General features: G+C 44.0%; 5 protein-coding genes and 2 long non-coding RNA genes across 20 annotated transcripts in view; 3 read left to right on the top strand and 4 right to left on the bottom strand.

Annotated features, from left to right (window-relative positions):
- Positions 1–2,516: 2,516 nt before the first annotated feature.
- Positions 2,517–52,277, top strand: LOC123997189 (E3 ubiquitin-protein ligase RNF220-like). Of its 2 annotated transcripts, none has more exons than XM_046301325.1 (15): positions 2,517–2,796; positions 5,177–5,910; positions 38,220–38,349; positions 39,269–39,311; positions 40,960–41,052; positions 41,250–41,292; positions 43,068–43,111; positions 45,309–45,396; positions 46,320–46,422; positions 46,697–46,783; positions 46,933–46,970; positions 48,009–48,099; positions 48,946–49,054; positions 51,113–51,187; positions 51,321–52,277. In XM_046301325.1, the coding sequence occupies exons 2-15, from the start codon at positions 5,295–5,297 to the stop codon at positions 51,390–51,392; spliced, it is 1,632 nt and encodes a 543-aa protein (XP_046157281.1). In that variant the 5' UTR covers positions 2,517–2,796; positions 5,177–5,294; the 3' UTR covers positions 51,393–52,277. The 2 variants fall into 2 exon arrangements, with proteins under 2 accessions (XP_046157281.1, XP_046157282.1); XM_046301326.1 differs by having other exon boundaries at positions 38,223–38,349.
- Positions 52,278–59,292: 7,015 nt separating this feature from the next.
- Positions 59,293–81,778, top strand: LOC123998340 (guanylate kinase-like). Of its 4 annotated transcripts, none has more exons than XM_046303463.1 (16): positions 59,293–59,403; positions 61,437–61,552; positions 61,900–61,941; positions 62,150–62,246; positions 62,543–62,681; positions 64,784–64,868; positions 64,979–65,064; positions 65,182–65,225; positions 65,323–65,438; positions 65,824–65,865; positions 74,243–74,320; positions 75,408–75,504; positions 75,657–75,795; positions 76,230–76,314; positions 76,446–76,531; positions 81,122–81,778. In XM_046303463.1, exons 2-16 carry the CDS (start codon positions 61,441–61,443, stop codon positions 81,155–81,157), a joined length of 1,284 nt encoding a protein of 427 aa, XP_046159419.1. In that variant the 5' UTR covers positions 59,293–59,403; positions 61,437–61,440; the 3' UTR covers positions 81,158–81,778. The 4 variants fall into 4 exon arrangements, with proteins under 4 accessions (XP_046159419.1, XP_046159418.1, XP_046159421.1 ...); XM_046303462.1 differs by lacking the exon at positions 81,122–81,778 and adding an exon at positions 76,666–77,420; XM_046303465.1 differs by lacking the exon at positions 74,243–74,320.
- Positions 81,779–83,807: 2,029 nt separating this feature from the next.
- On the bottom strand, positions 83,808–175,347 carry obscna (obscurin, cytoskeletal calmodulin and titin-interacting RhoGEF a). Of its 4 annotated transcripts, none has more exons than XM_046301595.1 (83): positions 175,068–175,347; positions 173,824–173,940; positions 173,398–173,682; positions 172,922–173,083; positions 171,699–171,803; positions 171,297–171,563; positions 170,170–170,439; positions 169,719–169,979; positions 163,940–164,203; positions 160,657–160,923; positions 160,275–160,544; positions 159,765–160,034; positions 159,215–159,481; positions 158,794–159,066; positions 158,370–158,633; positions 157,855–158,121; positions 157,368–157,634; positions 156,940–157,209; positions 156,517–156,786; positions 155,875–156,150; positions 155,439–155,705; positions 147,820–148,086; positions 147,337–147,603; positions 146,951–147,220; positions 146,444–146,710; positions 145,927–146,193; positions 145,339–145,605; positions 144,759–145,028; positions 144,226–144,504; positions 143,853–144,110; positions 143,420–143,686; positions 142,334–142,597; positions 140,865–141,131; positions 139,244–139,507; positions 137,758–138,024; positions 136,134–136,397; positions 135,713–135,979; positions 134,063–134,326; positions 132,577–132,843; positions 132,161–132,424; positions 124,928–125,194; positions 124,504–124,767; positions 120,776–124,345; positions 119,621–119,696; positions 119,432–119,529; positions 112,017–112,126; positions 111,617–111,820; positions 111,346–111,428; positions 111,076–111,249; positions 110,785–110,944; positions 110,539–110,646; positions 110,284–110,448; positions 107,791–107,949; positions 107,338–107,515; positions 106,828–106,941; positions 106,430–106,597; positions 106,013–106,115; positions 105,745–105,874; positions 105,148–105,253; positions 103,324–103,432; positions 103,099–103,238; positions 102,868–102,980; positions 102,444–102,612; positions 102,071–102,158; positions 101,728–101,928; positions 101,550–101,610; positions 101,338–101,415; positions 101,012–101,184; positions 100,866–100,892; positions 100,597–100,749; positions 100,465–100,510; positions 100,274–100,348; positions 88,742–90,497; positions 88,501–88,632; positions 88,278–88,400; positions 87,703–87,870; positions 87,504–87,609; positions 87,093–87,332; positions 86,659–86,876; positions 86,462–86,518; positions 86,096–86,171; positions 84,984–85,133; positions 83,808–84,819 (listed from the first exon to the last, which is right to left on the bottom strand). In XM_046301595.1, the coding sequence occupies exons 2-83, from the start codon at positions 173,858–173,860 to the stop codon at positions 84,639–84,641; spliced, it is 20,823 nt and encodes a 6,940-aa protein (XP_046157551.1). In that variant the 5' UTR covers positions 173,861–173,940; positions 175,068–175,347; the 3' UTR covers positions 83,808–84,638. The 4 variants fall into 4 exon arrangements, with proteins under 4 accessions (XP_046157551.1, XP_046157550.1, XP_046157554.1 ...); XM_046301594.1 differs by having other exon boundaries at positions 86,096–86,192; XM_046301598.1 differs by lacking the exons at positions 136,134–136,397; positions 137,758–138,024; positions 139,244–139,507; positions 140,865–141,131 and having other exon boundaries at positions 86,096–86,192.
- A 25,829-nt stretch (positions 175,348–201,176) lies between these two features.
- On the bottom strand, positions 201,177–208,438 carry zgc:153738 (uncharacterized protein LOC558115 homolog). Its single transcript, XM_046301200.1, has 19 exons — positions 208,270–208,438; positions 207,590–207,917; positions 206,989–207,108; positions 206,440–206,631; positions 206,089–206,160; positions 205,592–205,797; positions 205,325–205,409; positions 205,127–205,237; positions 204,962–205,037; positions 204,703–204,809; positions 204,162–204,248; positions 203,991–204,052; positions 203,723–203,805; positions 203,138–203,245; positions 202,726–202,925; positions 202,482–202,568; positions 202,194–202,371; positions 201,795–202,033; positions 201,177–201,672 (listed from the first exon to the last, which is right to left on the bottom strand). Exons 1-19 carry the CDS (start codon positions 208,278–208,280, stop codon positions 201,553–201,555), a joined length of 2,472 nt encoding a protein of 823 aa, XP_046157156.1. The 5' UTR covers positions 208,281–208,438; the 3' UTR covers positions 201,177–201,552.
- A 1,126-nt stretch (positions 208,439–209,564) lies between these two features.
- LOC123998336 lies at positions 209,565–221,406 on the top strand. The gene is made up of 6 exons (XR_006832254.1): positions 209,565–210,155; positions 210,859–211,143; positions 214,443–214,496; positions 217,156–217,236; positions 219,185–219,258; positions 220,882–221,406. It is a non-coding gene; the product is annotated as an uncharacterized LOC123998336 (long non-coding RNA).
- A 15,129-nt stretch (positions 221,407–236,535) lies between these two features.
- Positions 236,536–246,306, bottom strand: LOC123997622. 6 transcript variants are annotated; one of them, XR_006832148.1, is made up of 8 exons: positions 246,170–246,292; positions 245,017–245,300; positions 244,493–244,718; positions 239,716–239,844; positions 239,391–239,476; positions 237,961–238,850; positions 237,670–237,756; positions 236,536–237,133 (listed from the first exon to the last, which is right to left on the bottom strand). It is a non-coding gene; the product is annotated as an uncharacterized LOC123997622 (long non-coding RNA). The 6 variants fall into 6 exon arrangements; XR_006832144.1 differs by having other exon boundaries at positions 237,961–239,476; XR_006832147.1 differs by having other exon boundaries at positions 239,391–239,844.
- A 14,871-nt stretch (positions 246,307–261,177) lies between these two features.
- LOC123998130 (nexilin-like) overlaps positions 261,178–265,336 on the bottom strand; it is a 14,336-nt gene continuing 10,177 nt past the window's right edge. The window contains exons 10-15 of one of the 2 annotated variants that reach the window (XM_046303071.1): positions 264,944–264,991; positions 264,179–264,376; positions 262,918–263,139; positions 262,622–262,813; positions 262,077–262,440; positions 261,178–261,873 (exon numbers count right to left, since the gene is read on the bottom strand). In XM_046303071.1, coding sequence (XP_046159027.1) covers positions 261,860–261,873; positions 262,077–262,440; positions 262,622–262,813; positions 262,918–263,139; positions 264,179–264,376; positions 264,944–264,991 — 1,038 coding nt within the window. In that variant the 3' untranslated portion in view covers positions 261,178–261,859. Of the gene's footprint in view, positions 261,874–261,900; positions 262,441–262,621; positions 262,814–262,917; positions 263,140–264,178; positions 264,377–264,943; positions 264,992–265,336 lie in introns of those variants that run through there. The other variant, XM_046303072.1, reaches the window with a different exon arrangement.

Consider the following 265,336-nt stretch of genomic DNA (forward strand, 5'->3'; position numbering starts at 1 on the left):
GTTTGGACGTTCACTAACCAGTCATTTCCAGCCAAGGACAAAATTGGAATTTGGCAGTGCCTTGTAAATTAAATGGTTCATTCAATCACGTAGAACTGTGAGTCTAATGTTAAACTATCTGTATGTTTTCCAGACTTCCAAAGGTGGTTAGGGCTGGAATGGCCATTTATATATCGGTAAACCCTATTTATCCGGTGCAGTATGGTCGGTGAGTCTAACCCTTAAAAAAATGTCACAGACCAATTCCCTTACTGAAGTAACGACCATCCCAAGTCAGACCCCACATCAAGGCATGTCACATACTGTAGGTCTGGAGGTGAGACAGAGGAGCAGCCAGTCAGACTGATGTCCCCTCTTTATATTCCCGTAAAAGTCAGTCTGCTGTCTGCCTCTCTATTTCCCCTCAGAAACTGGGGTGGGCAGTGAAGGGTTTGTGGACTGGAAGAGGTGAGTGAAGAGTTCAACTTTATGATAGTAGACAGCATAGGGTACAGTGGGGATTGAATTTCTGTATAAAATTATAATGGAAAAGCTACCAGTTTCAGGGACAGTTTTTAAAGCCAGCATGTGGCAAGGCAATGCATTCTTAGATTTTCTGTCACATGCCAAGTAATGCCACATTGGACCTACCATTCCAAATTTCCACCAAAAGTAACTTAACCCCCATCTTCTCCTTGATTGTGACATTCCAAAATATTCCCAACCCTCCCATTCCCAGTCTCAGAGGTCTCTCCACAGGGGCTCGCTGGCGCTCAAATGGCTGTTCATTACAGACTGAGACCTGAGGGGAAGCAATAGTCGGACCGTCAGAGACACAAAATTGCATGTCACATTAGATTAGCCCAACGGAACCTCTGGATTGGCTCAGGGGAAGACGGAATTATTTCAATTACATTATTCCCCAAAAGACTTTAAGCGATACCAATACTGATAAAAACACATTGAGTGATTTGTGTTTTTCTCGAGTTATGCCATCCAACAGTGTTAAATCATATATGTGAATAAAGAGGATACTGGGTTTCTTCTATAATGGCACGCTCAAGTATATTTATTCGGTGTCCCTTCCATGGGACGGTTGAGCTAATGTAGGCTAATGCAACTAGCATGAGGTTGTAAGTGAGGTTTTAAGAAAATTTCCCAGGACATGGACATATCTGATATTGGCAGGAAACTGAAATTCTTGTTAATCTAACTGCACTGACCAATTTACAGTAGCTATTACAGTGATATAATACCATGCTATTGTTCGAGGAGAGAGCACAATTTGGAACATGAAAAGTTATTAATAAACAAATTAGGCACTTTTGGGCAGTCATAATACAACATTTTTAACAGACATGCAATGGTTCATTGGATCAGTCTAAAACTTTGCACATATACTGATGCCATCTAGTGGCCAAAATCTAAATTGCACCTGGGCTGGAATAATACATTATGGCCTTTCTGTACAAAAAAATACAAAAGAAAGGTTGTTTCTTTCTTTGTATTATCTTTTGCCAGATATATTGTGTTAAATTCTACTACATTCCTTTCACATTTCCATAAACGTCAAAGTGTTTCCTTACAAATGGTACCAAGAATATGCATATTCTTGCTTCAGGGACTGAGCTACAGGCAGTTAGATTTGGGTATGTCATTTTAGGTGTAAATTGAAAAAAAGGGGTTAATCCTTAAGAGTTTTAAGCTGATGGAGTTAGGCTACATGGCCTATGCCCTCAGTCAATAAAAATCAGACACCCAATAAATACAGTATTAAAATATATATTTTTTTCTTCATTGTAATCCCCTTAAGGATGTTTTGCCAAATCAAAAACACAGGACATGGCAATCAAACTAAGCAGGCCTGTACTGAATAAAGGAAAGGAGACAACTCTATCCTCTCCCCTTCACAGTTTTGTAGAAATGTCCAAATGTTTTCCTTAACATGTGAGACAGACCTTTTATGCATCTTAGCAAGCCTGGACCTAGGACTGTCCAGTGTTGGTCATTTTTAAGGTTAATGACTTTCCTCCGTCCCCAGCCTATACTGTCACGGTTACACTTAAGTAGCCTAGTAGTTCCTTATACTGAAATTGACAAAATGTGTCATTTGGGTGCATGGAAAAAAATGACAAATGTAAAATCTCAAAGGTTATGCATGGTCCTATCCTGCAACTAACTATTCATACAGTGAAACAATATCTGTACCTGAACATGTATGTGTGTTTTGGATCTAAAATATACCGCACATTTAAAATCAGGACTAAAGCATCTTGTTCTAAGGATTTGAATGGTCTTGCATGTGACTTATTTGGCTTTGCCAGAAAGCGGGATTATTTTTAAGACAGTTTGATAACGGTGTAATCACATTTCAGAACATTTTCCAATTGCATGTGGAGGATAGAGGCTTGTAACCTACTGAGGGTAACATTGCACATTCTGAAGGCAGGTCGCAGACCCTCTCGGGAGAGTGATTCGGAGGAGAGAGATAGGCTAGGGTGGGAGAGGAAGGGGAATCGTCATTCGAAGCGCGGAAAGCCTCTGAGCAGCAGCAGCCGCAGCCCGGTGAGCTTCGCCTCGTCCTCACGTTGTGCCACTTCTTATCTTACAATTCTAACCCATCTGTCAATGTGAAAAAAAAATACTGTAGCCAAGTTTACATTTCACTGCAGATATACTTGGAAATAATCTCGACCTTTTGCAAGCGCGTGTTTCTCTTCTGCTCGGACGGAATAAAGTCTCGACCGTCGCTGACATTCTAACTAGAGAAAGTGTTCGTTGTGTGGCTGAAACAACTCCAAGACAGCGTTTAACTAGGTAAGTAGGCTATATGCAACTTTTCTGTAAAAGTGTTATGGTAGGGCTATTGGGTTAGATTACATTTTGTTGGCTTCTTGTAAGACCTTCATGCAATATCCTATTAATTAGTATAATTTACCATTAGGCCCTATCTGACTAAATGTTTGACAAGATCAGAGATTTGCCCTTGAAAACTGCAGTCGTGATTCACGCAATTCGGGGTTTGCATTTCATTTGAATAGCCTACTTTTCAAGATGTTTGTTGGGCATTCAGTTGTCCAACATCGTGCACGGTTCTCAAATCTTTTCCTCGGGGACACCAGGCCGTTTCACAACTTTGTTTGTAGCCCTGAACTGGCTCGGATTCGCCTCAGGGGCTTGCTGCTTAGTTGACAAGTTTAATCAGGTGAGCATGCTCTGAACAGATCAAATACATGGAACTGCTGGTTGTCCCCGGGGAGGTTTTTTGCTTGAAATATTTCCAATTTACCCTGGCGTGTTTAAGTCGAAATATATAATACATAAAATAAGCGAAAAATGAAATAATTTCTTGAAAGGGGTCTGAGGGATGTTATAACACGCACATGTTGGCATGAGTATGCGAGGGGTTCAAAATTCACCGGGAGCACACGTCACGAATGCAGTTGACACGCGGGGTACTTCATGTGATTGGAATTGCTTTTCGTTTAACAAAAGTTTAGAATGTTGCACATCCATACAGTGAAAACGTGCCTATCACAAACGAAGTAAACTTGGAGTCACGCGATGTCGTCGTGAAAGCATGCCGTTTATTAGGCTACAGATTCAACAAAGGATGTTGCACTTCGCAGGGCGGTGAAAGTGTCTAGATGATGAGCTTGATGCTCTTTTCCAGATATGGAGGGTCTTATGCTGGTGACATGATCCTCGATGCTTGGCTGCCGTTTGACAAATAACATGAATCTTGCTCTTTTGTCCGTACAAAAATCTAATCATGTAAGGCCAGGGGTGTTTCAACTCTTACCCTAGGAGGTCCGGGGTCTGCTGGTTTTCTGTTCTGTCTGATAATGAATTGCACTCAGGTCTAAATCAGTCCCTGATTAGAAGGGTACAATGAAACGCAGTTGCACTGGCTTCGAGGTCCAGAGTTGAGTTTGAGGGATGTACGTGCGCTCGAGCCGAAAGCGGTATCTGCGCGATAGAGCGCACATGCCAGTACAAGGTCTGGCACACTCGCTATATAAACACACATTTTTTTGGGGGTGAGAAAACCATCAGTATAATACAACATTAGAAGGAAACTAATTACACTTGTATTTTTGATTCTGCATATGGGAGTTTAACCGCAAAAGTGTTTTTCTTATGTGCATTATGTGATCACACAGTCTTTTATCTGCAACAAGTCAATTAGATGGAAACACATCTCTGGTGGGAAAATGCAAAATCTTGTTTTTATGCGGATTTTAGAATATTCGCATGAAAATCTGTCGCCAAATTGGATAGAAACCCAGCTACTGTTCAATAAAAGGGGAGATTATCACTAACAAAACTATCTCTTTCATAACTAAAGATCCTTTTCAATGAAATAAAACTGCTGTTCAGATATTATTCTTTAGCCTACAAATGAGTTAATTTCAGAAACTGTAACATCGAACAACATGAATTATTCGTTTCATAATCCTCTTGGACATCTGTACAATTAGATTTTAGAATTATCTTTTGTTAGACACCAATATTGGGATTATTTTATAACGTTTTATGCGGACCACACCGAAAACAAATCGAAACCCAAGATCAATCGATAAATTGTAGTGTCAATCACATGGAAATGTAAGAGTATTAAAATGTTTTCTATTGGATTCCTATTTCATTAACTTGTCATAGAATATTAATTTATACAATAAATGCTGTTTCACATATAAATATCATAGAACAAAAGGAAAATAAGTATTCAATTGAGAGCCACATTTTCCTATTTACTGTGAGGATCATCATAATCTTTTTTTGATATTGGGTAGATTGCAGACATATATGGACTGATAGGCTATTAATGAGTCATAAACAAATACCCCGTAAACTACACCATCATTTCAAGATTTTATTTACTTTATATTAATTATTACATTATGTTCTGCTATATTTCATGCTTTTTTAGCTTAACTCTTCATTTAATTAAATATATTCTCAGTTACAAATAAATATATTCTCAGTTACAAATAATCTTTTTCCAGTGCTATCAAAGTATTTCTTAACAGAAAATCATTTTGCACATGTTTTATTTTAACGTTATTATTCAGCATTTGCATTAGTTCATAGTGAGAGTCATCGTTCTCTATGTGTCTTCCATATCTCTTTCTTAAATACCCCTCGTTCTTGACAATTGTATTTGGATAATCAATGCTCTTCTCTCCTTATATAGCCCTATGAGAATGGACTCACAGTGAAGTTATTCTACATCATCTTCAAATCACACCAACACTCAGCCCCTCCCCCTGACCAGTCCCTCCCTCTATAGGACTAAGGGAGGCGTGGATTGGATGGACCTCCACCGTCCCTCTTTTAAGATGGACAGCTCCTCCTACCTGCCCAGTCCCCTGGCCTCCCCAGCCCTGATGGTGCTGGCCTCCACAGCCGAGGCTGGCCACGATTCCTCCATCCCCTGCCAGGCCCCACGGCCTTTCGGTGTCCCCATCTCCGAGAAGGACCTCCACCTCCCCTTCGCCTCCGGCTCCTACACATTTGCCTCCATGTACCACCGCCAGGGTCCCGTATCCAGCCATGGCACCTTCCCCACCAGAGACTTCCCTGCATCCCTGCTCCACCTCCACCCCCAGTTCCACTCCCCCAACCTGGACTGCTCATCTCTAGAGATGCTCAACCACAGCGGGGTGGGCGCCTTCAGACCCTTCTCCTCCCTGCCTGAGGAGAGGGAGGTCAGGGGTTATCAGTCAGCCTTCACCCCTGCTAAGAGGCTCAAGGGCTGCTATACCGACTCGGAAAGGAAGCCGTATGAGTTTGGAGGAGGGCGTATTCTGTCTGGTTCGCCGTGGTCGCTCAAAGCCGCTGAGGATTCTGGGAGGAAGTTGTTTGCGGTGTCTGGCCTGCTGTCAGACAGTGAGGCCTTGTCTAGTCCTGAGGACCGTAAGGATGGCTGTGAGTATCGCCCTATTGTCACGTGTACTGCTCATCATAGCACATTTACATGTTGTCATATAAGAATTGTGCGCATTGCACTCTTTTAAAAATCCATGGTTTCAATACAGTCGATCGAATGACAGTTATGGCCTGCATCTTGTCAGTGTATGTGTGTCTTTTTGGAGTGTGCCCTTTTCACTCTTTGACAATCTTAACCAAAGTTTTTTCCTGGTTGTGCAAAGTATGTGACACTTGGTGGAAAACAGCCACCAGTTCATGTTTCTGGTCACTGGTCACAAAATGAACATTAGTACCTAGACTGAATATAGTTTTTGTCATTCTGGTTGAACACAGACACAAGTATGTAGAGATGACAAAGGATGGGGAAGTTTGAGCAAGCGACACCCTGTCAGAGATAACGAGGTGACAGAGAGCGAGAGAAGGGGAGCGAGAGACGATGCGATGCTCAGCTCCACAAATGACACCCTTAGCTCAATATGGCCACCCACGCCATTATGAGCCATCTGATTTGTTGACAAATAAGGAGGAGAGGTGTCAATCAGAGCGGCAGGGCGAGAGCCACTCCTTATTATGCTAGAGGATAATTGCCCGACGGTGCGGGGGCACCACAGCGTTCGCCTCCCCTCGCCTCCACCTCCAAAGAGCGGGAAGGAAGGTAGACACGCCACCACAAAGCATGATGGGAAATCAAACCCGCTCACGGCCGTCAAGGTGGCGCTTGACATTGAAATCCCCCGTAGAGAGAGGACCCACAATCCTTAGTAGATCAGAGGAGGGCCATGTTGAAAATAATGACAATGAGTGAGGAGAGAGAGAGGGAGAGGGAGAGATGGGGGAAGGATGGAGCGGGGAAGAGGTGTGATATCCCCCCGTATCACCTTAAAGAAACGTTTCATCCCACACATCAAGGCCTGGTGCTTGGATGAGTTGTCTTGAGAAAAGTTTGTGTGTGTGTGTGTGTGACTTTGAGAAAACTTATTGGTTTTGACAACATGCTGCTGGTTGAATAACAGGGACAGGGTGGATGCTGCCTGGGAGACAGAGTGGCAGGAATCCCAATAATGAAGCCCCAAATAAGGACAGGATAGGAAAGATGCCAAACAGGTGTGTGTGCGCACACGCGTGGCTGTGTGTGTGTGCGTGCGTGTGTGTACGCTTGCACTCGTGTGTGTGTGTGTGTTCTTAAATTAGTGTTGTAACAATTGTGTGCTTATAAGCTTGCAAAATAAACAAACGTGACTCTCGGTGACAACCAATGTTCCTTCTAATTCTTTTAGGCACTGAGCAAATTCCAGGTCTGCCGAGCGCATTATTTCACCTTTATTTAACCAGGTAGGCAAGTTGAGAACAAGTTCTCATTTACAATTGCGACCTGGCCAAGATAAATCAAAGCAGTTCGACAGATACAACGACAGTTACACATGGAGTAAAACAAACATACAGTCAATAATACAGTATAAACAAGTCTATATACAATGTGAGCAAATGAGCTGAGAAGGGAGGTAAAGGCAAAAAACATCTGGCGAGAGTCTACTGTGAACACTGAGGCTGTACCTGCTTTCATTTACAGTTATAACAATGGCAAAGTAGGCTGCTGTGGCTATTTCATCATAACGTAGGCCTAGCAGAGTGGCCCACTATAGAAAAACTAAAGAGAAAATGCATCCCATAACGTTTTAACATGGAAATAAGTATTCTATCATTCAGCCTATAGTAGCAGCCAATGTATGGTGTTCAATGTAGGCCTGCGTTCCATGAGACTTTTGAAAAAAAACATGCTGGGGTTGACATTAACCAGTTTATCCACTTGTCCTTCAGACAAGGAGGTGACTGAAAATATTGTGTTGTTTGATGCAAGAAACCACTTTACAAAAAACTATTTATTATTATTCCCACACCATTATTACAGAGTCAGACAAATGATGCTCCCCTCTGCCTATTGGCTACTTAGCTTATTCAAGCCTGTCTCAAAATACAACACTGCCCCTTTAATGCAGAAAAAAATATCTTTCCCTGAATTGTTTTTCAAAGATGGCTAGAAATGCACATGTTTTGTGTTCTTGTAGGAAGCAACCACTCCCTCATTGCGGACTAGAAATTAGCTATACCTGGGCTCACTTACTAGCAAAGAACATGAACAAGTGTACACACCTAGCTACGTGCAGCTCTCGCTTTGATCTCAAAACAAGCGCATCAACTCATGACTGCTCATGCTGTAAACACAGTCCAGTTCAAAGTGAATGGCACAGATCCACGTATGGCAAATGGTCTATTTGCACACTGCAGCTCTGAGTGGTTATGGTGCACAGGTCTGTGTAGAGTATGGGTCGTCCTTGTTAATGCAATAGAATCCTACTCCAATGTGTTCTGCCTACAAGAAAATGTATGGCATAGTTTGTTTTGTTTCGGTATGTTGCATTGAAAGTGGCTAGTATTGCGTTGATTCATTCACAATTCGCACAGTAAAGGGAAACGTTGATAGTGTTAACTATAGTGGAAACTAGAAAGTTGAGTGAAGTTCAATCTCATGCTTCTTTGTGCGGGCTGATATTTCTTCTGTGTGGCAGTCCCGGGGGAACTGCGCGCCCATGCACGGCTTATAGGGAACATTGGCGACAACATAAAGCAGATTTTTCCAACATTAGGACCGTTTTCCTAAAGATAGTAAGTCCACTTCATGTTTTGTTTCCCTTCCTTCCTTACTTCCTAGAATTGCGATACTGGTATCATGACAAACCTAGTTTATATTACCTCCAAACATAGAGGATAATTTGATTAAAGTACAGAGATGGACAGGGGCAGAATAGGGTTTCCCAACCCATAGTGGGTACTATGCAGCTCAAATCAGTTTGGGGGAAATGAATTCTGAGTGATGGAAGCAGCTTTTCCTGCTTTACCCAATTTTATTGAAGCTCAGGCAAACTAAGGGCTTTAATGCAATTGAACTCCCGGGACTTTTCGAAAGGCTGATGTTTCGTTCCTCTTCACTGACTAACAGGCAGCCACTTCAGGACCAAAGTCTTCAGTGTTAAGCTTAAAATCTTCGGGGATGGAACTCTTTGGTTGCTATGTAGACAACCTGGCCCATACATGACAATACATGACACAATACAGTGCATGTACATAACGTAGCCTACATATGTAAATGCGTGACCCATGCATCACAATGAACACAGAAAACACACAAAGAAAGCAGGACATTTGTTCACAGGCATTCTTTCTATACAGGTATCTCTCTGTTCTATCAGCTTCTATGCGCTTAAGAGAGTCATCCATTCGCGTACCCTCTCCAGTGGATGTCTACCTACACTATCTCACCGTGAATGGGGATATTTTGTGTGAGTGTATCAGTTTAAAACGGTTCTACCTGCTTTGGCCGGACATGCTTGATGTGGTAATCCTCGCTGGGTTTGCCTGTTGTCTTCTGCATCGTCGTGTTGCTTGTTGACGTCTCCTCTAGTATCCAAACCACAACATTACCCTAGGGGCCATATGTATCAACCGTCTCAGAGTGTAATTTAGGATCACTCTTTTAGATAACAACGGATGACTGCATGGACGGGGAGGGGGGGGGACCTGATCCAAGATCAGAAGCAGAGATACATACGGCCCCAGACGTTCTCTGTTTCATCTGAAGATGTTCAGACGAGCAGTGGGATGTGACAGCTGTTCAAACAGCCTCTCTCTTTCAAAGGGCAGATGTCTCCAGCGAATCATGCTGATTTTCCTCAGGGAGATGTTTCGAACTTGAGCTGTAACTAAAGGGGTACAAGAACAGAAGTGGGACCAGAGGAAGAGAATGACAAAAACACCACGTCCTTACCACAGCGTTCAAGACCCAGACAGACAGTGTTGATCTTCCCGTGATTTCCCTGCGTCGTTATCGCAGTGTGGTGGCGAGCTTCAGTTACTGTGAGGGAGAGTTCGGATAGCTAGACGCAGCTGGAGCGTCTAGCTATATGAATAGTCAACGTAAGCATGTGAGAAAACAGGTTGGTAGAATAATTATGCCATCAGAGAAAGGAGCAGGTGTGTGTCTGTGTGTGTCTGTGTGTGTGTGTCTGTCTGTGTCTGAGCGTGTTTGTGTGTGCGTCTATGCGTGTGTATGGGTGCGTGTGTGAGAGACTACATCTTGGGAATAGAGAGCAGAGCAGATAGATGTGTATGCATGAGCATCGAGCGGTTCCTGTTGATCTCCTCCCCTGGGTTGTCAGCTAGGTGTAAACTGTGTCTTATCTGAGGCTTCACTCAATACACCCTCAGCTGGACAGCTGCACTGGATAACATGCCTCCCAGTTATTGAATGAGGACACACAGCTTTGATAAGAGGCAGTCTACCTTGCACCCGCACCACACACACTGTATGAACACACTCAGCGCGCACACACACACACACACACACACACACACACACACACACACACACACACACACACACACACACACACACACACACACACACACACACACACACACACACACACACACACACACACACACACACACACACACACACACACACACACACACACACACACACACACACACACACACGACATGGAAACTGTGTCTGGAACCAACTAAACCCATAAAGCATCACATGAGAAGTAATCCCTGTGCCAAGTCGAAATCTGTGCCCCAAAAGCCTTATTCCCTACAAAGTGCATTACTCTGGGTGGCCTATGAGAATAGGGTGTCATTTAGGAAGTAGTCTACGATTAACCTATGTGATATTGATTCTGTACAGGCAGGTTGGTGTTACCTTGAATCCCGTCACAGGCTTGTATAAACATACCGTAAAGGACTGTTGAACACTGAACACATCTGGTGAACCCAGCCCTGGAGTGCAACGCTCAAATGTTTGCCCACTCCCATTCCGTTAACTTCCTTGGGCCTCGCTTCCCCATCAGTGGAGGATTTAGCAGCTCTCTATCCAGTTATTCCAGTTATCCCATAAAATAATAACTCATTCCCTCAACAGCAGGTTCCACCACCCATCCTGATAAGGAAGGCTTCCCACCATATCTGTGTCGAATTCAAGAAACTGGGAGCAGGGCGCATTAATCCGAGATTCCGTCAAGCTGCTGAGTTCCCGAGTCACGGTTTGAGTTTGTGGTCGTACTGTACATCTGCTACAGTGATCTTCCCTCTCCTAGCCACACACAGCGATTGGGGGAGGGGGGGGGTCATTAAGATAAGGGAGAGAGAGAATAACCCATCCATAAATCCCCAAATCTAAAGGTTCTAATGGTACGATCCAGTTGACAGCTGTGTTGCCATAGATGAAGAGAATGTCTGAGCCCGGTGCTTCACTGCTGCTTCTGTGTTGACCGTGTGGGCAGATTTCAGACACATAAGAGAATAAATATTTGAATGTAATGACGACTGCGTTTGATGTTCGAGGGCCGCGGTTGACTATGTTTGACTGTTGCCCTCCTGTTGTGGCAGTAGTTGGTTCCTCTAAAACTCTAGCTCTTGTTTCTAGTACTCTTAAGTTGAGGAGCTTTCATCTTAGCAGATGTTATTATTCTATTTTTATTTACCTTAATCTTTTCTGGACAGGAGAGGCAGTTTGTGGAAGTTATCCATCCACAGCACCCACACACAGTACATTGATACAGTGCCTTCGGAAACTACTCAGACCCCTGGACTTTTTCCAAATTTTGTTACGTTACAGCTTTATTCTAAAATGACAAAGCAAAATTAGATTTGTAGAAATGTTTGCCAATGTATTCAAAATAAAAAACACAAATATCTTATTTACATAAGTATTCAGACTCTTTGCTATGAGACTCGTAATTGAGCTCAGGTGCATCCTGTCTCCATTGATCATCCTTGAGATGTTTCTACAACTTGATTGGTGTCCACCTGTGGTAAATTCAAATGAATGGACATGATTTGGAAAGGCACACACCTGTCTTTATGAGGTCCCAGATTTCACAGGGCATGTCAGAGCAAAAAACCAACCCACGAGTTTGAAGAAATTGTCCGTAGAGCTCCGAGACAGGATTGTGTTGAGGCACAGGTCTGGGGAAGGGTACCAAAACATGTCAGCAGCATTGAAGATCCCCAAGAACACAGTGACCTCCATCATTCTTAAATGGAAGAAGTTCGGAACCACGAAGACTCTTCTTAGAGCTGGCTGCCAGCCTTCCTAGAGCCTGCCGCCAGACTGAGCAATCGGGGGAGAGGGCCTTGGTCAGGGAGGTGACCAAGAAGCCAATAGTCACTTTGACAGAGCTCTAGAGTTCCTCTGTGGAGATGGAAGAACTTTCCAGAAGGATAACCATCTCTGCAGCACTCTACTAATCGTGCCTTTATGGTAGAGTGGCCAGACGGAAGCCACTCCTCAGTAAAAGGCACATGACAGGCCGCTTGGAGTTTGCCAAAAGGCACCTAAAGACTCTCAGACCATGATAAACAAGATTGAACTATTTTTCCTGAATGCCAATTGTCACGTCTGGAGAAAACCTGGCACCATCCCTGCGGTGAAGCATGGTGGTGGCAGCATCATGCTGTGGGGATGTTTTTCAGCTGCAGGGAGACTGGGAGACTAGTCAGGATCGAGGCAAAGTACAGAGAGGTCCTTGATGAAAACCTGCTCCAGAGCGCTCTGGACCTCAGACTGGGGCGAAGGTTCACCTTTCAACTGGACAACGACCCTAAGCACACTGCCAAGACAATGCAGTGGCTTCGGGAACAGGTCTCTGAATGTCCTTGAGTGGTCCAGCCAGAGCTGATACTTGAACCTGATTGAACATCTTTGGAGAGACCTGAAAACAGCTGTACAGCAACGCTCCCCATCCAACCTGACAGAGCTTGAGAGGATCTGCAGATAAGAATGGGAGAAACTCCCCAAATACAGGTGTGACAAGTGTCATGTCGAAGAAGACTCAAGGCCGTAATCTCTGCCAAAGGTGCTTCAACAAAGTACTGAGTCTGAATACTTATGCAAATGTGATATTTCCATTCTTTATTTTTTATAAATTAGCAGAAATTTGTAACAACCTGCTTTGTCTTTGTCATTTATGGGGTATTGTGTGTAAATTGATTTTAGAAACAGGCTGTAACCTAACAAAATGTGGAAAAAGTCAAGGGGCCTGAATACTGTCTGAATGCACTGTATACCACAAGAGGATAAACCCCCATCCCAAACGATCCTTAAAGGGGCAGTGGAGTCAAAAACGTTACACAGATAATGTGAACATTTTGACATGCATTTTGACAATGCTCTGTTGTGTTAGAGATGTGTTTTTAATTTTAAATACCTGGAATTTAAACCTGTTCAGGTGGGATGGAGTTTTTTGATGTCATGGCCCAGATCACGACATCACAATCTGATCGGATTATTGTGAACAATGACCAGCCATCTTTTATTTGCATCTGTATCCTGCAAACTTAAAAGGGGTAGGCTCTAGAGCAGGGGTCGCAGCCAACCTTTATAGCTCGCCAAACAATTCTGAAAGTACATTCAATTTTCACGTGTTCCACTGCAAACTGTCATAAACAAATCTCAAAAGTATTAGACACCGCAAACTCCTAGCTACTATCTAATCAATGCAACATTGATATTATCCCACCCCTGGTTAGCCACTATTGGCTTAAAAAGCCAAACCTAAAACAATATATGCCAATTAATTTCCAGCAATATTTCCCCTGCGTGTTTGTCTATCACAACGTGTGTAACCAATTGGTGTGATAACCGTCTTGTGGGTTGACAGAAATACTTTCCCCCAAACCTTCTCAAATAAATATTAACTGCAAAGTAGGCTTACCTGACAGAATTACAGTACCAGTCAAAAGTTTGGACACACCTACTCATTCAATGGGTTTTCTTTATTTTTACTATTTTCTACATAGTAGAATAATAGTGAAGACATCAACCATATGAAATAAGACATGGAATTAACCAAAAAAGTGTTAAACAAATTCAAATGTATTTATACTTCAAATTCTTCAAAGTAGCCACCCTTTGCCTTGATGACAGCTTTGCACACTCTTGGCATTCTCTCAACCAGCTTCACCTGGAATTCTTTCCCAACCGTCGTATGCTGAGCACTTGTTCAGTGCTTTTCCTTCACTCTGCGCTCCAACTGATCCCAAACCATCTCAATGGGTTGAGGTCAGGTGATTGTGGAGGCCAGGTCATATGATGCAGCACTCCATCACTCTTCTTGTTCAAATAGCCCTTACTGTCACACCCTGACCTTAGTATTCTTTGTTTTCTTTATTATTTTGGTTAGGTCAGGGTGTGACATGGGTGATTATATGTTTTTGTCCTGTCTAGGGCTTTTGTATGTTTATGGGGTTGTTACCAGTCTAGGGGTTTGTATGTCTATGGTTGCCTAGATTGGTTCTCAATTAGAGGAAGCTGTTTATTGTTGTCTCTGATTGGGAACCATATTTAGGCAGCCATATTCCTTGAGTATTTCGTGGGTGATTATCTATGTCTATGGATGTTGCATGTTTGCACTCTGTGGTGATAGCGGTCACGTTTGTTCAGTGTACTACGTGTTATTTTGTCTTACATTAAAATAATGTATTCACATCACGCTGCGCTTTGGTCCTCCGATCCTTACTACTCCTCCTCGTAAGAGGAGGAGGATGAAGAGCGTGACACTTACACAGCCTGGAGGTGTGTTTTGGGTCATTGTCCTGTTGAAAAACAAGTGATAGTCCCACTAAGCACAAACCAGATGGGATGGTGTATCGCTGCAGAATGCTTCGGTGGCCGTGCTGGTTAAGTGTGCCTTGAATTCTAAATAAATCACTGACAGTGTCACCAGCAAAGCACCCCCATAACATCAAATCAAATCAAAGTTTATTTGTCCCGTGCGCAGAATACAACAGTGAAATGCTTACTTACAGGCTCTAACCAATGGTGCAGAAAAAAAAGGTGTGTGTGTGTGTGTGTGTGTGTGTGTGTGTGTGTGTGTGTGTGTGTGTGTGTGTGTGTGTGTGTGTGTGTGTGTGTGTGTGTGTGTGTGTGTGTGTAAAGAAATAAAACAACAGTAAAAAGACATTTGAAAAAAGAGTAGCAAGGCTTTATACAGACACCTGTCAGTCAGGCTTATTGAGGTAGTGTGTACATGTAGGTATCGTTAAAGTGACTATGCATATATGATGAACAGAGAGTAGCAGAAGCGTAAAAAATCTCAAATTTGGACTCATCAGACCAAAGGCCAGATTATAATATAATGTCCATTGCTCTTGTTTCTTGGCCCAAGCAAGTCTCTTCTTCTTATTGGTGGTTTCTTTGCAGCAATTTGACCATGAAGGCCTGATTCACACAGTCTCCTCTGAACAGTTGATATTGAGATGTGTCTGTTACTTGAACTCTGTGACGCTTTTATTTGGGCTGCAATCTGAGATGCAGTTAACTCTAATGAATTTACCCTCTGCAGTAGAGGTAACTCTGCTTCTTCCTTTCCTGTGGCGGTCCTCATGAGAGCCAGTTTCATCATAGCGCTTGATGGTTTTTGCGACTGCACTTGAAGAAACTTTCAAAGTTCTGAATTTCAGAAATGACTGACCTTCACGTCTTAAAGTGATGATGGACTGTCATTTCTCTTTGCTTATTTGAGCTGTTCTTGCCATTATATGGACTTGGTATTTGACCAAATAGGGCTTTCTTCTGTGTTGGGCCTTGTCACAACACAACTGATTGGCTCAAATGCATTAAAAAGGTTGGTTACCATGTGATTCCATATGTGTTATTTCATAGTTTTGATGTCTTCACTATTATTCTACAATGTAGAAAATAGTAAAAGATAAATTAAAACTCTTGAATGAGTAGGTTTGTCCAAACTTTTGACTGGTACAGTATTTCACGAGTAAGCATATCATTTGTATCTATCATTTGCAAACTTTGCCATGAAATGAACAGCAGCAGTACAGAGCCATCACTAGATTGGCACATTAGATGGCACATTCCTCACTCGCTAGATGTGAAATTAAAGTGTTATTTTTCTTCCAGACCTAGATAAAAATGGCTGTGTGATGTGATTTAAGCATTAAAATGGACTCAGAACATCCAACTTCATTGTTTTTCTACGGAAAATTGTAACTTTGAGAGTGAAAACGCCCCCCAAAAATCTAAAGCCAGGAATAATTTAACTGAGAACATCATTTTGGAAAATAGAAAGGGGGGGGGGGCTTTTAGAGTTGTTTATTAAACATTATTTTACCAGTTATATTGGCAGAACATAGTGCCCTACTTTCTCTTGCACACTAACATTAAGGAACTTGGAAAGAGTAGTGGGGAAGAGTTTCATGGGAGAAGAGAAGAATGGGCCGATTTAATGTCTAGAAAAACTTTTGTAGCTCTTGACATTTCATATTTTAAGTAAAATATCTCTCTTGCTAGAAAAGGTTGGAGACCCCTGCTCTAGAGTCGATACTAGATCCTATCCGCCAATCAGGGCTGTGTTGGTAAATATCTTTACATTTGTATCAACACGCCCACACGATCAGACTTTCTATATCCATGGCAAAAGGAGGCTCGGGGAAATAAATGATAAAAAATATATATTTGGAGTTATTTCTATGAAATGAACACACACAGTGATTTATCAGACATATAGTGGATGATTTAAAAATACAATTAAAAAGATGACATGAGGACTTATTCCAACCCAACGTATGCCCTAAACTGCCTCATAGTTCTAGACACCCACTCCAGTCCAACCAATCTCTATAGTCCCAGGTAACCTTCACTGTACTGTCATCTATACTGAGTGTGCAAAACATTAGGAACACCGTCCTAATGTTAAGTTGCACCCTTTTGCCACCAGAACAGACTCAATTCATCGGGACATGGACTCGTTCCACAGGGATGCTGGCCCTTTTTTTGTTTTGACTCCGATGCTTCCCACAATTGTGTCAAGTTGGCTGAATGTCCTTTGGGTGACGTGCCATTCTCGATCCACACGGAAACTGTTGAGCGTGAAAAACAGATTGGTGCGCCTGGCACCTACTACCATACCCCTTTCAAAGGCACTTAAAGCTTTTGTCTGGCCCATTCACCCTCTGAATGACACACATACACAATCCATGTCTCCATTGTCTCAAGGCTTAAAGATCCTTCTTTATCCTGTCTTCTCCCCTTCATCTTACACTGATTGAAGTGGATTTAACAGGTGACATCAATAAGGGACCATAGCTTTCCGTTGGATTCACCTGGTCAGTCTGTGTAATCGAAAGAGCAGGTGTTCTTAATGTTTTGTACATTCAGTGTATAGTGCACTCATTTTCATCCACTCACCATACACACCCGTTGGTGAGTGTATATCGACAAGGGGGGGTTGTCTGGCAGTGACAAGGAATCCATATGTTACAATGTGTCAGTCAGCCCAGCACCCCCACAGCCCCATGGCATGGGGCAAGACTGGAGTTATAGGCCTGGCAGTGGATTTCTACAGTAGCAATGGGGGGAGAGAGAGAGGGTAAATCTGTGTCCCAAATGGCACCATATTCCCAATATAGTGCACTATGTAGGGAAGAGGGCGCCTTTTGGGACTCGTCCAGGGTAACACTGTATGATGCTGGAGGGCGTCCCTATCACAGTGGTCATTGGTGATGACTGGCGACACCTGTTTGGCTGCTCAGTGAACCATCTTTTTTACAGCTGTGTTAACTACCATTTGTCTGGAAACGTTTGTCTTCCTTTAACTTTCTGCATTCCCCTCACATTGTCACAAACAGTAATTCGGCAGTCGAACAGGATGCGGGAGGAGAGAGAGAGCGATAGAGAGAGTGAGAGAGAGAGTGAGAGAGAGAGAGAGAGTGAGAGAGTGAGAGAGAGAGTGAGAGAGAGTGAGAGAGAGAGAGAGAGAGAGAGAGAGAGAGAGAGAGAGAGAGAGAGAGAGAGAGAGAGAGAGAGAGAGAGAGGAGAAAGCGGGTCTCATTATGAGAGCGGACCAGGGGTCGTTAAATCAACAGTCTGCTTTAACAGAGCTTCCGTCTCCCTGCACCTGATCGACTTGCTGCATCATGTGATTCCGAACGCTTCTCTCTCTGATCTCACTTCAAAGACCCGTGGAGGAAGAGGTAGCGGGAGAGGGGGAAACCCAGTGGGGAGGAGGAGATGAAGGGTGGAGGGGGCTTTGGGTGGGTGGCTATAGAGAAGGCTACACTCTTAGAAAAAAAGGTGCTAAGTAGAACCATATAGGGTTCTTCTGTTGGTCCCCACAGGGGAACCCGTTTTTGGGGCAAGGTAGAACCATTTGCATATGGTTCTTCATAGAACCCCCTGTTAATGGTTCTACCTAGAGCCCTTTATAAATTATTCTACAAATAACTATTTTATCGTCTAAAGGTTCTTCCTAGAAACCCTCTATGAACGGTTACACTAGCCTAATTAGCCTTTAAAATGCAACTATTGTTAACAATACGTGTATTCACAAGGCCTTTCTTTGAGGGCTTTCAAAAAGATGTGTAATTCCTATTGGAATCCAGCCAGAGTGAGGATATCCTTCAATTGTAACTTTTAATCAAATATATCATCTAAACTGGAACAACCATCTCAGTAACCGGTGCAAATACTGTAAGTATGACTACTATATGCTATAATAACTACTGACAGATTGGATTCGTTTTGAAAAATGTATGTTATTTATCTTGTGTATAGCATAAGGTCGATCAACCAATCAATGCACATGCAAAAAATACAGATATTTGTCACGGTTTTCATGTGGTGAAGGAGAGTCGGACCAAACTGCAGCGTGTATATTGCGATCCATGTTTAATCACACAACATAAACACGAATAAACACAAACACTACAAAACAATAAACGAAAACCGAAAACAGCCTATACTTGTGTCAACTAACACAGCACAAGGACATCAATACACTCAGGACAATCACCCACAATACAACCAAAGAATATGGCTGCCTAAATATGGTTCCCAATCAGAGACAACGATAAACACCTGCCTCTGATTGAGAACCACTTCAGACAGCCATAGACTTACCTAGAACACCCCACTAAGCTACAATCCCACTAGCTACACACCACATACAAAAACCCATGTCACACCCTGGCCTGACCAAATACATGAAGAAAAACACAAAATACTACGACCAGGGCGTGACAATATTGAAACAAACAATTCTCAAAAATCAACCTGCAGTAGAGCATGCTGGGATATATCATAACGATGGGCGTGGTTTTGAGTGTTTTACTCTACACAGAGAAGAAAGTACACAATCGCACTAACCTCAGGTTACTCTGGTTGACGCCAAAACGGGATTTATTTTTACACCACTGAGTGTTGAGTTAATTTAACTTCTGAATCTACAGTAGGTAAAATTGGCCAATTTGCTGTATAGCAAACAATACACTTTATTTTTTATTTATCCGTTATTTCACCAGGTAAGTTGACTGAGAACATGTTCTCATTTGCAGCAACGATCTGGGGAATAGTTACAGGGGACGAATGAGCCAATTGTAAACTGGGGATTATTAGGTGACCATGATGGTCCGAGGGCCAGATTGGGAATTTAGCCAGGACACTGGGGTTAACACCCCTACTCTTACGATAAGTGCCATGGGAATATTAAAGACCTCAGAGAGTCAGGACACCCGTTTAACATCCCATCCGAAAGACATCACCCTACACAGGGCAGTGTCCCCAATCACTGCCATGCAGCATTGGGACATTTTTTTTTTAGAGCAGAGGAAAGAGTGCCTCCTACTGGCCCTCCAACACCACTTCCAGCAGCATCTGGTCCCCCATCCACGAACTGACCAGGACCAACCCTGTTTAGCTTCAGAAGCAAGCCAGCAGTGGTATGCAGGGTGGTATGCTGCTGGCAAATAAACTGCTGGTTCACTCATGTTCCCTTCGATTTCTCCTACTCTCTGCTCAATAAAAACACAGAAAATACTAATTTGAAAGACAGAAATCTTAGCAAAGATATCAACTAGGTCAGCAATGAATAATTTGAGATATTATGTAAAATGATTAAGGGAATAGCAGATACATGCACACATATTCCCATACAGGTACAGTTTGAAACATTCTCCCGTTCTCTTTTTAAATGTAGCAGTATCAGATTACTCAAACTCCTGATGTTAAAGTGTAAACACTGAGGTAAACACTAAATTCTCAGGCACTATTTAAAAGACGAAAACGAAACTCACAATAAAAGAGCGTATTCAGATCCAGAAGGATTCTACTGTATGTCCAATCCCTTTTGTCTTCCAAGGAATCCGTCTTGCCTTCCAAAGAAAAAAAACATTCTCAGGATGTTATTAAAGGTTCTAGGTAGAACCCTTTGCCTGACAAAGAACCCTTATCTTCCATAAAAGGGATTTTTTAACTCTTGTTTTCCAAAATGGTTTCTTCAGATGAAAATGGTTCTTGGTAAAATACTATCCCTTGGCAAAGAACCCTTTTTTTCCTAAGCGTGTATGGTCGCGTCCCAAATGAAAGGGTGTGTGATGTGGGGGTCAGCAACTAGATTCAGGCGGGGGCCGATTTCTTTCCGAGCGGATGGTCGGGTGACTGAAACATAATTATAATTGTACACTACAAATTGACCTCAACTAAGCCCAAAAAGAGTTAATTTCATACCTTGATTAGATTGAGACACAATCACGTCTTTTTATTGTCTTTTTTTTTTTTTTTACTTTGAGGGGCCCAAAAAACATCATGGCTGTTGCCAACCTCTGCCCTATGGGCTCTGGTCAAAAGTAGTCCACTGTATAGGGAATAGGGTATCATTTGGGATGCATAGAGTTTTGTGAGAAAACATGGGTGTTGTTGTTGTGGTTCAGAGGTCACAGGTCATATGAGTGAGCACTTTCTGGGTCTGTGGACCCCTCTGCTTTCATAGATCTGCTTCACAGCTGGGCGAGAGGTACGCAGCAGGAGGTCTGAGTCTAATGCTGTATAATGAGGTCTGTGGCAAATCACACATGCATGGATCTACGCACGCACGCACACACACACACAAACGCAAGTGCACAGAGTACACACACACGCACGCTGGCACGCACACAAGCACGCAAGTAGGTACGCAAACACACACACACACGCACACCCTCCCTCCCTCCCTCCCTCCCTCGCTTCCACCTGCCCACACACACACACACACACACACACACACACACACACACACACACACACACACACACACACACACACACACACACACACACACACACACACACACACACACACACACACACACACACACACACACACACACACACACACACACAGTTAGACTGTCATTTTGTGAGTGCTGATCTTCAGTAAGTGTCTGTTTAACCTGTGTGTTTGCCCTTCCTGCCCTTTCTATCTGCCTGAGTGATTTGTTAGACTCCGGGGACAGAACAGGGGATGTGGTCTTTTCTGACTGAGCCAGTGATCGACAACCGCGGCCCCATTCCCCTTCGCCCTAGGCTCCGTCCCAAATGGCAACCTATTCCCTATACAGGTGTGCTATCTTAATTTGACCCGATTTTTCGCAGCAATAAAATAATCCTGCACCGACAGGAAATGTTAATTATTATCCTGATCATTTTTTAGGGGTGGATCCATTTTTCATTGGGGCAAAGAAAGTCTTACATTTTTAAAGTGTAAATTATAAACTTTAGAAGCCTTTTTTTAACCCTTGAATACCGGGGTCTGGTCAAAAGTAGAACACTATATGGAGATGTCACGTTTTGGTCATTGTATTTTGTGTTTTTGTTATATGTTTGTGTAGGCCAGGGTGTGACATGGGTTTATATGTTGTATTATTTGGGATTGTGGCTGATTAGGGGTGTGTCTAGTTAGGCTTGGCTAAAACAGAGTCAGGTGCTTGTCGTTGTCTCTGATTGAGAACCGTATTTAGTCAGCCTGACTTTCGCTTTGTATTTTGTGTTTGTTCCTGTCTCTGTGTAGTAGTCACCAGATTGGCTGTAATTAGTTTCACGTTTCGTTTGTTGTTTTCGTATTCAGTTATTTCATGTACCTTTTCATTCATTAAAGTCATGAGTAACCTACACGCTGCATTTCGGTCTGACTCTCTTCATTCAACAGACGAACGACGTTACAGGAGAATAGAGTACAATTTGGGACGGGGTTCTGTTCCCTCAATACAGTTGAAGTAACCATGAACATCCAGGTAAAAGTGTACAGAGAGTCACCCCTCACCCCCTCCTTACACCCCCAGCTCTGTATGAGGGGTGTAAACTAAACACCTCTCTGTGCACCACTGAGAATACCAGTCCCCTGTGACCTTAAATCACTGATCTGGTAATTGGTAGGAAAACAAGAGATCCAGCAGTATATAACCTTTTATGTGTTGTCTCAGCTATTTATTATGGTGGTAAAGAGTCTGTGTGTGTCTGTGTCTGTGTGTGTCTGTGTCAGGGGTGATTTGGCAGAGTGCTTGAGGAGGGTTGATGGTGGATGATGCTAATTGTCCTCGTAGACCACACAAGCAGTGCTGGACAGTATAAACCTGGTTAAAGGCAGGCAAATGAAGAGGTCAGTCCATAATTGAATGAGTACCCGATTTCATCAAATAATCCAAATAATTGTAGGAATTTGCGACGGTGTGAAATGTCCCATATCCCGCAGTGTAAGCTTACTCCTCGGTTAAGCTGTGCGTCTGTCTCTCTAAGATTTTTTTTCTCTAAAACTCTCAAATACGGGGGGGGGGGGAGGTCCCGGATCTGATGAATTATATTCTGTGCCAACCACGCACACTGAGTATACAAAATCCCAGGACAGTCAAGTGTTATAGCAGTATCATACCACTGGGTCTGGGTGGGCTAGAACCGAGGCCAGATTCTAACTGGCGAAGGTCCAGGCTCATTAGCTCAAGCCACTCTTTTGAAGCTCTGTTCAGTGGAGGAGAGAGGAGATTGAACTTTCAGCTGAAAGTGGCCTGGCTACAGCACCGCGGCATGACTTGGATTGAACAAGAACAGAGAAGCGAGGATCTATAACTGGGCCGGCGTTGCCAATGGTCTTTGTTCTTCTGTGTTTGCAGACGGGGGGGGGGAGTATCGCTGGGGGCGTATTGATGAGCGAGGAGCGAGCTCACCAGGGCTACAGACACGTATGCGGTCAAACGCGTGCATTTGCGTGAATGCACGCGCGCGCATGTACGCAGGCCCAAGCATGCACACATGTACAGTGCCAGTCAACATTTTGGACACACTTACTCATTCAATGTTTTTTCTTATTTTTTTTAACTATTTTCTACATTGGAATCATGTAGTAACCAACCTTCTTAATGTGTTTGAGCCAATCAGTTGTGTCGTGACAAGGTAGGAGTGGTACAGAGAAGATAACCCTATTTGGTAAAATACCAAGTCCATATAATGGTAAAGAACAGTTCAAGTAAGCAAAGAGAAATGACAGTCCATCATTATGCGTCCACATCTGAGATTTTCTGTTGTCTTTGTGAGACGCAGAATAGGTGAATGGATGGATGATCTCCGCACGTGTGGTTCCCACCGTGCAGCATGGAGGAGGAGGAGTGATGGTGTGTGGGTGCTTTGCTGGTTACACAGTTTTTCAACAAGAAAATCACCCAAAACACACCTCCAGGCTGTATAAGGGGCTATTTGACCAAGAAGGAGAGTGATGGATGGAGTGCTACATTAGATGACCTGGCCTCCACAATCACCTGACCTCAACCCAATTGAGATGGTTTGGGATGAGTTGGACCACAGAGTGAAGGAAGAGCACTCAACAAGTGCTCAGCATACGTATGTGGGAACTCCTTCAAGGCTGTTGGAAAAGCATTCCAGGTGAAGCTGGTTGAGAGAATGCCAAGAGTGTGCAAAGCTGCCATCAAGGCAAAGGGTGGCTACTTTGAAGAACATCAAATATCAAATATATTTGGATTTATATAACACTTTTTTTGGTTGCGACATGATTCCATATGTGTTATTTCACAGTGTTTATGTCTTCACTCTTATTCTACAATGTAGAAAATAGTAAAAAAAATAAAGAAAAACCCTTGAATGAGTAGGTGTGTCCAAACCTTTTGACTGGAACTGTACGTGCACACAAACACACAGGCAAATGCACATTCACACACACACACACACACACACACACACACACACACACACACACACACACACACACACACACACACACACACACACACACACACACACACACACACACACACACACACACACACACACACACACACACACACACACACACACACACACACACACACACACACACACACACACACACACACGCTGGCACAAAACATCGGCCAGTGTGTTTCTCCACTGTGGTGTGAAGGCTCCCTTTATTTGGCTGCCCTTATCCCAGTGATAGTGCTGGGTCGGTGTCTGTGTGTCTTGTCTGACTGACTGTCTTTCCCTGAATAAGTCAACCGCTGCCCTGTTCAACCACACTGGCACACTAAATGAGAACCAGCTACTCTGGGGGGGGGGGGTCAGACGTCCAGACCTACCAGCAATTTTTGCATGACTCTGTGTGTTTTTAGGCATGTGTCTTCCCACTGGGCACACACACTGGTTGAATCAATGTTGTTTCCACGTAATTTCAATGAAATGACGTTGAAACATTAATTTGACGTTTGTGCCCAGTGGGTTGTATGTATTCCGTAATGAAAGGATCCGTCTCTCAGATACAGAAGCTGACTTTTAGTCAGACAGACAGACAGACAGACAGACAGACAGACAGACAGACAGACAGACAGACAGACAGACAGACAGACAGACAGACAGACAGACAGACAGACAGACAGACAGACAGACAGACAGACAGACAGACAGACAGACAGACACACAGACACACAGACACACAGACACACAGACAGACAGTTGATGTGCCAGGCTGTGTGGGGAAACACAAACACTGGTTGATCAGTGCACCAAGGCCCGTATTCACAAAGCACCTCAGAGTAAGAGTGCTGATCTAGGACCTGTCCATGTGATCCTGGTCATTATGATCCAACAGTTCAAGCTGATCCTAGATCGGCACTTTAGGAATGCTAGCTTTCTCTGCAATGTCACTCATCCCAGCAGCAGTGGTATGTGACTGTGAGACAGCATCTGATATTATCTGTATGTGGAGAGACAGAAGCCGGATCACTTTGAGGGCTATGTGTGATGTGGTGCTGGTCGCTATTAGTACTGTTTTCCTGTTTCCAACCTCTTACACCTTTGCTGTATGGGGGACAGGTGTGAGTGTGTATGTGTGTGTGTCTCTGTGTCTGGGTGTGCGTGTGTGTGAACATACAGTATTTGTGCGTGCTTGCATGTGTTTGTGTGTCTGCGTGCGTTCATGCATTCGTGCATCCGTGACTCGAGGTCCCCTGCTATCTAGAAGTCCCATTGACTGTGAGTGTTCAGGGTCAAAGTGCTTGATGCAATCAGCTTCGGAGAATGAGCCTTTCATTTTCCCGCATTAAGCACTAATTGACAGGCTGTTGACAGAGGGAGGGAGAGGGAGAGGGAGAGAGGGAGAACGAAAAAGAGAGCGAGAGAGGGGGAACGGGAGAGAAGGGAACGGGAGAGAAGGAAAGGGAGAGCGGGAGAGGAAGAGAGGGAGCGAGCACGAAATAAGAGAGTGAAAGACAGGGAAAGGGAGAGAGGGAGCGAGCATGAAAAAAAGAGAGTGAGAGACAGAGGATAAAGGGAGAGAGGGAGAGAGGGAGAGAGGGAGTGAGCACGAAAAAAAGAGAGTGAGAGACAGAGGATAAAGGGAGAGAGGGAGCGAGCATGAAAAAAAGAGAGCGAGAGACAGAGAGAGGGAGAAAGAGGGAGAGACAGAGAGGGAGAGAGAGCATGATAAAAAGAGAGAGAGAGAGAGAGAGAGAGAGAGAGAGAGAGAGAGAGAGAGAGAGAGAGGGAGAGAGAGAGAGAGAGAAAGAAAAGCCCAGGCCAGCAGTGTGTGTTAATCAGTGGGTCGACTAATAGCAATCTGTATTTTAAGGGCCAATCTAATTAGACCTTTAACGAGGGGCTATGATTACTCTATTAGCCCCTTAATGCCTCATTCAGACCCACTCAGGCCACACACACACACACACACACACACACACACACACACACACACACACACACACACACACACACACACACACACACACACACACACACACACACACACACACACACACACACACACACACACACACACACACACACACACGCTTTATTGACAAGAGAGAAATGTCTCTCTTTCAGGTGGATGGACTGGCGTACTCAGAGTCCAGACAATTCAGATAAGAGAACTAGAGCAGTCCACCAAGATGTATAGCCGGATGATAGTGTCATCATGACAGCGGGATCCAACTGTCACTGTAGGGCCCATGCTCAGCCGCTAAAAGTAAATGTTATCTCCAACTTGATTACCAGTGTTCAGCTGATGTCACCTCACCATCACTTAGCCTGTGACAGCTTAGCCTGTGACAGCTGTGACCTCTCAGACGAATAAACTTTGACCGGATTTGATTTTGATTTGTGAACCGGCTTATATCATCCCATCACCAACGCTCCACTTCAAACCTGCAGGCATAAAGCTTTGTAATGCAGGCATAAAGCTTTGTAATGCAGGCATAAAGCTTTGTAATGCAGGCGTAAAGCTTTGTAATGCAGGCGTAAAGCTTTGTAATGCAGGCATAAAGCTTTGTAATGCAGGCGTAAAGCTTTGTAATGCAGGCGTAAAGCAGGCGTAAAGCTTTGTAATGCAGGCGTAAAGCTTTGTAATGCAGGCGTAAAGCTTTGTAATGCAGGCGTTTGTAATGCAGCTTTGTAATGCAGGCGTAAAGCTTTGTAATGCAGGCATAAAGCTTTGTAATGCAGGCATAAAGCTTTGTAATGCAGGCATAAAGCTTTGTAATGCAGGCATAAAGCTTTGTAATGCAGGCATAAAGCTTTGTAATGCAGGCATAAAGCTTTGTAATGCAGGCATAAAGCTTTGTAATGCAGGCATAAAGCTTTGTAATGCAGGCATAAAGCTTTGTAATGCAGGCGTAAAGCTTTGTAATGCAGGCGTAAAGCTTTGTAATGCAGGCATAACGCTTTGTAATGCAGGCGTAAAGCTTTGTAATGCAGGCGTAAAGCTTTGTAATGCAGGCATAAAGCTTTGTAATGCAGGCATAAAGCTTTGTAAATGCAGGCATAACGCTTTGTAATGCAGGCATAAAGCTTTGTAATGCAGGCATAAAGCTTTGTAATGCAGCCATAAAGCTTTGTAATGCAGGCATAAAGCTTTGTAATGCAGGCATAATGCTTTGTAATGCAGGCATAAAGCTTTGTAATGCAGGCATAACGCTTTGTAATGCAGGCATAAAGCTTTGTAATGCAGGCATAACACTTTGTAATGCAGGCATAACACTTTGTAATGCAGGCATAAAGCTTTGTAATGCAGGCATAACGTTTTGTAATGCAGGCATAAAGCTTTGTAATGCAGGCATAAAGCTTTGTAATGCAGGCATAAAGCTTTAATGCAGGCATAATGCTTTGTAATGCAGGCATAAAGCTTTGTAATGCAGGCATAACGTTTTGTAATGCAGGCATAACGCTTTGTAATGCAGGCATAAAGCTTTGTAATGCAGGCATAACGTTTTGTAATGCAGGCATAACGCTTTGTAATGCAGGCATAAAGCTTTGTAATGCAGGCATAACGTTTTGTAATGCAGGCATAACTCTTTGTAATGCAGGCATAAAGCTTTGTAATGCAGGCATAACGTTTTGTAATGCAGGCATAACGCTTTGTAATGCAGGCATAAAGCTTTGTAATGCAGGCATAAAGCTTTGTAATGCAGGCATAAAGCTTTGTAATGCAGGCATAATGCTTTGTAATGCAGGCATAACATTTTGTAATGCAGGCATAAAGCTTTGTAATGCAGGCATAAAGCTTTGTAATGCAGGCTTAAAGCTTTGTAATGCAGGCATAATGCTTTGTAATGCAGGCATAAAGCTTTGTAATGCAGGCATAACGCTTTGTAATGCAGGCATAACGCTTTGTAATGCAGGCATAAAGCTTTGTAATGCAGGCATAACGTTTTGTAATGCAGGCATAACGCTTTGTAATGCAGGCATAAAGCTTTGTAATGCAGGCATAAAGCTTTGTAATGCAGGCATAAAGCTTTGTAATGCAGGCATAATGCTTTGTAATGCAGGCATAATGCTTTGTAATGCAGGCATAAAACTTTGTAATGCAGGCATAAAGCTTTGTAATGCAGGCATAATGCTTTGTAATGCAGGCATAAAACTTTGTAATGCAGGCATAACGGTTGTTACAAGTATGTGTGATCCTTCATAATGTGTTATAGTAACGTCAAAGCCAGAGGCATCCATATGACACAATAGGAAACTGAAGCGGAGGGGCACTGTTCCTCTACGGGTGTTGGACAGAGAAATCTTACCCCATAAATGTTGTGTTTGTAGTTCTTGAGGTTTAGATATAGTCCTATCTGTATAATGACCAGCCCTAAGGGCAACCTTAACTTCACCGCAACTCACACTCTCTCCTTTCCCTTTTTTCTTCTTCTTCCAGACCTGTAGATCAGTATCAAAGATCATTGAGCCATGCATTTCAAAGAGGCGGGATTGATTACAGTCTGAAAAGACTAGAGGCAGAGTTTGCCTTCGGGGTGAACATGGTCTAAGAGGAGAACCTGGTAGTTGAGACATGGCTGCCGAGTCCACTCTCTTTCTTATTTGCGGATAGAAAGAGATGATTGGCAGAGGACATGCACGGCCATGGCCACAGCTGTCGGAACTATGGTGACCTGTAATGGAGGAGAGGAGAGGAGAGGAGAGGAGAGGAGAGGAGAGGAGAGGAGAGGAGAGGAGAGGAGAGGAGAGGAGAGGAGAGGAGAGGAGAGGAGAGGAGAGGAGAGGAGAGGAGAGGAGAGGAGCGAGGGAGACAGAAAGAGACACAGAGAGAAAAAAAGGGAGGTTTCCAATATTGGTTGAAGCTCTTTGTTCTGATTGACCTGTGGTCAAAGGGCCTTGTCATTGATCGGTGGGTCATCAGAGAAGGGCTGTGGGGCTGAGGTGGTTCACAATGAGTCAATTTGAGGTTGAATTCCACTAGGAGTTGAAAGATGGAGCACAGCTGCTAAACTCAATATTCGCCTCCTTTTCTGCGTCAATTGGGAGTTTTACTCTGATATACTGTTTAAAAAAATAATGAATAAATATTTTCCTAAGCCTAGAAGAATATACAAGATCAGAGTGAATCTCCCAATAGGTGTTGCAAAGGAGACGAATATACCTATGAGTGTGTTTACATCGCTTTCTTTCATCAATCCATAATATTCTGAACTGTTCTCTCCATATATTCTACTGAGTCTGTCGAGAAAATTACAATTGAAGGTACACCAATTTTAAAGGGTTGGCTTTAGATAAATGTAGAGAAAACCCTGTTGACAAAGGGAGCTGATCGTGGACTACAGGAAGGAAGGCAGTGCACGCCCCCATTCACATCAACGAGGCTGTAGTGGAGCGGGTCTAGAGCTTCATGTTTTTTCGATGACACGACAACGCCTCTTCCCCCTCAGGAGGCTGAAAAGAATTAGCAGGGGCCCTCAGATCCTCAAAAAGGTTCTACAGCCGCATTGTTGATAGTTCTTGACTGGCTGCATCACCGTTTGTTATGGCAACGGGCTGGCATCCGACCATAAGGCGCTACAGAGGGTAGTGCGTACGGCCCAGTACATCACATACAGAATCTCTATACCCGGCGATGTCAGAGGGAGACCCTAAAAATGGTCAAATAATCCAGCCACCCAAGTCATAGACTGTTCTCTCTCCTTACTGCACAGCAAGCGGTACCAGAGCGCCATGTCTTTTTTTGCACTGACTCTCTCACAAATACTCCAACACTCTAACACACACACACACACACACACACACACACACACACACACACACACACACACACACACACACACACACACACACACACACACACACACACACACACACACACACACACACACACACACACACACACACACACACACACACACACACACACACAAACACACCCTTTCTTTGACCCTGTCCCTGTCCTTTGTGCTTTGTCCACAGTCCCTCTCACTATCTCTGCACATGACTTTCACACACTTTCACACGAGCTTCTGCTACTCTATATATTATCCATCCTGATTGCCTTGTCACTTTAACCCCTACCTACATGTGCATATTACCTCAACTACCTCAACTACCTCGCGCCCCTGCACATTGACTCGGTTCCGGTGCTTGTTATTGTTGTTTTGTTGTGTTACCATTTTTTTCTCGTACTTTTTTAACTCTGTGCTGTTGATTTAGGGCTCGTAAGCGTTTCACCGTAAAGTCCACACCTGTTGTATTCGGCGCATGTGACAAATAAAACTTGATTAGATTTGAATGAAAACGCCACGAGAGCATCTGTTGGCCAGCAAGTGGGAGGGTTCTCAGCAATTGAATTAAATGTATTCAGTGCGTGCGTGGGAACCAAGCTTGCAAAGCCCGCTACACACCTGCATAAGGCAGTGGCGTGTATTCATGGATGCCAAGAAAAGCCAGGCTTCCCTCAAAAAAGGACCAAGAAAGAAACATACAATACTGTATCGTTCGCCTTTGTTTTCATCATTTCCTTCCATTCACAAATTGTATCTCACCGTAGAAAGCATCCGAGCGAGCAAAATGGGATGGCATATCACTGCAGAATGCTGTGGTTGCCATGCTGGTTATTAAGTGTGCCTTGAATTTAAAGTCCAAGTATACAGATTTGACGATATTCTTGCAGAAAAATGGAATATGAATGCGAATGTCTCCATCGCGATTTGCCCAAATGTACCCGGTGATTTCACACTAAAAGGTTCACTTATACTTCAAGTTATCCATCTGAAACGTTGCACATACACTGCTGCCATCTTCTGGACACTATCGGAATTACAACCAGAGTGATAGCTATAACGGTGACCTTTCTCTTACATTTCAAAGATGCTGGTAAAAAAACACTGGTTGTTTTTATTCTTTGTATTTTCTTCTACCAGATCTAGTGTGTTATATTCTCCGACATTCAATTCATATTTCCACAAACTTCAAAGTGTTTCCTTTCAAATGGTACCAAGAGTATTGGAAAGATTGGAAGATTAGAACGCTGTCGCGGTCATCCCCCTCTTCAAAGGGGGTGACACTCTAGGCCCAAACTGTTACAGACCTATATCCATCCTGCCTGCCTTTCTAAAGTCTTCAAAAGCCAAGTTTACAAACAGATCACTGACCATTTCGAATCCCACCGTACCTTCTCCGCTGTGCAATCTGGTTTCCGAGCTGGTCACTGGTGCACCTCAGCCACGCTCAAGGTACTAAACGATATCATAACCGCCATCGAAAAAAGACAGTACTGTGCAGCCGTCTTCTTCGACCTGGCCAAGGCTTCGTGTCAGATCAGTGTGTCAAATCGGAGGGCTTGTTGTCTGGAACTCTGGTAGTCTCTGTGGTTTAATTCTCGGGCCGACTCTTTTCTCTGTTTTTATCAATGATGTCGCTCTTGCTGCAGGTGAATTCTTGATCTACTTCTACGCAGACGACACCATTCTTTATACATCTGGCCCTTCTTTGGACACTGTGTTAACAAACCTCCAAATGAGCTTCAATGCCATACAACACTCCTTCAGTGGGGTCTCCAACTGCTCTTAAATGCTAATAAAACTAAATGCATGCTCTTCAACAAATCGCTCCCCGCCCCCGCCCGCCCGCCCGCCCAACCATCATCACTACTATGGACGGTTCTGACTTAGAATATGTGGACAACTACAAATCCCTAGGTGTCTGGCTAGACTGTAAACTCTCCTTCCAGACTCATATTAAGCATCTCCAATCCAAAATTAAATCTAGAATTGGCTTCCTATTTCACAACATAGCATCCTTCACTCATGCTGCCAAACATATCCTTGTAAAACGGACTATCCTACCGATCCTCGATTTGTCATTTACAAAATAGCCTCCAACACTCTACTCAGCAAATTGGATCTCCAGTCTATCACAGTGCCATCCGTTTTGTCACCAAAGCCCCGTATACCACCACTGTGACCTGTATGCTCTTGTCGGCTGGCACTCACTACATATTCGCCGCCAGACCCACTGGCTCCAGGTCATCTATAAGTCTTTGCTAGGTAAAGCTCCACCTTATCTCAGCTCACTGGTCACCATAGCAACACCCACCTGTAGCACACGCTCCAACAGGTATATCTCACTGGTCATCCCCAAAGCCAACACCTCTTTTGGCTGCCTTTCCTTCCAGTTCTCTGCTGACAATGACTGGAAACAATTGTAAAAATCGCTGAAGCTGGAGACTTATATCTCCCTCATTAACTTTTAGCATCAGTTATCTGAGCTGCTTATCGTCGCTGCAGCTGTAAACAGCGCATCTGTAAATAGCCCATCCAACTACCTACCTCATCCCCATATTTTTATTTATTTACTTGTTTTGCTCTTTTGCACACCAGTATTTCTACTTGCACATCATCACTCTGGTGTTATTGACTGTACGTTTGTTTATCCCATGTGTTGTTTTTTTATCAAACTGCTTTGCTTTATCTTGGCCAGGTAGCAGTTGTAAATGAGAACTTGTTCTCAACTGGCCTACCTGGTTAAATAAAGGTGAAATAAAAAATAAATAAATATGCATATCCTTGCTTCAGGTCCTGAGCTACAGGCAGTTAGTTTTGGGTCATTTCATTTTGGTGAAAATTGAAAAAAAGCGGGCTATCCCTAAGAAGTCAACACTTTTTTGATTATTTCATAGTTTTGATTTCTTCACTATTATTCTGCAATGTAGAAAACAGTAAAAAATGAAGAAGAACCATTGAATGAGTAGGTGCTTCCAATCTTTTGACTGCTATTTTTGTAATAAATATATTTTTAAAATTCCGATTTTTCAGAGGGTGCAGCCCCCTCAGAACCCCTACTTTCCGCGGCTATGCTCCACCAATTTGTCATGCATAGGTGTAATAGGTGGCAGGGAAGTCCGGCGCAGGAGAGTCAAATGGAGTGTAAAATGGAGTCTTTTAATAAAGTCCACGGAGTATGCTCCATAACACTAAATGTACATAAACAAACAGACATGGGTACGAGGACCCGACGCTCACCTAATACAACAAACACACTACACTGACAATAAAACAATCTCTGACAAAGACATGAGGGGAAACAGAGGGTTAAATACACAACAGGTAATGAATGGGATAGAAAACAGGTGTGTGGGAAGACAAGACAAAACCAATGGAAAATGAAAAAAGGATCAATGATGGCTAGAAGACCGGTGACGTCGAACGCCGAGCACCGCCTGAACAAGGAGAGGCAACGACTTCGGCAGAAGTCGTGACACAATTCTACATTTGTCAACTCAATGCTTCTGAAATTCCGTTTAAAATGTAACATAAATGCACTGTAATTCAAGCTTTAAAACTCCATTTATTTCCCTCCCTGCCTCATGACAAATTGTGTACAGTAGCAGGATTTTTGCATTAAAGCTGCACCAACAAAAACTCTCTTCCCCGTGACAAAATGTGTAGAATTGCAGGAAATTAGCTTGAAAACGACAAAATGCTCCTTCGCAGGTCTCAAGACTCTGTTCGTTCGGCCAAGCACTTGCCAAAGTCAAAGTCAAACTTATTGTGTCCTATTTATATCTCACTCAATTTGTTTTCTGATTATGAGGGGGGTCCCTGATGAATTTCCTATTACAAAAGGCTTCCCCCGGCCCCAAAAAGTTCGAGAACCCCTGCCCTACTGGGAATTACAGTGCTGTCCTCCATCTGTACTTCTAATGTACAATGTAGACATAAGACCCATCAACAATGAGTTAATACAGCCTTTATTAGTCAATGACTAATCATTACAGTCCTAATGAGACATTGATTAAAGGCAATGAGGAAGTGGCGGTAAGGATGGTGGTGGTGGTGCGGTATCTCGAAGACATTATACACAATGGATTGGGTGGCGTGAGGTGAAACTGGGAACCATGGCCCATAGGGCTGTGGTCAAAAGTATTGCACTTAATAGGGAATAGTGTGCCATTTGGGAACCAGAGGATGTGTGTATTACGGTAATTGACCATTTAAAAACAGTTAGACAAGAGTATTTCTCAACATCACATTTGCTTTTATTTTTTTATTGTTTACCCGGGGGAATTCTGGGATGAATAAAAATTATGAAAAAACCTACCAACCTTTTGAAAGCCACGGGAAATGGGAAATGGCTCTCAGCATATGTGTTAGCAGCTACAGTACATGGCCTATTATGTCACTCGTTAAATAGCCTACCTCTCAATAGGCCATTATTTCCCCAATAAAAACAAATGGCAGCCCATTTCCCTCCGCCATTTACTTCAGAGAGCTTGACGACGTCCCAAATGGCACCCTATTCCCTATATAGTGTACTACGTTTGGCCATGATCCATAGGGACCCATAGGCACTACATAGGGAATAGGGTGCCATTTGGGACATAGGTAGGAAGTGTGTTCCAGGTAGGAAGAAAAGCGCTGAGTAACATCCTGTAATATTTTTGATGTGATGTTTTTAATGGGAAGCAGGTTGTCGTGGGAGACAGGAAGGGGCGGGGCACAGGTGTGGTGGGAGCCAATTACTTTTATGACTCAGGTCTCCTCTGAACGCTTGCCAACTACAGCCCCCACAAGCCTCTGCAATCTACCCACTGATTACACATATTAGAGCCTGTGCTTATTATGACGTTAAAGTGGAAAGGGAAACTAATTGTTATTGGGTCTGATGATGGTAGTTAGGGCGCGGTGTCAATGTTTTATCATACTAGATAGGCATACAGCTAGCCTTGATTTCCAGCCTTCCTTTCTGAGCTGAGTGATGAACGACCACAGCATCTTGAGACTGGCATACAGCAAGACGCAGGCACACAAATCATCCTCTTTTTCTTTTCTTTCTGGAGGCTTGCCTGTACCATATCCCAGCCATTCAAAACGATCCAATCTTGACCATTGCCCATGTCTGTCAATCATAGTTATACCACACCTCCAGATTTTGTCACTGCGGGTTATTCTTTACAACATGTCCAAATAGCCTTGTTCATGCCCTGGACTAATGTCACAGGGTGACATCAAGCCCTGATGACATGTGGCATTCTATAAAGGTCACGTCAGCCATCTCAGCTACGTGTGTCTCTACGGTAGTGGCACCCGTCATATGGGGGCTGGCATCAGCGATTACCACAGCCCACAGGGTGACTATGGTCTTTTTAGGGATGTGTGTGTGTGTGTGTGTGTGTGTGTGTGTGTGTGTGTGTGTGTGTGTGTGTGTGTGTGTGTGTGTGTGTGTGTGTGTGTGTGTGTGTGTGTGTGTGTGTGTGTGTGTGTGTGTGTGTGTGTGTGTGTGTGTGTGTGTGTGGCTATACGGGATAGAATTGATGTCCTATACATACAGCAGGCGTATGACTTTAAGCACTTCCTCTGTTTCCAGGATCCTATAACCTGCAATAACAACAGTTCTATCTGACATCAAATATGATTTCCCTCAAATAGAGCATTAGTGTATTGAAATACATTGTACTTTACGGACCATATGAGGGTTCCTATTTATTGTAATTTAATTGTGAGGGGATTAGACAAAAACTCAATACAGTATTTCTACTGAACATTCCTCTCACAGGTGACTCCTGTGAAAGGCCTTGGAAGATAAGATATAGATTGTATTTATTTTGTGCTGACATGCAGTCATACTGCTCTGTCGTCCATATGATTTCCTCCTGACAACAACAAACCATAACAGAAAGACTATTTCCTGAATCTTGATTGATTTTGAGATTTGAAAATGGGATTACTACTATAGATACAAAAGATGTTACCATAGGAGCCGGGAGAGCATGAAACTCGCAACGCTAGGATAGTGGTTTCGATTCCCGGTACCATCCGTACGTAAAAAAAAAAAATGCACGCATGTATATAAATCGGTTTCGATTAAAACGTCTGCTAGATGGTATTATATTATATTACAGGAGTGTTAGGAAGTGACTTGTTGTGAACTGTTGTTCCTTCTGACATTCTCCGTCTTTTGTTGTTGCAACAAACCATTTCCTCTGACAGGCCACAACGTACCGCAAGTTAGCGGTACAGTACCTCTACAACTGTATGGATATCATTGTAGAGTCAAAGGCTTCAGGATGTAACCTAGGAGGTAGCCTAACCATGATGCCACCATGCATGTGTTTTCCCTCAGAAACAGAGACAGTGTAGCCTAACCACTGGCCTTAACCACCAGCCTCTCTAGTGAGGGATGGGACCACCGCTGAACAAAGAGCAGAACAAATGAGAGTGCTACACATCTTTGGCAGCCTGGGGGGGGGGACAGCTTTCCAGACAGAGAGGGAATCCATCAGCTCCTGTTAAATGGGGAGATAGCTAGCTAGCCACATAGGCTAGTTTACTGCCCCCTTGTTATGTGTCTGAGACCCCCCCCCCCCTCCAGGCTCAGCAATGAGGCTGACTGATGCTGACACATTTTTCTGGGAGGGGGAAGGGGGAATGGGAGGGGGAGTAGCCACAGGAAGATGTTTGGGGTTGGGGGGTTCTAAGACTTTTTTCACCTATGATGGTGCACAATTACATTTTTGCCAGCGCTACAGATGACTATATCGGTCCAGTAATACAGGACTAGACAAAATGTATATATATATATATTTTTGTCATATATTTGTTTTAGCTACTTCCCGCAGCTATGGGAGGGAGAGATGTGGGAAAGGAGGGGGAGGAAGCATGTGTACAGGGTGGTTGTGATGTTGATGCCACGAATGTGCACGCATGCAGGCACACACACACACACACACACACACACACACACACACACACACACACACACACACACACACACACACACACACACACACACACACACACACACACACACACACACACACACACACACACACACACACACACACACACACCATAATTAAGTCTTGGTCATTAAAGTGCTTTTTAGGACAGATATAGCTTCAATCAGGGCTGGGAAACCATCCCTAACATGGAGGTTGCCTGGTGCAGACAAGAGACGACAGGATATGGTGGAGGGAGGATGGGGAGGGAGAGTCTACAAAAACGGGGACAATAAACCACCTGAAAATCAAATCCCATTCCTCTTATCATGGCGCCATTCAGAGACGCTTATCTCACCAGGTAATGTGGTTATAAATTCAATTTCAGCTCCGAGATTTCATTGTTTACTAATGCCTGCGTGTTCCGGGCCGGGGAGCGCTGAAAGCCCGGCAACGCTCGATGCGTGTCGGGAAAACTCATTTAGGCTTCCGCGAGGGATGCAAAAAAGGCGTGAGGAACACAGAATGACCTGTCACTTTTCCCAAGGACACTGAGCGTTTTTTTTTGTTGCTATTTGCGGCCATGTTTTATTCAGCAACCATTTTTTCTCTATTTGGGTCCTCATTAGGCACTCGTAGCTCAGCTGATGTCAGAGGGGACGCCAACCTGCTCCCAGCATGCCACATGTCATGTATTTTGTCCTTATGAGTGTCACTGATGTGTTGTGTAATAGGTTCCTGAGGGAAGCAGATAGGTGACTATACATGCTGCAGGCCCCTAATAGGCTCTCGGGTTGAACATCTGTGTGGCTCACTTGGTGGAGCATGGCACTTGCATTGCCAGGGTTTGTGAGTTCAATTCCCATGGGGGACCAGTATGAAAATGTTTAACCCTCACCACTGTAATTTGCTCTGGATAAGAACGTCTGCTGAATTATGTAAATGTGGAATGGTGATAAGTCGGCCTACTGTATGAGGCCTTTGTTTTGATTCATGCCATTGCTATTGACCGTGCTGTATATTCCCTCTGTAATGGCTATGTTATGGCCTTCTCCAGTCTGGTTGTGTTGAGGTGTAGAGGGAAATACGATGCAGAGAGATGGCCATACCTTTCTACATGTGATTAATGGCTCTCAGGATTAAAACACCTCATTTACCTGGTAAAATGTTGATATAGTATAACTCCCTTCCCAGCTGGCTGCTTATGTCCATATACCATCAGTGAAACCCAATGGGCCGGGTGGGCCGGGCTAATGTTCCCATTGACAGCCTATGATGTAGGCTCGCTGACAGGGTGGGGTGTGTGTGTGTGTGTGTGTGTGTGTGTGTGTGTGTGTGTGTGTGTGTGTGTGTGTGTGTGTGTGTGTGTGTGTGTGTGTGTGTGTGTGTGTGTGTGTGTGTGTGTGTGTGTGTGTGTGTGTGTGTGTGTGTTACACCTGAATGTGATTTGACACCGAATATTCGAATGACGTACTCTTGCCTCCTCCCTCCGCCTTTCCTCCCCTCTCTGTGTCAGTAGGTAAGGGGAACATCCTGTATGACTCCCAGGCCCCAGTGTGTCCTGTGTGCCATGCTGTGTTACGACCAGGTGAGCTACAGGAGCACATGGAGCAGGAGATGGGCAGACTGACACAGTTACAAATCAGGTAGGCATACAGAAGACTGCACATACGTGTACTCGATTTCTTTCCTTTCACCTCCCGCCTTTCTTTCTCGGTGTCTTTCTTTTATTCTTTATTCTTTATCCTCTCTCTCTCTCTCTCTCTCTCTCTCTCTCTCTCTCTCTCTCTCTCTCTCTCTCTCTCTCTCTCTCTCTCTCTCTCTCTCTCTCTCTCTCTCTCTCTCTCTCTCTCTCTCTCTCTCTCTCTCTCTCTCTCTCTCTCTCGTTTAGTGCTTCCAGATGTGGTTGTGATTATTAATATTTACAGATAGCTGGAGGGCCCCTCCATCATATTTCCTGTCTCCTTTGTCACTGGCGTGTAATGTTTACAAGGTGCCTCATTTTTCTCAGCATATTTCATAACGGCCCTCCTGCCCCAGGCGACACTTCCTACAGCTAGGCCAATATAATGCCTCTATAATGCCTGCTCTCAATGCCCATAATCAGCTAACATGCGCACACACGCACGCACACACACACACACACACACACACACACACACACACACACACACACACACACACACACACACACACACACACACACACACACACACACACACACACACACACACACACACACACACACACACACACACACACACACACTACTTGCTTAGGCCACAAGAATGATTTGTCCAATAAAGACATTACTTGCCAAATCTGCTTAACAACCGTGCTGAGGACAATAATGGCTTCAAATTAAACATGGCCCTTGGGTACTAGGTGTGTGTGCGTGTGTTGTGTGTTGTGTGCGCATGTATGTGAACCTTGGACATTAGATAGGCTATCGGTACCACTGGCATGGAAAATAAGCAACAATAAACAGTGTCAATGTTCAATACTGTAGCATTTGTTTCCTGTCTGGGCATCCTTTAAATGTTCTTTCTATCTTCCTTTTGACAGTATTAATTCAGTGCAGAGGGACAATCCATTAGGGGCTTCAAAGGTAAATACATGCACTTATGGTCACCCCTTGACTTCTTGCACATTTTGTTACGTTACAGTCTTATTCTAAAATGGATTAAATTGTTGTTTTTTCTCTCATATATGTACACATAATACCGATATCAATTTCGACAAAGGAAAAACAGGTTACATTTTTTTTTTGAAATCACATTTACAAAAGTATTCAGACACTTTACTCAGTAGTTTGTTGAAGTATCGTTGGCAGCGATTACAGCCTCAAGTCCTCAAGTCTTCTTGGGTATGATGCTACAAGCTGTATTTGGGGAGTTTCTCCCATTCTTCTCTGCAGATCCCCTCAAGCTCTGTCAGGTTGGATTGGGAGCGTCGCTGCACAGCTATTTTCAGGACTCTCCAGAGATGATAGATTGGGTTCAAGTGCGGGTTCTGGCTGTGCCACTTAAGGACATTCAGAGACTTGTCCCGAAGCCACTCCTGCGTTGTCTTGGCTGTGTGCTTTGAGTCATTTTCCTGTTGGTAAGGTGAAAATCGCCCCCAGTCTGAGGTCCTGAGCGCTGTGGAGCAGGTTTTCATCAAGGATCTCACTGTACTTTTCTCCGTTCATCTATCCCTTGATCCTCCCAGTCCCTGATGCTGAAAAATATCCTCACAGCATGATGCTGCCACCACCATGCTTCACCGTGGAGTTGGTGCCAGGTTTCCTCCAGATGTGACGTTTGGCATTCAGGCCAAAGAGTTCAATTTTGGTTTCATCAGACCAGAGAATCTTGTTTCTCATGGTCTGGGTGCCTTTTGGCAAACTCCATGTGGGCTGTTATGTGCCTTTTACTGAGGAGTGGCTTCCATGTGGTCACTCTACCATAACGGCCTGATTGGCGGAGTTCTGCAGAGATGGTTGTCTTTCTGGAAGTTTCTCCCATCTCCACAGAATAAATCTGGAGCTCTGTCAGAGTGACCATCTGGTTCTTGGTCTCATCCCTCACCAAGGCCCTTCTCCCCTGATTGCTCAGTTTGGCCAGGCAGCCAGCTCTAGGATGTCTTGGTGGTTCCAAACTTCTTCCATTTAAGAATGATGGAGGCTGCTGTGTTCTTGGGGATCTTCATTGCTGCAGAATTGTTTTGGTACCCTTCCCCAGATCTGTGCCTCGAAACAATCCTGTGTCGGAGCTCTACAGACAATTCCTGGGTTGATTTTTGCTCTGACATGCACTGTCAACTGTGGAACCTTACATAGGCAGGTGTGTGCCTTTCCAAATCATGTCCAATCAATTGAATTTACCACAGGTGGACTCCAATCATGGATGTACATGAGCTCAATTTCGAAGTCTCATAGCAAAGGGTTTGAATATGTATTTCAGTATTTCAGTTAAAAAACATGTTATACATTTGCAAAAAAGTCTAAAAACCTGTTTTCACTTTGGCATCATGCGGTATTGTGTGTAGATTGATGAGGGGAAAAATGATGTAGTCTATTTTAGAATAAGGCTGTAATATAACAAAATGTGCAAAAAACACACACACACACACACACACACACACACACACACACACACACACACACACACACACACACACACACACACACACACACACACACACACACACACACACACACACACACACACACACACACACACACACCTTCCTTTGACTCTGCACTTTGTCCGCAGTCCCTCTCACTATCTCTGCACATTAAACGTGAGGGGGGATCTCCCGCCTCTCCCCCCTGCCCACCTGAAGACCCCCACTCAGATAGATACCAGGTAGGTGCTTCCCGCTTCCCTACACACACACACACACACACACACACACACACACACACACACACACACACACACACACACACACACACACACACACACACACACACACACACACACACACACACACACACACACACACACACACACACTTGACAGTTCTTTTGTGAGTAGATTTATCTTCTCTTCTTATTCCACAGACGTTTCTTCGTGTGAGGACCAACAGACATACAAGACTGAATGGTATGTGGTCAGAAATAATTAGGATTTCAAAGAAGAGCTGTTGTTGGTTCAGATGGGTGGGGTAGTTGGGTTACTGCTTTTGCAACGGGTATTTGGCTGCAAAATTATACTCAAAAGGCCAATCATCGGGTAGGATATATTTATGGAGATTGTTAGAAGAGGCATTGAACTGGGGGCAACTGAGCAACCAGTCTGACTGTCCCTACAACTGTCACTGAGAGAACTGTAACTTTTTGACCTAGCATCAACATGAGCAGAGGATCTGTTAACCCCTTGACCTTTCACCTCATGATATGTTAACAGTCGATTACCTCCGCTGGTGCAGGTGCTACGCCAAACCCACCCCATTTCATCTCCACAACGAAACTCCCCTAACCCCAGACAGCACACAAACTGGTAAGAGGCACGAGCCACAATATGGCCGACTTTATATCCTAATAATTATATTGAGACTCACAGACTATTTTTTGAAATTTAAATTAGACATTTTGGGAAACAGACTTTTGTTTTTTCAACAATAAACACATAACGAGCAAATTATTTCCACATTGTAGCTTGTAGTCTGCTGATTGTTCGCCATATCTTCGCTGTGCAGTACACGTGTATAAGTAGTTACTTCTGAAACCATGGTTTGTTCAGTATCCAGTAGAGAAACCTACCTTTCCTCTTCCTCTATCTCCAGGGTGAATAGGTCTCAGTTGGCTTTGTTGAGGTCTACTAGCTTTAATGACAGATTATACAGTACAGTATAATGAGTTTCTAAAGAGACGTTAGGGAGAAGATTGGCCTCTTCTAGCTGTTAGTTAATCAGCCTGTCTTTTTTTTGTCCGTTTGACAAGAGCTGCGCCCCAAATGGCTCCCAAATGGCACCCTATTCCCTATATAGTGTGCTACTTTTGACCAGATCCTCATTGGCCCTGGTCCAAAGTAGTGCACCATAAAGGGAATAGTTTGCCATTCGGGACACATCCAAGGCCCTCATCTATTACCATCTCCTTAACCCTCATTATCCGGGTGGGTCATGGTTAGTGGCTCTCTGTCCCTGGTGGCTACTGTCATCCTACTGAAATTACACTCTACTAAAAGTTAATGTCCCCAAAGGCAATCTGCAGTTAAGAAAACAATAAAAAAAAGGGAGTCCACAGTTGTTGTTCTACTGTGTTATGTTTCTTATTGTGTGTGTCATTGAGTGTGTGGGGGTGGGATAGGGTGTGTGTGTGTGTGCGTGCGTGTGGACGTGTGTGTGGTGTGTGGGTGGGTGGGTGGACGTATTTAACTATACCTGTGGGGACCAGAAGTCCCCACAAGAATAGTAAACAAACAAAAATGTTGACCAACTTTGGACATTTTGTTAGTCCCCACTATGTCAAATTCTATTTCTAGGGGGTTTAGAGTTAAGGTTAGAATTAGTGTTAGGGTTAGAATTAGGATTAGGTTTAGGATTAGGGGATAGGGAAAATGGGATTTTTGAATGGGACTGCATTGTGTGTCCCCACAAGGTTAGTTATACAAGACTGTGTGTTGCGTGCGTGTGCATGTATTTGTCTGTATTCCAGTCTAAATTTATTATTAGGAGCATCTTTCATGTTTACCACCATTGTTAGAAAGCAGAAGCAATACCTCTCTACTTTACCTCCTTGATTTGGGTGTTTACTGTACCATGTGTTGCTCATTCACTCCAAAGAAGGAGTTGTGCAGCCAATTTCTAATACTTAGCTCTACGGACATATCCTAGTTAACCCTTTCTGCATGTCTGTCTGTGGGTGCTCTTTCAGTCAGGATCGGCAAGCTGAAGAGGAGGAAAGCTGACGAAGTTCAGGTATATTCTTAAATAGTAACTGGCATTGTATTGTAGGCGACAGTAGTAAGTAGAAATATATTGTCGTGAGTGTTGTGAGTTTTGTTGATGCAAAACTGAGCAATTTCCCCTTAGATAGGCCAGCTGCAAAGTCAAAATTAGCTATATTGTAAAAATTCATGTTTTTTTTGTGCCTTTTGTTAGGGCTAGCCATTAGGGTTAGCAGTGTGGTTAATGTTAGGGTTTGGTTTTGTAAGTTTGGCATGAATGATTCGGGAGACAGGTGCAGGAATGCGTAATAGTTTTAAAAAATTATACCCAAAATTACGGCGTGCCAGAGCACGGGGACGAATACCAGGCAAACACGTAACAAAAAGACAGGGTTGAAACCCAAACAAAAGAGCGAGGTGTACCTTGAACAAATAACACACGCGCACAATGATTAACACACGGGATGAGACCGTAATCATCTGCACAATTCACAAGGGCACCAAAGCCCAAAACACACAGCACAGGTACTCACACGCACCAACGGACATTGTAACAATAATCGAAAGCCCAATGAAAACTAAAGGGCACATAAACTCAGCAAAAAAAGAAAAGTCCTTTTCAGGATGCCTAAGACAGTGCTACAGGGAGACAGGACGGACAGCTGATCATCCTCACAGTGGAAGACCACGTGTAACAACACCTGCACAGGATCGGTACAACTGAACATCACATCAGCGGGACAGGTACAGGATAGCAACAACAAACTGCCCGAGTTACACCAGGAACGAACAATCCCTCCATCAGTGCTCAGACTGTCCGCAATAGGCTGAGAGAGGCTGGATTGAGGGCTTGTAGGCCTGTTGTAAGGCAGGTCATCACCAGACATCACCGGCAACAACGTCGCCTATCGGCACAAATCCAGCGATTGGACCAGACAGGACTGGGAAAAAGTGCTGTTCACTGATGAGTCACGGTTTTGTCTCACCAGGGGTGATTGTTGGATTCGCGTTTATCGTCGAATGAATGAGCGTTACACCGAGGCCTGTACTCTGGAGCGGGATCAATTTGGAGGGGGAGGGTCCATCATGGTCTGGGGTGGTGTGTCACAGCATCATCGGACTGAGCTTGTTGTCATTGCAGGCAATCTCAATGCTGTGCGTTACAGGGAAGACATCCTCCTCCCTCATGTGGTACCCTTCCTGCAGGCTCATCCTGACATGACCCTTCAGCATGACAATGCCATCAGCCATACTGCTTCTTCTGTGAGTGATTTCCTGCAAGACAGGAATGTCTCAATCCCATTGAGCACATCTGGGGCCTGTTGGATTGGAGGGTGAGGGCTAGTGCCATTCCCCCCAGAAATGTCCGGGAACTTGCAGGTGTCTTGGTGGAAGAGTGGGGTACCATCTCACAGCAAGAACTGGCAAATCTGGTGCAGTCCATGAGGAGATGCACTGCAGTACTTAATGCAGCTGGTGGCCACACCAGATACTGACTGTTACTTTTGATTTTGACACCCCATTTGTTCATGGACACATTATTCCATTTCTGTTGTCACATGTCTGTGGAACATGTTTATGTCTCAGTTGTTGAATCTTGTTATGTTCATACAAATATTTACACATTTTACGTTTGCTGAAAATAAACGCAGTTGACTGTGAGAGGACGTTTCTTCTTTTGCTGAGTTTGTATACAAATACAATCAGTGGGAAAAGGGGCCAGGTGTGCGTAATGAATGTTCCGGGGGGATCTGTGACAGGTTTTAAATCCGATTTTATGACTTTGTGACGGTTCCAGCTAGTGACCACTGCAGAGCTGCCTCCAGAACAAGATTCATGATAAAAATGCTAACCTACGCGACAGCAAGCCAAGCTATTCCTTGGCAGCCGTCATATTGCATACCGTACTGGATGTCTTAGAAAGATTGATGACGGATAGGGCAGGTGAATTGGTCCTGAAACAGGTTAAAAGAGTGTTGTGCCCATCTGTGCTTAAACCCCTGATATTGGTTACTGCCCATTAGGCTCAGCGTGGCCATATTTCTGCTGTACCTTAGGTTACCCCTAGGAGATACATCAGTGACAACCAAGGGCTGTGAGATATGCATTTGCGTTAGGCAAAAACAAAACGGTGTGTGTGTGTTTGCCTGTGAGTTTGTGTGTATGTGTCTGGCTGCGTGGCTTCATCAATGCATACATGTCCCGTGTGTGTGTGTGTGTCTTTCCAGGACATTTTGGTGGACCTGGGAGGAGAGGGGGAGCAGTGGAGGGAGCGGAGGAGGTTACAGATGACCTCCATGCTGGGGGGGTTTAAAGGTAACTGGGTGACCCTCTGACTGGGTCTTGGGTCTGGTGCAGTGGGGTGGATCATGTGACTGGGTCTTGGGTCTGGTGCAGTGGGGTGGATCATGTGACTGGGTGGCGGTGAGAAAGACACTGGACCTTTCCGTCCAGATTATGCTGCCGTATCTATAAGGCTGAATTTGCGCTCCCTTACCTACGAGTGCTCTACCCTGAGCATATGGGTTGCAGATAGGGTTCCAACATTTCCAGGTATTCCAGAAATCATATTCCCCTCCTAATTCCAGGACTCCTCCAACCAGGATGTCTGGAAAGCCATGGAATTTTGGGAACGTTCCCGGAATTCTTTGACCCGTGTTGCAGAAAAGGGGAGATACTGTAGGTGACATGGAGAAATGTTATGAAACAGAAAAGGGGAGATACTGTAGGTGACATGGAGAAATGTTATGAAACAGAAAATGGGAGATACTGTAGGTGACATGGAGAAATGTTATGAAACAGAAAAGGGGAGATACTGAAGGTGACATGGAGAAATGTTATGAAACAGAAAAGGGGAGATACTGAAGGTGACATGTAGAAATGTTATGAAACAGAAAAGGGGAGATACTGAAGGTGACATGGAGAAATGTTATGAAACACACCACCCATTTTGAAGTTTTCATAATTTACTACTGAAAATGGGGTTTTCTAGTGTCACCTTTCATTGGCCTCAGACGGGCAAAAACGTCTCACCTCTCATTGGCCCTGAACATCTGCTCTTAGCGCTCAATAGTCAACATGACACTGTCTACCGTGTGAGAATGTGCTAGGTGAAAGTGAGGATGCCGGAGAGGGTATGTCCCAAATGGCACCCGGTTCCCTTTACAGTGCAAAAGTAGTGCGCCATATAGGGAATAGAGTGCCATTTGGGATGGAGATAATAATGAGGCTCTCCTCAGGGTCGGTATTTGTGAGCAGCAGCACATCTAATGAGGGCCGTGGTGACAGTGATGCTGACCTGGACGTTGATGGGGACGACACCGTGGACTACGGAAGAGCACAGTATCCTTCTAATTGACCAATCCCCCGAAAATCCCACACGATCGACGAGAGTATGGCAGCATTGAAGAGGTTAACATTGTTGCACACAGAACAAACGATTCAACAAGGGAACAAATGTGCCTTTGTTGAATGCAGCAGAACGGTCAGACATAGAAAGAAGAAGTGAACCGACGGTGAGAAATGCAGGACACCACATAAAGAGTTCATCCATTGGACCATGTATATTGCTGTTGTTCCCACTGCATGTTTCTGTTTCCTTCGCCTGGTGATCCAGATATACAGAGGCAGACATCATCCCCTGTTCACAACGGGAGCCCGGGGAGGTGGAGGAGAGGAAAGCACCGAGGGGGGCTGTTTTAAAGTACGCACCTCCACGGGCGGTACTTCCATGGCCTGTTTCTATGTTCCCATCGCCACACAACAATGCCTCGTCTTTTTAGTGTTGTTATTATTATTATCTGCATTAACTGTCTTGTTAGATCTAAATACGATCCTACTTTTGTTTCTCAGTGTTGGAACTCTGGACCATTCAAAATGGACAAATGAGGGTGAGAACAGCTATGGTATCAGTACATGTGGTGTTTCGAATGAGCTCATGTGTAGTACTTCATTAGTTGGATGATACACTTTTTCTCAGTAGTGTACAAGCAATTTTTGGATCTGTGTTGAAATGTATCTAAAGCAGAACAGCAATGATCAAATGCTCAAATATATTTACACAACTTTTGATCATTTTCTTGCCTTGGTTCCCCGACTTGCATATCTTAGACCATCTTTTGCAAACCATTAAATACAAATGTCAGCAGTGAAGGCAAAATTCGCCGTTAGAGCTACAATGTGTACGTTTTTGGGGCGGCCCGACCAAATTCACATAGAAGCGAGAGTTACAGACCTCTCATTGTCATTGAAAGCAAGTCTAAGAAGCGGTAGGTATGTTCAATGTTCGCTATTTCTATGCGTCCCGTTCTTTAGTTCACGTTTTTTTGACTTTCAATAGCTAAAAATACAATATTTATTGGTTTAGATGGGACGATTATACTCTATACAATGACTGCTTGTTTTGTCACATAACCAGAAATTAGGCGAACTATTAGAATTTTAGCAACCAGGAAATGGCGGGTCGATTCCTGCATATAAAAAGAGAGTAATTGCCCATAATCATGCACTTTTGGATAGTTTTACTTCTGTCTATGAGGATTTGCTGACTGCCCAGTAAATGTGTTGATCTACTGGGGTTTCTAAAACACAGACTAGCTTTCTGTTTCCTCTGCTTGGACTCGAGAGTTAAAGTAGCTATGGATGCGGTAATGTTTTTTTTTAGCAGGCAGTCGTGTTCTTTTGATGAATGCGCTTGCAATGTTGATGGTAGAATTTCGTTTTGATCAATGTATTTCTGTTTTGAGAAGGCAACCACATTTAGAAAAAGCATTTATTGTTTTGCAAAAGGCCACAGAGTTCTGTGTCTTTGTGGACTCTGTTTTGAATATCAACAGCGTTGTTCCAAAAAATATGCTTGTACGTGATTGAGAAAAACTGTAATGATTGGCGATGTCCCAATTTAAAATGATAGTCCTCTTTTGCTACAGGATGTCCATCCACCAGCAATGGGGAACGCAACAAACTGGACAACAGCATTACCTCCGTACACAGGACCTGTAAAAACTGTGACATAGAGATGTAAGTTCTGAAAATTACATTGTGAAAATGTTCCACATTACCATTAACTACGTGGTGCTGTAAACCGTCCCAAAAATCCCAACCTAAACTCTGTCTTTTCCCTAAGCTCATCTATAAATCAAGCTCAACTCATAGAGAACGACTGGTGGTGACTGAGTGTGTATGAATGTGAGTGTGCCTGTGTGTGTGGTACTTGCCCTCCACCTCTCTCAGCACTGTTTTCTCTTCCCATGATAAATGAGACAGTGAATGCTGGCAATGTGACTGCTCTATGTACATGTATACCAGCTAATCATTTCATCCGTCTTCGAATTTATAAATGACTCTGGCCTCTTCTTCTTCTGTCCCCCCACTCCCTTCCTCTCTCTCACTGAGTGTGTGTGTGTGTGCGTGTGTGCGTGTGTGCGTGTGTGCGTGTGTGTGTGTGTGTGTGTGTGTGTGTGTGTGTGTGTGTGTGTGTGTGTGTGTGTGTGTGTGTGTGTGTGTGGTACTTGCCCTCCACCTCTCTCAGCACTGTTTTCTCTTCCCATGATAAATGAGACAGTGAATGCTGGCAATGTGACTGCTCTATGTACATGTATACCAGCTAATCATTTCATCCGTCTTCAAATTTATAAATGACTCTGGCCTCTTCTTCTCCTGTCCCCCCACTCCCTTCCTCTCTCTCACTGAGTGTGTGTGTGTGTGTGTGTGTGTGTGTGTGTGTGTGTGTGTGTGTGTGTGTGTGTGTGTGTGTGTGTGTGTGTGCGTGCGTGCGTGCGTGCGTGCGTGCGTGCGTGCGTGCGTGCGTGCGTGCGTGTGCGTGCGTGCGTGTGCGTGTGTGTGTGTGCGTGTGTGTGTGTTCAGGGTCTCTGAGGATTCGGCACTCACGACGCTCGATGCACTAAAAACCCGGATACGAGACCTAGAGAAGCAGATGTCCAGAGGAGACAGATACAAATGTCTCATCTGTATGGTGAGTGTATGGCCTGAATCCCAGCCTGTTTGTGCTGTCATGCCAACTCCTTGTTACTCGTTATCATTGTTTATCTTGACAATGAACAATTTAGTTGGATAAGAGCACAAAGGCGTCTGGGACCAGGCTAGTTTAGGATGGCAGCACTGGGAGGAATCTAGTTCAACAGAAGCACTGACTTGTATCCTGATAACCTTCCGTTGAACTAATTCAACACACTATGAGACCCAAAGTAAGCACATTCCAAATGAACAATTGATTTAATCCGGACTTTTGAGGAATGTAGTATCACAGCTACAGTGCGTAAGTATTCAGACCCCTGACTTTTTCTACATTTTTTTACATTACAGATTTATTCTAAAATGGATTCACCAATCTATACACAATACCCCATAATGATGAAGCGAAAACAGGTTATTTGATATTTTTGCAAATATATATACATTTTCTTACCTTATATACGTAAGTATTCAGACCCTTTGCTATACGACTCTAAATTGAGCTCTGGTGCATCCTGTTTCCATTGATCATCCTTGAGATGTTTCTACAAATTGATTGGAGTCCACCTGTGGTAAATTCAATTGATTGTAAAGGCACACACCTGTCTATATAAGGTCCCACAGTTGACAGTGCATGTCAGAGCAAAAGCCAAGCCATGAGGTCAAAGGAATTGTCCGTAGAGCTCCGACACAGGATTGTGTCGAGGCACAGGTCTGGGGAAGGGTTGTGAAAATGTTCTGCAGCATTGAAGGTTCCCAAGAACACAGTGGCCTCCATCATTCTTAAATGGAAGAAGTTTTGAACCACCAAGACTCTTCCTAGAACTGGCCGCCCGGCCAACCTGAGCAATCGGGGGAGATGGGCCTTGATCAGGTAGGTGACCAAGAACCCGGTGGTCACTGACAGAGTTCCAGAGTTCTTCTGTGGAGATGGGAGAACCATCGAGAAGGACAACCATCTCTGCAGCTCTCCACCTATCAGGCCTTTATGGTAGAGTGACCAGATGGAAGCCACTCCTCAGTAAAAGGCACATGACAGCCTACTTGGAGTTTGACAAAATGCAACTAAAGGACTCTCAGACCATGAGAAACAAGATTATCTGGTCTGATGAAACCAAGATTGAACTCTTTGGCCTGAATGCCAAGCGTCATGTCTGGAGAAGACTTGGCATCATCCCTACTGTGAATCATGGTGGTGGCAGCATCATGCTGTGGGGGGACTGGGAGACTAGTCGAGATCTAGGGAAAGATGAATGGAGCAAAGTACAGAGAGATCCTTGATGAAAACCTTACTCGACAGTGCTCAGGACCTCGGACTGGGGCGAAGGTTCACCTTCCAACAGGACAACAAACCTAAGCACACAGCCAAGAAAATGCAGGACTGGCTCAGGACAAGTCTCTGAATGTCTTTGAGTGTCCCAGCCAGAGCCTGCACTTGAACGCGATCGAACATCTCTGGAGAGACCTGAAAGTAGCTGTGCAGCAACGCTCCCCCATCCAATCTGACAGAGATTGAGAGGATCTGCAGAGAATGGGAGAAACTCTCCAAATACAGGCGTGCCAAGGTTGTAGCGTCATACCCAAGAACACTTGAGGCTGTAATCGCTGCCAAATGCACTTCAACAAAGTATTGAGTAAAGCTCTGAATATGTGACGTTGTGATAATGTGATATTTCAGTGTTTCATTTTTTATACATTTTAAACAAATCTAAAACCCAGTTTTTGCTTTGCCATTATGGGGTATTGTGTGTAGATTGATGATGGGAGGGGAAAGGATTTAATTCATTTTCATTTTAGAATAAGGCTGTAACGTAACAACATGTGCAAAAAGTCAAGGGGTAGCTGTTTCATCCATCCTAGCCACTTCTCATCCATCCACTCATCCATCCTCTCAAGCGGCACTAATACAGCAGATACAGACACTTAGCGCCATCTAGTGACAGCTGTCTCCCATTTAATCAGAGTGGGAACAGGGCAGAATGTGGAATGTGTAGCACTGTGTAGCACTGTAATCCAATACTGTCTGTCTCTCTGTCTGTCCGTCCGTCCGTCCCTATAGGACACATATTCTACGCCCCTCACTTCCATCCAGTGCTGGCACGTCCACTGTGAGGAGTGCTGGCTCCGCACACTGGTAAGAATAAAGAAAAACGGAAAGAAATCTTGTCAGATAACGCTAAAGCTAAGGAGCATGATATAAGAGATATTACCTACAACAAATGGTATTTCTGTCAAGCAGTCACGCATGGCTGTGTTTTGTCTTCTAGGGGGCTAAGAAGCTTTGTCCACAGTGTAACACCATAACTTCACCCGGGGACCTGAGACGGGTGTATCTGTAGCCCGGCAGGCCGGGGAAGCACAGGCCTTTGAGGGGGACATAAAGGGCAGCTGGCCTGTCAGAGATCACCCTTGTCTTTGCACCTTAACCCACACACACACACACACACACACACACACACACACACACACACACACACACACACACACACACACACACACACACACACACACACACACACACACACACACACACACACACACACACACACACACACACACACACACCTTCCGAACTGAGTAGGGGCACACCTCATGAATAGATCGTACCCATGACTGGGTATTGCACAACGATCAGTCCTCATGTCCTTTTGACGTTTTAGGTTTGACATTTCACCTTTGGTTCGCCCAGCTGGATGGTGTTCGTTTGTACCCTGCTCGCCTCCACCTTTAGTGAGCCAGGCCAGTTCTAAGAGGAGGACTCTGTGCTCAATCCGTTAATCCCCGTAAGGTATATAGATGAAATAAATGACAAGAACTGAAGTATTCTCAGCGCTCAGGCACTGAAAGAAAGCTTTCAGGTGGATGTAGATCACTCTGGACTATTATTATATACTGTGTACTCTTTTTAGAAATAATACTTGTCTGTTTTTATCAAGATAAAGCACATGTAAATAGTTTTGTGTATGTTTTCAATTGTGTATGTGAAAAAAAGATTAACACTCCCGTTGTGTTAACGGTCATGTTCTTATAAAGTCAAAGTTTTTTGGTTAGTTCGGGTGGGAGGAAAGTGTGAACATAACAATTGTCATATTTTGAGATTCATTATTTTGTGTTTTTGTCGTTTAGGTTGTGTTTCTTTGTACAGGAGTACAAAGTGTAATTAATCAATGTTACAAAAAAAACAATGTGTCTTTAAAAAAGATGGTTATTGCATAAATAAATATCTACACTACAACGATATCATTGAAAAACATTTATTCCACCGATTTTTGATTTAGGCCCAGATTCAATCTGATCGAGGGTTATAGGCACTGCGGCGTTTAAAGGCAACGTGTTCACATAGATCCCAGTCACGGTAAGGCTGCATGTGTCGGCTCAAATTGGAAATGGACTTTTCAAAGCTGCGATGCCTATAACCCACGATCGGATTGAATCCCGGCCTTAGAGTCAGTGTGTGTACAACGTTATAGATCAAAACCATAATCTTGCTTACACTTTATAATAACTGTCATGAAATACCGGTAAGCAATTAGAAATGCTTATTACATGCTTAAATGCATTGTAAATTATTATTGTTACGCTTATGAATTGTACTTTTACAACAACAAAAAAAGAAATACTTATTTAGTTCATAAATAGTTCCTTAATTCTTATTCGTGAAAGGTTTTTAGAAAGTTTTACCCAAGTCTCTTGATCTAAATGATGTTCACAGTTCAACGAATTAGTCCTGACCTGTTGCCCTTTTATCTATGGTGTGATTTGTTCCATCATAAAAAAAGCCAAGCAGCTCCTTGCATGTTGATCTGTCCAGTCCGGAGCCTTGATATACTGTATGTCTATGCAATTGTCCTTTAAGAAACAAATGGGTTACTTCAGGATTAGTCCAGCCCAGGCCAGGTCAGGTCAAGACTAAGCCATTCAATCCTACTATTCTTGAGCTTTATTTCAGGTTCTGACCGCCCACTGTTCCTGCCAAGAAGAAGGATATGAGCTAAGGAGTCTGACCTGGTAGGGCAGTAGGGTGGGATGGACAGAGAGAGAATGAAGCCAGAAGGGGGGGACTATTTCCATGGTCTGAGCAAAGAGTAAAAGGGGAGTCTTCACAATGACGCATCAGTAGCGTCAGGACCCATCCTCTGTATACCAGGGGTGTCCAACTCAATTCCTGGGAAAAGCTATTTGTCTACTGGTTGTTGTTATCACCTAGACCTAGACAACCAGGTGAGGGGAGTTCCTAACTTATCAATTCCTTTAATTAATTAATGAACTACAAGGGAGGAGCGAAAAGAAAACCCGCACTGCAGGAATTGAGTTAGATGCCAGTGTCACATGTAATAATAACACATGTCATACCATCAGCTCACCTGAGACGGGTGCGGGACCCGAGGGGAAGGAGCATCTGGACTGGGACTGTTACGGTGACCATTTACCAGCGGCCACGACTCGCGAGCTCAGTCAAATTCCACGTGACCGTTTATTCACGGTAACTAGGTCTTGATGCTGCTGATGGTCATTACTAACCTACCAAACTTGCTAACTGCCTGGTACTCAGCACTCTATTGTCCCGCTAATCACTCCGACATCAATGCAAATGTAATCAAAAATCTAAACAAACACTTTGTCTTTATTTCTTAACTTTCCTAATATTAAGCACATTGCTTCTCTTTACAACAGGAGTATAGCCTTCCTGGCTGGCATGAAAATGAACCACGGGAAAAGCGTCCTCCATTCGCTGTAAGTGTAAGTGCATAGATGACATATTTTTTCCCCCGGCTCCGTTTCAAGACGGTGTATGATAATGGTCCATTCTAAATCAAAACCAATTTCACACGTATATTATTTAGTATATGTAAAGAAAACATTAAATCAAGATCAGTCGGATGGGTGACAATATTAGCCTATCACTTGTGAATGATGTAGTATCACTTGTGAATGATGTAGTATCACTTGTGAATGATGTAGTATCACTTGGGAACGATGCCCTGCTTTTTGTGTGCAGTAAGGCAAGAAACAGCTCATGCCTTTTTTTGAGGGACTTTTTCAAATCATAGTTGCACATCTCACGTAGCCTAGCCCGTAGGCCTGTATGTTTTGAATAAGGTTTGTAATCACAATTAAAGTGGCCAAATAACATCTTTAAAATGAAGCACATTAGTCCGCTTTACAACCGGTGTAAAGCTTAACTGGCATACATAGGTGGTGAGTTTGGGGGTGATCATTTTCACCACAAAAAAATGCACCTTTATAATAAAGCATTACATGCATAACCGCATTTGAGGTCACATTTGAGAATGGTGTTCTCCCGCTAGTTGATAGCATTTTGGAACATTCGTGCCGATGGCCTTCTGCCTTGTGCACATTGCTGCGTTAGTAATGTGACGAAATAGCTCTAACAGCTCATCAAACGCCTTCCAACATCTTCAATATGCACCCCGGAATTTGCAGTTGCTTCCCCAATGCTTGTCTTCATTTGTAGACTGTGAGAAGGACCTGATCACGTGACGGGCATCGGCTAATAAGAATTGAGATATCTGAGAGAGCCATGCGAGTGAGAGGTGAGAGGAGCATGCAGTCGGGAGAAGGGAATTATAATGATTATATTCACCCACCGGCAGGAAAAGGCATGGATTGGTTGTTTGCGGGCATTACAGCCACACAAAGGGGATGCCGCCGGGAAATTCTAGGAATGATCAAGTGCATGTCAAATTGTGAATGAGAGATGAAGTGGGTGCAAGCCAAGCAGTGTTCACGGCTTTCATACATTTTTTTCAAATGATCATCAGAGTCGCATCCATGCAGCCTTAGAATGTATTACAAATCTAAACATATAGCCCAACGTTTGTATCACAGCTAAAGTTGCAGACATAACTCTAAATCAAGTATATAGGAGGACCTGTTTCTGTGTTAGCTGCTCAACACTGAACAGTAGCACGTGCGCACTCCCTCGACTCGTTTGGAGAAAATGTCCTTTGTGTTTCATTCGGGCTATGTTCAATTGTATTCTTCATACTATAAAATAATGCCACGGAATTCGAAGCAAATATTTTCTGCTAAATGAAGTAGTGTAGCCCACAGCCATACTGAACTGTTTCACCTGTCTTGTGACTAACCCCCAACAGTTGTCTCCCATGTACTTATACCTGCATTTTCTGTTTGCCTGTTGCCAGTTCACCTACCAGCGTGATCCCGTGTTTCCTGTGCTCTAGTTTTTGCTTTTTTTGTAGTCTTCCCTGTTCAGACTTTTCTACCTGTCCTGACCCTGCCTGCCGTCCTGTACCTGCCTGACTCTGATTTGGATTACGCCTTTTTGCCTGCCTTGACCTAACGATTGCCTGCCCCTTGTAATAAACTCTGAGACTCGTACTATCCGCCTCCTGTGTCTGCATCTGGGTCTTAGCCTGTTCCTCACCTCCCCTGGTTCCATATATCCTTGGACTTCGTCACAGGTCTCCCTCTGTCAGATGGCAAAACCACCATCCTTACGGTGGTGGATAGGTTTTCCAAAGCCGCCCATTTGATCCCCCTTCCTAAGTTGCCCTCAGCTAAGGAGACGGCCAAACTCATGGTGCAGGATGTCTACCGGATCCATGGACTTCTGGATGACATGGTCTCCGATCACGGTCCTCAGTTCACATACTGGATCTGGAAGGGGTTCTGCACCCTTATTGGGTCGTCAGCCAGCCTGTCCTCTGGTTTTGATCTCCAGTCTAATGGCCAGTCAGATCGAGCCAATCCGGACCTGGTAACGACTCTTTGTTGCCTCGTCTCCACCAATCCCACTGCCTCGAGCCAGAAAATCATGTGGATGGGATATTACCGCAACACCATTCTCTGTTCTGCTACTGGTCTCACCTTTTGAGTGTTCCCTGCGATATCAGCCCCCACTCTTCCAGGAGCAAGAGGAAGAGATCAGCATACCTTCTGCCCAGATGTTCGTCCGTCGCCGTACCTGGAAGATATCCCGGGCCGCTCTTCTCAAGAACATCTCCAGGTATCAACGACAAGTGGACCGCCACTGGACCCCTGCTCCCCTGCTCCCCGCTACTGTCTTGGGCAGAGGGTATGGCTTTCCACTCTACATCTGCCCCTCCGGGTGGAGTCCCGCAATCTTTCCCCCTGTTTTATTGGCCCTTTCCCCATTTCTAAGGTCCTTAGCCCCTCTGCTGTTCGCCTTCTGTTGCACCGCACCCTTCGTATACATCCCACTTTCCATGTATTTAGGATTAAACCCCATGTCTCACAGCCCTTTGTCTCCTGTTTCCGGGCTCACCCCTCTCCCCCATCTCATCGACGGCCATCCGGCATACACATTTACATTTACATTTAAGTCATTTAGCAGACTCTCTTATCCAGAGCGACTTACAAATTGGTGCATTCACCTTATGACATCCAGTGGAACAGTCACTTTACAATAGTGCATCTAAATCTTAAAGGGGGGTTGAGAGGGAATACTTATCCTATCCTAGGTATTCCTTAAAGAGGTGGGGTTTCAGGTGTCTCCGGAAGGTGGTGATTGACTCCGCTGTCCTGGCGTCGTGAGGGAGTTTGTTCCACCATTGGGGGGCCAGAGCAGCGAACAGTTTTGACTGGGCTGAGCGGGAGCTGTACTTCCTCAGTGGTAGGGAGGCGAGCAGGCCAGAGGTGGATGAACGCAGTGCCCTTGTTTGGGTGTAGGGCCTGATCAGAGCCTGGAGGTACTGAGGTGCCGTTCCCCTCACAGCTCCGTAGGCAAGCACCATGGTCTTGTAGCGGATGCGAGCTTCAACTGGAAGCCAGTGGAGAGAACGGAGGAGCGGGGGTGACGTGAGAGAACTTGGGAAGGTTGAACACCAGATGGGCTGCGGCGTTCTGGATGAGTTGAAGGGGTTTAATGGCACAGGCAGGGAGCCCAGCCAACAGCGAGTTGCAGTAATCCAGACGGGAGATGACAAGTGCCTGGATTAGGACCTGCGCCGCTTCCTGTGTGAGGCAGGGTCGTACTCTGCAGATGTTGTAGAGCATGAACCTACAGGAACGGGCCACCGCCTTGATGTTGGTTGAGAACGACAGGGTGTTGTCCAGGATCACGCCAAGGTTCTTAGCGCTCTGGGAGGAGGACACAATTGGAGTTGTCAACCGTGATGGCGAGATCATGGAACGGGCAGTCCTTCCCCGGGAGGAAGAGCAGCTCCGGAATACCTTAGGATAAGTAATCCCTTGCACCCCGCTCCCCTAGTTTTAAGATGCCGTTAAGTGACTCTCCACTGGATGTCTTCCAATTTGTAAGTTGATTAAATGTAAATGTAATATAGAAATGTATCAACCCATGGACCCTCTCACTTGCCGAGGTTCAGCTTGAGGTGGTGATCCGTCATCCACACTGATATGTCTGCCAGACATGCAGAGATGCGATTCGCCACCTGGTCATCAGAAGGGGGAAAGGAGAAGATTAGTTGTGTGTCGTCTGCATAGCAATGATAGGAGAGACCATGTGAGGTTATGACAGAGCCAAGTGACTTGGTGTATAGCGAGAATAGGAGAGGGCCTAGAACAGAGCCCTGGGGGACACCAGTGGTGAGAGCGCGTGGTGAGGAGACAGATTCTCGCCACGCCACCTGGTAGGAGCGACCTGTCAGGTAGGACGCAATCCAAGCGTGGGCCGCGCCGGAGATGCCCAACTCGGAGAGGGTGGAGAGGAGGATCTGATGGTTCACAGTATCGAAGGCAGCCGATAGATCTAGAAGGATGAGAGCAGAGGAGAGAGAGTTAGCTTTAGCAGTGCGGAGCGCCTCCGTGATACAGAGGAGAGCAGTCTCAGTTGAATGACTAGTCTTGAAACCTGACTGATTTGGATCAAGAAGGTCATTCAGAGAGAGATAGCGGGAGAGCTGGCCAAGGACGGCACGTTCAAGAGTTTTGGAGAGAAAAGAAAGAAGGGATACTGGTCTGTAATTGTTGACATCGGAGGGATCGAGTGTAGGTTTTTTCAGAAGGGGTGCAACTCTCACACAGTGAGGCGCCTCCTGAGTGTACCTCGAAGCAGGGGATTCCAGTACCTGGTTGACTGGGAGGGTTATGGCCCGGAGGAGAGGTGTTGGGTCCCCGTCAGGAATATCCTGGACCCAGCCCTCATGACGGACTTCTGCTGTCAACACCCCCAGTCAACCATGTCCCAGGGTAAGATGCCAAGTTGCGCCCTCAGGGGGGTACAGTCACTTCTTCATCTGTTTCACCTGCCTTGTGATTATTATACCTGCATTTTCTGTTTGTCTGTTGCCAGTTCGCCTTGTCCCGTCCATCCCTACCAGCGTGTTCCTGTGTTTCCTGTGCTCTAGTTTTAGCTTTTTTCTAGTCTTCCCTGTTCGGACTTTTCTACCTGTCCTGACCCTGCCTGCCGTCCTGTACCTACCTGACTCTGATTTGGATTACGACTTTTTGCCTGCCTTGACCTAACGATTGCCTGCCCCTTGTAATAAACTCTGAGACTCGTACTATCCGCCTCCTGTGTTTGCATCTGGGTCTTAGCCTGAGCTGTGATAATATGGCATAGCCAGACCAGGGCTAACATAAAGACATCCCAAGAGTGTGCAATTCTGTTCTTCTGAAATAGACTACATTTTCTTCATGTCATGTTTCTTTATCATGGATTTATTGTGAAGGTGTAGGCTATAATACATGGATTTATTGTGAAGGTGTAGGCTATATTACATGGATTTATTATACTTTTTCAAAATGTACCAACAGTTATTTGCTTGGCAATCACCCGACTGACAAAATGTCAAGACCGCCACAACCCTAATCTGAACCCATCCTCTATGTGAGACCAGTGTTGCATGTAACACCAACCATGCCAGGGCAGCCACCTCTCACTTACAGACTGCAAATCTACTAGATCAAACAAGCTCTATGTCCCTCGACTGTGTCTTTGTATACTAAAGTGAATGAGGGTGTGGCCTTTTGTTCCCCTTAATCACATTTCCTCCTTCATTAAGAAGTTTATCTTTAACACAGGGTTTGTTAGCCAGGAGCTGAGGATGACAACCTGATTGACCAGTGATACATTGTGACAAATCAGAAAAGAACGGAGCCGAGAAGCCATCAGGGCTAGTCTTGTCACATGACTTGAAGTAATTAAGGCGCTACCTGTTTGGACGGCTCAGATAAACAAGGTCAGCATGCCAGCATGCGATTGGCTGATGAGCTGAAGGGAGGAGGTGGTAATTGAGGCTGTCAGTAAGCTGTCTATGTCAATCAGTCTGACACACACCTACCAACAACTCACAAACACACACCCAGGTAAAGCTCTCTCCTCCGTCTCAATCACTCCGAGATATCTTCTCTACAGCCACCCAGTACAGCCACTGAGATAAGGTAAGACAAACATGCAACTTCAAAGATGTAAGAAAGACAGAGCTAATATACAGTAGGACAGAGCTAATATACAGTAGGACAGAGCTAATATACAGTAGGACAGAGCTAATATACAGTAGGACAGAGCTAATATACAGTAGGACAGAGCTAATATACAGTACATCAAGTTGAAACTGAGGTCTGTCTTCAGTAATCAATGTAACCTGGCAATTACTCAATTACTCACTGTACAACGAACTGCTTTTTATGGACTCCACTTGGAAATCATTCACAAGTGTGTAGTCCTTGAATGTTCTTCTGTTGCCGTGCTTGGAGATCTCAGCTGTACGCGTTAGTAGGATTCCCCTGAATTATTGACAGCGTATATTTGAAAAGGTTATACAATGATTAGATGAAATAACAGTAACAGCTACGGTATGTTGTCTTTGTGAAGTTGAGTCATCTTAAGGGGTTAGGCAATAGACCCTTAACTTATTTATTCAATTATGGCCAGTCTGGTCTGTTGTTTTCATGAAATGCCCAACAAAGGTCAGCAGACAGGGATCTGGGTTGTGATGGTTCAATGATCTACGGCTCTCTTCGAGTTAATGCTGGTACACACTCCAATGAAATAAGTAAAGAGTTTGACAGCCTGGATTGTGTTTTCCCAGGAAACATCCTTGAAGGGTCACGACCTCATTGATATAGGGAGTCAAACAGGACTCGAAATAGGTCAGATGGGCTGATTAGCCACTGAGTCTAAAGTCAGCAAGAACATCCTTCGCCAATGGGATGAAGAGCTTCAGACATTACCTCCAGTGTTTTGCCACCTTGAAACACACCTATTTGAACACAGTGTATATCTGGGAATATCCTTATTGTCCGAGTCACAGTAGACAAGCCAATATGCCTTTCTTCTGGCAGATACACTGTAAGGGTGTTGACCCAGCTCTGTACCTGATGTTCCATTTGAACGAAAAGGCCTTTTTAAACGCACCTTGAGAGCATGGCATCTGTTTTGGAGTGGACCGTGGAATATGGGCCTTGGCCTAATCCGGTTTACAAGGTCCTATCATCCAGCCTGCTCCATCAAATCACAGGTCTAGCCATTTGTATAATGTTGAGTTGGGCTATCGCTGACGTGATGAATTTGTTGTGGAACCTAATGTTGGTTTCGTGGAAGAATTGTGTTACTGGAATAGCTGCACATCTATGATCTAAATGAAAGTAGTGATTATGACCACCTAGCTAGATTAAACACTCAGGGGTAGAAAATGCAATTTTCTCTTAAGTTTTTTGTGGGGTTTTCTGTTTAACCCTTTAAAACCTCTTGACACTCGTCGTGTGGTCCTAATGTGCAGTCACATGGCTCCCCCCCTCCCCCACCCCCACCCCGTGTCTGATTGTGGCATAGCCATTAAATCATAGTGGCTTATTCACTGGATCAGTGGATTAGACGTTAGCATCTGAGCCTAAGGCCAGAGGAAGAACTGCTTAGCTATAGGCTCGCTAGCTGGTTAGCTTCCAAGCACTCTACGCAGATTGGCTCCTATGAGTGGAGTTAGTCAGAGCCTGACTTAATAATTTTGAAGGTTACAGAATGAATCTCGAGTGTGCTTCATTCCATTATTGTTTGTGTATATCTGGTCATGGTAGTGGCAGGCTAGACAGTGGTGGGCTGCTGAATAGTGAAAGGCTACGCCAGTCATCGCTACTTTGCATAGAAGGTCACGATTGTCACACAACCGTGCACAGACTTCGACTACCCTATAAGCAGTCTTTGTACAAAGAGAGACAACAATCCATGCTTTGGTTTTGTTTACCTGGCTGGTGCCACCAAATACTAACTGAAGCATATTTGTCCCAAAGTTAGTATGTTTTAATTTCATGCCCAAATGATCCCAAAGTGTCTAAAATGGATTGCGTGGCTCCATTAAATTAGTTAAAGATTATTTGTGAAGCAAATGCATTGGTTTTGTAAAAATAAAATATCTAAAAAGTACAAACTGTTTTTTCACTGTATCTTTCATTGTATTTCCTCTCTCCCTCTCCAGTGTTATGGAAGGACCCAGGCCGGTTGTTCTGAGCGGCCCCTCGGGGGCAGGGAAGAGCACTCTTATGAAGATGCTGCTGAGGGATTACGATGGAGTCTTTGGCTTCAGCGTGTCACGTACGTTTGTGCTTCACCCACCATTTATCCCAATATCCTGTCTGGGAGGAAGTGGGACAGCAGTAGGCCCTATCTGTCCTTACTGTCTCAGCCTTCTCTACCTCTAGGCCACGTTTGTCATTGGACTTGGGGTGGGATATTCCCATATACCATCCATGTCCAGTTTAGTTAATGGTTGTGCGGATCTGTGCGACACAGGGATGTCCTCTATCTCCATTCCTCTTCTTGCTGGCTGCAAGGAAGACCAATGAAAACAAAAGAACCGTCATACAGTTAGGGTTGTCTGGCATGACTGGATGTTGATGACGGATGTTGATCATTAATGCTCATTGAATGTGTCCTTACAGATACAACAAGGAGCCCACGTCCAGGAGAGGTAGACGGCAAAGGTACAGTAACATCCTCTCACTCATAAACACAGATCATGTCTGTGAACCCATCTCAGTCATGTTAGTAATCCCAGATGGATATCAGTGATGCTCTCCAGGCTTTTAATCAAGTTTGGTTTTGTAACTTCTGGTTTTCACTTCTGATTTTGTAACTTGAATGCTGGCTTCAGCAATTAACGACATCATTTCCTCTCCGCTCTATTTGAAGATTACCACTTCTCCAACAGGGAGGCTATGCAGGAGGATATTGACGATGGGACGTACATTGAGAATGCAGAGTTTTCCGGGAACCTGTATGGAACAAGGTAGAGTACATTTTGATAACTTTCTGTTGACATCAAAATGAGTTGCAAAATTCCGGTGACTTCTCAGGTTTTCCAGAAAATCTATCCTCTAGCCTACTCATACTGGAGCATGTGAGGAATAGTCACTGGTGTGAGGTGTCACTCTTACGCTGTCCATATGTATTGTTTAAAAGCCCCCATGTTGTAAACCTACTGTGCAAATCCAGGTGGAAAGATGCATATGTTCTTGTTTCTGCTGTTAAATGGAATTGTGAAACAATGAATGAACAGAACTTGTATTTCCTGTTTCTACATAGCAAGTCTTCTGTAGATGAAGTGCGGGCCAATGGTCTCATCTGCATTCTGGATGTGGACATCCAGGGAGTAAGGAACATCAAGCAAACTGACCTGGACCCTATCTATGTCTCTATCCAGCCCCCCTCTATAGAGATCCTGGTAATGCCCAATTCAGAGTTCAGAGCCGCAATAGTCAGCATGGCCCATTATGAAACATTTAAGAGCCTCATGGAGTAAATCAAATGAGGCTCTTAAATGTCACAATGGAACGCAGACTATCATGGCTGAGCGACTGTAAACTCTGCAACAAGTCCACAATCACACAACGCAAAGGGTACTACTGTCTATTTTGGCATTCCTCAATGTTCTGTGCTTGGACCGCTATTTTTGGATAAAAGTAGAGACTCAGAGCTACAAAATGGTATATCATACACTGCAGATGAGGAAGAATGGGAATGTTATTCTGCTTTAAAATTTGATTAACTTGCAACTCCACTTTTGCGAAAATGTCCCTTGAATGTTTTGGTACACCTACAATAGCGGCGAGCTCTTCTTTGTCTACACCTATTCAGCATCGTTCACACCCTCTTAAATCTTATCCCCAACCATCTCTTTAAGGAAAATAACCAACGATTTCAAGACTAAAAGTGGTGAAAGTAGTAGCCTACAATAAGGTAAAACTCCAGGTAAAAATACACTTTATCTAGTCCTTGGCCTATATCCTAATCTGATTTTCAAAGTGTCCAGATAAATATATAATATAAATATTTTTTTATTATTAGATTTTGCTTACCCAGAAACTTGTCTAAATTGATGGGTCATGTGAAGGAAATGCTATAATCATCCCCCAGCCACATCGAGCTAAGTGGATGGGTCATTATCGTCTACACATGTGCACATATTCATGAAATATAATCGATGGCTGTAATCTCCCCCAGATACACCTGGCTAACTTGATGTGTCATGTAATCATTCACTTGCGAAGTGAAGTCTTTTGTTCAGACATGTAGCTAGCTAGCTAGCTAATAAATGAACTATATTCCCAACCCATAGCTACAGTACAAACAATTGGCATAGCTAGCTACCACCCATGAAATGCTTGAGTATGAATTTGAAGGTAGCTAAAGCTAACCAACTGGGTTCAATGTTCGCTAGCTAACTAACATTAGGCTATAACTAGTAATGCAAATATATTTCTGAGATACGAATAATATTACTACACATACCATACACGAGTCAGCAAGCTAACATTTGCTAGTACGCTTTAACTTGCAATGAAAACGACTTTCTGACCAAGAGCGTATAAAGAACGTAGAAACGTATAAATTCTGAAAATGTAGCTAGACTCTTACCCGTATATATGGATGAATGCTTCACAGAAGCGTGTATTTTCCATTTGGTTTGTAGCTAGCTAAAGCTTGTTTGGCCCGTTATTGTGTCAAGTCGGCAGGGTAGCCTAGTTGTTAGAGTGTTGGACTAGTAACCGGAAGGTTGCAAGTTCAAAACCCGAGCTGACAAGGTACAAATCTGTCATTCTGCCCCTGAAAAGGCAGTTAACCCCCTGTTCCTAGGCCATCATTGAAAATAAGAATTTGTTCTTAACTGACTTGCCTAGTTAAAAAAAGGTAAAATAAAGTCACTCCAGTCAACTGTGTGCAGAAAGTAACATCAGTCCATCACAACCTTTTCCCACTGATCTTTGTCGATAGTGTATTCTAAATTCGGGGCAACAATGTTGTTGAGGAGTAGCCACACTTTTGCAGTTCTCTATGGCTAACATTGTCTTTCAAAAAAGCCAGGATGATCTACTACACATACTGAGCAGCTCATGTTATAGACAGAAGTGGCAAACCAATCCAAACTCCTCTCTCAGCATGTCTAACCCATCCATTATCTGAACCAATCATGGCAGGTGGGAAGGTTCCTTGCTTTTTCAGTGGCTAAACCAACTAGGCTGGTAATTGAGCATGTTTATTAGTATTTACAGATGGCATACAAGTTTGTTATTAAAGCACATGAAAGTTCACATGTTCAAGAAGGTATTTCTGCCCCAAAACGCCTTTTGATTAAAAACAACAACAACAACAACATTGAAATGCCTCTTCTGCAAAGTAGTGACGTGCGACATCATGAAACGGATCACATATGCTAGCCCTTGGAAATGTCATACTTGAGCTAGTGACATGAGTCTCTTGAAATGTATGAATGTACCCTTGAAATGTAGATATTGTAATAACTTTAGGGACAATTGATGTGTACAGGAAAAGCGTCTGAGGGACAGAAATACGGAGACCGAGGAGAGTCTGCAGAAGCGTCTGGAGGCAGCACGGGTTGACATGGAGCTCAGTAGGCCCCCCTTACTGTCCCATATAGACATAGTTGTACTGCAAATCTTTGGAAAATATGGATGGAACCACTAATAATCCATGCTATGACTTATCACTTTCCTATTTTAGGCAACGAGCCTGGAGTGTTTGACATGCTTATTGTCAATGATGACTTAGAGGAGGCTTATGAGAAGTTGCAAAGTGCTCTTATTGAGGTAAGTCTGAAGAGAGGATGACTGTCTACATTTAGAATAGGGACAAAGTCGAATTCTCTAAATTTTTGTCAGTCGGTAGTGGTCTCACACACTTTTCTCACATGTTTGTCTCTACAGGAAATTACTAAAGTTCAGTCAACCAAGAAAGAAAGATGCAATTCGTAAGAAGAATAATTTTGTTATTATGCATATCATAGCCACACATGTCCTATAACCAAATCTTTCATTGTATTCAATCCCTCTCTCCCTCTGTGTCAGTATTATGTCAGGACCCAGGCCTGTTGTAATAAGTGGCCCCTCAGGGGCAGGGAAGAGCACTCTGCTGAAGAAGCTGCTGAAGGACTACAAGGGAGTTTTCGGCTTCAGCGTATCACGTACGTATTGTGTCACCCAACATGTAGTTGGTAGCGGAGCAGGATCTATCCCCACTGTCTCAGCCTTATCTAACTACAGGCCGTTTGTCATAGTACTTTGAGTGTGATATTTCTGTGGACCACTCATATTTAAACAATTTTTTAACAGTTTAGTTATGGCTGTACTGATTGGTGTGAGACAGGGATATCCACTGTCACCATTTCACTTCTTGATGGCTATCGACTGGATCATGAGGAAGACGGCATACAGTTAGCGTTGTCTGGCATATCTTTGAATGCTCATCATTGGTTGAGGTTATTGATATCATTCTGTATCATTTATGACATGTATGCTCACAGAATAAGAAGGGTGTTACATTTATGCTCACTAAATGTGTCCTTACAGATACAACAAGGGACCCACGTCCAGGAGAGGTAGATGGCAAAGGTACAGTATCATTCTCTTACTCATAAACACAGATCATGTCTATAAACCCAGAAGGTTATTGGTGGTGCTCTCCAGGCCAAGAATGGTGCTGGCCTTCTTACTGTATCTTTAGTAAGAATTTCCTACTGTATGAAGGCCAGGCCTCAAACTTAATGTGTGTTGCAGTGCCATGAATGTTGAGTGTGGTGGCAGTTACAGTGCCTTCAGAAAGTATTCACACCCCTTGACTTTTCCCACATTTTACAAAGTGGGATTAAAGTTGTCTGACAACAATCTACACCAAATACCCTGTAATGTCAAAATGGAAGAAAATTCTAACATTTGTAAAAAAAAATATATATATAAAAAAATAAAATGTATATATTGATAAGTAATCAACCCCCCTGAGTCAATAGATGGTTCAACCACCTCTGGCAGCGATTACAGCTGTGAGTCTTTCTGGATATGTCACTAAGAACTTTGCACACCCGGATTGTGCAATATTTGCACATTGTTCTTTAAAAAAGTATTGTCAAGTTCGTTGTTGATCATTGTTAGACAGCCATTTTCAAGTCTTGCCATAGATTTTTAAGCAGATTTAAGTCAAAACTGTAACTAGGCCACCCAAAAACATTAAACGTTGTTTTGGTAAGGCACCCCAGTGTATATTTGGCCTTGTCACGGTTTTCTAATGGTGAAGGAGAGTCGGACCAAACTGCAGCGCGTATATTGTGATCCATGTTTATTTACACAACGTAACACGAATCCAAAACACAAACTCTACAAAACAATAAACGTAGTGAAAACCGAAACAGCCTTAACTGGTGCAAACTAACACAGACTAAGGACATCAAGACACTCAGGACAATCACCCACAATACAACCAAAGAATATGGCTGCCTAAATATGGTTCCCAATCAGAGACAACGATAAACACCTGCCTCTGATTGAGAAACACTACAGACAGCCAGACTAACCTAGAACTAACCTAGAACACCCCACTAAGCTACAATCCCACTATCTACACACCACATACAAAAAACCCATGTCACACCCTGGCCTGACCAAATACATAAAGAAAAACACAAAATACTTCGACCAGGGCGTGACAGAACCCCCCCCTAAGGTGTGGACTCCCGAACGCACCTCAAATCAATAGGGAGGGTCCGGGTGGGCGTCTGTCCATGGTGGCGGCTCCGGCGGGGGACGTGGACCCCACTTCACAATTGTCTTAGTCCGCCTTATTGTCCACCTCCATGGCTTTCTCACCATGGCCACCCTTATCAATGACCCCACTGGACAGAGGGGCAGCTCTGGACAGAGGGGCAGAAGCTCGGGACAGAGGGGCAGAAGCTCAGGAGTGAAAAGAAGCTCAGGACAGAGGGGCTCTGGCGCCTCTGGGCTGAGGGGCAGCGGCGCCGGACAGGCGGGAGACTCCGGCAGCGGCGCCGGACAGGCGGGAGACTCCGGCAGCACAGGAGAGGAGAAAGGCTCCAACAGCGCAGGAGAGGCGAGGCGCACTGTAGGCCTGATGCGTGGTGCTGGCACTGGTGGTACTGGGCCGAGGACACGCACAGGCAGCCTGGTGCGGGGAGCTGCTACCGGAGGGCTGGGGTGTGGAGTTGGTACTGGATAGACCGGACCGTGCAGGCGCACTGGAGCTCTTGAGCACCGAGCCTGCCCAACCTTACCTGGTTGAATACTCTCGGTTGCCCTGCCAGTGCAGTGAGGTGGAATAGCCCGTACTGGGCTATGTAGGCGAACCGGAGACACCGAGTGCAAGGCTGGTGCCATGTAAGCCGGCATACGCGGAGCTGGAATATACCGCACCGGGCTATGCACCCGCACCGGGGACACCGTGCGCACCAATAATATAATAATAATAATATAATAATATAATAATAATATTAACACTGCATAACACGGTGCCTGCCCGGTCTCTCTAGCCCCCCGGTAAGCACAGGGAGTTTGCGCAGGTCTCCTACCTGGCATTGCCATACTCCCTGGCATTGCCAAGCCCCCCCCCCAAGAAATTTTTGGGGCTGATTCCCGGGCTTCCGTCCGCGCCGTCGTGCTTGCTTCGCCAACCTCATTCTCCTGTAACCTTCCGCCCACTGCTCCATCGAATCCCAGGCGGGCTCCGGCACTCTCCCTGGGTCGACCGCCCACCTGTCTATCTCCTCCCAAGAAGTATAGTCCATACTGTACTCCTCTTTGGGCTGCTCCAGTTTCCTCTTCTCCTGCTGCACCTTTGGGCGGCTACACTCCCCTGGTTTAGCCCAGGGTCCTCTCCCGTCAAGGATTTCCTCCCATGTCCAGAAATCCTTAATACGCAGCTCCTCTTTGGGCTGCTCCTGCCTGTTGACATGCTGCTTGGTCCGTTTACGGTGGGTGATTCTGTCACGGTTTTCTAATGGTGAAGGAGAGTCAGACCAAACTGCAGCGCGTATATTGTGATCCATGTTTATTTACACAACGTAACACAAATCCAAAACACAAACTCTACAAAACAATAAACGTAGTGAAAACCGAAACAGCCTTAACTGGTGCAAACTAACACAGACTAAGGACATCAAGACACTCAGGACAATCACCCACAATACAACCAAAGAATATGGCTGCCTAAATATGGTTCCCAATCAGAGACAATGATAAACACCTGCCTCTGATTGAGAACCACTTCAGACAGCCATAGACTAACCTAGAACACCCCACTAAGCTACAATCCCACTATCTACACACCACATACAAAAAACCCATGTCACACCCTGGCCTGACCAAATACATAAAGAAAAACACAAAATACTTCGACCAGGGCGTGACAGGCCTTGTGTTTTAGATTATAGTCCTGCTGAAAGGTGAATTTAACTCGCAGTTTCTGTTGGAAAGCGGACTGAACCAGGTTTTCCTCTAGGATTTTGCCAGTGTTTAGCTCTATTCTGTTTCTTCTTATCCTTAACTCCCTAGTCCTTGTTGATGACAAGCATAATGAAGATATGATATAAGAGTGGTACTCAGTGATGTGCTGTGTTGGAAAGTTCCTTCTTTGCCACATTTTTTGCAGTTTTACTTTAATGCATTATTGCAAACAGAAAGCATGTTTTTGAATATATTTATTCTGTACAAGCTTCCTTCTTTTCACTCTGCGATTTAGGTTAGTATTTTGGAGTAACGGCAACATTGTTGATCCATCCACAGCCATTAAACTCTGTAACTGTTTTAAAGTCACCATTTGCCTCATGGTGAAATCCTTGAGCTGATTCCTTCCTCTCCGGCAACTAGTTAGGAAGGACGCCTGTATCTTTGTATTGACTGAGTGTATTGATACATTCCAATGTGTAATAAATAAGTTCACCATGCTCAAAGGGGTATTCAATGTCTGTTTTTTTAAATCTGCAAATAGGTGCCCTAATTTGTGAGGCATTGGAAATCCTCCCTGGTCTTTCTGGTTGAATCTGTGTTTGACATTTACTGCTAGACTGAGTGTTGGATACAGAGACGAGGTAGTCAATAACAAAAATAAATTTGCCATAACAAAAGAGTTGAATACCTACTGACATTTCAGCTTTTCCTTTTTCATTAATTTGTTAAAATATTTAAAAATATGATTCCACTTTGACATTATGGGGTATTGTGTGTAGTCCAGTGATACAAAATATCAATGTAATTTTCAATTCAGGCTGTTTCACAACAAAAAAATCCAAGGGGTTGAATACTTTCTGAAGGCTCTGTATCTGCACACAATTGTTATATTTCTGCATAGACTATTAGTGTTCGGACAGCTCGCTGAAAAGCAAAACGTGTCCTCCCGGGTGGTGCAGGGGTCTAGGGCACTACATCACAGTGCTAGCTGTGCCACCAGAGACTCTGGGTTCGAGCTCAAGCTCTGTTGCAGCCGGCCCGCGACCGGGAGGTCCATGGGGCGATGCACAATTGGCCTAGTGTTGTCCGGGTTAGGGAGGGTTTGGCCGGTAGGGATATCCTTGTCTCATCACGCACTAGTGACTCCTGTGGCGGGCTGGGTGCTAACAAGGTTGCCAGGTGCACGGTGTTTCCTCCAACACATTGGTGCGGTTGGCATCCGGGTTGGATGCGCGCTGTGTTAAGAAGCAGTAGGGCTTGGTTGGGTTGTGTTTCGGAGGACGCATGGATTTTGACCTTCGTCTCTCCCGATCCCGTATGGGAGTTGTAGCGATGAGACAAGATAGTAACTACTAACAATTGGATACCACGAAATTGGGGAGAAAAGGGGGTAAAATTTAAAAAATAAAAGCCCAAAATGATGTTTTCCATCATACATAAGTATAACTAACGACAGAAAACAGTAGAATGACATAAACTCAGCAAAAAAGAAATGTCCTCACTGTCAATTGAGTTTATTTTCAGCAAACTTAACATGTGTAAATATTTGTATGAAAATAAGATTCAACAACTGAACAAGTTCCACAGACATTTGACTAACAGAAATGGAATAATGTGTCCCTGAACAAAGTGTGTGTTTGGGGGGGGGGGTCAAATTCAAAAGTAACAGTCAGTATCTGGTGTGGCCACCAGCTGCATTAAGTACTGAAATCTCCTCCTCATGGACTGCACCAGATTTGCCAGTTCTTGCTGTGAGATGTTACCCCACTCTTCCACCAAGGCACCTGCAAGTTCCTGGACATTTCTGGGGGGAATGGCCCAAGCCCTCACCCTCCGATCTAACAGGTCCCAGACGTGCTCAATGGGATTGAGATCCGGGCTCTGCACTGGCCATGGCAGAACACTGACAATCCTATCTTGCAAGAAATCACACACAGTATGAGCAGTATGGCTGGTGGCATTGTCATGCTGGAGGGTCACGCAAATCCGACCATTACCCCTTGTGAGACAAAACCACGACTCGTTGTGCCCACAGGCAACATTGTTGCCGGTGATGTCTGGTGAGGACCTGCCTTACAACAGGCCTACAAGCCCCCAGTCCAGCCTCTCTCAGCCTATTGCGGACAGTCTGAGCACTGATGGAGAGATTGTGCGTTCCTGGTGTAACTCGGGCAGTTGTTGTTGCCATTCTGTACCTGTCCTGCTGATGTGATGTTCGGATGTACCGATTCTATGCAGGTCTTGTTACACGTGGTCTGCCACTGCGAGGACAATTAGCTGCCCGTCCTGTCTCCCTGTAGCGCTGTCTTAGGCGTCTCATAGTCCGGACATTGCCATTTATTGCTCTGGCCACATCTGCAGTCCTCATGCCGCCATGCAGCATGCCTAAAGCACGTTCACGCAGATGAGCAGGGATCCTGGGCATCTTCTTTTGGTGTTTTTCAAGGTCAGTAGAAAGGCCTCTTTAGTGTCCTAAGTTTTCATAACCTTAATTGCCTACCGTCTGTAAGCTGTTAGTGTCTTAACGACCGTTCCACTGGCGCATGTTCATTAATTGTTTATGGTTCTTTGAACAAGCAAGGGAAACAGTATTTTAAACCCTTTACAATGAAGATCTGTGAAGTTATTTGGATTTTTATGAATTATCTTTGAAAGACATGGTCCTTTTTTGCTGAGTTTATATCAGAGATATATTACTAGACTCTTATGGCTCTTGAGTCATTTTTTTATCATTTTATATTCATAGGACATTTATAAGACATTTAGCCTAATTGTAAAAAACTATCATATCAAATTGCCCACAAACTCTCAAGTATATACAGTACCCGTCAAACATTTGGACACACCTACTCATTCAAGGGTTTTTCTTTATTTCTACTATTTTATACATTGTAGAACAATAGTGAATACATCAAAACTATGAAATAACACCTATGGAATCTTTTAGTAACCAAAAAGTGTTAAACAAATCTAAATATATTTTAGATTCTTCAAAGTAGCCACCCTTTGCCTTGATGACAGCCTTGCACACTCTTGGAATTCTCTCAACCAGCTTTATGAGGAATGCTTTTCCAACAGACTTGAAGGAGTTCCCACATATGCTGAGCACTTATTGGCTGCTTCTCCTTCACACTGCGGTCGAACTCATCCCAAAACCATCTCAATTGGGTTGAGGTCAGGTGATTGTGGAGGCCAGGTCATCTGATTCAGAAGAATGGCCCCGAATGAGATGGCTGCCATTTTACGCTCCCGTAACCAATTGTGCTATTTTGTATGTTTTTTTTTTGCATTATTTGCAACTTATTTTGTACGTAATGTTTCTGCCCCCGTGTCTTATGACCGAAAAGATTGTCAAGACATCAGGATATTACTCACTCTGTACTGGAGGTATAGTTTTTATTCAATGAGTCAGATGGGAAGGATTTACTTCAGTCGCCCGACAAGGCCCTCATCCCCATCATTCGCAGGAGAAAGAATCAGAGGTATCGAGGACGAAGGTCCGGGTGCCTTGTAAGGATCTTTCGCCGAAAGAGTAATCTACCTTTTACCATCGGTCCTATTAGCCAATGTATAATCAATCGACAATAAAATAACTAACTACAATCATGTATATCCTACCAAAGGGACATCAACAACTGTAAAACGTATGTTTTGTCGTGGCTGAACGACGAAATGAATAACATACAGCTGGCGGGGTTTTAAGGTTTTTCAGCAGCATAGAACAGCAGCCTCTGGTAAGACAAGGGGTGACGGTCTATGTATATTTGTAAACAACAAGACACAGGGCGCTATATCAGGTCTCGTGACTAAGAGGCACATTAAAAATACATCTGGGTCAGTGGTTGACCCCAGTTGTGATTGTGGTCAACAGTAAATAACCATCTGAGCAGTCATCTACACCTCATCTCCCAGGGATGGAGATTTGGTGGCACTCCTCTCCTTACATGGACCTGTACTAGGGTCACCCATTCAGCTGGTGCATGAAATCTAAGGAAGTCTTGAGGTTTTTGCTCGCCTATGGTAGAGTATCTCACAATAAGCTGTAGACCACACTATTTACCAAGAGAGTTTATCTATATTTTTCATGGCTGCCTATATACCACCACAAACCGATGCTGGCACTAAGACAGCACTCAATGAGCTGTATAAGTCCATAAGCAAACAGGAAAATGTTCATTCAGAGGCGGCACTACTAGTGGCCGGGGACTTTAATGCAGGGAAACTCAAATTTGTTTGAGCCAATTTCTACCAGCATGTTAAATGTGCAACCAGAGGGAAAACAAATCTAGACCACATTTACTCCACACACAGAGATGTGGTTGAATGCTGAGCTATAGTAATTGAACAGCATTCTTACATAGGTATTAATCTTGTCCAGATGGGATGAGGCAGTGTGCAGTGTGATGGCGATTGTATCATCTGTGAATCAATTAGGGAGGAAAACATATTGATGTGAGTCTAGGGTGACCGGTAAGGTGGAGGTGATCTGATCCTTGACTAGTCTCTCAAAGCACTTCATGATTACAGAAGTGAGTACTACGTCATTTACTTCAGTTACCTTTGCATTCTTGGGTACAGGAACAATGGTGGCCATCTTGAAGCATATGGGGACAGCAGACTGGGATAAGGAGAGACTGAATATGTCCGTAAACACACCAGCCAGCTGGTCTGCACATGCTCTGAGGAGGCAGCTAGAGATTCCGTCTGGGCCTGCCGTCTTGCGAGGGTTAACACGCTTACATGTCTTACTTATGTCGGCCACAGAGAAGGAGAGCCCACACTTCTCGGTAGTTGGCCTCGTCGGTGATGCTGTGTTATCCTCAAAGCAGGAGAAGAACGTGTTTAGCTTGTCTGGCATTAAGACATTGGTGTCCGCGTGCCGCACCCGGACAAAATGCCGCCCTGGGCAGCTGCTCGTGTCGTCTATACCTAAATCCGTCACCGCAGGTGAATATCTCATGAAGCTGGATGCAAGAATGCCAGGAGTGTGCAAAGTTGTCATCAAGGCAAAGGGTGGCAATCTTTTGAACACTTTTTTTCTTACTACATGATTCAGTGTGTTATTTCATAGTTTTGATGTCTTCTACAATGTATACAATAATAATAATGAGTAGGTGTGTCCAAACCTTTGACTGGTACTGTATATATATATGAAGAAAATCTTAAACCTACTACTTCCAGGTTTTTCGGGAGTCCCATAGGGCGGCGCACAATTGGCCCAGCGCCGTCCGAGTTAGGGGAGAGTTTGTCCGGGGTAGGCCATCAATGTAAAATAAGAATTTGTTCTTAACTGACTTGCCAAATTAAATAAAAGGTTAAATAAATAAAATATTTAAAAAATGGACTCTTCCACTCTTTCAATACCCTTTTGCCCTTTTTGTACCTACCCACCACCTCTTCTCCCACTCTACTATTGACACTGAAGCTCCAATGCTTCTTACTCCCAAGCGAACTGCACCAATGGCTCTCCCAAGTAACCCCCTGTAAGATACAGGGATATACATCTTTGTTTATGCCTTTTTTTCCTTCTCCGTAGGCCTGTTCGGTCTGCCTATGCTTCTGGGGGCTATGTTACTGCCCGTAGCAGACATCCTATCTTCTGTTTCATCCGCAGGTGTAGCTATCCTCCTAATTTAGGCTTCTATTGAACCACACCTACATGCGATTCATAAAAACATTACCAAGAGAGAGTGATGGGGGTTACTTTCATATTTCAAGTACAGAGTGACCAAACACCAAGGGCTTAATAGTCATGGAAAGTACTCGGTCTATTATTCAAAGGAATACAAATGCCAGTTTGTTCTTTGGAGTAAAAAGCATTTGAAATTAGCCCCCTGTAATTCCTCAGTAGTGGATCCCCTCTCCAGACCCAAAGAGAGAAGTCTTCACACCCATAAAATGTCTGTTTTGTACACATCATTAGCATTGCAACATTTTGTTGAAATTGATAGGCTTCATAGTACAGCCGTTTGTTTAATATAGCTCCAGTTCAGTAATATCAATTTATAGTATGGATCATACCTGCTAGTAAGGTGTGGTCCTGTTGTAAAGGCAAATATCCTTGATATTATTTATATTTCTTTGATCAATATACCTTTGTGTTTTCTTACGGAAAATGACACAGAAACTGCACCACCATGACAGTGAGCTTGTTGGAATCAGTCTGTGATAGTTTACTCCCCCCTATACGTTCATTGTCTATTTTTCATTAATCACTTAAATAATTTTCACCTTCATCCATTGAAATCCTCTATCCATCTACCTTTTACCTGGACACATTGTAATGTGCTGGGATTCATTCTGAACAAACCTGTAATGTTGTGATGCTATATGTGTATGTGTTGCCGTCAGTGGCTCTAGGTTCAATACGAGTGTTGTTGTCCCTGTAAATGTGATCGTGACAAGGTTGTCCTGTGTTACCTACAGAGTTCTCCCCACTGTGTTAGATCCACTGTGATGTTGTGGAGGAATAAGATAATCACAATGGTAGGGACACAGTAATGTGTAGTGATGTGAATGCTAATTTCCCTGTCTACCCATACTTGTCCTTGCATTCTTTCTATAAAACATTTTCTAGTGCCTGATTACTAATCAATATAAATGTATTGTACCCTGTGAACTTACCCACAGTTGTTTTGAGAGAACTCCATCCCGGCTGACTGATGACTAACCTCGTCTTCTTTTCTCCTGTCCGTTTCAAGATTACCACTTCACAAACAGGGAGGCTATGCAGGAGGATATTGACAAGGGAGAATTCATTGAGACTGATGAGTTTTCGGGCAACCTGTACGGAACAAGGTAGAGTATTTTTTCGGAACTTTCTGTTGGCACCGAAATGTCTTATAGTATGAATCAGTGATAGTTGTGGAAAGATATGTAATTTCTAGTTTGTTTTGTGGAATCGTGGATGCAATGAATAAACATAGCTATTTTATTTGTTTTCTCCACAGTAAGAGTGCTGTACAGGACGTGCGGGCCAAGGGCCTCATTTGTATCTTGGACGTGGATATCGCAGGGGTGAGGCACATCAAGGAGACTAACCTGGACCCAATCTACATCTCTATCCAGCCCCCCTCTATTGAGGTCCTGGTAAGAGTCCACAACCATACATTCCACAGGGTTCTTCCACAGCAGGGGTCCGCAACAGGCGACAAATTTGGCCCCTAAGCAATTTTTATTTGGCCCCCCAAAGTTTTAAGTAAAGAAATAAGAAAACATATGTTGTTGGACCAAGAAGACTGTTAAATCACTAGGAATTCAACAAAAAAATAAGTAATTCATGAATCCTGTTCCCTAGTATTCCTATGAATAAATTGATAAATATGTGATTATGAAATTATGTTATTGTGACATACATAATACCTTTGAGCTTATTTGTGGTCTGTTTGTAGTGTACAAATGATTATGTTCTGGCCCGCTGACCATTCGCTCAGAAAGGAAGCAGCCTGCGTCTGAATCTAGTTGCCTACCTCTCTGCTACTGTATAAACTGTCATTGTTTTTGGGGACCATTGATATGGACAGGAAGAACGTTTGAGGGGTAGAGCGACGGAGACAGAGGAGAAAATACAGAGCCGCCTGGAAGAAGCCCGGACTGACATGGAGGAGTGTAGGTCCCCCATACTATCCTGTGTTAACTGGTTTTACGACGACACATGCTTGAGGGATAGGAATTGAACTAAGGATAGTCCCTTGCATGATTTGAGTAGTATTTCCATAATTGTTTCTTCACTATTTTAGGCAACGAGCCTGGATTGTTTGACATTGTCATTGTCAACAGCGACTTGGATGAGGCCTATGAGAAGTTGCAAAGTGTTCTTAAGGAGGTGAGTCTGAAAAGTGGATGATTGTCTAAAGAGTGGATGGAGTAGTTGTTGACTCGATGTCCACGTTGGACAAGAATCATTTTTGTACTGAGGTTCTGTAAACACACTTTATATTCTCATATCTGTCTCAACAGGAAATGTCGGATGTGATTCTGATGAAGGCCTTTCAAGGCCAAACCTGCTATTTAATTTCATTTTAATAGTGTGTATTGGTAATTAGACAATTGGAACAAGGACTTTGTAATTACAAATGCACTCGCTGAAGGTAATTCCACACAAATCAACTCGCTGAATGAAGGCAATTCCACGTGTGTAGTGACTCATAATCTATTTTCTGTAGTTATTTTATTACACAACGTCCTTGATCCAGTATGCAACTAAAATGTTTTGTAATTCTACTTTTGGAAGTCACCTGTGTATTACCATGTCAAGAACTCCAACCCCAAATGTGTAAATGAGGCGACATTAAAGCATAACCCTTTTGGTTACTTTGTACTACGTGACAACATTTGACAACCAACTTTGTAATTGCAATGTTGTTATAAAGGATATACATGTATTTACAATGTATTTACCCAAGAGCAAGCAACTTAATATATAGTTACCGTTTTATGGAAAAGGTAAGACATGCTTTGATTTTGTTAACCTGGCCACTATCTCCTCATGATAACTTTTAAGCGTTTATGGCATACAACCAATTCAAAATATTCGTAAAATAACTTTTTAGATGCACAATTGAAGACACAGATTTGTACATTGTTTACAATGTTTGTTTTTGACAATGTAATGTAGCTACAGGCCTAGCTACTCGTCTACAGCATTGTATTAAATGAGATTGGTTTTGAATATGAATCTTTATTAAATCCATTAAAGGCCCAGTGCAGTCAAACATCTGTTTTTTTCCTGTGTTTTGTATCATTTTGCACAGCTGATGAAACTAACACTGTAAAAAGTTTGAAAAAAATGTGATCAGTGTTATGTCCCGGTAGCTGCTGGTTGAAAATACAACGTATACAGGATCTTCTATTCGGCAGGTTTTGTATGGATGGAATTCTTTGGCCTGCCACATGAGATCACAAGGCAAAATACTTTCATAGACCTATAACAAAGAGACTTTGTAACTACATAGTAATTCAAAAAGGTTACTTCACTCTACCTTAAGTTGCTTGCTCTTGGGTAAAGCACATTGTAAATACATGTGCAACCTTTGTGACAACATTCTTCTAACCGTAACATGTGATCAGTGGGGATCCGTGAGAAAAAGCCTTCAGAAAAGGTCTAAGGATGTGTAAAATGATGTGTTCTTTTTTTAATTTGACATTTAAAATTTAATATTTTTTTCTATAATTTAAATTATATTCTGATTTCACCTCTTCAGTTTGTGTTGGAAAGGGAAGGGTTAAACACGGAAGAGAAAAAACGGTCCAGTCTGTATTTTTCTTTGGTGGTCTCTGGGGAGACAAATCTAGAAAGCCAAATCAGCCCTTGGCGAGGCCCTCAGACACTAAACTGCATGTTAATTAATTAATTAAATCTTTATTTAACTAGGAAAGTCAGTTAGGAACAAATTCTTATTTACCCTGGCCAAACCCTAACCCAGATGACGCTGGGCCAATTGTGTGCCGCCATATGGGACTCCCAATCACAGCCGGTTGTGATACATCCTGGAATCGAACCAGAGTCTGTAGTGACTCCAATAGCACTGAGATGCAGTGCCTTAGACCGCTGCGACACTCAGGAGCCCCTATATATGAATGACAAAGCAATCATCACGTGACACCATTACTTCCTATGTGAAGACTTAATAGCGCATTGAAACCAATTGAAGCAGTTTGAGCTACTCCAGAGAGTGGAGTTGCAGGCTAGCTCAGTGCTGCACCCTCTCATTGAGTAACTTAAGTTGAAGGCCTACTGTTTTCAAATGATCCTCATTTGGTGAGTGGCACTGTCTCTATCAGCTCGCTTGTGGTTAGCTATCTCGCTGAAAATAATGCCTGCAAAACATTGTTGCGTTTAAACTTTAGATCACCAGTTATTTTGTGTGCTGAACGTGATAAAATATGTCTGCAATGGGAAGTAACAGTTGTGCATTTCGAAGTAATGGGTTGATTTTAACAGTAGGCTGTGTGTAAATGCTCTCTTTCTTTATGCCATGTCTATGTGTTTTCCAAAAATGGCTCTCTCCTATTTGATGTGTCACTGTTGTCACCACTAGGCTATTGGCGATAGTGAGATAGTGATGGTGTTAGGCTACCACAGGTTGTTTTAAGTGGTTGTTGTTGCTGGTCGCATTATTCCATGCTGAGCGTGTGAGTGACAGCCCGATGCTGGCTCAGGCTTGTTTGGTTGATTAATGATGTCATCAAGAAGTATTGCTACTCCTACATTAGAGCTAGATGTAATGTTGTGGGCATTAAGGGCCCGATCCCAGGAATGTACAGTATTCCTTTCCTAGGCACTTCTCAGTATTTGGTACACAAGCTTACCTTTTTTCAGTCGCCTAACTTGCTCTGAATACATTTCATTCAACCACTGAAAACCATCCCACTTACTGGCAAACAGATTTTCTCGTGGAGTTTTCATTCAATGGGGGTTTCAGTACATTTATCTCAAGTCATCTGTTTAAATACGGTATACCTTTCGTTTGAATTCTGTCGACAGACTTAAGTGACCAAATATATCGAGAGAGCAGGTTCAGAATATAGGGATCAATGGGAAAAAAATGCCATCTATGCATATTCATCTCTGTTTCAGGACCAACTGGTAGATTTAAAAATAGTCAGATATTGTAGATTATTTAGGCAATTTTTTAAAATGAAAGTAGGTAGACTGAATAAAATACTGACTGTGTCTCCAGATAGTGGCAAATATTTAACATGATAGACATTTGAAAATAAAATGGAGAAAATCCTGGGCATATGATCAAAACATTCTAAAGTGAAGTCATCAACCCGCCAGGTTCAGCCCTACAGAAGCCTATACATAGCTTGGGTCTCCAAATGTAATTCATGCAAATTATGAGGGCATTCAATTGTAATTCTGAATAACGGGGTTGCAGTACATGCCATGTTGATATGATTTGCAGTTTACTTCCATATGGCTGTGTTCACATTCATCTCCAGGCATCATAGTGAAAAATCATCCCAAAAAATTGCTATGTGTATTTACAATCCCCTTCTCCATTTACCTAACTCTTATCAATAGCTCTTATCAATGTATAAATTACAGTGCATGGAGAAGGCTTTTATTTGTATCTTGGAACCAGCAGGTTCGCTCTACCTTATTCCTGGTTTCCTCGTGAATCACAAATGACTTGCTAACGTTAGCTAGGCTAGGGGTTAGGGTTAGGGCTAAGGGTTAAGGTTAGGCTCAGGTAAAGGGTTAGTTTAAGGATTAAGGTAAGGGTTAGCTAAGATGCTAAGTAGTTGCAAAGTAGCTAAAAAGTGTAGTAAGTCGTTGAAAAGTTGCTAAAATGCTAAAGTTGTCCGTGATGAGATTCTGATTCAAAAACTTTATGCGCTTTTTTGCCTTAAGTAACCATCTGTCTTACAGCATGTAACCATACGACATGTAACATATCATACTAAATGGATTGTCGTCTCGGATTTACATACAGAATAGTATGAAATGCCTTGAGACCAGGTTGTTATTTGAACTCCACCTCAAATCAATAGTGGGTGAATAGCAAAATATTCTCATGTTTAAATTCAAGATTTTGAAAGATTACCAGGTCATAGTCTACTAAGATCCACATATCAAGACCATGTCAACCCCTGAGACTACCTGGTGATTTGGTTTTACTGACCCTTTGTAGTTACATGTAGCAATGTTACCCGTTTGGATTGGAGTTCATAACATGGTAATACACAGGTGACTTCCAAAAGTGTAACTACAAAACATATTAGTTACACACTGGGACAAAGAAATGTGTACTAACATAAAATAGAACATGGGTCATTACACAACATATGTGGATTTACCTTCAACAGGTAAATGACAGTCTGTGTTCATGTTGTGTAATAACCTATACTGATAAACTCTTACTATGTTATTACATCACACGTCGTATGTAACTACGATGTTTTTTTCTACAGTTATTGCTTTGTAGTTACATATTTATAGGGGCATCTTAAATTATGGTACAGTGTTACCCAAGTTGGCAATTGTGTGCGAGAGTTGTACCTTTTCCTTCCTAAAACCATACAGATTTTATGAAATGTTTCACAGATGACATTTTTTTGAAAATTGAGGCAAAAAGCGAATTGAAAAAGCAAGTGTGCCTTGAAAACAAAAAACTACCTTACCTTAGCCCAACACTTACCGACCCAATCAAGCCTCTTGGTGGGGCTAACCTCTTGGTGAGGCTAAAAGAGGCATAGTTCAGCCATAATCTGAGAGGAAGTTGTGTATCTCTTTACTGAAAGATTGAGGACATTATTTTTGCAATAATCTTGCAATTTGTCCTGTACAATTTTTACATTTTTCAGATTTGTATTTTATTTTTGAGATAAAGAGGGTAATCGCATTTACTTACATTTGTATGGCCTAATGCTCATCATTTTTCCATAATTCTACTCCTCTCCTCAACAGGAAATAGCAAAAGTTCAGGAGGTCATCAAGTCATAAGGAGCTACAGTAACAGTGTCCCAGTCTTCCTCTTGCCTGGTACTTTACGGGAGATATGAAGACTTTTACTCCAGCATGAACAACACCATCTATGATCCTGCATCAACACTGAAACACAATAAGATCCACTCCCCTGAGACATCAGCTGATTTAGCCACATAAAGAACTGTTCTGAGCGTTGCAGAGAAACATACAATATGCATCTAAGACCAGGGGTTGGAACTGGTTCGAGAAACAGAATCAGAACAAAAGTGATCTGTACTGTTCCAGAACAGAACCGTTATTTTAAAAGCAAGGAAACTACTTTAAAAAACAGAAAACCAGTTAATAATGTTATTTAACATTTCTGACATTTTTATAATAATGGTTCTGTTCAGAACGAAACAATTGAAAAACAATTTTGCTTCCAACACCTGCCTAGGACTCAAGAAGATTGTCTTACATTCTTAGAGTCAATAGATCATGAGAAATGGGTAAGGGAATAGGTCATTTAATAGGTACAGTTGAAGTCGGAAGTTTACATACACTTAGGTTGGAGTCATTAAAACTCGTTTTTCAACCACTCCCCAAATGTCTTGTTAACAAACTCTAGTTTTGGCAAGTCGGTTAGGACATCTACTTTGTGCATGACAAGTAATCTTTCCAACAATTGTTTGTTGGCAGATTATTTCACTTATCACAATTCCAGTGGGTCAGAAGTTTAAATGCACTAAGTTGACTGTGCCTTTAAACAGCTAGGAAAATTCCAGAAAATTATGTCTTTAGAAGCTTCTGATAGGCCAATTGACATCATTTAAGTCAATTGGAGTCTATGGATGTATTTCAAGGCCTATACCGTCAAGCTCAGTGCCTCTTTGCTTGACATCATGGGGAAATCAAAAGAAATCAGCCAAGAACTCAGAAACAAATTGTAGACCTCCACAAGTCTGGCTCATCCTTGGGAACAATTTCCAAATGCCTAAAGGTACCACGTTAATCTGTACAAACAATAGTACGCAAGTATAAACACCATGGGACCACGCAGCCGCCATACTGTTCAGGAAGGAGACGCGTTCTGTCTCCTAGAGATGAACGTACTTTGGTGCGAAAAGTGCAAATCAATCCCAGAACAACAGCAAAGGACCTTGGGAAGATGCTGGAGGAAACAGGTACAAAAGTATATCAACATAACCTAAAAGGCCGCTCAGCAAGGAAGAAGCCACTGCTCCAAAACTGCCATAAAAAAGCCAGACTACGGTTTGCAACTGCACATGGGGACAAAGATCATACTTTTTGGAGAAATGTCCTCTGGTCTGATGAAACAAAAAAAGAGCTGTTTGCCATAATGACCATCATTATGTTTGGAGGAAAAAGGTGGAGGCTTGCAAGCCGAAGAACACCATCCCAACCGTGAAGAACGGGGATGGCAGCATCATGTTGTGGGGGTGCATTGCTGCAGGAGTGACTGGTGTACTTCACAAAATAGATGGCATCATGAGAAGGGAAATTATGTGGATATATTGAAGCAACATCTCAAGACATCAGTCAGGAAGTTAAAGCTTGGTCCCAAATGGGTCTTCCAAATGGACAATGACCCCAAGTATACTTCCAAAGTTGTGGCAAAATGGCTTAAGGACAACAAAATCAAGGTATTGGATTGGCCATCACAAAGCCCTGACCTCAATCATATAGACAATTTGTGGGCAGAACTGAAAAAGCGTGTGCGAGCAAGGAGGCCTACGAACCTGACTCAGTTACAACCGCTCTGTCAACTTATTGTGGGAAGATTGTGGAAGGATAACCGAAACGTTTGACTCAAGTTAAACAATTTAAAGGCAATGCTACCAAATACTAATTGAGTGTATGTAAACTTCTGACCCACTGGGAATGCGATGAAAGAAATAAAAGCTCAAATATATAATCATCTCTACTATTATACTGACATTTCACATTCTTAAAATAAAGTGCTGATCCTAATTTTTACTAGGATTAAATGTCAGGAGTTGTGAAAAACAGAGTTTATATGTATTTGGCTGAGGTATGTAAACTTCTGACTTCAACAGTACGTGTCGAGTATACAGTAGATGCTAGTAAATGTCTACTTCCTGTCGACAAATAGAAACTACTGCCAAAGCCACTAGACCTTCACCTAAACCTTCAATGTCAAGGTTCGACATTATACTTAACATGCCCCTGACTTAACATGTGTGATGACCATCCAACATATCATGGACAAACAACCCGAGAAGTAGTAAAACTATAAAACTGTCTTAGCTGTGAAATGTCACATCAGCGGAATACCTTTGAGGTAAACACTACACTGTCTTTTAATCTAAACCGTTCTTTGGTCCAATAGTAAGAAACCATTCTGTATCCTGTAGTCTAATTTTCTCTCTTGGTTTTAATCAATGATAAAGTTATTGAGTAATGTTACACAAAAACAGGGAGGGATGTGTGTTGTTGAGTGTATTTGTGGATGAACATGTAACTGGCTGGGTAAGGACCCGAGCACTCAACACACAGCTTTCAGAGGTCACAGGTCAGTCCCGAGGTGGTCAGTTTAACTCTCAGGTTACTTGCTGTAGCCTTCCAGCAGAAAGGAAAACGTGTGTGTCTTGGTGTGTCTGTTTTTGCATGCAACTGAGCTAGATGAATAAAAAGCAGGTCAAACTTACCACTGACATTCTGTTTAATTAGCCTTTCAGGTACATCCGTCAGCCGTCACAAGGTATACGCCACAAAATCAAACGAAGGATCATCAAAAATATGCTTAGTGTACTCGTGATCTTATTCTCCGTTGATATAATCTGTTTCTGCATTTATACATAACAATAAGACAGTTGAAAACATTGCAGTAGTGTAAATATCTATCGATATTTATATATAAATATTTCAATGTTCCTCCTTTTGTGAGACAAAGCCGTATTCTGGTAGGGGCCCTTGCTATGCTTTGTGCACATGAATCATCCTCCTCTGATCTTTCCCTTTGGCTAATGAACCGCAAACATATTGTTAAGATTCACAACAAAAAAACACAAACATTGTCTGAATGGCGAGATGCAACAGCCTTTGTTATTACAAACATCTAACTGTAAGTCGCTCTGGATGAGAGCGTCTGCTAAATGACTCAAATGTAAATGTCAAATGTGTTTTAGTGTCCAGTGCTGCAAACTCAAAGGGATGATGCATTTTACACATCAATATCATCGTGTTTTCAAACTCATGCAACAGTATTTGCAGGAAGCATTTAACTAAACATTTCCCTGATACCATGGCGCTGTCATTCAACCAAAGCCAAAGTCTAAGTCCTTCAGACAAACTTTTAACAAAACTCTATAGGCAGCCATTGATACGGACACATTTGACCACTCTCCATTTTAGGGCAACATTTGTAAGACGTCACATATTTTGTGATCAGGATCTGGGCTATGAAGAGACGTCATCCAGCGCCAGTTCATGTGTAAGTCCTTACAAGCCCTACTCTAAACAGAGAGAAGTGTAATTATTGGAAGAACGGTCCTTGCAGCTTGGTGCGGACCTGGTCTCGTTTCACCTCTCTCTCCGTGAGGAAAGCCTGCAGCTTGTCAGTGGAGAAACACAAGATGGAGTCTCTGTGTTTGGAGGGGGCCCGCTCGCCTCGTACCCACGGGTTCTGGAGGCACTCAGCCGCCGACGGTCTCTCCCTGAAGAAACGCATCAGATGAAACACATCAGGAACATTCTGAAATGGTTTGTTAACACTATCTACCAATTACCCCTCAAGGAAACAACTGTGGGTGTGCTTGTCCATCTCAAATAGGCAATGGGTACTGTATAGGTCCTGGTCAGATGTGGTCAATCGACTCACCAGGCCTTGATGCTCAGTGTGTTCTTTATGAAGTTGATTGCTCCCTCTGACAAACCAGGGTAGCAGCGGCCAAACTGGATCTTCCCCTTCCGGATGTTTCTGTCCCTCTCCCAGTTGAGGTCTGAATGGAACGGGCTATCTGCACTCAACCTAGGCGGTGAGAGGGAGGACATATTTGTTTATTTGGATCTTTAGCAGAAGCACCAGCTACTATTCCTGGGGTCCACAAAAAAACACAAAACCTGACGAGTAACAAAACATTGATAGATGAGGCCAGTCAACAAAAATGTAAAATCCAACGATACACAAACGCAAAATAAAAAACATATAATACTAATATTAATACAAAAATAATGTGTGTGTTAGAGTGTGTGTGTGTGTGTGTCCCCTCGCAGTCCCCTCATATCAGAGGAGAAACTGAAGAATAAATGGCAGTATGGATGTATAGCGGGGTGTCAAACATACGGATCCGGCCCGCGAGCCCATTCAATCCGGCCCGCAGGGGGTTTCAGTTTTTCTTTGAAAAACGGTCTTAATTGACATTGAAATGACAATAAAACAAAAAACCATGCAAGCTTCACAAAAAAATGACATGGTTAAAATATTTCTAGCCTGTCTATGGGTAACAGGTTTAAAGTGTTGTGCTCGACCCGCTCAGTTTCCCACCACAAAACACCCGAAAATGGCCAAAACGAGTAGAACCAGCTCCTCACCTGCTTTTACACAGGGGTTTGACTACTTAAAAAGGAACAAGTTTCACCATATTCAAATTTGAGTTCAGTTCACGTAACAGGGTCAGATTAAATAATAGCAGCCAGAAATGACTTTGTCAAAACAACATAATAATTATAGCTTTACAATGACGGTGAAAACATGTTCAGGTTAAATAGGTTAATATATTCCTAGAAGTCACACAGGGAGCACAGAGGGATATGTCAAAATGCTCAATTTTGGCACTTCAGCAAGTCAGATACTGTATATTGAATCATCCACGTGGTCTTCATTTAATGTAACTGGCTTTTCAAATGCAACACTTGTGCACAATTTCTACTTAAAATATTAAAAGGGACACAAAAAGGCACTTATTTCGTGGAACAACCCTTCTTACTTACATTATAAAAGCCAAAACCCCAATAGCCCAGATGTCGGTCTCAGGTCCGACTCCTTGTCCGTCGAGGATTTCTGGAGCTTTAGGAAGGACAATGTAAACTGACAAAACATGACAGATCGAGAGGGCATTCTTCAAAAGAGTTTTACATTCCATTGTTTCCATTAGTACGTGCCAGTGAATTGAAGTCAATCTTTCAAGGAAGAACGTTTATAATCCAGCGGCAGAACACAAAGGTTGAAATGAATTAAGGTTATGGTTAAGGTTAGGTTTAGGAAAAACAGTTAGGTTAATTAAGGTTTGGCATTGTTTCAGTGCGGTTAGGGTAAGGGTTAGGAAAGGCATAACAGTTAACCATGGGTTAGCGTACCCCCATCTGCCATTCTGTTTCTGCCCGTTGTCTGTGGAGAGGCGCTCGATGGAGTCTCTGTGTGAAATGGGAAGACGGATGTAACTGTTCTTCAAGAGCAAAGTTGAGTGATGAAGTTAGGCAAGCTTTTGTTCAGCCTATCATCCCTATCCACCCATCCTCCCCGCTCATCCTTTCCAGTCATTCTCTTGATGTACCTCTCTCTTGTCCCGGAATGTCCTCTATGTTGAGTGTCTGTCCGGGTGTGAAAGACTGAGCGGAGCCCAGGTCTACGATCTTCAGCACGTTGCGGTCCGTCACCAGCATGTTGTCCGACTTGAGGTCCAGGTGGACGACGCGACGGCTGTGCAGGTAGTCCACAGCACCCAGGATCTGAGCCAGCAGCTCTGCCACATGGAGTTCAGCATAAAGATCTCTGTTTGGGGTTGAAAAAAAGAGGGAGGGAGGGGGAACATAGTATATCTAAAACCCATCTTCTGCATCTTTACCAAGTACAGTAAATAACACATTTTGCAACCACACTCTGGAAATTGCAAAACCCATTAGCCAGGCAACGCTACAAAACTAACACACTCCCAAAACACTACTAAGTAATGTTGCAGTGTATAGCAGGCAGCTGTGTCTTTCTGACCTCTCTGTCAGGTTGTAGAGCAGCTCTCTGCCAGCACACAGCTCCTGGATGAGCACCAGGCAGTGGGGGGTAATGTAGGCCGTGTGCAGCTGCACCAGGTGGGGGTGGTTGAGCTTCTTAAGCAGCTGGTACTCCCTGAGCACCAGAGCTCTATTTTCTGGCCTGTAAGGAGTGATCTTGGCAGCAAACAGCTGCTGGCTCTGGCCGTCCTGACACTGGGTCACCACGCTGAAACGACCCCTGACATGGACAACACGAAGAGAGAGAGACGGTGAGAGAGATTGCACACACATCTGTGCTTTACAGGTAGGAAGGACAGATGTGCAGTAAAGAAATGCTGAATGAGTACACATTCACGTCACGTAGGAAAAAAACGACAACTTTCCTAACCCAGTGTTGACCGTCCAGTACCTGTTGATCTCTGCGAGGAAGCTGTAGGTCTTGTGGCTAGGTTGACCTCTTGACCCACTGCCCTTTGATCCTGGGTACTCGGTCTGGATGAGGGGAATGTGGGTCTCTGTAGATGAAAGGAGAACTGTTACGTCTGGCCACAGACTCAAAAAGGGACGTAGGGCACAAAAACAAACTTTCATCAATTAACACTAATTGCCTTTAGGATGGGTTGCCATAACAACAGGGGGTGAAGGGTCGCTGAAAGGTCCTGCCCCCTTCTTGGTGATGCAGCCCACCCTGAATACGTATCCTGCTCCTCTGAGTAAGTCCTTCACTACGTAGCAACTGTCTGTCACCTCCTCGCACAGTAGCTTCCACTCCCCACCTGTGGCAGTAGAGGGTATGAGAATGTTTTATAATTATAATATTTCATGTGCAACAGGTGCATCATCATCATCATCATCATCATTGTCAACATCCGGTAGACAGTGTTAAACTTGTTCAATTTAGTGTCGCTTCACTTCACTGCACATACACCAAAGGCGGCTGGTGGTACGGCGACTCATGGTACTAAATTGGGGTGGACGGGCGGATGGTAATGGCTGAAACGGCACAAACGGAATGATATCACACACATCAGACACAGTTTCCATGTGCTTGATACCATTCCATTTACTCCATTCCAGCCATTATTATGAGCCGTCGTCCCCTCACCAGCCTCCAGTGACATACACATTTCTGTGGAAAATCAATATGCAAATCTGTGTGATCTGTAAGCAGTGTATTTCGTACCGTCTGTGCTGTACTGAACACAGTAAACCACTTGGTCCCTGGACTGCACTGGTCTCCATACTAGCAGAAATCCACCTGCCTCCAACTGGTGCACATCAGGCCTGGTCAGGTGGATGAGCATCTCTGGAGAGAAAACAGAAAGATAAACATTAGACTTGCAAAGAGGCACACAAAGCCTTTCTCCTGCTGAGTAGATTGCAAATTGAGTCCAAATATACTTCACCTTTGTTCTTCTTGAATGCAGGTATTTTAGGTATTTTAAATGAAAATAATGTGGACTTCTTTTTAGCACTCTCCAAGCCAGCGCTCGCCTTTTGCTCAGGTGGAGCAGGAGAGGAACCCTTTACAATCGGCCCTGCATCACACCAAGAAACATAAAGGGTGGACATTCTGATTGTTTCCCCTACATGAGAGGGATTCCATTCTGAAAAAGTGTACGAAACTAAAAGTGCATGGTAGCTCACCTCCCTTCGTTAAGTCCTCCTTGCTGGATGATTTGGTGAACAGCTTGGTGAGGCTAGAGGCTGATGCCCTCATCTTTTTCCTGAGTGACATGGTTGGGGTTTTGGGCTCCAATTCCCCTAGCGTGGGTCCCTGCTCTGTGCCCTCCAGTTGTGAGTAGGAATGCCCCGCCCAGGACTGCCTACGTAACAGATTCATCAACCCAACCTTGGGTGACATCCTGGGAGACTTCCCCGAGGGCGGTTTGGCCTGGAGGGCCGGGGTGGACTCGTGCCTCTGGAGACGTGCCTCTGTGTCGCTGGCCCTCGAGGGTCTCTCTGGGGCCTTGAAGGACAGGCTGGGGCTGGGTTTCACCGGCAGGATCGTCTTCTCTACCTTACCATTATTTCTGGCCGTTGGGTTCTGGTTGGGGTGGGTTGTCCTTCTCGGTGGGATCTGAAGTTGGCCGCTCCGGCACTGGGGCTCCTTATTAGCTTCCACAGCCTCAGACCCCTGGAGCAGTGAGCAGGGGGACGTTGTGATCAGGGGCTCCTCCTGGTCATCATACTCATCCCCTGCTCTCCCTCTTTGTGTGGCTGCAGGGTAGCCATGGGACAGCTCCTCACAAGAGTCCAGCCTGCTGGAGCCCTCAGAGCCATGCTCCAGGATGAGGGACTCAGCCAGGGAGTACTGAGAGCCAGCCAGGTTCCCCGCCTCCTCCTCTGACCTGAGGCTCTTCTCTGGACCAGCATGGGGCGATTTTGCACATAGTTCCTGAAGCCTGGCCGTAAGCTGTTTGGGAGCCACTGCCACTGAACCTCTTCTACCTCTCACTTGGAGAGGGGAAACGTCCAAGCTCTTCTCTTCCTCCTTGTCAGTGAAATCCTCCTTAAGATTCAAAGCACTCTCCTCTTCTCTACATTTGGCGGATCCTGGTGAGCGTCGGGAGTATTCGTCCAACGACTTGCTCCTCCTCTGTGGTGGTGCATTGTGCGAGAGGCTGACCCCGCTGTCAAAGGAGCAGGACTTGAGCATGGACGACTGCAAAGACCCTCGCCTTTGCCCGTGATTGGTCTCGCCTTCGTCCTCCACATACTCAATGAGAGGCTCGTTGAGGCGGCTAGAGAGGCTTCTGCGGAGTGGCTTGCGGCCCCTCTCCTGCTTCTTGGCCTGGAACTTGTCCCTGAGGGTCATGTGGCGAGCGGACATGGGCGAGAGCTGAGCGGAGCTGTTGTAGAAAGTGCTGCGGATCAGGCTGCTCCTGGCGATGCAGCCTCCTTCACTCCCGGACGCGGAGCCATCATCCCCTTCGGAGAGGTATAGGGACGGGCTGCTTTCTCGGCTGACCCTCCTCTCCCTCTGGGGTGTCGGCTGCTGTGACGCATCCGAGGACCCTATAGACTGCCTGCTTAGCCTCCTCTCCAGCACTCTCATCTGTCCTCCCATCTCCTCCTCCTCCTCCTCCTCCTCCTCCATGGTCCCCTCCTCCTCTTCCTCCAATTTCAGTTTGGCAAAGGGCTCAGGGATCCTGGCTCTCTCCATGAGGGGGTCAAATTCTTCCTCCTCCTCGTCTTCATCCTCGTCAGCTGTGGTGCAATGGTGGAAAAAGTCCCAGGCATCGGCCTCGTCGTACTCAGAGGAGGAGCCGCTGCTCATGGAGGTGCTGCTGGGCTCATGGGGGTCCCGGGGGGCTGTGATGGAGGTCTCCCGAAGAGGGGCATCCAGCAGCTCTGGGATGGGCTTCAGGATTAGCACCGAGCCCAGGCAGGTCAGAGAACGCTGGGTAGAGAGGGGAGAGAATGCAGGTGAGAGAGAAGACAGAGAATTCATACAGAGCTGGGAAAAGACAGTTCAGAAAACATAAACAGAGAGAAGAGACAAGAAAACACTGGACAGAGTTAAAAGACTGTCGGCTGGCGCTAAAGGAGGCTTATGTTTCAAATGCAGGGTGTTTGCAATTTTGTCATGTTAAAAAACTGGCGCACTGGCATTTTCCAGCCCTAAAGCCAGGTTCCGCGATTTACCTGTCTAACATCAGCTCGCTTGCGCTGAGGTGTGCACTTAAAAACAAGTGCAAAAGTGACAATTTGTTGCAGCGCTGATGGGAAGTTTTAAGACCCACAAAAAGCACGTCTTAAAGGAGGTAGTTGATAATGGAATGGATTTTGAGACTGGAAGCGCAGCCTATCTAGCCATGACGCAGTCACCATGGAAGGAGAGATGTGCCTTTTTTTGCCTGTGAATCTCAATTTATAAACAGAAAAAAATTGTTTTCCCCATTTTGATTTGATTAAAAACCAATCATAGCCTACCTTCCCCTTAATCAAGGCTGGTTTAGCAGCATCGCATACAGTAGGTGTGTCTTTTTATCCTGGCCATTGGCCAAAAGTAGCCTATGAATAAAGGGGTTTATATGGTTGACTGAGCTTTTAAATATTTGAGGATTTTGCCCTCATGCTTTTTTCAATATTCACAATTCACGTACTTACATTTCGCTTGTTCAAGAAGGCTATCCATTCCAATTTTCAAAGAGCGCCCCTCGTCCAATTACCAAAGACACGCTCCTCCAAAGAATTCAGTCGTCCTATAATGCCATATCAACAACCATTTTTTTTATCTGCCTCGTACATAAGCAACGATACAATCTTGATGGCAAGATGGCGCCGACAGACATTGCAGCTCTGCTTCTAGCTCCTAAGGAACTTTGCAGTATTTCGTTTTTTTATGTGTTATTTCTTACATCATTAGCCCAGAACGTTTTTTTTCCGTTATCACATACAGCCGGAAATAACTTTTGGATATCAGAGCGACGGTAACTCACCAGCATTACGACCAGGAATACAACTTTCCAGAATTGAATCCTTTGTTCGTACTCCCCAGGGCAATTTATGTTATCCCTGAGGCTGCTCCAAGACGAAGCCGGGGGAGAAGAGCTATTCATAGTGGACTTCTTGCTCTCGTACAAGATTAACATCTTCTTCACCCGCTTTAAGAATAACACAGTGCCACCGGCGCGGCCCGCTCCCATGGACTGTGGGCTCTCGTTCTCCGTGGTGGAAATGAGTAGGACAGTGAGTGTTAACCCTCGCAAGGCTGCCGGCCCTAGCCGTGTCCTCAGAGCATGCGCAGGCCAGCTGGCTGGAGTGTTTATGTACATATTCAATCTCTCCTTATCCCAGTCTGCTGTTCCCACTTGCTTCAAGATGTCAACTGAACTCCATGACTGCATTGAGAGGCACTCTAGACCCACTTCAATTTGCTTACCGCCCCAATAGATCCACAGACAACGCAATTCCCATCGCACTGCACACTGGAATACCTATGTAAGAATGCTGTTCATTGACTATAGCTCAGCCTTCAACATCATAGTACCCTCCAAGCTCATCATTAAGCTCAGGGCCCTAGGTCTGAACCCCACCCTGTGCAACTGGGTCCTGGATTTCCTGACAGGCCAACCCCAGATGGTGAAGGTAGGAAACATCACCTCCACTTCGCTGATCCTCAACACAGAGGCCCCACAAGGGTGAGTGCTCCGCCCCCTCCTGTACTCCCTGTTCACCCATGACTGCATGACCACGCACACCTCCAACTCAATCATCAAGTTTGCAGATGACACAACAGTAGTACGCCTGATTACCAACAATGGTGAGACAGCCTACATGGAGGAGGTGAGGGCCCTGGCGGGGTGGAAAATAACCTCTCCCTCAACATCAACCAAACGAAGGACCTGATCGTGGAAGTCAGGAAACAGCAGAGGGAGCACGCCTCTTTCGACATCGATGGGACCGCAGTGGAGAAGGTGGAAAGCTTCAAGTTCCTCTGCATACACACAACTGACAATCTGAAATGGTCCACCCACAAAGACAGTGTGGCGAAGAAGGTGCAACAGCGCCTCTTCAACCTCAGGAGGCTGAAGAAATTTGTCTTGGCACCTAAGACCATCACAAACTTTTATAGATGCACAATTGAGAGCATCCTGTCGGGCTGTATCACCGCCTGGTATGGCAACTGCACCATCCGCAACCGCAGGGCTCTCCAGAGGGTGTTGCGGTTTGCCCAATGCATCATCGGGGGAACACTGCCTGCACTCCAGGAGACCTACAGCACCTGATGTCACTAATACTGGCATCCTTTCACTCCCTCCTCTCTACATTTTCCTCCTCTGTCTCTGCTGCTAAAGCCACTTTCTACCACTCTAAATTCCAAGCATCTGCCTCTAACCCTAGGAAGCTCTTTGCCACCTTCTCCTCCCTCCTGAATCCTCCTCCCCCTCCCCCCCCTCCTCCCTCTCTGCAGATGACTTCGTCAACCATTTTGAAAAGAAGGTTGACGACATCCGATCCTCGTTTGCTAAGTCAAACGACACCGCTGGTTCTGCTCACACTGCCCTACCCTGTGCTCTGACCTCTTTCTCCCCTCTCTCTCCAGACGAAATATCGCGTCTTGTGACGGCCGGCCGCCCAACAACCTGCCCGCTCGACCCTATCCCCTCCTCTCTTCTCCAGACCATTTCCGGAGACCTTCTCCCTTACCTCACCTCGCTCATCAACTTATCCCTGACCGCTGGCTACGTCCCTTCCGTCTTCAAGAGAGCGAGAGTTGCACCCCTTCTGAAAAAACCTACACTCGATCCCTCCGATGTTAACAACTACAGACCAGTATCCCTTCTTTCTTTTCTCTCCAAAACTCTTGAACGTGCCGTCCTTGGTCAGCTCTCCCGCTATCTCTCTCAGAATGACCTTCTTGATCCAAATCAGTCAGGTTTCAAGACTAGTCATTCAACTGAGACTGCTCTTCTCTGTATCACGGAGGCGCTCCGCACCGCTAAAGCTAACTCTCTCTCCTCTGCTCTCATCCTTCTAGACCTATCGGCTGCCTTCGATACTGTGAACCATCAGATCCTCCTCTCCACCCTCTCCGAGTTGGGCATCTCCGGCGCGGCCCACGCTTGGATTGCGTCCTACCTGACAGGTCGCTCCTACCAGGTGGCGTGGCGAGAATCTGTCTCCTCACCACGCGCTCACCACTGGTGTCACCCAGGGCTCTGTTCTAGGCCCTCTCCTATTCTCGCTATACACCAAGTCACTTGGCTCTGTCATAACCTCACATGGTCTCTCCTATCATTGCTATGCAGACGACACACAATGAATCTTCTCCTTTCCCCCTTCTGATGACCAGGTGGTGAATCGCATCTCTGCATGTCTGGCAGACATATCAGTGTGGATGACGGATCACCACCTCAAGCTGAACTTCGGCAAGACGGAGCTGCTCTTCCTCCCGGGGAAGGACTGCCCGTTCCATGATCTCGCCATCACGGTTGACAACTCCATTGTGTCCTCCTCCCAGAGCGCTAAGAACCTTGGCGTGATCCTGGACAACACCCTGTCGTTCTCAACTAACATCAAGGCGGTGGCCCGTTCCTGTAGGTTCATGCTCTACAACATCCGCAGAGTACGACCCTGCCTCACACAGGAAGCGGCGCAGGTCCTAATCCAGGCACTTGTCATCTCCCGTCTGGATTATTGCAACTCGCTGTTGGCTGGGCTCCCTGCCTGTGCCATTAAACCCCTACAACTCATCCAGAACGCCGCAGCCCGTCTAGTGTTCAACCTTCCCAAGTTCTCTCACGTCACCCCGCTCCTCCGCTCTCTCCACTGGCTTCCAGTTGAAGCTCGCATCCGCTACAAGACCATGGTGCTTGCCTACGGAGATGTGAGGGGAACGGCACCTCAGTACCTCCAGGCTCTGATCAGGCCCTACACCCAAATAAGGGCACTGCGTTCATCCACCTCTGGCCTGCTCGCCTCCCTACCACTGAGGAAGTACAGTTCCCGCTCAGCCCAGTCAAAACTGTTCGCTGCTCTGGCTCCCCATTGGTGGAACAAACTCCCTCACGACGCCAGGACAGCGGAGTCAATCACCACCTTCCGGAGACACCTGAAACCCCACCTCTTTAAGGAATACTTAGGATAGGATAAAGTAATCCTTCTCACCCCCTCCCCCCTTAAAATATTTAGATGCACTATTGTAAAGTGGCTGTTCCACTGGATGTCATAAGGTGAATGCACCAATTTGTAAGTCGCTCTGGATAAGAGCGTCTGCTAAATGACTTAAATGTAAATGTAATACTGGAAAATCTAAATCAAAGTCCAAGTAAACAGATTTGACGATATTCTTGCAGAAAAATGGTATGTGAATGTCTCCTTCACGATTTGCCCAAATGTACCTGGGTGACTACACACTAAAAGTCATATAGTTTGCTCATACTTCAAGTTGTCTGAAACTTTGCACATCCGATGGTGTCCACAAGATGGCAGCAGTGTAATTACCAGAGTGATGACTAGATTTGGGGCCTTTCTGTTGCATTTCAATGATGTCGTTTTATTTTTTAAGTAGTTTTTTCTTTGTATTTTCTTCTACCAGATCTATTGTGTTATATTCTCCTCCTCATTAACTTCACATTTCCACAAACGTCAAAGTGTTTCCTTTCAAATGATACCAAGAATATGCATATCCTTGCTTCAGGGCCTGAGCTACAGGCAGATTTGGGTATGTCATTTTAGGCAATTTATTTTAAAAAGGGGGCTAAGTACTTTTAAAACCAGATACTTTTAGACTTTTACTCAAGTGGTATTTTTCTGGGTGGCTTACTCTATTTCCGGCTGGTGCTACGGTGGAATTTAATTTGATTAAAAGCTAAACTTAGAATGATTCACCATCCTGGCTTTATGAAGAGAACGTCCAGCTGGCATGAAATGTAATTTAGGAGCCGTCTGCTATTTCTGAAGAAATGTGAATACGATCTGTAAGATGGTTCCATTATGTTTATCAAACAGTATAACGGTGAGGGGACATTCTCTTATTTTAATATATACAGTGGGGCAAAAAAGTATTTAGTCAGCCACCAATTGTACAAGTTCTCACACTTAAAAATACGAGAGAGCCCTGTCATTTTCATCATAGGTACACTTCAACTATGACAGACAAAATGAGAAAAAAAATCCAGAAAATCTCATTGTAGGATTTCTAATGAATTTATTTGCAAATTATAGTGGAAAATAAGTATTTAGTCACCTGCAAACAAGCAAGCAAACCAGCTTGTCGAGAGGGGAAAAGAATGCTGCGGGAACAGGTATAGGGAGAGATTGAAACAAATATAGAAATCTGGGCAGGACATTCATTTTAATTACATTTATTCTACCCAGTAGAGTGAGAGGCAAGTCCATCCATTTACAAAGGTTACCCTCCACCTTTTGCAACAAACTGGCCAGATTGAGTTTATAGAGGTTGTTCAGGTGACCATCCACCATTAGGCCCAAATATGTGAAGCCCATAGGAGACCATCTAAAAGGAAACTTGTGCTTGATGGTATGGTGGTCAAAGACAGACAACGGTAAGATTTCATTTTTATCAAAATTGACCTTATATATACAGAGAAAGAACTATAACACTGTAGTAGGATCTGCAAGCGATAGAGGGAATGTTCTGGCTTCGTTAGAAATAAGGTAAGGTCGTCCGCAAAGAGTGATAACTTATGGGTATGGGGGCCCACCTCAAAGCCAAGTATGTCAGGGCACGTTCTAATAGCCTCAGCCAACGGTTCGATGGCGAGGGCAAAGAGGTGGGGGATAATTGGGGAACCTTGTCTGTTCCCCCTATAGAGAGGGACAGAGGAGGAAGTAATCCCATTGTTAGCAATCCTAACTTTAGGAGATTTGTAGAGGGATTTGATCAAATTTACAAACACCAAACTTTTCCAAGACGCGAAAGAGGTATGGCCATTCAACCCTATTAAAGGCCTTTTCAGTGTCGAGGGAGACTGCAACACTAGGTATTTTGTTTTTGTTAGCAAGATGAATTATATCAAAGAACCTTCTGACATTACTGGAGGACAATCTATTAATTATAATGCCATTCTGATCTGAGTTGACCAACAGGGGAAGACAGTCTCTTAGAATGCATCTTGGTGACTGGTCTATAGGAGATTGGTCTATAGGAGGCGCACTTTAGCGGGTTTTTCCCTTTCTTGTAGATCACAGTAATCACTGCTTGAGAGAAAGACTCTGGAAAGCAGTTGTCTTTCCCGGCTTTTTTAAGTACCTTCATAAGGTAGGGGACCAACAGCTCCCTAAATTCTTTATAGAACTCTGGAAGGAAGCCATCCTCCCCAGGAGATTTATTAGAAGGTAAGGATTTTAATGGCCTCCAACAATTCAGGAACTGAGAAGTGTTCACTCAGGTGCTCTCTGTCATCCTCTGACAGGCATGGGAGGTTGAGAGAGGAGAGAAAGGAGTCGATCTCTGATAGATCATCGCTTGATTGGGAAGTGTAGAGGTCTTCGTAGTATTTCGTGTCATTAATTTTATTAGGGTCTAAATATATCTCAGTAGTAAGAGTTTCTATAGCATTAATTGTCCTCTTACTTTCCTCTGCTTTCAGTTGCCATGCCAATACTTTGTGAGCTTTCTCTCCAAGCTCGTAATAACGCTGTTTTGATTTAGTGATGGCCCTCTCAGCTTGATATGTGTTCAGAATATTTCAGTTTTTTATTTACCTGTATAGATCTTTAGTCAGGCCTCTTTGGTAGGTTTTCTCTAGCTCAGAGATTTCAGATTCAAGGGCACTCAGTTCCGCACCGTGTTTTCTCTTCAACCCTTTAGTATAGGAAATGATCCGTCCCCTCAGATAGTTTCATTCTTTGGGACACATTGAAAGCCTATCAGGAGCGGAGGGTTTGTTTGTTATTCAAAGTAAAAATATTGATCTGCTCTTTGATGAATGCACAAAATTCAGGTTGCTTTAGGAGTGTAGAATTTAGTCTCCATCTATATGCTCCATTTACCTTGGTAAGAATGGAGATTGATAATACCAGAGGAGAATGGTCACTAAATAATCTGGGGAGATACTCGATATCTAACACTCTATGAAACAGTTGGGTCGATAGTAAAAAGTTATCTATGCGTGTGTGTTGTGTTGTGTGGGTGTGAATTAAAAGAGTAGTCCCTATCCTGTGGGTGCAACTGTCTCCAGATGTCTAGTAAATTGAGATCTTTCATGAATGACATGGAGAGCTTGTCGGCTTTGGTAAGAAGTGAGGGTTTATCAGAGTACCTATCAAGAACTGTGGTGCTTGAGCAACCTGAAGGAAGACATTCTGAATAAACATATAATCATCGAAGTCAGGAGCATAAATATTCAATAGGGTTCAAGACTCCAAAAACATATTCCCCTGCAACAAAACAAACCTGCCCGAGGGATCAGAAATGGTGTTGTTGACTCTGAAGACATATTCCCCTGGCACCAAAACAAACCTGCCCGATGGATCAGAGATGGTGTTGTTGACTCCGAAAACATATCCCCCTGCACCAAAACAAACGTGCCCGAGGGATCAGAGATGGTGTTGTTGACTCTGAAGACATGTTTCCCTGCACCAAAACAAACCTGCCCGAGGGATCAGAAATGGTGTTGTTGACTCTGAAGACATATTCCCCTGCACCAAAACAAACCTGCCCGATGGATCAGAGATGGTGTTGTTGACTCCGAAAACATATCCCCCTGCACCAAAACAAACCTGCCCGAGGGATCAGAGATGGTGTTGTTGACTCTGAAGACATAGTCCCCTGCACCAAAACAAACCTGCCCGAGGGATCAGAGATGGTGTTGTTGACCCCAAAAACATATTCCCCTGCACCAAAACAAACCTGCCCGAGGGATCAGAGATGGTGTTGTTGACCCCGAAAACATATTCCCCTGCACCAAAACAAACCTGCCCGAGGGATCAGAGATGGTGTTGTTGACCCTGAAGACATATTCCCCTGCACCAAAACAAACCTGCCCGAGGGATCAGAGATGGTGTTGTTGACCCCGAAAACATATTCCCCTGCACCAAAACAAACCTGCCCGAGGGATCAGAGATGGTGTTGTTGACCCCGAAAACATATTCCCCTGCACCAAAACAAACCTGTCAGAGGGATCCGAAATGGTGTTGATGACGCAGAAGGGGATGTGTCTACTTATCAAAATTGCAGTTCCTCTTGCTTTGGAGTTAAAAGAGGACGCAAAAACTTGTCCTACCCATTCCCTCTTCAATTTCTTGTGTTCACTGGCTGTAAGATGTGTTTTCGACCGGGGTTTCAGCGCTGATGTTCTGTGGGCACGTTCGATTTCCAGTGGCTTGGTGAAGTTGATTATGCCTAGGACATCCGGGATCCATTGAGTGAAGAAACGGAGCGGGTCACGGCCCTCGCTGTCCTCTTTCAATCCCACCACACGGATATTACTACGTCTACTCTGGTTCTCCATCTGATTTACCTTGTTTTTGAGGTAGGCATTGTCCTTCTGCAGTTATATCAGAACCTGGTCATGTCGAGCGATGGTATCTTCAACTGTGCTAATGCACAACTCAGCCTCAGTCGTTCTCAAAAGGAGATCATTCAGGGAGGATTTCAGGTCATCGATGGAAGAATGGAGTTCAGCCGATTTCTTGTCAATTTTCAGAGAAAGGCCTTTGTTTACCATCCTGAATTCCCCGGAGGAGAGTAGCCAGCATGTCAGCAGGCTCGCAAGAGGCTGCCGAGAGCGACAGTCTGGAACTGTCGTCTGAGTTATGAGGGCTAATGCTAATCTTGCTAGCTGTAGCGTTATCGTTATCTTGGGAATCAACAACGTTTTGGTCGTCCCTCTTGCCTCTCTGTCGGAGGACCATGGCTCTTTATCAGCCGATGTTAGAATATTGTTTCAACGTTGTTATTTAGGTAATAATGGAATAACTTTGGAGAGCTCGGTTTGTCAACGTCTGCTCAGCTCAGCGGCAACACGTGCTTCGAGTGGACATTCTCTATATATTGTATCTTTGTCCATCTTCTGTGAAAAGTTTGGATGTGCATAAAACCCTCTAACCTTGATATTATATGCCCACAGGAAGCGATTATGGTGCCTGTAACTGTATTTTGACACACTGTACCCTACTTAAAACCAGTTTTTGTTTCATTTAGATTCTAATTTGATTAGAATTATTCACTCTTTTTAGGCCTTATCAATAGTGAATTTAATCGTACGTTTGGCATGTCAGTGAATCAGCCATAATGCAATTTACAGTAGGCCCAGTCTCCAGTGTGAATGCTATGTTTAACAATATGTTTCCTTATTGAAGACATGCAATTACTTAGAACAATGTGGACTGAAAACATGTTCAACATATTTTTGGTTTCTGTAGGCTATTTAACAAACTAGGCTATAACGGACTAATACTAAAATTGGAGTTGATGACAAGGCAAAACATAAAGGGAATACATAAAAGATTGTAAATACACAACTTGAAGCAACCAAATATTTAGCCATGGAGCATGCTCAGATTGGCCAGTGAGGCTTAAAGCCTCCAATTTGTTTAGTCATCAAAACCCAGCCCTTTCGCACCAACGCCAGCTACTGTGCCCATAATTCCGTATGTAAAAAATAGCACAAATATTTCCGACACACCCCCGAACCTATAATGCTACCACTTTATCATTGCATTAGGTTTGTTAAAATAGAGCCCTGCATGTCATTATTGTACCTGCCATTTTCTCCTTGAGATGAAGACTTTCAGAGCCCTTGTATTGATATCATCAGTCTCATCCTCATGTTCACCCTGACAACATAATCAACAAGAGAGAATGTGTTAGACAAGATTCATTGTTTTCCTCCATTTTATTTGTCTCCACCAACCCGGCTGAGACAGAAACAAACTGTGTATGTAATTCTTACCTGGAACCATTTGTGCCCCAGACACTCAAATGCAGTTGGCCGCTTTCTAAAGGAGAGAACCAAATCATTTAGAGTGATATCCATATAAGAAATGATAATATCTTCAATCATGTCGATGGTTGTATTTCTTACACTGGGTCTGGCTGCAGGACCGTGCGGAGGAAGCCCTGGGCACCGGTGCTCCTGTAGGTGAGGTCGGGTGCGTCCCAGTTCAGTGTCCCCTCCCCCACCCTCATCAGAGTGGCCCGGTCCGTCTCCCCCGTGAACGGACAGCGGCACATCAGACTGACAGGACACGGCATGATTTCAACACTTAACACTCACTCAAATTCCATGTACTATATGACGAGACTCAAATATTGCATTAAAAAAAAAAAAATCATAAATCATACAGTACTTGCCATAAATAGGCCACAACACCAATGGACCTGACAAAGAAGAGAGAAAATATTTATGTCGCGATAAATTGTCACATTTTCCCCTTCATATGATTGGAATGTCACATACAGTGGCACAGATGCACTGAAACATAAATTGTTTCGCTTACCAGATGTCACTTGCTATAGTGACGGGGTCCTGATGTATGATCTCAGGGGCCACAAACTCAGGAGTGCCAAACTGGCTGTACTGGTGTCTGGAAGTGTCCATCTCCTGACAGAAGCCAAAATCACAGATCTTGATCTCCTCTCTGGGTGGAAACACCATCAGGATATTGTCCGGCTGTGTGATTGAATTCCAATGGCAGATAGTGGGTGAGGGAACTGACCATGTCACGGACTAAGCTGTCCGTCAAACTATCGACCAGGGTGCATTGTTTCAATGTGTACAAAAAGAGTGAACGCATGAACAACCAAACGAAACGTGCAAACTTACTTTGATGTCCAGATGTAGGATGTTCATGCTGTGGATATGACCAACTCCCTCCAGGATTTGCTGAATGTACATCTGCACCTGGTACCATGAACGCAGTTTATAAACATCATAGGGGCAGTCATAATAGCCTTAGCATCCAGGCAAAACAGGGGTCAACTCTAAACACCGTTCAACAAGATTGGGTTTTACAGTCAAAAGAGCGAAGGTTTTACCTCTCTCTCGCTGACTGATCCCTTCGACAGCAAATGATCAAGGAGACCGCGAGAAGAGCAGCTACGTTATGGTATTAAGAACAATATGCCGTGTTAAACATGGATCAAATTGAGCACTACATCTCCACCCTTCGGTCTTCATCGGTGAAGTGGCTAAAAGCGCCATGGGGAAGGATACGCTTCGGTGACCAGGACCAGGGTCCTCCGTGTAGAGAAGAAGTCCAGCAGACAGGCCACCCTGGGGTGGGCCAGCCGGGAGAGCAGGTCCCTCTCTTGGAACGCCCTGGTCCTCGTACTGCTCCTCAGGGGCAGGAACTTGGCGGCAAAGCACTCACCCGTCCTCCTGTGGGTAACCCGCTTTACCACCCCATACGTGCCCCTACAGACACGGGGAGAAGAGGAAAAGGACGGAACCCATTTTAGTTTATTGGAACGCAGCCAAAGGGAACGTCGACTCCACAGTTGCAGCTTGACCAAATGCTGCAGTGCGAAATATGACACCCAACTGAATGTGTACTTACCTCCCAATCTCCTCATGGACGTCATACACAGACAGCAGCTTCCTCCTCTTCCCAAGCTCCACCTCTCTCTCCTGCGACTCCAGTGGACCTACAGAAAAGAGGACCAGGACCATGCAGTCACATGTAATCAGCCAGAGAGCATCACATTTGTGGTGTTTCAGCTGCATTTGGGGATTGGGATGCTCATCTTCTAGGCATTTTGTGTTACATCTCTCATAGGTTTGGCATCGGCTAGTTTGAATGACAGTAAAAAAAAATAAGGACAGTGAACGCAAAGACACATGGCTCAGGTGAAAAGTAGTGCGCTGCTGTACAAGGGGGATTCATTTTTTGTTAATTTGACAGACACCATAGGTGTGTACTGAGGTCTTACCCTCCTCCACTGTCAGCCGAGCCTGACAGGAGGTGTGTCCTAAGTCGTTATAGGCCCAGCAGGTGTAGATGCCACCGTCCTCACTCTCCGGGCACAGCACAGTCAGAGAGCAGCGGGCACCATTCTGGACCACCTCCACATTCTCAGTGGCCAACAGCTCCTCTCCATCCTCCAATCATATGAGAGAGACACTACTAAGACACAGCTTCTACGACAGCACAGGGGCCAAGCCGTGGAGGAGAACACCAACAATTACCATGCTCGTACTACTCAGTTGATTAATAGTTTTGGTTAGTTATGTCCGGCGGTGTCAGCTATGCTTAAATGTATTGGGGAATGTCATAACGAAGGTTTGGATTAAGCTAATTATAACAGTGAATGAGATGATGGTGGTCTTAGATTGAGGAATTTTGAAGCGTCCAACCTTGTACCACTGAATCTCGGGAGTGGGCCTTCCTGTGATGATGATGGTGAAGGTAGCTGATTGACCAGGCTCCACACACAGGTCCTCCACCGGCACCTGGATGGAGGGAGGAGCTGAGGAGACAGGAAGTGAGGTCATTTCATGAGATGATTCATGTCTTAGGCACAGTGGCCACCTCTTTTAGAAAATAAGGAACTACAGTGTGTAGGCACAATTGCAAAGTACAAGTACCTGTTGGCATTTCCTCTATGGCCTCAGGAACATAAAGTTCCTCCTCAACCTCCGGTCTCTCCTCAAGCTCAGTGGGGAACTGTGGAGCCTCCACGTGTCCTCTGGCGGTAGGGTCCCTTTCCTCTTGGCTACCCTCGGCGCTGTAGAGAAAATATATATTGGGATAAAAATAGAGATGGTGCAGTAGGATGATGAATGTATCACAGTTCTGGCAGGCAGACTCACGGCTGAGGGTATCCAGGCTGGAAGAGCATTTTGGCAACAGAGGTGGGGTGGAAGTCTGTCTGCAGCCATTGCTTCACCATGGCAGTGGACCAGCCCTCTGAGTCGGAGTCTGGAAGCACAATGACACCTCTCTCATACTGATGCTCTTAGGTGCTGTTCGGGTCTAATAGTCCAAAATCATTCATTCATATTATTAACTGGCCTTTACAATGAATATATTTTTTGAAGCCATGCTAATTTGTCACCGAGGCAAAGCGTGTCGAGACATCAGCAACTGTCTATTTAAAAATGTAGAATGAATGAGAAATATGATAAAAGCTAATGTTAGGAACGTACAGTACCCTTACCTCCAGACTCACAGGAACACAATAACCAGTGCACGACTTACCTCCAGGCTTGAAGGACACCCAATAGTTTGTAAATCAGCCCATGAACAGGACATGGACACCCCAGGGGGGGAATAAGGGGTGCCTGATGCCCAGCACATGACCATCTTGTATAGGTAGGAGTGGAGAGTTAACTGGGCATGCGTTGGAGAGGAGAGAGGACCCATCCACATGCACTGGGTCCATGATACTGTGAACATGATGAAGGCTCTGTGAGGTACTTCCTGTTCGGGGACTACAGAAGATGGAGAGCAGGAGGGTTACGGAGAATGGATTGACTCACATGATCAACTGGTGTCCAAAGCCAAAGGGAAAACTACTTAGAGGTGGAATCATAGCTCATGAATGAAAGTGATTGATAGATACAGCAATGCCAGTATTCGAATTGTATTATTATTTTTTAAATTACAAAATTTTAATCTGCCTTGAAATACAGTAAATATAAATGCACTCTATGTGATTGAATGTGTTTCGTTGAAGGTGTACGATATGGATAAAATATACACTTGTCAGATATATGGATATAGCAAGGATTACTGCTGTGTCGTAATCAATCGACTTTTCGGGGTCCTGATATGGACTCTGAGGGGCCATTATCGGGCACAGATTAAGCCTAGTCCTGGACTAAAAAGTAAACTCAAAGGAGAGTGTCTATTGAAAGAGTTTTACTCCAGGACTACTGTAGGTTCAAATCTGTGTCCGGGAAACACCCCGAGATGTAAATGAGCTATGGCCCCTTATTTATCCTGTTTGGAAAAGCTTTTGGAAATCCATCAAGATCAGTCAAATGGGAGGAAAGGACCCGGACCCTTTCCAATGCTTGTCATTTCTGAAAGATGGAAACATGATGAAAACACGAGCAAAAACATCCAATACTAAAGTGTATCAATGTCTTTCATGAATATGCACAACTAGCCAGGATATGATATCTATGTTGATTGCTAATGTCGGTGACTGCAAGTGTTTATGGTTTCACGGGTGGTTGGAATGAAATGGGATAGAAAGGGTAACCTGGGTAATGAGACAATCCAAATTGAACACGAGGAATGGCAATGACGACTGACAGCATGAAAACAGAGATAAAGTGAGGTGAAGTAAAGTCATCTGAGGTAAAGTAGGTGAACGTGAGGTGAAACGAAGTAAGGACCATGGCATGTGCTTTTCTGATCCCTCTTCAGTTAACACTGAGCTTGTATTGTCCACAGAATAAAACTGATAAAAACAATACCTTCCCTTGTCTCTCATTAGATATCAGAAAAGAGTTAGACCTATGGGGTCCTTGTCCTAGATTGTATTAGACTGTCATCATGTCTTATAGTGTAGAACATGTGGACACTAAAGATGAACATCTCTACTGTAGCCTTCTTCTCAAACCCTGTGACCAGACTCCGAGGTGGACATTTACCTTGATTTGGTGGAGGGAACTCTCCTACTGTACCTTGGATCAAGATGGCCTGTGGTTGGTCAGGCTCACTGTCCATCACTTGTGCAAAGGCGGAGCACATCTCTGCTTTACTCTTGGCACTGCCCAACTTGTTCCACAGCTAAAACACGACAGGATTTCACATTTTTGAAACGGCACTGTTTTATAACAGTGCACAAAAGCTCAAAGAATGCATTGCTATAAAGAACAGCAACAGTATATTGTACCTTCAATGTTATACCTGTACTGTGCACCATGGGGGACCGGCCATTCAGTGCCACTGCCCCCAAACTCTGGAACTCTCTCACCCCAGCCACCCGCAACTCTGACTACATCACCACTTTCAAAGCCCGAACTCAAACCTACCTTTTCCCTCAGCTTAGCTCGCCCCCTTACTCAGCCCTAGTTTAAGATAGGTAACTTTTTGTTTCATTTAAATTGTTTAATCCCCGTTTTGGTTTTTCCACTCTTTGCTGTACAGTGTCCTTGTTCTTTTTTTAAGGGGTTTTATATAATGTATTATTGTTATTATTATTACCTGTACATTAGGAACAATTATTACATATGAAGTACAGTACACAAAGGGGTTTCATACATGTACTGTAGGCCTACCTCACACTTATACTGTCCCAGGTCTGTCTCTCCAGGGTTCATGATGGTGAGCGTGAGGATCCCACTGCGGGCATCACTCTCTATGTGGTACTTCCTCTGGTCTGTCAGCTCTCTGCCATCCTTAAACCAACTGTCATGAACATGCCAGGGCACACAACCAAATAACAACATGTGGGACGATCTTAATGGGAATCAAGCAGGTACTAGCCAGGTTCCCATGACATTGTAGGGGGATACAGTAAATCCTGTCCAGTTTACTGTACCATACCTGACTCGGGGTAAAGGAGTACTGTGTGTGGAACAGCTGAACTTGATGTCCTCTCCCTCCAGCAGACATGCACTCTGCAGCCTGGTAAGGAATCTGGGGGGTGCTGTAGGACAGGAAATAATGAGTTTGTTCACTCTACATTTACATTTACATTTAAGTCATTTAGCAGACGCTCTTATCCAGAGCGACTTACAAATTGCTCTACGCATGACCTTTGCACAATATGCCATGGAGTATACCGTAACATGTTAGAGAGTACAATCATATGGCTATGTTTGTTGTATTTTAGTGTTCTTTAGCCCTAATATTCATTAACATCAAATGCATACAGTGAGTGAGGGAGACTAATGCTCTGTTATCCCGGACTGTGGTTGTTTAGTTCAGCACCAGAGCTACTGTAAGTGAAAGTGGACTCACCATCCACCACTATCTTGGCCAGTGTGCTAGCACGGCCCACAGAGCTGGAAGCGTAGCACAAGTACTGTCCAGAGTCCTCGGGAGTGACCCCATCCATGATGAGGCAGCAGGTGCCCGCCCGGTCTGCAGTGATGATGTGGTGGGGGCCATCCTCTAGGGCCAGGCCATCTAGGGAGGTGATGTCATATCAGAGCGTCAGAGATCGTACTGCTGTTAAAGAACAGGACATTCCTCATTCTGCTTGCTAAATTTGGTACACAAGGTTGTACTCCCTGAACTTCCACACTACTCCCGAATGGCTGGCTAACTAGTCTAAAGCTCAAATCTATATGGTTCAACCATTTGCTATAAACAACTAAAAAAGAACAAACCCTATGCAAGCCATCTGGTTTGTATACCTTGGAACCAGCTGACCACTGGTTTGGGTGTTCCTGTGACTTTGCAGGCCAGCTTGATTGTCTGCCCGATCTTTGTGGTGCAGTCAGCCAGGAGAACTTCAAACTCTGGTGGACCTACAGAAACACACACATGACTACTGTAATAATGGGAAGAGATAAGGATATATAAATCTAGTGCTGCCCGTTGGATAGAGTTCATGCTGGACAGAGTTAACAAAAGATAAAGCCAGTGTTCGTACACTCTTAGAAAAAAAGGTGTTATCTAGAACCTGAGAGGGTTCTTCAGCTCTCCACAAGTAGAACCATGTAGAACCATTTCCCGAGAGGGTTCTACACGGAACCCAAAATGGTTTACCTGGAACCAAAAAGTTTTTTTTTTACCTTGAACCAATAAGTGTTCTCCTATGGAGACAGCTGAAGAGACACTTTTGGAGCCCTTTTTTTCTAAGAGTGTGTATTAGACCAACTTAACAATGGACCGTGCCAAAAGACAGCCATGGAGGAACTCACTGCTGGCAGTCAGGCTGGAGCGTTGCTGCAGCTCTCTCAGGTCTTTGAGCCAGGACAGCTTGAGCAGGGCGGAGCGGCCCTGCAGTGTGTACCTCCTCACTGAGCCCCGGTGCTCGTGCCACAGCCCCCAGGACTTCTCCTCTCCCCCCACCGTCTCCTTCACCTCCACATCATTCAGCTGGGGAAGGGGAGTTAGTAAGTTAATATTACAAGGAAGGCACTCTGTGTGTCGTGGAGATGGTTCGGAGAAACCATACTAAATGTGGTGAATAGCCTTGACTTACCACGTGTGTTATCTCCCCAAGCTAACGCGTAAGTTTTTATCTCCAAGAGATAACACAATCTTGTGGCTCACAGGAGACCTGGGTTCGAACCCAGGTTGGTAACATAAGCTTGGCACAGAGGATTTGCATTTACATTGACTGGGGCAAAGGTCAAGGGGCAGGTTTTCACCTTCATCTTGTTCTTGAAGGCGTAGGTGTCAGAGTTCATGCCAGGGTCTCTCTTGAGCTTACACAGCAAGACACAGTCCTTGAAGAGGAACACCTGCCTCTGGTGGCCCCTGGAGGACGTCTTGATCTCGGGAGACTCCTCCCACACAGTGAAAGGACCCTGGGAGGAGGAGAGATGTGGGATGAAAGCTTCAGGAGGAACTGGATTATTGATGAGGAAAACATGAGTGAGCTAATTTCTGCACCAATGCGAGATCGAGATGGCACATTTTAAGCTATGTCCTTGACATTCAACTTCCAATGATGCTGTATCCCCATTAGCATCTGAGAAACAACCTTCCACTGTTTGTTACAGTACAGCTCAGGTAGTTTAGGCATGTTGGCATATTCTAAACCAGGGCTGTTCAATTCTGGTCCTGGAGGGACAAAAAAAACGTCTGGTTTTTGTTTCGACCTGGTAATTAAAGAGATTATCCTTTACTTTTATATACTTTTTAGCCAGTAGTTCTGAAAGTAGAGCTCGCGAGCCAAAAGGTGCCCCCTGTACTGCATCACATAGTTGCGGTCAAATATATTGGCACCCTTGCAATTTTCTTAAATAATTCCATACTTCTCCTAAAATAAACATCGTTTCCACACTTTGCTATTGGATTTTCAACATTACGGAACAAATTGTATGTATCAGCAGATTACCAGGTGTTTTGGAGCCCAATGTTGAACCTGTTAAAAGCATGTCTGTGTTGGCAACAACTCAAAACACACATTTTTTTGACTGTTCTGGATTTCTGAAACAATTTATTTGAGAAGAAATTAAGAATGCAGTGCTCATGCAGGTGAAAGAGCAGCAAGCCATTGATGGCTAAAAAGTGTTTGCCTGCAGTCATCTGGCGAAAACAAGTACTAGCTCCGGGTTGCCAATAATTTTGTCCCATTTGTTTTTAAAATTAAATGCACATTTAAGTTTACACAAATTAAATTGGTTCTGCAATGTTAAAAATTACAAGGTGTGCTGGCAAAACATTTTTTTGACATTTCAATTTATTTGAGAAGAAATGTGCAAGAATGCAGGTGAAAGAGGACCAAAAGCGGGAGTCTTTAATCCAGTAAAGTAAATACAATCAAAAACACAACTTTCACTCTGACGAGGACAAACTGGTGAACAGCAGGTGAACAGCAGGTTGCCTCGGGAAGGCACTCTGACTCAGACACCTGCTCACCACGCAGCATGGTTGTTATTTTCTTTGAACACTTCCTTTGGTCGTTGGTAAACATAGGAAGAGCCCACTGCTAAAGGAGCCACAAGAAAGGCTGACTGAACTTCTCAAAACCCCCACCTAAACAAGCATACATCCTGGGGGAAATGTTCTGTGGACCAGCGAAACAAAATTACAGCTCTTTGGCAATACAGATCAGCGCTGTGTTTACTGGTGGCCAAATGAAGCATTCAATGAAAACAACATCCTCCCTACAAACAAACATGGGGGAGATTTGATAATGCTGTGGTGTTGCTTTGCTGCCTCTGGTACTGGGGGCCAAGAAAGTGTGCAAGGCATCATGAAATCAGCAGATTACCAGGTGTTTTGGAGTCCAATGTTGAACCCAGTGTTCAAAAACTGGGACTCCATTGAAGTGTGTGGTTCTTCCAGCAGGACAACAACTCAAAACACACATCATAAAACACCCAGGAATGGTTCAAAAGAGATGCTGGACTGTTCTGGAGTGGCCAGCAAAGAGTCCAGATCTGAAACACATTCAAACCTATGGCGAGATCTGAAAACAGCAGTTGGCGGAGAGCACCCCTCAAACATTAAGGAATTACAGCAGTTTGCTGCTGAAAGGTGGGCCAAATTGTCAGTGGAAAGGTGCAGCAAGCTCATTGATGGCTACAAGAAGTGTTTGCCTGCAGTCATCTTGGCCAAAGGCTGTGCAACCAAGTACTAGCTCCGGGTTGCCAATAATTTTGTCTATGCCATTTGTTTTTATTTTCTAAATTAAAATGCACATTTAAGTTTACACAAATTAAATTGGTTCTGCAATGTTAAAAGTCCTATTACAAGGTGTGGTGGCCAAAACTTTTTTTTGACATTTCAATTTATTTGAGAAGAAATGTGCAAGGGTGCCCATGTACAGTATTTGCCCGCAACTGAGATGTGTAGATGTGCACCACATCATTGCTTTCTCTCTCGCTCTGCTGTGTGTGCATCTTGCTAGCTGTCACTCAAATGGTGAGGGGCTGAAGCTCGTTGGCTAGAGCTCGAATTGCTCGATGTAAAACAGAAATTCTGGTCATATATTTAGCATGTATGAACGACATATTGATCCATCCAGCCCACAGTGGGAGGGTTAAAAAAGACTTCGGAGTCGCCAAAGTTCCGGAGCATGTCTTTAACTGCACTCACCTGGTGTATCAGGGCTGAATTAATACCTTATTAGAAGAGAGGATGAAAACTGGGAAGTGTTTCAGCAAACTAGGGGTTCGGGAAGGGAGAGTTACCTGGCGGACAGGTTCTCCTAGTGCAGTGAGTGGGGCAGGGTAGTTCTCAATTAGAGACACCTGGTGGAGGTTGTCAGAGCGCCAGGGCAGACAGGACACCATGGAGAAGGCATCTTCCAGTAGAAGACAGCTTTTCGCACACTTAGCCTTGTTCTTGATCAGTTCCTGTCAACACAAACAGAGGGAGAAATACATGGCCTAAGGCTTCCGAAAGGTGTCAACATGGACACTTAGAATCAGATGATGAGCACTAACCTTGAGCAAGGCCTGGTAGGTCTGAATCCTCTCCACTGGTCTCTGTAAGAAGGTGATGACATCCAGGACTGCAGTTTCGGGGGGCTCAGGGTGTGTTTCCGTGTTTTGCTGGAACACAACGTTCCATACGCGTGAATGTGAGTATGGAAAACTGGGAGCGTGTGAGTGCAAATTGTTTTTCTTGTGGGAGTGGGGGGGGGGGGGGTCGATTTTTGTGCATTATGGGTAAATTATTGGATTGCATACCTTGAAGTACTGCTGGATGGTCTTGTCAGTGACACAGGCCTCTGCCTGTGATTGGCCCACCATGTACTGCAGATACTTCTCAAAGTCCACTGCATGTTTGACCAGATGCATGGCCACGTCATCGTCAGTAGAACACTCACTCAGACTGGGCAGAATAGATCTGAGTATGGGGTAGGAAAATAAGGACAGTATTTAGAAAAGTAAAAAAAAATCTTACATTACATTTACACGAGTAAAAAAACGTCAGCACTAAAACCAGCTCTCCCTCTCAACAAAGAGAACAGGTGCGACCTCTCGTGCAAAGCCATGATGTCCTTTATATTGCGGAAGATGGTTTCTTTCTGGTTGATGATGTTGATAGGGACACGAGGGCTGGTGTCTAAGTGGTGCAGGTGGTGGGACATGAATTCCTTCATCTCCTTCACAAACTCTTGCTCCCCATCAATCAGCCCCTGGATTAATTGGCTAAAGACAGAAGGGAATGTAGACAGTTGTCTTTAAGAAACGATGTGAATCAAATATGCGGAACACACTGTAATCAAGCAATATTTGTTCACTCACCTTAGGGTTCTCCTGTAGTTCTCCCCTGTAGACTCTGGTACATCCAGCTCCTGATGTGGTGTCCTAATTTGTGGGAATGTCTCCTTTACAACAACAAAAAAACAATGAACGCTTGAATTAATGCACGGTGAAATATTATCATCACCTCTGCCGAATCCTGTTTACATGACGAAACACAAAACATGGTTGTTTGCACGGTCTAAACATGTCGACGTTGTCCATTTTATGCCCGTCCTTTATGCCCAACCAGGACATACTGATGACCTCATACCTTTCTCTTTTTCTCCAGGTATGCAGGAGAGACCCATCCTTGGCGTGAGGAGGTGGTCTTGGAGGGCTTGGTGCGGACCAGCCACTTCTCCGGGTGGACAGAGTCCAAGACCTCCACGTACTGACCCTCCTTCAACACAAAGCTCTCCTTGTTGCCACCTTGTTGAGGACTGCAGTTAGCTCTGGCCACGTATATATCAAATGTCTATGGAAAAGAGGTTGGTAAAAAAAAATGGTGGTTAACTGCTTGTCCAAGCAAATGTTAGTGTATAAGGACCAAGTATGATAAGGTCACTGTATTCATTGGTGAGATTTTAAAAAAGTATACTTTTTGTCTCAATGAAAAAATGATCAGAACAAAATTGTTGGAAAGAGGGCTCCACGTTCAAACCATACTGTACCTCTATTCTATCCTCGTCACAATCTGACTCCGAGCCAGAGCCTGTAAGAGCAGCAGGTGTGTGGGCATGATAGTGTTTGGGGGATGGAGTCCTCAACATGGCATCAGGTACTGATGGGACGTTCAGAAGTGGTGAGAGAAGTGTGCAAAGGTTAGCACCGTAATCTTTCCCTAAGTTATGAAATACTGTAGATAGCTTTCGACATACCAGAGATATTACATTTGTACTTTTGCCACTCTTACTTTGAATGAGCAGAGTGATTATAGAGTGGACTGGGTCAATTAGGTCCCTTTTTAGGGATTATTCAAAAAATCTAATCAAATACAACAGGTACCATGAAATGCTTACTTACCAACAATGCAGTTAAGAAAATAGAGTTAAGCAAATATTTACTGAATAAACTTTAGTAAAGAAAAGTTACACAATAAAATAACAATAACGAGGCGGTCAATGCAAATAGTCCGGGTTGCCATTTGGTTAATTGTTCAGCAGTCATATAGGGGTTGAAGCTGTTAAGGAGCCTTTTGGACTTAGGCTTGGCACTCCGGTACCGCTTGCCGTGCTGTAGCAGAGAGAACAGTCTGACTTGGATGGCTAGAGTCTGACCATTTTTGGGGCTTTCCTCTGACACAGCCTTGCATAGAAGCATGGATGGCAGGAAGCTTGGCCCCAGTGATGTACTGAGCCGTACGCACTACCTTGTGTACCGCCATACCAGGCGGTGACGTAACTGGTCAGGATGCTCTCGATGGTGCAGCTATATAACTTCTTTAGGATCTGGGGACCCATGCCAAAACATTTCAGTCTCCGGAGGAGGAATACGATAGTTTGTTGGTGATGTGGACACCAAAGAACTTGAAACTCTAGACCTGCTTCATTACAGCCTCGTTGATGTGAATGGGAGCTTGTTTGGCTCTCCTTTTCCTGTAGTCCACTATCAGCTCCTTTGTCTTACTCACATTGAGAGAGAGGTTGTTGTCCTGGCAACACACTGCCAGGTCTCTGACCTCCTCCCTATAGGCTGTCTCATCGTTGTCGTTGATCAGGCCCAACACCGTTGCGTCATCAGCTAATTTAATGATGGTGTTGGAATCGTGGGTGAACAGGGAGTACAGGAGGGGACTAAGCACGCACCCCTTGGTGGCCCCCGTGTTGAGGATCAGCATGGCAAATGGGTTGTGCCTAACCTTACCACCTGGGGGCGGCCCATCAGGAAGTCAAGGATCCAGTTGCAGAGGGAGGTGTTTAGTCCCAGGGTTCTTAGGTTAGTGATGAGCTTTGTGGGCGCTGTTGAATGCTGAGCTGTAGTCAATGAACAGCGTTCTCATATGGGTATTCCTTTTGTCCAGGTGGGTCTAGGGTTTCTGGGCTGATGGCGTTGATGGTGTTTCTGAATAAACGTTCCACTTGTTTTATTGTCTTGTTATTTTACCATGCATTATGGTGTATAATTTGTCAAATCAATACGAATCCGCATCTGTCATCTGAGTTTTTCGGAGCTGTTATAAGAAAATATGACGAACAAAAATGTGTAAAATGGTTTGGTCCATCGCCCATGAATGTTGTCAATTTCACTTTCTCTTGTCTTCAGCTCTATTAGAGAAGGTATTTTGTCTGCACTGCTAAAACATTAAACTATATTTCCATTTACAATTGTGAAATATATTCCTTGTAAATATTATTCATAAAGGAACATTGAGTCGGAATTATGTTTGTCTAGAATGTTATTCTTGTACACAAGCTCAATGGAATGTTCTTGAGCAGGAGCTGCTAGCTCTCGGTGTTGTTTTAGCATTCTATGCTAGCTGCGCAGCCTAACATTTGAGTCTTTTTTTTCCTTTGGTGAAACGAATTGTATTCTCACTGGTCAGGCACTGAAAGTGATATTGCTTTACTATCCAATAGGCACCGATGCAGTTAAGACACACATTGAACTGATGCCTATTTCTATACCTCAGTGCAGGTTACCCTTTTCTGTTTGAGAATTACAATGGGTTGTATCATCATTTTTTTATTCTTCATATCATAATGTATTATATGGTGTATAGTGTAGTCAGGTTAGGCAGGGTAGGCAGTGATTACCTTGTGAAAATCTAATAATATAAGCTTGATAAGCTAAATACAAGAGAATAAATATGATTTTTAATAAACACTTCATTTGGATAGTCAATCTGTAGATGCTCTACAGACTATCAGTAAGATATCAACTATCTACTACCCCTAACATTAACCCTTATCCTAATCCTAAACTTAACTCTTACCTTAAGGCTAAGGGATAAGGGTTAGCCCAAATATTAACCGTTACCCTAACCCTAGCCTTACCCTAACCCTTATTCCAAACCTAACCATAAACTTACTCAACAGATAGTAAAACGTATATATTTAACTCTTATTTTACCAGGTAAGTTGATAAAATAAGGGTTAAATTACATTTTTAAAAATTGGTTAAAAATAGTTGGTTGATAGTATGACCATCTGTAGAGGTAGGTAACCTAGCGGTTAGTGTTGGACCAGTAACTCGAATCCCCGAGCTGACAAGGTGAAAAAAAATCTGTTGATGTGCCCTTTAGCAAGGCACTTAACCATAATTGCTCCTCTAAGTCGCTGTGGATAACAGCGTCTGCTAAATTACTAAACTTTTTTTTTTAAATGACTATCAGAACTATCCAAATAACGTGTGACGTTTTTTGTTATCTAATGTTTTTTTCTCAATGATTCTGGTGCTTTTCATGCTCAATCTCAACATTTGCTACAACTGCCTCAACCTTCTTTCCGTACATTCAAAGCCATTAAAAGCCTTGATGCTAGCAACCATCTGACTCCAGTCACTGTTAGTGGAAAGGGTCATGCTTTGCCTAGCTTGAAATAGCTTCATTCAAGCCGTTTCCATATTTTGAGCATGTACATTGCCTAATCATGTTGTGTGGCTATTGCTGGGGTAAGCTGTGCACAGGCGAACACCATGACACCCTCTACTTCACTGCTAGAAGTCGGGCACGTGAACAGAGTGAGAACTGGATGGTCCACTTGTCTAACAATTTTACTGAGATTTTGACGTATCTTGGACATTTACTTTTGCTTTGTAGATGTAAGGAATGGGAATGATTTTGTCTTAGCTGAAAAGGTAAGACATAGCTAATATCTTGCTAGATATAAAGTGATACAGTGCATTCGGAAAGTATTCAGACCCCTTCACTTTTTCCACATTTTGTTACATTACAGCCTTATTCTAAAAATGATAAAATCATGTTTTCCCTCATCAATCTACACACAATACCCCATGAGGACAAAGTGAAAACAGGTTTTTAGAAAATGTTGCTAATTTATAAATGAAAAAAAACAGAAATACCTTATTTACATATGCATTCAGACCCTTTGCTATGAGACTTGAAATTGAGCTCAGGTGCATCCAGCTTCCATTGATTATCCTTGAGATTGGTCCAGCTATGGTAAATTCAATTGATTGGACATGATTTGTAAAGGCACACACCTATCTACAGTTGAAGTCAGAAGTTTACATACACTTAGGTTGGAGTAAAAAACAAACATTTTTCAACCACTCCACAAATGTCTTGTTAACAAACTATAGTTTTGGCAAGTTGGTTAGGACATCAACAATGTGCATTGACACAATTCATTTTTCCAAAAATTGTTTACAGATTATTTCACTGTATCACAATTCCAGTGGGTCAGAAGTCTACATAAACTCAAATGAAGGTGCCTTTAAACAGCTTGGAAAATTCCAGAAAATGATGTCATGGCTTTAGAAGCTTCTGATAGTTTAATTGACATCATTTGAGTCAATTGGAGGTGTACCTGTGGATGTATTTCAAGGCCTACCTTCAAACTCAGTGCCTCTTTGCTTGACATCATGGGAAAATCTAAACAAATCAGCAAAGACCTCAGAAGAAAAACATTGTAGACCTCCACAAGTCTGGTTCATCCTTCGGAGAAATATCCAAAAGCCTGAAGGTACCACGTTCATCTGTACAAACAATAGTATGCAAGTATAAACACCACGGGACCACGCAGCCGTCACACGACTCAGGAAGGAGACACATTCTGTCTCCTAGAAATGAACGTACTTTGGTGAGAAAAGTGCAAAGTGCTGGAGGAAACAAGAAGGCCGCTCAGCAAGGAAGAAGTCACTGCTCCAAAACTGCCATAAAAAAGCCAGATTATGGTTTGCAACTGCACATGGGGACACAGATCATACTTTTTGTAGAAATGTCCTCTGGTCTCTTGAAACAAAAATAGAACTGTTTGGCCATAATGACCATCATTATGTTTGGAGGAAAAAGGGGGAGGCTTGCAAGCTGAAGAACACCATCCCAACTGTGAAGCACGGGGGTGGCAGCATCATGTTGTGCGGGGTGTTTTGTTGCAGGAGGGACTGGTGCACTTCACAAAATAGATGGCACCATGAGGGAGGAAAATTATGTGGATATATTGAAGCAACCTCTCAAGACATCAGTCAGGAAGTTAAAGCTTGGTCGCAAATGGGTCTTCCAAATGAACAATGACTCCAAGCATACTTCCAAAGTTGTGGCAAAATGGCTTAAGGACAACACAGCCAAGGTATTGGAGTAACCGACACAAAACCCTGACCTCAATCCTATAGAACATTTTGGGTAGAACTGACAAAGTGTTTGCGAGCAAGGAGGCCTACAAACCTGACTTGGTTACACCAGCTCTGTCAGAGGAATGGGCAAAAATTCACCCAACTTATTGTGGGAAGCTTGTGGAAGGCTACCTGAAAAGTTTAACCCAAGTTAAACAATTTAAAGGCAATGCTACCAAATACTAATTGAGTGTATGTACACTTGTGACCCACTGGGAATGTGATGAAAGAAATAAAAGCTGAAATAAATCAGTCTCTACTATTATTTCCATTTATTTCCATTTCCATTTCACATTCTTAAAATAAAGTGGTGATCCTAAATTAGCGACTTTTTACCTGGATTAAATGTCAGGAATTTTGAAAAACTGAGTTTAAATGCATTTGGCTGGGGTGTATGTAAACTTCCAACTTCAACTGTAAGGTCCCACAGTTGACAGTGCGTGTCAGAGCAAAAACCAAGCCATGAGGTCAAACGAATTATAGCTCCGAGACAGGATTGTGTCGAGGCACAGATCTGGAGAAGGGTACCAAAACATTTCTGCAGCATTAAAGATCCCCAAGAATACAGTGGCCTCCATCATTCTTAAATGGAAGAAGTTTGGAACCACCAGGACTCTTCCTAGATCTGGCCGCCCGGCCAAACGGAGCAATTGGGGGAGAAGGGCCTTGGTCAGATAGGTGACCAAGAACCTGATGGTCACTCTGACAGAGCTCCAGTTCCTCTGTGGAGATGGGAGAACCTTCCAGAAGGACAACCATCTCTGCAGCACTCCACCAATCAGGCATTTATGGTAGAGTGGCCAGATGGAAGCCACTCCTCAGTAAAAAGGCACATGACAGCCCGCTTGGAGTTTGCCAAAAGGCACCTAAATGACTCTCAGACCATGAGAAACAAGATTCTCTGGTTTGATGAAACCAAGATTGAACTCTTTGGCCTGAATGCCAAGCGCCACATCTGGAGGAAACTTGAGACCATCCCTACGGTGAAGCATGGTGGTGGCAGCATTATGCTGTGGGGATGTTTTTCAGCAGCAGGGACTAGGAGACTATACAAGATTGAGGGAAAGATAAAGTGCAGAGATATCCACGATGAAAACCTGCTTCAGACCTCAGACTGGGCGAAGGTTCACCTTCCAACAGGACAACAACCCTAAGCACACAGCCAAAGACAACAGTCTCTGAATGTCCTTGCGTGGCCCAACCAGAACCAACCATCTTTGGAGAGACCTGAAAACAGCTGTGTTGTGATGTTCCCTATCCAACCTGACAGAGCTTGAGATGATCTGCAGAGAAGAATAGGAGAAACCCCCCCCAAAAAAAAAAAAAGTATTTTTTTATTTTCCCTTTATTTAACTAGGCATGTCAGTTAAGAACAAATTCGTATTTTCAATGACAGCCTAGGAACAGTGGGTTAACTGCCTGTTCAGGGGCAGAATGACAGATTTTGTAACTTGTCAGCTCAGGGGTTTGAACTTGCAACCTTCCAGTTACTAGTCCAACACCCTAACCACTAGGCTACCCTGCCGCCCAAATACATGTGTGCCAAGCCTGTAGCCTAATACCCAAGAAGACTCTAGGCTGTAATTGCTGCCAAAGGTGCTTCAACAAAGTACTTAGTAAAGGGTCTGAATATTTATGTAAATGTGATATTTCAGTTGTTTGTTTTCATTGAGCAAAAATGTCTCAAAACCTTTTTTTCCATTTTGGAATAAGGATGTTATGTAACAAAATGTGGAAAAAGTGAAGGGGTCTGAATACATTGTGAATAAACTGTATGTCGCATTTGCTATTTCGTTGTAAATATGTTTGCAAGTGTTAAAACTACAATGGATTACTTGCTTTGATTGTTGTTTCCAAGCAGCTAGCTAGTTAGTGTAGCAGGCTTGTTAGCTAGCTGACTGCGCCATGCATTGGTTTGTTTTATTTTAATATAAAATGTTGCTTCGCTATTCAGTTGTAACTAGCTATAACTTTATGTATCCTTGACATTGTGTTATATTTCTGATCTCCGTGATCAGAAAGCCACACATTTTATTAGCTAGCCGGCTAGCTAAGCTAGTCAGCTACTTCACTTCACACTAGTGGCATGGAGTAGCCATGATAATTGGTAGAATTGTAAATCCATTGTGAAAGGTTTTGGAGTTTGACTGGCGAATTATTCGGATGAAATGTGTCCATATATCAGTGTTTTAGTACCACCTATCAGCTGTAGCTGTGGATGCTACATCGGTTTATGGCTAAACTCAGTTTTTGTCAGATGATAGCAATGAAATAGGTCGCTATCAGAGGCTATTGCTTGTGTTTCTTGGCTACATTGGTATTTACATTTTCTGAAAATTGCTTGTCAATTTTGGTTAATAGCCTATGTAACTCTGGTTATTGGAGCTATCTATTGTATGGTGAATTTGGGCTCCACCAATGTTTATTTGTGAGTACTGTAGGTGTTTATCCAGCCACCGACCTCACTGCACGTCACTGGTATGCAAATTCTGGTGCCACATGCAATGCATGTGCACATGCACAAATACTTGTATAGGTCTAAGCATGACTGTGTCTTCTCCTATTGGAGAAGGTGCAGATGCAGTTAAACTAATGCCTGTTATTTTCTATTTATATAACTCTGTCTCAACTCTACACAAAACAATGCAGAGTGCAACCCATTATATGTGCATGATATTACATTACGGCCATTAGTGTTAAAGTGAATGGATTCAGTACAACATGTGAAATACCATCACCACAAAAGGTAACAACTCACTATTTAGATCTAACAACATAACAGAATATGGCTGACCTTTGGCCTTAAAATGCCTGGGTGGTTGAGCCGTGACTTTCTGTTCTTCATCCTCCTTATTGGATAACTGGTCCTGTGACTTAATGGCTTCCTTTTCCCTGTGGGAATATATTTTCTTATTAACAAACGATAATGCCATAGAACAGGAGGATATAGTTACATGTTAAATTATGATTTTGAATGGCTTACCTGGGGTGATATTTGGGGATTATGTCAGCAGGCTCTATGAAATCTGGAGCTGTATCGTAGTCAGAGGGACTAGACACTGGGGAAACAGAGAAAAATCAATTATAATTGTCAGTTAAAGGGGCAATCTGCAATAACAAAGCGGCCACCCCGCTACTGCTTTGGTGAACATCTGGGGGATGGGACTGGAGAAATGTAAGTACAATCCAATTTATTGACAGAGCTATGGATGCAAGGAATGACCATCGATGAGATCAAAATGATAGTTTTAACCATGTTTTGAGGGTATACAGCAGAGGTGGCATGCCCACAGATGGCATAGGAGCACGTGCCCCCTCAGATTTGTTCTGTATTTTTTACATTTTTTATAGAAAATAAGATCATTTGTTTTTCTCTCTGTAATACCACTAGCCACTTAACAATTGTATGAAGTTGGTTTTCACTAGCCCAGATAGGTTCCCAATCTCCCAACCTCATAAGTAGCTTGTCTAACCATTTTAGCTGGCATGCCTGCTGGCAAGATTGGTAGACTTAGAAAAGCAAGCAATAAACTAAATGTACTGAATAAGACTTCCCAGATTTTAGCAGAGATACCATATTTAGTTTCTTTAAAAAAAGAAACAACAGTCAGGAGGACACAGACAGTTTAAAAGATATGCAGAAAAATGACAATATTTTTTACATAGAATTACGCTTAATGATTTTGGCTCTAGATTGCAGGAAAAAGCTGTTTCTGAATTCTCCAACTTACGGACCTGAGACATAGCCCCTCTACGGACCGCCCCCCAGTCATCCTCACGTACTTTGTGCCCCCTCAGACTTATGGGGTGCATGATGCTCCTGTATACAGTGTTTTCTTTTCAATTGCATTGTTTACAAAATGGAGTAAAAAAGCTTATATTTTGGGATCTGATGGGCTACGACAGTTGAATGAAGCTCGTGAGTCATTTACACATTACATTCTTCAAGAATCAATGGGAATATATCATTAATTTAGTCCAAAAAGGGGATGGAAAAATGGCCCCTTTAATAAGACAAAGATGAATATCAGTCTATCAACAAACAGCTAAACTCACTCCTAGCAAATGCAGACACAATTACTGCATATGACCCAGGTCACGTATTAAGGACATCTATAAGGTTTCTAACTTGACTTACTAGAGCTGGCGGCAATAAGGGAGGCCCTCCTCCTCTCCTGCAGGGTCATGCGGGGATCCTCCTTGGTTAGATTGTAGGTCTGCCACAGGGAGATCCCCTCGCACTCCACAGAATCCACAGAATCCACAGTCTCCTTCCCAGGAGTGGAGGTCTGGACTGGCTGGAGAGGGCCAATGGAGGCCAAGACTGGATGCACAGAAGGGGTGGAGGGCTGGGATGGGGCTGCGGGCCTCTGGGTAGAAGATGGAGGCATTTGAGATTCACCCACAGTAATGTTACCATTATATGAGGACACACCAAACGTGTTCACCACCTCACAGGTATAGACCCCAGTGTCTATGGCAGACATGTTGATGATCACCAGTGTGCAAACGCCATCCTCTGAGGTGTTCATGCGGTGGCGTTGGTCTCCTATGACCTCCTGGCTGTTCTTCAGCCAGCGTACTGTGTTGAGCTTCCCTTCCACCTTACACTCCAGCTCGAGGGTACCATTGTTCTCAGCACTCTGGTTCTTAAACACCTGCTTGAAGATGGGCCGCATGTCTTTGCGGGTCTTGTATCCCTTGAAAGCTGCCTGGATCTTGATGACAGCTTCCAACATATCATGTTCGTCCTCGACACTGTCAAGTGCAATCTCGTCAACTTGCTGAGTCATCTGTAGCCCCTTGGGAACTCCAGCAACAGCGACTACAGGCTTGCTGGTCTTCTGGTTGACTGTTACCTGGGTGTGGCCCTCTGTGAAGGACTCCTCTGAGATATGGAGTTGGTTATCATCCTCCACCATCTTGGGTTTTTCAGTCTCCTGCACTGTAGACCTTACTGGCTGTTGATCCCTCTGTTCTATCTCTGTCTCCTTCACCATAGACTTCACTGGCTGTTTATCTTGATGGTCTATTTCTATATCCATCTTCTTTTTAGATCTAAATATCTGATCGGACACTATAGATGATCGTCTTGCTGGTGGAACTGGCTGTTTTCTTACCTCATCTAACCCAGTATCTGAAACTGACACTACAGACATTCGTCTGACTGGTGGAACTGGCTGTTTCCTCACCTCGTCTAACCCAGCATCTGACACTACAGATGCTCGTCTCACTGGTGGAACTGGCTGTTTCCTCACCACTTGCTCTATCCCAGCATCTGACACTACAGATGCTCGTCTCACTGGTGGAACTGGCTGTTTCCTCACCTCGTCTAACCCAGCATCTGAAACTACAGACGCTCGTCTCACTGGTGGAATTGGCTGTTTCCTCACCTCATCTATCCCAGTATCCGAAACTGAAACTACAGACGCTCGTCTGACTGGTGGAATTGGCTGTTTCCTCACCTCGTCTATCCCAGTACCCGAAACTGAAACTACAGACGCTCGTCTCGCTGGTGGAACTGGCTGTTTCCTCACCTCGTCTACCCCAGTATCCGAAGCTGAAACTACAGACGCTCGTCTGACTGGTGGAACTGGCTGTTTCCTCACCTCGTCTACCCCAGTATCCGAAGCTGAAACTACAGACGCTCGTCTGACTGGTGGAACTGGCTGTTTCCTCACCTCGTCTACCCCAGTATCCGAAGCTGAAACTACAGACGCTCGTCTGACTGGTGGAACTGGCTGTTTCCTCACCTCATCTACCCCAGTATCCGAAACTGAAACTACAGACGCTCGTCTGACTGGTGGAATTGGCTGTTTCCTCACCTCATCTACCCCAGTATCCGAAACTGAAACTACAGACGCTCGTCTGACTGGTGGAATTGGCTGTTTCCTCACCTCGTCTATCACAGTACCCGAAACTGAAACTACAGACGCTCGTCTCGCTGGTGGAACTGGCTGTTTCCTCACCTCGTCTACCCCAGTATCCGAAACTGAAACTACAGATGCTCGTCTGACTGGTGGAACTGGCTGTTTCCTCACCTCGTCTACCCCACTATCCGAAGCTGAAACTACAGATGCTCGTCTGACTGGTGGAACTGGCTGTTTCCTCACCTCGTCTACCCCAGTATCCGAAACTGAAACTACAGACGCTCGTCTGACTGGTGGAACTGGCTGTTTCCTCACCTCGTCTACCCCAGTATCCGAAGCTGAAACTACAGATGCTCGTCTCGCTGGTGGAACTGGCTGTTTCCTCACCTCGTCTACCCCAGTATCCGAAGCTGAAACTACAGACGCTCGTCTGACTGGTTGTACTGGCTGTTTCCTCACCTCGTCTACCCCAGTATCCGAAACTGAAACTACAGACGCTCGTCTCGCTGGTGGAACTGGTTGTTTCACCACTTGGTCTATCCCAGCATCTGACACTACAGACGCTCGTCTCGCTGGTGGAACTGGTTGTTTCACCACTTGGTCTATCCCAGCATCTGACACTACAGACGCTCGTCTCGCTGGTGGAACTGGTTGTTTCACCACTTGGTCTATCCCAGCATCTGACACTACAGACGCTCGCCTGACTGGTTGTACTGGCTGTTTCCTCACCTCGTCTACCCCAGTATCTGAAACGGAAACTACAGATGCTCGTCTCGCTGGTGGAACTGGTTGTTTCACCACTTGGTCTATCCCAGCATCTGACACTACAGATGCTTGTCTCACTGGTGGAACTGGCTGTTTCCTCACCTCATCTACCCCAACATCCGACACTATAGATGCTCGTCTCACTGGTGGAATTGGCTGTTTCCTCACCTCATCTACCCCAACATCCGACACTATAGATGCTCGTCTCACTGGTTGAATTGGCTGTTTCCTCACCTCATCTACCCCAACATCCGACGCTATAGATGCTCGTCTCACTGGTGAAACTGGTTGTTTCACCACTTGCTCTATCCCAGCATCTGACACTACTGATGCTTGTCTCACTGGTGGAACTGGTTGTTTCCTCATCTCGTCTACCCCAGTATCTGACATAGATGCTTGTCTCACTAGTGGAACTGGTTGTTTCACCACTTGGTCTATTCCAGTATCTGACATTATAGATGCTTGTCTCACTGGGGGCACTGGCTGTTTCACCATGTGGTCTACTTCAATCTCTTTAACCATAGACTTCAATGGCTTTTTTTCCTCTGTGTCCCCCACCAGAGCTCTTACTGTCTGTTTGACTTGCTGTTTCTCCTGCTGGTCTACCATAGTCTCCTTACCTATAGACCTTACTGACTGTTTCTCATGTAGGTCCACCACTGTCTCTGCCTCAGGCTCCAGGTCTTTCTCTGACCCCACAATGGATGCCCAGATCATGCCCTGTTTCTTTGGCCCTGGTGGAGGTGTGGGAGAGGCAGCCTTCGTGGGAGACTTTGTCTTGGGAGGTTCTGTCTTGGCTGGGAGAGGCTTTACTGCCACAGAGGCAGTGGTCTTCACACCACCTGCCTGGCACGTGTAGCTGCCACTGTCCTCGGGCTCCAGCTCCAGGATGTGTAGCTGAAATACACAGCCGTCCTGCTTCAACTGGTACTTCCTGTTGGGCCTGAGAGGCAGCCGGCCCTTCCTCCACTGGACTGGGACTCCAGGCTTAGACAGTTCACAGGACAGGGAGGCTGTGCCCCCTTCCTCTACCTCCACAGCCTGCAGCTCTTCTTCAAAGTATGGAGGCAGCTCTGGAGAGACGGAGCAATTAGGGAATCGAAAATCAATGTTACATTTGAACAATATTAGGGTGAGTAATGCAAAGAGAGAATTCAGAATACTGTAACCCCTGAGATAAACCTGAGTTCCTGGTTATGTTAATTCTCTCTAGACAATGGGAAATCCTTACCTGTGACAGTCAGATTGACACTGCTCTGCATGTCTCCAGTATCACAAGAGTATATCCCAGAGTCATCTGGGTCCACATTGTGGATGAGAAGCAGGTTGAGCTTGCCCTCCTTACGGTTCTCATACTTGTCTCCGTTTAGGAGGGGCATGTTGTTGCGTCTCCATGTGACAGGGGTAGTGAGGTCAGAGGTCGTACAGGATAAGGTGGCCGTCTCTCCTTCCATGATGACGGTGTCCCGAGGCTTCTTCTCAATGAGTACTTTAACTGGACACAGAGGAGAGTCAACTCTCAAAACGTGTACACATATATTAGTATTTATACTTTATACTTCTTGGAGTTTTGTTGCACTGAATATGACTGTAATGAGGTGTGATTCCTCTACATGCAGCGGTGTATGCTATTACACAACCAATCACACACATACCTTTCACAGACACAGAGGCGGTGGTCTCCACACAGCCTGCCTGGCACGTGTAGCTGCCACTGTCGTCGGACTTCAGCTCCAGGATGTATAGCTGAAACACACAGCCGTCCTGCTTCATCTGGTACTTCCTGTTGGGCCGGAGAGGCAGCCGGCCCTTCCTCCACTGGACTGGGACTCCAGGCTTAGACAGCTCACAGGACAGGAAGGCTGTTTCCCCTTCCTCAGCCTCCACAGCCTGGAGCTCCTCCTCAAAGTATGGAGGCAGCTCTGGAGAGATAATACGGAATTCCAAATCTTTGTTCCATTTGAACAATGTCAGGGTGAGTAATACAAAGACAGTAATATAATTCAGAATATTTTATTGTAATGTTGTAATTATGTAGATACATTTATCTGTGAATTCTGAAAAGCTATTCAAGGATTGTTCCATAAGGTTGTGTTTTTAGGGAGTGGTATTGGTTCTTGTAAAATACCTTTCATTTGATTCCATATTAATAGTATACTTAACAATTACATTGTTTATGTTCTTAGCTTTAATCTTTGAAATTAGACACTTAAAACGATTCTGGGGATAAGCATGCACATCTTCAATATGTTCCCATTGTGTAACGTCATTCGTCTGTTGAATGAAGAGAGTCAGACCGAAATGCAGCGTGTAGGTTACTCATGACTTTAATGAAAGTATCGCGGTACATGAAATAACTGAACTAAATACAAAAACAACAAACGGAACGTGAAACCTATTACAGCCTATCTGGTGAACACTACACAGAGACAGGAACAAACACCCACCAAATACAACGCAAACTCAGGTTACCTAAATACGGTTCCCAATCAGAGACAACGACAAGCACCTGACTCTGATTGAGAATCGCCTCAGGCAGCTAAGCCTAACCAGACACACCCCTAATCAGCCGCAATCCCAAATAATACAAACCCCAATACGAATACAACATATAAACCCATGTCACACCCTGGCCTACCTAAACATATAACAAAACACAAAATACAATGACCAAGGCATGACACATTGTTCCTCTTCAGTGCATTTAACTATGTCGCAAGCAAAGGTATCGGGTAGCAAGTTGATTAAAACCTCCCTCAGACTTATGTACAGTAGATGTAAAACTTTCCTTTTTATTCTATGAATGTCTTCTGTGGGGTAATTGATATAACTGAAAATAGATACAAACATGTTGGAAGCAATGTCATTCTAAAGAGGTTTATTCTACCTGTAAGATTTATGGGAAGATTATTCCATTTAATTAGATCTACTTTCATATTATTGAGTAATGGAATAAAATTATCTTCATATATTTTTTGTGTTTTTTGACTTATTAAGCATCCTAAGTATTTAATCTTTTTTTGTGGTACACCTAAAGGATTGCTGTAGATTATGAGTTATTATTTTTCCTATCAACATTATTTCATTTTCTCCAAGTTAATTTTATATCCTTAGAATGTAGAGTATTCTGAAAATATTTTTGGCAAAGGGGGCATTGAGTTTTCAATATTGGTCAGGAGATCTGCAAAGAAGTTTAGTTTATATTAATGTTTACATTGGGGTCTTGTCTAATTATTTCTGCAAGCGGTTCAATTGCCCGTACAAACAGGAAGGGGGAGAGGGGACATCCCTGTTTTGTGCCCCCTGCCTTTGGATATTTATACAATATTTTCATAAAATGTATTTTCTTCAGCTGGAATGCTGAAAGCTTTCAAAGTTTTTAATAGGAAAAGGTTATTCGAAACACAGCTGATTCAAATAATCTAAGCTTGATGATGAGTTGGTTATTTGAATCGTGCTAGGGCAAACATGTACAAAGGAGGAGCACCAGGACCGAGTTTGGGAAACCCTGTCCTAATGTACGCCTTAAAGGAATCGCAAATTATATCAGGGGTCAGCTTTTCCCTGTCCCCTCTGTCTGCGTTTGTAACGGTAAACCTTTTAATCTTTCGTTGACATATTTAACGCATTTCGGGTCTATAAGATGTGCGCTGTTCATTCTCCAAATTCTGTCGCTAAGTGCATTTTCTATTGGTGTAATTAAACATGATACCGGAGAATGATCCAGTATCACTATATCATGATTTTTCTTTATCCAGTAAATTGCTGAGTGCCTTTTTAGAGAAAAAACATGTAGTCAATTCTTGAATAGCGTTTCTCTTGAGACAAAAATGAATAGTCTTTTGTAGGTGGGAATAGTCATCTGCAGGTGTCCTGTAAAGAATTTGTAGAGATAACATTTTTCAGCCTCTTTGGAGGCTCCCTTTTTTATTACTACGTCAGTCAATCTTATCGAATGTATGATTTAGGTCACATGCTAAAATAATAGTTCCTGTCTGGATTTGATCTAATATAGTATGAATTACATCTATAAAAAAACACCAGATTTGCCACTGGTGGGATATACTATGAAATCAATGTGTATTTTTCACCATGTAAAGTACAATTAACTCAATTTTAGAAAATGGCCTTTTTCGTCCATGTGCTGGGATATAAGGGGAAATGGTATATTCTCATTTACCAGGATGCCTACACCTCTGCTGCTACTACAGTAGGTGGCAGCATAGGCCTCTCCAACCCAGCTCCTCTTTAGATGTTCAATTTCTCCTTTAAAAAAACTCTTGCAAGAAAACCATATCTGCTGAAAATCTCTTTAAGTGTTTGCAAACCTAGATGCTTTTTTCCCTGTGCATATTCCATTTGATAAATTAGATATGGTTGGTCTTTACTTGTATAGAATATGTCAAAATGACATATGAAGGCAGCGGGCATTCCATAGAAGGGGAGGATCACAGTATAAAACAGTTATTTTATACATTACATACAGTAACAGTCCAAGGTTTGGACACACCTACTCATTCAAGGGTTTTTCTTTATTTGTACTATTTTCTACTTTGTAGAATAATAGCAAAGACATCAAAACTATGAAATAACACATATGGAATCAAGCAAAAAAGTGTTGAACAAATACAAATACACTACCTTTCAAAAGTTTGGGGTCACTTAGAAGTGTCCTTATTTTGAAAGAAAAGCACATTTTCTTCCATTAAAATCACATCTAATTGATTAGAAATACAGTGTAGACATTGTTAATGATGTAAATGACTATAATAGCTGGAAACAGCTGATTTTTCAAATGAAATATCTACATAGGCGTACAGAGGCCCATTATCAGCAACCATCACTCCTGTGTTCCAATGTCACGTTGTGTTAGCTAATCCAAATTTATCATTTTAAAAGGCTAATTGATCATTATAAAACCCTTTTGCAACTAGAGTGTCTAGTTTGAGAAACAGACACCTCACAAGTCCTCAACTGGCAGCTTCATTACCTGCAAAACACCAGTCTCAACGTCAACAGTGAAGAGGTGACTCCGGGATGCTGGCCTTCTGGGCAGAGTTGCAAAGAAAAAGCCAGATCTCAGACTGGCCAATAAAAAGAAAAGATTAATATGGGCAAAATAACACAGACACTGGATAGGGGAAATCTGCCTAGAAGGCCAGCATCCCAGAGTCGCCTCTTCACTGTTGACATTGAGACTGGTGTTTTGCGGGTACTATGTAATGAAGCTGCCAGTTGAGGACTTGTGAGGCATCTATTTCTCATACTAGACTCTCTAATGTACTTGTCCTCTTGCTCAGTTGTGCACCAGGGCCTCCCACTCCTCTTTCTATTCTGGTAAGAGTCCGTTTGCGCTGTTCTGTGAAGGGAGTAGTGCACAGTGGCAAACAGTTTCTTGGCAATTTCTCGCATCGAATAGCCTTCATTTCTCAGAACAATAGACTGATGAGTTTCAGAAGAAAGTTATTTGTTTCTGGCCATTTTGAGCCAGTAATGGAACCCACAAATGCTGATGCTCCAGATACTCAACTAGTCTAAAGAAGGCCAGTTTTATTACTTCTTAAATCAGAACAATCGTTTTCAGCTATAATAACATAATTGCAAAAGGGTTTTCTAATGATCAATTAGTCTTTTAAAACTATAAACTTGGATTAGCTAACAATACGTGCCATTGAAACACAGGAGTGCATGCTATTCAACGGATCCCTCCCCGCACCTGCTAACCCATCCAGCAACACTACTCTGGATGGCTCTGACTTAGAATACCTGGACAACTACAAACTGGATGCAGTCTATCACAGTGCCATCCGTTTTGTCACCAAAGCCCCATACACTACCCACCATTGCAACCTGTACGCTCTCGTTGGTTGGCTCTCGCTTCATACTCGTCGCCAAACCCACTGGCTACAGGTTATCTACAAGTCTCTGCTCGGTAAAGCCCCGCCTTTTCTCAGCTCACTGGTCACCATAGCAGCACCCACTCGTAGCACGCGCTCCAGCAGGTATATCTCACTGGTCACCCCCAAAGCCAATTCCTCCTTTGGTCGTCTTTCCTTCCAGTTCTCTGCTGCCAATGACTGGAACGAACTGCAAAAATCTCTGAAGCTGGAGACTCATATCTCCCTCACTAGCTTTAAGCACCAGCTGTCAGAGCAGCTCACAGATCACTGCACCTGTACATAGCCCATCTGTAAATAGCCCATCTATCTACCTACCTCATCCCCATACAGTATTTATTTATTTATCTTGCTCCTTTGCACCCCAGTATCTCTACTTGCACCTCCATCTTCTACACATCTACCATTCCAGTGTTTAAATTGCTATATTGTAATTACTTCGCCAACATGGCCTATTTATTGCCTTAACTCCCTTACCTTACCTCATTTACACTCACTGTACATAGACTTTTTGTTTTCTTTTGTTCTGCTGTATTATTGAGTATGTTTTGTTTATTCCATGTGCAACTCTGTGTTGTTGTATGTGTCGAATTGCAATGCTTTATCTTGGCCAGGTCGCAGTTGAATATGAGAACTTGTTCTCAACTAAATAAAGGTGAAATAAATCAAAAATCATCTGGCTCTGCGATGAAGTTGACAATGTGATGGGGAGTGTCAGCCAATTTGAAAAAAATAGTTCAACAGAATGTGTTGTTATTCTCTTTGACACGTGTTTAGAGATTTGTATCAAGAATAATTGGGAAAAGTCATAATTTGTCTGGATTTCCTGAATCAGAAATGAACTGAACTAAGCTGTTGTTCTGATCTGTCCTCTCTCTCTCGAGGTTATCATGAAAGGTGCCGTCACATGGTGTCTTGATGCATGGCAGCGATAATTCGGCCGAGAACAGTGTGAACCTCAAAACTCCCTCTAACCGGCTGAAGAAGAGCGACAAAGGCGTTCCATACGGCCTTGTCCGCATCATTTCTACCGAGAGACCTGAGTCCGAGCCTGTACCTGGTGTACAGCATCCAATCGGAGCTATCAACTGTTTTATCTCTCATGCCTTTTCCCTCAATCGTGTGATAGGAGTCCGCATGGAGAGAGATCTGTTCCAAACGTCTCTCATGTCGCTGGTACGCTGGTTGGCAAGTGGTCGAGATATAATGGGTGGTAAAGGTGATGGCAGCTCAGGTGAGACATTGAAATTGGGACATTATCATGGGCCTTCAACTTTGAACTATGAAGCTATCTGAAGAGGTACCAATGAAAAAATGGCAGAAGAAACCGTGCCTGAAGGGGGGGGGGTGATTGGTCACCTGTGCCCATAATTTATTTAGGCTTGTCTAAAAAATATATATATATTTTGGGTCATCTACACACTGCAAAATGTATAGTACTTTAGATTAAGAATGCATTAAGATAACAATCTGTAATTATAATCGCGATAATAAATGTAACACTAGAATTGTAGGATAATTATACTGTACGTTAATATACATGTACACTTTGCCAATGTTGATGTGTTCGTTTTATTGAGGGTTTTAACTTTGAGTGTTAGGACCAATGTGAATCCCTAAACATTGTCATTCTAAATTTGGGTTGGATAATTAGTTGGGTTTTGATTACGATTTGGAAACGGAACGATTTTTAAAACTGACTGATTGATTTGAGTTTAGTATGTTAATAACCATATGAGTGAAGCAATTCATGTATTACGGATTGATTGATTGTTTTGATTGTTGTTGTGTACTAAAGATGTTGACACTATTCTCAGCATGTCCTGGAGAATGGAGAGGGTGAACTCTGATCCTGAGAGTGAAAATGATCCTAATCTAAGTGATCTATAGGAGTAGCCTTATAAATAATGGAATCATGATGCTTGTCCTGGGTTATGTTCATTAGGCACCAGCGCAATAAACCAGGATTCACTACTTTGATTTGTCCAATAAGATATGCTCATTTTAGTTTCTGGGATGGAAATAGTTATTTCCACCATGCTGACCTAGGGGAGTATGCTTAGCATCAACATGATGATTTGTTTTGTACTGATGAAAAATGTACTTCGATTTAAACTGCAGATCATTTGTTAACGATGTTTCAATGTTTACATCATTCCCAATGAAGGATCATTTATGTTAAGGTTAAAGGCTCAATGAACCAACGTATGGTCATTTACAACGGTTGTATACAAGTGCAAGGGAGTTTCTTTCCTGTATGTTTGAGTCAAAAAGTTGTTTGCTGCCCTATTTGTTTTCTACATGTGAATTAATGTTTCTAAATCGTGTCACTTTCTGTAAAGTTGAGAGAATTCTCAAAATGGGGGAGCGAAATTACAATATTATGTTATAATACTGTTATTGCATCAAATGGTTGCAACAGAATAGTGGGTTCTTAGAAGTATATTGTGTCTGTGTGAACTGAGCGGTCCTCTGGGGCTTAATGCTGACAGTGGATTTACCATGCATTTGGTGATAAAGCATGAGTTGATGTTTGTGTGCCGGGAGGTACCAGGGTGGAGATGGCTCTGTTATGGATAATTATGAGGGGAAGCTTGTTTTGGGGGCCAGACCCTGATTTCCAGATACCTTCTGCTGTGAATGATTCATTTCTTTCATACAATTCCCGACCTTGTGACCCATTCCACACATCTGTTGTTTGTCATGTAGACTAAAGGGGTGTATCTTTGCTATAAAAGATCTTTGTATACTTTGTCTCGGGGCTCTCGATGACTCATCTAAGGGTGGTTCGTCGACCAGCCATCGTTATTGTAGAGCACTCACATCATTCACTTGTGAGTGAATGCGTTCCTTATTAATAAGTGAATAAAGATTTAGTTTAAGTATAACTCTGACTTGTGTGATAAGTTTGTATCTCCTTATTTGATAATAAAGGAAATAACCACAAGATAAGTCCCTGGATATGTTAGTTCTCTGATAGGAAATCCTTACCTGTGACAGTCAGATTGGCGCTGCTCTGCATGTCTCCAGTATCACAGGAGTATATCCCAGAGTCATCTGGGTCCACATTGTGGATGAGAAGGAGGTTGAGCTTGCCCTCCTTACGGTTCTCATACTTGTCTCCGTTCAGTAGGGGAACGTTATTGCGTCTCCATGTGACAGGGGTAGTGAGGTCAGAGGTCGTACAGGATAAGGTCGCCGTCTCTCCTTCCATGATGACGGTATCATGGAGCTTCTTCTCAATCAGTACTTTAACTGGACACGGAGTAGAGTCAACTCTCAAAATGTGTACACATATTAGTGTTTATACTTCTTGGAGATTTGTTGTACTGAATATGACCGTGATGAGGTGTGAGTCCACTACATGCAGCAGGTGTGTGCTATTACACAACCAATCACACACATACCTTTCACAGACACAGAGGCGGTGGTCTCCACACAGCCTGCCTGGCACGAGTAGCTGCCACTGTCATCGGACTTCAGCTCCAGGATGTGTAGCTGAAACACGCAGCCGTCCTGTTTCATCTGGTACTTCCTGTTGGGCCTGAGAGGCAGCCGGCCCTTACTCCACTGGACTGGGACTCCAGGCTTAGAAAGCTCACAGGAAAGGAAGGCCGTGCCTCCTTCCTCAGCCTCCACAGCCTGCAGCTCTTCTTCAAAGCATGGAGCCAGCTCTGGGTAGTTGGAAGACAATAAGGGAATTCCAAATCTATGTTCCATTTGACCAATGTTAGGGTGAGTAATAGAAAGAGATTATTCCAAATATTGTACTGTAATATTGTAAGATGTGGATCAATTTATCAGTGAATTCTGAAAAGCTATCCAAAGGATTGTTCAATAAGGTTGTGTTTTTAGGGAGAGATATTGCTTCTTGCAGAGTACGTACATTTTTCAACCATATTGTTCTTAAAATATAAAGTTATTTATGTTCTTTGCTTGATCCTTTGAAAATAGACACGTGAAAAGATTCTGAGGATGAGCATGCACATCTTCAGTATGTACCCATTATTCCTCTTTAGAGCATTTAACTATATGTTGCAAGTAAAAGTCTTGGGTAGTGAGTTGATACAATTCCAAGTCTGAAGGATTAAAACCAGCCTCAGACTTAGGAAGATGTAAAACTTTTCTTTTTTCTATGGATTTTATAACGAGTATACTTTTTTAAAGAATGTCTTCAGTGGGGTAATTGGTATTACCGAAAATAAATACAAAAACTGTGGGAGTCATGCCAGTCTAAAGAAATGTAATCTACCTGTAAGGTTTATGGGAAGATTATTCCATTTTATTAGATCATATTTCATATTGATGAGTAATGGAATAATGTTATCTTTATATATTTGTTGTTTGTTGTCACTTATTAAGCATCCTAAGTATTTCATATGTTTTGTTATCCACTTAAAGGATTGCTGTATGTCATGAGGTATTCTTTTTTCCCCCATTATTTTGGTTTTTCCACGATAATTTCATATCCTGAGATTTTAGTGTATTCTGAAAATATTTTTAGCAAAGAGGGCATTGAGTTTTCAATATTGGTCAGGTATATCAGGAGATCACCTGCAAATATGTTAATTTTATATTAATGTTTACTAATACCGATCGATACCTGTTATATTTGGGTCCTGTCTAATTCTTAGTATTATTATGTTCTTCCTTCTCTGTCTCCCAAACCAAAAACATCCCTCTCCACAACCCCGTCCCAGTTCTCCCCTATTTACTCCACCCAATTCAAGCTTGTCCCTCCCTCCTATTGTTGCCCTCTCTTAACATCTATGTTCCATTTGACCAATGTTAGGTTGAGTAATACACAGAAAGAATTCAGAATATTGTGACCCCCTGAGATAAACCTGAGTTCCTGGTTATGTTGCTTCTCTCTAGATGGTGGGAAATCCTTACCTGTGACAGTCAGATTGGCGCTGCTCTGCATGTCTCCAGTATCACAGGAGTATATCCCAGAATCATCTGGGCCCACATTGTGGATGAGAAGCAGGTTGAGCTTGCCCTCCTTACGGTTCTCATACTTGTCTCTGTTAAGTAGGGGCATGTTGTTGCGTCTCCATGTGACAGGGGTAGTGAGGTCAGACGTCGTACAGGATAAGGTCGCCGTCTCCCCTTCCATGACGACGGTGTCCCGGGGCTTCTTCTCAATGAGTACTTTAACTGGACACAGAGGAAAGTCAACTCTCAAAATGTGTACAGTACATATATATTTGTGTTTATAGTTTATACTTCTTGGAGTTTTGTTGCACTGAATATGACCGTGATGAGCTGTTGTACAGCTGCACCATCGAGAGTTCACACTGGTTGCATCACTGCCTGGTACGGCAACTGCTCGTCCTCTGACCGCAATGCACTGCAGAGGGTGGTGCGAACGACCCCAGTACATCACTGGGGCCAAGCTTCCTGCCATCCAAGACCTCTATACCAGGCGGTGTCAGAAGAAGGCCTTAAAAATTGTCAAAGACTCCAGCCACCCTAGTCATAAACTGTCATCTCTGCTACCGCACGGCAAGTGGTACCGGAGCGCCAAGTCTAGGTCCAAGAGGATTTTAAACAGCTTCTACCCCCAAGCCATAAAACTCCTGAACATCTAGTCAAATGGCTACCCAGACTATTTGCAGTGCCTTCCAATGCTTCTCACTCCCTCTTTACACCACTGCTACTCTCTGTTGTCATCTATGCATAGTCACTTTAATAACTCTACCTACATGTACATACTACCTCAAATATCCAGTGCCCCCGCACATTGACTCTGTATCTGTACCACCCTGTATATAGTCTCGCTATTGTTATTTCACTGCTGCTATTCAATTACTTGTTATATCCTGAGATTTTAGTGTATTCTGACCATCTGGATCATCATCTGCATCATCCAGATGGTCATTGGCAAAATTCAGACGGGCCTGGACATGCGCTGGCTTGAGCAGAGGGACCTTGCGTGCGCTGCAGGATTTTAATCCATGACGGCGTAGTGTGTTACTAATGGTTTTCTTTGAGACTGTGGTCCCAGCTCTCTTCAGGTGATTGACCAGGTTCTGCCGTGTAGTTCTGTGCTGATCCCTCACCTTCCTCATGATCATTGATGCCCCTGAGTTGAGATCTTGCATGGAGCCCCAGACCGAGGGTGATTGACCGTCATCTTGAACTTCTTCCATTTTCTGTTGTCATCTATGCATAGTCACTTTAATAACTCTACCTACATGTACATACTACCTCAAATATCCAGTGCCCCCGCAGATTGACTCTGTATCTGTACCACCCTGTATATAGTCTCGCTATTGTTATTTCACTGATGCTATTCAATCTACCTGTAAATCTACCTGTAATCTACTTGTTACATTTATCTCTTGTTCTTAACTGTACCTTGACATCTAATTCACATATAGCTTGTTTTTTAAAACTGCATTGTTGGTTAGGGCCTCGTAATAAAGTGTTTCACTGTTGTATTCGGCGCATGAGACAAATACAAGTTGATTTGATTTGATGAGGTGTGAGTCCTCTACATGCAGCAGGTGTGTGCCATTACACAACCAATCACACACATACCTTTCACAGACACAGAGGCGGTGGTCTCCACACAGCCTGCCTGGCACGAGTAGTTGCCACTGTCCTCGGACTTCAGCTCCAGGATGTGTAGCTGAAACACGCAGCCGTCCTGCTTCATTTGGTACTTCCTGTTGGGCCTGAGAGGCAGCCGGCCCTTACTCCACTGGACTGGGACTCCGGGCTTAGACAGCTCACATGAAAGGAAGGCCGTGCCCCCTTCCTCAGCCTCCACAGCCTGCAGCTCTTCTTCAAAGCATGGAGCCAGCTCTTGGAAGACAATAAGGGAATTCCAAATCTATGTTCCATTTGACCAATGTTAGGTTGAGTAATACACAGAAAGAATTCAGAATATTGTGACCCCCTGAGATAAACCTGAGTTCCTGGTTATGTTGCTTCTCTCTAGATGGTGGGAAATCCTTACCTGTGACAGTCAGATTGGCGCTGCTCTGCATGTCTCCAGTATCACAGGAGTATATCCCAGAATCATCTGGGCCCACATTGTGGATGAGAAGCAGGTTGAGCTTGCCCTCCTTACGGTTCTCATACTTGTCTCTGTTAAGTAGGGGCATGTTGTTGCGTCTCCATGTGACAGGGGTAGTGAGGTCAGACGTCGTACAGGATAAGGTCGCCGTCTCCCCTTCCATGACGACGGTGTCCCGGGGCTTCTTCTCAATGAGTACTTTAACTGGACACAGAGGAAAGTCAACTCTCAAAATGTGTACAGTACATATATATTTGTGTTTATAGTTTATACTTCTTGGAGTTTTGTTGCACTGAATATGACCGTGATGAGCTGTTGTACAGCTGCACCATCGAGAGTTCACACTGGTTGCATCACTGCCTGGTACGGCAACTGCTCGTCCTCTGACCGCAATGCACTGCAGAGGGTGGTGCGAACGACCCCAGTACATCACTGGGGCCAAGCTTCATGCCATCCAAGACCTCTATACCAGGCGGTGTCAGAAGAAGGCCTTAAAAATTGTCAAAGACTCCAGCCACCCTAGTCATAAACTGTCATCTCTGCTACCGCACGGCAAGTGGTACCGGAGCGCCAAGTCTAGGTCCAAGAGGATTTTAAACAGCTTCTACCCCCAAGCCATAAAACTCCTGAACATCTAGTCAAATGGCTACCCAGACTATTTGCAGTGCCTTCCAATGCTTCTCACTCCCTCTTTACACCACTGCTACTCTCTGTTGTCATCTATGCATAGTCACTTTAATAACTCTACCTACATGTACATACTACCTCAAATATCCAGTGCCCCCCGCACATTGACTCTGTATCGGTACCCCCCTGTATATAGTCTCGCTATTGTTATTTCACTGCTGCTATTCAATTACTTGTTATATCCTGAGATTTTAGTGTATTCTGACCATCTGGATCATCATCTGCATCATCCAGATGGTCATTGGCAAAATTCAGACGGGCCTGGACATGCGCTGGCTTGAGCAGAGGGACCTTGCGTGCGCTGCAGGATTTTAATCCATGACGGCGTAGTGTGTTACTAATGGTTTTCTTTGAGACTGTGGTCCCAGCTCTCTTCAGGTGATTGACCAGGTTCTGCCGTGTAGTTCTGTGCTGATCCCTCACCTTCCTCATGATCATTGATGCCCCCTGAGTTGAGATCTTGCATGGAGCCCCAGACCGAGGGTGATTGACCGTCATCTTGAACTTCTTCCATTTTCTGTTGTCATCTATGCATAGTCACTTTAATAACTCTACCTACATGTACATACTACCTCAAATATCCAGTGCCCCCGCAGATTGACTCTGTATCTGTACCACCCTGTATATAGTCTCGCTATTGTTATTTCACTGATGCTATTCAATCTACCTGTAAATCTACCTGTAATCTACTTGTTACATTTATCTCTTGTTCTTAACTGTATTTTTTAAAACTGCATTGTTGGTTAGGGCCTCGTAATAAAGTGTTTCACTGTTGTATTCGGCGCATGAGACAAATACAAGTTGATTTGATTTGATGAGGTGTGAGTCCTCTACATGCAGCAGGTGTGTGCCATTACACAACCAATCACACACATACCTTTCACAGACACAGAGGCGGTGGTCTCCACACAGCCTGCCTGGCACGAGTAGTTGCCACTGTCCTCGGACTTCAGCTCCAGGATGTGTAGCTGAAACACGCAGCCGTCCTGCTTCATTTGGTACTTCCTGTTGGGCCTGAGAGGCAGCCGGCCCTTACTCCACTGGACTGGGACTCCGGGCTTAGACAGCTCACATGAAAGGAAGGCCGTGCCCCCTTCCTCAGCCTCCACAGCCTGCAGCTCTTCTTCAAAGCATGGAGCCAGCTCTGGGTAGTTGGAAGACAATAAGGGAATTCCAAATCTATGTTCCATTTGACCAATGTTAGGGTGAGTAATAGAAAGAGATTATTCCAAATATTGTACTGTAATATTGTAAGATGTGGATCAATTTATCAGTGAATTCTGAAAAGCTATCCAAAGGATTGTTCAATAAGGTTGTGTTTTTAGGGAGAGATATTGCTTCTTGCAGAGTACGTACATTTTTCAACCATATTGTTCTTAAAATATAAAGTTATTTATGTTCTTTGCTTGATCCTTTGAAAATAGACACGTGAAAAGATTCTGAGGATGAGCATGCACATCTTCAGTATGTACCCATTATTCCTCTTTAGAGCATTTAACTATATGTTGCAAGTAAAAGTCTTGGGTAGTGAGTTGATACAATTCCAAGTCTGAAGGATTAAAACCAGCCTCAGACTTAGGAAGATGTAAAACTTTTCTTTTTTCTATGGATTTTATAACGAGTATACTTTTTTAAAGAATGTCTTCAGTGGGGTAATTGGTATTACCGAAAATAAATACAAAAACTGTGGGAGTCATGCCAGTCTAAAGAAATGTAATCTACCTGTAAGGTTTATGGGAAGATTATTCCATTTTATTAGATCATATTTCATATTGATGAGTAATGGAATAATGTTATCTTTATATATTTGTTGTTTGTTGTCACTTATTAAGCATCCTAAGTATTTCATATGTTTTGTTATCCACTTAAAGGATTGCTGTATGTCATGAGGTATTATTTTTTCCCCCATTATTTTGGTTTTTCCACGATAATTTCATATCCTCAGATTTTAGTGTATTCTGAAAATATTTTTAGCAAAGAGGGCATTGAGTTTTCAATATTGGTCAGGTATATCAGGAGATCACCTGCAAATATGTTAATTTTATATTAATGTTTACTAATACCGATCGATACCTGTTATATTTGGGTCCTGTCTAATTCTTAGTATTATTATGTTCTTCCTTCTCTGTCTCCCAAACCAAAAACATCCCTCTCCACAACCCCGTCCCAGTTCTCCCCTATTTACTCCACCCAATTCAAGCTTGTCCCTCCCTCCTATTGTTGCCCTCTCTTAACATCTATGTTCCATTTGACCAATGTTAGGTTGAGTAATACACAGAAAGAATTCAGAATATTGTGACCCCCTGAGATAAACCTGAGTTCCTGGTTATGTTGCTTCTCTCTAGATGGTGGGAAATCCTTACCTGTGACAGTCAGATTGGCGCTGCTCTGCATGTCTCCAGTATCACAGGAGTATATCCCAGAATCATCTGGGCCCACATTGTGGATGAGAAGCAGGTTGAGCTTGCCCTCCTTACGGTTCTCATACTTGTCTCTGTTAAGTAGGGGCATGTTGTTGCGTCTCCATGTGACAGGGGTAGTGAGGTCAGACGTCGTACAGGATAAGGTCGCCGTCTCCCCTTCCATGACGACGGTGTCCCGGGGCTTCTTCTCAATGAGTACTTTAACTGGACACAGAGGAAAGTCAACTCTCAAAATGTGTACAGTACATATATATTTGTGTTTATAGTTTATACTTCTTGGAGTTTTGTTGCACTGAATATGACCGTGATGAGCTGTTGTACAGCTGCACCATCGAGAGTTCACACTGGTTGCATCACTGCCTGGTACGGCAACTGCTCGTCCTCTGACCGCAATGCACTGCAGAGGGTGGTGCGAACGACCCCAGTACATCACTGGGGCCAAGCTTCATGCCATCCAAGACCTCTATACCAGGCGGTGTCAGAAGAAGGCCTTAAAAATTGTCAAAGACTCCAGCCACCCTAGTCATAAACTGTCATCTCTGCTACCGCACGGCAAGTGGTACCGGAGCGCCAAGTCTAGGTCCAAGAGGATTTTAAACAGCTTCTACCCCCAAGCCATAAAACTCCTGAACATCTAGTCAAATGGCTACCCAGACTATTTGCAGTGCCTTCCAATGCTTCTCACTCCCTCTTTACACCACTGCTACTCTCTGTTGTCATCTATGCATAGTCACTTTAATAACTCTACCTACATGTACATACTACCTCAAATATCCAGTGCCCCCGCACATTGACTCTGTATCGGTACCCCCTGTATATAGTCTCGCTATTGTTATTTCACTGCTGCTATTCAATTACTTGTTATATCCTGAGATTTTAGTGTATTCTGACCATCTGGATCATCATCTGCATCATCCAGATGGTCATTGGCAAAATTCAGACGGGCCTGGACATGCGCTGGCTTGAGCAGAGGGACCTTGCGTGCGCTGCAGGATTTTAATCCATGACGGCGTAGTGTGTTACTAATGGTTTTCTTTGAGACTGTGGTCCCAGCTCTCTTCAGGTGATTGACCAGGTTCTGCCGTGTAGTTCTGTGCTGATCCCTCACCTTCCTCATGATCATTGATGCCCCTGAGTTGAGATCTTGCATGGAGCCCCAGACCGAGGGTGATTGACCGTCATCTTGAACTTCTTCCATTTTCTGTTGTCATCTATGCATAGTCACTTTAATAACTCTACCTACATGTACATACTACCTCAAATATCCAGTGCCCCCGCAGATTGACTCTGTATCTGTACCACCCTGTATATAGTCTCGCTATTGTTATTTCACTGATGCTATTCAATCTACCTGTAAATCTACCTGTAATCTACTTGTTACATTTATCTCTTGTTCTTAACTGTATTTTTTAAAACTGCATTGTTGGTTAGGGCCTCGTAATAAAGTGTTTCACTGTTGTATTCGGCGCATGAGACAAATACAAGTTGATTTGATTTGATGAGGTGTGAGTCCTCTACATGCAGCAGGTGTGTGCCATTACACAACCAATCACACACATACCTTTCACAGACACAGAGGCGGTGGTCTCCACACAGCCTGCCTGGCACGAGTAGTTGCCACTGTCCTCGGACTTCAGCTCCAGGATGTGTAGCTGAAACACGCAGCCGTCCTGCTTCATTTGGTACTTCCTGTTGGGCCTGAGAGGCAGCCGGCCCTTACTCCACTGGACTGGGACTCCGGGCTTAGACAGCTCACATGAAAGGAAGGCCGTGCCCCCTTCCTCAGCCTCCACAGCCTGCAGCTCTTCTTCAAAGCATGGAGCCAGCTCTGGGTAGTTGGAAGACAATAAGGGAATTCCAAATCTATGTTCCATTTGACCAATGTTAGGGTGAGTAATAGAAAGAGATTATTCCAAATATTGTACTGTAATATTGTAAGATGTGGATCAATTTATCAGTGAATTCTGAAAAGCTATCCAAAGGATTGTTCAATAAGGTTGTGTTTTTAGGGAGAGATATTGCTTCTTGCAGAGTACGTACATTTTTCAACCATATTGTTCTTAAAATATAAAGTTATTTATGTTCTTAGCTTGATCCTTTGAAAATAGACACGTGAAAAGATTCTGAGGATGAGCATGCACATCTTCAGTATGTACCCATTATTCCTCTTTAGAGCATTTAACTATATGTTGCAAGTAAAAGTCTTGGGTAGTGAGTTGATACAATTCCATGTCTGAAGGATTAAAACCAGCCTCAGACTTAGGAAGATGTAAAACTTTTCTTTTTTCTATGGATTTTATAACGAGTATACTTTTTTAAAGAATGTCTTCAGTGGGGTAATTGGTATTACCGAAAATAAATACAAAAACTTTGGGAGTCATGCCAGTCTAAAGAAATGTAATCTACCTGTAAGGTTTATGGGAAGATTATTCCATTTTATTAGATCATATTTCATATTGTTGAGTCATGGAATAAAGTTATCTTTATATATTTGTTGTTTGTTGTCACTTATTAAGCATTCTAAGTATTTCATAAGTTGTGTTATCCACTTAAAGGATTGCTGTATGTCATGAGGTATTATTATTTTGTCTTTTCCACGATAATTTTATATCCTGAGATGTTAGTGATTCTGAAAATATTTTGAGCAAAGAGGGCATTGAGTTTTCAAAATTGGTCAGGTATATCAGGAGAAAACCTGCAAATATGTTAATTTTATATTAATGTTTACTAATACCGATCCTGTTATATTTGGGTCCTGTCTAATTCTTAGTATTATTATGTTCTTCCTTCTCTGTCTCCCAAACCAAAAACATCCCTCTCCACAACCCCGTCCCAGTTCTCCCCCATTTACTCCACCCTATTCAAGCTTGTCCCTCCCTCCCATTGTTGTCCTCTCTTACACATCTATGTTCCATTTCACCAATGTTAGGGTGAGTAATACACAGAAAGAATTCAGAATATTGTGACCCCCTGAGATAAACCTGAGTTCCTGGTTATGTTGCTTCTCTATAGATGGTGGGAAATCCTTACCTGTGATAGTCAGATTGGCGCTGCTCTGCATGTCTCCAGTATCACAGGAGTATATGCCAGAGTCATCTGGGTCCACATTGTGGATGAGAAGCAGGTTGAGCTTGCCCTCCTTACGGTTCTCATACTTGTCTCTGTTAAGTAGGGGCATGTTGTTGCGTCTCCATGTGACAGGGGTAGTTAGGTCAGACGTCCTACAGGATAAGGTCGCCGTCTCCCCTTCCATGACGACGGTGTCCCGGGGCTTCTTCTCAATGAGTACTTTAACTGAGCACAGAGGAAGGTCAACTCTCAAAATGTGTACAGTACAAATATATTTGTGTTTATAGTTTATACTTCTTGGAGTTTTGTTGCACTGAATATGACCGTGATCAGCTGATGTACAGCTGCACCATCGAGAGCATCCTGACTGGTTGCATCACTGCCTGGTACAGCAACTGCTCCGCCTCAGACCGCAATGCACTGCAGAGGTTGGTGCGAATGGCCCAGTACATCACTGGGGCCAAGCTTCCTGCCATCCAAGACCTCTATACCAGGCGGTGTCAGAAGAAGGCCTTAAAAATGGTCAAAGACTCCAGCCACCCTAGTCATAAACTGTCATCACTAATACCGTACGGCAAATGGTACCGGAGGCTTTTAAACAGCTTCCACCCCCAAGCCATAAAACTCCTGAACATCTAGTCAAATGCCTACCCAGACTATTTGCAGTGCCCCCCAACCCTTCTCACTCCCTCTTTACACCACTGCTACTCTCTGTTGTCATCTATGCATAGTCACTTTAATAACTCTACCTACATGTACATACTACCTCAAATATCCAGTGCCCCCCGCACATTGACTCTGTATCGGTACCCCCCTGTATATAGTCTCGCTATTGTTATTTCACTGCTGCTATTCAATTACTTGTTACTTTTATCTCTTGTTCTTATCTGTATTTTTTTAACTGCATTGTTGGTTAGGGGCTCGTAATAAAGCATTTCACTGTTGTATTCGGCCCATGAGACAAATACAAGTTGATTTGATTTGATGAGGTGTGAGTCCTCTACATGCAGCAGGTGTGTGCCATTACACAACCAATCACACACATACCTTTCACAGACACAGAGGCGGTGGTCTCCACACAGCCTGCCTGGCACGAGTAGTTGCCACTGTCCTCGGACTTCAGCTCCAGGATGTGTAGCTGAAACACGCAGCCGTCCTGCTTCATCTGGTACTTCCTGTTGGGCCTGAGAGGCAGCCGGCCTTTCCTCCACTGGACTGGGACTCCGGGCTTAGACAGCTCACAAAACAGAAAGGCTGTGCCCCCTTCCTCAGCCTCCACAGCCTGCAGCTCCTCCTCGAAGTACGGTGGTAGCTCTGGGTAGATGGAAGAAAGTTAGTTTCACTCACATGTTCATAAAATACATCTTAAGGTGAGTATTGCACTTACAGAATATCCCCATAGAATGGCCCACGAGGATAAGTCAAAGAATAACGTACTCTAACTAAGGTACAGACAAACAGTGTTGCTTTATGTCTTTACCATTGACCGTCAGATTGGCATCGCTCTGCATGTCTCCAGTGTCACAAGAGTATATCCCAGAGTCCTCTGGTTCAGTCTCATGGATGAGCAGGAGGTTGAGCTTGCCCTTCTTACGCGTCTCATACTTGTCTCCGTTCAGGAGGGGCATGTTGTTCCTTCTCCATGTGACAGGGGTAATGAGGTCAGAGGTCGTACAGGATAAGGTGGCTGTTTCCCCTTCCATGATGTCAATGTCCTGGGGTTTCTTCTCAATGTGTACTGGCAGAGACAGGAAATAGATTAAACTAAGTAAATGCGGCCTAATTGCATACACATACTGTATGAGTGGTTGTACATTGTACTGTCCATAAACAAATTAACAGAGGCAGCACACCTTTGGGTTTGGGGACAACTAGCAGTTGGGCAGAGGTTCTCTCCTCCCCAACCACGAAGGCCACGGTCCCGGTCTCCTCCGGGGTGGTCATGGTCAAGACCAGGCAGTGTTGGTGGCCCTCAAAGCTCATCTGGTTCATTTCGTTCTTCTGCAGTGGGCTGGAGCCCAGCCACCACTCACCTTCACTCACCTCGGCGTGGGACAGCTCACACACAAACACTGCGTCCTGCCCGGCTGAGACTTTCATGTCCTTCAGTCCGGACAATATTTTCACACGCTCTGTAGAGAAAGAGTTAGACTCCGGAGCATTTTTAATAGGTTAATGTAGCAAGCCATACAGAGATGAGATGACCTATGCAATTAAGGCATCTTATCTGGTTGATGGTCTACCACCATCCCTTATATTTCTGGAAATATATACCAAAACAGGGTGAAACAAAGACTCATTGTGCTCCTATAATTTTGTATGTTTAAAGAGGATATGCAGTACTGTAGATTTACTTCAGCCCCCACTATGATTGGGTTAGGCCTACCTTTCACAACCAGCATGGCTGTGGTCTTCTTTCCCCTAGTGATGCAGCTGTACTCCCCGGCGTCCTCCAGACTCAGCTTCTCGATCTCCAGGGTGTGAACGGGACCTTTCTTTTTTACAATGAACCTCTCCCCATCTGTGACCAGGCGGGCGTCCTTCTTCCAGGTGACCGGGACAGTGGCACTGGATACCTCACAGGAGAGGACCACGGACTTCCCCTCCATCACCACATTGCTCTCCAGCTCCTTCTCAAAGAACACTGAGGCAGCAGCTGTATGTAGCAGAGAGCGACATCATCAGAAAATGCCTTGTCCTTTGGGGCCATTGCACTATACAGTGTATATACGATACTGTGTAGGCTACGATTTGTCTGTCATGGCAAAACGTTGTTCTAGAATATATTGAATATGCATGTTTTTTTTCCTAGAGAGGGCAATTGCATTGACCTCTTGCCTATTGCGTATTGCAGAACACTTTGGTACAGTTGCTGGGGAGGCCCATACATCAACTCTTTGTTTCCTGGTAAATGAGCATTTCATGTCCAACAAACACAAAATGACAGCCAGACAACAGTAGCGTACCTCTCACGTTGACTTCAGCAGTGGTTTTCTGATCTCCGAATATACAGCTGTACTCCCCCACGTCCTCTGGCTGGATGTTTTTAATGTGCAACTCTGCTATCTTTCCCTCCAGCTTCATCTGGTACCTTCCTCCAGGGTTCACCTCCTCCTCCCCTTTCCACCACTCCACCGGGACCCCAGCTTTAGACAGCTCACAGCGCAAGGTCACGATGCCCCCCTCTGAGGCCTCCTGGTTTTTAAGACCCATCTTGAAGGTGACAGGAATGGCTGAGGACATGAGATCCAAACCAACCATTGGTAGTGCTTTGCAAATATGCATTAAGTACTTAAAGGGATATTTTACTCAAAAACTATATTTTAATATTTTGTTTATTGTAAAAATATATATATATATAAATTCACTGTTAAGTTTTCAAGATTTAAGAGCACTTTCAGTACAGAGCAAAAACGGTGATTGTTATGCAAATTGTATGCAAATTATCATTTTTCAATCAAATATTCCTTTAACAGGAACCAGGCTTAACAGAGGGAGGCCTTCCCCCATAAAGTTAAATAAAGTTATAGCAAACCAAGAGCAACTCCTCTTACGGGTGATGTTGACAGTGGCGGTGGTTTTGGCTTCTGCGTAAACACAGCTGTAGAATCCGGTGTCCTCGAGCACTGCATTCCTTATTGTCAGTTCCATCGCTGCCTCTCTCTTCTTTATCTGGTACTTTATTCCGTTCTTCAGCAGCTCCTCTCCTTTTCTCCACTCTGCCGTCAGCCCTGGTTTAGAGAGCTCGCAGAATAACGTCGCACTGTTCTCCTCCTCGACTTCCTGGTTCTTCAACTTCACCTTGAACGTGACGGGAGGAGCTGGGGACAACAAGCAAAAGTAAATCGTAAAACTCATATAAAGTCCTCACAGTGGAAAAGTGTCAAACTCAGTTACTGCACAGACCCATGAAATATCAGAAACTGCAAGCAGATACAGTAACAAATACAAAGGGCATGTACAAGGCCTATGTCTTCGAGGGTTTATACAGTATATTTTTGTTGCATACATATTAACAACATATAACTAAGTGTATACTCAAAGTGTATCAATATAACCAGTCTGACTCACCCGTCACGGTCAGTTCAGCAGTTGACTGGGCATCTCGACTCTTACAGGTGTATTTCCCAGCATCCCTCTCCTCCACGTTATGGATGAGCAGTTTAGTGATGCGTCCCTCCTGCCTCATCTCATATTTGTCTCCAGACTTCAGGATGACTCTGCCCCTCCTCCAGTCCACTGGGTCACCAGGCTTGGAGAGCTCACACCAGAACTCCCCACTGTCCCCCTCTTTGATCACCACGTTCTGGACCTCTTGTGTGAACATTACAGGGAGAGCTGACAAGAACACATATTTAAGACTGTGAGAAACATCATTTGGCTCAACTGCTTTGATTTCTATCCATCAGTGGCATGTTATTTGACAAGCAGGGTCAATGATTCATCTCATGTGTATCCCCATCCCTCTTTATGGAAAATTCACTTAATCCAAACATGACATTTAAAGGCATTGACATTTTCAGAAGCATATCAAAATATTAGTGTTGAGCAGGCCTGAACGTCAGTTTTGGAACATACCCCTAACTTTGATATCAGCTGTCGTCTTGACGTTGCAGGCTGTGACACAGCTGTACTCCCCAGCATCCTGAAGGACCGCATTCCTGATGACCATCTCCACGGTCCTGCCCTCCTGCTTCATCTGGTGCCGCTCACCTTCCCTCAGCAGCTCCTGTCCCTTCAGCCACACCACAGGGACCCCCGATTTAGACAGCTCACAGCGCAACGTCACGCTGCCCTCTTCTAGAGCCTCTTGGTTTTTCAACGTCTGTTTGAAAGTGGCTGGGATGGCTGAAGAATGACACAAACCCATAACATCAACCGCGTGTGGGATTGAAGGGTACACTGTGAATTTTGAATGTCAAGAAGACACATTTTTCAACAACAACAAAAAGTGTTCCTCCTACCAGTGATAATGATGGTGGCGAAGGTTTGCTGGTCTTCCAACACGCAGCTGTAGACACCACTGTCCTCGGGCAAGGTTTTCCTGATGACCAGCTCCAACGTTGCATCTTTCTGCTTCATCTGGTACTTCTCTCCGTTCTGCAGAAGAGCTGTTCCTCTCCTCCATTCAACCGACAACCCTGGTTTGGAGAGCTCGCAGCGCAACGTCACAGTGTTGCCCTCCTCAACCTGAACGTTCCTCAACTCTTCTATAAATGTGACCGGGCGAGCTGAAAGACACCATATAGGAGAGGGTAGTCAAAACCTCCATGAAACCTACATTTCCCTTTGTTTATGTAAGCGACTGGGATTGAATACAAAACGTGTGTCCTATTGATTCAATCTGCAGTCCATTTTCCCAATTAAACATTCAAGCTTTCTCCAACCTCCGTAAGACATCAAACAACTCATGACTTCTGCACTTAACATAACCAAAACATACCCACCCTTTATTGTAACAGTTGCTGTGGTCTTTTGTTCGCCACAAATACAGGCGTAAACCCCACTGTCCTCCAGATCTGCGTCGATAATCTTCAATTCCACCAGTAAATCTTTCTTCCTCATCTGGTACTTGGCTACATTCGTCAACAGCTTTGCTCCCCTCTTCCACTCAACTGAGGCTGCTGCTTTAGACAGTTCACAGTGTAGCGTCACAGTCTTACCCTCCTCAACTTCCACGTTCCTCAGCTGTTCTTTGAAAGTGGGGGGTGGGCCTGAGGAAAACCAGGAACAGTAGTGAGTGGTGGTACAACTTGCACGTGGAAAGGACAATGGGCTAGTCCATGTCATGCTTTATGCTTGTGCTTCTGTCACAGAGAGAATTCACTAATCCAGAAGAGCTTTTGGATTTCCTGGGGTGGAATGAAAGCTGAAATACAGTACTCTTCTTCAATGACGAGACTTCTTTTTTTTTGATGCAGCATCCGGTTTATTCTTTCACTTTCAGAGCAGCGCTGCGAGACAATGTTATTATTGGTTCTCAGGCACATTGCTACAGGCAACAGGGCATTTTACTGGCTCGTTGCTCATTGAAGAATCAGTGATGAACATGCACGGTCTCCTTAGCAACGTCCCATTCATTTTGCACTGTTTTTGTTGACTAAATGGAGAGTTAAATGTGGTATGCCTAGGGCTGGCGGTCACAAGTTATGAAGGCAGTCAAATTCCACGTGGCCGTTTAGTCACGGTAATTAGGCTTCTCTAAGCTATGATGCTGCTGATGGTCATTAGTAGCCTACCAAACTTGCTAACTGCCTGGTACTCAGCACTCTATTGCCCCACTAATCACTCTGGCATCAATGCAAATATTATCAAAAATCGAATCAAACACTTCATGAGAGCCCATGAGAGCTCATGTTGTGCAACATTTCTATAGTCTATGCAATTGCGCGAGAAAACAGAGTGATGGCCTCTACTAAAAAGAGGAGGATCCCATCAGCTTTCTATAGGCTAGGCCTTCTAGATTTTTCTCAACTTTCCTAATATTAAACACATTGTTTATATTTACAATAGGAGTATAGCCTACCTGGCTTGCATGAAAATTAACCATATGAAAAGCGTCCTCCATTCACTATTTAAATGCATAGATGACATATATTTCTTCCTGTTGTCCCTGTTTCGATAAAAGTGCATGATAATGGTCCATTCTAAATCAAAACAAATTTCACACATATTATTTAGTATATGTAAAGGCAAGATTAAATCAACAATAGTCTGATGGGTGACAATATTAGCCTATCTCTTGTGAATGATATATTATCAGGGAGGGAGTTTTTCCTAGCCACCGTGCATCTACACCTGCATTGCTTGCTGTTTGGGGTTAAAGGCTGGGTTTCTGTACAGCACTTTAAAATATCAGCTGATGTAAGAAGGGCTTCATAAATACATTTGATTTGAATGATAAAAAACAACACATTTTTTCCCCGATTTCTTCTAATCATAGTCGCACACCTCATGTAGGCTAGCACAACTAAAGTGGCCAAGTAACTTCTTAAAATTAAGCATATTAGTCCACTTTACAAGGGGTGTAAAGCCTAACTGGCATACATAAGCAATGTGTGAGTTTCAAGTTTGGGAAAGATAACTTTCACCATAAAAATTCCCCTTTATAATAAAAGCATTACATGCATAATTGAATTTGGGTCACTTTTGATAATGGTGTTTATAATGTGAAGAAATAGCCTAATAGTTTATCAACATTTTAAGCTGAACGTTCTGATCTGTTGCATCAGCCACATTGCGTAAAAAAGGTTTTTGATGCTAGTGGTTGTATTAATTTGGGATCTATTGCACCCCACAACTGTCCCAGACTATGTTTGGAATATTTATTTCTCACACAGAATAGGTCGACTTTTTTTACTGTGGGGGATAGTTGATTGACATAGGCTAGTGCATTTGTTGTTCGTTAGGCCTACTCATCTTGTTGGCTGACGAAAATTAAATATGGACAGTTCTTCCAATATCTTCAAAACGCACCTCAGAATTGGATAAGGGCGCGCGCAGTTGAGTCCCTGATGAGTCTGTCTTCACTTGTAGCCTGTGAGAAAGACCCCGATCACTTGATGGAGAGCCATGTGAGTGAGAGGTGATTCAGAGCGCTCAGCACTCAGGGAGAGAGGTACAACGGCCACTGGCACAAAAGGCATGGATTTTATTAAGGTGCAGTACGCCACACAAAGGGGATGCTTCCGTTAAATTTTAGGCATTAACAAGTGCTTGTCAAATTGTGAATAAGTGACTGATGTAGTGTGTGTAGCCTGCGCAAAAAAAAACAAAGCAGAGCTCATGCCTTTCAAGCAACTCTTTTCAAATTATCATTAGAGTCGCATACAAATCTAAATATATAGCCCAACGTTTGTAGAACAACTAAAGTTACATTAATAACTCTAAATTAAGCATATAGGAATACCGCTCAACACAGAACAGCCATATTTGCTCACTCCCTCAAATTGTTTGGAGAAAATATCCTTTCTATTTTATTCAGCCTTGTTCAATTGTATTATTCATACTATAAAATAATGCCAAGGAATTCTAAGCAAATCTTGTCTACTTTCCTGAGGACGGCTCACCTCTCACAGTTCTGGGCGACTTTAACCTCCCCACGTCTACCTTTGACTCATTCCTCTCTGCCTCCTTCTTTCCACTCCTCTCCTCTTTTGACCTCACCCTCTCACCTTCCCCCCCTACTCACAAGGCAGGCAATACGCTCGACCTCATCTTTACTAGATGCTGTTCTTCCACTAACCTCATTGCAACTCCCCTCCAAGTCTCCGACCACTACCTTGTATCCTTTTCCCTCTCGCTCTCATCCAACACCTCCCACACTGCCCCTACTCGGATGGTATCACGCCGTCCCAACCTTCGCTCTCTCTCCCCCGCTACTCTCTCCTCTTCCATCCTATCATCTCTTCCCTCTGCTCAAACCTTCTCCAACCTATCTCCTGATTCTGCCTCCTCAACCCTCCTCTCCTCCCTTTCTGCATCCTTTGACTCTCTATGCCCCCTATCCTCCAGGCCGGCTCGGTCCTCCCCTCCCACTCCATGGCTCGACGACTCATTGCGAGCTCACAGAACAGGGCTCCGGGCAGCCGAGCGGAAATGGAGGAAAACTCGCCTCCCTGCGGACCTGGCATCCTTTCACTCCCTCCTCTCGACATTTTCCTCTTCTGTCTCTGCTGCTAAAGCCACTTTCTACCACTCTAAATTCCAAGCATCTGCCTCTAACCCTAGGAAGCTCTTTGCCACCTTCTCCTCCCTCCTGAATCCTCCTACCCCTCCCCCCCTCTTCCCTCTCTGCAGATGACTTCGTCAACCATTTTGAAAAGAAGGTCGACAACATCCGATCCTCGTTTGCTAAGTCAAATGACACCGCTGGTTCTGCTCACACTGCCCTACCCTGTGCTCTGACCTCTTTCTCCCCTCTCTCTCCAGATGAAATCTCGCGTCTTGTGACGGCCGGCCGCCCAACAACCTGCCCGCTTGACCCCATCCCCTCCTCTCTTCTCCAGACCATTTCCGGAGACCTTCTCCCTTACCTCACCTCGCTCATCAACTCATCCCTGACCGCTGGCTACGTCCCTTCCGTCTTCAAGAGAGCGAGAGTTGCACCCCTTCTGAAAAAACCTACACTCGATCCCTCCGATGTCAACAACTACAGACCAGTATCCCTTCTTTCTTTTCTCTCCAAAACTCTTGAACGTGCCGTCCTTGGCCAGCTCTCCCGCTATCTCTCTCAGAATGACCTTCTTGATCCAAATCAGTCAGGTTTCAAGACTAGTCATTCAACTGAGACTGCTCTTCTCTGTATCACGGAGGCGCTCCGCACTGCTAAAGCTAACTCTCTCTCCTCTGCTCTCATCCTTCTAGACCTATCGGCTGCCTTCGATACTGTGAACCATCAGATCCTCCTCTCAACCCTCTCCGAGTTGGGCATCTCCGGCGCGGCCCACGCTTGGATTGTGTCCTACCTGACAGGTCGCTCCTACCAGGTGGCGTGGCGAGAATCTGTCTCCTCACCACGCGCTCTCACCACTGGTGTCCCCCAGGGCTCTGTTCTAGGCCCTCTCCTATTCTCGCTATACACCAAGTCACTTGGCTCTGTCATAACCTCACATGGTCTCTCCTATCATTGCTATGCAGACGACACACAATTAATCTTCTCCTTTCCCCCTTCTGATGACCAGGTGGCGAATCGCATCTCTGCATGTCTGGCAGACATATCAGTGTGGATGACGGATCTCCACCACAAGCTGAACCTCGGCAAGACGGAGCTGCTCTTCCTCCCAGGGAAGGACTGCCCGTTCCATGATCTCGCCATCACGGTTGACAACTCCATTGTGTCCTCCTCCCAGAGCGCTAAGAACCTTGGCGTGATCCTGGACAACACCCTGTCGTTCTCAACTAACATCAAGGCGGTGGCCCGTTCCTGTAGGTTCATGCTCTACAACATCCGCAGAGTACGACCCTGCCTCACACAGGAAGCGGCGCAGGTCCTTATCCAGGCACTTGTCATCTCCCGTCTGGATTACTGCAACTCGTTGTTGGCTGGGCTCCCTGCCTGTGCCATTAAACCCCTACAACTCATCCAGAACGCCGCAGCCCGTCTGGTGTTCAACCTTCCCAAGTTCTCTCACGTCACCCCGCTCCTCCGCTCTCTCCACTGGCTTCCAGTTGAAGCTCGCATCTGCTACAAGACCATGGTGCTTGCCTACGGAGCTCTGAGGGGAACGGCACCTCAGTACCTCCAGGCTCTGATCAGGCCCTACACCCAAACAAGGGCACTGCGTTCATCCACCTCTGGCCTGCTCGCCTCCCTACCACTGAGGAAGTACAGTTCCCGCTCAGCCCAGTCAAAACTGTTCGCTGCTCTGGCCCCCCAATGGTGGAACAAACTCCCTCACGACGCCAGGACAGCGGAGTCAATCACCACCTTCCGGAGACACCTGAAACCCCACCTCTTTAAGGAATACCTAGGATAGGATAAAGTAATCCTTCTACCCCCCTTAAAAGATTTAGATGCACTATTGTAAAGTGGCTGTTCCACTGGATGTCATAAGGTGAATGCACCAATTTGTAAGTTGCTCTGGATAAGAGCGTCTGCTAAATGACTTAAATGTAAATGTAAATGTAAGTGTAGCCCACAGCCATTTGGTATAACCAGATCAGGACCTAACATAAGGACAACTCGGACAACTCTGTTCTTCTGAAATAGACTACATCTTCTTCATATCATGCTTCTTTAGACCTGTCTAAAATAAAGAATGGATTTATTGTGAAGGTGTAGGCTATATTACATGGGTCTATTAGACTTCTTAAAATGTAGATTTGTATTTATTCCTTTATTTAACTAGATGCTCCAAAGGTCTGCATCGGGGGCTTGTGGGCTATGTGCGGAAGCCAGGAGATGCTACATGTGTTTATGTTAATCAGTGGTCAATTACAGTGAGACCGACAGTTATTCGCATGACAATCACCGGCTAATGACATTTCATAACCGCCACAGCTCTGGGTATGCATACTTATTGCAGGTTGTTTGCCCCTTGACATACGATTACTAGGCAGCCTCTTTGGGTCACTGAAAAGCTTGAGCTGGAGGATAACAACCACAGCGATCCATTTTCTGCACGCCTCATATCTTACACACAGACAGCAACCACAAAAGGACTCGCAGTAACTCTGATCTGAGGATTTGTTTTCTGCGCACAGTGGTTTCAAGAAACTTTGATTGCAGTATTCCCAGTCATAAATGTCCCGTAAAGGATGAAATCATATAGAGCATTCTGGACCTTGAACTTGCCTGATAACGTTCATATTCGAGGACTCTGATCTATTAACCCTTTACAGGACAATAAGCAGGTAACCAAACAGTTACAAGTAAGGGACAAAGCTCTTTCAGTGCTGAGTACTTAAATCATGGGTACACAGGAAGAAAAATAACTGTCATGATGTCGTCCTGGGGGGTAGGTTTATGACAGTCATAAATACCTCTTCCACCTTTTTCCTCTCTCTACCCTACTGAGGTTACATTTGCAAAACCCTTGGTTAACATAGAGATTCTGGGAACATCAGTAGGTGGGGGGAAATTAACTATATTCTGGTAATCCAAACAATTGAACATATGTGGTGGTACTTAATGAATATGATGTCAGTTCCGTTGTCACCTGAGACATTCTCATCAATGATAAGATGACATAAACTCTACAGTGGAAAGTCTACAAATCAGAGTTATCGGATTCACATTAAATTGTTGTTCAATTTAAATGTTTGAATATGAAATTATTTGTGATGGGATGAAATGTGATTTTAGCTTCTAAAATGTGAGATGTGGGATTTCATAAGATAGGGCTGCTCAATCAGTGGCCCGCCCTGTGAAGGGACATGGGCTATAAAACTTTTCAAATACTCCCTCCTCCCCCTTCCTATATAAGCCCTTGACGACAATAGAACTTCCTGTTCCGGGGGATGTAGGACGACGGTCCTATGTCAGAATGGTTCAGATAATAACTACAGAACGAAGCCAACATCAGCGTGAGCTTGGGTTGCGAATGGTATGAACTTTGAACTCTTATTCACTACAGCAGTGATACCTCCTAGCCGTTAAGTTAGCAACAGCTGCTGCAAACGAGGGTTAGGAAGGAACAGACTGAGTATCCCGTCTATCACACAACGACGTTACTACAACGTATCCAATTGACCACCAGAGACATTCTTCAAAGGACAAAGGACTTGGTTTGGCAACACGGCCTTCCATCTTCCACCAACCTACCGAAGCGCAGCTCAGAGTAAATATTTCTTGCATTTTCCTTTTCCAAATGGGCGGTAATTTAGAATGCATAAGATACTGTATTTACGATAGCCCAGCTTCTTCCCTTTGTTCCTCAGTCTTCCTGCTCCTTCACTCAACCCAGCCCCTTTTTCATTTGTGTAACAAGCTGTCATATCTGTTCCGCCCGCTAGGGACTTTTTCCTTTATGACGTAATTTGTAATCAAGTTATGATTTAACTATATGTATTTGTAATTCTGTGTGATTAGTTTGGTATTTAGTAAATAAATAATTAAACCCAATTTTGTATTACTGATTCAAATTGTTAGCCAGGGTTCATGCAGATAACCAAGAATTTACAACTTTCAGATGATACTGAAGTAAGATGACGATTGATATTGACTGCTATTGATGTAAAATATTACTAGGTCTTTAAGAGTTTATTCGGAAGATAACAGCTCTATAAATATTATTTTGTGGTGCCCGACTCTCTAGTTAATTATATTTACATGATTAGCTCAATCAGGTGATATTAATTGCAGAGAAATTATTTTATAGAATAGCATGTCATATCACTTAATCCGGCATAGCCAAAGACACGACAGAACTGTATGTAATTTAACCTCTCTTGTTTATCACAGTGGACTGAAGATTCCCCTGGATGTACAGTACCACAAATGCATGCAGGAATTTGTATTTCATCATAATGAAGTCATGGTTAATCAAAAATCTAGCCATGTTCACAGACCACACATTAAAAGAAAAATGTCTGAGAGTGCATTCATAGCTTTGGTCTGACTCACCTGTTACGGTCAGTTCAGCAGTTGACTTGGCATCTCGACTCTTACAGGTGTATTTCCCAGCATCCCTCTCCTCCACGTTATGGATGAGCAGTTTAGTGATGCGTCCCTCCTGCCTCATCTCATATTTGTCTCCAGACTTCAGGATGACTCTGCCCCTCCTCCAGTCCACTGGGTCACCAGGCTTGGAGAGCTCACACCAGAACTCCCCACTGTCCCCCTCTTTGATCACCACGTTCTGGACCTCTTGTGTGAACATTACAGGGAGAGCTGTGGAAACATTAACATTGGTTCATATTGTATGAGCGCAAGAAGTACAAATAGAAACTAACACTTTCTATGGTCTCAAAGCGGGAGTCACTCAACCCTTCCACCTCTAACCTAAAGAAGTAAATTAGCTTATTTACAAGGAAAAGCATTGATATCAAATGTTTCTTACCCTGCACTTTAACTTCAGCGGTGGTCTTCTGGTCTCCAGTGACACAGCTGTACTTCCCTCTGTCCTCCGGTTGCACATTGGTAATGGTCATCTCAGCTATTTTCCCCTCCAGTTTCATCTGGTACTTTCCTCCAGACAGGTCTTGGGACAGTTCTGTCTCCCCCCTCCACCACTCCACTGAGACCCCAGCCTTAGACAGCTCACAGTGCAGGGTTATGCTGCCGTCCTCTGGGGCCTCCTGGTTCTTCAGACCCACTTTGAAGGTGGCAGGTACAGCTTGGAGGAAAAAAACAATTTCATCATAGAGTGAACATTGAATGTACTGAAAGCTAGAACAGCCTTGAGAAACCTTTCCCTTCGGTAGATAAGATGAAGGCCATTGAATGGACCCTACACTATAGCTAAGGGCTCTGGTTAAGTTGGCGGATGCGACGTTGGCGGATGCGGAGGATTCAGACATAACCTATGCAAAAAACAGATACCTCTAGCTTAAAGAGACAGACTCTTACAGGGATTTTTTTAGTATTATGCTAATTAGATGTACGCAGGGGGCACAGACATCGCCTCTAGTTTAACCAAGTTTATGTGCCATTAACATCAGTGACAGTTGTTTCATTAGAGCACAGAGCATCCCCCCCCTACCAATGACTTTGACAGTGGCCTTGGTCTTCTTGTCTCGACACACACAGCTGTAGACTCCACTGTCCTCTGGCAGAGCCTCCCTGATGAGGAGTTCCAGTGCTGAGTCTGTCTGCTTGATCTGGTATTTGTCTCCATTCTGCAGTATCCTCTCTCCTCCCAATCTCCACTCCACTGGCACCCCTGCTTTAGACAGCTCACAGTGCAGCGAGATGGTGTTCCCTTCCTCAGTCTGCAGGTTCCTCAGCTTTTGCTTGAAAGTGATGGGAATTGCTGGAAGACACCATGGCAATGAGAGACATGAAATGCCTCCTATTCACTTAAAGGACTGTGATTTCATGCTGATGCACTGCATACAATTTTGTTCACATTGGATATGAATTCAATTTGAATTTAAATCTTTTCTCAGTTGTCTCAGACTCTTACCTGTGACTGTAACACCGGCTGTGGTTTCCACATTGCCACAAACACAGGTGTAGATATTGCTGTCTTCAGGTTTGGCATCTATTATCTTCAGTTCATTCAGCAACTCTCTCTGTCTTATCTGAAACCGCTCTCCGTTGTTCAGCAGCTCCTCTCCTCCCCTCATCCATTCTACAGGGACTCCTGGTTTGGAGAGCTCACAGTGTAACACCAAATTGTTCCCCTCTTCAACATGCACGTTCCTCAGCTTTTGTTTGAAGGTAACAGGCAGGGCTGAAGAAACATGAAGAAAGAAAATATGAGAATAGTACAAACATTTTTTTTTTTTTTTATTGCCTTCATGTAAATGTCCGAAATGTACATTTATAAAATGTAACTTCAGGAAAGATTAGCTCTACATAAAAACATAATAAGGCTGAGAAACTTCCTACCGCTGATTTTGACGGTGGCTGTGGTCTTTTGGTCTGCACACTCACAGCTGTAGACTCCACTGTCTTCAGGCACAGTTTTCCATATCTGAACCTCTGATATGGTCTCTCTCTTCCTTATCTGAAACTTCACCCCATTCTTTAACAGCTCCTCCCCTTTCCTCCACTCCACAGGGACTCCTGGTTTAGAAAGCTCACAGCGCAACGTTAAACTGTTGCCCTCCTCGGCCTGAACATTTTTCAACTGTTGTGTGAAGGAGATGGGGATGGCTGGGGAGTAAATAGCCATATTTTAGTATTAACCACCAACGGCATGAAGACTGAATGACAATGGGAAATGTCTATGAAAAATAGTTCCATTAATATTCAGATAGATTGGTTTTAATTTGTGGGTGTGATAATGCAACATTGCAAAGTTATTGAATTCATTTTGTTTTACTCCATATGATGCATCCTGGAAATTGAAATGAAAAGCAAGGATGGCGTTTACCGTGGACTGTGAGGCTGGCTGTGGTTCTGTGGTCTCGGCACTGACAGGTGTAATCTCCTGAGTCCTGAGGCTTCGGGCCAGTGATGGTCAAAGAGATGAAGGACCTCTTCTGCTTCATCAGGTACCGCTCTCCAGCTCTGAGGGTCTCCAAGCCCCTCCTCCAGTGGAACGCAACCCCCGGCAGGGAGAACTCACAGGAAAGGGTCACATCCTCCCCCTCCTTTACCTCCATGCTCTGCAGCGGCTGGGTGAACTCAGCTGGAATGGCTGGAATAGAAAGAAGGACAGCATCTCCCAATGAGTAATACTGTACATTGTACTTTGACAAGAATACTCTAGGGGGAGCTGTAAAGCAAACAGGTAAAGAAGTAATCCTGTTTTGTCTTCTGAAATAATTGTTATCATATTTGGCTATGACCAATATCCCATACCTTACTACTTTACATGTGATGCCAAATGCACAGTAAGGAGGACAACAACATGATACAATGAAGGAAAAAAGGTCCTGTTCTCACCTTTTACAGTGACGACGGCCTTGGTGCTGACCGACCCAGCGCTGCACTCGTACACCCCAGCATCGCTGTTACTGACCTCCCTGATGGTCAGCCTGGCCTCGTTACCTGAGCGACTGACGTGGTACCTCGAGGAAATCCACATTAGGCAGCCATCTTTGTACCACAGGATGTGGCATGGCTTAGAGGTGATACACACCAGCACCAAACCGCCTCCCTCAATGGCCTCACAGTCCTCCAATGCTTTGGTGATGGTGGGACGTCTCTCTTTACCACGGGGAGGGTAGATTACATAGACAACATGTCAAATACATACGCTCTGGACAAAAATGATTGACACATCATTTACATGTTGTGAATAGTTGTTGTAATAGTACAGTGTGTTAATAGATGTTCATTAAACAGAACAACTTTACGCTGACGTTACCTCTAACAAGCAGCGAGGCGTAGGACCTCTTGTCGCCTGCCTCAAAGGAGATGGTGCCCGAGTCTTTACGAGCCAGTTGTTTGAACGTGAGGCTGTGGTAGCCCCCCGGGATCTCTTGGATCTCATTCAGCTCATTGGTGTACAGTAAGGTCTCATCCAGGTACCACTTGACCCCAACATAATCGCTGGGACAGATACGACACCTGAACATCACTGTGTCATTCTCCAGACACTCAACATCCTCCAGCTCGTCCATGATCAACACCTTCTGACCTGCAGAGATCCCACACACAGGGATTTAACATGAAACGCGCAAGCTGCATAGAATGGGTATACTCAAAATGCCTGCCATTCCACCTATCACTGAATGCTGACTTGAATGGGAAAGAGCGTTCTATTCATTCTATTTCTATGGCCTTACCATGCACGGTCAGTAGCGCCCGGCTCTGCATGGTGCCAACATCGCAGGTGTACACGTCGGTGTCAACCTTCTCCAGGCAGCTGATGGTGAGGTAGAGGACCACGCCCTTCTGCTTCATCACATACTTCCTGCCCGCCCGGAGCTCTGCCATGCCCTTCAGCCAGGTCACCCGCTTGGCCGGCAGTCTCGTCTCGCACTCCAGCATCACCTTGCTCTTCTCCTCGGCCTGTGTGTCCCGCAGCTCCCGAGCAAATGTGTGCTGCAGCTCTGCAGGGGTGGGAGGGGTTAAATGCACTTCCTGTGTGCTACACCCGAGCAGGTGTGTGGAGCGATAGATAACATGGTACAAAAGCAGTACAAAAACTGTCCAGAACATTTTAAAAGAAGTCGTTCAAGTCATCAGTCTCAAGTCAAAGTCGAGTCCTGAGTCTTGAGGCTTCGAGTCAAAGTTTAGTCACAATTAATCTAATGTGCATGTGACACAAATCCACAACTTTGCTAAACAGCACTATACAGTTACAGAAATACTGTAGTACCCCCCAGTACTTGCCTCTGACCTCCAGCTTGGCCCGGGTGGCAATGCCGTCAGCCTCGCAGCAGTACTCCCCAGAGTCTCTGATGCAGGTGTTCGTGATAACCAGCCGTACCAGGTGGTCCTCCACACTGATCTCGTACTTGGGGGGGCTGTGCCTGATCTGATGGCCATTCTTCAGCCAGCGGATGAAGGCCTCAGGCTTGGTGATCTCACAGCTCAGCTCAGCGTTCTCCCCTGGGGTGGCTTTAACGCTCATCATGTCCCTGAACACATGCACTGGCTTCTCTATAGGAGTAGGGTTACATATTACATCAGATTTTCTTTAGGGACACATATGTATACAGCAGGCACATGGGAGGCACATCAGAGACACAGACATATGTCGCTATAGGTTCTCTTTAGAAACAAACACACATTATAGAGTAATTCATATTACTTGAGTGCAATACTCTTTTTGCTTTTCGAGAGATTAGGTCATGACTGGCCATGATGACACCCAGCTTCGTATACATTTCAGACACTCACCTTTGACAAACAGCATGGTCCTGCAGCTGAGGTCTTTGACGAAGAAGATTACTTCCCCGGCTTCAGTCACAGTTGCGTCTCTGATGGTCATCTTGTATTTGCGACCCTTGTTTACGATCTGGATGCGGCTGTTGCTGATCACAAGTTGACCGTTCAGGGTCCAGGAGGGCTCGTCGATGACATCGTGAGAGAGGATGCACTCGAAACTGCAGCTCTCGCCCTCCAGAACAGAGACGGTCTTCATACGCTGGGCGATGGTGATGTGAATGTCTGTGGGGGGAGATTTCAGTGTGATCAGTTGGACAATTGATTGACGATCAAATGGATTTCTGGTCCAATAATTTATGAACCAGACCTCACTGATGATCTAGACCATACATACCATGTACAGTGACCTTGGCCTTGGTCTGGCTGGTGCCCAAGTCACAGCTGTAGTGGCCTGCATCATCCTTACTCAGACTATGGATGATGAGCGTTAAGGACTTCCCAAACATGAGCAGCTCATATTTGTCACTGCTGTCCAGGACCGAACCATCCTTCCTCCAGACGGGTGTGGCCATTTCCTTAGAGGTCTCACACTGCAGACACACCTTCCCCTCCTCCTCCCCTGACATGTCTTCTAGAGACCTGAGGAACACTGCTGGCTTTTCTGGAGGAGACAAAAAACAGTACGAACACATTAGCTACTGATCTAATCCAAATCTCTTACATTCTTCCATGCATCAGTAGCTGATAGATATCTTGCTCATTCAGAGTTACTTATGGAGATCATTTCAATCATCTTCAGATCTCAGAAATACCAAGTCTACTATATTTGTGTCACGCCTTGGTCTTAGTATTTTGTTTCTTTATTTATTTGGTCAGGCCAGGGTGTGACATGGGTTTATTTTGTGGTGTGTTTTTGTATTGGGGTTTTAGTAGGTATTGGGATTGTGGCTGAGTAGGGTTGTCTAGGAAAGTCTATGGTTGCCTGAGGCGGTTCTTAATCAGAGGCAGGTGATTATCGTTGTATCTGATTGGGAACCATATTTAGGCAGCCATATTCTTTGAGTGTTTCGTGGGTGATTGTTCCTGGCTCTGTGTTAGTTGTCACCAGATAGGCTGTATAGGTTTTCACGGTCCGTTTGTTGTTTTTGTATTGTTCGTGTTTTTTCGTCTATTAAAGATGTATCGAACTAACCACGCTGCATTTTGGTCCGACTCTCTTTCGACGGAAGAAAACCGAAACAGAATCACCCACCACACCAGGACCAAGCAGCGTGGTGACAGGCAGCGGCAGCAGGAGAAAAGTTTAGAGTATACGACTTGGGAGGAAATAGACAGGTGGGTGGTCGACCCAGAGAGAGTGCCGGAGCCCGCCTGGGATTCGCTGGAGCAGTGCGAGGAGGGCTATAGGAGAATGGAGTTGAAGAGAAAAGCACGGCGGCGCAGAAGGAAGCCCGAGAGTCAGCCCCAAACATTTCTTGGGGGGGGGGGGGCTCAGGGAGAGTGTGGCAGAGTCAGGGTGCAGACCTGAGCCAACTCCCCCTGTTTATCGTGAGGAGCGGCGATCAAAGGACTTCTGGACTTGGGAGGAGATATTGGACTGAAAAGGACCCTGGACACAGCCTGGAGAATATCACCGCCCCAAAGAAGAACTGGAGGAGAAAAAAAGCGGAGAGGCGCTGGTATGAAGAGGCAGCATGGCGACGCGGATGGAAGCCCGAGAGTCAGCCCCATAAATTTATTGGGGGGGGCTCAGCGAGAGTGTGGCAGAGTCAGGGTTCAGACCTGAGCCAACTCCCCCTGTTTACTGTAAGGAGCCATGGATGATATCGGAGCTATCGGCAAAGCTGAGGGCTGAGTCTGAGAGGGTCGAGAAATTATTGGACAGAATACAGGAGAGTGCACGGATGGGAGATGAGGAGACACTCGAGGAGGTGTTAATAGAATTGGAGGAGAGTGAAGAGAGATAGCAGTTGATTTGGCGTAGTATGCAAGATATTCGCCCGACGGAGCGTGTCAGGGATTTGATGGCACCTGGGTCAGCGCTCCATACTCATCCTGAGGTGCGTGTTAGTCGGCTGGTGAAGATTGTGCCAGCCTCACGCACCAAGCCTCCTGTGCACCTCCCTAGCCTTGCACGTCCTGTGCCAGTCCTGCTCTCAGGCTCTCCAGTACGCCTTCACGGTCCGGTCCATCCTGTGCCACCTTCACACACCAGTCCTCCGGTGGCAGCTCCCCGCACCAGGCTTCCTGTGCATGTCCTCGGCCCAATACCACCAGTGCCAGCACCACGCATCAGGCCTACAGTGCACCTCGCCTGTCTAGCGCTATCAGAGCCTTCCTCCTCTCCAGCGCTGCCGGAGTCTTCCGCCTGTTTAGAGCTGCCAGAGCCTTCCTTTTCTCCAGCGCTGCCGGAGTCTCCTGCCTGTTCAGCGCAGCCAGAGCTGCTAATCTGCATGGAGAAGCCAGAGCCTCCAGTCTGCATGGAGCAGCCAGAGCCGCCAGTCTGCATGGAGCAGCCAGAGCTGCCAGTCTGCATGGAGCAGCCAGAGCTGCCAGTCTGCATGGAGCAGCCAGAGCTGCCAGTCTGCATGGAGCAGCCAGAGCTGCCAGTCTGCATGGAGCAGCCAGAGCTGCCAGTCTGCATGGAGCTGCCAGAGCTGCCAGTCTGCATGGAGCAGCCAGGGATGTCAGTCTGCATGGAGCAGCCAGAGCAGCTAGAGCTGCCAGTCAGCCAGGATCCACCAGTCGGCCAGGATCCACCAGTCAGCCATGATATTCCAGATCCGCCAGTCAGCCAGGATCTGCCAGTCAGCCATGATCTTCCAGATCCACCAGTCAGCCAGGATCCGCCAGTCAGCCAGGATCTGCCAGAACCACCATCTAGCCAGGATCTGCCAGAGCCAACTACCTGCCTGAGCTTCCTCTCAGTACTGGGCTTCCTCTCAGGGCTGAGCTTCCCCTCAGTCCCAAGCTTCCCCTCAGTCCCGAGCTTCCCCTCAGTCCCGAGCTTCCCCTCAGTCCCGAGCTTCCCCTCAGTCCCTCCCCTATGGGTTTAGGTGTGCGGCCGGGAGTCCGCACCTTGGGGGGGGGGGGGGGGGGGGGGGGGGGTTCTGTCACGCCTTGGTCTTAGTATTTTGTGTTTTCTTTATTTATTTGGTCAGGCCAGGGTGTGACATGGGTTTATTTTGTGGTGTGTTTTTGTATTGGGGTTTTAGTAGGTATTGGGATTGTGGCTGAGTAGGGTTGTCTAGGAAAGTCTATGGTTGCCTGAGGCGGTTCTTAATCAGAGGCAGGTGATTATCGTTGTCTCTGATCGGGAACCATATTTAGGCAGCCATATTCTTTGAGTGTTTCGTGGGTGATTGTTCCTGTCTCTGTGTTAGTTGTCACCAGATAGGCTGTATAGGTTTTCACGTTCCGTTTGTTGTTTTTGTATTGTTCATGTTTTTTCGTCTATTAAAGATGTATCGAACTAACCATGCTACATTTTGGTCCGACTCTCTTTAGACGGAAGAAAAACGTAACAATTTGCTTCATTTTCCAATTAGATCTCCAGATTGGGGAGAAACAAACTCTGTACTGACTAGGAACATACAATCACTAGAATTACATTCGTTTCTCAATTATTCTTGCAGTGGCAGCTCACAAGTGAAAAGTGACAACTGTACAAGGCATACCTTTGACCTTGAGGGAGGTGGACTCTGTGAGAAGGCCAGCCTTGAAGGTCACCCTGCTCTCCTGTGGGCGGAGATTTTTGATGGTGAGGCTGTGAATGGTGCCCATGTTCTGAATCCTGGTAACAGTGTTGGTGTTGAGGTGGTTGTCGTTCAGAAGCCACTGCACATTGGCTACTACATAGTTGAGTTCACATGTGAATGTGGCGTTGCTATCCTCTTCCACCTTCACGTGCTCCAGGTGCCTTACGATCTTCAGCCTTCGCACTGAAAAAAGTATATATAGTTCATATCCATGGTGTAAGGGGTTTCTTGTCATTAATATCTAACTTTTATACAAGGGGTGGGTCTAATCCTGAATGCTGATTAGTTATAACCGCATTTCAGCCGGAGTCCTTTCCACAAGTTACCACCTGCTAAATCTCTGATGTTTAAATGCCTATTTACTCTATTCCATCTGACTGCGCAATCCACTGTCTCATCGGCCCAGCCAGGCAATTTATAAACTTGATCTCCACTATAAAAAGCATCTAGACATTATCTCACATTTCTTTTAGACTAACATGTTGGTTTTCAACAGCGGAGAATAGTTTAAACCTTACTGTCTGTCTCTCCGACATTTGCAACACTGTCTTAATATTCAAATTCGATCTCCAGTTGTCGCATAGGAATGAACGAATCTCGAGTCGGGATGAGACAGACAGGCAGGCAGCTTTTCTCAGCTAGTCGAAATCATGAATCGGCATCATTTCTATGGCTACATACAAAGAAATATCAATAGAAAACAAGTCAAATGAAAGAAAGTGCAGCTAATTTGCAGTATTTCCAGCTTCAGTTTGAAGTGATTGTTGTGGCTGTGTTGTTGGCTAGCTCCTTTGAACAACAAAACCAGGCAAGAGAGCACAGTATTTATGCCAGGTGAAATCACACATCATTAGCTCATTGTATTGGATCTATCCAAAGAAATGTCACTAGAAAACAGCTTAACCAAATGAAAATGCAGCTACTTTGTTGTTATTCAGTCTGCACTGTTTGATGTGACTGTAATTTAGCCGTAGTTGGCTAGCTAGCAAGCAAGGAATAAGAATGTTGCCAGCCAGTATGGCAATAGAACATTTAGACCGAACGACGACTCGCATCCATAGATACAGAACAAAAATACTTAATGACTGGGTCGCGTCTCTGGCAACCGAACGAATAGAATGAACGGCTGGCCGGCTTGGGTAGCAACCAAAGATTTGTGTCGTGACTATATCTTGTGGAAGGAGGAAATAGTATGAATAAATTCATCGAAGTAAAGTTTTTAATGAAAATTATGTAAATCATTATTTGAATATGTTGGTAACCCGTTGTATAAAAGGAACACCTATGTGAGAATGCTATTCACTGGCTACAGCTCAGCGTTCAACACCTTAGTGTCCTCAAAGCTAAGGACACTGGGAATAAAAACCTCCCTCTGCAACTGGATCCTGAACTTCCTGATGGGCCACCGCCAGGTAGTATTTATTTTTCTTTTTTCTTTAACCTTTATTTAACTAGACAAGGCAAACAAATTCTTATTTACAATGACGGCCTACACTGTCCAAACCCAGACGACGCTAGTCCAAATGTGCACCGCCCTATGGGATGCCCTACGGCCAGATGTGATTCAGCCTGGATTTGAACCAGGGTGAGGTGACGCCTCTTGCACTGAGATGCAGTGCCTTAGACCGCTGCGCCACTCGGGAGGTAATGGTAAGTAACGACACATCTGCCATGCTGATCCTCAACACGGGGGCCCCTCAGGGGTGTGTGCTCAGTCCAATACTGTACTCCCTGTTCACTCATGACTGCATGGCCAGGCACGACTCCAACACCATCATTAAGTTTGCAGATGTCACTGACAACGATGAGACAGCCTATATTGAGGAGGTCAGAGACCTGGCCGTATGGTGCCAGGACAACAACCTCTCCCTCAACGTGATCAAAACAAAGGAGATGATTGTGAACTACAGGAAGAGGAGGATTGAGCACACCCCTATTCTCATCAACAAGGCTATAATGGAGCAGGTTGAGAGCTTCAAGTTCCTTGGTGCCCACATCACCAACAAACTAACATGTCCCAAACACACTAAGACAGTTGTGAGAAGGGCACAACAAAACCTATTCCCCCTCAGGAGATTCAGCATAGGTCCTTTCCCCCTTCTGATGACCAGGTGGCGAATCGCATCTCTGCATGTCTGGCAGACATATCAGTGTGGATGACGGATCACCACCTCAAGCTGAACTTCGGCAAGACGGAGCTGCTCTTCCTCCCGGGGAAGGACTGCCCGTTCCATGATCTCGCCATCACGGTTGACAACTCCATTGTGTCCTCCTCCCAGAGCGCTAAGAACCTTGGCGTGATCCTGGACAACAAACTGTCGTTCTCAACTAACATCAAGGCGGTGGCCCGTTCCTGTAGGTTCATGCTCTACAACATCCGCAGAGTACGACCCTGCCTCACACAGGAAGCGGCGCAGGTCCTAATCCAGGCACTTGTCATCTCCCGTCTGGATTACTGCAACTCGCTGTTGGCTGGGCTCCCTGCCTGTGCCATTAAACCCCTACAACTCATCCAGAACGCCGCAGCCCGTCTAGTGTTCAACCTTCCCAAGTTCTCTCACGTCACCCCGCTCCTCCGCTCTCTCCACTGGCTTCCAGTTGAAGCTCGCATCCGCTACAAGACCATGGTGCTTGCCTACGGAGCTGTGAGGGGAACGGCACCTCAGTACCTCCAGGCTCTGATCAGGCCCTACACCCAAATAAGGGCACTGCGTTCATCCACCTCTGGCCTGCTCGCCTCCCTACCACTGAGGAAGTACAGTTCCCGCTCAGCTCAGTCAAAACTGTTCGCTGCTCTGGCTCCCCAATGGTGGAACAAACTCCCTCACGACGTCAGGACAGCGGAGTCAATCACCACCTTCCGGAGACACCTGAAACCCCACCTCTTTAAGGAATACCTAGGATAGGATAAAGTAATCCTTCTCACCCCCCCTCCCCCCCTTAAAATATTTAGATGCACTATTGTAAAGTGGTTGTTCCACTGGATGTCATAAGGTGAATGCACCAATTTGTAAGTCGCTCTGGATAAGAGCGTCTGCTAAATGACTTAAATGTAAATGTAAATGTAAATGTCCTCAGATCCTCAAAAGATTCTACAGGTGCACCATTAAGAGCATCCCGACTGGTTGTATCACTGCCTGGTATGGCAACTGTTCGGCCTCCGACCGCAAGGCACTACAGAGGGTAGTTTTACTTTTAAACTCAGACAAAACAGAGATGCCAGTTCTAGGTCCCAAGAAACAAAGTGATCTTTTGTTGGATATGACAATTAATCTTGATGGTTGTACAGCCGTCTCAAATAAAACTGAAGGACCTCAGCGTTACTCTGGACTCTGATCTCTCTTTTGACGAACATATCAAGACTGTTTCAAGGACAGCTGTTAACTATCTACGGAACATTGCTAAAATCTGAAACTTTTTGTCCAAAAATGATGCAGGAAAATCTATCAGTACATTTGACACTTCTAGATTAGACTATTGAAATGCTCTACTTTCCTCCTACCCGGATAAAGCACTAAATAAACTTCAGTTAGTGCTAAACACGGCTGCCAGAATCTTGACTAGAACCAAAAAATGTGATCATAATACTCCAGTGCAAGCCTAGAACCAAGGTGAAGAGGAAAGAACCTCTGGAGCTAGCAGAGGTAGCTAGCAGAGGTAGGAGAGATGAAGAGACCCAAGACACCGGCAGAGGATGACGACGAAGACTCGTACCATGACATGGCTTCCTGTTAAGGCTAGGGCTGATTTCAAGGTTTTACAGCTAACCTACAAAGCATTACATGGGCTTGCTCCTACCTATCTTTCCAATTTGGTCCTGCCATATATACCTACACGTACGCTATGGTCACAAGATGCAGGTCTCCTTATTGTCCCTAAAATTGCTAAGCAAACAGCTGGAAGTAGGGCTTTCTCTTGTAAGAGCTCCATTTTTATGGAATGGTCTGCCTAACCATGTGAGAGACGTAGACTCGGTCTCGACCTTTAAGTCTTTACATTTACATTTACATTTAAGTCATTTATTGAAGACTCATCTGTTCAGTGGGTCCTGTCCGTGTTGACCCCCCCTCGGGTTTGTGCTGTGGGGGAGATCTTCGTGGACTATACTCGGCCTTGTCTCAGGGTAGTAAGTTGGTGGTTGAAGATATCCCTCTAGTGGTGTGGTGCCTGTGCTTTGGCAAAGTGGGTGGTGTTATATCTGCCTGGTTGACCCTGTCCAGGGGGTATCGTGGACAGGGCCAGTGTCTCCCTACCCCTCCTGTCTCAGCCTATTATATCTGGAGTATTTCTCCTGTCTTTTCTGGTGTCCTGTGTGAATTTAAGTATGCTCCCTCTAATTCTCTTTCTCTCTTTTTTCCTCTCTCTCGCTTTCTCTCGGAGGACCCGAGCCCTAGGTCCATGCCTCAGGACTACCTGGCCTGATGACTCGTTGCTGTCCCCAGTCCACCTGGTCATGCTGCTGCTCCAGTTTCAACTGTTCTGCCTGCGGCTATGAAACCCTGACCTGTTTACCGGACGTGCTACCTTGTCCCGGACCTGCTGTTTTCTACTCTCTCTCTACCACATCTGCTGTCTCTAACTCTGAATAATTGGCTATGAAAGGCCAACTGACATTTACTCCTGAGGTGCTGACCTGTTGCACCCTCAACAACCATTGTGATTATTATGATTTGACCCTGCTGGTCATCTGTGAACGTTTCAACATTTTAGCCATGTACTGTTATAATCTCCACTCGGCACAGCCAGAAGAGGACTGGGCCCCCCACAGAGCCTGGTTCCTATCTAGGTTTCTTCCTAGGTTCCTGCCTTTCTAGGGAATTTTTCCTAGCCACCGTGTTTCTACATCTGCATTGCTTGCTGTTTGGGGTTTTAGGCTGCGTTTCTGGATAGCACTTTTGTGACATGGGCTGATGTAAAAAAGGGCTTTATAAATACATTTCATTGATTGATTGTGCGTACGGCCCAGTACATCACTGGGGCAAGCTTCCTGCCATCCAGGACCTCTATACCAGTCGGTATCAGAGGAAGGCCATAAAATTGTCAAAGACTCCAGCCACCCTAGTCATAGACTGCTCTCTCTGCAAACTGCACGGCAAGCTGTACCCGAACGCCAAGTCTAGGTCTAAAAGGCTGTTTAACAGCTTCTACCCCCAAGCCATACGACCCCTGAACAGTTAATCAAAGGGCTCTCTAATATGCTGCAGCTACTCTCTGTTTATTATTTATGCATAGTTATTTTATTGGTGCTGTTTAATTGCGTTACTCTATTTCTTATTTACATCATTTTACTTAACACTTATTTTTCTTAACTTCTTAAAGCATTGTTGGTTAAGGGCTCGTAAGTAAAGATTTCACTGTAAGGTTGTTGTATTCCGCACATGTGACAAATAACATTTTATTTGATAATGTCCTCTAAGCCGGTGTTTGGAGGATATATTGACACGGTTTCCCGGCCCTCGACTCCGTCTCTGGTGTAACCACACCCATGCCAATGAATCCTCCAAACACCGGCTTATCTGGCATTATCACTGAAGCTGCACAGTATAGGCGAAGCAGTGTAGATTACATTTTATACAAAGAGTTTCACTTCATCAAGCATGAAGCTGATTTCCATGATCAACCATCTGAACGTTGAAGCTTTGTCCCTGAAAAATATTTGTTGTTCTCTTTAATACTGTATGATCAACAGCATCCTCACCATCAACCTTGGCTGTGCTCTTTGACCCTCCAGCCATGCAGCTGTACTGGCCAGTGTCGGTCTCCTTGAGGCCCTGGATGGTCAGCTCTACCTGGTTCTTCTCCGTCCTCATGCTGTACTTGCTGGATGTCTGCAGGGCAGTGCGGCCCCTGTACCAGCGCACCACCCTGGGGGAGGGGGCAAACTGACACCTCAGTGTGACCGAGCTGTTCTCTTTAGCCTCCACGTCTGGCATGGGCTGGACCACTTTCAGAGGGCGTTCTGGAAAGGCACAGGGATGGATAATGACATAATACTGTATCTTAGTCTGTTTAAGAGATTAAAAAGCAAAGTATGAACCCAACGGGAAACACCTCTGATAATACAGTACTCTACCCTAGAGCCTGGAGGGTCATTGTCAACAGTAAGCAGGGCATCGTTCCAACTTTCACTTGGTGACAATCAACCTTACCCTTCACGGTGAGCTGTGCGGTGGAGCGACTCTTCCCGGCGTTGAACTGCACAGGGCCGGTCATAGAGCTGTCCGTGCTGATGAAGCAGAGGGTGTGTACTGTGCCCTGCCGGACTATGCTCAGTTCAGGCCCGTCCATCAGGACCTCTCCGTCCAGGGTCCACTTTGGGGGCCTCCCTACCCTCAGGCTGGTCTCCACCTGGAACATGGCCTCCCTGGGCTCGGTCACCTCCACAGACCTCAGCCCCTGCACTATGCTGATCGCCTGCTCTGCATGCACAGGGAGCACACATTGGATCAGCATCATCACTTAGCGCTACTTCAAAGGAAAGTGTACACCCAGGAATTGAGTAATGTAGATAGTTGGGTTATCAGTGTGAACATACATTACATGGCCAAAAGTGTGTGGACACCTACTCATCTCATTCCAAAATCATGGGCATTAATATGGAGTTGGTCCACCCTTTGCTGCTATAACAGCCTCCACTCTTCTGGGAAGGCTTTCCACTAGATGTTGGAACATTGCTGCAGGGACTTGCTTCCATTCAGCCCACAAGAGCATTGATGCTGGGAGATTAGGCCTGCTTCGCAGCCGGCGTTCCAATTCAGCCCAAAAGTGTTTAATGGGGTTGAGGTCAGGGCTCTGTGCATGCCAGTCAAGTTCTTTCACTCTAATGTCGACAAACCATTTCTGCATGGATCTCGCTTTGTGCACAGGGGCATTGTCATTCTGAAACAGGAAAGGGACTTCCCCAAACTGTTGCCACAAAGTTGGAAGCACAGACTTGTCTAGAATGTACCTTTAAGATTTCCCTTCAATGGAAATAAGGGGCCTAGCCCAAACCATAAAAAGCAGACCCAGACCATTATTCCTCCTCCACCAAACTTTATAGATGGCACTATGCATTCGGACAGGGTAGCGTTCTCCTGGCATCCGCCAAACCCAAGTTCGTCCATTGGATTGTGTTTTGGTGACTTACGGATAAGTATGAGGGTGTAACACTTTATTTGAAGGTCTGCTTGTAAACTGCTTATGAACATTTAGCATAAAAATATACCTAACATTGGAACTAGTATGTTAAGCTGACCAGACAATAAGTCAGAATGAATTACATTGAGCATCTCACCCTCCACTAGTAGTTGGCATGAGGTCTTGTCATCGCCAGCATCACAGGTGTAGGTGTCCTCGTCTGACGAGGCCACGTCATCAATGTGCAGCTGCCTGTAGACATCATCGCTAACAATCTGGTGCTTCTTGCTGGGTTGGATCTCACTCCTGTTCTTGAACCACCTGACCAGGGCGTTGGCCCTGGACACCTGGCACTCCAGCAGTCCTTTGTGTTTGTACATAGCAATCTTCACTCTCAGAGGCTTCACTATCTGCACAGGCAGCTCTGTGGAAATAGGGGTAACACTGAACCATTGTTTATTAAAGCTTCACCTGATGAGGCCACTTAGGCCAGATTACAGTTTTTTTTTGTCATTGACGAACATCGAGATCGTGGATTCTAAAAATAGATGTTGTTCACCTTTTACCGTGAGAGTTGCATAGCAGGAGACCCTGTCTGCAGTGAATTTGATCTCCCCAGCATTTGCTGGCCTTACAGACTTGAAGCACATGGTGTGAGTTTTACCTGTATTCAGATGGAAATAGGTGTTTCATTAGTAGTTTTCAATTGTGTGTCTAACCCCTGGATTGCTGATGCTATTTAATTAATGGCCAATGAGAAGCTTGAAGCCACCGGCCACCATATTGGCACTCCCCAGTAGGAGCAGTCCTCCATAGGAATGAATGGAATCCTACAGTACTTCAATCAAATGTTTCAAGGACAAAATTGCATGTATTTAAGTATGTGTTTGTTGTAATGGAGGCAGTAAAAAAATATGGTAACACTTTCTAGGAAGAACATATGCGTAATGCATTATACATGTACTCATAATGCACTACGATAGAGTAATAATGCCCTATAAGCATAGTTATACACTCACATAAAGACTTGTATAGACTCATAATTCCGTGTACCAATACTCCTAGTGCATCATAGGTATAATTAGAATTAAGCAATAAGGCCCGAGGGGGTGTGGTATATGGCCAATATACCACAGCAAGGGGCTGTTCTTACACATGACGCAACGCGGAGTGCCTGGATACTGCCCTTAGCCGTGGTATATTGGCCATATACCACAAACCCCAGAGGATCCTTATTACTATTATAAACTGGTTACCAACGTAATTAGAAGAGTAAAAATAAATGTTTTGACATACCCGTGGTATACGGTCTGATACGCTACGGCTTTCAGCCAATCAGCATTCAGGGCTCGAGCCACCCAGTTTATAACCACTTATAATGTACAGCAACATGGCGCTGGTCAGTTTTTGCTCAAGGATCATACAGTATTATGACCATCAGTGTGATGATTCTAATGTATTGTTTTTGTCAATGAGCAGCACATCATTATTACTACATCATAACCTCTGTTATGGTGTGTTATAGCATACTTATAAGCCACTATGAAGTCATCGTTGATTGCTTCAGGTAAAGTGATGAAATGCCCAAGGCAGACAGATATAATACACCTGTTAAAGCTGTTACTATACAATTATAAAAAGTGTTCATTGTCAACTTTTAGTAAGGTAAAACTTTCTCTGCATTTCAACAGCGTCTCCTGTCAGTCATCTAGGGTTAATACATATCATCGGAAGTATACGGAGCTATAAACACATTGTGGCTCAGTTGTGGCCCATGCTCACCCTCGTGCCTGATCTTGACGTTGTCTCCGTGTTTGATCCTGGTGTTGTCGGTGTACCAACGCCCGTCCACGTCCTCACAGTTGACCTCGCACAGGAAGGTCACGCTCTGCCTCTCAGTCACTTCCTCGTCTTCCAACTCCTTCACAATCTGTATGTCTCTGGCTGGCAGACAACCACAGGGAGACAAACACAGACAGATAGGCCCGACATTACCTAGAGATCCAGTATGCGATCCGATCAAATTACGTGCTATGATGTATTGTGGTCTGTACCGGGATTTACCTGTGATTTTACATGTATTTTTCGCCAAGCCATTAGTCTGGATGATAAGTCAGTGAGAAAATATCTCGGCTAACATAGAAACAGACAGGCAATAAGACTTCCAGCTATTACAGGAACGTTAGACTGAGGGAGGGTCATACAATTGTCCCCGTTGCATTATTCCTCTCAACTGTTGTGTTCTGTCATGCTGTTACCTATGACAGTGAGTTGGCCTGAGGTTTGGATCCAGTTTTGGCTCCCGTCAGTCTGGAAGGAGAACAGGCCAGTGTCTCCTACGGTGACCCGGGTGAAGGTGAGAGTGTGTTTATTCTTATGGGCAGCGATGTGACAGGTGGGCTTGGCTTGTAGCCTGACCCCGTCCTTAGTCCACGTGCCCGCTATGTAGGACAGGTTGAGGGTCACCTCGAACGTGCAGCCCTCCCTCTCACACACATCCACATCCTCCAGCCCCTTCACTACCCGGAGATGGATCTGGTTCTCTGTAGACAGAGAGTAAGATATGTTCCAACAAGTGTGTGTGGGGGGGTGGGTCATTGAATATTGAATAAATTAGAGCGGAAAAACAAAGTCAAAAGAAAAGAAAACAGCATAGAATGTGTCCCATGGAATGGAGGCCTTACTTGCAGCAGCTACTTTGCTCCCAGACTTGTCCCCCATGGTTCGTCAGAAGGGGTGGCTTCAACCACTTCTGATAGTGGTTGGCTTTCCCTTTGTCCGTATCTAGGTTGTCCCCAGGGCTAAAACGGCACAGTTTAATACATAAAAAAAAACATGCTATAAGTCAAGGAAACCTTCATATTGACTTGTAAATAACCCCACAACTCTCTCACTCTCGCAGACATTTTTCAAAATGAAGGACCAACGTGGACTTGAGAGCGACACTTTAACATGGCTACACTGTGATGTGGCATGGCTGGCTGGCACCCGACATTATGAAGATGACAAGTCATCTCTGTCACCTGACATGGCTGAGCTCATCATCACTCATTTAGCGCCAGCTGTGCTGCCCCCTCCAGCAGTCTACATGTATAGTATGTATGTTTGGAGACTCCACTGACCTCAAAATGGGTTAAACAAACGAAAGGTGTCAATCAGTATGACTGACTGACATAGAATACAAAAACATAACCAATCGATGAGTTGAAAGGTCATTAAGACTCCACCCACTCGGAGGGGCATGAAGCTTGATAATGGCGGAGGGCCATCCAAGGACAAGACCTCATCAAATGACTTGCCACGTCACATCGTTTTTTCTCACGTGGTGCCGTGTGCGCAATACAGCAATAAAAACACATTCTCAATCTCAGACAACATTGTCTCACAGACCTAATGCCATGAAACCCAGTAAGGTTATCGACAAAGGAGGTCAGCCAAAGTCACTTCACATATTTATATATCCAAACAGCTGTGGAGAGAGTATATGATTAACCGTCATGCATCTCCCACTCGGGACTGTGTCATTTTCCATGTATCCATTTCCACGGAAGTTAAAAATCTAAACGACTGGATCACATTAACATTGGCCAAATGGGCAACTGGCTAGTGTGAGCACGTAGTACGATATTCAGTCTACACTACTAATTGATGGATGACATACTCACAACTTGTCACTGCAGGAACATAGAGCAGAACAGCAGATAGATACAACGCCAAGCAGCTTTGAAGTTATACTAAATGTTCACGTGAACACCTGCCTGTAATATTATAATTCTCAGACCAACGAGCATTATGGTCCCCAATCATTATCAATTTCCTGATACATATAAATAAGCGATAGAAAATGGTCAATGGCAGTGATTTCTTTTGATACAATAACATACAGTATCAGAAATAGGACTCTGACAACCTACGGTGGTGTACCCACCTTAAGCCTGCTCAGCTGTATTCTGGGAAAATCTCTTTCCTCACATGCCCTCTCAGTATCCTTACAAAAATACCACTTTCAGCTGGACAAAAAAGCTGCCAAAACTGTCCGCCTGTCATGAAAGGTATGTCCGACCCTTGTCTTCTTTCACCCCAAATCCCTCAAGATTAACAACAAAGGTTTGGCGAGGAGAGAGAATGCCCAGGTTGGAGGGCTAGCCTACCACACGGTCTCCAGAGCGGATGGTCAGCCAGTGGCCCTTTCTCTTGTTTTTCTACTTTGGTAAAGCCTAATGCTGAACAGCTGACATATCTCTCCTGTCAGCCTCTCCTCTAAAATAGACCAGTGTTATTACACACGCTAAGATAGCTTTGGCTTTACTGCAGTGAGGCAAACCTTGCCCGGCATCAGTAGTGTGGATATATCCACGCAAGTTCGTAAATCACCAGACAATTATATAATAAACATGCTATGATGGTTTTCCCATTTCTGCTATTGACATATTGGATGGGAAGTTCTCCTCTGAACAACAAACTCGTTTTCTGCCTGTTCCGGCAAATTCCTTGGATTGTAAATCATGGTCAAAACATATTGATTCAACGGTTGAAAAGCTAGGTCTGTCCATGATCAAGAGATTCTTTTCTTTTTTGACACCAAACTCCACAAAGCAAGTCCGGTAGGTTCTAGTTTTATCTTATCTTGATTATTACCTAGTCATATGGTCAGGTGCTACAAAGAAGGACGTAGAAAAACTGCCGCTGGCCCAGAACAGAGCGGCACATCTTGCTCTTCATTGTAATCAGAGGGCTAAATTCAATACCATGTATGCCAGTCTCTCTTGGCTAAAAGTTGAGGAGAGACTGATTGCATTACTTCTTCTTTTCATAAGAAACATTGTGTGCATAGTCAACTTACACACAGCTCTGACACACGCACTTATCCCACGAGACATGCCATCAGGGGTCTTTTCACAGTCTCCTAAACCAGAACTAATTCAATAAAACATACAGTATTATTGTCACGACTTCCACCGAAGTCGGGTCCTCTCCTTGTTCGGGCGGCGCTCGGTGGTCGGCGTCGTCGGTCTTCTAGCCATAGTCGATCCGCTTTTCATTTTCCATTTGTTTTGTCTTGTTTTTCCACACACCTGGTTTCAATTCCCTCATTTACTTGTTGTGTACTTAACCCTCTGTTCCCCCCATGTCTTTGTGTGGGATTGTTTATTGTAGTGCTTGTGCACGTTCCCCATGAGTGCACGGTGGGTTATTTTTGTGCCCATTTATCTTGTTGTTCTGGATGCCATTGGTTTTGCTTAATAAATCTCCGGTTACTACCCAGTTCTGCTCTCCTGCGCCTGACTTCTCTGCCGCCTATTACGCACCGCTACAATTATACAGTATAGAGCCGTGGTTGCATGGAACTCCCATCTCAGATTGCTCAGTTGAACAGTAAATCTGGTTTGAAAAAACAGATAAAGCAACCTCTCACGGGACAACGCCTTTCCCCTATATTTTGTTTCTATGTACATATACAGTAGGTAGGCTATGTGTGTCGTTTTAAATATACAGTGCCTTCAGAAAGTATTCAGACCCCTTGACTTTTTCCAAATGTTGTTACGTTACAGCCTTTTTCTTAAATTGATTACATTAAACCTTTCCTCAGCAATCTACACACAATACCCCATAATGACAAAGTGAAAACAGATGTAGACATTTTTGCAAATGTATTAAAAATGAAAAATTGAAAAGACCTTTTGAAAAGACCTCAGACCTTTTGCTATGAGACTCAAAATTGAGGTCAGGTGCATCCTGTTGCCATTGATCATCCTTGAGATGTTTCTACAACTTCATTGGAGTCCACCTATTGTAAATTCAATTGATTGGACATGATTTGGAAAGGCAGACACCTATCTATATAAGGTCCCACAGTTGACGGTGCAAAAACCAAGCCAAGGAATTGTCTGTAGAGTTCCGAGACAGGATCGTGTCAAGGCACAGATCTGGGGAAGAGTACCAAAAAATAGCTGCAGCATTGAAAAACACAGTGGCCTACATCATTCTTAAATGGAAGAAGCTTGGAACCACCAAGACTCTTCCTAGAACAGGCCGCCCGGCCAAACTGAGCAATCGGGGGAGAAGGGCCATGGTCAGGGAGGTGACAAAGAACCTGATGGTCACTCTGACAGAGCTCCAGAGTTCCTTTGTTGAGATGGGATAATCTTCCAGAAGGACAAACATCTCTGCAGCATTCCACCAATCAGGTCTTTATGTGAGAGTGGCCAGACGGAAGCCACTCCTCAGTAAAAGGCACATGACAGCCCGCTTGGAGTTTGCCAAAAGGCACCTAAAGACTCTCAGACCATGGGAAACAAGATTCTCTGGTCGGATTAAACCAAGATTGAACTCTTTGGCCTGTATGACAAGCGTCACATCTGGAAGAAACCTTGCACCATCCCTACGGTGAAGCATGGTGGTGGCAACATCATGCTGCAGGGATGTTTTCAGTGGCAGGGACTGGGAGACTATTCAGGATTGAGGGAAAGATGAACAGAGCAAAGTACAGAGAGATCTGTGATGAAAACCTGGTCCAGAGCACTTAGGACCTCAGACTGGGGTGAAGGTTCACCTTCCAACAGCACAACGACCCTAAGCACACAGCCAAGACAGTCCAGGAGTGGCTTCGGGACAAGTCTTTGAATGTCCTTGAGTGGCCCAGCCAGAGCCCAGACTTGAACACAATCAAACATCTCTGGAGACCTGAAAATAGCTGTGGAAAAGGTCAAGGGGTCTGAATATTTTCCGAATGCACTGTATGTCAAGGTAAATGATCCCAGATAAAATGAACTTAAAAAGGAAAGACGTAGGAGACTTTACATTGTATTTCCAGGCACTAGCATTTTGCCCCAACCTAAATTGGTTTAGACATGATTCCTCTGCCCCCTGGCTGAGTATAGAGATAAATATGGTGTCTCCTATTACCCTGGAAGAGGTGGTCTTCACTGATATATCCCTTAAACACTGTAAACTATGCTTTGGTCCTATTATTGCTCACACAATTTGTATTTGGTTCAACATTTAAAAACAATGTAACTGGGAATCAAAATGGCATGACCATACTCCAATCTTTCACAACAATGCCTTGTGATCTGGAGGGCAGCCTTTTGCATCCCCCCCAATGGTCCAAATGTAGAATCCGATATCATGGACCTAAATGGTTTGAGATCATTCCAAGATTTGAAAGATATATACACATTGGGTGGGGTTAGGGTAATGCAATGGGAGGTTGGGTGTCGAGACCCACTTTTCTCCCCCTGTTTATACTGAATTTCATTTTTTTGTGTGGAGAAAAAAAAATCACACTAACTCTTTAGTCATACCACAGTTGACTTATGCCACTGCCTACTCTAGATGACTCGTTTTTAAAATTAGCAAAAACGACTTCACTTTATTTGGAACCTAAGCCAGAAAAAATTATACATTAAAAACAAAAATGTTAAACTTCCCGCTTTAAGTGACTGGCCGTTACTGTGGCAACTTAGGCACTGGCTTGTCTGTGATCAAACAAATGTCTGACGGCGATGTCGTCCTAGCAGCAGACAGTTGCAGCAAACTCTAAGTAATATTGAAAAACAACCTAATGTGTGAACAAAATGATAGAACTGGCCAAGAAACACAAGGGCAGTCACACTTTAGCAATCTTTGCAGTGTTTTGTATTCATGGATGCCAAGGGAAGTATTTGACCAATAAAATATACATTGCTCAAAAAAATAAAGGGAACACTTAAACAACACAATGTAACTCCGAGTCAATCACACTTCCGTGAAATCAAACTGTCCACTTAGGTAGCAACACTGATTGAAAATAAATGTCACATGCTGTTTTGCAAATGGAATAGACAACAGGTGGAAATTATAGGCAATTAGCAAGACACCCCCAATAAAGGAGTGGTTCTGCAGGTGGTGACCACAGAACACTTCTCAGTTCCTATGCTTCCTGGCTGATGTTTTGGTCACTTTTGAATGCTGGCAGTGTTTTCACTCTAGTGGTAGCATGAGACTGAGTCTACAACCCACACAAGTGGCTCAGGTAGTGCAGCTCATCCAGGATGGCACATCAATGCGAGCTGTAGCAAGAAGGTTTGCTGTGTCTGTCAGCGTAGTGTCCAGAGAATGGAGGCGCTACCAGGAGACAGGCCAGTACATCAGGAGACGTGGAGGAGGCCGTAGGAGTGCAACAACCCAGCAGCAGGACCGCTACCTCCACCTTTGTGCAAGGAGGAGGAGGAGCAGGAGGAGCACTGTCAGAGCCCTGCAAAGTTACCTCCAGCAGGCCACAAATGTGCATGTGTCTGCTCAAATAGTCAGAAACAGACTCCATGAGGGTGATATGAGGGCCCAACATCCACAGGTGGGGGTTGTGCTTACAGCCCAACACCGTGCAGGATGTTTGGCATTTGCCAGTGAACACCAAGATTGGCAAATTCGCCACTGGCGCCCTGTCCTCTTCACAGATGAAAGCAGGTTCCCACTGAGCATGTGACAGAGTCTGGAGACGCCGTGGAAAACATTCTGCTGCCTGCAACATCCTCCAGCATGACCGGTTTGGCGGTGGGTCAGTCATGGTGTGGGGTGGCATTTCATGTGCTCGCCAGAGGTGGCCTGACTGCCATTAGGTACCGAGATGAGATCCTCAGACCCTTTGTGAGACTATATGCTGGTGCGGTTGGCCCTGGGTTCCTCCTAATGCAAGACAATGCTAGACCTCATGTGGCTGGAGTGTGTCAGCAGTTCCTGCAAGAGGAAGGCATTGATGCTATGGACTGGCCCGCCCGTTCCCCAGACCTGAATCCAATTGAGCACATCTGGGACATCATGTCTCGCTCCATCCACCAACACCATAGACTGTCCAGGAGTTGGCGGATGCTTTAGTCCAGGTCTGGGAGGAGATCCCTCAAGAGACCATCCGCCACCTCATCAGGAGCATGCCCAGGCATTGTAGGGAGGTCATACAGGCACGTGGAGGCCACACACACTACTGAGCCTCATTTTGACTTGTTTTAAGGACATTACATCAAAGTTGGATCAGCCTGTAGTGTGGTTTTCCACTTTCATTTTGAGTGTCACTCCAAATCCAGACCTCCATGGGTTGATAAATTTGATTTCCATTGATAATTTTTGTGTGATTTTGTTGTCAGCACATTCTTTACACATGTAAAGAAAAAAGTATTTAATAAGAATATTTCATTCATTCAGATCTAGGATGTGTTATTTTAGTGTTCCCTTTATTTTTTTGAGCAGTGTATATGCTACCGTTCAAAAGTTTGGGGCCACTTAGAAATGTCATTGTTTTTGAAAGAAAATCACATTTTTTGTCTATTAAAATAACATACAATTTATCAGAAATACAGTGTAGATGTAAATGTCTATTGTAGCTGGAAACAGCTGATTTTTTATGGAACATAAATTATCAGCAACCATCACTCCTGTGTTCAATGGCACGTTGTGTTAGCTAATCGAAGTTTATCATTTTAAAAGGCTAATTGATCATTAGAAACCCCTTTTGCAATTATGGTAGCACAGCTGTAAACGGTTGTGCTGATTGGGACTTGTGAGGCATCTGTTTCTCAAACTAGAAACTCTAATGCAATTGTATGGGTTCGCGCCCAGGCTCTGTCCTAACCGGCCGCGACCGGGAGGTCCGTGGGGCAACGTGCAATTGGCCTAGCATCGTCCGGGTTAGGGAGGGTTTGGCCGGTATGGATATCCTTCTCTCATTGCGCACCAGCGACTCCCGTGGCGGGCCGGGCGCAGTGCGCGCTAAACCAAGGTTGCCAGGTGCATGGTGTTTCCTCCGACACATTGGTGCGGCTGGCTTCCGGGTTGGATACGCGCTGTGTTAAGAAGCAGTGCGGCTTGGTTGGGTTGTGTATCGGAGGACGCATGACTTTCAACCTTCGTCTCTCCCGAGCCCGTAGGGAGTTGTAGCGATGAGACAAGAGAGTAGCTACTAACAATTGGATACCACGAAATTGAGGAGAAAAGGGGGTAAAAATTCAACAAAAACAACAACAACAAAAAACATATTTTTTGTTGACCCACTCCTCACTCCAAACCCATTTCCTGCCAGTGCCTTTCACACACCATGACTGATGTGGTTTAATCATACGCTGTGTTTGCATAGCTTACCCATATCTGTCATTCTCCAAAAAGGCACAGGTTAGGGATCAAGCCAGGAGGGCCAATGGTGGAATTGCCACAGCAGTCACAGTTGAAAGGTCACAAGAGATGAAGTGATATGAAGCTCTTATTTCACTGGGCTATCATTCATCAGCTCAATTGTCCTCCTGCATAGTGGTCTATATTACATTCCCCTGTGAGATGTGTATTGCTGCCAAGGTGGCAGGATTGGCTTAAATTGACAGGATGAATTGGTGCCCCATTGTATCGCACCCAGTAGCGCCACATTAGGTTTAAACTTCCCAACAACCTCTGAATACAGCGGAATCAGGCATCGCAGAAATACCATCTACATTGCCTTCAGAAAGTATTCCCAACCCTTGACTTTTTCCACATTTGATTGTTACAGCCTGAATTTAAAATGTATTAAATTTAGATTTTTTTGGGAGCACTGGCCCAGAATACCTCATATTATAAAAGTAGAATTATCTTTTTCAAAACTTTAACAAATTAATAAAAAATGAAAAGCTGAAATGTCGTGAGTCAGTAAGTATTCAACCCATTTGTTATGGCAAACCTAAATAAGTGTGGGGGTAAAGATGTGCTTAACAATTCACATAATAAGTTGCATGGACTCACTCTTTGTGCAATAGTAGTGTTTACCATGATATTTGAATGACTACTTCATCTCTGTACACCACACATACAATTATCTGTAAGGTCCCTCAGTTCAGCAGTGAATTTCAAACACAGATTCAACCACAAAGACCAAGGAGGTTTTCCAGTGCCCCTGCAAAGAGGGGCACCTATTGGTAGATGGGTAAAAAAAGCAGACATTGAATATGGTGAAGTTATTAATTACACTTTGGATTACACTCAAGATTACAAATATATAGGCGTCCTTCCTAACTCAGTTGCCCTAGAGGAAGGAAACCGTGCAGAGATATATATTTATACTCCCGACTCTGACATTTCTCATCCTAATATTTCTATATTTCTTATTCAACTATTTTACATTTGTGTGTATTGTTAGATATTGCTGCTATGTTGTAGCTAGGAACACAAGCATTTCACTACACCCGCAATAACATCTGCTAAATATGTGTATGCGACCAATAAAATTTGATTTGACTATTGATTTGACTTTAAAACAGTTACAGAGTTTAATGGCTGTGATAGGAGAAAACTGAGGATGGATCAACAACATTGTAGTTACTCCACAATACTAAGCTTATTGACAGAGTGAAAAGAAGGAAGCCTGTACAGAATACAAAATATTCCAAAACACGCATCCTGTTTGCATCACGGCACAAAAATAATACTACAAAACAAAATTACGTTTGGGACAAGTCCAATACAACACATTACGGAGTACCATTCTCCATATTTTCAAGCACAGTATTGGCTGCATCACGTTATGGGTATGCTTGTATTCGTTAAGGACCAGGGAGTGTTTTTTAGGATAAAAAATCTACGGAATGTCCCTAAGTACAGGCAAAATCCTAGAGGAAAACCTGGATCAGTCTGCTTTCCACCAGACAGTGGGATATTAGTTCACTTTTCAGCAGGACAATAACCTAAAACACCAGGCCACATTTATCTTTGGGATCCTGAATGGTGCAGCGGTCAAAGGCACTGCATCGCAGTCACTACAGACCAGGGTTCGATCCCGGGCTGTATCACAACCAGTCATGATTAGGAGTCCCATAGTGCGGAGCACAATTGCCCCAGAGTCATCGGGTTAGGGGAGGGTTTGGCCGGGGTAGGCCGTCATTGTAAATAATCATTTGTTCTTAACTGACTTGCCTAGTTACAATTTAAAAAATATACACTGGAGTTGCTTATCAAGAAGACAGTGAATGTTCCTGAGTGGCCGAGTTACAGTTTTGACTTAAATCTGCTTGACAAATCTATGGCAAGACATGAAAATGGTTGTCTAACAATGATCAACAACCAAATTGACAGAATTTGAAGAATTGATTTAAGAATAATGGGTAAATATTGTACAATCCAATTGTGCAAAGCTCTTAGAGACTTACCCAGAAAGACACAGCTGTAATTGCTTCCAAAGGTGATTCTAAAATGTACTGATTCAGGAATGTGAATGCTTATGTAAAATAGATATTTCTGTATTTAAATTTCAATACATTTCTAAAAACATGTTTTTAGAGATTTCTAAAAACATGATTTCACTTTGTCATTATGTATGTAGATGGGTGTGAGAATAATTTTTTAAAATCCATTTTGAATTCAGGCTAACAATAAAATGTTGAATAAGTCAAGGCACTGTACTTAGATGCCAAAGGGCTTGATGAGTCCCGCCCTCACTCCTCCATCACACACCTAGCTCCTCCCACCACTAGCCGGCATGGCAAACATGCCAAATAACATTTATAAGTTGCCAATCCATGTGGTATTTATCTGTGGGGTTTCCTAGCCTAAACAGGTCCAGACAGCTACACAAAGCAGACGCCATCTCTTCAGTACCGCTTTCTTCCTCACTTTGACGGACAGAACCATGTGTCCCAGAGCCCCACTAAGTCCGATGAAACTCGAGCGACAGGATAATCTCCATGCCATCCTGCTGCGGTAGAAAAACAGCCCCTTTCCCAACTTGACTGTCTGGATCAGAGAGTAGAGGCAGGCAGTGATTTCTGATGCAACACTCTCACCACTCAGATCTTTCAATTTTCTGATAAAACGATCAAAAGAATTCTGGGAGATATTGGTCTCTTTCAATCTGTAGTGATAGAGAAAAAGACTACCATGTCCCTATAAAGAGTGATATATTGAAGTGAGGGGGATCTACTGTATAAACTAGCTAACCGTTTGCTAAAAAGGTCACAGGTCAGAAAGACATCAGGTGAAACAGCTAAATACTTTGTCGTCTCTAGAACAGATCATTTTCAAGGTGCTGCTCCTGAAGTAACTTCACTTGCGGAGGATATTATAGATGGTGCATGGAAGTTAAATATAGCCGGATGCTAAGGGGAACCAAGGCAATGTGAGGATGTGCTGAGTGAATTATGAACTCGACAAAACAGCTGAACGCTTCACCTAAGCCTCTGAGTCCACGTCTGGAACCCGCTCTCTGTGTGTCTCACATTTTCCTTGGTTTGGATTCTCCTCCCTCCCAACACGGAAGTCTTAGCAGGGAATCTAAGACCCATGAATCTACTCACAGCTCAGTGAATGTAACGCAGGTAGTTGGGGGTTTAGTAATTCCAGAGTGGTTTATGGCCAAGTTAATTAAAAGAAAACTATATTTTCCCAACTCTCAAGGCTAGGTGCTGTTTAGCCAAGGTATTTTGAGGGAGTTAGTGGGGGAACACTCTGGACCAGAGCTAGAAGCTGTCCACTTGTTGGTCACTAAGGAGCCTGGAAAACGTCTGAGCTTCATCCTAGACCAGCCTCAGCTCTACTGGAATAACTGGGAGTTGCACTTGCTGCCGCTGAAATCCCCTCCTTGTATTAGATGCCCTTGACTGGAGTGAGTGGAACACACAGTCTTCACACCTCTATGTATAGCCTTGTAGCTGACAACTGCACACTGAGGTGGGATGCCCTCGTGGCTACTGTTGGACAGTTTTTGGCATGGCTACAGATCTAGAAATGGGCTACCAGTACTCCACTTCCTCCTCTCCCTAGCTGTATGCTAGATAGCTAGCCACCGTGTGCTACGCACAGGGTAACATTAGCTGCTTAGCTAGGTGGTTTACCTTGTACCCTTACGTTCAATGTTGGCTGACTAACTCATTTGTTACAAGTACATATCTATCACCACCTTCTACAAGCAAGATCTTTCATTTTCGAAAATTAACGCTAAGAAGCTACAACAAGCAAGTGTCAGCTGATTACAATTACTTCGGCTATTCAATGAATGTGTTATTCTAGCCTGGGCATCAAAAGGGCAATGATTAGGACCAAATACACACACACACACACACACACACACACACACACACACACACACACACACACACACACACACACACACACACACACACACACACACACACACACACACACACACACACACACACACACACACACACACACACACACACACACACACACACACACACACACCAGTTCTGTCAAGCAACAGGAGAATAACTGGCATAACAACGAAATTGGAAAATGTCCAAAATACTTCATAACTATGCTATACAGCAGCTCCACAAAAAGCAGCCACGATAGAAGTTTTGAGGGCCTCAAAACAGGAACAATAGCTAGGTCGCTAAAGTTAGCTAGCTTGGCTAGTTAAGTAACCAACTTCAGCAGATCGGTCATTTAAGATATTTTATAGAAATCCTCCCGTTTGGCATCTCCTGTGGGTTACTAGAGGATAATAAGCCGCCCCTAAAAACAATGTCTAATTGCTGACACAAAAAAGCAACATTTGGAAAAATGTTTTTACTTGGATGAAGGTTATGCTTAGGCAAATTAACTATAAAAGGCAAATAAATGACTACAGTTTAAACTTTTTATATTTATGGCATAGGGTTTCACACATTCATAACCATAAAGGGGTAACACACTCATCCAATTAACAAACAATTATCTACATTTTTCTCTCTAAACAAGTGGAATTTTTATCTTAAGGCTTTCTGTCACGTCTACGTGTCACATTTATCTAGCACTCTGTGAAAATTGATCAAAAGTTGATACATTTTAGCAACTTAGCACAACTTTTTTGTTGAAATATCTCCAAAGGTTGTGATGACACAGAATAATGTTTTCATTATTCTGGCAGTGGCAGCCAAGGAAAGTGTTGGGAAAACAATTGTCACATCTTGTGGCATTAATGTGAACGACAGGGGGGGATCGTTACCCCCTAGTACCCTATGCCCTTGCTAGATATCCTAATTTTCCTCATTTCTGCCACCTATGCTTACAAAATGTGCTACTGTCACGACTTCCGCCGAGGTTGGCTCTCCTGCCCATTCAGGCTGTGCTCGGCGGTCGTCGTCACCGTCCTATTAGCCACTACCGATCCCTTTTCGGTTATCTGTTGGTTTTGTCTGATTGTTTTCACCTGTGTGTTAGTTAATTAGTATCTGTATATAATGTAGGTTGTCCCGCCCTTGTTTTGTGCGGGATTGTTTGTTTTTGTCATTTCGTTTCGGCTGTCAGTGTTTTTGTGTTTTATTTCTCCGGTTTGTCTGTTATTCCTGTTTTGGATATTTTTCACCCTGTTTGTATTTTGGGTTGTCCGTTTTTATTTTTGTTCACCGGAGAATAAAACTCTATTCACTATTTGCTCTCTGCGCCTGATTCTACCCACCTTGACTAGTCGTGACAGCTACAAAATTTGTTATACAATGTATCAACTGCACTCATTTAACATGATAGAAATGTAATTATTTATTACCTTTATTTAACTAGGCAAGTCAGTTAACTTCTTAAGGTATAGGGGGCAGCATTTTCAATTTTGGATAAATAGCGTGCCCAATTTCAACTTCCTGCTACTCATGCCAAGAATATAAGATATGCATATTATTATTATTATATTATAGATTTGGATAGAGTAATACAGAACTGTAGCAGGCAAAACACAGAGGACTAACCGTTCAGATTATTTTTATTTTGAGGTCTCTGTCAGTTCACTGGGTTCTCATTGGCAAACGATATTTCGTAGAAACTTGTTTTCAGTTCCTACCGCTTCCACTGGATGTCACCGGTCTTTGGAATTTGGTTGAGGTTATTCATTTGTGCAATGAAGAAGTAGGGCCAACTAGGAACTGCGTAACATTGTTGAGAGTTGCGCATTCCTTGAAAAGTAGCTTGGTTTGTTGTGTTCCTGTATTGAACACAGATAGACCCGTCTTCAATTTGATCGATTATTAACGTTTAAAAATACTTTAAGTTGTATTACAAAAGTGGTTTTAAAATTTTTGGCAAAGTTTATAGGCAACTTTTGAAATATTTTGTAGTGACATTGCGCATTTTGGAAGCTGTTTTTTTCTGGATCAAACGGGCCAAATAAATTGACATTTTGGATATATATGCACAGAATTAATGGAACAAAGGGACCAAGTGTGATGTTTATGGGACATATTGGAGTGCCAACAAAAGAAGCTCGTCAAAGGTAAGGCGTGTTTTATATTTTATTTATGCGTTTTGTGTAGCGCCTGCAGGGTTGAAATATGCTACCCTCTTTGTTTACTGTTGTGCTATCATCAGATAATAGCTTCTTATGCTTTCGCCAAAAATCTGACATGTTGGCTGGATTCACAACGAGTGTAGCTTTAATTGAGTATCTTACATGGGTGATTTAATGACAGTTTGATTTTTATATCAATTTATTTGAATTTGCTGCGTTGCATTTTCCCTGGTTTTTGGCAAGCATCCCCTATACCATAAGAAGTAAGAACAAATTCTTATTTTCAATGACGGCCTAGGAACAGTGGGTTAACTGCCTTGTTCAGGGGCAGAATGACACATTTGTACCTTTTCAGCTCAGGGATTTGATCTTGCAACCTTTTGGTAAATGTAACGCCCATGGCGTGCAGTACACTAAAATGATGTCGCATTCCTGATTAGAGTCAGTTAGGATGTCGGTAGGCCAGCTCAAAATCTTATAGTGAACAAACGTCAGGGAAAAGTTTCAACTAGAAATATGAAGGTCAGGTCAACTCATCGGGTGTCCAGACTTATTTGTCCTATATTTTCAGACTTTTTATGAGAATTGATAGGCTATTAATTGCATACCAACCCGTCTTTTTTACAGTCACGTTTATGGTTGCCCAATCAGATTGGGCTTGATATGAGCTGTTATGTGATTCAGCGATGTAAAACACCCAGTCATTGGGACATCTGATACTCTGCAAGGAATTTATAAGATGAGAGGCCAATGTGTCATATCGTCAACTATTAGAACAGATTGTTTTGTTTTTAATTTGAGGCCTACATAGACATATACCTTTTGGCAAAATAAAAGATAATAATGGGTAATTCTGCAACTACGGGAACTTCTATGTCCTCAGGGTCAATTTTGGGGATTTTATTTAAAAAAATGTATTTATACTTTATTAAGTTCACACTATAAATCACCCCATTTTTTAACACCTCTCTATCAAGTATTTTAGCTACTTTTCAGCTGCATTTTATACCTCGATTTCACTCTTCTGCCCTTGCCCCTGACCCAGACTTTTGAGCTTCTACTATGTTTTCCTATGAGATCACATTAATAATTACACATGATCTAATGTTATCTTCTAGAGAAAGAATCAATTAAATAAAATCTATATCAATATTTATTGTGAGTATGCCCTTTATGTTGTTATTTACACAAAATATACCTGTCCTTTGGTAGTGGTGTCATTTCTACCACTGAGGGTAGAAATTCCTCATTAATAAAGTTTTGTCAAGAGAATGTTAACTTAGTTATAATGGAAACATATTGTGACACTGAAGCACATGGCTGTAGAGGACAGTTGTTCCAGTTGTGACGTCCAGAAGTTGAAGAAAGATCTAGGTAAATATTGCTTGTGTGGAGAATATTTTTATTGTCAGTCATTTCCAAACAGCCAACAATTTCTATCATTTGTGGTAGAATTTAGATTTTTTATTTTTTATATATTTGATGTATTTAGTGTAAACCATATGCTAGCTGTAATTACTGGCCAAAGCATGCTAAGCAGTCTGTCGTGTATCTCCAAAAACAGCAGAAGCGTCATTTCCATCACAGTCATTTCCATCCCAGTCATTTCCATCACAATTTCCATCACAAACTTAACTGTGATGGAAAGGACAGAACGTGGTGGAAATGACAAAAATCCATTATGTTTTTACGTTTTACTTTTTAATTTAGGCTTATTTAATCATGTTTAAAATTACTTTAATCTAAAAAACAATGTTCCAAAGTGTGCACAATTGAAAATCTGAAATTGTATTTCTTTGTTTTTAGAAGATGCAACATAAAAACAGCACAGAGGTCACAGACAGAAACAAAATAAAGAAAATGATCCTATATGATTCCAGGAACATCTGCAAAAAGACAGGGAGAGATACTGGAAGAAAAAAGAAAAGGGAGAAGTGATATCCATCTTTAAGCTTACAAAGCGAGAACAAAGAAGCAAGAGATGGCAAATGGAAATGCAACCAACGGAATAGAAGACAGACCAATGCAGACCTACCTATCAGGTAACACACAACACCTTAGTCACTAGATGACAATGCAGCCAGAACATGAGGCCATCATACCTGCCCCTAACTCACCTGCCCTGATGCATGCCCTTATTATACCCCTTCCTCATCATCTGTGTTATGTTCCCCAGTTTTTGTGTTGTTTTGGGTTTGTATGTGCTTGTATGTGTGTATTTCAGGAAATGGCTTCCTGGATTCTAAGTAGCCGATTGGTCGGCCCCATTGACGATTGGAGCTCTGAACCCTCCCTCTCGTCAGGGGAAACAGCTGTTTTCAATTACAAACTCCTTCTGCAGCTTGAAAAGCCAGTGTTCCTTTGAGGAAGAGAGAGCTTCTTTGTATTTTCTGTGTTTTGTTGTGGGTCTGTATAATTTGATGTAAAGTATTTTGTAGCCGGTCCTGCAGAGGAATGTGTATGTCAAAAGGACTGTGTTTTTGATTGTTGAAATTGCTTACTTTATGTTAGTAATTATTCTGTTTTTGTTCCCCCAGGAAAAGGGGAAGGCACCTTGGGAGTGTTTGGGCAAGAGGCCTGCGGGCATACATATACCCGTAGTCTATGTACACTAGGTAAGACCTGGGCGAACCACGCCCTGTATTTTGGTTAGCTCGCCAGGTGGTGTTAAAAATAAGTAGTGGGTAGGTAAGGTAGGAGAGGGGGCTCTTTAACTCTTACTTTATTTGCTTTGTTTCCATCCAGCCCCTTTTTCCCAAATTACCATGTGAAGGAAGAATAAATTCCCTGTTAAAGGGCCTCTGTCATCCTTATCCGTACCTACAGTCACATACCTCTTTCACCCCATGGGGAATTGAGTGTAGCAGGGTGTTGCGTTTCTCCCCCCCAACCAAGAAGCGTGTGTAACAATCTGCAACAGGAACGACAAGTCTAATACTTGCTGGAAGGAAAAAGGTTGGAAGAGGTCACTCAGAAACATAGAGATCCTTGCATGACAAAAGTCATACTTGATAAAGCTTAATGGAAAACTGAGAAATACCAAAAAAAAGGTATGCTCAACTATAGGTGAAAATGGATAGACAAGATTCAAAACAGAAAATGAAGGGAACTCTGAAGAACTTGAAGGATTTTATTGTTTCAAAATGCCATCATTGCAGAGTTAAAGCAAAATTATTTTGAAGAAAAAAAAGTGCATTGCCAAAGGACAAACGAGTGGCTTCAAAAATGCTCAGAGGCAACATCCTGAGAAAGTATGGCCTGGTCAAAGCTGCAAAGAGAGAATTTTGATTTTCAGCAAAAGCATTCAGGGCAAATGAAAACAGGCCAACAAGTCAATACTTCAGGAAAAAGCAGGGTAACACAATTAGAACAGCCACAGAGGAGAAAATCACTCGATTCTATGAACAACAGTGCAACAACTGGGGGAAAAGGACACTAATGAGGAAAAGGGGGTGGGACACTAATGAGGAAAAGGGGGGTGGGACACTAATGAGGAAAAGGGGGTGGGACACTAATGAGGAAAAGGGGGTGGGACACTAATGAGGAAAAGGGGGTGGGACACTAATGAGGAAAAGGGGGGTGGGACACTAATGAGGAAAAGGGGGTGGGACACTAATGAGGAAAGGGGGGGACACTAATGAGGAAAATGAGGAAAAGGGGGTGGGACACTAATGAGGAAAGGGGGTGGGACACTAATGAGGAAAAGGGGGTGGGACACTAATGAGGAAAGGGGGGACACTAATGAGGAAAAGGGGGTGGGACACTAATGAGGAAAAGGGGGTGGGACACTAATGAGGAAAAGGGGGTGGGACACTAATGAGGAAAAGGGGGTGGGACACTAATGAGGAAAGGGGGGACACTAATGAGGAAAAGGGGGTGGGACACTAATGAGGAAAATGGGAAAAGGGTGGGACACTAATGAGGAAAAGGGGGGACACTAATGAGGAAAAGGGGGTGGGACACTAATGAGGAAACACTAATGAGGGGGGGTGGGACACTAATGAGGAAAAGGGGGTGGGACACTAATGAGGAAAGGGGGGGGGACACTAATGAGGAAAAGGGGGTGGGACACTAATGAGGAAAAGGGGGTGGGACACTAATGAGGAAAAGGGGGTGGGACACTAATGAGGAAAAGGGGGTGGGACACTAATGAGGAAAAGGGGGTGGGACACTAATGAGGAAAAGGGGAGGAAAGGGGGGACACTAATGAGGAAAAGGGGGTGGGACACTAATGAGGAAAGGGGGTGGGACACTAATGAGGACACTAATGAGGAAAGGGGGGGGACACTAATGAGGAAAAGGGGGGTGGGACACTAATGAGGAAGGGGGGGACACTGGGACACTAATGAGGAAAGGGGTGGGACACTAATGAGGAAAGGGGGGGACACTAATGAGTAAAGGGGGGGGACACTAATGAGGAAAAGGGAGGTGGGACACTAATGAGGAAAAGGGGGGTGGGACACTAATGAGGAAAGGGGGTGGGACACTAATGAGGAAAAGGGGTGGGACACTAATGAGGAAAAGGGGGTGGGACACTAATGAGGAAAAGGGGGTGGGACACTAATGAGGAAAAGGGGGGTGGGGAAGCAGAAGTGCTTCTTGAATGGCACAATTCAGGATTTTAAGAGGGAATATTCAGAGATGCCCTACTATGAATTCTCTAAAAGACTTTTTGGGTTGTCAAGCCAAACGGTCCAGGATAGGGACCCATGCCAAAACCCACGCGAACCTCCAAATCGTGGGGGACAAACTACAGCATGGCAAAGTGATCAGCTGCAGCAACAATGGGAACCTTATTGAGTCTTTGTGCTGGGAGAACCCGAAGAAAGAGTGCATGTCCACAGAGTTCTCCCTTTGCCAAACCAAAGAGCTTAGAAATCGGACTTTGATGCTGGTGAGCAGACATGGTGGTTTGAGTGGGAAAACAAAGCTGAAGAGAGAGAGAGAGAGAGAGAGAGAGAGAGAGAGAGAGAGAGAGAGAGAGAGAGAGAGAGAGAGAGAGAAAGGAAAACAAAGAGGGAAACATGGAGTAGATCACTGAACATTTGACATTTGTGTGGCACACTGCATATTCCACTGGAGGACTTCTCCAAAGGATTGAAAGAGTAGTTGGGAAAACATGTACAACATTCGACACCAACACCCCAGACGAAGAGGATCTGCGGAAAGAGATCATCGTGCATGTTGACTTTGCAGAGAACTCAGGGGTGTAACTTTCACAGCATTTTTGTCCCCTTGAATGTGATACAAAATGAGGCAACGGTGTGCTTTAGGACCATGCAGACACCTCCGAGAGGTCGGGTAGGCTGTTTGGAGAGTTTAGCAGGACGGAATAAACTAATTATAATAATTACCCCCCCCCCCCACACAAATTAGGTAAACTAGTAAATTATGTATAATTTACATTGATTTGTTTTAGATAGGGAAATCATATGGCTGTTATCATAATCTCACAAAAAGGTTGGGTGGAAATATCTTTTTTTATGATAAATATTTTCAGCTGTCACAAAGGCAAGTTTATACATTCAGGCATTGTGTTGAATTATTCATTTTAGGAAAACCTTAAAAAGCACTTAAAATAATATTCAATGCAAGTTAATGTACAAATGTATAAGAAATGTGTTATTTTTTTATATTTCATTTTCAACTAAGATGAATGTTTAATGATGTGATGGAAATGACATGTCTATGGCTGTCTGAGAAAAAATACAAATATATCAATTCCTGAATAGTACGATCGCAGACATGATCAGATATTATTTCTAGACAAATCAAAGACCGATTATAATACTGGTCAAATGGTGTTTCAATACATTTGAATTTCTGAAAGCTTGCCAAGCCAAAGTGTCCGAAGTTGCAGAATCACCCGGCTACAGAGCTACCAACTCTCACGCATTTGCCGTGAGACAAATGCATTTGACTCTCTTCTCACGCTCTCACGGCACACCTCTTATATCTCACATATTGATTAGGCCAGCATCCCAGAGTCGCCTCTTCACTGTTGATGTTGAGACTGGTATTTTGCGGGTACTATTTTTTGCGGGTACTATTTAATGTTATTCCCTGAATGTATTTTATTATTCCACGTCTTCCCAAATTTTGCCAGTGTAATCACATATTTGAAAATCTGATATGCCTACTTGTGTTTTTGAAAATGAATGAAGCTATGTATTTTTGCAGCCATTCACTGAGAATGTTGAATGTCATGCACACTAGCATTGGATATTAAAATGCTCCAGGAATCAAATCAGATTGTTGACATTTTAGTATTGTGCCCATGCTAAGCAGAGATGGTAGGGGGACTCACAACTCATAAAGGCATCATATTTTGTCTATGTAAAGTAAGATGATGGCAAGGATCTTCAACTAGTAGGCATAAACCACCTGAATATTGATATTCATGAGATTTTTCTTGAAGGTTGGGTGTTTCTGAGAAATGAATTGTTAGAACAAGAACATTTTCAAACACCCAGTACAAAAATCAGGGGTGGCCAACCCTCCTGGAGAGCAAGCAGGATTTTCTTCCAGCCCTATTTCTTAAGAGATAGTTCACCCAAATTCCCAAAATGTTTATGTCCTTACCTTGAAAGCAGCCTTTGGACAAGGAGACTGCAATTTCTGATTTGGTTACCCTCTGCCATCAACCATTAATATAATAAAAAATCCTATGCAGAGTCTTGCTGTAGTGGTTACACCAACTTTCACATACAACTTTCTATCTGAGAACAGGGATCAATCCCTGATTCCAACCTTCCCACTGTTTATAGCATTTGCCAGTCTCCCTATCTCATTTCATTACCGTCTGAATGAAGTGTCAAACCACCTAAAAATAAATAAATACTTATAATAGTTTACCAGCATGCTTGGTTTAGGCCTGGTCATAGGCCTAAGCCATGTCAAAATACATAAAATTGCAGGAAATGGGCTTCAAAAAAGTACAATTGTCCTAGTCCCCCTTCTAGTGATTGTGCAAGGGGGGCAATGAAATTCACAGAGAACATCTCACTCCAAGATCACTCCAAGCTCCAAGCTTTCTTCAAAAGTTGTCAGCCCTGCGGCTATGATCTTTTCATATGTTTACAACAGACATCCAAAAGATGTAATGACAAGGACAAAATGACCTGTGGCAATAAGGAGACAGGAAGGATGAATATGCACCACAAGCTGGTTAGCTTTAGAATTAATAGCATTGATAAGAGATTCAACACTGCATAACATTGCCTGTGTTCATAAAAAAATAGACATCTTAAAAAAAACATTTGACTAATCTTAAAAAATGTATTGCCAATTATCAGACTACTTGCTGAAAATGTTTGGTGTTGTTTCCCCAAGTAAAATACATATTTTCAAAATCTACAGTTGAAGTCGGAAGTTTACATACACCTTAGCCAAATAAATTTCAACTCAGTTTTTCACAGTTTAATCCAAGTAAAAATTCCCTGTCTTAGGTCAGTTAGGATCACCACTTTATTTTAAGAATGTGTAGCTCAGTTGGTAGAGCATGGCGCTTGTAACGCCAGGGTAGTGGGTTCGATCCCCGGGACCACCCATACGTAGAATGTATGCACACATGACTGTAAGTCGCTTTGGATAAAAGCGTCTGCTAAATGGCATATATATATATTATATATATATTATTATATTATTATATATATAATAGTAGAGATAATGATTTATTTCAGCTTTTATTTCTTTCATCACATTCCCAGTGGGTCAGAAGTTTACATACACTCCATTAGTATTTGGTAGCACTGCATTTAAATAGTTTAACTATGGTCAAACGTTTCTGGTAGCCTTCCACAAGCTTCCCACAATAAGTTCTGTGAAAATTGGCCCATTCCTCCTGACAGAGCTGGTGTAACTGAGTCCGTTTTGTAGGCCTCCTTGCTCACACATGCTTTTTCCGTTCTGCCTACAAATTTTCTATAGGATTGAGGACAGGGCTTTGTGATGGCCACTCCAATACCTTGACTTTTTTGTCCTTAAGCCATTTTGCCACAACTTTGGAAGTATGCTTTGGGTCATTGTCCATTTGGAAGACCCATTTGCGACCAAGCTTTAACTTCCTGACTGATGTCTTGAGATGTTGCTTCAATGTTCACATAATTTTCATACCTCATGATGCCATCTATTTTGTGAAGTGCACCAGTCCCTCCTGCAGCAAAGCACCCCCACAACATGATGCTGCCACCCCTGTGTTTCACGGTTGGGATGGTGTTCTTCGGCTTGCAAGCGTCCCCCTTTTTCCTCCAAACATAACGATGGTCATTATGGCCAAACAGTTCTACTTTTGTTTCATCAGACCAGAGGACATTTATCCAAAACGTATGATCTTTGTCCGCATGTGCAGTTGCAAACCGTAGTCTGGCTTTTTTATGGTGGTTTTGTAGCAGTGGCTTCTTCCTTGCTGAGTGGCCTTTCAGGTTATGTCAATATAGGACTCGTTTTACTGTGTGTATCGATACTTTTGTACCGGTTTCCTCCAGCATCTTCACAAGGTCCTTTGCTGTTGTTCTGGAATTTATTTGCACTTTTCACACCAAAGTACATTCTTCTCTAGGAGACAGAACGCGTCTCCTTCCTGAGCGGTATGGTGGCTGCGTGTTTATACTTGCGTACTATTGTTTGTACAGATGAGCATGGTACCTTCAGTCGTTTGGAAATTGCTCGCAAGGATGAACCAGACTTTTGGAGGTCTACGATTTCTTTCTGAGGTCTTGGCTGATTTCTTCTGATTGTCCCATGATGTCAAGTAAAGAGCCACTGAGTTTGAAGGTAGGCCTTGAAATACATCCACAGGTACACCTCCAATTGACTAAAATGATGACAATTAGCCTAACAGAAGCTTCTAAAGCCATGACATAATTTTCTGGAATTTCCCAAGCTGTTTAAAGGCACAGTCAACTTAGTGTGTATAAACTTCTGACCCACTGAAATTGTGATAAAGTGAATTATAAGTGAAATAATCCGTCTGTAAACTATTGTTGGAAAAATGACTTGTGTTATGCACAAAGTAGATGTCCTAACCGACTTGCCAAAACTATAGTTTGTTAACAAGAAATTTGTGGAGTGATTGAAAAACAAGTTTTAATGACTCCAACCTAAGTGTATGTAAACTTCCCACTTCAACTGTATATGACATATTATGTTTTTGGGCTTCTTGATGGATTAGTTTTGGTAATTGTGAGGGGAGGCTGATGAGAGCCTGATACACCCCTACCCGGTCTTTATGGTATAGACCACAGGAAGTTGGTGGCACCTTAATTGGGGAGGATGGGCATGCTGGAGTAGAATAGGTGGAAAGGTATCAACAAGATCAAACACATGGTTTCCATGCCATTCCATTCGTTCCAGCCATTATTATGAGCAGTCCTCCCCTCTGCAGCCTCCACTGGTATATACAGTTTTGCTTGCTCCTAGGCATTTCTTTTTCATTTAAGTTTATTGACAACTTTGTGCATCTATTTTTGTATATCTAAATATTATCAATAGCATTCGTGGACCTCAACGTCATCTGTAAATTAAAAAAAACAACTTCTGCGCCTGAATGTGACATTAATGTTGTTATTATAGGAAAATGTAAGAAGAAATATAAATAGGTGTATACAGACCCATCAAAAAGTAGTCCTACCCCTTGACTTATTCCACATTTTCTTGTGTTACCGCCTGAATTCAAAATGGATTAAATAGATGATTTATCTCACCCATCTCCACAAAATATTACGGAGGGCAGCCCCCGAAGTGACTCTTCTTATCAACTGTATGTAAGAATTTCCTGTGTTGTCTTAGGAATTCAGATTCTCTGTGTTATCTCTCTAACCCTGATTGTGTCACCTCTGAGAAGCCGAGGTTACATCACGTACAGTGCATTCGGAAAGTATTCAGGCCCGTTGACTTTTTCCACATTTTGTTACGTTACAGCCTCATTCTAAAATCAATCTACACACCATACCCCACAATGACAAAGCAAAAGCAGGCTTTTAGAAATGTTTGCAAATGTATATAACAAAAAAAAGGAAATATCACATTTACTTAAGTATTCATACCCTTCACTCAGTACTTTGTTGAAGAACTTTTGGCAGCAATTAGTCTCGAGTCTTCTTGGGTATGACACTACAAGCTTAGCACACCTGTATTTGGGGAGTTTCTCCCATTCTTCTCTGCGGACCCTCTCAAGATCTGTCAGGTTGGATGGGGAGCGTTGCTGCACAGCAATTGTCAGGTCTCTCCAGAGATGTTCAATCGGGTTCAAGTCAGGGCTCTGGCTGGGAGACTCAAAGACATTCAGAGACTTGTCCAAAAGCCACTCCTGCGCTGTCTTGGCTGTGTGCTTAGGGTTGTTGACCTATTGGAAGGTGAACGTTCGCACCAGTCTGAGGTCCTGAGCACTCTGGAGCAAGTTTCATCAAGGAACTCTCTGTATTTTGCTCTGTTCATCTTTCATTCGATCCTGAATAGTCTCCCCCACAGCATGATGCTGCCACCACCATGCTTCACCGTAGGGATGGTGCCAGGTTTCCTCCAGACGTGACGCTTGGCATTCAGGCCAAAGAGTTCAATCTTGGTTTCATCAGACCAGAAAATCTTGTTTCTCATGGTCTAAGTCCTTTAGGTGCCTTTTGGTAAACTCCAAGCAGGCTGTCATGTGCTTTTACTGAGGAGTGGTTTCCATCTGGTCACTCTACCATAAAGGCCTGATTGGTGGATTGCTGCAGAGATTGTTGTCCTTCTGGAAGGTTCTCCCATCTCCACAAAGGAACACTGGAGTTATGTCAGTGACCCTCGGGTTCTTGGTCACCTCCCTGAAAAATGCCCTATCCCCTGATTGCTCAGTTTGGCCAGGCGGCCACCTCTAGGGAGAGTCTTGGTAGTTCTGAACTTCTTCCATTTAAGAATGATGAAGGCCACGGTGTTCTTGGGGACATTCAATGCTGCAGAAATGTTTTGGTACCCTTCCCCAGATCTGTGCCTCGACACAATCCTGTCTCGGAGCTCTACAGACAATGCCTTCCACCTCATTGCTTGTTTTTTTGCTCTGCCATGCACTGTCTACTGTGGGACCTTATATAGACAGGTGTGTGCCTTTCCAAATCATGTCCAATCAATTTAATTTACCACAGGTGGACTCCAATCAAGTTGTAGAAACATCTCAAGGATGATCAATGGAAATAGGAATTTTTGGGGTGTTGTGTGTAGATTGATGAGCAAAATTATAAATTTAATCAATTTTAGAATAAGGCTGTAGCGTAACAAAATGTGGATAAAGAGAGTCTGAATACTTTCCAAATGCATATTAGGTCTGATACTTGATTGAAGGTTAACTTTACAGTAATACTATTGATCAACAACTTATATTTTGAAACCGAACAACTCAGATGCTTATAAAAGGGTCTTAGATTCATTGTTCTTTATCTTTTTTGTTCCTGAACTGCAGTGGTGAGATACTCTCTCTTTCTCTTTCTTTCTTTCTCTGGACTTTTGTGGCATGGCCTTTCAAGCTACAATTTTGTCACCTGCGCCAAATACCTTAACCAACAATGTTTTAAGAAAGGTACGTGTTAATAAAGTATTATTATTATTATTTTTTTTACAAATAAAAGAGCAACAATAAAACAACAGTCTCGAGGCTATATACAGGAGGTACCGATACAGAGTCAATGTGCAGGGGCACATGTTAGTCGAGGTAATTGAGGTAATATGTAGGCAAAGGCAAAGTGACAATGCATAGATAATAATAATAATAATAATATATGCCATTTAGCAGACGCTTTTATCCAAAGCGACTTACAGTCATGTGTGCATACATTCTACGTATGGGTGGTCCCGGGAATCGAACCCACTACCCTGGCATTACAAGCGCCATGCTCTACCAACTGAGCTACAAGTAGCAGCAGTATAAAAATGGGGGTTGGGGGGGAAACAATGTAAATAGTCCAGGTATCCATTTGATTAGCTGTTCAGGAGTCTTATGACTTGGATGTAGAAGCTGTTTAGAATTATTTTGGACCTAGACTTGGCACTCCGGTACTGCTTGCAGTGCGGAAGCAGAGAATGATTGGGGTGGCTGGAGTTTTTGGCTATCTTTAGGGCCTTCCTCTGACACTGCCTGGTATAGAGGTCCTGGATGGCAGGAAGCTTGGCCCCAGTGATGTACTGGGCCGTACGCACTACCCTCTGCGTATGGCGGTGATGCAACCAGTCAGGATGCTCTCGATGGTGTAGCTGTAGAACCGTTTGAGGATCGGAGGACCCATGCCAAATCTTTTCAGTCTCCTGAGGGGGAATATGCATTGTCATGCCCTCTTTACGACTGTCTTGGTGTGTTTGGAACATGATAGTTCTTCGGGGATGTGGACACTAAGGAACAGACCGTGCGTGGTCCTCAGTTATCGTCCCGGTTCTGGAAGGCGTTCTGCACACTCATTGGGTCGTCGGCCGGCCTGTCCTCCTGGTTTCACCCCTAGTCTAACGGCCAGTCGGAACGAGCCCATCTGGACCTGGAGACGACTCTTCGCTGCCTCGTCTTCACCAACCCCACCACCTGGAGCCAGCAACTTGTGTGGGTGGAATACGCCCGCAACACCCTTCCCTGCTCAGCCACTGGTCTCTCACCGTTTGATGGGTTATCAGCCCCAACTCTAGCCTGAGCGAGAGGAATAGGATATGGCTGTCCCCTCGGGATCTGCCCCTCCAGGTGGAGTACCAGAAACATTCCCCCATTTTATCGGCCCTTTCCCCATCTCTAAGATTCTTAACCCTCTCTGCTGTTCGTCTTCTGTTGCACTGCACCCTCCGTATACATCCCACTTTTTATGTATCAATAATTAAACCTTTGTCTCACAGCCCTCTGTCTCATCTGCATATGGATCTTATCCTGAGGTCTGATAGACAGGTCGAAAATGTCATTGAAGACATTTGCCAGTTGGTCAGTTGGTCAGCAGATACTCATCGACTCGGGGGCCAATGTGAGTCTTATGGACGTTACCCTGGCGTCCGAGCTGGGCATCCCCACTCAACCCCTCTCCATTCCCTTGAATGTGAGCGCTGGATGGGCCCTCTATAGGCCTGGTCACCCACAACATCACCCCCATCAACCTACGATTTTCGAGGAACCACAGCGAGACGATCCAATTCCTGCTTAATTGAGTCTCCACAGGTTCCTGGAGTATTGGGATTCTCTTGGCTCCAGCAACACGATCCCTTGATTGACTGGTCTACAGGTGCCATCATGGGCTGGAGCCCATTCTGCCACACCCATTGCCTGAAATCGTCTCTGCCTGCCACGGGACGTCTTCCTGGGGGCTTGGAAATTGCAGGGGATTCCAGTACCTGGTTGACTGGGAGGGTTATGGCCCGGAGGAGAGGTGCTAGGTCTCCTAGAGGGGGAGTACTGTCACACCCTGACCTGTTTCACCTGTCCTTGTGCTCGTCTCCACCCCCTTCCAGGTGTCGCCCATCTTCCCCGTTATCCCCTGGGTATTTATACCTGTGTTCTCTGTTTGTCTGTTGCCAGTTCGTCTTGTTTGTCTAGTCAACCAGCGTTTTGTCTCAGCTCCTGCTTTTCCCGTCTCTCTTTTTCTTGCCCTTCTGGTTTTGACCCTTGCCTGTCCTGACTCTGAGCCTGCCTGCCTGCCCCTGACCCTGCCTTCTGTCCTGTACTGTTGCCCACTACTCTGGATTATCGACCCCTGCCTGCCTTGACCTGTTGTTTGTGTGCCTCTGTTGCTGTAATAAACATTGTTACTTCAACACAGTCTGCATTTGGGTCTTACCTGTAACCTGATAGTATTTAGAATTCCATTCTCAGACATTTCTTGATTGCCTATTCGTAACTCAACGATAGTGTTCTTGCATACTGTTAAATCCTCTTTATGGAGTCAGATAAACATTTGAATAGGCTTATTACTTAGTGTTACTATGAGTCGCATGTGAGGTATTTATAATAATCATACTGTATATACTATATACACATGACAAATATCACTACAGGATGCCCCTGACTTTCTGCTTTAAGCAACCCTCCAATAGCAGTTTGACATATTCATGAACAGAAAATGACGGTGCATGAAGAGAAAATGAAATAAATTATACAGATTCATTTAAAATACAATAACTTCAAGGAAACTGGTGCGCAAATGTTATTGGTGTCCACCTCAGTTTTTCTTTCAGTGTTGCGTTCAGTTAAGGTAAGACGTTGTTTGATTTACTTCTTCCCTTTCTTCTTAGTATCTTTGCCTCCCTTTGTCGGTGCCTCCTCCTCTCCCTCCTTTCCTGAGGCAGCCTTGGCTCGCTTCTTACCCAGAGGAGTTTTAGCATACCAATTCTGTAAACAAATGTTCATCATCAAAGTCTTTATGTCAAACACCTTTCGTGTGGAGAAAATGCATTCAGCATCAACAAACTAAGATTTTTAAAAAGCTAAGTATAAAACATTTCATAATTTACCTTCAGGGCCTCCTCCTCGTCCTGAAACACAGGGTCGATCTTGGCCAGCGGGGCCACAAACTCGGCGGCGCCCAGGGGTCTCTTGGCCAGCTGCTGGACGCGGCGCTCTGTCAGTATGCTGCGCACCACCTGCACCATATGACCCTGCGTGTAGCCATCAGAGATCTTGGCCAAGGAGCTCAGGTCCAGGGCAGCCGTCACCTGTCCTCCGTTCTTCTTGATCAACTGCCTCCACATTACTAAGGGAAGAGCATAGATTTGACCATTAGCACTTGAAGGGTGCCTACAATAAGACTTCATAACACATTCATAAGCATGCATGCATAACACATTCACAGGCAGTACATACATAAGCAGTTTATTAATGCTTATGTCAACAACTGGGAGATACATTCTTACCATATCGTGAGGCGTAGTCAGGACGTGGAATGAGGATAATTTTGCTGTACACTTTGCATAGTGATTTGAGGTCGGCATTGAACGGATCATGAGTCGTTCCCACGACTAGAACACGATCTTCCCCTTTGATCGATTTGAGGATCTTGGGCAAGTCTTTCTTCAAGCGCTTTGGATCTAACTGTACATGAGAACATCGTTTGGACTTAAGAATTGAGATATCTTCTCTTACCCTAGCATTATAGAAAATGGTATAACCCAAGCTAGTAACACATGGGCATGAATGAATACCTCTTTTTCCTCCTTCGGTACTTTCTTGTAAAACATTTTCTCTGTATCTCCAATCCACACCACTGATGGCTGCAACAGTCTGGCAACCTACAAACAGAATGAATGAACGAATGAATGAATGATCGAGTGACCAAACAAATAACTGGACATCTACCTCAGAACCATCAGTCAATTGAAAATGTCAACGTAATCAACCAATCAAAACTCTCAAAATGGGGTACTTTTTCATTACATTGTGTGTTACCTTGAACACCATGTGGAGCATCATGGCCAGGCCACTCTTGCCGGGGTATTTCCCTGCCAGGTTCAGAGGTGACAGATCAAATAGGTTGGCACCCGTCTCCTGGCAGATGGCATGGACCAGCATCTTCTTGCCTACGCCCGCGGGCCCTGCCAGCAGGATAGCCTTCACCAGTGGAGCCTTCTCATGGACCACCTGAGAACCTACAAGCAACATTCAGAACTTACTGTAGCTAGAACCTTTAGAAACTTCCAGAACAAATGTCTCGCTGACAACGGCCGGTATATTCTAAACAAAGACAATCACAAGAAATCAATCACAAGACGAATTCAATTGTATTGGTATTAAGGATTAACGTCTCTAATTCTGTGAGACTCTTATCATCTGAGGACAACTCCAGATGTTCCGTACGTACCTAAAGGTAAGACGGCGTACAGAGCTATAACTTGTCTCACGTCAGATAGCGAAGGCATGGGCTCAATGTCAGTTTGCCTTAACGTCGTCCCCAGATAGCTATAGTCGCCTGGGACACAGGAGAGAGAAGCTGTCAGGCTGATCAAATCTGGGGAGAGCATTTAGAAAAGCTGAAGAAAAGATGAACGTAAACCAGTGACATTTGCCATCTTGATTCATGAATATGGGATTTCCCTCAAATATGCATTAGTTTGTCCTCAATATTATTTTGCCAAGCACTAGCCAGGTGAGGGCAGTATTTGCACACTTATCGAGCTGTCCTTTTTGTCTATACATAACAGCACTTATATTATGATTATATATTATATTATGATTGTCTGTACAAAATGATATGTGCACAAAATGATTTAGCAAATTTTAAAGTGGTTTCAGAGGAGAAAGGAGGTTAGAAAATAGACCTTAACCTGAAGGTAATTGGTAAAGGTAGTGCGTATCTACAGACGGCATTTACATTACATTTAAGTCATTTAGCAGACGCTCTTATCCAGAGCGACTTACACAGGAGGGACCAAACAGTAATGCTTACCTAAATAATCCTGCAGTTTAACGTTATCTGATTGTTTCAACAAGCCCTGTTCCACCAGTTCCTGATACAGAGACTCAATACTCCTATAGGATGCAAATATTTACATATTTCAAAAATTGCTTCTTTTTTTCAGATCTAAAGCATTGTTGTATGTTGTGCCATTCAAATTCTAAAGCCCCTATCATGTACATTCCATGCGTAAAAGTAAATGGTAAAAAGCTCAAATGGCCTATCCCTCTGGGAGAAATGTAGATGAGTCTGGTCTCACCTATCAGCTGTCAGATCTTTGTCTTTCTTTTTCTTCTTTCCACTTTTCGACCCTTTCTTTTTCTAAGCAGCAAAATAAATGCCATCAGCACACTTCTCAAGTAAACAGATACCAAACATAAAGGTATTATTGAAATATCGTCATAGATAAATGTTCCCTCCTGTTTGTTACCTTTGCGCCTCCCTTGGCTTTGCCACCCTTATCTTTATCCACGGCCAGTTTCCAGTTGGCCAGCTCCTGCCTCATCAGCTCATCCACCTGTGTCAAGCACAACAGCTCACTCAGTAGCCTATATGTTTACCTTATAAACAACATTAAAGGGATAGTTCAGGATTTGGGCAATGAAGCCCCTTATCTACTTCCCCAGAGTCAGATAAACTCATGGATACCATTTTTATCTCTCTGCATCCAGTAGGAAGGAAGTTAGAGGTAGTTTCGTGATTCAATGCTAACGAGCGTTAGCGCAATGCATGGAAGTCTCTACTAGCATGCTGGCAGTTACCATAGACTTCCAGTCATTGCGCTAACGCTCATTAGCAACTTCCTTCAAACTGCACGCAGAGACATACAAATGGTATCTACAAGGTAAGTAGGCAAAAATCTTGAAGTATCCCTATAATATTTACCTTACTTTTATCCACTCAGTGCAGTGGTAAGAGCAAGGCTACCTGGCCTGCCTTACTTCTCAGAGTGACAGAATAATTTATCTCACCTGCAACCTGATCTCCACCTCAATCTCCTTCCTCTTCTCCTCCTTGATCAGCTCAGCCTCGTGCCTCTGGCTGAAGTTCTTGGACTCGGTACGATTCTGCCACACCTCTGTCGGTCATACAAACATCTACTTTCAATGTACTGTAGACTATTGATACATAAGAAAACACACTGCATCAATAAGGTCCTTGTCTGCCAGAGAATAAGAATAAACTCCAAAACATTGCGATGCTTTGGATCCCGTTATCCGTTTCTCTTACCACCAAAGGTCTTGTGTCCTACTTCCAGATCTCCTAGGAAAGCAGACGGCAGCATCTTTAGCCCAGATTCCTCCTCCTGTGTTTCAACAAAGCTACAGTCATTGATCGGACAGAGTAAAAGCATCTCGTTGACCATGGTTATCTATTCTAAAGTCTTTCACGTACCTCATCTCCTCCCTTTCCCTTGTCTTTCTTCCCTTTGTCCTTCTTCTCCTCCTTCCCTTTCGTGCTTTTGTTGGCTTCCTCCTCATCTTTCGCTGCTAGTTCCTCCATTAACTTAAAGACAGCAGACCCGCTTACTGTAAGTCAATCTGCGTGTATTACTACCATCTCACACCAGAAGATGGATTCATTGATGAATACCTGTTGAGGTGTTTTCTCTGCAAAGATGAGAGTCGAGCCTCCATCCTCCTCCTCTGGGTAGTCAGGGAAAGTTCCTGTTGCATCACTAACATCCAAACATATTACCATCAGCTGCATATTGTCATGTACAGTATGCATTTCACTGCTATGACAATGTCACCCCATTATTTCCACCTAATATGGAATAATATAATGACTGTGTGAACAAACATTCTCCTAACATAATCACTGTCGTGATTCACAGCCATCTCCCTGTAATAAACTCACTGGCATTCGATGAACCACTGTCTGATCTGGTCCTTCATGGTCTCCCTCATGTCGGGCCCCTCCACCTCTCTGAGTTTGTCTGTGATGGCCACAATGGACTTCTGGTAGTCCTCCTCATGCTCCTCCTGCTTGCCTCTCCGACGGGCCTCGTTGGCCAGGGCAGCTGTTATGGCAGGACAGGGCTGGGTGTGTCTGGGCTCCATGGCCTGAGGGTACAGGAGGAAAAGGTAAGACCACTGCTGTGGTGGATGAGGCTGTCACCAAGCGGAGTAGGGTGATGGTGCCCCTAGACACTGATCTTGGGTCAGTTTAGAATTTCCCCAACTGATGGTTAAGGTTAGGATTGGGGGGAGCTGTATCTGATCCTAGATCTGTACATAGGGAAAACTTCTCCCCGGAGCATCATAAAGGAATCCTTACGGCTCCATCTGCTGGTAGCTTACAATACGCACTACACTATAGAAACGTTACAGATAGAGCTTATCAAACCAACTCACCATGCCCAAAAATATCATCTCCTCCTCTCGCTCCCTCTTTGTTCTTTTCCTCTGCACATAACCCTTCCACACCTGGAAAAGAGAAAAGTAGCACCTTTGTTCAACTATTGTATGGTGTCTTTAATGACTGACACTCACAGAACATTCATACAAAAGGCTAGCAATAACAATAACTATAGCAGGCTAGATAAAGACCTCTGAGTATTCTCCCAATATGCTCCACATCATCACTTGGCTATACCAGTGACGTATAGTCTGGACTAAGCAGCCTCATTTACCTAGCGAGTGTGAGACCTATGGTCTTGGACTGATTGAAGGTAGAGTATCTGACTTTGACAGGCTTGACCATACCTTCTGGATGCGGACCACAGCCGTGTCGATGGCCGCTGCCCCCAGGTCCCTGTCCTTGGCCCTCCTCTGCCTTTCCTCATCGCGCTGGATCTCCCTCATGAACTTGGCCCTCAGGCGACCCTGACGGGCCCTCTCTGACACCTGGATGATCTTTATGGCTTCCTCCAGGTTCAGTGCACGCACTCCTACAGGCTAGGGGCCCAACACAACATGGGGTATTAAAGGTGGTCTTGTGTGGCTCAGTAGGTAAGTATCTAGCAATGCCAGAGTCGTGGGTTCGATTCCCGCTGGGTTCACATACTTTAATGTACGCACTCACTATACTGTGAGTCGCTTTGGACCAAAGTATCTGCTAACTGGCATTGAATTATTATATTGAAAGGAAGTTTCTCAAATCAAATCAAACCCAATGTTATTGGTCACATACACATGGTTCTGTGATAAACTGAAGATGATATCTTAGCTAGTTACTGTGTAGCTATGTGTAATTGCTGTGTATTTGCCTGTAATAACACCAAGTCTAATGTTACGTGGTATAGAAAAACTCACTTTGGGTCGCTCTACTACCTCGATGAGGTTGAGGATGTTGGAGAGCATATTCCGTCTCTCCTGCAACACCTTGCTGCGTTCACTGAGGAAATATCGAGGGATGGGGATCTCAATGTCCTCCTGTGATGAGGCATGAGATGCATTATGTCCAAAAAAGATACCGTGAAATTTTATTACAGTAAATGAAACATGGGCTACATACCAAAACGGCACCCTGTTCCCTACATAGGCCACAACTTTTGACCATAGCCCAAAAGCAGAGCACCATATTGGGAATAGCTATTCTAGAGACCTTAACAAAGGCTTCCAAACTGGCAGCGACTTCAGGGAAAAACAGACCAAAAGGACATAGCAAAACGATCAACTATTTAAGGTTTAAGACTCCAATCTGTCCCCATACATTTAAATTGATGAGGCACTATAACCACATAAGAGTTCAATTAGTATAGTGTTCTCACTCACGGGTGCAACAAATATAGCTTCTTGCAAGGCACACCTCAAAATATGTTAAGGAGTCAGAAAAGCAATGCCATGTGCTCACTTGTAGGAGACTTCTTATCAACTTTCATTAACAAAAAGGGGGAAGGGGGGGTGAACTTACAGGCGTGAGCTTCAAGTCCTGGATGACATCGTCCATGTAATGGTACTCAGAGAACTCTTTCTCCACCATCTCATTCTTGAGTTCCAGCACCCGCCCCATCACGCCATCCAGGACCTTCCGGATCACTTTCCTCTTCTGGGGATGAACCACCTGGTCATAGGCCTCCTCCAGCTGCCTGAAGATCTGCACGTAGCGCACGTAGAGGGTGGCCAGGCGTTGGAAGAACACCACTCGGTCCTTCTCTGGGCGAGGAGGCTGAGCAGGGAACTCCTGAGTCAGAAGGGAGTTCAACTCGACCTGGGCATCAGCCCACAGTTTGTTGTATGTACTGGAAGTGAGACAGTCATTGGAAGGATATTTAGCATGACAATTAAATCAGTTGAATTTCCTTGCACTTCGGAAATGAGTAAAAACTAAGAATTCCCAACTGAAAACTGAGTGTTTGCCATCAATAGTATGATCATGTCCATAACATTGATAAAAGGCTTACAGTAGGTCTATCACATTGATATTTGTCTATTAAGAAAATGATGGTATGCAAAATCTGCTACTAGCTAGTTTGATAGACAGGTGGTTTGTTAATTGGCAGTTCAGGCAACATAAAGTAAACATAACTAGCTAAATTAATAGCTAAAGTTAGCTAGCTAGCCAGCTAACTGAAGTCAATTAACGTTACTAACCTGTGAGACATGATGCAACTATCTCTATGTAGCCAATGACGCCTTCTGAATTCAATGTTTGATAACTAATACAAAAAAAATCCTGGCAGTTAGCAGTTTGTATAAACATCGTTAGCTACATAGCTAGCTTGATAAACTTAAGGCAGTCTACAACTTTTTTATTTGTGTCCCGTTTGTTCCCATAGCAACGGACGAGCTCCGGAAGCAGCCCACGTGGGATCTTTGACGCGGATGAACCTGTTGCCTCACTGTCATAATTTTGAAGAAATGACAAACGGTTTCAAATGAATTATGTGTGAATAGCACTGTAACAATAGCAGGATGAGTAAAAGTAAAGTGACATTTTTGACGAGTGATAGTGAGTATTTTGGCGATTATTGATTACAGAAAATTGTAATGTATTTTGTAGCCTATACTAAATTATCCAAAAGATATTTAAAATTTGTAGTCTATTTTGGGGGCTTTTCACCATTTTCAGCCCCCATTTGAGAGTATAGTCTAGCCCTAGCTGGCTACTGACTGAGCCAGGTTGAGCATCGTGGGCTGCAACGTAATTATCAGGCCACTAGATGACATTCTTTCTCTGAAAGCTATGTGCGATTTTAAAGACTACTTTGACTAATGATGTTCAACATTCTTTTAACTTTAAAATATATATATTTATGTTTTATTAGGCTTTAAGGCTATGCATTATAACAACCTGGTATGAAACATGTTTTGAAGTGGGTGTTTCGTTACTGTACTGCATTATAAAGTGACAATGCAGTTTTTCTCTATCTATTTTCTCTAACCCATTTTGCATTTTGATGTCTGTATGGCATATTTCAACTGATGCCCTGTGCTGATGCATGATTCATAGATATAGCCCTATATATTCCTAGTATTATGGATTGCGTTCCATTGCAATGTAATTTACACCCAGTCACTACTATGACTCATAAGCCTATACATTGGATCAATGCAAAGCCATACATGAGAGATGAAGGTATAGCACTGTCAAATATGTCACTATCATAACACCGAGGGAGAACATAAATATTAGGCTATCGCATAGTTTACATTTTCCTGACAGCATATCATGACACGCATTGTGTACAACAATCACTCAATAAATGTTCGATCCGTCATCATTACTCCATTTGGGCCTACGCTGTAAAAAAAATCATAAAAATAGGCGGCCTGTATCAACACTCTCTTAATTGTCCAAGACCACCAAACCACCTGATTTTCTTACTTTAAAAACAGTCCATACGAAAAGAAAAAAAATGATCTTGAACTCAAGTGCTCGAAACAGTCCGAGGGCTGTTCTTGAAAGCGCATTCTCTGCTGCGCTTAGGCAGTCACAAGACTTGGACATTCATGAACAAAAACAAAGACACTACAATTAGCCGACATAGATCAGGGTCAAGCCCATGTGCCACTAAACAACTCTGCATTTGAACAGGTCGTGCAATTTTGGAAACTTATTTCACCCGCCGTTGCGCGCTTCGGATGATATTTTCCCCAATGGAAATCTCAGCATTAATCCTTCCCATCCAAACTTGACATTGCAACATTGTTTTTCCTAGGCAGGAATAAGAAGTGAAGTGGTGTTCTTAGCCCACTTTCAGTGATGGGTTTGGACGTAAAGGAGGGGCGCATGCCAAAGGTAGCGACCACCATGGAATAAATTAAACCAAAGATATCAACAGTTGCCTACCACCCACTCGAAATCGATTGTATTAGAAGCTCGCTGAACGTATAAAACGGGACGTATGATTTCAAGACCGGCTGCAGACAACGGAATCTTCGCTCAATAAGCTACACAACCGACAACGCCTAGAGAGATTTGATACAGACAACTCGTGTCCACTTTTCAGGACATAAGGATCCTTTAATAACTTAAAGTAAGTTTGACTTTGTTATCCAAGTAAGTGTGAGATTGATTTCTATGTCCATGTTATTAATTTGCTTTGTATAAGTAGACTACTGTCATCATCACTTGACAGTTACTGTTCATCAAAGGGCAATGGAATTACGCAGAGACTCAGCTTTTTCACGTTAAAATGTATGCCAAGAGAGTTGTATGGTATGCTAAACTTTGAAATAAATGTTTTTTGTTTGGTATACATTTAAAAGTGAAAAATCTTGAGTTTTAGCATAATTCCATTATCATGAAATTGCCCCAAAGCAAATGTTCTCACACCTGTTTGAATTGAAGACACCACACCTTGTTTTATTATATTAGATCGATATATCAGCATTACTGTGGCTTTGTATAGTAGTATGACAAACACCATGTTGAGGAATTTGCAATTGTTTTGCTGGCTACATTTTGATTCCCTCTAAATGGGATTATTCGAAGTAACAAAATATGTTACTCGTAGTTGCATTTATTACCCTAATGTCATTCAGAGTATGTGTTCACTTGTATGCTTCATTTAATAGACTACTTCTCACTGTTTCCACCACTATTAATGTTTTGCCCATCCTTTTGGGGGTAATAGAAGTATGCAGTCACTTTGCACTTACTCACACCTTGTGATTGGACACCATTTGTTTCTTTCCAGCACTGTATCTAACTTGATTTGTGTTTGCTCGTTTACCCAGTCAGAAAAGCCATGCAGACAGAAAGGAAATGGCACATACTTTTGAGTATAATCCTTATGCTGATCACCTCGAGCCAGTGCATGGACAGCAAGGAAGTGAAGCAGAAAGGGAGAAGGACCCTGCTGGACCTTATTTTACAGGTTATCGGGGACAGCCAATCAGGGGACAAGCCTTCAGTCTCCAGGCGCTATAACAGTGGCCTCTTCCCTACAGCCCAAGAGATGAGGTTCTCCTCTCGAGAAAAGCCTTTATATGTTCCTAGGCTGGATAACAGTAGACCCATAGGTAAGCTGATAAGATTTATTTTTAGGCCATGATGAAACTGTAATCCCTATTTCACTGGGGTGTGACAGCTGCCTCTGGTCTGTATCAATATGTCTGCTACTGTTGCCTTTTGTTCATAATTACTTGTCCTTTTCCATGTAGGAAATGGCACACTATGATTTGAAGAGGTGAGAGCTGTCAATAAATTATGACTATTTTACAAACAAACAGTTTTTACAAACGCAATCGATGCTAGTATGCTTCACTATTTGGGGATGTGACAATATCAGCAATTGATTCAACAGGCTCTACATTACAATTCATTATCTGTATTTCTGTCTCTGATGTGATAGTCTATGAATTGTGAATCTATATTGCAGTTCCCTATTGGCACCCTGAAAGAGCCACAATCCATCCTCTCACTTGGCTAGTGAGGTATGGTATCACCGCATCATAACAAAAGATTATCAATGGCATCACCAACCAAGTTGCACAGGGGCGGAGGCTCATTAGCATACTAAACTTGTGAATGATTCATTCAGTTCAGGACACATTGCGGAATCTCAAACCACGAATGATCCGCCTCCTCCAGCTTCTTGGACAGCCAGTGGTGAGCATCACAGGGATGCATCACAGGTGACGTGAGACCAGGACACTCACGTGGCACACAGTTTAGTCAGCTGTGATCACACAGCCATTTTCACCACATTCACTGACTTAATTTCACGTGTAAAATGGAAAGACTATGTTAATGTGAAAGCCTTTTTTTGCTCAAGTGGAACAATAGAATCCATGTGATTTGTGTTGGGCTTTTGGAATGTGGTCAGAAGTACTGAACGGGAAGTCTTTCATACATTTAGAGCCAATTTATTCAATTTGTCATTCTGTGCCTGGTAGAAGCATTACTCATTGCCTTTGAAAGAAATGTGCACGGCTTTGATATATCTTTGAAGTCATTGTGAGAGGAAGGGTGGTGTTACAGTGCCTTTTAAGACATTACAAAATAGCATATGCTAACTGAAACTGAGCCATACGAGTAATTCCTTAATACTAATCTGTGCAATTGGGTGAGCAATGCTACACATTCCCTCAGACTGTCTGTTACTATCCGAATTTTTTAAATATTTTTTTAGAAATGCTGCGCTAATATTCCGGTCAAATATCGCGTCGAGGGTTAGTCAGAGGCTTTATTGGGACATCCCCGCCCAATGTTGTCAAAGCAGTGTCACAGACCAACTGTGTAACAGGCAAGAGAACTACACAGGTTGCTGACCAGATAGAGAGTACCTTGTGAGGAAGTCAAAAGGCTGCACATTAGCAAGTGGTGCGTGCGCCATTCCTTAAGACCCACAGTCACACTAGATTGTCAATGTTTTGCACGCAAGGAAGGAAAGGGAAATACCTCCTGCACACAGTTTCCATTCTCTTTGCCAAGGTGCACTAGCTATCTCTCTTTCCTGACCATCCGGTAATCCAGACATCTCCAGCATCTCCAAGGCAATAAATTTGATGTCATACCGGTCATACTGGCTCCAATCTGATCTGGATTGGAGCCAGGTTAAGGTTTCAAGACCCTTATTCCCCTTACGTAAAGACCCATAGCCTGTTCATCTTTTTATATTGGAGTGATGAGTCATTGTTTTCCATAGTGCCCAGTGGTATGTCGGGACTTCAAACGCATTGCCTAAGCTTACTGTAGTGGTTCGTAATTGAACCGATCATCTTCTGTGATTTCTGCATCAGAGAGTACTGTTCATTCCTCAGTCAAGTCTGGTAAAATTAGCACAGCAACTAGCTGCACGGAATTATTCTTATGACATTGATAAGCATTAGAACTGCCGGGCTATAATCTCCTTGCACTGTTAGCCTGAATGCGTCTGACACCTGTGTGCTTTGCATGTTTGGAGAGAGGATGGGCTTGGCTGAGCTACAGAATGTGTGCAATGAGCCTCCAAGCCTGTTGGCTTGTCTTCAGTTGTGAGGAAATCGGTGTAACAGAATGACACTGAGGCTCCAATTTTCACTTTAAAATGTACGCCAAACAAAAACCATTGCTTGCAAACTTAAACAAACCATCTATGCACAAGGACTGCTTCTAACCATTTCCACTGAACATTTTACAAAAACACATTTATTCAAAGAAAAGTACAGATGTAAAGCATTGCACAGTGGAATTCAGTATAGCAGAGTAGAGAATTGTTCATTTCAGTACAGTAAAGAACAGAAGGGGACATCAGAGGTCAGTACAGGACAATACAGTAAATTACACTGCACTCTACTATAGTGTCCTCTACTGTACTGTGCTGTACTAAACTCTACTGTACAGTGCTGCATTGTACTGACCTATACTCTACTTTTCTTTACTGTTCTGTGCTCTACTGTACTGTACTGAGACAGGTTAAATAAGGATTTCTATGACCTTGAGACAATTGAGACATGGATTGTGTGTGTGTGCCATTCAGAGGGTGAATGGGCAAGACAAAAGTGCCTTTGAACGGGGTATGGTAGTAGGTGCCAGGCGCACTGGTTTGTATCAAGAACTGCAATGTTGCTGGGTTTTTCACGCTCAACAGTTTCCTGTGTGTCTCAACGATGGTCCACTACCCAAAGGACATCCAGCCAATTTGACACATTGGAGCATTGGAGTCAACATGGGCCAGCATCCCTGTGGAATGCTTTTGACACCTTGTATAGTCCATGCCCAGACGAATTAAGGCGGTTCTGAGGGCAACTCAATATTAGGAAGGTGTTCCTAATGTTTGGTATACTTAGTGTAAATAAAAAATCTCATCTAAATACTTAAGAACTCATAGTTGTTGTTTTATTCCATCAGCTCTCATCCAAGCTAGAACATGTATAGGCCTATTACTTCATAATATAAGCACAGGTGTGATGGGTCTTTGATGGTATTTACATGGCCTTACTTTAAATGTTGTAATATTTAAACATTTACCTATTACTAAAAGGTTATCTTAAAGCTGAAATCCATATAGGGGGAAACAGCACCACTATTCCCCCCTCTGCGCCATTTTATTTTAGTTTTAGTTTTGTTGATGAAATGGAAGACAGGAGCGTCCGGCAGTGTGGTAAAAAAAACTCATCATCATGTGGTCGGTGACACTTTGCTTCTTGAAAGTCCAATGTCTTGGAAAACTTTACTGCTGACATGCAAAACATTTTGGGACTGTATCAACAGTGGGACTGACGGAGAAAAGAAGAAAACAAATACATCAAACTTGTGTCTGAGTGGATTCTCCTTTTAATGCTAAGAGGTTTCACAGATTGGTTACTTTTATTTTCTTCTTCTTCTTTTTTTGTAGATATTGTCCCAAGAGATGTAAACCTGAAAGACAAGTTCATAAAGCATTTCACAGGTAAGAAAACAGAATTTAAAAAAATGTTCTGTCAACATTCAATTTTGACCATTTGTTTCTGGATCAATCTCACCTTACATCTGTGGCCATATGTTTCAAGCCTCTTCGAGTAGGAGTCTAGGATCAGGTCCCCTCTGTCCATGTACTGTCATTGGGATCTAAGAGGCCAAACTGATCCTAAATCGGCACTTCTACTCTGAGAGCCTTGATACATACAGCCCTGCACACATTAGATCAGCTCCAAATATTATAAATCCATGTAAAGCTATTTAGTTTGGCAGGGGAAGACTCTCGGCTCTGTGAGCTGAATCCACATTACCCCTCATTTCTGAGTCCTACCTCCTTAATGCCTAATCAAGAAGCTTTCCAAAGTCCAATCATGGTGTCAGAGACCCTAATTCAATGTTATCCCTAGAACTATGTTATTGCCCGGGATGGGCCTCACAGATTTGCTGGAGAAGGTTGACATTAAATGAATTTCTGATGTCCATAGGGGAGAGAAGTGAGCACATTACTCCGACAGAAACAGCCAGGGTAAAGTTGAAGGCAACGTAATGTTAAGCGGATTATTTGTCGCAGGACCTCAAAACAGACTTCAGGAATTGGTGTGAATATCTGTTACCCGGAGGCTCGCTAAAGGCCCAGAAGTACTTAGGAGTGATCATTAAGTCTATTGTCTGAGTCCTTTTAAGATGTCATGGACCAGTGGAGCAATGATTCTTGAGTTTGAGCATTCTAGGTTTAGATTTATTTGAACATCTTGGTATATCTGCAGAAACATACATAAAATGTGATGTCATACAATTTAAAACATAAGTGAAATATATAATCAGCCTAACTAAACTCAGCAAAAAAAGAAATGTCCCTTTTTCAGGACCCTGTCTTTCAAAGATAATTCATAAAAATCCAAATAACTTCACAGATCTTCATTGTAAATGGTTTAAACACTGTTTACCATGCTTTTTCAATGAACCATAAACAATTAATGAACATGCACCTGTGGAACGGTCGTTAAGATACTAAGAGCTTACAGACAGTATGCAATTAAGGTTATGAACACAGTTATGAAAACTTAGGACACTAAAGAGGCCTTTCTACGGACTCTGAAAAACACCAAAATATAGATGCCCAGGGTCCCTGCTCATCTGCGCGAATGTGCCTTAGGCATGCTGCAAGGAGGCATGAGGACTGCAGATGTGGCCAGGGCAAAAAATTGCAATGTCCGTACTGTGAGATGCCTAAGACAGCACAACAGGGAGGCAGGACGGACAGCTGATCATCCTCGCAGTGGCAGACCACGTGTAACAACACCTGCACAGGATTGGTACATCTGAACATCACACCTACGGGACAGGTACAGGATGGCAACAACAACTACCCGAGTTACACCAGGAACGCACAATCCCTCCATCAGTCCTCAGACTGTCCGCAATACGCTGAGAGAGGCTGGACTGAGGGCTTGTAGGCCTGTTGTAAGGCAGGTCCTCACCAGACATTACAAGCAACAACGTCACCTATGGGCACAAACTCACGGTCGCTGGAACAGACAGGACTGTCAAAAAGTGCTCTTCACTGACGAGTCGCGGTTTTGTCACACCAGGGGTGATGGTCAGATTCGCGTTTATCGTGAAAGGAATGAGCGTTACACCTGGCCCCGGATCTCTGGAGCGGGGTATTTTTGGAGTTAGAAGGTCCGTCATGGTCTGGGGCGGTGTGTCACTGCATCATCGGACTGAGCTTGTTGTCATTGCAGGCAATCTCAACTCTGTGCGTTACAGGGAAGACATCCTCCTCCCTCATGTGGTACCCTTCCTGCAGGCTCATCCTGACATGACCCTCCAGCATGACAATGCCACCAGCCATACTGCTTGTTCTGTGCGTGATTTCCTGCAAGACAGGAATGTCAGTGCTCTGTCATGGCCAGCGAAGAGCCCGGATCTCAATCCCATTGATCACATCTGGGACCTGTTGGATCGGAGGGTGAGGGCTAGGTACATTCCCCCCAGAAATGTCTGGGAACTTGCAGATGTCTTGGTGGAAGAGTGGGGTAACATCTCACAGCAAGAACTGGCAAATCTGGTGCAGTCCATGAAGAGGAGATGCACTGTAGTATTTAATGCAGCTGGTGGCCACACCAGATACTGACTGTTACTTTTGATTTTGACCCCCTCTCCTTTGTTCAGGGACACATTATTCCATTTCTGTTAGTCACATGTCCGTGGAACTTGTTCAGTTTATGTCTCAGTTGTTGAATCTTATGTTCATACAAATATTTACACATATTAAGTTTGCTGAAAATAAACGCAGTTGACAGTGAGAGGATGTTTATTTTATATGGACAGTGCATCATAAATAAGTCATAAACAACGAATTGGCATACCCCTAAATCAGTAAATATGCATATCAATGTAGTTAGTGAGAGAGAGTGTCGTTTGTAATTAGCATAGTTGGAGCTCTGCCTTGGTGAAAAAAGGATATATTGACTGCTAGATAATGCTTTGCATGCTTGTCCAAAAATATTGTTTTTCTTTTGATGATGTTGCTAATAGAAAATTAACTTCAGTTCTGTTAATAAAATGTAAAAAAACGAGGCATTGAAATTGAACACATTCATTTTTGTTTTGTTTGTTCCCTGATAAGAACCTTTCTTTTTAAGCAGGACCAGTCAAGTTCTCATCGGAATGTAGAACACATTTTCATCGACTCTATCACAACACAAGGGATTGTTCACAACCAGCATGTATGTATTCATTTTTAACGTTGGGTTTCTGATAGTCATATATACCATGTTTCTGGCTGCCTTACGACACTTTATTGTAGCCTGGTCCCAGATCTGTTTGAGCTAGAACCCAAATACTCATTATGACTGAATTGAATGCCTTGGTGACATAACATGGTGTCTTGCTCTAACGTTAGCCAAACTCTCTTCGATGACCTCACATTCACCGTTTTTTACACAAACTGAACAATAGATTCACTTGTCTTTGAACAGAAGCAATAAGTGGACACTTGAATCAAAGCCTATAACATGTCAGTGTTCCACAGCATGTGCCATTATATAAATATCAATTTAGCGGATCTACTGAACAATCATGTTGTCATTGTAGTTTTCTTGGAAAAGGGACAGATGACATCAGACAGTAAGTAGCGAATGGCCTCAGATAGTATGTTCCCAGATTGTATGTTAGTTTCTCAGATGGCTGCCTGAACTGAACTGTCTGAGCAGCAGCCCTGCCACCATTGCGGACCAGTGAGTTAGAGCATTGAGTTTTGCTCTCTTCTTTTTTGTTTTTGTCAATAAAGCAAACCACAACAGCCTCGTAGACTACTGAAACTCAGTTTAGTGAAACACTGGTCGTACGTTACAGTGTGTTGGCTTTGCTCACCAACAACCCCTTTCCTATTGAAAAAAAGACAAATGTATCATAGAAGGCCCTCTCTCTTTAGCCTCCCTATTCCCCTGGTCTCCAGGGTGGTGCTTAGGCCAGGGAGGAGAAATTGTGAAATACTCTCTCTTGGATGATTTTAAAACGTTGACTGGCTAGACTTGAATGTCCTTCTGATTTTTAAAATGGCATGTTTTTGTTGTTGCATATATTCGGAACAGCTGTAAAAACATATTATATTCAAATGAAGATAAAACAGTATTGTCGCATAGGCTGGTCTAGTGGTTAATGCTACCACCTCTGGCACACATGTCGACTGTGTATGCTGGGATTCAAATCCCGACCCCCACCGCAACGCTGGCGCACACTTCTACTCTTTGAACTCCAGGCGGTGCTATGGTCAAATGACATGGAAATATAGCTCTTTGGCCACCAGTGGTGGGTTTGGCATTGAAAAAAGGAAGCATATGCAGAAAAGTACCTCATACCTATGGTAAAAAAAGTAGTGGTGCTTCTTTGATGATATGGGGCTATTTTGCTACCACTGGTCCTGTGACCCTTTTTAAGTTCAAGAGCATTATGAACTTTACCAAGTGCCAGGACATTTTAGCCAACAACCTGGTTACCTCTGCCAGTAGGGTGACACCTGTCCGCAAGTGGATCTTCTAGCAAGACAGTAAATGGTTAATTGACAACTAAATCAACATTTTGCAATGGCCATCTCAGTAGACCCAGGTTTGATTCCAGGATGTATTACAACCGGCCATGATTGGGAGTCCCATAGGGTGGCGCACAATTGGCCCAGCGTCGTTAGGTTTTGGCCGGGGTAGGCCGCCATTGTAAATAACAATTTTGTTCTTAACCGACTTGCCTAGTTAAATAAAGGTGAAATAAAATGAATGAATTAAAGTCTCTGGATTTGAAACCCATTGAAAACTTGTGGTTTGAATCGAGGAGGGCAGTCCATACGTGCAGACGAAGGACATCAAGGATCTTGAAAGATTCTGTATGGAGGAACGGTCTAAGATCACCTCCCAATGTCTTCTCCTATCTCTTTTTTTTAAGGTTCAGTGTCATTATCCTTGCAAGTATAGAGTGCTGGAGTACTGAAAACGGGTGGCAATCATTTTTAACCCCTTTTGGGGATTTTTTAAATTGAATTGTAAAAAATAAAAATATTTCTCTTAGTATTAGTATAAAATAATAGAATTTCCCCATTTCTTTGAGCATACAATATAGCTCAGTATTTGTATTATTTTTTATTTTTTAAAGTGATTAACTGTTTTCTTTATCATTTTACAGACTACAAAAGATGTGCAAGATTGCTAACACGGCTAGCAATGAGTCCACTCTGCACACAATTGTAGACATTGCATGTGAGTATACTTTCTTTTTAGGCGTTAAACTGTCACAGGGGTTAGATTTGCATATTTAGGCTTTATGTTGATTAGTATACTTGGTCGAGCATTGTATGACTCCTTGCTTGACAAGTAAAGATACTTATAAATTATTGACATTATCTTATTTATATTGTGAATATTTAACTGTAAAGATTGACAAGGAGCAATCCGGTAATATTTTCCTCGTAACTAAAAAGGGTTCCAAACGGGTTCTGTAGCTGTCCACTTAGAAGAAGAACCCTTTTTGGTTCTAGATACACACACACAACAAAAAGGTGCTATGTATTGAAAATACATGTGTAGTGTGGATGGAGATTCACATGCTGTACAGCTCCACCAGAGTATAGTTGTTATTTGTGATACTAATCACAGGAAGAGAGAGAGCTATGTTGTTGCTGTGTCAACATTATTCTAATTTGTGTCTGTAACATCTGCAAGTGATCTGTAAGGCTTGAAAAAAAACTCATGTTCACATAATCAGATCCATGTGTTGCCGGAGTTTCTGTCCGACGTTCATATATTCTAAAAGATAATGCTATTGGACCCTTTTGTCATTCCAATGGTATTCCATCGAAGAAGAGGTCCTAATGTATTATACATTCGGCAAAATACATTTATGCTTCATTATTTATAGTCTGGCTTATTCTTTTGGAAAACTCAAAAAAGATGAGAGCAAGTATTTGTCGAGCTGAAATCATTTTACGTTGAAGGTCATGACAAAGTTACATGTGAGCGATTAAGTTAGGGCCCGCGTATGTACAATGAGCATTGTCCTAGATTAAAAAATGTTCAACCGTAAAAAGAGGATCATTTTGAAACGCGACCAAGTGTCTTAACAAGCTGTCAGTCACACAATGTAAGCTACTCACCACTTGGTCAGACAATGAAAAAGGAAGGACCTGGTTGTCTTGGTCCAGCTAATATGCTAGATCGTCATTGTGGTTAAGTTGATAACCCTTTGTTACACTTGTCTATTGCCTCCACCTGACGAGGCTGACGACAGCAGGGATGAGGATATCTGTGGCTTAGATTTGTGGTCAGGCTCACTTAGAACTGACTCCATGTCAGTTGATGGAATCTAACGGCCTTTAAATGGTCTAACATGAATGAAGAACCCATTACAAGCACCACTTTAGTTGGAGTGTCATTGGAATTCATTTGATTGGAAAATTGAGGGGGCTGGCACATTATCAGTTTTTCTCTCTCTCCAGTCATTCAGAGAATGTGTTCTAGTCAGAACCATAATGAGAGGCCTACTGCCACTGGGGTGTCATGAGGGACTTATTAGGTGAATCATCGATTGATTCATCCAGCTCTTTAGGAAATAAGTCATGAAGTGTCCTTTAACATTTAGTCCCTAATAAGGAAATACGGAAGGGCAGCTCAATCTCTTCATATTCTACCTCATTAAAAAAAAAACTATTATATATTCATAGGACCATAGGATCATAGGACCAGAGTGTCACAGGACACGGATTGTGTCTTTCTGCTAGACGGGAGATCCTGTTGCCTATTTTATAAACTGAGAATGTAAAGAATTTAAAATTACATTCGAAAAATATGTAAATGTTTGTAATTTGATTTTGCTGTGTGTTTCAGGTTCAAAATATTGAGAGGGGTCTATGTTTTGCCAAGGAAGTGCCTTCAATTTGCAGCAGTCACATTAAGAACATAGTATTGTAATTGTTTATAGTATTTTTATTTTTGTTGTTGATACTGTATGTATATGAAAATGTTGACAGATTTTATTGGTTTTCTGAAATAGATTAGCATTTTATTTTCATGTATCATGTCTTTTTAAGGAAACCTTAATTTAAGATTGAATACACCTATTTATTGAAATGTATATAATTATTCACAATAATTCTGAAATATTCAATTATTTTTCTTAAAGTTCTCATCTGATGAAGTGTGTGAATTCATCTCACTAAATATTATTTGCTTTGTCAATATTACATTTTTGAGGCGGTCCCACCATGGTCGTTTCTATATGTCTTTCACTGTCATTGTCTACATTGCATTTAATTTGGCACTTGAACGATTTCACACAATGAAAACATATTGAATGATGACGATGGTAATAATGCACTGCAGTACTGAACAATAAAAAAATATTCAAGCACAGCATATTTGCAATTATTATAGAAGAGCATGTTGAGGGAACCATTTCTGAGGTTTCGGCTGTTAGGACACTCAATAAGGAAGCTGCAAGCAGGGATGTATCCCAAATGGCATCATATTCCCTATAGTCTACTACTTTTGACCAGAACCCCATGGGCCCTGGTCAAAAGTAGTGCACGACAAAGGAAAATGTCTACCAATAGGATGATGCACCATAATCCAAACATCAGCATGTGACGCACACACAACTATATTTCACTATGTTGGGAAGACCATGAGGATTGAGAAAAGCAATCGTTCAGAGGGTTATTCCAATTCCGTCTGCACCTCATAACCCCTACAATTTCGGAAAAACAACACAAGTTTTAGGGAAAAGAGTGCATGCAAAATCCTTTCCTCAATGTCTTAGCAAAGCCTATATTGAATTTCCCAATCTGTAGCTGACTTGGTTTCAAAATCGCTGGCAAACTCAGTTTGTCCCTTGAGAACCCAAACGCATTTCCAATCTTGGACTGTTGGACAGCAGAAAGTGAAGCAATTCAAACTCGACAAAACCAAATGGACTGGAAAAGAGTCTCCTTTTTGATCCTGTTCTGTTTCAAATTGTAGGGTTCTTGACAGAATTGTTTACTTGGTCTTTGGGCAGGGATGCATCTGACCTTTATTTGAGCGTGCCTTTCACATTGACCTGCATGCACCTGGTATTAAACCTCCAGTGATATGTCTGGCAGTTACAATAACTTGACAAGTGAGATCGGTGAACAGCAACAAAAAAACGTTATATTATTATGGCTCAGGCATCCATAAGTTCAGTTATCGGTAGAAAGATGGAACACCCCTCCCTTTTGGTTCATTGTGGACAATGACATGACCGCTGGTATAACATGCTCTTGCAGTTGCCTGCTCAGACATCACAAGAATATTAGAAAGAACATTAGTTACATTTACATTACATTTAAGTCATTTAGCAGACGCTCTTATCCAGAGCGACTTACAAATTGGTGCATTCACCTTATGACATCCAGTGGAACAGCCACTTTACAATAGTGCATCTAAATCTTTTAAGGGGGGGAGGGTTTATTTTCTGGTGTTATCCAGGATGTGGCCTCTGTAAAGGTCCTAAATGTTGGTATTGTCATTTAGGACTCTTGCACAAGAACGACAAAACAACAACAAATGAAAGGAATAGCTAGAGACTTTAGCAATTGAAGAAAAAAGAAGCTGAGACTTGTTGTCATTGGAATTTTGAATATAAATACATCTAGAAATTAAAGGGACATTGCACCCCAAAACCAAATTTGTCTGGTATTGCCGAGAAATTAAAACATATTTATAGCATCTATAACAGGAATGTCCTTACAAAATAAACATAACTTGTTTATATATTCCTATTGCTATCTTCTCCTATCGTCTCGTTCAGACACGCCTGGGGACCTCAACCTCATCAAACACCTTTGGAATTAATTGGATCGCTGAATGGAAGCAAGTCCCCGCAGCAATGTTTCAACATCTAGTGGAAAGCCTTCCCATAAGAGTGGAGGCTGTGATAGCAGAAAAGGGGGGACCAACTCCATATTAATGCCCATGATTTTGGAATGAGATGTTCGACTAGCAGGTGTCCACATACTTTTGGTCATGTAGTGTATTAAAAGCTATCTATGAAAAGCTGAGAACGAACACGCACATGTAACATGTTCGGCTCTATGATGCGCACAAGCTACACAAGTCATTAGAGGTTTAAAGGGTTCTTCTACATAAAGATCATAGGAAATCCCAAGACATGGTGTCTATTGTACTGTAATAAGCTCACATATTTGCTGTCACAAACTCCAAATTCCACACAATTGGATTTTCATTTCTCAGTGAGCAAATCATTTCTCAACTTACAGGATTCATACTTAATTTGTTTGCTCTGGCCGACCTTGTTTTGTTATTAACATTTGTCAATAAAACACATGAATGCAACTGTTTATGTCAAATCGTTTTGTGTTCTACTTGTAGCCCCGATTGTCCTGAAAATAAAATGGTGAAATACTTCATTGTGAGGCTAAATATAAGGGCTAGACATGCAGATAAATGGAAGTCAGATACATGAAAAGCCATTTTTGCTGGAATCTTGGGACCGATAGGATTAAACAAACATGTACTTGGCCAAAGATTACAACACTACAGTTCTCACGCCAGCATGTCTCTATAGACTGTTTATAATGATTCGGAACATCAGCTGGAGCATCTTAACCGAGACTAATCACTAGGCTCTCTTATGAGCAATCTCCCCTTTTTCACTATTAGATAAAGAGATATCAAACCTCTCCATCAATGACAGAAGCCATTGTTTTCACGTCTGTCATTCATAGTTTCACAACACTGAATGTGTTATACATCATCATGTGATATAGCTCATGTTTCCTGACTGCGTTTACACCCCACTTTGAAAGCTGGCCTCCACTTCTACAGCTTTGAAAGTGGAGAACAACGCGACCACTGCAACTTAGATCTGAATGTAGCAATACTTTTAGGACCACATTTCATACAGACACATTTCCTGTTCTCCAGAAGCGTGGATCGTACAATATTTACAAGTCCATATAAAATGGATGTCATTTTCATTGGTCCTGAGGGCTCATAAGCCAACGTCATACCACTGCCTTTTCACAAATCACACCACCATCACGAAACACACCGTCAATACACACTCTTTGGAAAGAAGGAGACAAAAAACAAACTACGGAAATTATGCTTCCACACGGTTTATCATCAGAGCTCTTTATATATATATATATTAATCATAAATGGCACTATCAATCATAATGATCTTTATATGGCTCCTCATCACTGTACCATGATTACCCGGGACAATTAACACAGGAGTGGTCTGGTGTTTTTTCCAACACTATAAAAGGATTAGGGTGCTATAAATAAGGGGTCCGTCCTCACGGGGGTAAGGTGGGGGATCCCTTTCTCAGCGGGTGGGTGGGCAGAGACACTGGATCCTTATATGAGGAGGATATCACATCTGGAGACAAACCGTGCAGATTAAGGAAAGAGACAGAATATGCACTGGGGACGGAGTGTGGGAGGGCCCTAACACAATTACACACAACCCTACTGAATGCCCCAGCGCCTCTTCTAAGAGGCACTGAGATAAATAGAGCCAAAGCCAGGTCATTTCCAATACATCTGAAGAGCCAGAAGCAGCAGTCAGCTGAGAGACAGTGGCGGCATCCCAAATGATGCCCTATTCCCTACATGGAGCACTACTTTTGACCAGAGCCCTTATGGGCAGTGGTCAAAAGTAATGCACTATATAAGGAATCGCATGCCATTTGGGGCACAGACACAGACACAAGGCCCAATAGGTTTATGATGCTGCCTCAAAGTCTTTCTGATTCTATTTGTGATGGCTTTCCATTCAATTGGTCTGTATAGTACCCCAGTAATGGTAATGGTATGGTCAGTAATGATATAGAAGAGTAAAAACGCACTTTATTAGTCCCTGCGAAGACAGAGATCATTTAAAAATTCTCAGCAGGGACTGATAAAGTCCTCTTCCTCTGGGTTGCCATTTTCAAGCCTGGTCTCATAGAATAGACATAGTAAATGTAAATCCGGGATATTCAAATTAGTATGATATGCTACGGTTGGTATGGTTACAGAAGACAGAAGGTTACTTAAGGCAAAAAGTAAAGTAGCGTGGTTGGTCAGGGTGGATGGGTTGTCGTATAACACAAAGGTCTAGCAACCCAAAGGTTGCTTGTTCAAATCTCATTAGGGACAACGTTAGCTAATTAGCAACTTTGCAATTACTTACATCTTTTAGCTACGTTATATCTACTTAGCATGTTAGCTAACCCTTCACCTAACCCTTTAACCTAACTCCTAACCCTAAACGTAACGCTAAGTTTGGGGGACTTAACATCAGCAACCAAGCTAATGTTAGCCACATTGGAAATTCATAACATATTGTATGAATTGCAAATTCGTAAAATTTCATACAAATTGTAATTTGTAAAATATCATACGAAATTGATGATGGACAATTGGGGTGTCACGGATTTACATTTTTACTATGTTAAGTCTACCACTGAGTCCAGGTTGAATTTTCTGTATCAAACCTATGGCAATTGTGATACAGAATGGGCAAACTGACACACCATATATTCTGTAAGAGATTTTGAATAACTCAAAACATGGCTCCATGTGACGTGCATTAGAAACCAGCCAATTTTTTTTTTTTGCATCAAAAGTAAACACTTTAATCCAATTAAATCATCCTTGTGTAAGCAAACTACCTTTATTTATAGCTAATGCTATAATTATGTAGATGGCTGCATGACATTCTCTTACTGAGGTGCCCACACACGTTTCTGTAATAGAGGGCTCTCGATTCATTTTGTGTGGCCTTATGATTAATTCATGGCTCTCGTATCTCGTTTTGTGAATGCACACATCCCTACATGACGATGACTAATACGTCAAGCATTATCAGTAGAACCTACATCAAATTCCTTGAGAAAGATTTGTAAACCTTGGTTCCTCACAGTATGTCTTTGTTTCTTTCTAAAGGAGAGTTGAATACCTGTCATATTCTGACCTTAGTTCTTTTGTTATGTCTTTGTTCTAGTATGGTCAGGGGCGTGAGTTGGGTGGGTTGTCTATGTTCCTTTTTCTATGTTGTGTTTTGCGTTTGGCCTGGTATGGTTCTCAATCAGAGGCAGGTGTCGTTAGTTGTCTCTGATTGATAATTATACTTAGGTAGCCTTTTCCCACTTGTATTTCGTGGGTGATTATTTTCTGTTTGTGTCTGTCACCTTTCAGAACTGTTTCGTTTCTCCTTTGTTATTTTGTTTAGTGTTCTCGGTTTAATAAATATATGATGAACACTTACCATGCTGCTCATTGGTCCTCCGATCCTTCCTACTACTCCTCGTCAGAGGAGGAAGAAACCCGTCACAGAATCACCCACCAACCAATGACCAAGCAGTGTGGTAATGGGCAGCGGCCGAAATCGCAAGACTCCTGGACATGGGAGGAGATTTTGGACGGCAAGGGACCCTGGGCACAGGCTGGAGATTATCGCCGCCCCAAGGAAGAACTGGAGGCAGCGAAAGCCGAGAGGCGGTGGTATGACGAGGCAGCGCAGCTGGAAGCCCGAGAGGCAGCCCCAATAATGTATTGGGCGGAAGCACATGGGGAGTTTGGCTAAGTCAGGTAGGAGACCTGAGCCAACTCCCCGTGCTTACCGTGGAGAGAGTTGGACCGGGCAGGCACCATGTTATGCCGTGGGGTGCACGGTGTCCCCGGTGTGCAGGCATAGACTGGTGCTCTACATAGTAGCGCCTCGTATCGGCCGGGCTAGAGTGGGCATCGAGCCAGGTGCCATGAAGCCAGCTCAGTGCATCTGGTCTCCAGTGCGTCTCCTCGGGCCCTGCGCATGGTGTCCCCGTTTCGCCAGCAGAGCCCAGTGCGGTCTATTCCACCTCGCCGCACTGGCCTGGCCAGGTAGGGGTGTACAGACCTCCAGTGCGCCTCCACGGTCCGGTCTATCCGGTGCCTCCTCCACGCACCAGGCTGTCTCTCCGTCTCCTCCCTACAGGTGCTCCCGCTTGCTCAGCACTGCCAGAGTCTGTCCAGCACTGCCAGAGTCTCCCTCCTGTCCAGCGCTGCCAGAGCCGCCCGTCTGTCCTGAGCTGCCAGAGCCGCCCGTCTGTCCTGAGCTGCCAGAGCCTCCCGCCTGTCCTGAGCTGCCAGAGCCGCCCGTCTGTCAGGAGCTGCCAGAGCCACCCGTCAGTCAGGAGCTGCCAGAGCCACCCGTCAGTCAGGAGCTGCCAGAGCCGCCCGTCATTCAGGAGCTGCCAGAGCCGCCCGTCAGTCAGGAGCTGCCAGAGCCGCCCGTCATTCAGGAGCTGCCAGAGCCGCCCGTCAGTCAGGAGCTGCCAGAGCCACCCGTCAGTCAGGAGCTGCTTTTCCCACTTGTGTTTCATGGGTGATTATTTTCTGTTATGTGTATGTCGCCTTTCAGAACTGTTTAGTTTAGTTTCTCCTTTGTTATTTTGTTTAGTGTTCTCGGTTTAATAAATGGATGATGAACACTTACCATGCCGCTCATTGGTCCTCCGATCCTTCCTACTACTCCTCGTCAGAGGAGGAACAAACCCGACACAATACCACTCTACCTTTAGTATTGTTATGCATTTTAGGGATTGAACCCTAGTGCTTGTACAGTGCCTTCAGAAAGTATTCACACCCCTTGACTTTTTCCAAATTTTGTTGTGTTACAGCTGGAATTTAAAATGGATTACATTGAGATTTTGTGTCACTGGCAAACACACAATACCCCTTAATGTCGAAGTGGAATTCTGAGATTTTTTTTGTTGTTGTTGATTTTAACTAATTAATTAAAAATGAAAAGCTGAAATGTCTTGAGTCAATAAGTACTCAACCCCTTTGTTATGGCAAGCTTGAATAAGTTTGGGAGTAAAAAATGTCCTTAAAAGTCAAATAATAACTTGCATGGACTCACTCTGTGTGCAATAAGAATTTAACATGCTTTTTTAATGACTACCTCATCTCTGTACCCCACACATACCATGACAAAGTATTTCAGATTTTTTTTCTTCTTTATTTTTGCATATTTTCTTCACTGAATGTTATCAGATTTTCAACCAAAACCTAATATTAGATAAAGGGAACCTGAGTTCACAAATAACATAAAAATATAAATACTTAGTTTATTTAACAAAGTTAGCCAAATGCTTCCTGTAGTTGATCAGTCTCTCACATCACTGTGGAAGAATTTTGGCTGACTCTTTCATGCAGAACTGCTTTAACTCGGCAACATTTGTGGGTTTTCAAGAATGAACTGCTCGTTTCAAGTCCTGCCACAACATCTCAATTGGGATTAGGTCTGGACTTTGACTAGGCCATTGCAAAACTTCAAGTTGTTTGCTTTTTTATAATTTTCATTTAGACTTGATTGTGTGTTTTGGATTACTGTCTTGTTGCATGACCCGGCTGCGTTTCAGCTTCAGTTCACAGACGGAAGGCCTGACATTCTCCCGTAGAACTCTCTGACACAGCAGAATGCATGGTTCTTTCTATTAAGGCAAGTCATCCAGGTCCTGAGGCAGCAAAGCATCCCCAAACTATCACACTAGCACCACCATGCTTGACCATTGGTATGAGGTTCTTACTGTGGAATGCAGCGTTTGGTTTTTGCCAGACATAATGTGACCCATCTTGTCCAAAACGTGGACTCAAGTTTGAAAAAAGCACCTGGAAGATCATCAAGACTCTCGAAAGAATGTTCTATGGACAGATGAGTCAAAAGCATAAATTTTAGGATGACATGGATCCCATTATTGCTGGCGAAAACCAAACAGTGCATTCCACAGTTGGAACCTTATACCAACGATCAAGCATGGTGGTGGTAATGTGATGGTTTGGGGATGCTTTGCTTGCCATTGACATGGTGATCTGAGGCTTGTGTGCGTTTGCTCGACCATTGAAACCCATTTAATGAAACTCCAGACGAACAGTTCTTGTGCTGACGTTGCTCCCAGAGGCAGTTTGGAACGAGGTAGTGAGTGTTGCAACCGAGGACAGGCGATTTTTAAGCCCTGCGCGCTTCAGCAATCCGCTGTCCCGTTCAGTGATCTTGTGTGGCCTACGCAACCCAGCCGTTCAGTCTTTTTGTTCTGTATCTACGGACACGACCCAGTCGTTCGTTCTAAATGTTCCATTGCCATACTGTCTGGCAACATTCTTAACCCTTGCTTGCTAGCTAGTCAACTACGGCTAACTTAAAGTCACATCAAAAACTGCAGCAAGAACAAAAGCAAAGTAGCTGCATTTGCATAAGCTGTTTTCTAATGACATTCATTTGGACACATCCATAACAATGAGCTAATGAGGCACGAATTCGCCTGGCATAGAAAATGTGCTCATTCGTCAGGACACTGTTGTTCAGAGGAGCTAGCCAACAACACGGCTAAAACAATCACATCAAATTGAAGCTGGAAAGATTGCAAACTAGTGGTGGCTGCATCATGGGGATTTTTTTTAGGATAAAAATACATGTAATAGAGCTAAGCAAAGGCAAAATCCTAGAGGAATACTTGGTTCGGTCTGTGGGAGACAAATTCACCTGTCAGCAGGGCAATAACCTAAAACACGAGGACAAATCTACACTAGAGTTGCTTACCAAGACGACATTGAATGGTCCTGATTGGCCTAGTTACAGTTTTGACTTAAATCGACTTGAGAATCTATGGCAAGAATTGAAAATAGCTGTCTAGCAATGATCAACAACTAACTTGACAAAGCTTGAAGAATTTAAATATTGTACAATCCAGGTGTGCACAGCTTTTAGACCCTTACGCAGAAAGAATCATAGCTGTAATCTCTGCCAAAGTTGATTGTAACATGTATTGACTCAGGGGTTTGAATACTTACCCTTCCAGTCAAAAGTTTTAGAACACCTACTCATTCAAGGTTTTTATTTTATTTTTACTATTTGCTACATTGTACAATAATAGTGAAGACATCACAACTATGAAATAACACATATGGAATCATGTAGTAACCAAAAAAGTGTTAAACAAATCAAAATATATTTTATATTTGAGATTCTTCAAAGTAGCCACCCTTTGCCTTGATGAGAGCTTTGCACACTCTTGGCATTCTCTCAACCAGCTTCATGAGGTAGTCACCTGGAATGCATTTCAATTAAAAGGTGTGCCTTCTTAAAAGTTCATTTGTGGAATTTATTTCCTTCTTAATGCGTTTGAGCCAAACAGTTGTGTTGTGATAAGGTAGTGGGGGTATACAGAAGATAGCCCAATTTGGTAAAAGACCAAGTGTAACGTTGTTCGTCTGTTGTAAGAAGAGAGTCAGACCGAAATGCAGCGTGTAGGTTACTCATGACTTTAATGAAAGTATCGCGGTACATGAAATAACTGATAAATACAAAAACAACAAACGGAACGTGAAACCTATTACAGCCTATCTGGTGAACACTACACAGAGACAGGAACAAACACCCACCAAATACAACGCGAACTCAGGCTACCTAAATACGGTTCCCAATCCGAGACAACGAGAATCACCTGACTCCAATTGAGAATCGCCTCAGGCAGCCAAGCCTAACTAGACACACCCCTAATCATACACAATCCCAATTAATATAAACCCCAATACGAAACACAACATATAAACCCATGTCACACCCTGGCCTACCCAAACATATACCAGAAACACAAAATACAATGACCAAGGCGTGAGAGACCCCCCCCCACCCCCCAAGGTGCGGACTCCCGGATGTACCTCAAGAGCATAGGGAGGGTCCGGGTGGGCGTCTGTCCATGGTGGCGGTTCTGGCTCGGGACGTGGACCACACTCCATTAATGTCCTATTTCCTCCCCTTAGCGTCCTGGGATCATCCACCTTCTCCGCCGACCATGGCCTAATAGTCCTCACCCAGATCCCCACATAACTGAGGGGCAGCTCGGGACAGAGGGGCAGCTCGGGACAGAGGGGCAGCTCAGGACAGAGGGGCAGCTCGGGACAGAGGGGCAGCTCGGGACAGAGGGGCAGCCCGGGACAGAGGGGCAGCTCGGGACAGAGGGGCATCTCAGGACAGAGGGGCATCTCAGGACAGAGGGGCATCTCAGGACAGAGGGGCATCTCAGGACAGAGGGGCATCTCGGGACAGAGGGGCAGCCCAGGACAGAGGGGAAGCCCGGTACTGAGGGGAAGCCCGGTACTGAGGGGAAGCCCGGTACTGAGAGGCAGCCCAGTACTGAGAGGAAGCCCAGTACTGAGAGGAAGCTCAGTACTGAGAGGAAGCTCAGGCAGGTAGTAGGCTCCGGTAAATCCTGGCTGGCTGGTGGAACTGGATGATTCAGGTTGTCTGGCCGATCTAGAAGATCTTGGCAGACTGGCACTTCTGGCGGATCCTGGCAGACTGGCGACGCTGGACCGACTGGCGGCGCTGGCGGCGCTGGGCAGACTGGCGGCTTTGGGCAGACTGGGAGCACTGGGCAGACTGGGAGCACTGGCGGTGCTGGGCAGACTGGGAGCACTGGGCAGACTGGGAGCACTGGCGGCGCTGGGCAGACTGGGAGCACTGGCCGCGCTGGGCCAACTGGGAGCACTGGCGGCGCTGGGCAGACTAGAGACTCCGGCAGCGCAGGAGAGGAGAAAGGCTCTGGCTGTGCTAAACAGGCGGGAGACTCCAACAGCGCAGGAGGGGAGAAAAGCTCTGGCTGCGCTAAACAGGCAGGAGACTCCGGCAGCGCAGGAGGGGAGAAAAGTGCTGGCTGCGCTGAACAGTCGAGGCGCACTGGAGGCCTGGTGCGTGGTGCTGGAACTGGTGGTACTGGATCGAGGACACGCACAGGAAGCCTGGTGCGGGGAGCTGCTACCGGAGGACTGGTGTGTAGAGGTGGCTCTGGATAGACCGGACCGTGCAGGCGCACTGGAGCTCTTGAGCACCGAGCCTGCCCAAGCTTACCTGGCTCGATGCCCACTCTAGCCCGGCCAATAGGAAGAGCTGGTATGTGCCGCACCGGGCTATGCTCCCGCACTGAAAACACCGTGCGCTCCATAGCATAACACGGTGCCTGCCCGGTCTCTCTAGCCCACCGGTGAGCACAGGGAGTATGCGCAGGTCTCCTACCTGGCATAACTATTCTCCCTTCTAGCCCCCCAATAATTTTTTTGGGCTGCTTTTCCGGTTTCATTGCCAAATGTGTTCCCTCGTATCGTCGGCTCCTATCTCCGGCTTCCTCTGCTCTCCTTAGTGCCTCCACCTGTTCCCATGGGAGGCGATCTCTTCCGGCCAATATCTCCTCCCAAGTGTAACAACCTTTACCATCCAACACGTCTTCCCATGTCCATTCTCTGAATAATTCATCCTCCCTTTGCTGCTCCAGCTGTCGCTGCCCGTTAAAACCAGCGCCTCTCCGTTTTATCCGGCGTGTCTTTTTCTTTGACTCGATTCGCCTGTAGCCCTCTTCACACTGCTGAAGCGAATCCCAGGCGGGCACCTGCACTCTCTCTGGGTCGGCCGCCCACCTGTCGATTTCTTCCCACGTCGTATACTCCATGCCTCTACCGTCCATAACGTCCTCCTTTCGCTCCTGCCAGTTCACACGCTGCTCGGTCTGTGAGTGGTGGTGGGTGTTTCTGTAACGTCGTTCGTCTGTTGTATGAAGAGAGTCAGACCGAAATGCAGCGTGTAGGTTACTCATGACTTTAATGAAAGTATCGCGGTACATGAAATAACTGATAAATACAAAAACAACAAACGGAACGTGAAACCTATTACAGCCTATCTGGTGAACACTACACAGAGACAGGAACAAACACCCACCAAATACAACGCGAACTCAGGCTACCTAAATATGGTTCCCAATCCGAGACAACGAGAATCACTTGACTCCAATTGAGAATCGCCTCAGGCAGCCAAGCCTAACTAGACACACCCCTAATCATACACAATCCCAATTAATACAAACCCCAATACGAAACACAACATATAAACCCATGTCACACCCTGGCCTACCCAAACATATACCAAAAACACAAAATACAATGACCAAGGCGTGACACCGAGTCCATATTATGTCAAGAACAGCTCAAATAAACAAAGAGAAATGACAGTCCATCATTACTTTAAGACATGAAGGTCTGTCAATACGGAAAATGTGAAGATCTTTGAACGTTTCTTCAAGTGCAGTCGCAAAAACCATCAATCGCTCTGATGAAACTGGCTCTCATGAGGACCGCCACAGGAATGGAAGACCCAGAGTTACCTATGCAGAGTATAAGTTCATTAGTTACCAGCCTCAGAAATTGCAGGCCAAATAAATGCTTCACAGAGTTCAAATCTCAACATCAACTGTTCAGAAGAGACTGCGTGAATCAGGCCTTCATGGTTGAATTTCTGCAAAGAAACCACTACTAAAGGACACCAATAAGAAGACGAGACTTGCTTGGGCCAAGAAACACGAGCAATGGACATTAGACTGGTGGAAATTTGTCCTTTGGTCGGACAAACTGGACATTTTGGTTCCAACCGATGTGTCTTTGTGAGACGCGATGTGGGTGAACGGATGATCTCCGCGTGTGTATTTCCCACCGTAAAGCATGGAGGAGGAGGTGTGATGGTGTGGGGGTGCTTTGCTGCTGGCACTTTCTGTGATTTATTTAGAATTCAAGGCACACTAAACCAGCATGGCTACCACAGCATTCTGCAGTGATATGCCATCCCATCTGGTTTGGGCTGAGTGGGACTATTTCATAGTTTTGATGTATTCACTATTATTCTACAATGTAGAAAATAGTCAAAAAGAAAAGAAAAACCCTTGAATGAGTATTGTATGTAAATGAGATATTTCTGTATTTCATTTTCAATAAATGTGCAAACATTTCAAAAAACATGTTTTCACTTTGTCATTATGGGATATTGTGTGAAGATTGGTAGGAAAAATTATATTTAATCAGAATTCAGGCTGAAACACAACAAAATGTGGAATATGTCAAGGTGTATGAATAGTTTCTGAAGGCACTGTATATATGCTGGCCAGGAGTTTTAACCACTCGACCACGGCTCTGCACACAGTAGGTCTTTCTATATACCAGCTGTAAGTGAACAGAGAGGTAAAATGACTACATTTCAGAGAGTTAAATACTTAATACTTTGACTGACATAGTCAAGAAATTCCTTCCTGTTCTACCCACTTCCATTGCCAAGAGTGTTTTTGGCCCTGTATTGACCCTTCCACTCAAAATGGCTACTCTGATAACACAACGGTCTGTTGGGTTCTTAAAGGACAGGAGCCCAGGAATGCAGCATGATACAGTTGAAGTCGGAAGTTTACATACACTTAGGTTGGAGTCATTAAAACTTGTTTTTCAACCACTCCACAAATTTCTTGTTAAACAAACTATAGTTTTGGCAGGTCGGTTAGGACATCAACTTTGTGCATGACACAAGTAATTTTTCCAACAATTGTTTACAGACAGATTATTTCACATATTACTCACTGTATCACCATTCCAGTGGGTCAGAAGTTTACTTACACTAAGTTGACTGTGCCTTTAAAAAACTTGGAAAATTCCAGAAAATGATGTCATGGCTTTAGAAGCTTCTGATAGGCTAATTTACATCATTTGAGTCAATTGGAGGTGTATCTGTGGATGTATTTCAAGGCCTACTTTCAAACTCATTGTCTCTTTGCTTGACATCACGGGTATATCAAAAGAAATCAGCCAAGACCTAAAAAAAATGTTTGTAGACCTCCACAAGTCTGGTTCATCCTTGGTAGCAATTTCCAAACGCCTGAACGTACCACGTTCATATGTACAAACATTAGTACGCAAGTATAAACACCATGGGACCACGCCATTATCATACCACTCAGGAAGGAGAAGCGTTCTGTCTCCTAGAGATGAACGTACTTTGGTGTGAAAACTGCAAATGAATCCCACAACAACAGCAAAGGACCTTGTGAAGATGCTGGAGGAAACAGGTACAAAAGTATCTATATCCACAGTAAAACGAGTCCTATATCGACATAACCTGAAGGAGTGACTGGTGCACTTCACAAAATATGGCAGCATGAGGGAGGAAAATTATATGGATATATTGAAGCAACATCTCAAGATTAAAGCTTGGTCGCAAATGGGTCTTCCAAATGGACAATGACCCCAAGCATACTTCCAAAGTTGTGGCAAAATGGCTTAAAGACAACAAAGTCAAGGTATTGGAGTGGCCGTCACAAAGCCCTTACCTCAACTGAAAAAGCGTGTGCGAGCAAGGAGGCCAACAAACCTGACTCAGTTACTCTAGCTCTGTCAGGAGGAATGGGCCAAAATTCGCCCAACTTATTGTGGGAAGGTTGTGGAAGGCTACCTGAAACATTTGACCCAAGTTAAACAATTTAAAGGCAAAGCTACCAAATACTAATGGAGTGTATGTAACCTTCTGACCCACTGGGAATGTGATGAAAGAAATAAAAGCTGAAATAAATCACTCTCTCTACTATTATTCTGACATTTCACATTCTTAAAATAAAGTGGTGAACTGACCTAAAAACAGGGAATTGTTACTGGGATTAAATGTCAGGAATTGTGAAAAACCTAGTTTAAATGTATTCGGGCTAAGGTGTATGTAAACTTCCGACTTCAACTGACTGTAGATATAAGTGGGTCTCACAGTAAATGAAGACGACATCGCTCTCTATCTCAGTGCCAGTTGCAGTGTCTTTGATCCTTGGTGCTTGAGGTGTTGGCATAGGGATCCTTCTTGCCACCCCCTCCCTGCCTGCATTACATCCCAGAACTATGAACCCCAAAACAAAACAAAAAGAGCAATGGATGATGTGATGCAATAAAAAAGTATGTTATTTAAAGAAGAGAAATAGATACATTTGAAGATAAATCACTTAATACAATTGACATGTTACCGTGAGAAACATTATTTGAAGAGATTGAAAATGTCAAAGAAATGCCAAAAATACAAAGTCATCACTCTCACATTTGCAATTCAATGACACATATTTTATCGGTGTGTGATATTGCTATGACCTTAAGTTGAGGAGACATCTACTCCAGCCAAAAGAATGAAATAAACTATTTGGCCCCGGCTAGAGGCCCATGCTCATATATTGTGTGACGTTATCATGAGTGGGTGGAGATGTTTCTGCAATCACTCAAGCTTCAAATACATACAATATGGCCACTAATAAACTGACCGGGCTCCACCTTTGAGTATAGTTCTTGCGAAATGGAGAAAGAAGTACCAACGTTCATAAATATTGTTGCGTTTCTTTGAAGTGCCACTATTTACTCAAATTCTGTACATAAACTGCATAGATACATTATAGGTGTTACACAAATCCACTGACGTCTGACTTATTTCAAGTTTAAAAAAAACACTATTGTTGTAAATATCCTGGAACAATAAACATTTCACATAGCTTATCTTCTCTTCTGTCACTGGAACCAAGAATGAGTAGAGTTGACTGCGTTCAGGATTCATTTACAACTCAACAGTGGCAGCGTGAGGACAATCAAGGCATTGCATGTGTCCCATGAGCAGTAGTCCACAGAAGACAAAAGGCAAGGTACAGGTGAGCCACAACTTTTATCTAAATAAAACAGATTACTCTGACCGGTCATATAAAATATTTACAGTCAAAAATACACACCACATATCATAATACATTATGGATAGTGTAATACATTAAGACTAATGGTCTTGAAAGCTGCGTGTCATAGGCTATGACAAATCCAAGGCACTCCTATTTATCTTGGGCATGTCCATGTAAGATACCATGAGGTAATGACTCGTTTCAAGGCGTATGCATCAACAGTCCCTGCACCAGTCCCTGCACCACTTACTGTAACATCAAAAACAATGAGGGAAATTGATGTGGATATATTGACGCAACATCTCAAGACATCAGTGACATAGACAAAATGGCCTCCATGATCGTGTCGATACGTGTGGTTGTTGATAAAAGACAATACTATTTATACAATACACATAATATACTTTATACAATACAAATATATACTTGGAAGTACATCTATTTAATAATAAAGCAGTATATTTTGTCTCCAGCCACGGGGAAAGCCTAATCTCATCGACTGTCATCACCTTCTATCCACCAGCCAATCAAAGTATGGGCTTGGTGTCGTTCCAATCCACAATGGCATCTTTCTATATAGGAAAACAAAACACAATAAACATAGTCAAAGAGCAGACTGTAGTAAATGTTAACATTTTCATTATTATACTTCACTTAGTCCTGCATGTTGGAGCTCGAAGCCTAAGAGTTTCACTGTACCCTTCAATCACACCTGCAACCCTGTACATGTGACTATTAAACACTCAATCGGAATCGGATTACTGTTACATAAAAGTGTTGTACAACAAATGTTGTTCAAAGTATGACTTGAAATATTAATTAGGCAGCATCATAAATCCTTCCATAATAACACATTTGTATTTGACAGGTGCCTTTCAAGACACCCACGGACACGTTAAAAGTACATAATAATCTAAGTGGAAGTCAAATGAAATCCTAGTGCAATTCAAATAAACCAAACAGACCAAATTGTAAAACAGGACAGATTACATAGGGGATAGTGGTGAAGGCACACAAGTGGGATTAGAACAGAGTCAATCAGAGTGCATAGGCTCACTGAAAGGTGTGTTTGAAGGCCTTTTTTAACAAGGAAAATGAGTTCACTCACTTTGTCCGTATACAGTGTTCAAGTGGAGGAATGAGGTCAGTGTTTTGATATCTTGGCAGCCGGCAGATATTCCTGTGCAAGCTACAGCTGGAAATAAACACAAGAATACAAACTCTTCATTAACTTGATATGCTTTATGCTTAGCACCGCATTCATTCGTGACATATGAAGAATGAATGGGGCTAATCATTTCACATCAATAACCAAATCAAGAAGCGATACAAACGGGATGCATCGGTGCCTAGTTCTCTAGCAGGTCAAACCAACCCATCATCAGTGTTCTATACGTACCGTGAGGCAGATTTCCTCCTGCTGATTGGCTCGGCCATCAGCAGGAGCCCACACTGAGCCCACACTGGTCACTCAACAGCTGCTCCTGCGCACCGAAGAGCACGCTGAAATGGCTCTCGCTGCCCATCGCCCAGATAGGGAACTTGGGAGTCTTCAGGTTGGAATTCAGCCTTCAAAACATATCAAACCATACATGATCATAAAAGCAAAAGGTATCTGGAAATGGAGCATCTTGGTTGATGAGAGTAGCCACGGGCATTGATTAAGTCAAAAAGAGTGGACTAAAAACAAAAACTTATTTGGTTGTTTGTGTTGCTCTATGCGGAAAGTGTTAATAACTAATTAGTCGTGATTTTAAAATAGTGCAGAAGGATTGAGTAGAGGTAGACTCAGCGAGGTGACGTTGCAACGAGCAGCATGGCAGATATTGAGATGAGTGTGTTGCAAGACTTTGCTCTCACAGTCACACAGAGTATCTGCACATGTGCACTGGGCCGCTTCACGCTACTACAATGTGGCAACTACAGGACCAAAAACAGAGGAGAAGTTTAGCTTCACTCCTTAAGCCTCTTAGTTGGTGCGCTAATTGACCCACCGTGTGTTTACTTCGTGCATGCAACATCATCTCGTTGAGTCTACCTTTAAAGGCGCAATCTGTAGAATGTACAGTAGATCTATGGCAATTTCAACAGCAGAAGATGTGTCATGTAACCACGTGTTTTTACCTTGCAGATATTATAACGTTCTAAATAAAGACGGCATTTTAATGTCACTGCGACCTCTTGTTCCCTTAAGAAGGTTCAGGTTTCCAGTGCCTGAATCGAGCTCCTTGTGGTTGTTGAAGACATTCAATACAAGCCCGTCCAAAACCACAATAAATTGACAAGCTCCTATGGAACGATGACAACCAAAATAAATGTCACGGTTAATCAAGTTTAAATTATTACACTGAACATATAAAGTAATATAATATTCCCCTTGCGCAACAACAAAAAAACCTTGTCCAAGATTAATACAACAACACAGCCATTGGATCTCAGCAGTGGCCAACGTGAGGCCCCGTGTTCTCATAGTACCGGAGGGACTTAATCTCCTGGTGACAAAATGCCATGTGAAGTCAAGACGGAATTAAATACTGGAATTTACAGAACGTTCTATGACTTAATACTCACTGATGTAAGTCAAGAAAGCACTCCTATATGTTAATTAATGGTTGGTGAAGAACATTTAATTCACCATAATAAGTACTACGTCCCAAATAGCACCCTATTCCCTATATAGTGCATTACTTTTGACATATAGCCCCTGGTCAAAAGTAGTGCACTATATAGGGAATATGGTGACATTTGGGATGCACCTCTGTCTGATTGATATGTTATCTCTATGCAGGGTGGTATAACTATACCATTACAAAGGTGATCCAATCCTACCTTCTTCTGTACAATCCCATATCTCAGATACGGTGTATCTGAGAATGTGAAACTCTGACTCCTCCACTCGGCACTGCAAAAAACTGCTGCTAGATCCAAGAATGCGCCATTTCAGGGTAGAAAACACAGAAAGACATTATCACTAAACATCACAGCATTTGAACTCAAACCAGGCCAAATATTTGAGCTCCTGTCCAGTAATCATATACGAGCCCAAATAGAACCCTATTTCCTATTTAGCGCACTACCTTTGATCAGAGCCCATAGGGCTCTGGTCAAAAGTAGTGACCTATGTAAGGAATAGGGTGCCATTTGGGATGCAAACCATGGGTTGACTATCAGAACTGGGCTGAGGCAAACTGGAGGAGTGGAAGGACACTCTGGAGAGCTCACTCAACTCGACCTCATCATCATCAATGTCTGCAATCAAATATATGGTCCACGTCATCCAATACTGCAACAGAAGTGTCATAATGATAACAATGGACATTGAATGAATGTTGCATTCAGCTTGATAAAATTGTATAATTACCCAAAATCTTCTCTGACATGTGCAGATCGTAATTTTGATTGGTCATTGATTTTGTTTTTGAAAATAAATACACTGCTCAAAAAAATAAAGGGAACACTAAAATAACACATCCTAGTTCTGAATGAATGAAATATTCTTATGAAATACTTTTTTCTTTACATAGTTGAATGTGCTGACACAACATTTACATTACATTTAAGTCATTTAGCAGACGCTCTTATCCAGAGCGACTTACAAATTGGTGCATTCACCTTATGACATCCAGTGGAACAACCACTTTACAATAGTGCATCTAAGTATTTTAAGGGGGGGGTGAGAAGGATTACTTTATCCTATCCTAGGTATTCCTTAAAGAGGTGGGGTTTCAGGTGTCTCCGGAAGGTGGTGATTGACTCCGCTGTCCTGGCGTCGTGAGGGAGTTTGTTCCACCATTGGGGAGCCAGAGCAGCGAACAGTTTTGACTGAGCTGAGCGGGAACTGTACTTCCTCAGTGGTAGGGAGGCGAGCAGGCCAGAGGTGGATGAACGCAGTGCCCTTATTTGGGTGTAGGGCCTGATCAGAGCCTGGAGGTACTGAGGTGCCGTTCCCCTCACAGCTCCGTAGGCAAGCACCATGGTCTTGTAGCGGATGCGATTCAACTGGAAGCCAGTGGAGAGAGCGGAGGAGCGGGGTGACGTGAGAGAACTTGGGAAGGTTGAACACTAGATGGGCTGCGGCGTTCTGGATGAGTTGTAGGGGTTTAATGGCACAGGCAGGGAGCCCAGCCAACAGCGAGTTGCAGTAATCCAGACGGGAGATGACAAGTGCCTGGATTAGGACCTGCGCCGCTTCCTGTGTGAGGCAGGGTCGTACTCTGCGGATGTTGTAGAGCATGAACCTACAGGAACGGGCCACCGCCTTGATGTTAGTTGAGAACGACAGTTTGTTGTCCAGGATCACGCCAAGGTTCTTAGCGCTCTGGGAGGAGGACACAATGGAGTTGTCAACCGTGATGGCGAGATCATGGAACGGGCAGTCCTTCCCCGGGAGGAAGAGCAGCTCCGTCTTGCCGAAGTTCAGCTTGAGGTGGTGATCCGTCATCCACACTGATATGTCTGCCAGACATGCAGAGATGCGATTCGCCACCTGGTCATCAGAAGGGGGAAAGGAGAAGATTAATTGTGTGTCGTCTGCATAGCAATGATAGGAGAGACCATGTGAGGTTATGACAGAGCCAAGTGACTTGGTGTATAGCGAGAATAGGAGAGGGCCTAGAACAGAGCCCTGGGGGACACCAGTGGTGAGAGCGCGTGGTGAGGAGACAGATTCTCGCCACGCCACCTGGTAGGAGCGACCTGTCAGGTAGGACGCAATCCAAGCGTGGGCCGCGCCGGAGATGCCCAACTCGGAGAGGGTGGAGAGGAGGATCTGATGGTTCACAGTATCGAAGGCAGCCGATAGGTCTAGAAGGATGAGAGCAGAGGAGAGAGAGTTAGCTTTAGCGGTGCGGAGCGCCTCCGTGATACAGAGAAGAGCAGTCTCAGTTGAATGACTAGTCTTGAAACCTGACTGATTTGGATCAAGAAGGTCATTCTGAGAGAGATAGCGGGAGAGCTGACCAAGGACGGCACGTTCAAGAGTTTTGGAGAGAAAAGAAAGAAGGATACTGGTCTGTAGTTGTTGACATCGGAGGGATCGAGTGTAGGTTTTTTCAGAAGGGGTGCAACTCTCGCTCTCTTGAAGACGGAAGGGACGTAGCCAGCGGTCAGGGATAAGTTGATGAGCGAGGTGAGGTAAGGGAGAAGGTCTCCGGAAATGGTCTGGAGAAGAGAGGAGGGGATAGGGTCGAGCGGGCAGGTTGTTGGGCGGCCGGCCGTCACAAGACGCGAGATTTCATCTGGAGAGAGAGGGGAGAAAGAGGTCAGAGCACAGGGTAGGGCAGTGTGAGCAGAACCAGCGGTGTTGTTTGACTTAGCAAACGAGGATCGGATGTCGTCGATCTTCTTTTCAAAATGGTTGACGAAGTCATCTGCAGAGAGGGAGGAGGGGGGAGGGGGAGGAGGATTCAGGAGGGAGGAGAATGTGGCAAAGAGCTTCCTAGGGTTAGAGGCAGATGCTTGGAATTTAGAGTGGTAGAAAGTGGCTTTAGCAGCAGAGACAGAGGAGGAAAATGTAGAGAGGAGGGAATGAAAGGATGCCAGGTCCGCAGGGAGGCGAATTTTCCTCCATTTCCGCTCGGCCTTCCGGAGCCCTGTTCTGTGAGCTCGCATTGAGTCGTCAAGCCACGGAGCGGGAGGGGAGGACCGAGCCGGCCTGGAAGATAGGGGACATAGAGAGTCAAAGGATGCAGAAAGGGAGGAGAGGAGGGTTGAGGAGGCAGAATCAGGAGATAGGTTGAAGAAGGTTTGAGCAGAGGGAAGAGATGATAGGATGGAAGAGGAGAGAGTAGCGGGGGAGAGAGAGCGAAGGTTGGGACGGCGCGATACCATCCGAGTAGGGGCAGTGTGGGAAGTGTTGGATGAGAGCGAGAGGGAAAAGGATACAAGGTAGTGGTCGGAGACTTGGAGGGGAGTTGCAATGAGGTTAGTGGAAGAACAGCATCTAGTAAAGATGAGGTCGAGCGTATGCCTGCCTTGTGAGTAGGGGGGAAGGTGAGAGGTGAGGTCAAAAGAGGAGAGGAGTGGAAAGAAGGAGGCAGAGAGGAATGAGTCAAAGGTAGACGTGGGGAGGTTAAAGTCGCCCAGAACTGTGAGAGGTGAGCCGTCCTCAGGAAAGGAGCTTATCAAGGCATCAAGCTCATTGATGAACTCTCCGAGGGGACCTGGAGGGCGATAAATGATAAGGATGTTAAGCTTGAAAGGGCTGGTAACTGTGACAGCATGAAATTCAAAGGAGGCGATAGACAGATGGGTAAGGGGAGAAAGAGAGAATGACCACATGGGAGAGATAAGGATCCCTATGCCACCACCCCGCTGACCAGAAGCTCTCGGGGTGTGCGAGAACACGTGGGCGGACGAAGAGAGAGCAGTAGGAGTAGCAGTGTTATCTGTGGTGATCCATGTTTCTGTCAGTGCCAAGAAGTCGAGGGACTGGAGGGAGGCATAGGCTGAGATGAACTCTGCCTTGTTGGCTGCAGATCGGCAGTTCCAGAGGCTACCGGAGACCTGGAACTCCACGTGGGTCTGCGCGCTGGGACCACCAGATTAGGGAATGGCAGTGCCACGCGGTGTGGAGCGTTTGTATGGTCTGTGCAGAGGGAGAGAACAGGGATAGACAGACACATAGTTGACAGGCTACAGAAGAGGCTACGCTAATGCAAGGAGATTGGAATGACAAGTGGACTACACGTCTGGAATGTTCAGAAAGTTAACTTACGTAGCAAGAATCTTATTGACTAAAATTATTAAAAATTATACAGTACTGCTGAAGTAGGCTAGCTGGCAGTGGCTGCGTTGTTGACTTTGTAGGCTAGCTGACAGTGGCTGCGTTGTTGACACTACACTAATCAAGTCGTTCATTGAGTGTAGTAGTTTCTAAGTGCTGCTATTCGGGGGCTTGAGCTGGCTAAGCAGTGTATTATTACCCAAAATTAAAAGAACGACAATAGCTGGCTAGCTAACCTAGAAAATCGCTCTAGACTACACAATTATCTTTGATACACAGATTTTGTAGCTAGCTATGTAGCTAGATCAAACAAATCAAACCGTTGTGCTGTAAAAATGAAATGAAAAATGTGATACTACCTGTGGAGCGAATAATGCGACATCCTAGTTGTTGAGTGCGGAAGTTCTATTCAGTAGACGTTTCTGTTGGCTAAATAGCAGTGTCTCCTACGTTAAGGACGACAAATAGCTGGCTAGCTAACCTGGTAAATTAAGATAATCACTCTAAGACTACACGCTCTAAACTACACAATTATCACCCTCATGGAGTCTGTTTCTCACCGTTTGAGCAGACACATGCACATTTGTGTCCTGCTGGAGGTCATTTTGCAGGGCTCTGGCAGTGCTCCTCCTTGCACAAAGATAGCCTCCTCCACGTCTCCTGATGTACTGGCCTGTCTCTTGGTAGCGCCTCCATGCTCTGGAGACTACGCTGACAGACACAGCAAACCTTCTTGCCACAGCTCGCATTGATGTCCCATCCTGGATGAGCTGCACTACCTGAGCCACTTGTGTGGGTTGTAGACTCCGTCTCATGCTACCACTAGAGTTAAAGCACCGCCAGCATTAGCATTCAAAAGTGACCAAAACATCAGCCAGGAAGCATAGGAACTGAGAGGTGGTCTGTGGTCACCACCTGCAGATCCACTCCTTTATTGGGGGTGTCTTGCTAATTGCCTATAATTTCCACCTGTTGTCTATTCCATTTGCACAACAGCATGTGAAATTTAATGTCAATCAGTGTTGCTTCCTAAGTGGACAGTTTGATTTCACAGAAGTGTGATTGACTTGGGAGTTACATTGTGTTGTTTAAGTGTTCCCTTTATTTTTTTGAGCAGTGTAAATACAAATATATTAAATAGGCAACAGTAAGAAATATGAAATTCTCTGATCATGAAAACAGTTGAAGGAAATTCAAAGCTCCTTACTTATTTTTTTCCTACTCTCTCAAGCCCATATCCATCTTCATCACTTCCTTTCCCCGGTGTGCTATGTGGCTGTTGGCTTTCTCTCAGCAGGGGAGAACTCGGTCAGCCCCGTAACCATTCTCTGTGACTGGACAATCAATGGAGGCCCATCTCTGCTGTTTTTGCTGTCTTCATCATTTACCAGAAGAAGATTAGGGTGTCGAGTCTGGCATTATCTATTGGATTCCTTAGAGAAAACACAATTCAAATAACCAAATAAGGGAATAGTGAGCTTTCATCAGTTATATGTATCACAAGTGTCAGTTCAGTGAAGATGCTGTATCCATGATTATGAATATACAAATCCCTTATACCAATACAGGGTTGTATTCACAAGGCACCAAACTGGAGAAAACAGTCAAACAGGGAGGGACTGAACTTCTCCAATTTAAAAAAAAAAATCATTTTGTTTTCCGTTGTGAAGCGTTTTACTACAGTGTGCACTAATGAATACTACCCAGGTTTCATTTAGTCAAACACTGTACCTGGGTAGAACTAGCTATGGGGACCTGCAATCATGCCTTGTCTGAGGCGGCTTGTTTTCTTCTTATGAGTACTCTCTGAGGTGACAACAGTATTTTTGTCTGAAAAGGATTCCCTCTTAGTGGAGATGTCATTATCTAGGAAGGAATGTACAGGCTGTCGGTCCTGCTGGCTCTGGCTAAGTTTATGGCTCCAGATACTTCTCTGGGTAGTTGTGGGGTGAGTATCTGATGCTTCAAATGATGATAATGTACAATGTGATGGACAGACAACCTCTGTAAACAACCTGTGACAGAAACAAATCACAAAGAAGACATCAACACAGAACCCTTGCAAATAATCTAACTAACATGTTGCCTCATGACAGCTGAGATCTAGTTCTGGTTGCTGAGAGGATCTAGTAAAATGCCTTTAGTTTATACCTTGACATTTCAGTTTTGTTGAAAATAAATTCAGTAGTGTTCTCTTCTGTGCTGAGGTTGTCATCATACACTGTTTGTGTCACTGTTGGAAACTTTGTCAATAACTTCTGTATAACGTTAGTTGATTTGGTCTGGATGGCATCGCTGTTGAAACCTGTCCTGTCATCTTTATGTCTAATATGATTTCTTACAATGATTTCCAACATTGATTTTAAGGGACAGTCTTTATCATTGAATAAAATATTACAATCAGCATATTAGTTAATAGATAGTTATGTTCCATTTTCACTCTCAATAAATTCAAACGCATCTTTGTTTCATTAGCTAGCTAGCTAGATTACCTTGTTTTTCTTAGACTGATCAGGTAAAACATCAGTCGCAGGTCGGGCCTATTGCTGATGCTGGCATCTGATGCGCTTGACTTTATCCATGCAAGCAATCGTTTGCTCCCCGTAATTTGGTGTGTGCAGGTAAACAAACATGGACTGAGCGTGTTGTTAGCTAGCACAACTGTAACGTTACCCGTTCAAATTATGGCTAATAATGCTAGCTACGTTCTCTAACTGTCTAGCTACATTATTTAATATTATCTGTTTGTAAACACACTTTTCACAAATCCAGATTATATGGGGGTGTTGTTTTACGTTCGACGGGCTAACGCGTTAGCCAGTTGAGAGATAACTAAGCGTTTGCATTTGATTCCTATTTCAAATGTGCACATATCTCCACCTACCTTCCGACAGAGAAATTCCCGCACAAGCGATGCAGCAATTTGTTCAACCTGTACACACATCATTTGTCATGGATTACATATTCCTAAACGAAAATGTTGCTAGCTAACCAGCTACACTAAACAACTATGTGTTTCTATGGTAACGGGCCATGAGTGATGCTGGCTGGGCCAAATGAGGTTGGCTTTGCCATTTCTTGATAGAATGGTTAAATACAGCAAAGTTTACGTTGTGTCAAAAGCAGCTGTTTTTTTATAGTTTTTTTATTATTTTTTTTACAACAAAAACAACTTGAATGGAATTATTTTCGTCTCCATAGTAGAATTACAACGAGAAATGTGAGGAATATAACACTTTAGTTCATTTGGAGTGGTAAATTCCCCCAGCAAGAAAACCAAATAATGTCGCTCAAACAGAAAGGGGAGCTAACAAAAAGTCACTGACAACAACCAAAACGAAACAGGTGGTGTTTTCGGGGGGGGGGGGGGGGGTTCTGAAAGACACTCATGGGATGTCCACTGAATGTTGTCTAGCAACAGCAGGGACCTAAAAGACAACCACCACGAGCACCCACTAAATGTGTCCAAGAACAGGAAAACAAAATAAAATCCTACACCAAACAATTTAGCAAAATGAAAACAGTGGAGATCAGATTGAGGATTGCTTGTCTGCAAATCAAAATAGGGAGAGCCATCTAAAGGTGTTGAAAATCAACATCTCTCAAGACAACTGGAGCCAGCCACTCTTAAATAGCACCTGGGCCAGCACAGGTGAAACACCTTCCCACTAACGAGATGGCAACCAGCACAGGTTTAACACACTGACCAAAGAGGTGACACACTCGGTGTGCCCTATGTGCTAACATGCTAAAGTCCAATCTCAAAACATAAATGGAAAAATCAAAAACCTGTAAGAGGTTGCACATGCTGCAGCTACTCTTCCTGGGGTCCACATAAATCATAAAATACATGACTGAGTACACAGTTATAGACAAGAACAACATAAGATATTATTACATTAAAATGTCAATTAAAAGTCATATTGTCAAGCCACCAAGAGACAATAACAACAGAAATGCTACGCCTTGGTCATTGTATTTTGTGTTTTCCTTAATTATTTGTTCAGGCCAGGGTGTGACATGGGTTTATTGTGTTGTCTTATTGGGGTTTTTATAGGCATTGGGATTGTGGTTTATTAGGGGTGTGTCTAGCATAGGCTTGGCTGCCTGAGGCGGTTCTCAATCAGAGTCAGGTGATTCTCGTTGTCTCTGATTGGGAACCATATTTAGGTAGCCGGGGTTTCACTGTGTATTTCGTGGGTGATTGTTCCTGCCTCTGTGTAGTTGTTCACTAGACAGGCTGTATTTAGGTTTTCACGGTCCGTTTGTTGTTTTTTGTATTTATTCAGTTATTTCATGTATCGTTATTTTGTTTCATTAAATACATGAGTAACCACCACGCTGCATTTCGGTCCGACTCTCTTTCGACAAACGAAGAACGCCGTTACAGAATCACCCACCACACACGGACCGAGTGGCGTGGTTACAGGCAGGAGCAGTGAAGGGAGGACGTTATGGACAGCAGAAGTATGGAGTATACGACATGGGATGAAATAGACAGGTGGGCGGTCGACCCAGAGAGAGTGCCGGAGCCCGCCTGGGATTCGCTGGAGCAGTGCGAAGAGGGCTATAGGAGAATGGAGTTGGAGAGGCAATCACGACGGCGCAGAGGAAAGCCCATGAGTCAGCCCCAAAAATGTATTGGGGGGGGGGGCTCAGAGGGAGAGTGGCAGAGTCTGGAAATAGACCTGAGCCAACTCTCCTTGTTAATCGTGAGGAGCCAAGGAGGAGACCAGAACCAGAGCCGGTGTTAGAGGTGAGCGAAACAGAGACTGTGAAGGAGTTAATGGGGAAGTTGGAGTGGAGAGTAATGAGGGAGTTGCTAGCTTGGTGCTTTAGGTACCACCAGTGCCAGCACCACGCATCAGGCCTACAGTGCGCCTCGCCTCTCCTGCGCTGCCGGAGCCTCCCGCCTGTTCAGCGCTATCAGAGCCTTCCTCTACAGCGCTGCTGGAGTCTCCTGTCTGTTCAGCGCTATCAGAGCCTTTCTCCTCTCCTGCGCTACCGGAGTCTCCCGCCTGTTCAGCGCTTCTAGAGCCTTCCCCCTCTACAGTCTGCAAGGAGCTGTCAGCCTGCATGGAGCAGCCAGAGCTGCCAGTCTGCAAGGAGCTGCCAGTCTGCAAGGAGATGCCAGTCTGCAAGGAGCTGTCAGTCTGCAAGGAGCTGTTAGCCTGCATGGAGCAGCCAGAGCTGTCAGTCTGCAAGGAGCTGCCAGTCTGCAAGGAGCTGTCAGTCTGCAAGGAGCTGTCAGCCTGCATGGAGCAGCCAGAGCTGTCAGTCTGCAAGGAGCTGTCAGTCTGCAAGGTCCTGCCAGCCTGCATGGAGCAGCCAGAGCTGTCAGTCTGCATGATGCAGCCAGAGCTGCCAGTCTGCATGGAGCAGCCAGAGCTGCCAGTCTGCATGGAGCAGCCAGAGCTGTCAATCTGCATGGAACAGTAAGAGCTGCCAGTCTGCATGGAGCAGCCAGAGCTGTCAGTCTGCATAGAGCAGCTAGATCAGCCAGTCAGCCATGATCTTCTAGATCTGCCAGTCAACCAGATTCTTCCAGATCTGCCAGTCAACCAGATTCTTCCAGATCTGCCAGTCAACCAGTCTCTTCCAGATCTGCCAGTCAACCAGTCTCTTCCAGATCTGCCAGTCAACCAGAATCTTCCAGATCCGCCAGCCAGCCAGGATCTACCGGAGCCTACTACCTGCCTGAGCTTCATCTCAGTACTGGGCTTCCTCTCAGTACTGGGCTTCCCCTCAGTCCCGAGCTGCCCCTCAGTTCAGTGGGGTTCTGGGTGAGGACTATTAGGCCATGGTCGGCGGCGAGGGTGGATTATCCCAGGACGCGAAGGGGAGGAACTATGACATTAATGGAGTGGGGTCCACGTCCCGAGCCGGAACCGCCACCATGGACAGACGCTCACCCGGACCCTCCCTATGGTTGTGAGGTGCGTCCGGGAGTCCGCACCTTAGGGGGGGGGGGGGTTCTGTCACGCCTTGGTCATAGTATTTTGTGTTTTCCTTAATTATTTGTTCAGGCCAGGGTGTGACATGGGTTTATTGTGTTGTCTTATTGGGGTTTTTGTAAGCATTGGGATTGTGGTTTATTAGGGGTGTGTCTAGCATAGGCTTGGCTGCCTGAGGCGGTTCTCAATCAGAGTCGGGTGATTCTCGTTGTCTCTGATTGGGAACCATATTTAGGTAGCCGGGGTTTCACCCATACAATGGTTTTTCTTTATTTGTATTTTTTTCTACATTGTAGAATAATAGTGAAGACATCAAAACTGAAATAACACGCATGGAATCATGTAGAAACCAAAAAGGTGTTAAGCAAAATATTTTATGTTTGAGATTCTTCAAAGTAGCCACATTTGCCTTCATGACAGCTTTGCACACTCTTGGCATTCTCTCTACCAGCTTCATGAGGAATGCTTTTCCAACAGTCTTGAAGGAGTTCCCACATATGCTGAGCACTTGTTTGCTAATTTTCCTTCACTCTACAGTCCAACTCAAACAATCTCAATTGGGTTGAGGTCGGGTGATTGTGGAGGCCAGGACATCTGATGCAGCACTCCATCACTCTCCTTGGTAAAATAGCCCTTACACAGCCTGGAGGTGTGTTTTGGGTCATTATCTTTTTGAAAAACAAATGATAGTCCCACTAAGCGCAAACCAGATGGGATGACATATTGCTGCAGAATACTGTGGTAGCCATGGTGGTTAAGTGTGCCTTGAATTCTAAATAAATCACAGACAGCTTCACCAGAAAAGCACCCCCACCCCATCACACCTCCTCCTCCATGCTTCACGGTTGGTACCACACATGCGGAGATCATCCGTTCACCTACTCTGCGTCTCACTAAGACACGTCGGTTGGAAACAAACGCTCCAGTTTGGACTCATCAGTCCAAAGGACAGATTTCTTCCGGTCTAATGTCCATTGTGTCAGGATTTGGCCAGGGTTGTTCCGGTTTTTGGTCACTAGATGCCCCCATTGTGCCTTTTGACCTTTTGTTTTCCCTTTATCCCCATTATTATTTGCACCTGTGCCTCGTTTCCCCTGATTGTATTTAAACCCTTTGTTTTCCTCAGTTCTGTGCTCTGTGTTTGTATGTTAGCACCCAGCCCTAGTACTCTGTGAACTCTTGTTGATCCCGGTGGACTCTCTTGTGGAATTCTGTTTTTTGTTCTTGTTTGTTTTTTGAGTATCTTTTGAGGCTTTTTGTGCTATACCTTCCACCTTGTGGATTTACCTTTTTGTCTTGGAGGATTACCTTTGTTCTTGTGGAATTCCTTTTGAGGTTGTGGAGTTACATGTTTTCCTGAAGAACTTCACTTTTTACTTCATTAAATACACCGTCTCAAGTACTGCTGTGTCTGCCTCATCTTCTGGGTTCTGCCGACTATTCGTGGCTCAGTTGGTTAAGTGACTGTTTCTCACTCCGGAGACATGTTCGTAACCGGGTCCTGACAGAAATACAGAGCCAAAAATGAACCCAGAGGCAGCCAGTTCCCAGGACCTTGTTGCCATGCTGTCCCACCACCAGGAGACTGTCCAACGCCACGAAGCCGCCCTGGTTCAGCAAGAGGCCTTAATGGCTAGACATTCTCATCTTCTGTCGGAGATGCTGACTTCCATAAAGCAGATATCTGATCGACTTACCCCGGCAACAGTTCCCGTCCCAGTACCTCAGATTCACGTACCCATGGCAGTTAACCCTCTGGCTGAACCTCGTCTTCCACCTCCCCAACGGTTCTCAGGTGATCCAAGTGCTTGTAAAGGGTTTCTCACCCAATGTTCTCTTTCCTTCGAGCTGCAACCTTCGTCGTTCCCCACCGACCGGTCTAAGATCGCATATATCATCACCCTGCTGTCGGAAAAAGCCCTGGCCTGGGCTACTGCTGTGTGGGATGCCCATAATTCCTGCTGTGCCAGCTACTCTGCCTTTGCTGAGGAATTCAAACGAGTGTTTCAAGGCCCAAGCAGTGGTCCTGACTCAGCCAAACAGCTCCTGACTCTCCACCAAGGTCGGCGCAGCGTGACTGACTATGCCATCCAGTTCCGCACGGTGGCAGCAGCGAGTGGCTGGAACAACGAGGCGCTCACGGTGTGCTTTCTGAAAGGCCTTTCCGACACTATCCAAGATGAACTGGCCACTCGGGAACCACCGGACAATCTCGAGTCCCTGATCAAGTTGGCCTCACACATTGACCAGCGTCTGAGAGAGAGAGAACTCAACCGTAGACCTCTAGCCCCTATCAGTCCCAGCTCCGAGTCCCCACCTTTATCCTCGCTGGGAAACGCTCTGTCCCGTATAGACCAGGGGGAACTGTACCGGGAAACATAACCTCCTCCCATCCGTCTAACCCCCGTCTGCTCATTCCAGTCACCCTTTCCTGGGACAACCACAAGCTTCAGCTTCAAGCCTTGGTAGACTCTGGAGCCGCAGGTAACTTCATGGATGGTGTCTGGGCGAAGGAGAATGGCGTTCCCTCTGAACCTCTAAGTGACCCCATGAGGGTTACTACATTGGATGGAAGCCCTTTGGGATCTGGACTTGTCACTCATGTCACTACCTCCTTGCGACTTTCAGTTTCACAACACCAGGAATTGATGAACTTTCATTTGATCTCCTGTTCCGAGTTCCCTCTCGTCCTTGGATACCCCTGGCTTCACAGCCATAACCCTCACATCGACTGGTCTGTGGGCACTATCAAGCAGTGGGGTCCTACGTGCCAAGATACTTGTATTTTCCCGAATTCCCCGAGTTCTACTCCCGAGTCTTTAGAATCCATCGACCTGACCCGAGTTCCCGAGTGTTACCATGACCTCAAACTGGTATTTAGCAAACAGAGGGCCACCATGCTACCACCCCATAGACCTTATGATTGCCCCATCGAACTGTTTCCGGGCACTTGCCCTCCCAGGGGTCGGATCTTTTCCCTATCTCCACCCGAACGAGCTGCTATGGATACCTACATCAAGGACGCTCTGGAAGCAGGCCTCATGCGTCCATCCACCTCCCCGGCGGGAGCAGGGTTTTTCTTTGTGGCCAAGAAAGACGGTGGATTACGACCTTGCATCGACTACCGGGGACTCAATGCCATAACCGTCCGTAACCATTACCCGCTACCCCTTATGGCCACAGCCTTCGAGCTGCTCCAGGAAGCAGTTGTTTTCACTAAGCTTGACCTGCGGAACGCATACCATCTTGTGCGGATCAGACCTGGTGACGAGTGGAAGACCACTTTCAACACGCCTACTGGTCACTATGAATACTTGGTGATGCCCTTCGGCCTGACCAACGCCCCAGCGGTGTTCCAAGCGCTCATAAACGATGTGCTTAGGGATATGCTTAACATATTTGTGTTCGTTTACTTGGATGACATCCTCATCTTTTCGAGCTCTCTTTAAGAACACACAAAGCATGTCAGACAAGTACTCAAACGCCTCCTAGACAGCCATCTGTACGTTAAGCCGGAAAAATGTGAATTCCATTCATCCCGAGTACAATTCCTGGGATTTGTAGTGGAACCCGGTCGAGTCCAAATGGACCCCAGGAAGGTAGGGGCGGTAGCGGATTGGCCCACCCCCAAATCCGTTAAGGAAGTTCAGCGTTTCCTGGGCTTCACTAACTTTTACCGCAAGTTCATCAAGAACTTCAGCTTGGTGGCAGCCCCTCTCTCAGCTTTAACCAAGGGTGGCAATGCAAGGTTTTTGTGGGGAAGAGAAGCTGAGACGGCCTTCCAAGGACTCAAGCAGCGCGTCCTCTCTGCTCCCATCCTGATACTACCGACTACGGATGAACCGTTTGTGGTGGAGGTAGACGCCTCAGAGGTTGGTGTTGGAGCTGTCCTGTCTCAGAGGGGTGAAGACAAGAAGCTTCATCCGTGCGCTTTCTTCTCACACCGGCTTACCCCGGCTGAGAGGAACTACGATGTGGGGATTGTGAACTCCTAGCGGTTAAGATGGCATTGAAGGAATGGAGACACTGGCTCGAGGGGGCTTCTCACCCGTTTCAAGTGCTTACGGACCACAAAAATCTGGAGTATATCCAGCAGGCGAAGCGGTTGAACTCTAGACAAGCTAGATGGTCTCTTTTCTTCAATCGATTCCAGTTTATCCTCACCTATCGGCCCGGGTCGAAGAATCTCAAACCGGATGCCCTGTCCCGAGTCTACGCTCCTGCCATTCGAGATGACACGGACATGCCTGTCCTTCCTGCTGCTAAGATCGTGGCTCCGATCTCATGGCAAGTTGAGGATACCGTGAGACGAGCTCAAGCTATTGAACCGGACCTGAAAGGAGGTCCTGCCAATCGGTTGTTTGTCCCCAAGGCAGTGAGGACTCAGGTCCTTCTGTGGGGGCACTCCTCTCGCCTCACCTGTCACCCGGGCGTAGGTCGCACCTTGGAGTTCATCCAGCGTAAGTTCTGGTGGCCTACCATAAGAGATGACGTTGCCACTTTCGTCAATGCTTGCCCCGTGTGCTGCCAGGGCAAATCTTCTCACCTCCGCCCGCAAGGACTCCTTCACCCTTTACCTGTTCCCCACAGACCCTGGTCCCATATCTCGTTGGACTTTATTACTGGCCTTCCTCCATCCCATGGCAATACTACTATCCTAGTCATAATCGACAGGTTTTCAAAGGCGGCCAGGTTCGGTCCCTCTGACTAAGTTACCTTCTGCCAAGGAAACGGCTGAGTTGGTAATTAATCATGTGTTCCGAGTCTTCGGCATTCCTCAAGATATGGTTTCTGACAGAGGTCCCCAGTTCGCCTCTAGGTTTTGGAAGGCCTTCTGCCAACTCATGGGGGCTTCTGCCAGTCTATCTTCAGGGTACCATCCGGAGTCCAACGGCCAAACAGAGAGGATGAATCAAGAGCTGGAAACCACCCTCCGATGTATGACTCGTAACAACCCGTCCACATGGTCGTCCTTCATTGTTTGGGCCGAATACGCGCACAACACCTTGCGCTCCTCCTCCACTGGTATGTCCCCGCACGAGTGTCAGTTTGGCTATGCCCCTCCATTGTTCCCGGACCAGGAGGCAGAATTCAGAGTGCCTTCAGCCTTGAAGTTCGTCAGACGCTGTCGGCTTATGTGGAGGAAGACCCGTCTTAATCTTATGCGTTCCTCACAGAGGTACCAACAACAAGCCAACAGACGTCGCCGTCCCGGGCCTACCCTGCGCCCCGGCCAGAGAGTCTGGCTCTCCACAAGAGACTTACCTCTACGGGTGGAGTCTCGCAAGCTGTCCCAAAAATACATCGGTCCCTTTGTCTTGGAGGATTACCTTTGTTCTTGTGGAATTCCTTTTGAGGTTGTGGAGTTACATGTTTTCCTGAAGAACTTCACTTTTTACTTCATTAAATACACCGTCTCAGGTACTGCTGTGTCTGCCTCATCTTCTGGGTTCTGCCGACTATTCGTGGCTCAGTTGGTTAAGTGACTGTTTCTCACTCTGGAGACCCGGGTTCGTAACCGGGTCCTGACACATTGCTTGTGTTTCTTGGCCCAAGCAAGTCTCTTCTTATTATTGGTGTCCTTTAGTCGTGGTTTCTTTGCAGCAATTTGACCATGAAGGCCTGATTCATGCAGTCTCATCTGAACAGTTGATGTTGAGATGTGACTGTTACTTGAACTCTGGGAAGCATTTATTTGGGCTGCAATCTGAGGTGCGGTTTAACTCTAATGAACTTATCCTCTGCAACAGAGGTAACTCTGGGTCTTCCTTTCCTGTGGCAGTCCTCATGAGAGCCAGTTTTATCATAGCACTTAATGGTTTGAATTACATTTCCATGGTTGGGTCACACAGCTAGCTTATGTCACAAAGTAAACAATACAGTTATTACACAATATGCATGGATATTAGGCCTACTGTCTACATTTTTGTTAAAAGTATTATTATATTGTTGATCGATTGACTATGACTTTTCAAATCACCCAGTAGTGCCATCTGCAGAGTTAGCTCCAGGTAAATGTTGCAATTCTTCAGCCATTCCTGGACCTGTGACCAAAAACAAGCTACATGTGGACAGTACCAAAACAAATGATCTAATGATTCTGTCTCTCTTCACAGCCAAATCTGCATGGTTGTATCCCCCCATATATATAACATTATATTGGTTGCAAGAATTCTGTATAATAATAGAAATTGAAAAATTCAAAGTTTTGAATCCGGCGTCGTTTTGAGTATAAGTTCATAAACCATGTGGCATGGAATCAGTACATTGAATCTCTTCATTTCCACAATTAAGGAAGGATTTCCCTTAAAAAAATTACATTTTTGGCAAGCAATTATTATTTTAGCAAACAATTATTGTGATTCATCCTATATTGTCCCTAACGTCATTACCCCATAGCAACAGATGTGGGATACACACACACACACACACACACACACACACACACACACACACACACACACACACACACACACATACACATACACATACACATACACATACACATACACATACACATACACATACACACTCCCCACTCTTCCCTCACAAACAACCGCAAGCTCAGATGTTCAACAGTTGTTCCATCCCGAGCCCAACTCCAGAAAGGACTTGATGTGCGAATGTCTATACAGTTGCAGCTGTTTGAGAAGGCATGCAAGATGTAGGAAAAATGGGGAGATTTGATTAACCAATTTCAAGTCCTAGCTGAAGGAAATCAGATACACCTCCTTTCCCTGAAACACACACACACACACTGGTTCCCCTTGTGACCATTTTCCCAAGCATAATTTGCCACCTCTCTGATTGTCCGAGTGTGACCAACTCCCCATGGGTTACTGCAGCTAGTGTTGCCAGTACTAGGTGGGGGCACCCCACCGGAATCCCCACCGGCTAGGTAAAAGGTCGTCAAGGTTCTCCTTAACAGCTTGTATATTATTCTCACCCATCAGGGGGACATCACCGGATTCCTGCCGCTCTGGATCATTACATGGATCATCGCAGCTACCTAGCTGCAAACGAGTGGCTACTGTTAGCTAATGCCTCTGTCCCGAAGCAAGCACCAGCTAACCTCGAGCTAGGCCCACCAGCTAATTCTAGGGCTACAATACCTCCTCTGCCAATTGGCCTGGACCCTTTATTGTCAACACGGAGCCCCATCGATCGATCACGACTGGACCACCAACGTGATCGCCCGATGTGGTCTCAACAGGCTATTCTGTTACGATGTCACCGAAGAACCATCTACTAGCTTTTCTGAATGCTGTGTCCCCTGCTTGCCTAGTGTAGTAGTGACTACCGAATGGCACCCTGATTCACCTGTTACTGCTCTTTTGACCCTATGATCACTCGGCTACACAGCTGATTCCCCCTGGACTGTTTCAATAACACGGTACCTAATTTTGTTCGCCTGTCGGCCCCAGCCTCGAACTCAGGTCTTGCATGTACCTAACTGACCCGCTCTGCCCAGTCATCGCCATTTACCCGTTGTTGTCTTAGCCCTCCTGATCAACACCTGTGATTGCTTTATGCCGCTCTCTAATGTCAATATGCCTTGTCTGATATATGCTGTCTTAGCTAGTTCTTATTGTTTTATTTCACTGTAGAGCCCTCAGTCCCACCCAAAATGCCCTCTTTTGTCCCACCACACACACATGCAGAGACCTCACCTGGCTTAAGTGGTGTCTCCAGAGATGAAACCTCTCTCATCATCACTCAACGCCTAGGTTTACCTCCACTGTATTCACATCCTACCATACCATTGTCTGTACATTATGCCCCGAATCTATTTTACCACGCCCAGAAATCTGTTCCTTTTATTCTCTGTCCTCAACGCACAAAACAACCAGTTCTTATAGCCTTTAGCCGTATCCTTATCCTACTCCTCCTTATCCTACTCCTCCTGGTTAACCCAGGCCCTGTAGCCCCCAGTTCCACTCCTACTCCCCAGGCGCTATCATTTGTTGCCTTCTGTAACCGTAAAATACTTGGTTTCATGCATGTTAACATCAGAAGCCTCCTTCCTAAGTTTGTTTTATTCACTGCTTTAGCACACTCTGCCAACCCTGATGTCCTAGCCGTGTCTGAATCCTGGCTTAGGAAGGCTACCAATAATTCTGACATTTCCATTCCCAACTACAAAATGTTCCGCTTAGATAGAACTGCCAAAGGGGGTGGAGTTGCAATCTACTGCAGAGAGTTGCAGAGTTGCACAGTTCTGTAATGCAATCCAGGTCTGTGCCCAAACAGTTCAAGCTTCTACTTTTAAAAATCCACCTTTCCAGAAATAAGTCTCTCAATGTTGCCACTTGTTATAGACCCCCCTCAGCCCCCAGCTGTGCCCTGTACCCCATATGTGAAGTAATTACCCCCCATTTATCTTTAGAGTTAGTACTGTTAGGTGACCTAAACTGGGATATGCTTAACACCCTGGCCATCCTACAATCTAAGATAGATGCCCTCAATCTCACACAAATGATCAAGAAACCTACCAGGTACAACCCTAAATCCATATACACGGGCACCCTCATAGATTTTCCTGACCAACCTGCCCTCTAAATACACCTCTGCTGTCTTCAACCAGGATCTCAGCGATCACTGCCTCATTGCCTGCATTCGTAATGGGTCTTCGGTCAAACGACCACCCCTCATCACTGTCAAACGCTCCTTAAAACACTTCAGCGAGCAGGCCTTTCTAATCTACCTTGCCCAGGTATCCCGGAAGGACCTCAATCCGTCAGTAGAGGATGCCTGGTTATTCTTTAAAAGTGCTTTCCTCAACATCTTAAATAAGCATGCCCCATACAAAAAAAATGTAGAACTTAGAACAGATATAGCCCTTGTTCACTCCAGACTTGACTGCCCTTGACCAGCACAAAAACATCCTGTGGCGTACATCTGTAAATAGCCCACCCAACTACCTCATCTCTATATTGTTATTTTTTTGTTGTTGCTCATTTGCACCCCAGTATCTCTACTTGCACATTCATCTTCTGTTCATCTATCACTCAAGTGTTTAATTGATAAATTGTAATTATTTTGCCACTATGGCCTATTTATTGCCTTACCTCCATAATCTTACTACATTTGCCCACACTGTATATAGATCTTTCCATTGTGTTATTGATTGTACGTTTGTTTATCCCATGTGTAACTCTGTGTTGTGTGTGTTAGACTGCTTTGCTTTATCTTGGCCAGGTCGCAGTTGTAAATGAGAACTTGTTCTCAACTGGCCTACCTGGTTAAATTAAGGTGACATAAAATAAATATATAACTGTAAGAATGCTGTTCATTGACTACAGCACAGCATTCAACACCATAGTACCCACTAAGCTCATTATCAAGCTGGAGGCCCTGGGTCTCAACCCTGCCCTGTGCAATTGGGTCCTGGACTTTCTGACAGGCCGCCCCCAGTTGGTGAAGGTCGGAACCAACATCTCCACTTCGCTGACCCTCAACACTGGGGCCCCACAAGGGTGCGTAGTTATGCACGCCTCCAACTCAATCATCAAGTTTTCAGATGACACAACAGTAGTGGACTTGATTACCAACAACAACAACACAGCCTATAGGGAGGAGGTGAAGGCTCTCGGAGTGTGGTGTCAGGAAAACAACCTCTCACTCAATGTCAACAAAACAAAGAAGATGATAGTGGACTTCGGGAAACAGCAGAGGGAGCACCCCCCTATCCACATCGAAGGGACAGCAGTGGAGAAGGTGGAAAGTTTTAATTTCCTAGGCGTACTCATTACAGACAAACTGAAATGGTCCACCTACACAGACAGTGGGGTAAAGAAGGCGTAACAGCTCCTCTTCAACCTCAGGAGGCTGAAGAAATTTGGCTTGTCACCCAAAACCCTGACAAACTTTTACAGATGCACAATCGAGAGCATCCTGTCGGGCTTATCACAGCCTGGTACAGCAACTGTGCCGCCCTCAACCGCAAGGCTCTCCAGAGGGTGGTGCGGACTGCACAATGCATCACCGGGGGCAAACTACCTGCCCTCCATGAAACCTACAGCACCCGATGTCACAGGAAGGCCAAAAAGATCATCAAGGACATCAACCACCTGAGCCACTGCCTGGTCACACCGCTACCATCATGAAGCTGAGATCAGTACAGGTGCATCAAAGCTGGGACCGAGAGACTGAAAAACAGCTTCTATCTCAAGGCCATCAGACTGCTAAACAGCAATCACTAACACAGAGAGGCTGCTGCCTACATTGAGACCCAATCACTGGCCACTTTAATAAATGGATCACAAGTCACTTTATACAATGCACTTTAAAAATGTTTCCATATCTTACATTACTCATACCACATGTATATACTGTATTTTATACCATATATTGCACCTTGCCTATGCCGCTCGGCCATCGCTCATCCATATACTTATATGTACATATTCTCATTCACCCCTTTAGATGTGTGTGTAGTAGGTTGTTGTTGGGGAATCGTTACTGTTACTGTAGGATACTACTGCACTGTCGAAAATAGAAGCAAAAGAATCTCGCTACACTCGCATTAACATCTGCTAACCATATGTATGTGACAAATAACATTTGATTTGAAAATGGAATACAGAAATATCTCATTTACATAAGTCTCCACAACCCTCAGTCAATACAAGTTAGAATTACAGCAGTCTTTCTGGCGACATCTCTAAGAGCTTTGCACACATTGATTGTACAATATATATACTGTATACTGTCGTTCAAAAGTTTGTCAATTAGAAATGTCCTTGTTTTTGAAATATTTTTTTTTTAAATTGTCCATTAAAATAACATAAAATTGATCAGAAATACAGTGTACAGTGTTAATGTTGTAAATGACGATTGTAGCTGGAAACGGCTGATTTATAATGGAATATTACATTTACATTACATTTAAGTCATTTAGCAGACGCTCTTATCCAGAGCGAATATCTACATAGGCCCATTATCAGCAACCATCACTCCGTGTTCCAATGGTACGTTGTGTTAGCTAATCCAAGTCTATCATTTTAAAAGGCTAATTGATCATTAGAAAACCCTTTTGCAATTATGTTAGCACAGCTGAAAACAGTTGTGCTGATTAAAGAAGCAATACAACTGTCCTTCTTTAGACTAGTTGGGTATCTGGAGCATTAGCATTTGTGGGTTCGATTACAGGCTCAAAATGGCCAGAAACAAATACATTTCTTCTGAAACTTGTCAGTCTATTCTTGTTCTGAGAAATGATGGCTATTCGATGATAGAAATTGACAAGAAACTGAAGATCTCGTTCAACGCTGTGTACTACTCCCTTCACAGAACAGCGCAAACTGGCTCTAACCTGAATAGAAAGAGGAGTGGGAGGCCCCGGTGTCTAGTTTGAGAAACAGAACCCTCACAAGTCCTCAACTGGCAGATTTGTTAAATAGTACCTGCAAAACACCAGTCTCAACGTCAGCAGTGAAGCGACGACTCTGGGATGCTGACCTTCTAGGCAGAGTTGCAAAGAAAAAGCCATATCTCAGACTGGCCAATAAAAATAAAAGATTAAGATGGGCAAAAGAACACAGACACTGGACAGAGGAACTCTGCTTAGAAAGCCAGCATCCCGGAGTCGCCTGACATCACCTCACCTTGACGTTGAGACGGGTGTTTTGCTGGTACTATTTAAATGAAGCTGCTAGTAGAGGACTTGTGAGGCATCTCTTTCTCAAACTATTGTTTCAAAAACAAGGACATTTCTAAGTGACCCCAAACTTGCAAAAGGTGCAACTGAAAATAGTATATGTCTTACAACATTGTAATAAACTACAAATGCCCTAGAATAGAATAGAATCGAATGGAATAAGTAGAAACCCTCCCCTCCCTCCCTCCATCCATCCTTCCATCCATCCATCCCTCCATCCATGCATTTACATCACTGTAATTCATGTTAAAATAAATGATACAACAGTTGCACAGAGACTGGTATTTAGCTAATTTTATTAAAACTTTAAATAAACGTATCACAAATATTTAGGCTAGCATAAAACCAATTGTGTCATTATATTTCAAACCATACAACTATATAATGCATATCATGTAGAGTTGTATTTTAGCTCAACATGAAGAAAAAAACTTTTGGGATATGAAAAATCTTTGTGTACCTTTTAGATTAACAAAATATTAAAAAAGAAAATAAACAAAAATCCTAAATAGATCTTTTTATTAGTAACCAATGTTTCAGATAGATTGTGCATACTGCTGTATCTATTTCACAGGGATTTCAAAAGGCTTTAAATTGGGTTGCACCATATTCTCAAATGAAACTTTATGAAATTTGACCTTTGAAGGGACATTTTCTCAGATGCACAGGCGTTGTCATCTCTGATATGATCACAAAATCAATCTGAACGTCATTCATGGCAGCAATCACTCATGGGACCAATATGTGATTTGGCACAGATTTCATCCTAAACATAATAATGAAAGGGATGAATGATGAGCAATACGTAAACAACATGATCTTGCACTTTTCATTTTGTGTGTATCCCTAGAAGGAATGGCTAGCATAATGCTGTTTCCTCCTCTTTTTGGCTCTAACATGAGATATTACGTTATACAAAAAGAGTGAGAGAGACAGGGAAAGTTCCAGAAAAAGGAAAGCATCAGTAGTCCTCAGCTGGAAGAGAGAAACAGAAAAGGGAGGTGTTACCCATAGATGAACCAGCGGAACCAAGCCAATGAGGAAGAGGAACATGCGATCCCATCCAATCATAGAAAGAGGAGCATGCGATCCCATCCAATCATAGGAAGATCAGAAAACTAAAACAGGAAGTGGTATAATGCAGGCATGCAGTGGTAGTCAGACGGACGATTGCTTACTTTCTATCGTTAGGATACAGGTGCTGGCAGCGGTGCCTCTGCTGTTGACAGCTTTGCACATGTACTCTCCCTCATCCTCTGGGAAGGTCTCTGGTAGGTAGAGGCAGAATGTCTCCCCTCTCTCTATGTACTGATAGTCCTCACAGTCCTGGAGCATATTCCCCTCAAACCACCAGGTCACCTCCGGCTTGGGCTCCCCGGTGATCTTCACCGTGAACCGCACTGGCTCGGCATCCACCACCGATTGGTTCTTCAGGGGCTTCTTAAACCACGGAGCCCCCGACCTGGCGTGGTCCTCCTCATCCTCATAGGCTGCCGAGCCATTGATGATGCTTCCCTCTTCCTCCTCCTCATCTTCCCTTTTCTGCCAAAGACATGACACGTGATATCACATTTTAGATTTGTGGAACCCCTCCCCCCTCTCACATTACCACTTCGGGCTGAACTGAGCTGTCATGCGTTTTTAGAATGGCATGCGTGTCAAGGATGCCCACAGTTTAACAACGAGAAACCCGATGATTGAACCCGATGAAAGAGGGATTTACTTTTTGGAGAGCGGCGTCAATCTCTTGCTGCTCGAACTGCATCCTCTGCAGTTTCTGTTCCTCCACCCTTTTCCTCTCCTCCCCCTCTCTGGCTTTGGCCATTTGTTCGAACCGTGCGCGCATGTCCACCTTCTGTCTGAACGGAGCCTCCTCAGCCCCCTTCTCTGCGTCCTTTTTGCCTTCATCATCCTCCTGAAAAAAACAGCCCTCACAGTGAGTGATTTCAGAAGAACATGATACAGACCAACACGTTGGCGTTCCTAAGCGATTCTGAAGGACCATGCTCAAATATATACCTCCTGGACCCGCTCTTCTTCCCTCTCTTTGATTTCCTCGTCTACGGCCTTTCTCTTTGCTCTCACGTCCTCAATCGTTTTCTGGATCTCCTCGTCTTTCAACTGCTTGATCTTCTCAAACTTGGACTTGAGGTTCTTGGCCTGGATGGAGCCGGTCCTCTTGAGTTTCTTCAGCTCCTCATACTCCTTACTCACTGTATCAGAGCTCTCATTCACTTCATCCTTTGGAAAGAAGCACGTTGAACTGATGAGTGATGAGGATACGATCACAATCGAAGCATACAGTGAGCTCCAAAAGTATTGGGACAGTGACATCTTTTTGTTGTTGTATTGGCTCTGTAGTCCAGCACTTTGGATTTGAAATGGTACAATTGACTACGAGGTTAGTGCAGACTGTCTTTAATTTGAGGGTATTTTCATCCGTATCGGTTGAACCATTTACAAATTACAACACTTTAGTAAAAATTTTAGTACTTGGTCCCATATCCCTAGCGCACAATGATGACATTAAGCTTGTGACTCTACGAACTTGTTGGATTCATTTGCTGTTTGTTTAGGTTGTATTTCAGATTATTTTGTGCCCAATTGAAATTATAATGTATTGTGTCATTTTGGAGTTTATTAAACTTTTATTGTTAATAAGAATAGAATATGTTTCTAAACACTTATACATTATTGTCAATTCTACCATGATTATGGAAAGTCAAAAGCTTGTGGTAATCATTGCTGCTAGGAATATGGCACCAAATACTCAACTTTTGACTAATTTAATACACATATAAGTGAATTTGTCCAAATAGTTTTGGTCCCTAATATTGGGGGACTGCGTACAAAAAGTGCTGTACTTTCTAAACAGTTCACCCGGTATGGATGAGAATACCTGCTTGTATCATTTCAAATCCAAAGTGCTGGAGTACAGAGCCAAAACAACAAAACAATTGCCACTGTCTCAATACTTTTGGACCTCACTGTTGGTCTCATGGTTTAAACTGGAGCCGTATGTATCAAGCGTCTCATAGTAGGAGGGCTGATCTAGGATCAGGTTCCACCTGTCCATGTAATCTTGGGATTGTGATCTAAAAGGCAAAACTGATCATAAATCAGCACTCCTACTCTGAGACGCTTGATAAATACAGTCCCTGGTTCTCCTCATCTTGTCATCAATCTCTGCAGTTGGTAGTTCCATGCCAATATCCATGAGAATTCCCATGTGGGTTTTAGTTAAGAGCATTGTGAGACTGATACCATGTTGATGACTGACCTCTCCCATCTCTTGTCTGAGCTGCTCAAACTCCAGTTTCTCCTGCTCCATTTTCTTTTTGCGCGCCTCCACCTTGCGCTTCCTATCGGCTTCCTCCTTCTGCTTCAGCAGCTCCTCGAAGTTCATCTCTAGTTTCCCAGGGTGCAATGCTTCCTGGGACTCGCTCTTGAACATCCCTTCCTCTTCCTCGTCTAGCACCTGGCGGAATACAAACACAGAGCATTGTGTCATTTGACATTTCACTATAAACCAATCAGAACCAAACAGCACAAATAATCTTGAATCACAAATCAATCATCATATCAGCTTCCAATAGCAATTTAATCCACCGGTTTAACCCTCCCAGAATGATTCACAAACAGTGAAGCACCCAATGAAAAGCGAAGCTAAGCAACATAGTCACATTGAACAGCAAAGCTAAGAGAACCAAAACACATTGATCTTCTCACCAGATACTGTAAAAAGCCATAGAATGAGATTAATATTTTTAATCTCGTTCTAGTAAGTCTTTCAACATCATTGTAGAATCAGTCCAAGTAACCAGGACACATTATTACACACTGATGGGGAGCCACTTTTAAAGCAAGCCAGCAGTGTTAGTATGCCTACTGAATATCCCATTCATACAGACCATTCACATCCATGCATATGACCTTTGACTTACAATAAGAACTTACAGTATTAGCAGTTCATGGGAAACACTGTGTTATTTCTTCTTAGTCAGTGTACAAGTACAATTGTCATTTGAAAGTGAAAATATCTTACTTCTCCATCTTGATATGAAGTCTTAGATTTTTCCCGATCCAGGGGGCTCTTTAAGAAGATAATTTGAAAGTAGGAACAGCAATTGCAAGTGTAGTGTTTCAGTAACGTTACATCATCATGTAGGATTAATCCATGTCCTATTATAGACCAATTAGAGATTGAGTTCTTATATTAAATATAGACTTCCTCAAATGTTAATATTGGGGTTAGTTTCCAGTAGATTATAGCAACATTGGTCCCACTTTAAACAGACTATAACTTTAAATGAACGATAAGAACTATGGAGTCATAATAAGGCCTTCATAAGGCCTACACAAATCATTTATAAGCAAATGTCATTTGCAGTTTGTTTAAAGTGTGAGCATTACATTGGATATGAGCTCAGATGACACA

The sequence above is a fragment of the Oncorhynchus gorbuscha genome, linkage group LG15 (assembly GCF_021184085.1).
Source record: "Oncorhynchus gorbuscha isolate QuinsamMale2020 ecotype Even-year linkage group LG15, OgorEven_v1.0, whole genome shotgun sequence".
Classification (NCBI taxonomy): domain Eukaryota; kingdom Metazoa; phylum Chordata; class Actinopteri; order Salmoniformes; family Salmonidae; genus Oncorhynchus; species Oncorhynchus gorbuscha.

Excerpts from the sequence above, each read along its gene's own strand:
- obscna (XM_046301594.1), bottom strand. The coding sequence starts at position 173,860 with ATGGGGGACAAGTCTGGGAGCAAAGTAGCTGCTGCAA. Across the intron at positions 138,025-139,243 it reads CGCCAATCTGACTGTCACAG|AGCTGGCTCCATGCTTTGAA; the intron begins GTAAGGATTTCC and ends CCAACTACCCAG. Across the intron at positions 103,239-103,323 it reads CAGCCTGGATACCCTCAGCC|CGCCGAGGGTAGCCAAGAGG; the intron begins GTGAGTCTGCCT and ends TTTTCTCTACAG.
- LOC123997189 (XM_046301325.1), top strand. The coding sequence starts at position 5,295 with ATGGACCTCCACCGTCCCTCTTTTAAGATGGACAGCTCCTCCTACCTG. Across the intron at positions 39,312-40,959 it reads ATCCATTAGGGGCTTCAAAG|TCCCTCTCACTATCTCTGCA; the intron begins GTAAATACATGC and ends CTTTGTCCGCAG. Across the intron at positions 43,112-45,308 it reads GGAAAGCTGACGAAGTTCAG|GACATTTTGGTGGACCTGGG; the intron begins GTATATTCTTAA and ends GTGTCTTTCCAG.
- zgc:153738 (XM_046301200.1), bottom strand. Across the intron at positions 204,249-204,702 it reads AGGTGGAGATCAGGTTGCAG|GTGGATGAGCTGATGAGGCA; the intron begins GTGAGATAAATT and ends TGCTTGACACAG. Across the intron at positions 202,926-203,137 it reads GTACGCCGTCTTACCTTTAG|GTTCTCAGGTGGTCCATGAG; the intron begins GTACGTACGGAA and ends TGTTGCTTGTAG.
- LOC123998340 (XM_046303462.1), top strand. The coding sequence starts at position 61,441 with ATGGAAGGACCCAGGCCGGTTGTTCTGAGCGGCCCCTCGGGGGCAGGG. Across the intron at positions 64,869-64,978 it reads ACGGGTTGACATGGAGCTCA|GCAACGAGCCTGGAGTGTTT; the intron begins GTAGGCCCCCCT and ends TTCCTATTTTAG. Across the intron at positions 75,796-76,229 it reads CCCCCTCTATTGAGGTCCTG|GAAGAACGTTTGAGGGGTAG; the intron begins GTAAGAGTCCAC and ends TGATATGGACAG.